At 39.0% G+C, this 288,358-nt stretch overlaps 2 protein-coding genes across 3 annotated transcripts; both read left to right on the plus strand.

Annotated features, from left to right (window-relative positions):
* The first annotated feature begins 22,405 nt into the window (after positions 1-22,405).
* Positions 22,406-72,771, plus strand: RAB3IP (RAB3A interacting protein). Of its 2 annotated transcripts, none has more exons than XM_069489469.1 (11): positions 22,406-22,601; positions 35,942-36,217; positions 36,958-37,216; positions 53,429-53,524; positions 62,598-62,675; positions 63,272-63,475; positions 66,577-66,705; positions 68,043-68,155; positions 69,784-69,883; positions 69,973-70,042; positions 72,275-72,771. In XM_069489469.1, the coding sequence occupies exons 2-11, from the start codon at positions 35,967-35,969 to the stop codon at positions 72,355-72,357; spliced, it is 1,383 nt and encodes a 460-aa protein (XP_069345570.1). In that variant the 5' UTR covers positions 22,406-22,601; positions 35,942-35,966; the 3' UTR covers positions 72,358-72,771. The 2 variants fall into 2 exon arrangements, with proteins under 2 accessions (XP_069345570.1, XP_069345569.1); XM_069489468.1 differs by lacking the exon at positions 22,406-22,601 and adding an exon at positions 22,852-23,445.
* Positions 72,772-84,301: 11,530 nt separating this feature from the next.
* On the plus strand, positions 84,302-190,344 carry MYRFL (myelin regulatory factor like). The gene is made up of 25 exons (XM_069489467.1): positions 84,302-84,637; positions 107,930-108,020; positions 119,667-119,734; positions 119,833-120,091; positions 120,846-120,937; positions 126,886-127,036; positions 131,848-132,043; positions 133,999-134,075; positions 135,413-135,523; positions 137,405-137,495; positions 144,140-144,340; positions 150,471-150,579; positions 151,342-151,451; positions 167,251-167,414; positions 168,011-168,074; positions 172,301-172,386; positions 175,154-175,228; positions 175,307-175,359; positions 175,482-175,658; positions 183,609-183,671; positions 184,305-184,392; positions 186,545-186,619; positions 189,190-189,310; positions 189,624-189,698; positions 189,817-190,344. The coding sequence occupies exons 1-25, from the start codon at positions 84,562-84,564 to the stop codon at positions 189,901-189,903; spliced, it is 2,760 nt and encodes a 919-aa protein (XP_069345568.1). The 5' UTR covers positions 84,302-84,561; the 3' UTR covers positions 189,904-190,344.
* The last annotated feature ends 98,014 nt before the right edge of the window (positions 190,345-288,358 follow it).

Raw genomic sequence — 288,358 nt, forward strand, 5'->3', positions numbered from 1 at the left:
CTTAAAAGAATCAGGCTGTGGGAGGCCGAGGTGGGCAGATCATTTGAGCTGAGGAGTTCGAGACCAGCCTGAGCAAGAGCGAGACCCCATCATCTCTACTAAAAAAACAGAAAGAAATTATCTGGACAACTAAACATATATATAGAAAAATTAGCCGGGCATGGTGGTGGATACCTGTAATCCTGGCTACTCAGGAGGCTGAGGCAGTAGGATTGCTTGAGCCCAGGAGTTTGAGGTTGCTGTGAGCTAGGCTGATGCCACGGCACTCTAGCCCTGTCAACAGAGGGAGACTCTGTCTCAGAAAAAAAAAAAAAAAAAAAAAAAAAAAAAAAAAAAAAAAAAAAAAAAAATCAGGCTGTGGATAAGTAGGAATTCTTATAAAAATTGAAAAGTAAAATCTAGAGCATATGAAATCAATGCTTTTATGTTACTGGGCGCTCAGTGCAGTCTGGCTAAGGTATCTCTAATACTTAATGGTTAAGTATTTTAATAAAATTTTTAGGTCCCTTCCTTCTTCCTTTTCTTAAATGCCTTTACACATCTGACTTCAGGTAAGGGCATGTTCATGGAATGGACATGAGTGTTTTGAATCAGAAAGAGTTTGACTCCTTATAAGCTATGTGACTTGGAGCAAGTCATGCGTCTCTCTGAACCCCTGTTTTCTTATATGTAAAGACAGTAATAATATCTATTTCAGCTTCTACATCAGGAGGTATGAAATGACTAAACATTAAAACACAGAGGAAGGTAATCAGGAAACTTAGACTATGAATGTAGAATATAATACACGCTGACCAGGACTGAGAACATTGCCTGAGCTGCCTTCAAGGCTCAAGGTTTTGCCAATTTTTGATAAGGATGGAAATTAATATCAAGATCCCACTAAATATCATTATTTTGTTGCTTATACACTTATGTTTTAAGTTCTCTCTATAAAAATTACATATTGTTCTCATAGTTTATGTAATAATTCTTAATGGATCTTTTAATTTTAATCAAATCTGAACATAAATAACTCTTTAAGGTATGTTATAGATATTTATAATATGTACTGTTGGTAACAATTCTGGTATACAAATGATAAGAATAAACAATTCGTGCAATAGAAAATACAATCAGTTAGCTAATATACAGAAAACTGCTAAGCCTCTCTAGAAATAAAAGAAATGCAAAACAAAAAACAAACATTATGTTTAACATATGAAAATATTCAGTGCTGATAAGGGTTATATTCATTGTTGATGAGTATGTAAACTGGATAAAAATCTGTTGGAAGGAAATTTTTAATATGCAACAAGAACCTTAAATATGTTCATATATTTTTAAATAATTTCAGTTTCTGGAAACTAGCTTTGAGAAACAATGTGAACTACAGAAAAAGCTTTTAGTATAAAGTGTTCACTGTGGCATTATTTATAAGAAGAAGAAGAAGTTGGAAACAACCTAAGTGCCCTACAAACTGAGAATAGTTAAGTAAATAAGATTCCACATAATAGATTACTGTGCAGTTATTGTAAATTGTGCTTAAAAATAATTTATAATGGCATGGCAAGATATGTGTAATATAATTTAAGTGAAAAGTAGAATGCATTTTATATATAGTGTGATCACAATTATGTAAAGAATAGTTGTATACATACAAATACTTGAAAAAAGATGTCAGAATGGTAATAATAGTTATTGGTGAGGTGAGGATTATGGGTGATTTTTTTTCCTGCTTTCTACTTTTCTATTACTTTTCAATATTCTTTTCACAATGAGCATATGTTATTTTACAATATTAAGAAACAAAGCAAACTGTATGAATAAAGATTTTGTTGGTAGGGTGGGCAGTGATATCTGTTCAGGTCTGATGCCTTGATTCCCATGTGCATATTCCCATATGGTTGTGTTCCATATTATACTGTTCCACGGGCTTTCTGTGGAAATTATATACCCCATTATTCATACATATTTCTAAGAGACTGTTATAGAAAATTAAATTTACAGCCTTACATGAGAGATAGGAAGGTATTTTGTGAAAAGATTTTTTTTTTTTTTTACATTTCCAAGGAATTCACAAATTTTCTTAACTAGCTACCTTTCCCATATATTTGAAATTTCATTAATGTAACGTGCAACTTTTCAGGACTTCTTTTGTGTGAAGTAAGATACATTTGTACATGTTGACACCTTTATCAAGAGCACACCAAGAAGGAAAAACAAACTATAATTCTATCAAGTCTTTTGTTAACAAAGTTTTCACCCCTTATTTGGTGGAGGTAAGTAGGATCCTGGTTCACTCATGACTGTCCTGGTTTACACTATTGTCCTGGTATTAATAGCACCTCCTTTTTCTCTCAACATCGCTTTGGTTCAGACAACAAGTCACGTGGTCACTTTAATGGGGAGAAAGGGAGGAACAAGTGGGGTGATCTGGAGGCTGACTCCTGAGTGGAGGCACGTCTGTGGGGGGCAGGGTGGGGGCAGCTGGCTCCAGTCAGTCCACATGCAGAGAGCAGGAGCCGCAGCTTCACTGGAAGGGACAGAAAGCACCCCAGTTGTCAATCAACACTGGCCCACAGGCTGTGTTACTTGGTCTAGTCAGTAATATATCTATGACTTGATGGTGATTCTGACCACACTGGCTCTACCTGAAGGGGGAAAAGAAAATCTGTCTGGTTGGTTTAAGATACCAAAGACACACCTGCCCCAGGAGTTCTTTTCCACCAGCCCACTCCGGAGCTTGGCATTTCCACCACTAAAGTTATTATAATTCAATTCTATCATGATAATTAAAATTCTAACGCAAGAGAACGGCATAAGAGTACAGGGGAAATGACACCATTAAGGAGTTAGGAGGATGCTCCTGCTGACTCTGCTCTTCCTCAGCTGGACGAGCCTGGGCAAAGGACTTTACTTCTCACAGGTCAGTCTATTCAGTAGTAAAAAGAGGAAAATAAAACCTGTCCTGCCTATCTCAGGGGGTCGTAGTGTGAGTAAGACGGTTAGTATATGTGCAATGTCTCAGTAAATACAAAAGCACTCTGCAACTATCAGAGACCGGTAGTATTATGAAGTTATTAAAATAAAACACCACATCAGCTTGAACTAATAGTACTGCCTTGGAATGTAGTGAACAAGGCCTGGGGAAAAAGACATGAACTGGGTAAATTCTGATGGGTGGTTACAAGGAGGAGAAGGATGACTGAAGCAGGCTGGCTGATCCTCTGAACCATCTGGACAGTGTTTTAGGAAAATAAAACAAAACAAAACAAAACAGATTAGCAGACCCTGTCCCAAGAGCTTGAGATCCAGTTGACCAGACACAGACCAGAGTTAGTTGTTTGGGGAGGGGTGGGAGCAAGGAGGCTGCTAAATATGACACAAAAGGAACCAGAGAAGATTAGAAAGAGAGAGCGATGGGGTGACAGAGCTTCATTGCTTTCACAAGTTTTTTTTCCCACAGCTGGCCTTGCTAGGAAGCTAAGAGCTAAAATGAATGTTTGGTTGCTGTTCCTCCCAACCCACTTCCCGCCAATCCTAGAAAATAAACTCCACGTGGGTGAGGATTTTTGTCCCTTTTCTTCACTGTTGAATTCCAGCATTTAGAACATCTTCTGGCACATAGACCCGGGATAATAAATATTGCATAAATGAATATCATTTGCCTGTGTCAACTCCTATCTCCATTCATGTCTGTAATTCAAAGTTGGCCAAGTTTTGTTACTGCAGTTCTGGAGCTACTTAAGGGGAGACTTAGACCAAGTTTAGGACACTGGCCTTGATCTAGGTCACAGAATGGTAGCTCTCACTTGTAACTGCTACTCCCACCACCAACCTTAATTCTTTTTTGGCAACTTGTCAAATTCTGTTGATAAGTCTTGATATCTTACTGATATTCTTCAAGCCCTAGGATTACCTGATCAAGAACAGAATTCTTTTTAAGTTGTGTTTAATTGGTTATATCTAGAAATAATATGGTAACTGGAATCTGAGCTTTCATTCTCACTGCAATTTGTTGCTATCCTTTGGGCACTGCAATATGATAACGATTTAAAGAATGCAGTTTGGTGACAAATTTTGTTTGTTGACTTTACTGATAGCCTTAAGCTTTTTGAATGAGAGGTGATTCAGATTTCATGTTGTGTATGTTCCCTTCCCTGTTATTACTTAACCTCCCACCAGATGTGCAATATGTAAATTGCAGATTGAGATAAACAAACCTAATTGTTTCAATTCAAGAAATGCTTGTTGAGCTCCCACTGTGCGCAGGTGCCAGGTTAGGAGTTGAGAATATGATAAGTAAGACAAATATCACTGCTTAGTCCCTGGTGAGATATATGACACCAGAATGTATGTATGTTTGCATGTTTGTATAAATATTATACATTGTTATATGTATAAAGTATGTGTGTGTGTATATATATGCACACACAGGATGCTTTTAAAGGCAATTAATATCCAATTTAAAGTGTGAGTACATTAATTATCTCACAAATCAAGAATTTTGGGGTAGGAGTCCTCGTGGTTACTTAATACACTGACTTGTTCTGTTTCTCTGTACTTCATTTTGACTTGTCCCTCACGATTCTGAGAAAGCAAGGGGAAGAATTGAAAGGGTGATTACAAACAAAGCTGGGGTCTGCCAGCAAGGAAGAAGTGTGCGTGGGGGTGGCTGTGTGTGAGTGTGGTGAATGATCAACTGTCATACCCAGATAAAAAAATGTGGAAATAGTATACACTGATTTTGCCTGAGAAATGTAATTATTTAATGATATACCAAGTGTGTAAAAGAGAAAAGTAGGGAAACATACTAGTCTTACTACTATGGCAGGATTTATCATATTAAGTTATTGTTTAGTTAAATATACAAAAGTGAAGCACATTGAATAAAAGAATGTAAGCAGCAAAGGCAGACCACTGTTAAGGTCTGATGTATATCCTTCTCACGTTTCTATGCATTTACGAAGGCTTAGGTGTATGCATGTGTATATACATTCACCAACATTTTATATATAGCCTTAATATCTAGTTTGCTTATGATATTAGTCTGGGTCCCCCAGACAGGAGAACCAGAGTCAAAGATTAATTTGTTTCCACTTTGTTTGGGAAATGCAAATGAGGATGATGAGGGTGACAAAAATATGGAAGTGAGGCCAGAAATATGCAAAGCAATGTGATGTGCCGTGTAACTGCACTGGCCGCCATGTCATCATGGGTCTGGCAAAGTCACAGCAGATGCTTGGCAGGTGTGTTCACTCGGCATGCAGGACTTCTCTGGAAAAGCAAGAAGAAACCACGCTTCAGAGTAGTCCACTGCAGGGAGAAAGGGGAGGGAATTTTTCTCCTTGGATCCCTCTTGCCTCTCATTTCCCATTGGCCAATTTCACCCCCCGGGGGGGGGTAACTCCCCATATTTCCAGCCCTTAGCAGCCATACAGGAAGCCAATTCCTGCTCCATAGTGTGGCATTGCATCCAAATCTAGAAATGGAGTGACAACTCGATGCTGCCAGGGTTCAGCACATTGGGAGAGAGGGCCGTACAGGCTCAGGGATCCAACTCGAACTCCAGCCAGCTCAGGCAGCTCAGCAAAGGCAGTTGTTGTGGTAGGTGTGCAATAGGGGTGTGGGGGTAACTTTCAGAAAAAAGAGGGGGTAGAGGAAATCTGAGAAAGTGCACAAAGATTGCATCCAATACACTTTTACAAAATGGAAATTTTGCAAAAATGGAATATTATACACATTGTTCTATTTGCTTTTTTTTGTTTTAAAAAGATAGCCATTTTCCCATGTCAGTATTTTGAGATCAAACTCATTCTTTTGAACAAATGCCCAAGATAAGATTCAAGAAAATGCATGTGCTCTAATTTATTTTGCCATTTCCTTTACTGATGGACATTCAGGTTGTTCCCCCAATTTCTCATTATAGCACAATTGGGGGCACAAAAAGTGCTAACAATAATTTGAAAAGAAAGGTCTTATTTAAAATCAGTCACCACATCGGCCTAGAGCTCTACTGGTCTAACCCTTGTGACTGCATTAATTGTGCCCTACTGCATTTTGCCCTGAGTCTGGCAGTTCTGAGTTTATGCTCCTGACTGGGACCTGGCTTTTCAAATGTCTGTCTGTGACACTGAGAAGACATAATACTCTCCCAGGAGGCTCCCATCCCTGAGAGGAGATTATTTTTCATTTTTGCATATGCCCAAAGCCTTTGCATTTGAGTTATTTTGTCATTGAATAATTGTCTTGAATAAATAAAAAAATGGAATTCTGTGAATTCTGACTTTGCCCAGCCAGGATTTTGTGAGCTCTGTCATCTAGACAGGTGAAATTAGTCAGGCAATGGCTAAGGGGTGGGACCTTGGGGAGACAGGTGACACTGCATTCCCTGACAAGGGGTTTGGAGTGTTCATTGATAAGAAAACACCACCACATGGGAGATTTTACATGTCCTCTACATCAAAAAACACCTCAGTTTTCAGGCTTGTTTTGGAGGAAAACACTTTTATCTTATGTTTTTGTCTTGTTAATGCTTTGACACCTTGACAGTTTTGAACTCCCCTTATGTGGAGCAACAGGAACTGCATTTGCTTTTTCTATTTTCTAGGCAGCTCTTCCTCCTCTGTCTGCAACACATTGCTAAGCCTTTGAAGATTATGCTCCTGTCCTTCCCCTATTACCCTAAAATGGCTAACTATGACATTTCTGGAATATGCAAATTTTCCTGACTTTAGTAAACCCCTTCACTTTATTTGAAAAGGTAACTAACTGCTAGAGACAGTACTTGTATTATAGAACACAAAAATATTCTTCATTATAGTGCCTTTGATTTTGTTCTCAGAGAAGCTTAACAACACAGTTAGATTTGTTGTAAAAGAAAAAGCAAGTTCTGCATGAAACTATTTAAAAAATTGATCAGACTAAAGAGAAAAGACAAAATTATTAATGTAACCTAGCCCTTAAAGGTGCTTGACTAGTAATGTTGAGTGAACCAAAGAATGCTTCTAGAATCTTAAAAAAAACTAATCTGACCACTAAATTCAGAACCAGAACAATATTTCTATTTTGCATGATATTATTTAATATTCTTAAGGCAAACATGTTATACTACTTTATTGATTATTTAACACATTAAACCTGGAGAATTAGACAATAATTACAGGTGAACAAATTGCAACATGTATCTTTTAGTTTATGATATCCTAATGATGGAATATATTTTGTGGTTTTTAGTGATAAAAAATTTTTATAAAATTATAAATGGTACTGCCTAGATTCAATGACTCTTTAAAATTGAGAAAGGCCTGGAACTTCTCTATTCTTGGAACCTGCCCTTGGGGCCATTTTTCTTTAAAATGCTGCTCCTTTATTAATCAAAGTTGTATAAAACCACCTATCACACTTCTGATCAGCATGAGTTTATACTGCATCAACTTAAACCTAGAAAACGTGACATTTTAGTTTGCTGTGCAGTCTTGTCAAGGATAGATGTACAATTTCTATGTGATATATTTTGATATGTTGAAAATAGTTCAATGAGCTCCATAATCACATCTGAGAACCCTCAAGGATCCAGAGACCCCCTGGTTGTGAGCTACTTCCTTAGCCAGGGGTTGACATGGATTCTCAGAGGGTACTTGCATTGTGATACTTGTAGGCTGCCTAATAGTAGTAGCTGTTTGATACCTACATCGTCTCAAAGTGGCCTAAAAGAAGCAATCTAATAATTACTATTCAATTTCTGGCAGAAAACAGGAGAGAGTGGTAAGAGAGAGGTTGCGTATTTATTTGCATAGTTCCTCCCTTGCTAAGTCACCAGAGGCTGGTTGCATCCCCTGTCTGAAGGTGACAGCTCCTGTCAGGCAGCCCTCTCCATATACTTCTCTGTTTCTTGGTTCAAGTAACTTTTCTCTTCCTTAAGTCAATTTTTAACCAGGCCTTTAAGGATGTATGTTTGGTATTTTACAATATTCTTTTATCAAGAATACTGCTGTAATAAATAACTTTGTATATATGTCATTTTCTCCTTGATTTGGCTCAAAGGATTGCTGGGGGTACTAAATAGAATAAATTACAAACAAAGGAAGTGAGATGTCAGCAAATAGAATGATGAAACTAAGATTATGAAGTTATCTATAATGAACCAAACTAGAGCATGAACACAAAGGTGAGTGACTGAGGTATGGTGGAGAACAAGGTCATTTGAGCAGAGAAGTTCAAAAAACTGAGACTATGTGGTAGAATGATCACCTACAATAGTTATTAAAATCACCAGGAATTAGGACTAAAGTGAGAGATTATCAGACTGGAGTTAATATCATTGAGAAATGAGTGAGACCAACCCAGGTATAGTTTGGATGACAGTAAAAATGAACATCTTTGGATGAATTAATCAGATAACATGAGATTTAACACTAGAGAATTTTAGGAAACGGAGTGAGAAAAGTCTGAAAGTAGCAATGGGGAGCAAAGAGGTGTCCTTCCCCAAACGCAGGCCCAGATATATGAGGACTACAGGGAACGAAAACAACTGCTACATAAGATGGCTGCAGGGGAAGTGCTGTCTTCAGGGGAGAGCTAGTTTTCTACAGCAATGAGGGGTGAATGAAATGTTCAGAGAAGAGGTTGAGGGGACAGAAGATTTGGCTGATGATGGATGAATTCCAGAGGGCACAAAAGAAGGATTTCATTAGTTAATGAGAATAATCACAAGTAGTCTTTTTGCTATAGTTTCACCAATTGTCTTTTGTTGCCTAAATTCATCTTTTAGAAGTTTTCTTAAGAAGGACTAATAGGAGGAAGGCTACCTGAGCTTTTATATATTTTTATCTCTTTGTTTGTAGTAGTTGTAGTTTATCTCTTTTTTTATACTTGAAAGACAATTTGGTCAGACTTTGTGTCTACTTTCTCTACTTGAGCATCTTGTATATGTTGCTCCAAAGTGTTTTTGGAATGAACATTGCTATGCAGAAATCTAAGGTCAGATTGACATTTCCCTTTTAAAAGTAACTTGATTATTTGCAACCTCTCCAAAAGATTATTTCTTTTTCTTTGTAATCAGTAAGTATACCACATAAAATGTCCTTGGCATGTAAAATATCCTTTCAATAAAAAGATGTACTATTTTTTTTTAAACCAAGAAAAGTTTTCTTCAATTATATCATTAAGTATTTGCTTATTCCATTACTTTGAATCTTTTCCTAGTGGGCACCAATTACAAGTTTACAAAAAACTTTCTTTGCCTGTTTTCTGTATATATTATTTTGTTTCTAATACCATTCAACTCTAATTTTTGTTTCATTTTACTTGTTTTTCTCATTTTTTCCTTTATATTTCTTAAGTTTCTTTTCTTTCTTACTTCCCTTCTTATTTTGTCTTTATTTCTGTGATTTTTATTTTTTTTTATTTTTTTACTACTTCTTTTCTGAATTCTTCCATCTTGCATTTCATCACCTCCTGTTATTTCACCACCTCCTGTTATTTCACTATATCTTCCTTGAATTCCTGCATTTCTGCTGTATGGCTTTCTTTTTATGGGGGTGATTATCTCATTTTTCTTTCTAATCCTAGAAAAGATATTTTCAAAAAATGTAGCTGGCATAGCTTCATTTTACTTGTAAAGTGTTCTTCATCTACTAGGTTTTGCTCCTTTTGCTAAAATTTTGTTATAGTTTCTTTATTTTGGTGGAATACTACTTCCTTTCTTATTTCTCATCCTTTAGTCAAGTGGATTTTCCTAGACTAGCTATTTGCAAGAGTTTCTTGTATAGGTGGGTGTAAGAGTAAGAAGGAAATGTTTTTCACTAAGTATAGACTCACTTCTCTGCTGCCACACGAACAGACTGCTTCCTGAGAATATGGCTTACCTGTGTGACTGTTTGTGCAACCTCACTTGCACTGTCTTTTTGAATCAAACTGGGTGCGGGGGGCTTTTGTTGCCAGCATGGCTTGCCCCAGTTCCCACACCTCCTTTGGCAAAGAAAGGATAATGTTTCTGTGACTCAGGGTGTATTTCTTACCTTCAGGAGTTAAACTTTTGCTACTATTGTCTAGCTGAAACTTCTTGCTGCTGAGATTGGTCTCTGTTTTTTTTCTCTCTACTTTCTCCCACACAATTTCTGTTCAACCTCAGATGTTTTTGTCAATTCTTATACATGTTTTGGAATCTGGATGGTATATTTATATTCTAATCTGCAAAAGAAAAAAAAGGTTTGTGAATTTTGGGGGTGGGGTGGGGTTTTGTTTTTATCCTTTTAGCTCTTCAGTTGTTTCCAAAGGTAGAAAAAGAAAATACTAATGTACTCAGTCATGTTCACACCAGAAGTCCTCTCTAATTCTTTAGAATAGTAATGTCCATATTTTAGGGATAATCAGAAATCTATATGCATGTGGCGTGAATTCTCTCCTAATGATGTTCAAAATTACAGATTTTTAGAATAATATAAAAAGAGTCCTTCAAAACTTAGTCATCTGTTAATAAAAATGCACATGACAGCCTACCAAAACTAGAGATGACTCATATCTCTTGGCAAGGTTTTACTTGAAGCCTTGTAATTATGATATGCTGGAAATTTCAGGATCCCTAGGGACAGACCAATTAAGAGTTTCTATTCTTCATTTACTCCTTATAAAAAAACAGGCTAAGCAATATTCAGATATTTCTAACGCTGTTTCCAGATCTTTGCCTCAAGGTCAGATTCTACAATTTGAATCATCTGGGCCCTGAGTTGGCATTGCTAGCATTGAACTGGGGACAGTCGCCCATTCCTTGCAGCCAAAAATGTCTGCTTACCTGGCAAGAATTATTTCACACAAGGATGATGTCAGAGTATTTTTGGTCCTGAAAGATATTTACCTAAAACAGAAACTTGTTGATTAATTTTGATTATGTCAACAACAATATAGTTATCTACGTGACTAAATAATTCTTGAGATGTCTGGTCTGTATTTAAGCAATGTATAGCTGAATTTCTACTCCAGATTTTTGTTACTGATGATATGGTTGCTATAAGCCTGGATTTCAGCAGTTTCATGAAGGAGAGCCAAGCAGACTGAAATTTAGGATAATTTTGTGATTCATATGCCACTTCTAAATTCTAATTAAATTTTGTCTTTTTTGATAGCACAGTTCCCTTAGTCTGTGAAATTAAATCCCTCTTGCAACCAAGCTGCACAGATAGAAGAGATACTTGGTAATTCAAACACATCTTAAGGTTTGCACACCAAAAGCAGCTGCAGAAACTTAAAGCATGGTTCATGTTCATCAAAATATGTCTTCTGAAATTTGGACTTTATTTCTACCAAAATAGTATAGCAACTCTTCAAAATCTTTAATTCCATTAAGTTCAGGGCAACTGCCTGGTTTCAGGCTGAGATTTTTACCTCTTGAAACAAGAGCTCTTGCTTTCCCCTGTGGTTTCAAGTTCAGTATATTCAGATGTTTCATCAGAACAGCAAGAAAGCACAATCTCTTGGGCCCCTGCATGTTGAATAAGTTGGGCCTCTGAGAGCTCCTTAATTCTCCAAAGTTCTTGACCTCAAAACATCTCTTTAACAAGTTCCCATAACCTAGCCTTCTGGCTGCACTAAAATAAACCAAAACTGCATACACTGCTTTGTCTTTGTCCAAACTGGTGATGGTTAAGAGCACAGGCATGAAGAATGTTGACAACCATGATAACTTCTATTCTTACATCAGGAAAATAACGTTTCTTACAAAGCTCAAATCACAAACACACCCGATGAATGATGTAAGGAGCAGCAGATCAATTTGTATTGAAGCATTTCTCCCCTCTTTCATTGCAGGTACCCCACCTAGAGTAAACATCCATGTTTATACCAAACTTCTCAAATTCCTTACTGGCAGAGATAGCCCCTGCAATGTTTCTGTGTTCTAGCTAATTAAGATCATTTAGATCAGCTACTGGATACTGCTGCTTTATAGCATTCCATTCCATATATTTGGCACATGTGATGTACATCTTAAATTAAAAATAAAATAAATATTTTTACATCCTTGGGTGTCTATATGTGTCATAATGGTTTTCAGACTTTTTTTTTCAAAGCTAGAAGTTCAATATGGAAAGAAAACAGAAGAGAAGCCAGCTGTAGTTAAAGGAGGCAGAGAATAAAGGAGCATTCCCCTTGCCCCTCTGTAGGCAAAATCTGTAGGCCCGTCCGAAGTACCTTTTGATGCCTAGTCAATTTTGTGAATAGTCTATGGGTATATTTATTAAACTGTATTCTTATTCTTGCTCATATATTTATTTACATTTATAAATATATAAATGCATGTATACAGTGTAATTGTTACAAGGTAACAATTAACCTTGTTAATTGTGTTATTTAGGCCTTCTCTATTCTTATTTTATTTTTGACCACTTGATCTGTTCTAGGAGAGAAATTAACTAGTCATGTCTTCTGTTGATTTCTCTTGGAATTTGCTGTAGTTTTACTTTATAAATCTAATGCTATGCTGTTTGGTACATTAATATTCATAAGATGAAACATTAATTTTGTATCTCTTGATTTATTGTTACAAAGTGCCCATCTTTGTCTCATTTAATGCTTTTTCCTTGAATTTAGAGATAAAATCTTGATCTTGGCTTTCATTTGCTTGGTATGCCTTCACTTATCCTTTTATTTCCCACCTTTCTAAATCATTTTGTTTTTACTGTCTCTTAGGTAGATAGCATATGGTTGGGATTTGCTTTGATATCCCAGCTGAGAAAATTAGTCAAAAAATTTCAATTAAATAGTAAGTTTAATCTTTTATGTGTATTGAAAAGAAAGTTATATTTTAGTCTACCTATCTTTTTTTTTTTTGGTTAGGCTTTCATTTTGTATTGCTCATTTAATTTTTTTTCACTTTATGGCCTACATATTTTTTGTGTATGCATGTTTTTTGAACTTGGAAGGTTTGCATTTTTGTTCCAATGCTCATCTTAATAACTTTGAAACTATACTTTAAGATATTACTCAAAGCAATTAGCAGTTTCTTTCCTGTTCCTCATCTCTTCATCCCCTAATCATATATTTCTTTAGTGTTACCTTATTTCCTTTCTGTTTCAACTTTTGTTGGTTACTTCATTGCTATAGTGTCAGGATTTATAACTCTCTGTTCTATGAGCATACTTCTCACATTTGTTTTAGATTAGTTCTACAGATAAATGGATTTAATGGTCACTGCCTGTTTCCCCTCCCTCCTTCATATTTCTAAATTCATCTCTTTGGTTGCTGAAATTCACTCCCTAGTGATAAAAGGGACAATATGGAAACCATATGCTTGCATATTCAAAAATGTTTGCCCCTTATGTTTTTATTTAAACAAGTTTCTCTGGTATAAAATTCTTGGGTATAAAATCTTTTGAGTCACATTTTGAATTTTCCCTCTTCTACCTGTCTTGATCATTTTACTCTAAATACCCAAGAGATTCTTTCATTAGCTTGGAATCCAGTAGCTATACTAGACTAGGTCTTGGTTTGACTATTCTGTTCCACTTTTTCCTTTGGGATACGGTATGTTCTTTCAATCTATAGCTATAGATATTTTATTTCTGGAAAGTATCTCAAACTATTTATCTACTTTTTTCCCCCTGTTCTAATTTCTAGATTCTTTTGCTAGATTCTAGATTCTTTTGCTAGATTATGCATATATTAGATTTCTTTTGTCTCTCTTCCATTTGCATTCTCTCTAATGCTTTTAAAACACTTTTTTCACTTCCATTTCATTTAACTTGCTTTTTTCAATCTAATATTGTGTGATCCTTTAAAATTATTTTTTCTTAATAAGTGTTTATTGCAAGTTTGTGTTATTCTAAGTTTGTCTTCATTTTTGAGATAGTTTAATTTTTTTTCCTTTCCCTTCTTTCAATTCATGTTTAAGTTCCTTTTGGTTTTGCTGCTTTTTTTGGGTTTGCTTTCCTTTTTTTTTTTTTTTTTTTACAAACTCTTGTGTTCATGGCTGACTTTCAATAAACTACATCAAGGGAGCCGCTCTGCTACATAGGAAACTCTGGACCATTCCTTTTTTTTAAATTGCAAATGAAGAAACTTAAGAAAGTTTAGTTAATACTTATCAGTTGATGCCAGATTATCATAATTGATTCATGCAAGGCCAGTTTTATTTATTTTCCTCTTTATTCCTATCCCTATCTTCTCCTGGATAAACAAACATGCAAATGTGTTAAATATGTATATTTTTATTTGCATGTATTTTTATTTTTGTAAAATGTGTATTGTTTTTATGTATGCACTATTTAAAATTTAAAACAGAATTTTCTTTAGAGATGTTGGGGGGAGGGTTTTTCTATGTTGCCCAGGCTGGCCTCAAACTCCTGGGCTTAAATGATCCTCCTATCTCAGCCTCCTGAGTAGCTGGGACTATAGGCCTGGGACTACACTGTGCCTGTCTTTTATGCATTTTTAAATGTACATGTATTGTCTTGATCATATATCCACATTTTTTTTTAACTTAGAACTATATTTTTAAGATCCATCCATGTTACACTGTGGTCCTCTCATTAGTTGTTTCTAATTGCAGCATAATATTTGTGATGGTTAATTTTATGTGTCAACTTGATTAGGCCATGGGTTGCCCAGAAGTTTCAGCAAACATCATTCTGGGTATCTCTGTGAGGGTGTTTCTGGATGACATTAACATTCGAATCAGTAGACTGAGTAAAGCAGGCAGGTTGCCCTCTTGAATGTGGGTAGGCTTCATCCAATCGACTAAAGACCTGAACAGAGCAAAAAGGCTGAGTAGGAGGCAATTCTTCCTGCCTGACTACATGAAATTTTCCCACCTTTGGACTCGTACTGTAATATTGGCTCTTCTTGGGTAACAAGCCTGCCAGCTTCAGACTGGAACTTGCACCATCAGCAATCCTGGTTCTCAGCCCTTCAGACTCTATGACTACACCGTTGGTTCTCCTGAGTCTCCAGCTTGCCATCTGCAGATCTTGGGACTTCTCAGGCTCCAAAATCATGTGAGCCAATTCCTTAAAATAAATCTCTCTCTTTTTCTCTCCTGTATCTGTCTATATATCCGTCTCCTAGTGGTTCTGTTTCTCAGGAGGACACTGACTAACACAATACTCTGTGGTGTGCATCTACCACTTTTTTTTTTTTTTTACCTATTTGCTCTCCTGCTGATAGACCCCCAGAGTGCTTCCAACTCCCCCCTCCACCACAAATATGACCCTTTATGAAAATTTCTTTGAGATATATTAAATACACCCAGGAGTAGACTTGCTGGGTCATAGGATGTACAGCAACTTAATTTACAAAGTTTGTGTTCCTCCTGGAAGTTCATGAGGGGTCCTGTAGTCCTACAGCCTCACTAACACTTGACATTATCCAGCTTAATAAGGAGCTTGAACATTTCTTCATATGCTTGTTAACATTCTGGATTTTCTCTTCCATCAATTATCTGTTCCTTTGCCAATTTTTCTGTTGGGGTCTTTTCTTTTTCTTGTTGATTTGAAAAGTTATTTTTAATGCTAAAAATGAATCTCTCAGTTTTTGACCCTGTAATTATTTTTCCAAATGTGCCATATATTCCATGAGCTTTAGTATCTACTTTGTGCTCCTGTTTTAAAGCAACAATTGTACACTTTTTTTTTTTTTTTTGAGACAGAGTCTCACTCTGTTGCCCAGGCTAGAGTGAGTGCCGTGGCGTCAGCCTAGCTCACAGCAACCTCAAACTCCTGGGCTCAAGCAATCCTCCTGCCTCAGCCTCCCGAGTAGCTGGGACTACAGGCATGCGCCACCATGCCCGGCTAATTTTTTCTACATATATATATTTAGCTGTCTATATAATTTCTTTCTATTTTTAGTAGAGGTGGGGTCTCGCTCTTGCTCAGGCTGGTCTCGAACTCCTGAGCTCAAACGATCCGCCCACCTCGGCCTCCCAGAGTGCTAGGATTACAGGCATGAGCCACCGCGCCCGGCCAATTGTACACTTTTAAAATTTATAGTCATAAATTATGTTTGTCAAAATTTCCTTTGCTTAATGGCAACTTTTTTTTTTTTGGATGAAAATTTTAACTTGCCATTTTCTCCTATTCTCCACTTTCTTTTTTCATATGGTATCTTTGTATGCTGGTTTTTGATTGATTATTTTTTGTTTGTTTTTTGAGATGGGAGTTTCACTATGTTGTCTGGGCTGGCCTCGAATTCCTGGGTTCAAAAGATCTTCTCGCCTCAGCCTCCCAAGTAGCTGTGACTATAGGCACATGCCACTGTACCCAGATGATTGATTACTTTTTGACCGATTACTCACCTTCAAAGGAGATATTTTCCAAGATGTGCTAATTGCAGAAGGTTTCTGCTGAGAGGCCTGGGCCATGATTCAGCCTAACAGGGCTCCTCTTCACCACTCAAAGATTGTGTAGATGAGTTCCTTTATCTTCTACTTCTAACTCAGAGAAATTGGCCGCTGCAGGACTGCTCACATTGCAGTCTGTTTTTTTCATTTTGCCTCACCAACACAATGCTTCCTGCGTATGTGGCAGGTCTGAATGATTCCCCTTTCAACTGTGCCTTACCTCCTTCTCTTTTATAATTAACCAGGTTGCAGGAAGCCACTGCTGCTAATCCACACACTTGATTCCTTTGTTTGAAACGAAAGATTGTTGGTTTTGTCTCTAAGGTAAGTCATTCACTTTTGTGAAGTGTGCTTTGTTGATGTTTTCTGTGGTCTGTAGCCATTTATATCTTTTACCAAAATATGCCTGCCTTTCACTGTATTTCACAAATATTGTAGTGAAGGGTTTCAGGTGTCTCCTGTTTTCAGTGAAAATGGATTTTGCATTAGTGTCATTATCCTTGCTACTGGGTAATTTCTGGGAGGAGGAGGAATAGAGGATGCTATGTTTACTCTTTGGAGGACATATAAAAAAATCACTGTTTTATGGATACATTATGTTATCCCAACTATATTGTAGTTTGGGGATTTTCTGCTTTACTTTCCTGAATTCCTTACTGTTGATTCTTAAAGATTAGTGTCATAAGAATTGCTTCCATTGTTTCTTAAAAAATTCCAGGTGAGCCCAATCCTCAAAGGTTCTGATTCATAAGACCTGGGTTAAATAAGCTTTTCAGGTGATTCTGATGCTACTGGTTTACCAATTGAATCTTGTACGTAGCCATTCAAAAATATTAATTGACTGATATACAAGGGCACGAGTATTCATGTGAGAACTCTTAGTATATATAACAGAATAGATATTGTTTTTATAAGTTAGACTGCCTGATGTTAAACAGTAAATAAATACAATTTTATCTGCCAATTAAAAAATGACTGGCTGAGATAAAATATACAGCAACGAAGGAGGTACTGAGGTGGGACTATTTTCCTTGGAGGATGCAGAAACATTTTTTTCTAATCTCAGAAATATCCCATGATCTGTTCAATTGAGTATTATTCAGCACACTAATGATACACAATAAATATTGATGAATGCCAACATCAAAATAGGCTGAATTCTGAAAGACAAAAAGTCTCAGACTCCCCCAAAGTAACCCAAGAAATGCAAGTTATCTATATGTTTATGTGACTAACCAGGCAAATATTCCCTTCAGAACAATTTAACCAAAAGTTGGATTGTTTGTTAATCTGTGAATGTGTTAGATATATTAAAATGTATCTTCTTTCCTGTTTCTACGTGCAGCATTTTTTTGTGGCAGACTTTTAGTTTTCCCTTCTTGCTGGGCAGATGACTGTTGATCTAGACTCAGAGACTACATTTTTCAACCTACCTTATAGCCACATTTAGCTATGTAACAAAGTTCTCATGAAGTAATGAGTTCTGCTCTATTTTTCTTCATAGCACATATCATTACTAAACATTATATTATATATTTACTCTTCTATTGACTGTCTCCTCCATTAGACTGTAAGAGCCCAAAAGAGAGAAACATTGTCTTATTCTGTCATATTCCCAGCATCTGAAAAGTATCTGGCATATAAAGGAACCCAATAAATAAAAGAATTAATGCATAAAGGAATTATTGTAAAGATATAGAGATAGATGTTATACAATATGTGGGTCCCAGTTTTTCTATAATAAAGATGAATAGTAGGTCTCATGAAGTATAGTTTATCTTTATTTGGGTTACCAGCTGAACTTGAATGACCACCATCTCTGTGCACACTTAGCATTCATATTTTCAAAGAGGGGGAACCAACTGGGTTGCTTTCATTTGACAGAATGAAGGATCTCTATTGTGGAGAGCTTCATGCCATTTCAGAAAGTTGACCTTTCTCATACTCAGTCTAACCACACAGGGTTGCTTTGGGCTCAGGTATCTATCCAGATCCAGTCATTAGTGGTTAACACAGCACGGTTGGTTTCACTTAATATACAATAACATGCGCCACACCTACACTGTGCAGAAAGACCATCTATCCTCACAAGAATGTGATGAGTGTTGCTGGCACTCCCAGGCTTTCAAAATGAATATAGTCCCTTTAGAATAGTTGCTTCATGGGAAGTTGTCTGTATTTGTATTATATGTATTTCAAACATATTTGAGAACTTTTTTAGGTGTCCTGTTTTCATGTGTCAGGATAATACAATGGAAATATACAGACTAGTAATCCAAAGACCTGGGTTCAAGACCCAGCTTTGGCACATATTAGCTCTGTTACTTTGGATAAATCTTCCTGGGTCTCAGTTTTCTCATTTGTGAAAATAGGTGGTGAGGTGAGATGACTTTAAGGTCTCTGCCAGCTCCAGTAATTTATGACTCTGCATTTTCAGAGCTTTCATGATATTATTGTGAATACTCCCAATCATATCAAATATCTTCAGTTTGAATGTAGATTTGATTTTTTTGAACAGATAAAATTTATCAGAGTCAAGTCAGGTTTGTGTATGCACTATGTATGGCAAGGTAGATGATACTGTCTTTAAAACTTGGAATTATCACTGACTCCTTTCTCATCTTTATTTCTGTATATTCAGTTGCAAGTAACAGAAAACCCAACATAAATGGGCTTCAGCAAAGAGAAAATTACTCGTTCATATAACCAAAAGGTCTGGGTATCTGGCTTCAGCTTGCTTGAGGAAGTCAAATGATGTCATCAGGACCCACACTTGGTTTTCTTGTCTCTCAGATCTGCCTTCTCCATGTTAGTTCCATTCTCAGGCACATTCTCCATTGTGGGGCAAGGTTGTTGCCATTGTGTTTCATTTCTCCTTCTCTTCCTTCTTACTGAAGACTATTTTTTTATGTACCTGGCATAGAGAAGCAATAAAGACATATTTTGTTTAATTGATTGCAATTTGCATGTATGTATGATAAACTGGATCTAAAATTAATTCCCAAAACATTTTCTTATATATATGTAGCTTGTTAAAATGATTTGCTTGAAGGGAATCATACTTTTTAGAGTCTAAGTTCTCTGTTAACCCTTTCTATCAGCCATCCAATTTCTCCCAGTTGATTATTCCAACATCAGAAAAGGGGCTTGAAAAGTAGAGCTTTCCATAATTGATCTAATGAAAGACTTTAGAGATAGCTCTGCTTTTGTACAGGAGATGCAAAAGCAAAATTTTATAGGAATGCAAGCACTGGCCCACAAATCACTATTTTGCTAGACAAGAAAATGATAGGCTATTTTTGGTACATTTTCCCTGGTAACTAGAACTAAAAAGTTCTCTTGTAACTTTATTTATTCTCTTTCAATTTTGGATTGTTATTATTTACTGTCTGGGTTCCCACTTTTACCCAGTTTTTGCCCCTGATGGTTTTTATGTTCTTGCCAACTCATTGATATATGTTTGATAAATGTTTCATATATTTTATCCAGCACTTTGAATTGCTTTTGATGGGAGAATTAGCCAGAGTCTCTTGTCTGACACAGTCCTGGACATGAAAGTCCAATATGCCTTTTAAAGAGTTTGGAATTCATTTGCTTGTAAGATATTAATCTTCATTCTAAAGATCAGGGCCCTAACTTTGGTGGTCTAAGCTTTCTATCTATAAAGATGAAGAATAAACACCTTTTCACCCGTGTCAAATTGTTTTTTGTAAAGGACTCATGACATAATTAATGTGAAGTCAGTTTGAAACTGGAAAGTACCAGGCAAATATGCATTTCCTTTGAAAACAAAATGGGCAAACAGGCAATAAAAGTTATAACGAAGGGTAACAACCTTAGAATGATTTGTTCAACTTAAAATTTCTGTATCTTTCTTTGCACTCATTTCCTTTGTTTTCTGGCCCCAAGTATAAATGGAAAAGACAAGATTTTTTTTTTTAAATCAATCTTATTTTATGTGTAATATTTGATATAATTGTATAATTTATTTTTTAACAAAGGGGAAAAAAGGGCAAACTTGACACTATAAATTTTATCATAACTTTGAAGTTTTGAAGTATCTGTCCCTTTGATATATGGGTAAGCAATCTAACTTAGGATGCTCACAGTACTTTGTATATTTGTAGGCTGGGATTCTGAGTGCCTAACATTCTGTAATCTATGCAAGGATACTCAAGTGTTGTTATATATAACTACCTATCATTCTCAAACTGTGCGAGCAGGTTAAGTACTCAAGAGAAAACACCTCTAAGTATGTTCCAAAGAGCCTTGTAGATGGCAGGTGATTTGTAAATGGACCAACGCAGGATTCAGGCATATGGCTTATTGCTTACTATTTCCTGTAGATGTATGAAGTCTTAGGTCTTATGTAGAATGTATCATAGGACGTGTCCTCTAAACATTCGTATACCAAGACAGTGCACTCTGCAAGTCTGTCATCCACTCATTCTGCATTTATTGAGCCAGTCCTACTTCATGTCAGGCCTTGTGCCTGTTCTCAGGAAGCTCTAATTAGGAAAATGGAGAAATAAAACTACAATTATAATTCTTTGTGATAAGTTTTAGAAAGAAATAAAGTGCTGTGGGAGCAAAGGTAGGGGCACCTATCCCATACTGGGGTGAGTGGCTTAGGGCTAGGTGGTAAACAACAGGGAAGGGTTTACAATAGAATTGACACCTGGAATGAATAATGAAGGATAATAAAAAATTAGCTAGGTAAGGAAAAGGTAAGGGATCATGACATAACAAGAAAAAGGAATAGCATATGGAAAGACAGGGATGTATGAGAGTATGGCAAGACTGGGGAAACCAAGTGGTTTGCTGTGTGTTGAATTTATTCATCCACTTAGTTATTATTGACATACTTGTCTCCCTATGTTTGAATCCTTGGATGGCGAGGACGTTGTAATGGTTTTACTGTCCCCATGTCTAGCAGTAGGCATAGACATTTAGTGCAGTAAATGTTTTATGAATCAATGACCAACTACATGGTGTTAGGGAGAATAGTTAGGAGTCCATAATGAGAAAGGTCATATCTAGTGGCAATGAATATGAGATGAGATAGATTTAAGAATGATTTGGGAATAGGAATGGGTAGGACTTGGTGACATATTGGAGATGCGGCATAAATGAATAAAAAACGACTTCCTAGGTTTCTGGTGAGATTATAGGCAGATGATAATAGTGATGTTATTCATAATAGCTAATATTCATTAGGCACACTCTGTCATGCAGTGCACTGTTTACAAATATTAAGCCATTTAAATTCTCAACTACTCAGAGCTCAGTGAACAAATCTTATACCCATTTATTGATGAGAAATTGGGTCTATTAGAGATTAACTTGACCAAGGTCACACAGCTAATAGGTGGCAGATTCAAACCCAAGATTTTTGATTCCAATAGCATACTTTATTGCCTCTAATAGATGTGATCAATACACAGAATGATGGTCCTATTCAACACGTGTATCACATAAATTGAATGTCCCTTTTACTAAACCCAGGGACACATATAGTGACTGCCTCTTTTTTTTGTCAGAATTTTAGGAGCTTGGTTCTTTCTGTATTTTCACTTTTCCTACCTGGGGGACCTAAAGTGGGATGGAAGTTTGATAAAACAGTTGACACAAAAGATGAGAGATGGTAGATACAGAAACAACATTCTCGAATGCTCTGGTAGCTGCTGGGATCTAAGTTCGATGAGACTTCCCCTTCCCATCCCCCGCCACACACACACACACGTTTGTAAGGTATAGAAGGACGCTGAGTCTCAGGTCGGTTCCAGCAGTCCTCAACTCACGGAAAACGTGCCTCTGCCCACTCGTAGCGAGCCCAACGTACTCAAAGTTAACCCCAGGCCGCCTCTCCAGCCAGCGAAACATCTCTCAGCGCCGGCTCGCGCTTGTTCCCAGGGGAACCGCCCGCGTAGGAACCTGGAGCCCGCGCCACCGCACCTGCGACGAGCCCAGTCTGGCGCCAGGGGGCGCGGAAGCGCATCGGCCCCTCCGACCCCACGCCGGCCCCGCCCTGCCCTTGCCCGGCCCCGCCCCCAGCCCCGCCTTCCCTCCGCGGGGACCGGCCGCTCCCGGCTCCCGGCCCCCGGCCCCGCTCCCAGCGCAGGCGCAGTCCCGCGTTCCCGTGGCGGCTCCCAGCGTAGTGCGCCCGCCGCGGCGGAGTGTAGTGGCCTCGGCCCGCGGTTGTCCTCTACCTCTCACTGCTTCGGGGCGCGCTCTGTGCGGCTCTGCGAGCGCCTCCGAGAGTGGGCAGCGGCCACGGTGGGTTCGTCAGGTGAGTGCGGCGGCGGGAGGGAGAGGCCCGGGGCGTGGAGCACCGCCCCCCTCAGCGCCCGCGCGCCCGCCTCCCGCGAGCCTGCCGGGAGGGGCGGCCGCGGCAGGTGCAGGTACCGGGGCGACTGAGGGTGCGGCGCGCGGGGACCCGGCGGGGGCTGCCTTGGCCCGGCTAGCGCGCTCCCAGGCTGGGCGCGAGGGGTCCGAGACCCCCGGCGGTGGGATGTGGACGGCTCGACACCGCGGCTCAGTCGGGCTCCCCCCGGGCCGCTGGTGGGCGTCGGGCGGCGGCTCCTCCCCGGTCCCCCTTCCCGGGAACGGGCGCGTTACTCATTAACTGCGCGGCCCCGAGCACCCGACGGGGTGAGCCGGAGCCCGGTTACCTGGCGGCGGGCGAGCGCAGCCCGGAGCTGGGGCCCAGGATTACGGCAGGGGTGAAAAGAGAGTTCCCGAACAAGTCGGAAGCCAGTCGCAGCACGGGACGCCCCGAGGCAGTGGTGTGGAATGGAGCTGTAGCTGCGGGCCACGGGTTCTTTCGCTTCCCAGGCTTAGTAAGCGACATGCGAGGCCCCGTGCCCAGGCGTAGAGGTCACCCTCGGGAGATTTCGGCGAAACCTGGTGGGAAAGAGCGAGCGCCCAGAGTCGCGCTTTAGGAGACAGCGCAGTTCAGCCGGACTTTTGTTTGGGGGAGTTGAGACGAGCCGCACAGACGTAATTGTAATGACACTGCCCGCCCAGCGAGCTTAATGGCTCAAGAAGTGATGATGCTAGGTGGAATCCGCAGCACGTGAAGAGTTGCCAGTTGTTATGGGATTGAAAAACCATTTATCTGTAATGGCTAAAGGGTAGGGTCTTGAAAAATAAGAGCGCTGAATTAATACCGATTCCCGAGACAGTTTAGTTTCCTGGAAATGTTGCCAATTCGGAGGCTACCTGTTATACACTCTTCTGTTTTCCTCCAACTCCTTTCTTTCAGCGTTGGGGATGGGGGTGGCGAGGGCGGGGAAAGCGTTATAATCTCTTGCTGTGGGATCATTGCATGATTGGAGCAGACGCCAATAAGAGGATTAAAACAAAACTGTTCCATTGTAAATCTGTTCAAAGAGCAGGTTTCTATTTATTATCCTCATTTTGTTGCTCACACAGTTTTTCTAAAAAAATGGTGAATGACAAATCAAGGAGAAAAGAAGCAGAATAGGACTGTAGACCAATCATAGTAAATATTTGATACTGTTAAATATTTCACCAGTTTTATGAGGCCTTGTTCTGTTACCATGTGTTATTTATTTACTAGTACTGTGAATTTTGATAGGACTTTTCATGTTTGGACAGACATTGTATTCCAAATATGTTTTATGTGATCTAATCCTAAAGCCCTTGTGGAATTTATAGCAATAAATTTAGCAGTTATACAATTTTACTAAAGTAGTCTCTTACTACTAGAAGAAAAGCCCTTAATTTTTTTTTGTTACAGTAATGTATATTAATGCATATCTTTGTGTACCAATGTTTAATATAACTGTTCGTTGAGTGTTTGGCAAACAAGTTATCTGTGTTGTTGAATACCTCAAACCTTTTACCAGCATGAATATTTGATGTTTAGCTGCCTTGTGGAGTTTCTAATTAGTGGAATTTCTAATTAGATCCAATTTTGCTTTTTGAATTAGTATAGTTATGCTTCCTTTAATATTCTTTACCTCTGATTTCCCCTAATCCTCCCCCAACACACACATAGATGCTCTACAAATAACTTTTAAAATCAAAAGGGTCTTAGAAATCTGGCTCCCCCCCTCATTTTTAAAAATAGCAAAACAAAAACTTGTAGGTTACAGTAGTTTTGCATGTTTTATAGTGATTAGTATACGTTTTTTTCCCCTCCTGAGCAGGACTCACTGAACAAATTAGTGAGCTGGCTGAATGAAAAATTATTGAACTTTCAACTCCATCGTTTACTATGCATATAGCCTTGAATAAATCATTTAATCTCTGAGCTATTTTCTCCATTTGTAAATGGAAATAGTTTTAGATTGAAACATAAGAAATTGCCAGTATTCTGCTGTTTTTTGTATATTTCAACCTAATATGAACTTCATAGTGGTGGGATGAGGATTTAATGAGATACTCCATGTGAGATGTAGGGGCGGGGAGAAGGAACAAATTATAACTTGACAGTGTGCTTGTTGGTTTAGATACCTTGACTCTTCAGTCCTCAGGACATTCCTGTAATGTAGGTGGTTTATCAAATTTTACAAATCAGGAAATTAAGGCTCATAAAATTGAAAGTTGAAATAATTTGTCTGTAGTTACTTAGTTGTCAGTGGTCATATAGCTGGCTAATGGCAGAGCCAGGATTAAAAACTGTGTGTGACTGCCCAAAGTGGAACTTGTAATGCTCTTGTTCTTTATGTTCCTGGTCTACATCTTCTGTAAAAGAGCTTTGTAACTATAAGGAGGCACACGGATGAAAGGTGTTGTCATTTGTATTTCTGGTTAAAAAATTTCCAACTTTTCTGATGATGGTGACACTAGCACTGCTACTACTGCTGTTGAGTCCAGTGCTTATCATGTGCAAGGCCTGGTCTAAGCACTATTCTAACTCATTTACTCTCACAGTGAGATAGGAGATAGATGATATTTTATCCCTATTTTATTGTTGAGAAAATCGAGGCCCTGAGAGGTTATGTAGTTTGTCCAGGGTCACATAGTTGATTAAGTGGCAGGTCTAGATTAGAAGTCAGGCAGTGTGTCTTCCATGTTTGTGCTCTTAACCACTGCTCTATCCCTTCTTCGCAAACAAGTGTAATGCTGAGAAATTGTTTGCTCTTAGTCACTATCCTCCACTTTTTCATGTGTAGGTTGTAATGCTGAAGAATTGTTTTTAATTTAGCTTTTATTAGATGCTTAATATTAGTGTAATATGTAATTCTCATTGTGTTGCCAGAGATTTTTAAAAGTATTCATTGAGCATCTACTGTGTAAGTCACAGTGGGAGTTAAAGGAAAGTACTCATAAGGAGTCTGGAAGGTAGGACCATATAATCATTCCCATATCTTTTATAAGTTCTCCAAAAGGCACTTTATATATATATATATATATATATATATAAATATGTATATATGTGTGTGTGTATATATATATGTATATGTATTTTTTCGATACAAGGTCTCACTCTCTTGCCCAGACTGGAGTGCCTTGGTCAAAGCTCATTGCATCCTCAAACTCCGGGGCTCAAGTGACCCTCCTGCCTCAGCCTCCCAAGTAACTAGGACTACAGGTGCACACCATCATACCTGGATAATTAAAAAATTTTTTTTGTAGAGATGGGGTCTCACCACTTTGCCCAGGCTGGTCTTGAACTGCTGGTCTCAAATAATCCTCCTAACTTGGCCTCCCAAAGTGCTAGGATTATAGGCATGAGCCTATGTATATATTTTAATGAGTGCTAAATAAGACAAATTCTTAGAATTGTTGAGTAGTGGGAAGGAAGGATGAGTAGTGGGTAGAAATATTTGTGCATTGAAGTAATGAGGGAAAGCTTTAAGGATATTCTGAGGTAGTACACTTTTTCGAACTAAAATTTTGTGCAATATAATTCTGGTTAACATGTATTTCAACAAAAGGTAGTAAAGGGTGGTAAATTGGTTACTATACACTTGATATCCTAAAAATAAAATATCTGAGCTTTTGGAAAAACTCCTTTCTAGTTAGTTTCTCCTTTTCTTTACTATCCTTAGTTGTACCAGGTAGTACTTTTTTTTTTTCCTTTTATGCTTCTGTAGCATCAAGTATATGCCTCTATTTTGGTACTTCATTTTGATATTTGCATTGTATTGTAACTGTTTCTAGGGCACTAGAAATATATTTATTGACAAGGTGATGTCTTCCTCTAGTCCACAAGTGCTTTGAGGGCAGGGTTTACCCCATTATATAGCTCTAGCATTGGGCCTGGGAGATACCATGCTGGGTTTGGTGATGGCTAGTCAGTTGAAAAATGTTAGAATGTATGAAATTGATCTAGCAGTAGAACTTGAAATGAGTGTTCTGAGTAAGAATTGAGGGGACTAAGGAAGGAAGAGGGGGATACTTAAAACAGGTAGCATTAACTTACTATCTCTGTTTTCCCTTCTTTCTTTTTCAACTTAGCACTAAATAAGGTATTTTATAAGCTTAAATTGTATATAGTCATGATTAGACAAAGGTAGCAAAAGTAATCTTGATTTATCTTAGAATGTAGGCAACACAAAATTAAATAGCTATAAGCTAAGATTATGTAGAGGAAAAAGAATGAAAATTACTGAAATAGTTCAAGTTCATGAGAGATTTGCTGCTTTAGTTTGACAACAGGATTGTAAATAAGCATAGTGGAAGTTCATGAAATTCCGCTGGTGGGTGTGACTACATACACAGTTAAGTATATGAATTGACAATTTAGTATAAAGAAACTCTGTTCAAGAATGTGAGAGTGCCCTAGAATCGTAAAGGAGCATATGAATGATAGCTTGGAACCAATTAAGTAAGTGAATTCCAGATAAAAGTAATAGTGTTGAATATTTATTTTGGGACTCTGGTTGACAGATCAGAATAAAGTATAAAAGAACAAACAAAATAGGTTTGAAAAACAATTAGTAAATGTGCATTAATTAATTCCCTGTTGGGAAGAGAATCATATTTGAACTATATACCTCAGAAATACTTGTTTTCCTCTTTCTTCCCCTTTTATCTTAGATAAATAAGAATCCCTTCTGATTTATAGGACAAATCCCTCAGTATGCTCTTGCTATTTTCTCCCATTACTTATTCTTTCTTTCTTTCTTTCTTTTTCTTTCTTAGATTTTTATAAAATCATACATTTGTATTGTGCTTTACAGTCTGTAAAACATTTTTATATTGATAAGCCATTTGATTTTCTTAAATGTAGGCAGGGAAGATAATATCACTATCATTATAGATGTGGAAACCGAGGCTCAGAGAGATTGTGACTTGCACAAGTTTACACGGTTAGTCAGTGACAGAGTCTGAACTGGAAGGAAGTTTGTCCGAAACTAGTCTGATAAAATGCTCAGGTTTCCTCAGATTTAAAAAATGTAATTTCTCCAGTTTTGATACTCTCTCAAGGTACTTACTGTTTTATTTCTGTATTTTCCAACAAAAGTAACCTGAAATAACTGTCTCCACTCTTTACTGCTTTGCTTTTCATTCCTTTTCTAAAGACTCTTGTTGTTTATCCAGTCAATGCATACTTCAGTGCCTGTTGAATGTTTAGTTGACATATATTCTTAAGAGTGTATACAAGATAAGGCGGCTTCCACTATTAAGAAAAAGAAATTTGGAAAACTATTTTTTTATATTTCTGTTCCAAGAATTTGTAATTAAATACAGTGTAATACTGGTAACCCACAAGTTCAGAGAATTTTCTGAATACTCTCAATGTAAGAATCTGCAATAACTAACATCTCTAAATATGTCAGGTTGTATATTCAAGTACTGTATAGTTAGTGGACATTCATCTGTGGTCTGTTGTAATAAAAGTGGGGAGATTGTGTTGCTTGATTGACCATTTGGTTAATTTTTTCCCTTGGGTTATTAATTACATTCCCACTTATAAACATAGAATGCTTCTTAAAATGTAAATGTGATGTTTTTGGTTATGATCAAAATGTTAGTTTGGAAAGCCAACCTTAAAATTAGAATGAAAGTTAATGAAAAACTGGTGTATATATAGACTTTTTTGTTTTGTTTTTTCCTCCTTATATAGCATTAGAATAAATCTTGGAACTTTTTTTGAGAACATTCTAATTATGGAGAATTTCAAATAAGTAGACACAATAGTATAATGAAAGTGAAAGTTTCCATCACCTAGCCCAATAACGATAAACAATGATCAGTCCTGACCCCTCCACTGTGTTACCTTTCAAAGCAAATTGCAGGCATTTTATAATTTCATCTATAAGTATTTAAGTATGTATTTATAAAAAAATAAGGGCAGCTGGCTGCATTACTATTATAAATTTTAAAAAATTTTATAATTTCATCTGTAAATATTTATGTATTTCTAAAAAAATAAGGACAGTTAACTACATTACTGTTACAAATTTTAAAAAACTAAGTCCTTGGTATCAAATATTTACATTTTTTTAATACATGGGAATAGGGCTTTTATAGTAAAATCAAGCTTCTGTTTATTTTGATTTATATGCTTTTCCCCCCTCAAGTCCTCTAAGGAGCTGAATAAGTATTTTACACTTGATCTCAGCCAAAAGGTTGAGAAGCAATTGAATAAGTATTTTAAATCACAGCATAGCAGCAAAATAAGGGAGGAAATGATGATAGCAAAAATAATGTAGGGAAAAAGAATAGAAAGGACACAAAGCAACAGCAAATGCTCATTTCAATAGTGGTGCTTTAGAGAAACTTCAGTTTTCTCTTTCTGAAAGTAAGACAAGGATTCAGAGATTAAAGAGTATTCTTCTGTTTGGATTGTTCACTTCTTAGAGATCTTTTGTCTTGATCTAACCTTTATTCCCACCTTCTCCCCAATCAGTTTTACCTTCTAAGCATGTCTCGGGGTAGTGGAGTTAGGTATTGGAGTCAGACACACCAGGGTTTGATTCCTAGGTCTGTTATTTATTGGCCTTTGATCTTGACTGTATTATTTAATCTCTCCGAACCTCAATTTCTGTATCTGTAAAATAGGGATAAGAATCATTTCAGGGTGGGTATGGTGGCTTGCACCTGTAATCCTGGCACTCTGGGAGGCCAAGGTGGGAGGATTGCTTGAGTTCAGGAGTTCAAGACCCGCCTGAACAAGAGCGAGACCCCCATCTCTGCTAAAAATAGAAAAATTAGCTGGGTGTTGGGTGTCAGGTGTGTGCCTGTAGTCCTAGCTACTTGGAAGGTTGAAGCAGGAGGATCGCATGAGCCCAGGAGTTTGAGGTTGCAGTGAGCTATGATGACGCCTCTGCACTCTACCCAGGGTGACAGAGTGAGACATTGTCTCAAAAAAAAAAAAAAAAAAATGATTTCAAAGGAATACTGTGAGGATTAACTAGAATAATTGTGTGTGTATGTATAAATATAAATGAAGCTATTGTTCTGAGTGTTTTCTATATATATGGAAACGCTATATATATGCCTCCATCCCCTCCATTCCCAGTGCATGACCTTGGCATTAGATCAGACCTTCACAATCTCTTTTGTAGCCTGAGGCAGTAATCCTTTAACCAATTGCTTGTAGTAAAGTTCTTGTATTTCTAATGACTACAGTACCTTTCCTCAATATTTGAATGTACAACCTGGCATATTTAGAGATGTTATTGCAAATTCTTTAATGACTACATTAAAATACGCTTTCTAAAATGTAGACCTCAACATCTCTTCAGGATAAAATCCAAGCAACATTTTCCATGTTAAAGGAGGTTTGGAAAAAAAAGGAACTGGGCATGGTGGCTCATGCCTGTAATTCCAACACTTTGGGAGGCTGAGAGGGGAGGATCGCTTGAGGCCAGGAGTTCAAGACCAGCCTGGGCAATATAGTAAGACCTGTCTCTTAAAAAAAAGAAAAAAAAAAGAGAGAGAGAGAGATAGGGTCTTACACTGTGGTCCAAGCTGGGTGCAGTGGCATGATCACAGCTCACTGCAGCCTTGAACTTCTGGACTCAAGTGAACCTTCCACCACAGCCTCCTGGGACTACAAGTGCATGCCACCACACCTGGCTCCCCCTACTTTTTAATTTATTTTTAATTTTTATTTTATGTGATTTTTTTTTTTTTTTTTTTTTTTGAGAGATAGGGTCTTGTTTTGTCACCTGGGCTGGAGTGCAGTGGTGCAATCATAGCTCAGTGCAGCGTGGAACTCCTGGGCTGGAATGATCCTACTGCTTCAGCCTCCCGAGTAGCTGGGACTACAGGCACATGCCATAAAGGAGTCTTTTAATGGTCTGTCACGTGTCTGCCTAGCCAGTCAGATTTTCTGTCACTTTATTTTGTTTCCTTAGTGCCAGACTCTTGTTCTCTGTCCTGTCACCTTGTCCACCTTATTGGAATTGTATTCAGCATTTCAAATCTGACTGACTTCTCCTTAAAACATTCTCTGCTTCCTCCTTCCTTCCCTACAGGCCTTAGGGTAGTCATGTACTGGCTTATAATAGGCTGTGTGCCATCCCTACTCCATTTGTACCTGTATTCTTAGAACTTAGCACCAGGATTTTGCCCTGAGGAGTAGAAGCCAGCAATCATTCTTCCATTCCAAGAGGAATAAATGTAATTTATCATATATATGTATAAATAAATGTATTTAATAAATATATGTAGTAATGTTGATGAAGGTTTTTAAAGAAGTGAACTAATTGATGGAATTTATAACACTTCAGTTCATTATCTGTTATTGAAGTAGCAATCAAATTTTTAATGTCAGGAACAGTTTCTTCCATAATGCATGCTAAATTAAGAAGTCATTTGGGAATTACAAAAGCATCTGGACCTCCCTCCCTGCCCCCCATCTCCCAGCAGTCTCTGAATAAATTGAAGGAGGAAAATAATGCTTACATAATCCTTAAACCTTTTCTTTTGACCTGCCTTGGAATATTCAATTTTTATTATTGTGATAATAAGAGTAAAAAAAATTATAGTATAGTATATAGATGTCTGCTTTGTTGAGGAAAAACATTCAGAATAAAAAGCTTTTAATTTTTAATACATATTTAAACCAAACAAAACAACCATTGTTTTTTGTTCTTATTGATGGTGTTTGTGCTGATACAGTATGATAATATTTAGTGAATATTAGTCAGAAAATGCCGTAGAGATCATTATAATAACTAATTTTCATTGCTAAGTGCCAGATATGGTGCTAAGCCCTTTTTGTATATTTCTGACTTAATTTCCATGACAACCTTATGTGATAGGTATGGTAATTATCTACATTTTTCAGAGAAATTGAGAATTAAATCTCCAGGATCACATTATTAGTAACTGGTCGAGCTAAGATTTGAGCCTGATTCCAGACTACAAGCTTTTTGTTGAGGTAGCAAATACTTACTGGTTGAGTCATCCCATTGCCCTTGCTTCTAGTAGACAGGTGCACTCGCTATTTTATCATCCAGAATTATTGGAAACAATTCCAACATGAAACAGATGAAGATACTTGGTCTCAGAGAAGTTAAATGACCTGCTCATGTTGTTCATAGGTGTAACTTAAGAGTGTGGTCAAAATTAGAACCTTAGCTTTCTTCTTCAGCTACTGCTGTTTCTGCTCTATTGTGATGCCATACTACCTGCTGTGTTGGAAATGATTTACTTTCCAAAGTGTAGGGCTTTGAGGAATTTTAGTAAATACAGAATTCAAACTATTTAATTTTCACATATATTCAGTTCATACGGAAAAAGATAAAAATCACATCTTTAACTTTTTTTTCTAGAAGTAAATCCTGTTTCCCATTTGTCAAGGTAAGTCAAATAAGGGGAATGTACTTTTTGTGGGAAAATGGATTTTATTTGTTCTTTTGGACTACCAAATTAAATTGAGTTCCTAGCTTTCATTTAAATTATGTATTTCCATTTTATTCATGTCCTTCATATGTTTCATTGAAAATATTTCAACAGTAATTTGTCCTACTTTCTTGAGTTGTTCTGGGGATGCATTTTGTTTTCAATAAGAATATTTATTTTAATTAGAAAAAATAATTTTTGTAAGAAGTTATTAGGATTTTTCTAGGCATTCATCAAATAAGTTAATATATATGAAATTCTTAGCACCACTGTCTGACATATAGTTAACTTTCAATAAAGATTGGCTGTTGTTTTAACTGTGATGATAGTGATGTCCAGAAAGAAAAAAAATAACATGAAATGCATATGCGGGATCAGAAGCAAATTGTTTTGATCAACTTTTTCTTATGATTGGAAATCAGCTTTATTACTTGGAGCTCACTAATAAGGCCAGCCAAGTTGTATTGGTAATACACCCATAAGAATTTAATGTGGTCATCTTTTTCGCATACTGGTAGTGATCCTTGACAAGTTTAGTTTATGAGTTGGAATAATCTCCAATTGAAATTAGTTCTTTTTCAGTCACTCATTGCTTAATGCAAAGAGTATGACTGCTTAAAAATAGCAGTTTATTTTACTCATATAAAGACCTTAGAGATGAAATAAATCTTTAAGCTTCCATGTATTTTAAAAAGCAAAAGATTTTTCAGACCACTGAGATTGGCAGCTCATTACCAGCTAAATTACATTTTATGGAAATTTTACATGCTTGAAAAAGGGACTAAATTTAATCTCAAAATAATCTCCTTTTCAGAAGTGACTTAAGACAATATTTAATTGTTTCTTTCAGAATGGAAACATTATAGGTTAGAGGCACTGCTCAGAGGTGCTGAGTTATAAGTGTTATAAAGCTGTGGTCCCCAAACCCGACATCCCGAAAATATTTATATTTCCATAAATGCTTTGTTTTATCACCTTAGACATGCCTGGAAGGCCCTTCCAAGGGCTTTGTCTTTCTCATTATTTTCTGTTCATTGTTTGGGTCTGTTCTTTGACTCTTATTCTGAGAGTCCTTTGCCTCTGCTTTACTTGTCCTTCCTATGTGGTCTCTGAGTACCCTTTGTATCTTCTGTGGCATTTATCACAGTGTATCATTGTCTCTAGTTGTCTTTCTCTCCTACTGTCTTGAGCCTATTTGAGGGCAGAATGGATTTTTCATCTACTTTCACCAGCTTTCAGTGCGTAGTAGGTCCTCGGTAAATACTTGCTGAAAGAATGTCCAAAATGTTGTGGTTATATATGGGAAAAATAGGGTCGTTGTTGCAGGGATGATGGATTTTAATCAAAACTAACATTTTTAGTAGAATGGTCTAACACTGGAATGGCAAAGCAATTATAGTGGCAGTTGTATGTCCTGGTGGTTAAGAGCTTGGACTCTGGAGTTGGACAGGCATAGGTTTTAATTCTGGCTGCTCTAAGCTGCAGTTTTCTCAACCATAAATGTACGGAAAAGTACCTAATATTTAGTAAATGTTCAATAAATATTAGCTGTTGTCATTATGGGAGAAGCTACCTTATCTTCCTGTGTGATTGGGGTTTGGTATATGGTTGGCTCAGCTTCCCAGTCCCTCCCCTGAATTATTTTGAAGCAAATCTAAATAATCTTCTTATTTCATCCATAAATACTTCAGTGTGTATCTTTAAAAGATATGGATTTTTTTAATGTAACTGTATTGCCCCTAAAATTAAATGTAATTCCTGATAACATCATTTGTTTTTACAGTTGTTTTATTCAAATAAGAATTCAAACAAGGCCCACACACTGTGTTCAGTTTTGTCTGTTTAAATCTATAAATTACCTCTACTTCTTTTTTTTTTTTTTCAGTTTACTTATTGAAAAAGCAAGTAGATTTACTTGCTACAGTTTTGTTTGTATATGTTCTGGAAGGTCTTTGACATGGTCTATAATTTTGAAAGAATATGTAGATATGGAGTTACCCAACTTTACTGCAACCTTTTTGTTCTCTACTTTTCTTATTTTTAACACTTTTTATTAGGGATATGAGAGGGTTAAATTTTTCAGTTAGTTTAACAAGTGAATGAATATGTCTGCATTTTATGGAAGAAATTATATGCTATATTGGTGCTCATGTTTGGCAATTTGGAAGTTCTGGAAAGGTAATCACTCACAATTATCAAAGTACTATCGTAGATAGGAAAAAATTAGGAAGAGAGATTGAGTTCAGATCATAGAAGTCCTTATTTTTTAGTCTAGTAAGTTTGAATTTCATTCTGTAGACAGTGAGAAATCAGTAAAGGATTTATAAGATTTCTTTTAGCTTTAGATTCTTCAAGTGGAAAACTTAAGTGGTATACTTCTTAGTTTTTAGTATTTGTGATGTAATTGAGTAGTTATATGAAATATCTTTTGCTTATGGAGAAATGGAAGCATACATGTTATTGTTAATGGATGACAATGATAATGTTTATTGAGGCCATACTCTGTGCCGGGTGCATAGTACTCTACAAAGTACTTGACGTGGATTGTCTCCTTTAATCTTCACAGCAACAAGGACAAGGGAGGGAATACTGTTATCCCCATTTTCATCCTATCACAGGAGAAATTTAAGGCTTACAGAAAGGAAAGACATTATCCAGGATTGGTCCTAGACCTCTAAAGGACATTATTGGGATAATCAGATCTGAATGGGGCCTGTTAATTAGATGGTAATTTTGATCAGTGTTAACTTCCAGATTTTGAGATTAAATGGTTTTGTGGTTAGATAGGAGAATGTTCTTGTACTTAGGGGATAGATAGTATCTAGCCATATACTATGAAAAATGTATTAACAATGGCTGGATACTTTCTGGATAGCCCTAGTACATGTATACACTGAGAAATTAAGGGATAATGGATATAATGTCTGAAACTTATTTTCAAGGTGCTCAAAAATGTTAACAATTTCATAATCTGGGTGAAAGGTATACAGGAGCTCTGCAATTCTAATGTAAATTTAAAATGACTTCAAAATAAACAAGAAGATTAAAAACACTGACTCATCCAAAGTCAGATAGCTAGTATGAGGCAGAACAGAACAGGTAGTTGAACCAAGGTCTATTTCATTCTGAGTGTGTGTGTGTATATGTTTTTACTGTGTTTTTTCCTTATTCTAACCAAGGTCTCATATGATAGCAAAGTTAAATATAAATTCAAGAGATTTATTGTATAGCAGGGCGACTATAGTTAATGTTGATATGTTCTTAAAAAAAACACAGGGTGGACAAAAAAAACTGTGAGATAATGCATTTGTTAATTAGCTAGAGTTAACCATTTTACAATGTGTATGTACCTTGAGACATGTTGTACATTATAAATATATGCAATGTTATCTGTCAAATTAAAAAAATTGTTTTAAGAGTTTCATAGTGTAACGATTGTTATTGAGTCTAAGATTATCCTTTTAGGTTATATTTGTAACATGTTATTTTCATATTTAAATAGTATACTCAATGAGAGAAATGAGTTTAATATGAACTTTTAAATAATTTTAAAATAAAAAATATTAAACATATTTTTATTCATTCCTCATACTTATTAAATTATACTCACTTTAAGAGCGTTAGCTGTCACTTTCAAGTCTCTTCCAAATCAGATTGTTTGCCTTTTGTAGTAGTTATACCCTGAGGTCACTTAATAAATGTTAAATGATTATGGGATTTTTTTTCCTTTTTTTACTGTCTCTTTTATTGTAAGCTTATATTTTATAATGGACTTAAACACATTATTTATACATCTTAATTTAGTTTTAAATATCACCATCTAAAAATAATTATCTACCTTTTGTTTTAATATAGGTTATCTTATGATGAGGCTTTTGCTATGGCTAATGACCCCTTGGAAGGCTTCCATGAAGTAAACCTTGCTTCACCTACTTCTCCGGACCTTCTTGGTGTGTATGAATCTGGGACTCAGGAGCAGACTACCTCACCAAGTGTAATCTACCGGCCACATCCTTCAGCTCTATGCTCTACCCCTGTCCAGGCTAATGCGTTAGATGTTTCTGAACTTCCTACACAACCTGTGTATTCATCCCCCAGACATTTAAATTGTACGGATATATCTGGTATCAGGTAAGGGATCATCAAAACATTTATTTTGGATTATTGTTTCTAAACAATGGACAGTTTGTTTGCTTGTTTACCTTATTTTAAGTTTTACTGTTTCAGAAAATTTGAATAACATATACTTGCCGATGTAGAGAAATACATGTTAATGTTCTAGAACAGGGGTTGGCAAACTTTTTATGTGAAGGACCAGATAGTAAATATTTTAGGCTTTGCAGGCCATGGAGTCTCTATTGCAATTTTTCAACTCAGCCTTTAGAGTATGAAAGCAGCCATAAGCAGTATGTAAATGAATGAGTGTGGCTGTGTTCCAATAAACTTTATATATGAACACAGAATTTTGAAAATCATATAATTTCCATATGCCAAAAAATATTATTTCATCTCTTTTCAACCATTTGAAAATGCAAACACCATTCTTGTCTCATGGGCCTTATAAAAACAGGTGGCAGGCTTGGTTTAGCCTGCAGACTGCAATTTGTCAACCCCTATTCTTGAATAGCATTATACAGTAGAACTTTCTGTGATGAAAATGTTCTGTTTCTGTGCTATCTAAGGTGAAGGATAGTCATTAGCCACATGTGGCTATTGAGCACTTGAAATGTGGCTGATATGACTGAGGACATACTGTTAATTAAATACAGAGGCTACCAAATTGGATGTTGCAGTCCCAGGGCTGTGTGTTTATGCCAGTTCTATTTGAGCATATGATGATGTTTTCTGAAAAATGTTTCTCTCCTTTGCAGCATTCATGTTACAGACCCAGCAACTTGTTCTACCTCTGGAGTCACAGCTGGGTTAACTAAATTGACTACAAGAAACGACAACTGTAATGCAGAGAGGGAGTTTTTACAGGGTGCTACTGTAACAGAGGCTTGTGTTGGCAGTGATGATATTTTTGGGTTGAGTACCGATAGTCTGTCCCGTTTACGAAGCCCATCTGTTTTGGAAGTTAGAGAAAAGGGATATGAACGATTAAAAGAAGAACTCGCAAAAGCTCAGAGGGTAAGAAAAAGATATTTTATTCTTCCATATATTATTTTAGAAATTAATATTTCTCCATGGGGTCTGGCAACTCATAAATTAAGTTGTTACAACTCTACACTTATCCTTCACATAGGCCCAGCCTCAGTTCCTGTTGGGAAGCATTTAGCAATCTGTGAAATTGGCTGGGTAGTTAGGAAGTTCATTTAAGAGTACTAACTGGAAAATTGAGATTCTGAAACTCTTCTATAACTCTTCTGTGTCCCCTACATTGCCTGCTTGCATTATCTGTAATGCACATTTAGCAAGTTGTATTTCTCATGTGGGTTTCCCCTCCTTATATGTAGTTGACTTTGATGGTCATTGATTTGAAGTCATTCAGTCCGAGTCCTTTTGAGGAATTGTTTTAGTAACATCACCTTTGTTATTCAGCTGAGTTTGAGTATTTTCTGTATCTTGCCTCAGAGAATTTTCTTGGTAAATTGTTTCCCATTTGGTCTTTAAAATTTCTGCTATTTATTTCCAAATTTGTGGCTGTATCTTATTCTTTTTTTGAGACTATAATTACATTTCGGAGGTAAATTTATAGGACAACATGCGTACATTAGAAAACAGGAGCGCCCCTTTCGATAGCTCATCTGGTAGAGCAGAGGACTGTAGACTGGACAGAAAACAGGAAAAGTCTCAAGTGAACAATCTAAGCTCCTATTTTAAGAACCTAAAAAGAAAAGCAAAATAAAACCAGAACAAGTAGAAGGAAGGAAATAATATAGGTAAGAGAAGCAGTCAATGAAATTGATAAAAAAGAGAAAATGAATGAAACAAAATGCTGGCTATTTAAAAAGAGTAATAAAATTGACAAACTTCTGTCAAGACAGACAAAGAAAAAAAACCACAGAAGAAAATTATCAATAGCAGAAGGGAAATGGGATAGCACTACAGACAATCTAGGTGAAATACCAATTCATATTTAGAAAATTGAGAAGATAGGGCAAACATTCTGTGGGTGTAATTTCTAGCATACTGTGACATTTCACAAATGTATATTCCCACTCTCTCCCTATCATACTTGTGTCTCAGGAGCATAGTATATTCATTTTTTAAATCCCTGCTGCCTAGCATAATATAGTACAATGCCTGCTATATATCTCTTTATAAATGCTTCAATGAATGGCTAATGGTTAAACAGCCATGCACGTATATTAACATTTTTTGTTAAAACACATTTTATCAGGAAGAAAAATCCATAGTCTTTTTAATCTTTTCCCAAAGGGAAGGGATGTGGTGAGATGTGATTGCATTTTGATTCTGCCATTTGGCTCAGACTCTGTTGCCTTAGCGCACAGTATTTTAGTGAAATCACATTATATTGAGGTAAACTATTAAGTATATTCATCTTTGAAAACACATGAGGTTATTTATTGATTAGAACAGATTGCTTATCTCCTAGTTCAGTTGGGAATTTCTCTTGAAATCTTTAATTTGCTCTATTTAGGGGGACTGTTGAGATAATTGAAATAAAAATGATGTGTGAACACATACATATGGTGAATTTATTATGGAGAATGTAAGATAGTGTTAATATTTACTTAAATCTTAAGGCTTGAAAAGGACTTTTGCATATGAAAATGTTTCCTGAATTATGACAACTTGTGAATCAAAACTAAGTCAACAGCCTTTCTCTTTAGTTTGCTTATTCTTTTAAGAGAGGACAGATAGGTGGCATATTCCATTCTTTTACTTTTAACCTATTTGTGTCTTCCTATTTAAAGTGAAATTCTTGTAGGCAGTGTATAATTTGATCTTGGTTTTTAATCTTTTCTAATAATCTCTGCTTTTTAATGGATATGTTTAGACCATTTACATTTAAAGTGATATTAATGTGGTTTGGTTTAAATCTCCCATCTTACTATTTGTTTTCAATTTGTCCCATCTGTTTCTTTCCTTCCTTTTATGCTTTCTTTTGGATTAATTCAATTTTTTAATGATTTCATCTGATTTCCTTTGGCTTATTAGCTATATATCTTTGTTGTGTTATATAATTTAGTGATTGCTTTAGGGTTTATACTATACATCTTTAACTTCTCATTGTCTGCCTTCCAGTGATATTATACTATTAATACTTTGCGTACACTGCAAGAACCTTGCAAGACTGTACTTCTGTTTTTCCCTGCCATTGTGTAATGGTTGTAATGTATTTTACTTTTCATACGTTTTAAACTCCATAAGACATTATTTTTGCATTAAACAGTTGACCAGCTTTTAAAGGGATTTAGAAAGAATCTTTATATTTATTTTTCTTAAAATTTTTAATTTCTTTTAGAGACAGGGTCTCGCCGTGTCACCCAGGCTGGAGCCCAGTGGTGTGATCACAGCTCACTGGACTCTTGAACTCCTGGGCTTAAGTGATCTTCCTCCTTCAGCCTCCCGAGTAGCTGGCACTACAGGCATGTGCCATCATGCTCAGCTAATCTTTTTATTTTTACTTTTTGTAGAGACAGTATCTGACTATGTTGTCCAGGCTCATCTTGAACTCTTGGTCGCAAGCTATCCTCTCACTTTGGGCTCCCAAAGTGCTGGAATTATAGGCATGATCCACCGCTCCTGGACTATATTTGTTCACATAGATATCCACGTAGCTAACATTTCTGGTGCTATTCATTCCTTTATGTGGATCCAGATTTCCAACTGGTATTAATTTCCTCCTTCTTGGAGGATATCCTTTAACATTTTTATCGTGTGTGTGCGCTGGTTAAAAATTCTTTTCCCTTTTGTATATCTAAAAAGGTTTATTTTCACTTTTGTTTTTTGGAAGATATTTTCACTAGGTAAAGAATTTTATGTTGATAGTTTTTTCTCTTAATAATGTAAAGATGTTTCTTCAGTGTCTTCCAGCATGCATTGTTTCTCTCAAGAAGTCTCCTGTCATCCTTACCTTTGTATGTGGAACTTTTCTCCCCAGCTGCTTATGAAAGTCTTTTGTCATTGGTTTTATAAGCAGTTTGATTATGGTTGGCTTGGCGTAGTTTTCTTCAGGTTTCTTGTGCTTGCGATTTGTTGAGCTGCTTGAATCTGTAAGTTGTTAGTTGTCATAAAATTTGGGAAATTTTGCCATTATTTCTTCAAAAAGTTTTACATTCCTTGTCTATATCTCCTCTCCTGGGCTCCTATGACATGTACATTAGACTGCTTTAAGTTGTCCCACAGCTCATAAGTGTTATATTATTTATTTTTTAATATTTTTTCCTCTCTGTTTCATTGTGGATAGTTTCTACTGTGTCTTCAATGTCACCATTATTTTCTTCTGCAATATCTGATTTGTTAATATCATACAGTGTATTTTTTAATCTAGGTATTACAGTTTTTGTCTCTGAAAGTTTGATTTGGATCTTTTTTGTATTGTGCTTGCTCTGCTTAACATACTTAGTCTTATCTCTAGCTTCTTTAACATATGGAAAACAGTTTAATAACTTACATCTCATAAATCTTTCATTTAATCAGGTAATAAGATGGGACAAATCTAGGCTCACCTTATTTGTTTTCTATTTCTGGAGGCTCACTCTTTTGTTGCCTATTGTCTGTGTCTTTAAATTGTTGTTTCATATATTTTTTTTCAGGTTTTTAGTTGTGTCAAATGGGTGGTAAATCTGATTCTTGTTACTCTATCTTGATTGGAAGTGAAAATTCTGTTTTTTTATTCGTATTATTTGATTGTCTACCCTACCCCATTCAAATAACCTGCACAAACCTACACTTACACACACGCTTCAATAATTTTGAGCTTCATGAGGATAACAATTGCACATGTTTTTGCTCATGATTATATCTTGAGCATATAATGGATTCCAAATACATTTTGTTGATTAAATGAATATATACAGGTGTATGAAGTTATACTGGTATATGAATGTGCATTCATATACATTAGTTAGGTTGAGGCTAGCAGCTTACAAGCAACCCCAAAATTTTAGTGACTTAATCTAATAGAAGATCATTTTTATTCAGTTACATTCTAAAGCAGATGTTCACAGTTGATAGGCAGTTCTCTGTGAGATAATTCATGGATCTGTGTTTCTTCTGTTTTGGGCTCTTGTAATCTCTTAGGGTTTTATTATCTGTATCTAACCAATCAGACAAAAGAAAAGAAAACTTAGAAAAAGCACAGCTGCTTCTGAAAATTCTTGGCTTAGAATTGATATGCAACACTTTTGCTCACATTCTATTGGTGTGAACCTGTTTTATGCTGATACCTGGATGTGTGGTGGGCTAGAAACTGTAGTCCCTGACTGAACAAGCACCCACCAGCAACAAATCCATATTGTGTGTGTGTTTGTGGGGGGGGGGGGGCATGTGGTCACTGATTTTCAGGTGAAGGGATGCCAGAGATTATAATGTAGTGCTTTAGCTTTTTGGCCTTCCACAAGTTGTTGCTGAAGAATAGCTTTTGGTGGAATTCTCAGGTGGAAGGTGAGTTTTAGTACATTCTTATTAAGATGTATTAATAGATCCTTGTACTCTACCTTAGATCTACTGAAACAAAATTACTGTGTTGAGGTTTGGGGATATGCATTTTCACGAAACTGCCCTTTTGATTCTCACATTCCCTAAAGGGTGAAATCTGCTGGTGTAATATTTTCAACTTTTATTTTTCCTTAAAAGAGAATGAAATAACTTAGAAAATAAAACCCAGTAGGATAGCTTGCAGCCAGAGAAAGTCACTGAGAAATATCTGTACCAAATCCATGTTCAGCATTGGCTCTAACTATAGCCGACAATGTTTACAAACATTTATTATGTTCTTATATTAACAAATATTTATTGAATAACAAAAGCACTCACAGCATTGTACTAGGCTGTGAAGGGGGCAAAAATAAATTAGGTACAACCCCGCCCTTATGGAGTTTACTAGTTGGGGAGAAAAGACATGTATACGTGGTAATGTTTCATTGATTCTGAGTTGTACATTTTTTCCATGAATATCTCTGAAATCATGAGTTTTAAATTTGCAGTCAGCTAGGCAATAATCGTGACAGTTGTCATTGCCTGCTTGGATGTGAACCTGTTAATAGCTGTCCATGTTATTAATTTAATTGAATAATGTCAGTTGGGTGTGCTATATTTGATCTTAATGACTGGGTTAAGTATCTTCAAAAGGATCTCAATAAGATATGACATTAAAACAAAAAGAAAGGAACAAAAAAAAAAAAGCACTGTAACAAATGATAAAAATCTATGTCTCCATCAGTTTAAAAGAGTTCTCCCTGAGGATTTAAAATGAAAATTCTAAGTGAAAAAAAAAGCATCATATCATAGTTTCATTAACAGAATTTTTTCTTTCTTGATGTGTAAGATGTTCATCTTACAACGATGGTGAAGTCTCCTATAGAGAGTGGAATCATAGACATTGGGGAAGTGGGAGGGTGGGAGGGGAGTGTGGGATGAGAAATTACCTTGTGAGTACTCCATACACTATTCGGATGATGGTTACACAAAAAGCCCAGCCTTCACTGCTACACAGTATATCCATGTAACAAAATTGCACTTGTACCCCCTATATCTATAAAAATAATAAAAAAAGATGAAGTCTTAAATTTGATGAAATACGCTTGATCATAGAGTCCTGATATTCTGTGTTTTAAGTACAGTTGTCCCTCAGTATCTGCAGGGGATTGGTTTCAGGTCCTCCCTGCCCTCCAGCCCCTCTTCCTGCCCGCCTTGCCCCATGGATACTAAATAATAAAATCCACAGATGCTCAAGTCGCTTATATAATATGGTGTAGTTATTTGCATATATGCTATGTACATCCTCCTATATATTTCAAATCATCTCTAGATTATAGTACCCAATATAATGTAAATGCTATGTAAGTAGTTGTTATACTGCTTTTTAAAATTCATATTCCTTTTTATTGTTTTTTCCCAAATTTACAGTCTCTGGTTGGTTGAATCTGTAGACATGGAACCCACAGATGCAGAACTTGCAACTATGAAAGCTGACTTTATCTCTCAAATGTCTTTTCTCCAATACTACCGCTCTGAATCCATATCTCTTGCCTAAAAAATGGCAGCGATTACTGTTTTCTCTCTCTTTAGTTTTTTTGTTAAAAACGTAGTCATGCTGTTCAAGTTATCATTTTTTAAAAAGTTTCATTTTATTTTTTAGAGACAGGTTCTCACTCTGCTGCTCAGGCTGGAATACAGTGGCTCTGTCATAGTTCATGGTAGCCTCAAATTTCTGGACTCAAGCAGTCCTCCTGCCTCAGCCTCTTAAGTAGCTGGGTCTACAGGTATGCGCCACCATGCCCAGCTAGTTTTTTTATTATTTGTAGAGATCAGGCCTCACTACATTGCCCAGGCTGGTCTTGAACTCCTGAGCCCAAGTTATCCTCCTGCCTTGGCCTCCCAAAGTGCTGGGATTATGGGTGTGATCCACTGTGTCTGGCTCCATAAAGTTTTATTTTATTTTTAATTGAGACATAATAATTGTACATATTTATGGGGTATGATGTGGTGTTTTGATATATGTATACATTGTATAATGGTCAAATCAGGGTAATTAGCATGTCCATCATCTCAAATATTTACCACTTCTTTGTGGTGAGGAGATTTAAAATTTTTCTTCTAGCTATTTTGCAATGTATAATACATTATTATTAACTATTTACCTCATTGTACAATAGAACACCTTAATTCTCTTATCTAACTGTAACTTTGTACTTATTGACCAACCTCTCCCCATCCCTTCCTCCTCCTTCTCCTCCCCTTACCTTCCTTCCTACCGTTGCCAGCCTGTGATAACTGCTATTCTACTGTCTACTTTTATGTGATCAACTTTTTTAGATTCCATGTATGAGTGAGATTCTGTGGTATTTCTCCTATACTTGGGTTATTTCACTGAACATAATGTCCTCTAGGCTTATCTGTGCTGCTGCAAATGACAGGATTTCATTCTTGCTTATGGCTGAATAGTATTCTATTGTGTATATATACACCACACTTTGAAAAATCCATTCATTACTTGATGGACACTTAGGTGTGTTCCTTATCTTGGCTATTGTGAATGGTGCTATAGTAAACTTGGGATTGCAGATATCTCTTTGATGTACTGATTTTATTTCCTTTGGATATATACCCAGTAGTGGGGTTATTGAAGTATCATTTTATTTTTAATTTTTTGAGGAACCTCCATACTATTGTCTGTAATGGCTGTACTAATTTACATTCCATCAGCAGTATATAAGAGTTTCCTTTTCTCCATATCCTCACCAGCATTTGTTGTTGTTGTTTTTTGTCATTTTGATTACAGCCATTTTAACTGGGTTGATTAGATATCTCATCGTGGTTTTGATTTGTGTTTCCCCTGATGATTGGGGATACTGAGCATTTTTTCATATACCTGTTGGCCATTTTATGCCTTCTTTTAAGAAATGTTTATTCAGGTCTTTTGCCCATTTTAAAAATCAGTTTATTTTATTTTATTTATTTTTTTGCTATTGAGTTGTTAATTTTCTTAAATATTCTGATTACTAATCCTTTGTCAGATGCATAGTTTGCAAATATTTTCTCCCATTCTGTAGATCATTTCTTTGCTCTGTTGATTGTTTCATTTGCTGTGTAGAAGCTTTTTAGTTTGATGTAATCCCATTTGTCTATTTTTGCTTTTGTTGCCTGTGCTTTTGAGTTCTTATCTCTAAAATCCTTCCCCAGACCAATGTCATGAAGCATTTCCTGTGTTTTCTTCTAGTAGTTTCATAGTTTTGGGTATTACATTTAAGTCTTTAATCCATTTTGAGTTGATTTTTGTATATGGTGAGAGATAGAGGAGTCTAATTTCATTCTGCAGGTAGCTATTCAGTTATTTCAGCACCATTTATTAAAGAGACTATCCTTTCCCCAGTTTGTGTTCTTGGCACCTTTGTTGACAGTCATTTGGCTGTAAATGCATGGGTTTATTTCTGGGTCCTCTATTCTCTTCCATTGGTCTGCATGTCTGTTTTTATGCCAGTATCATGATGTTTTGGTTATTACAGCTTTGCACTGTATTTTAAAGTCAGGTAGTGTGATGTCTCCAGTTTTGTTCTTTTTGCTCAAGATTGCTTTGGCTATTTGGGGTCTTTTGTGCTTCCATACAAATTTTAGGATTGTTTTTTCTATTACTCTGAAGAATATCATTGGTATTTTGATAGGCATTGCACTGTATCTGTATATTGTTTTTGGCTGTATAGAAATTTCAACAACATTAATTCTTCCAATCCATGAACACAGGATATTTTCTCATGTATTTTTGTCCTTTTAAGTTACTTTCATTAATGTTTTATAGTTTTCATTGTAAAGATTTTTCACCTCTTTGGTTAAATTTGTTCCTACATTTTTAGTTTTTTTGAAGCTATAGTAAATGGGATTGTTTTCTTGATTTTTTTTTTCCCCAGATAGTTACCTGTTAGTGTATAGAAGCACTAATTTTTGTATGTTGATTTTGTTATTCTGCAACTTTACTGAATTTGTTTATTCTAGTAGTTTTCGGTGGAATCTTTAGGGTTTTCCATATATAAGAACATGTCATCTGCAATCAAGGACAACTATGTTGAATAGAAGTGGCGAAAGTGGCATCCTTGTCTCTTTCCAGATCTTAGAGGAAAAATATTCAACTTTCCTTGTTCAGTATTATCAGTATTATGTTAGCTGTGGGTTTGTCCTATATGGCCTTTATTGTGTTGAGGTATGTTCCTTTTATACTTAATTGGTTAAGAGTTTTTGTCATGAAGGGGTGTTGAGTTTTATCAAATGCTTTTTCCTGCATCTATTGAAATGATCATATGGTTTTTGTCTTTGATTCTGTTAATGTGATGTAAGACATATATTGAACCATCCTTGCATCCCTGTGATGAATTCCACTTGATTGCAATGAATGATCTTTTCAATATGCTAAGTTTAGTTTGCTTGTATTTTTGTTGAGGATTTTTGCATCTATGGTCACCGGGGATATTGGCCTATAGTTTTGTTTTTGTTGTGTCCTCATCTGGTTTTGGTATTAGGATAATAAGGCTGGCCTCAAAGAATGAGTCCAGAAGAATTCTGTTCCCTTCAATTTTTGGAATAGAGAAAAAGTGGTATTAGTTTTTCTGTCAATATTTGGTTTAATACAGCAGTGAAGTCATCAGGTCCTGAATTTTTCTTTGATGGAAGACTTTTTATTACTAATTCAATGTTGTTACTCATTATCGGTCTATTCATATTTTCTGTTTCTTCTTGATTTGTTTTTGTCAGGTTATACATGTCCAGGAAGATACAAATTTTAGGTTTTCCAATTGGTTGGCATATAGTTGTTCATAATAGTCTCTTATGATCTTTTGTATTTTTGTGGTATTAGTTGTAGTGTCTCCTTTTTCATCTCTGATTTTATTTATTTTAGTCATGTCTTTTTTTCTTAGTCTAGCTAAAGGTTTGTTGATTTCATTTATCCTTTCAAAGAACCAGCTTTTCATTTTGTCTGTCTTTGGTATTGTTTTTTTAGTCTCTATTTCATTTATTTCTCCTCTATTATTTTTTTTCTTTTACTAATTTTGAGTTTAGGTTGTTCTTATTTTTCCACTTATTTGAGTTGGAATGTTTTTTTTTTTATTTTGGATCTTTCTACTTTTTTGATGTAGATGTTTATTGCTATAAACTTTCCTCTTAGAATTGCTTTTGCTATATCCTATGGGTTTTGGTATGTTGTGTTTCCATTTTCATTTGTCTCAAGAAATTTTTAAATTTCCTTTTTAATTTCTTCATTGACACATTGGTTGTTCAGGAGCATGTTGTATAATTTGCATGTATTTGTATAGTTTCCAAAGTTTTTCCTGTTACTGATTTCTTGTTTTATTCCATTGTGGTTAGAAAAGATATTTGATGTGATTTCACTTTTAAAAAATTTGTTGAGACTTGTTTTGTGGCTTAACATATGGTTTAGCCTGGAGAATGTTTCATGTACTATTGAAAAGAATGTGTATTTTGCAACTGTTGGATGGAACAGTCTGTAAATATCTGTTAGGTACATTTGGTCCACAGTGCAGTGAAACTCTGATATTTCTTGTTGATTTTCTTCCTGGATGTATCTGTTGCTGAAAGTGAGGTGTTGAAGTCCTTTACTATCATTGTGTTGCAATCTCTCTCTGCCTTTAGGTTCATTAATATTTGCTTTATATAGTTTAGGTGTTCCAGTGTTGGGTGCATATGTATTTACAATTGTTATATTCTCTTGCTGTATTGACCCCTTTATCATTATATAATGGCCTTGTGTCTTTTTACAGTTTTTGGCTTTAAATCTGTTTTATCTGACACAAGTATAGCTACTCGTGCTTTTTTTTTTTTTTTTTGGCTTATATTTGCATGGAATCTCTTTTTCCATCCGTTTACTTTCAGTCTATGCCTGTCCTTACAGGGAAGTGAGTTTCTTGCAGGCAGCATATTGTTGGGTCTTGTTTTTTCATTTAGTCACCCTGTGTCTTTTAATTGAAGATTTTAATCCATTTACATTCCAGACAATTGTTAACAGGTAAGAACTTACTATTGCCATTTTGTTACTTTTCTAGTTGTTTTGTAGATCCTTTCTTCCTTTCTTATTGTCTTCTTTGTAGTTAAGTGATTTTCTGTAATAGTATGTTTTGACACCTTGCTTTTTATCTTTGGTGTATCTACTTTTGGTTTTTGCTTTATGGTTATCACAAGGCTTACAAAAGACATCTTATAGTTAAACAACTTATTTTAAACTGGTAACTTAACTTTGATCACAAAGAAAAGAAATGAAACAAAAAAAATGTATACACTTTAACTCACAAAGAAAAGAAATGAAACAAAAAAAATGTATACACTTTAACTTCATTCTCTTTCCACATTTTGAATTTTTGACGTCACAGTTTACATCTTTTTATATTGCTTATCTCTTAAAAATTTATTATAGTTATTATTTTTAATGGTTTTGTCTCTTTTAGTCTTCATACTAAAGATAGAAGTGGTTCATACACCATGATTACCATATTAGAGTATTCTGAGTTTGTGTACTTTCTTTTGCCAGTGAGTTTTGTACTTCAGATGTTTTCTTGTTACATATTGGTGTCCTTTTCTTTCATATTGAAGAACTCCCTTTCACATTTCTTGTAAGATCTGATGGTGATGAATCCCTCAGCTTTGTTTGGGAAAATCTTTATCTTTCCTTCATTTCTGAAGGATGGCTTTGATAGATGTGCAGTATTTTTGGCTACAGTTGTTTTCCTTTAGCACTCCAAATATATCCATTCACTTTTTCCTGGCCTGCAAGGTTTGTGCTGCAAGTCTGCTGCCAGTCATATTAGAATTACCTTATATGTTATTTGTTTCTTTTCTCTTTCGGCATCCTCTCTTTGACCCTTGAAAGTTTGACTATATTATGATATGTCTTATGGTAGTCTTAGTTGAAGCTGATCAGTGGCCTTTGACTTTTGTCTGCCTGGATATTTATATCTCCAGGTTTAGAAACTTTTCTGTTATTTCTTTGGATAAGCCTTCTACTCCTTTGACTTTTTCTTATTCCCTCTTGAATTCCAATAACCCAAATATTTGCTCTTTTCATAATATTCCATAGATCTTGTAAGCTTTCATTTCTCAATCTGTATTCTTCTTTGTGTATTTTCAGATAGTCTGTCTTTAAGCTCACTGATTCATTCTTCTGCTTGATCAGTTCTATTGATGCTTTCTGTTGTGTTTTTTCACTTCATTCTTTATATTTTTCAACTCCAGAGTTTAAAAAAAATTATTTGAATGTCTCTGTTAAATTTCCCTGATAAATTTTTGAATTGTTTGTGTTTTTGTGAAGTTCACTGAGCTTCCTTAACAAAGCTAGTTTGAATTCCTTGTCTGATAGTTCACACATCTCCATCTCTTTAGAGTCCATCACTGGCACCTTATTTTGTCTGTTTGGTAAGGTCATAATTCCCTGATTGTTCTTGATGCTTGTGGACCTACAATGATATCTGTGTGTTAAAGAATTAAGTATTTTTTCTAGTCTTTGCAGTCTTGCTTTTTTTGTGCCCATCCTTATTCAGTGGACCTGTCCAGAAATCTAAGTAGACTGACTGTTGTCAGATCCTTAGTGCAGCCATTACACCACTAGAGGGCACCTTAAGACCAGCTTTGCCGTGAATCTCATGAGCACTTCAAAGTTGGCATGGCACCTCAGCCATGGTATACCTGAGAAAGACCGAAGAAGGGGTTACTCTGGCTGTGTGGGAAAGCAGGCCAAGGACCTGAGTTTGGATCCTATTCCATTGACCTGGACAGGTATGTTTTCCAGCAGTTTCCTGCACAGATCATACAGTTCTCCAACTGCAGCAAGAGGGACTGGAGACAAGACTGCGCCCCCTCAGAATCTGCTGTGGAGCGGAGGTTGGTGATCCCACCCTGGTGGCCCAGATGTGTGCACTTCTCAATTTCTTGCACAGTCAGGACAGTTCCCTAATTGCAAGAAGCTGAGCCTGGCCCCCTCAGGATCTGCTTTGGGGTGGATGCTGGTAGGCCCATCATGGAGCTCAGATGGATGGATCACTCCTGGGTTGTGAGATATGAGTGAGTCTCCCTCTGGGTCCTTGTGTAAGCAGTAATAAGCTTAGACCATGGCTGAAGGGGGCTGGAGCTGACTTACGGGACAACTTTGAGGTGTGCTGTGGAGACCAATGTTGTTGAACAGAAGAGCCTTCCTGCTGAGGCACTAGCCTGTGTAATTCCTCCTGGATGTTTTTTTTTTACTTTTGTTGTTATGGAAGGTTTGAATTTTATTTCACTTGGTACTTTTAATCAAAGATATTTATATATCTTATCTCTTCTTTAGATACTGCCTTTGTTCCCTACCATAAACAATACTAAAATTATTAGTAACTCTTTCCTTTTTCTGTATCATTTAATTTTAGTTATGCGTTATCTTAATCCTAATCTTTATGGTCTTAAATGTGTTTAGGTTTATACTAATTTATTTGAGAGCCTCAAATTGTAACCCTTTCCCCCTGCTAATACTTAAGAAATTAGTGAACTTAGTTTCATCTTTCTCTTAATTTCTTTGTTTTTATTTTCATGTGTTATTTTTATATTCCTTGAGATATGTCACTTATATACTGTTTGTCAGTTTTGTCTCCATTTATTAAAAGACAGACACTATTTTTTAGAGCAGTTTTGGGTTCACAGCAAAATTAAGAGAAAGTACAGAGTTCCCATGTATCTCCTGTCTCCACACAGGTGCAGCCTCCCCCACTATCCATCTCTGCCACCAGAGTGGTACATTTCTTACATTGATAAATCTCCCAAAGTCCATAGTTTGCATTAGGGTTCACTCTTGGTATTGGACATTCTATGGGTTTTGACAACTGTGTAATGACATGAAGCTACCATTATAGCATCATACAGGATAGTTTGCCCTAAAAATCCTCTGTTCTCTGCCTGTTTGTCCCTTTCTCTCCACAAACCCTGGCAACCACAATCTTATCATCTCCATAATCTTGCCTTTTCCACAATGTCATGCAATTGGAATCATACAATACGTAGACTTTCAGATTGGCTTCTTTCACTAGTAATATGCATTTAAGGTTTCTCTGTATTTCTTCCTGGCTTGATAGCTCATTTTGTTTTAGTACTGAATGATATTCCATTGCCTGGATGTACCACAGTTTACCCATTCACCTACTGAAGGACATCTTAATTGCTTCTAAATTTTGGAAATTATGAGTAAAACTGCTATAAATTTCTGTGTGCAGGCTTTTGTGTGGACCTGAGCTTTCAGCTCATTTAGGTAAATTCCAGGGAATATGATTGCTGGATTGTGTGGTAAGAGTATGTTTAGTTTTGTAAGAAACCACCAAACTGTCTTCCAAAGTGACTGCACCATTGTACATTCCACCAGCAATGAATGAGAGTTCCTGTTGCTCTACATCCTCGCTACGATTTGGTGTTACCAATGTTACGGATCTTGGCCATTTTAATAGGCATGTAGTGGTATCTCACTGGTGTTTTAATTTGTAGTTCCCTAATGAGATATGATGTTGAACATCTTTTCACATGCTTGTCATATGTGTATCTTCTCTGGTGAAGTGTCTGTTTTGGTCATTTGCCCATTTTTTAATCAGGTTATTCTTACTGTTGAGTTTTAAGAGTTCTTTATATATTTTATATAAGTCATTTATCAGATATGTCATTTGCAAATATTTGCTCCAAGTCTGTGGCTTGTCTTCTTACTCTCTTGATATCCCCATCTTTTAGTTGTAGTTCTACTACCGTTAGATTTATTTTCTTCTCACCTCAGTTCTTAACTTTAAAGCTTCTTTAGTTTTTCTTAGTTGTCTGAAACTTATTCTCTACTACATCACGTAGGCAGGCTCATGGAAGAGATATTTCCTAAGCTCTTACAGATTTATAACTTTCTGTGGCCACACACTTGATGGACACTTTGGCTGGGTATAAAATACTCAGCTCACATTTTTTTCTCCTTGAATGCCTTAAAAATGTTACTTCATTGTTTCTAGCATAAAATGTTGCTGTTGAATTTTAATACCAATATGATTTTCTTTACCTTGTAGGTGACTTGACTTTGTGTTTAACTTTTTTATTGTGGTAACTTTATATATTTGTTTTGTTGCCTATGCTTAAATGAGTTGGATTTTCCTGGGCTATTAGGATAAATTCTTGTGAAGGAGTAGGATAAGCCAGGATGGATAGCTTTCTCAGTTTATTTTTGAAGGGGTTTCTTCTGTGGTGTTATTGGTGTATCTGTGTAGCCACTTTTGTCTCTTAGAGGTAAGCTTTGTTCCAGAAGGTTTTTTTCTTCTAGTGCAGTGTTTCTTAGAGCTTTACAGCCTTAATATTCCATCATAAGATATGTATTTTCTCTTTATAGTACTTTCTGTGATCTGTTTCTTTTGGAACCTTGCCACTCTCTTCCTCCTTTTATATATAATTTTCTCTCTCCCTACTTCATTGTTTCTGTCTTGCAGTTTGGCTTCATGCTCTAAGAGTTTTTCCCTTAGGGTGAGACCTAGTGCTTCTGAAGAGGATTGTTTGCTAAATACTTCCGACATGCTTGAGAGTTTAGAACCTCATAGCACTGTTTTCTGCCCACAAGGCTGGCTATACAGATTTTTGCACTCATCTGCAAATGGGAGCCTGTGAAAACCTTTTTCTGCATTTATTCTCAGATTTGTTTTCCAGTTTTATTCAAGGATAGCATCCTGTGCTTGTGGAGTATTTGTTAGTGACTTGGGGGTTTTGATGCATTCTAGGGTACCTCTGTAGTCCCCTTTCACTTCCTGCTGCTCCCTTTTGCACAGCTACTGATCATACATTATGGGCAGTTTAGCCACATTCTCTTATATTCTGAGATTTGTAGGGATTCTCTTTTTCCTAGTTTTGTTGAAGATATGGTCATTGGGGTCTTCAAATACCCTAGTTGGTATATTTAAGTTTTCAGGAATTGTCTTTGGGGAAATTAAATAGTTACAACACAACTAACTCATTATTTTATTTATGTAATTGTGACTAATATATAGGAAGCTTGTTTTTTTTTATCTCTATGTTTGAAAGATTAATTTAAGGCTACTTTAACATATAAAGTTGCATATTTTGACATATTAATGAAGGAATATTTAAATATCTGTTTGTGACCTGTAGAGGACTCATGTATAAATGTAGGATGTGATTCTTGTCACTAGCATGGTTCTTGATTTTAGATAAAAATATGCATCATTTACCTCTGGTTGTAGTGTTAAATGGGCATAGGCTAATGGAAATTTTTGATTTATTGCAGTATGGTACCTGAAGTTATCTATAAGTAATAGCTTTTAAAGTAAACATGAAAAAAAACCACTGAACTTTTTTTTTGAAATTAAAAAGCACAATTGAAGAAATTCCTTGCTTGATGGAAATAAGTAGGTTCAGAGAAAATTTAAAGGCAAAAAGAATGAAGTCATTTTATTGTCCATTTTCATATGTAATATATATTCATATTTAATCTTTAGATATTTTATGAAAGAAATATAAAAATTTAATGTTATTGGGTTTATTTGTAGTTTTAGACTTGTCTTCCACATAGCAAATGCTAGATATGTATTTTCAGTGTGAACATTATAAGAAGACATGGTATTAATATTTTGTGATTTTATTAGTAAAGATGATATGGTTTGCTGTTTTTGACTTCAAACAATGGAAATCCAAAATAAAATTATCAATTTCTCATAGGAACTGAAGTTAAAAGATGAAGAATGTGAGAGGCTTTCAAAAGTGCGAGATCAACTTGGACAGGAATTGGAAGAACTCACAGCTAGTCTATTTGAGGTTGGTCTGTTTACATCTTGGCCAACAGCAACATCTTGATTTTTATATATTGAAACAATTGTTTTTTGAGGGAATCTTGAAGAAGATATGCTTAGCTTCATGCATATTTTTAAGTCCTCTAAACAAAAGATAAAACCAAATCTTTAAGCAATGTAGTCTACAACTTAAAATGATGTGAAAAGAAAAAAAAAAAAAAACCACTGTGGGCTACCAGTATCAGATTATTTAAAAATATGTGTGTGGAAAGAAAGGAGGTAAATTTTACTTTTGATTTTAATTTTATCAGATATTTACCTGCTGCTTTAGAGTAACTGTATATGACTCTATAACTGGGAGGGCAAACCCTTGAGGTAGTCATCTGATATGGGGTGATTTGCAAAATGTTAGAAGGTACACCTGCTTGTTGGAAGGTGTACCTCTTTATTTCCAGCCTGCCACCAGGACCAAAATTTCTACCCAACTGGAGCACTGTTTCTCAATAGGGAGGGATGCCATTGACATTGTAGGACATTTAGTATCCTTGGTGTAATTAGGGTTCTCCAAAGAAACAGAACCAATAGGGTATGTATGTGCACATATACATACATATATAGAGAGTGAGCGGGGTGGGGGACACTCATTACTGTAGGGAATTGGCTCACGTCACTATGTAGGCTGGCAACTCCTGGGAGCTACAGGGTGAGTCAACAACCTGGAGAACTGATCGTGTAGTTCCAGTCCGACTTGGAAGGCCTGGGAACCAGGCCTTCAGTTTGAGTCTAAGACAAAAAGAACTCTGTTACTCAGAGGAGGGTCAGCCTTTTTGTTCTATTCAGGCCTTCAACTAATTGGATGAGGCCCACCCATATTATAGAGGACAGTCTGCTTTACTCAGTCTACTGATTTAAATGTTAATCTCATCCAGAAACAACCCAATATAATGTTTGGCCAGATATTTGGGCACCCTGTGATTCAGTCACATTGACACATAAAATTAACCGACATGTGAGGCTTTGCCCAGAAAGTACTAGTAATACTCTGTAATCATTTTCACAACTTAAAAATATTTCTGAAGAGTGGGGAGAGGATAGTACTTCCATCATTAAGAACCATTGCCTTAAAGTATCTTCTTTGGATTAAGATCTTGAGTCTTTAGAACGTCTTTAACAAAAATATTGATATATTACTGGAATGGCTAATGCCACTATCACTTAGCAATGTATTCTTTTTTCCCCAAAGATTTGTTCTTAAAACTCTTGTAATAATAAAAAATTTTTAGGGGAAAATTTCATCATTTTTTGTAATTTTTATCTATGCAACATCTATTCCAATTTTAGAGGTATGCATATTTTCTCACATAATTGTAATTCTAACAATTTTGTATTTTTTTTTCAAATAACACTTCAGGTTACTACAAAGTCACTAATGATAATCATAATTTATCAGATGCACGTTCCACTATTTTTATCATTACAAGTAACATTGCAATAAGTATCTTTACACATATGGGGGCTTCCCTGTGTCCTCTCTGCTCCATAGTCTTTGCCTTCTTTTCTGGATCATTTTCGTTCATGAACATTTTAAAACTTTATTTCTTTAGTTAGCTAGCCATCAGAGATGAGAGGAAAATAAATTTAAGGATGGGAAGAATGGAAAGTTAAAGATCTAGAATAGGGAGCTGTGTGACTTGTTACATTTTTATATGTAAAAGAATATACAGCTACATGAGATATTTTTTCCAGTATTGTCTGGCTAGAAGAAAATTTTGTAATGATTTATGGATATTAGATAAGAAAAAAATACATTAAGCTACTTATGTTAATTTTGATTTCCTGCCTGCTTACATTTAATTTTAGCCCTACTTAGTTTCAGCCATCTGCACATGTATGTATGTTCTGTTAGCTGAAGTAGAACAAACAGAAAGAAACTTTTCCCTCTTTGTAGCAGGATGTGAAGGGCCAGAAATGTAGTTTGTGCAATTAGTGGAAAAACATATCTAAAAAAATATAGTTTTTTGATCTCTAACCTATCCCGAACCCAACAATGGCTAATAGCCCTGACACTGAATGCTTTTTGGGAAAGAAAGTACATTGATTCATAAAGATGATTCCAGTAATGAAGAAATTTGTATTCAAACCAATTATTTATGAATTGTGGAAAAAGTGCTAAAAGTTTTTCGGGGTCTTAATTGTGCTTTCATGATCTGTTTACCACTGTTGTATGGAAAGATTTTTTTTCTTACATTTTGTGTTTATATAATGCATAATTTTTTGAGAATTTAAAATAGTTCTGAATAAACTCCATCTGCACACTTTCGGTAAACTTAATGTGTAAATTCAAATTAGGAGTTTAGTTTATTATTATATATGATCAATAATCTTGAATGTAGTTACACTTTGTATATAACAAAGTTGAGTTTCAAAAGTATCAAATACAAAGATCTCTAAAGTTATATATTTTTATCCTAATACTTCAATTTTGAGATAATGTAAAATTAAGTAAGTTGAAAGACTGCTTTACAAAGTAGTCTACATGTAACATGGAGAAAAAACGTCCTAAGATGATTTTTAAGTTTTAGCAGCCAGTTTTAGTAAATGTCTATGATGTGCCTAGTTTTCTGTCAACAATATGCTGAGCATTGAGGGCAGATAATTATTTTGTCTGACATGAAAAATGAGGCATAATAAAGCTAATGAATAATGCTGGTACTCAAGTTCATGATCCTAAGTCTTACATCTGTTTGTAACAAGCCGCAGAAAAGGAGTCAGCGTGGAGGCATCTCATTTCTTCATCCCATACTCAAATTATCAGTAAGATCTATGATGTTACCTCTAGAACATAAAGCAAATCATCGTCCAAGCCACCATCATTTCTTACTTTAATCAATAGATGCCAAACTTTTAGGTTCTGTACCTGTCCAGTAGAAGAAAAACCTCCATTATAATGATGATACCTAATATTTATTGAGAGTTCCCTATGTGCTAGGCACTGTTCTATGTGCATATACATAATTATAAATTATATGCATTTTCTAACGTATGTACTAATGTCGTATGTACATTATGAAACCCAAAAGTTTTAAAAGGTGAGATAATAAAAATGCTGAAAAATTTTTATAATACAAAAATATTTTATTCTCCTTAAAATATCACTTGAACACACTTGTATATACTTAGCGAGAGGAGTGTGATTGAATGTTACTTTGCTTTGAAAATCTTGTTTTAACAATTTATGATCCAGATGAAGGTCTGGTCTAAGTTCCATTTTTAAAATTAGTTACAATGCTGCTGCTAACTCACAGATATATTAATCTATATGTAAGAAGTATATCTATCCTTGTATTAAATCATTATACTCAATTTCTGGTTCCATTGCCAGTTATGTGAAGGTTTTTCCAGAAAACTGTCTAGCAAATTTCCATCTTCCCTAATAGTAACACATTGTTTTTGGCAAATTAATCTGAAGATGTTGCCCTGAAACATTATTTTTGAAAAAAGGGAGGAAAAAAAAAAACAACTTCTTCGTTTGAATCATTACTAACCAGGTAGGAAAAAATTCTGTTTTCCAAGTTTGTAAGTGTATACACATAAATGTATAGGTCAGAGGTCTGCAAACTACATACTGTAGGGTGAAACCAGCTTATGTTTACCTTTGTGCAGCCTGTAAGCTAATAATGGTTTTTACATTTTTAAATGGTTGGAGAAAATATCAAAAGAAGGATGTTTTGCGATGTGAAAATTGTATGAAATTTTTGGTATTACTATATAAATTATAAGACAAATATAGTTCAGAATAACTATAACCACAGAAATTTGTTAATGAAAACACAACATAGAACTATAGAAGTAAAATCTGATATTACATAAAATGTGTGTGGGGGGGAAGCAAAGTTTAGAGTATTTGCATGTGATTGAAGTTATCATCAGTTTAAAACAGACTGCTCTAACTGTAAAATGTTCAATGTGAACTCCATGGTCACTACAAAAGAACAGGTACAGTAGATAACACAGATAACACAAAAGACAAAGGAATTAAAGTTACATAACCACAAAAAATCATCACACCACAATGAAAGACAAGAGAAGAGAAGAATAAGAAACCTGTAAAACAGAAAATTAACAAAATGGTGAGCTTAAGTTCTTACCTTTCAGTAATTACTTTAGATGTAAATGAACGAAACTCCTCTGTCAAAAGATATAGCATGGCTGAATGGATTGAAAAAAAAAAACATATGCTATCTATAAGAGAATCACTTTAGATAAGTTTTACATATAGGCTGAAAATGAAGGGGTGGAGACATATTTCCATGAAATTGGTAACCAAAAGGGGCGGGGGCGGCGGCTATACTTAGACAAGATAGACCTTAGGTCAAAACTTTCACAACAGACAAAGAGTATCATTATATAATGACAAAGGGGTCGCTTCAACAGGAAGACAAAACAATCATAAATAAATACAGTCTTGCATTAATGACAGGGATATGTTCTCAGTAATACGTTGTTAGGTAATTTTGTTCTGTGATTTTGCCCTCATGTGAACATCATAGAGTGTACTAACACAAACGTAGAGGGTATGGTCTATTATACATCAGGCTATGTGGTATTGCCTATTGCCACTAAGCTACACACCTGTACATCATGTTAGTGTACTGAATGCTCTAGGCAATTGTAACACAGTAGTAAATATTTGTGTATCTAAACATAGAAAAGGTACAGTAAAAATATTGTCTAATAATTTCATGGGATTAGCATTGTATATTCAGTCCGTTGTTGACTGAAATACTCTATGGTGCATGACTGTATATATGCACCCAGCATCAGAGCACCTGAATGTATAAAGAAAACATTGACAGATCTGAAAGGAGAATTAGCAATACAATAATAGTAGGGGACTTTAATACCCCACTCTCTCTCAACACAGTACTTGAAGTCCTAGCCAGAGAAATTAGACAAGAAAAAGAAAAGGCAACCAAATCGGAAAGGTAAAAGTAAAATGATCTCTGTTTGCAGGTGATGTGATAGCAAATGTAGAAAATCCTAAAGATTCAACAACCGCAGCCAAAGTTAGAACTAATAAATAAATTTAGTAAAGTTGCAGGATACAGAAATCAGTGATGTTTCTATACACAAACAATGAGCTATCTGAAAAGGAAATTAAGACAACAATCCCATTTGCAAAAACATCAAAAAGAATAAAATACTTAGAATAAACTTAACCAAAGAGGTGAAAGACTTGTACACTGAAAATTATAATACATTGAAGAAGGGAATTAAAGAGACACAGATGAAAAGACATTTGTGTTCATTGACCAAAAGAGTATTGTTAAATGTCTAAACTACCCAAAGGGATCTACAAATACAGTGCAATGTCTATCAAAATTCCAATGGCATTCTTTACAGATACAGAAAAAACAATCCTAAAATTCATCAATCTTGAGCAGAAGAATAAAGCTGGATGCATCACACTTTGTGATTTCAAAGTATATTACAAAGCTACAATAATTAAAACAGTGTGGCATTGGGCACATTTACAGCTCTGGCTTAGGTGACACAAAGGCAACATATGTAACCAAAATGTTTGTACCACCATAATATTCTGAAATTTAAAAAAAGACAAAAGTTAAAAAAGAAAAAGACATATAGACCAATAGAACAGAATAGAGAGCCCAGAAATAAGTCCACGCCTTTACAGTCAATTGATCTCTGATAAGGGTATCAAGAGCACTCAATGAGGATAGAATAGTCTCCTTAATAAATGTGCCAGGAAAATAGTATATCCACATGCAGGTGAATGAAATTGGACCTTATCTCACACCATAAACAAAAATCAACTCAAATTGGATTAAAGACTGTAAGATCTGAAACTATAAAACTCCTAGAAAGAAACAAGGAGAAAGCTTCTTGATATCAGTCTGAGCATTGATTTTTTTTAGATATGGTACCAAAAGCACAGGCAACAAAAGCAAAAATAGACAAGTGGGATTACATCAAACTAAAAAGCTTCTGCACAGCAAGCAATCAACAAAATGAAAAGACAGCCTACTAAATGGGAGAAAATATTTGCAAGCCACATATCTGATAAAGGGTTAATATCCAAAATATGTAAGGAACTCAATAGCAAAATTTCACATCCATTCATGATAAAAACTCTCAACAAAGGTAAAGAGGGCATAGGTATAGAAGGAACCTAATAAAAAGGCAGACCTGAATAGACATTTCTCATAAGAAGACATAGAAATGGCTAGCAGGTATATGAAAAGGTGCTGAGCATCACTGATCATCAGGTCAATGCAAATCACAACACCAATGAAATATCACCTCACACCTGTTAGAATGGCTATTTTCAAACTACAAAAGATAACAAGTGTTGGCAAGGATGTGGAGAAAAGGAACCCTTGTACCCTGTTAGTGGGAATGTAAATTGGTACAACTATTATGGAAAATAGTATGGAGGTGGTTCTTCAAAAAGTTAAAAATAGAACTACCACATGATCCAGCAGTCGTACTTGTGGGTATGCATCCAAAGGAAATAACATCAGTATCTTGATGAGATAGCTGTACTTCCATGTTCATTTCAGCATTACTCACAATAGCCAAAATATGGAAACAACTTAAGTGTCCATAGATGGATGAATGGATAAAGAGTGTGTGTGTGTGTGTGTGTGTGTGTGTGTGTGTATGGATATTTTTCAGCCTTAAGGAAATCCTGCCATTTGTGACAACATGAATGAACCCATTATGTTAAGTGAAATAAGCCAGATATGGAAAGACAAATGCTGCATGATCTTGTTTACATATGGAATCTAAAAGAGTTGAATTCATAGAAGCACAGAGTAGATTGGTGGTTTCTAGGGGTTCGGAGGTGGGAGAAATGGGAGATGTTGGTCAATGGTACGAAGTTTCAGTTATGCAAGATGAATAAATTCTGAAGATCTAATGTATAGCACATTGACCATATTGTATACTTGAAATTTGCTGAGGAAATAGATCTTAAGTGTTCTTACCACTACCATCACCACCACCACCACAAAAAAAGTAACTATGAGGTGATGGATATGTTAAAAGAACATAAAGAAAATTATATGAAATGCATATTTCAGTGTTTATAAATTTTTATAGAAACAGCCACATTCATTTGTTTATGTGTATTGTTTATAGCTGCTTTCACACTGCAACAGCAGAGTTGAGTAGTTGCAACAGAGACTATATATGGCCCTCAAATCCAAAAATACATACTATTTGGCTCTTTACAGAAAAAGTTTGCTGACTCCTGGTATAGAAGACACTTGTATCATTTTCAGCTTCAGAAGAACAGAGTGATGGAAACATTTTCAAACTTTTTTTGAATCTGCCTTTTGATGTCTTCTATCAGTTTGTCAAAATCCTATGCGTTATCTTCTTAGATATTGCTTCTGCCCCAGTCTAGCTCTCTTCTTTCTCTTTGGGACTCCAATTATAGTATGTGCATGCTAAACCTTTTCACTGTATCTCTTATATCTCTAGTGGAAGAGTCACCTAAAACCCCACCTCACTTTTCTGGATTTATTTCTCCTGGATCTTGGCCCTTAATTCTTCACTATTTTGGTAGCTCTCATTCCTTTAAGCACGTTAAAAAAAATACTAGTCCAGCTTTTCTAATGGTTCTCCATTGGAAGTTTGGTCCAATTGCATAGTCCACTATTAATGAAAGCAGAACTCATTTCCAAATGGTTAAACAAGCATCCTTTCTATAGTATGAGTTACTTTTGCATTTATAGTTAAAATGTTAGTTACCTTGAAAGATTAGATTAGATATGTTTATTATTTAAAAAATATCTGCCAAGTAGTCTTTTGTTGACCGTCACTTATCCCGGAAAAATTCAGCAAATATTTGTTATTTTTAAAAGGACTCATTATTAGATATTATTAGTTTAACTCATTATTAGATTTGACAGCTCTTAAGGACTTTGCCAAGATAACCAGCATAATGGCATATGGAATATTTTAATGGTTAATTTTAACTGCAATTCATTAGAATACTATAAGAGCAAATGAACAAATGGGAAACAAACTGTCAAATTCTGATCTAGTGAACTTCCACTCTTTCACTCTACCACTAGTTGACAGACTTAGTGAGGGTGCCATTGTCAAATTATTTGTTAAACATTTTTGAAGCTCATTTCCTTCCTTTCTTCCCTCCAATAAAGTGTAAATTAAAGTTCTAATGTCTTGGGATTATCTCAAGAATCCTCTAGTCCATTCTTAATCTTTTATAGGGATTAAGATTATACAGCAGCATCATTTTTTAAAAATACAAGATCATGTCACTTTCTTCCTTAAAATATAAGGTAAGGTTTCATATTGTACTTAGAATGAAATCCACAATTCTTACCCTAATAACTTTATTTGATTATTGGAATGTACTCAGAATGTAAGCTCCTTACGAGCCATAGACCTTATCTTTTTCTCACTGTATAATCAGCACCAAGTACAGTACCTCACAAAGAGATGTCATGAATAAATGTTTGGTGAGTAGAAGGGAATTAAATACCTAGAATCTCACGTTTGTGTTAGTAAAAAATTGAGACCCTATTAAAGGTAAATTGGTTTCTTTTTAAGATTGCTCTGTACAAAATTGTCACTTAATGCTTTGTGAATGTTTTTATTATATGCCTGTCATTCCTGTAAACTGCAACGTTATTGACATGTTAATATTTTTACTTGTCCCTCTGTGCCTTCGCTATGTCTAATAATATGAATACATAGTGACCAAATTACAAAAACCTAATTGCAGAGGAAGTTGGCTTTGACATGTGGGTCATTGTCTATTTTCCTTCATCACAATTACAATCCTTACACAAGCATTGATCAGAATGAACGAACTCAATTTGGCTGCCTCACTGATAATAGGTACTAAAAGAAGGTACCTATTCCTAATTTCTAATAGTTTGTCTATCTGTTGTCAACTGCTATTTCTGTAGTTGACATCAAATACTTATTTTCAGTCTAACTTTTGGTAGTATAGCTTTGATTTAATCATTGATACTTGGTGAAAGATTTTTGAAAATAAATGCTAAATATTTTGTTTCCATAATTTGAGTTGTTCACTTTTTCAGGAAGCTCATAAAATGGTGAGAGAAGCAAATGTCAAGCAAGCAACAGCAGAAAAACAGCTAAAAGAAGCACAAGGAAAAGTAAGTTTTTGCTGCTTTTACTAGTATAAAATTTAAAGAAATTAGTGGTTACTGTTTTAAAAACACCTTCACATCTGTTGGATTTTGTTCTGATGTAACCGTACTATTTATTTTAGATTTGGAAACTACAGAAAAATATAAAGAAAATAATTGTTTTATATTAGAACCAATTATTTTAAAGCCTGTAAATCATGTGTTATCAAAAGGATTATATAATCACATTTTAAAGTTAATATTTATTTTATTAATTCACTGAGAGAAGCCACCTAAATGTGACTAGATTTTACTATTTAAGAGTGAGCTATTGTAACTAATCATAAACTTATATTTTGAAGATTTAAAAAATTCACATAAATCTTAGATATTTTAATAATTTTAAGAATTTCATTTGACATTGTGAATAGTAGCAGAATCTAAATTCTATGGAAACATCAAAAAACTTGATTTTCACTTTCTCTTTATTACTCAACAGGAAATACAAGTTAAAATTTTTCCCCATCTTTGAAAGTGTTTTGAAAAAATTGCTAACATTTAGCTATTTCTGTCATGTCTGTAATAAAATATAGTATATATGACTATGTTGATTTATTTTCTAGATTGATGTACTTCAAGCTGAAGTAGCTGCATTGAAGACACTTGTATTATCCAGTTCTCCAACATCACCTATGCAAGAGCCTCTGCCAGGTGGAAAGACACCTTTTAAAAAGGGGCACACGAGAAATAAAAGCACAAGCAGTGCTATGAGTGGCAGTCATCAGGACCTCAGTGTGATACAGCCAATTGTAAAAGACAGCAAAGAGGTAACTCGTCAAGGACTGTCCCCTCTGACTCTGTTGATACTTGTTAATTCTCATCACTGAGGTGTCAGTTATCATTTTTACCAGCAAAATTTTTAGTACAAAATATGTGATGTTAAGATGGGGGAGGCTTTGTCTAGAGCTGGCTACTTTCAGGGATTCTTCAGTTCCATTCTCTACCTGGCTGACCTTGGAGTACCTGCTGGAAACTTGGTAAGTTTGTTAATCTCGGTATTTCATTAAGGGAGCAAACTGTCAGTAGTTGTATAAAGGAGAGTGAGTGGCTTTAATGACCTGCATAATCAAAATTTATTGCTAGAGTGTTCTTACAAAATATGAATATAAGAAATGAGCGAAGATAAGGTGATTTTCTTGAAGATTGGTGCATTGCTTTTATTTAAATTCTGGCAGAAGCAGAATTTTATATCAGTAAAGGAGTCCTAGAGTTAATTCTGATAATTAAGCAACAAAACATAGAAATAATAGTAGGTTTATCATTTTAAAAGATGACTGAGACAATGTATAAATATTTTGAGCTCTTTAGAATAAAAATTGTATAATTATAAAATGTTTTTTTTATTGTTTGGTTTAATCATTTAATTCATTTCCAAGGGGATTGATTAATAATTCATGGAGCACTAATCTCCTGTTTTTTTCTTTTTTCTTTTTCCTTTTTTTTTGGAGACAGAGTCTCACTCTGTCACCCTGGCTAGAGTGCAGTGGCATCATCATAGCTTGTTGCAACCTCAAACTCCTGGGTTCAAACGATCATCCTGTCTCAGCCTCCTGAGTAGCTGAGACTACAGGCATGCATCACCACGCATGGCTAATTTTTCTTATTTTTTGTAGAGATGGGGGGTCTTACTCTTGCTCAGGCTGGTCTCAAACTCCTGACCTCAAGCAATCCTCCCACCTTGGCCTCCCAGAGTGCGATGTTTACAGGTGTGAGCCACTGCGCTGGGCCTCCTGTTTTTTCTTAAAAGCTATATTTTACATTGTTGAATTCAAGTTTATCGTTAATCTTGAAGAAGCTGTGTGAACTTGTTAAATTTTGCGTGGAAGGCAGGAGTTTATTAAATTGAATAATCAGTGTTACCTATTTTAATTGAATTGCATTTTGATTAGTTATTAATAAAAAAGATGCTAGTGAGAGAGAAGTTTCAGTACTTGGTCAAATCTGAACGTAACAAAATCTAAAATTCATACTGGTTTCTGTTAACTATTTAGGAAACTTTTAGTCATAACTTTAATTCTAATTTCTTTGAATTTAAATAGCATTTTAAATTGCTTGTAGAACTTGTATTTTTGCTATTGTTTCTCACTCATTATATATAAATATGTATTTTTTTCCTGTTGCTTACACTAAAAAAGTTTTAATGTTTTTCTCATGGAACATTTTAAAGGTTCATTTTTAGTTTTTGAAATCCCTTAAAGTATGAATAGGGAGCTTATTAACTTTAAAATAATAACCTTTTGCTTTCCAGGTATATCTTATAGTCTGATGTTTCATGAGAAACTTGTCAAAAAGTCTTATTAGACAAAGGAAACACACAAATTTGACCTGTGTTAGTCTTACAAAAGGATATAACAATCTGAAAGAAAGTGAAGCATGTTCATGTTTTTGTAGAAAATGTGATGGGGCACTCAGTCATGACATTAGCAACATTATATTTTCTGTACATTTTTAAAACATTACATGCTTGCATACAGACACACATGTGCAATCAAGGCTTTGAGATCAAGCCACTTAGATTTAAATTTACTTGCTTTATAAACTTGAGCAAGTTACAGAAGGGAATCATAATATCTATCTTACACAGTTGTGAAGATTAAATGTTTATAAAATGCTTACCATATATAGTTCCTGGCAGAGTCAGCTCTTAATAAACGGCTTAAATTACTGCCTTTAAACTGAATCTTTCCTTACAATACCGCTTACCTACTTTGGGGTTTATGTCCATTTTCTCAGTAAACTTTACCAAGAAAATGAATTTGAAAATTTAAGTATTGCTTATCTACTAATATTATTTATCCTTTTGGCTTTAGCTTTGATTCAAGGAATTTATGAATTGGGAAGGGAAAAAAAAACCTCACACTGAGATTGCCATTATACACTTTAAAAGAAAGTATATAGGGAAGCTTGGATACACTCAGCCTTTTGTTACTTTCACGTAGACTACCTGCACATCTGATTAAGCTATCCCAGGGGCAGGCCGTAGCTGTGGTCAGTGCGTCATTCAGTGGACAAGAGTAGCTTGGAGCTGTAGGAGGACAAGGGAGACTGCTCTGTGTTTGGGTGGCTGATGGAGGTTCATCTTTGTATTCCAGCAGATGGCATTGAGCTAGGCTGAGGGAATCTAAGGATCCGTAGGGAGGAATACTTAGGGAAACTTTATCAGGGCAGAGGGAATGGGAGGGACAATTGGAGGAGTGAATGAGAAGGTGGGTGCCAGTGGTAAATTATTTTTGATACCTCATATGGTAGTTACTTGATGCCCAAAATATGCCAAAATATCTAAATAAATGTTATATTTTATAATAGTTGATGTAGGACGCTGTATGTATGCTTCTTTTAATCTTGTTGCTTATACAATAGACATTTTTTTGTCAGTTCTTTTGGGACTGCCTTCAGGTAATAGCAGAACAACTCCTGTCATTTTTTTTTTAATCCCAAATTAGGTTTTACAATTTAGTCTCAGTTTATTCAAACACTTTATTTAATTAACTTGGCTCCAGATTACTTTCTGATTATTTTCAGAAAAGACTTGTCATTTTTTTATATCCAGAACAGTTTGCACCTGTGTCTTAAGAGGAGCTCCAACATTTTGAGGGGGCCAGGGGTTGCAGGTGAGGATAATGGGTAGCAACATTAGACAAGATAGTAGATACATTGAAAAGGTCCAGTTAGCCATTTGGGAGTCATTTCTTTTAAAAGAAAAATTGCTACTATGTATTATAACTAACGAAGAACAGTTCAATTTATTGTTTTTAAATGAACATTTTTTTTCAGTAATATTTCAATTAGGTTTTGGTTTTATAAAGTGGTTTTATGTTTGTACTTTTAAACAAGTTTTTTTTGTGTTTTCTTTTGGTTTGTTTGCTAGGCTGATTTATCTCTGTATAATGAATTCAGATCTTGGAAGGATGAGCCCACAATGGACAGAACATGTCCTTTCTTAGACAAAATCTATCAGGAAGATATCTTTCCATGTTTAACATTCTCAAAAAGTGAGGTAATTTTTTTTTCATTTTAATAGGAATGCATTATAGTTGTTTATGTGCTTTTTACTAAATCATTACATATTTTTCAGTATGTCTTGCCTAAATAAGTTATTATAAAATGTCATATTTTACCATTTCTCCATTCCATATTAGGATCATATTAATTTCTTGGTATTCAGTTACTGAACATCTTTCCTTATTTGAGCAGAGAGTCATTTGCACAAAAATGTGTATTGCATTGGAGTGAAGTATTAAACATGTACAGGGGATAGGGTTTATTTCTTGATTCCTAGTCCAAGGTTCAGTGTAAGGGAAGTTCTGTATTCTGTTAAAGACGTTTGTTGGGTTTATCTATACATGATAAAAAATTATATTTAGTTTCTTTATCTTTAAAAGAGGAAAAATAATTCTTTCTTGTCTATGCCACAGGGTTGTTAAGAGTATAAAATGAAGTGGATTAGTAGACAGAAAAACTTAGAACAATTTTAGGGCACTATATAAAGTCATTGCAACACTGCACTCCAGCCTGGGTGACAGAGGGAGACCCTGTGTCTAAAAAAAAAAAAAAAAAATTTAAAGTCACAATTTAAATTTGTTCTTACATGTGAAAGGTTTGTCTACAAATGTTCTGTTAATTAATGCTTAAGAAATTTTACTATTAAGAATCTTATGTTAAGTCTTTCAAGTATTTAATTATACCATTGCTTATAAGGAGAAGTTAAGATGAACATTATAATGCTTTTGATATGAATATGTGTTGTGCATTGTGGCTTTGTACCTGGTTTCAGGTAGGCCATTCAGTAATAGTAATCTTGCCAGACTGCAGAAGTTTGCCTGTTTTCATCTGTTATCAGTTGCTGCATTCCCCTTCTGGGCATATAATATTTGATAATTCCGTTAATTCTTTTGTAGACTCACTTTTGTGCACCTAAATAAAAGTTTAGAAAATATATAGTTATAATTAGTATATATTGCTGTTATAAATGACCAATATTAAAAAATATTGCATAAATTTGGTAGAATAAAGCATTAGGATATTCATTTTGAAGTGCCATTATCAATAGATGTTAATTGTGGGTAAGGAGTGAACAGACATCGGAATTAATGCCTTTAATCCTCTTCCAGATAATGAGAAAAGTTATTTCACTCTAACTGAATTGCCTTTCATAACAGTGTTTGAATTATAAAAGAAATCAAACCAAGATTACATGATTTCTTCCTTTTTCATTGGACACGGCCATGCTAATGGAACTTGGGGGAAGAATAATTTATAAATTAGTTTACAGTAGAATATAATTTTGATGTTTTTCTGCTAGCATGGCATCTAATACTTTTTATTCTTTTAAAGTTGGCTTCAGCTGTTCTGGAGGCCGTGGAAAACAATACTCTAAGCATTGAACCAGTGGGATTACAACCTATTCGATTTGTGAAAGCTTCTGCAGTTGAATGTGGAGGACCAAAGTAGGTTTCCACATCCGTGACTTATGGAAGATTCTGAGTTTTTGAAATTTTATATGTTGCAGTTACTTAGTTTTTCTAGTTTAAAATCTCTTCATATTGCTATTTAGAGTGTGTGCAGCCCAAAGACAAATCCTCAGTGTTGGATATAGCATTCCAAATTTAGCATCAAAGGAGAACCCTTTTAATTACAAAAAGTGTGCATACATGATAGGAATCCAAGTAGACAAGAGATTCAGAACATGTTTTTTTTAGCTCCATATGATGACCCATTAGTGGATCATGAAATCAGTTTAGTGGTCATAAGCTGAATTTTTGTTTATTATCCATATATGTATAGCCATGTAAACTGAATTTCTGTGTAAGATATTTCTTTCTGAGGGTTGTCATCAAAAATAGTTTGAGGAGATGCTGAGTTAGACCAAGTCTTATGAAGCATGAGAACAGGGTACCCAGAAGACCTGGCTGGTCTTCTCCTTTCATATTATTATTATAAAGGAGTCTCACTTTGATAAGTAATCAGTTCTGCCTTTCATATGTGAGAGGTATTTGGGAATTTGGGAATAAATCTTCAGAGGTAAGACTCCCACATTTCATAGGAGGGCAGGCCTTTTTCCATCCAGTCAGTCCTATGAGGAGAAAAGACTGAACTCAACAGTACCTAAAACCTCTGGCAAAGGTGAAGGTTTTGCCTAAAACCGTGCCTTGGCTTCTGTTTAAAAAGTGACTTGGGGCCTGGGTGCAGTGGCTCATGCCTGTAATCCCAGCACTTTGGGAGGCTGAGGTGGGAGGATCACATGAGGCCAGGAGTTTGAGACCAGCCTGGGCAACATAGTGAGACTCTCTGTCTCTACAAAAAATTTAAACATTAGCTAGGCATGGTGGTGTGCACCTATAATCCCGGAGGCAGAAGGATTGCTTGACCCCAGGAGTTTGAGGTTGCAGTGAGCTAGGAACATACCAGCCTGGGTGACAGAGTGAGACTTATCTCAAAAAAAAAAAAAAAAAAAGACTTGGAAAGCTTATGAAGAAGCTACTTATTAAGTGGTTAACAGCCAGATCAATATGGGGACTGGAAAGCCAGAGAGAGAGATCATAGAAAGCAATAATTGACTCCTGTTAGGGTTATTTAGAAGCCAGAACAGGAAAAGGCTGGTTGAGATTAACTAAATAAATAGGTGTGTATAAAAGCCTCTTGTGGGAGTTGTGTGGTTCTTCCTGCTTCCTGTTATGCATAGTACATTCCCAGCAAAATTATAGAATATTGGTATTTCAGTGACTGTAGGTGACTGTTTGTGGAGGTTACCTAGTCATATATTTGCTTTATGAGCCACGCATGCACCTCACTCTTCTGTGTGACACCTGTAGGACAGTGGCCTCAGAATTTTAGGGAAAGGATTTCCAATTTTAAATTCTACAAACACCCAAGTGGTTTTATCCTGATCCTTCAACCCTAAAAATGGAGAATTAAATCAATGATAGCAGTTTTCATACCTTTTAGGTCTATGTAAAGCGAACCCAAGTGGGTTCTGCAATATTTTATCTTAATTGAATTAATAGACAACTTGTATAGAAGGTAGGGGCAAATGCTTTTAATTTAAAAAAAACTAAAATTTATCATTATTTCACAGAAAATGTGCTCTCACTGGCCAGAGTAAATCCTGTAAACACAGAATTAAATTAGGGGACTCAAGCAACTATTATTATATTTCTCCTTTTTGCAGATACAGGGTAAGTGACTTAATCATGAGTTTTAATAAAGCTTGCATTGATTTGAGACATTTAACTATTCATGACTTTTGTTTTTCCTTTTGGTCTAGATCACTTCTGTATGTAACTTTTTTACATACATTCGATATATTCAGCAGGGACTCGTGAAACAACAGGATGGTGAGTGTTCTTAATTTATTGTAAATATTTACATAAAAGTTCAGCAAAAAGTATAGGACATGTAGTAATGGTCCAATAAACATTGATACATTTGTATAGACTTCCTTTTGTAATTCTAATAAAATGTGTAGAGAATTTGAGGACAAATGTTTCTTTTAAAAAATGTTGTATTTAACCCTTTTATTTGCCTCATTTTACCCTTAATTTTGAATTTTAAGCAGGACCAATTTTAACTCGTATGGGGCATATGATAAACCAGACAGTAAATGTGAGGAGAGTACAAAGCTCATTGAATTTACTCCTTAAGAGATGAAAATGAGCAAACTCTAGAAGTGGTCAGATTTATTTTAATTGATGGAAACCATGAAGGAGCTAACAATAAGTTTTTGGTGTATTTTCTACTTTCACATGTGAATTAATAAAACAGTCATGAGGATAATTTGGAATGGAATAAATATCACTGTATTCTAAATCACCAGGAATGTGCAGATGACATGTCCTGGAGAGCCAACCTCATGCAAGTGTGTTAATATTTTTAATACAGTTTTGTGTGGTTTTACAGTTGAATGTCTTAAATATCAGGCATAAAACCTAATATGGCCTGACAGCTCCAAAGCAGCATTTCTTGAGTACACGTGATTGTTTTAAAACAGAAATAGCAGGTGCTGGGCTAGGGACAAGTCTGTGCCAGTTTCGTATTTGAAGCTGTGCGAAATTTTCCTGGTTATATTTTTTTACTCACCGAAAATATTCTTTGTGCTTAAAATCTATTAGAAGCCTACCATCTTTCAGTCAGTAAACCAGTGAATCTTAATTCTATCGGAAAAGTAGTCATACTGATAAAAACTTAGTTTAGCCTTTCTCAAGCTCTGGTATGTTACAAACAGTCATATTTATTTAGAATCCTATATAATTGGATTTTAATGCCTAAAAGAATAGGGATGAAACCTGTCTCTAATTTATGTTGAGTTTTAAAAGACTGGATCACATAAAAGTAGTCTTTAAACTGTGTAATACTTTTTGTGACTTTAATAAAATTGAAATCTTTTTGAACACCTGTTAGTGGTTAATATGGTTTAAACTGAAGAACTGATGATTTATGTTAAGTTAAATTGTCAAGCATGTTTTTCTCCTTGTTAAAAAGTTTGTAGGGAAGCCTGAAAAATAACTTACTTTATGGAACTAGGAAGAAAGTGTCGTGAAGCGGTGGTGAGGGTGATGGTAATAGAAGTGGTATCTTCTCTGGTTTCTATCACTCTTCCACTTCACAGTATTGAGTATACATTATATACTGTGTAGGTTTGTAGTAAAAAAGCATTATTAATTTTAAAATCTGTTTATTGTATATGCCTTGTGCCAAAAAGGATTTAGGACAGCTAAATCTAAAGCAGGATTTTTAACCTTGAAACTATTGATATTTTGAGCTGGATGCTTTCTTTGTGGTAGGGGCTGTCTTACGCACTGTGGGATGTTTAACAGCATCCTGGCCGTTACCCATTAGATGTCAGTAGCAACCCCCAGATGTGACAGTGAAAATGTTTCCAGACATTGCCAAATTCCTGGGGGGCAAATATCTCCTGGTTGAGAACTGATCTAAATGAATCTAATCTGATCATAAATTAAATGAAGACCTTTTATTATCTGAAGTATAGAGCTAGCTTTTTTCACTTAGAGTGGGAGCTTACAAAAGTATAGATAATTGTAATTTATAGATCCACTACATTTATTTTTATTGAGCCATACATAAAAACCTTTCCATGTTATTACAAAGAATATTGAGTTTTCTGGATTGTCTCTTGGTTTCTTGTTCTCGCTCTGCTAGTGTTAGTGAAGAGTAAAATGGCCAAGTATAAAGCAAACTAGAGCAAGAAGCTTCGTAAGTTAGGTGATAACTCTTGAATACTGAGCATTGAGTATACTCGCTTCTAAAAGCAACAACATTGCCATTTACTCAGGACACTGAAATGTCTACCTTTTTTGGGCTAAAATGATATTTTTTGATATATCTAACAAATAATTTTGACAAAACTGGTAAACTTGCTTATTCATTGATAAAACTGGGATCCTCACAAGTACATGGAAGAGTGTATATGAAATATCAAAAGAATGGGCATTAGGTACATCATTAGGAAATGCCTAACTGGAATCAGTTAATCTTAAAATTTTAGCAAAATATTAAAAGTAAGATGGTATTTTATGATATGAATGTCTTTCTCTTTTCTGTTTGTATAGTTGATCAGATGTTTTGGGAAGTTATGCAGTTGAGGAAAGAGATGTCATTGGCAAAGCTGGGCTATTTCAAAGAGGAACTCTGATGCTCTGCGTGGGACCATGCATGAACCTCCCTGAATAACTGAAACATAGCTGAATATTTTTATGGTTACTGGATATTTATTTCCAAGGAGTGGGCCCAAGACTTTACCCCTTTTGGAAATTACTCTAAGAAGTACTATGATTTCTTTTAAACTGACTTAACACTGTGTTTGCTTATTCTTTAGTTGAACACACTATTGAGAATTACAGGTGTACTAGTGATTGTAATTTATAGTTGCAAAAAGAAAACAAAATAAATAAATGTTAGATTGAATGTGTGTGTGTGTTTTCTAGCTCTGAGGTGGCATTTAGGGGCAGCAGAATGTATTAAATAGTAATTTTCAAACTGCACAGCAACTTCCTTGTAAGAGGCAGGGAAGAAGGGCTGGGTGGACAGGACTCAACTTCCGTGCTCTCCACCACTAGAATTGTTCCATTTTGTCTGTTTTATATATTGGGCTTCAAAAAAGATTTTATTTGAAGAAAGAGTGCTGCTAAAAAGTTTGAAAGTTAATGGTTTAATCATTGTGTTACTTGTAATTTAAAGAATCCCTTCATTATGGTGATTTGTTAAGTATAACAGAGAGAAGACAGTCACAGTTTATCCCAGGGATGTATTCTTGAATATCGTGATGCAACGTATTGAGCACTACAATGGCACTGGAGGGATATAAAGATAAGTGAGTTTGATATGTGTCAAGGAGATTCGAAAGGATGTGGATTGAAAGAATGGTGTACACTGATAATAGAACCACTTGATCTGTAAGTTCCAAATTGTAAAACTGACTCATGGGGAGAAACTGTTTTTTTTTTTTGTTTTTTTTTTTTTTTTTGAGACAGAGTCTCACTCTGTTGCCCAGGCTAGAGTGAGTGCCGTGGCGTCAGCCTAGCTCACAGCAACCTCAAACTCCTGAGCTTAAGCGATCCTCCTGTCTCAGCCTCCCGAGTAGCTGGGACTACAGGCATGCACCACCATGCCCGGCTAATTTTTTCTATATATATTTTTAGCTGTCCATATAATTTCTTTCTATTCTTAGTAGAGATGGGGTCTCGCTCTTGCTCAGGCTGGTCTCGAACTCCTGAGCTCAAACGATCCACCCACCTCGGCCTCCCAGAGTGCTAGGATTACAGGCGTGAGCCACCGCACCCGGCCGGAGAAACTGTTTTTAAATTTTAAATTTCAAAGTATTACGAGGGTACAGATGTTTTTGGTTAATGTGGATCGCTTTTGTAATGCTTGAGTCAGGGTTGTAAGTATGCTTGTCACCCAGATGGTGTTCACTGTACCCATTAGGTAGGTTTTTGCCCAGCCCCTCCTCCCCCCTTCCCCCTGTTTGATATCCATTGTGTTATACTGGGGAGAAACTATTTATTAAAATGATTTGTAAAAGCAAAGAGGTTCATGGTAGAAATGTGTATAGAAAAACAAAAAGAGGAAATGAGAAACCATTTCAATATCTTCATCTAGAGAAAGCTACTATTAATATTTTTGGAGAATAGCCTTTCAGCTTTAAGATATTTTCTACCTATATATGCATATTTCTGAAACAAAAAGACTTTCTTGCTTTTTTTGAAAATAGTTTTTCCCTTGCTGATAAACCCACACATCCTTACCACTGTATGTTGATTATGGAATTTTAACATAATTTAACTAATTGTGTTTGGAGATTGGGTTATTTTCAATATTTTTTCATACTGTAATGCTGTGATGAGTATCCTTATGTGTACTTCTTTGAACATTGTTGGGTTATTTCTTAGAAGTAAAATTGTTGAGCCATGTACATGTATTTTGCAATGTTTGATCTGCATTGCTAGGTTGACCTCTAGAAAAGTTGAATCAATTATATTGACAGCAGCACTATATGAGAGAGCTGGTTTTCTGAGGATGACTTTTTCATTCCTGTTCAGAGGTTTGGTCAACCTTACCTGTAGAATTCTCATCCCTGAAGCTGGATGGGAGCCCACAGACAAAAGGACATTTGAATATGGTATGGTAAAAACCGTCAGTACTATGCCCAGCTCAAGAATCTGAAATTGAACATGAAAAAAAGTTTGAATCTGGAATTTAATGTCCTGGTAAAGTTATCCTAATGTGAGGGCATGATAAAAATATTCTCAAGACTTTAGAAGATTTTCCACACAAAGAAACAAATTAAAAATACTTTTAGAGGCCGGGCGCGGTGGCTCACGCCTGTAATCCTAGCACTCTGGGAGGCCGAGGCGGGTGGATCGCTCGAGGTCAGGAGTTCGAGACCAGCCTGAGCAAGAGTGAGACCCCGTCTCTACTAAAAATAGAAAGAAATTATATGGACAACTAAAATATATATATACAAAAAATTAGCCGGGCATGGTGGTGCATGCCTGTAGTCCCAGCTACTCGGGAGGCTGAGGCAGGAGGATCGCTTGAGCCCAGGAGTTTGAGGTTGCTGTGAGCTAGGCTGAAGCCACGGCACTCACTCTAGCCTGGGCAACAGAGTGAGACTCTGTCTCAAAAAAAAAAAAAAAAAAAAAAAAAAAAAAATACTTTTAGAGAAAGTATTAAAAAAGGGAAACAAATCCAGGAGATAACTGAGATTTGAAAGAAAGATGGCCATAGACTTAGGGAAAGTTTGTTGATGACCTAAAGTTAAAATTAGGACTAAAGACAATCAAGAACAGAGTGTACATCCATAATAATCCAGAACTAAAATTCTTTACAGTGCCAACACAATGGCAGTGGGCAGAGACCAGAGAGCATGAGGATATGTTAGAGTTCGTATTGTTAGAGGGAAAATAGAGATATTTATTAAAAGTGAGACATACAAAAAGAATGACCAAATAGAACAATAGTGTGACTCGGAAATAAAAAAGGTGAAATGGTGTAAGATGACAAGATAGACTCATCAGTTTATTTTGTGAAAATATAGTCAAATTGGATTAAAAATGTATTTATACGTAAAGCATAAAGTCATGGAAAGTTTGAAAATGAAAGAAAGAAAAAAGATATCAGGAAAATATCAGAAGGAAACTAGTGCGGATTAAGACAAAAAGCATTAGCGATTATTGATAAAGGGCTGATAACAAAAATCTATATAGAACTTAAGAAAATCAACAAGAAGAAAATTAAACAACCCTATCAATAAATGGGCAAAGGACATGAACAGAAACTTTTCAAAGGAAGACAGACTAATGGCCAGCAAACATAAAAAAGTGCTCAACATCTCTAATCATAAGGGAAATGCAAATCAAAACTACAATGAGGTATTGCCTAACTCCAGTGAGAATGGCCCTTATCAAAAAGTCCCAAAATAATAAATGCTGGTGTGGATGTGGAGAGATTGGAACACTCTTACACTGCTGGTGGGACTGCAAATTAGTACAAACACTGTGGAAAGTAATTTGGAGATAACCTCCAAGAGCTAAAAATAGAAATACCATTTGATCCAGCAATCCCAGTACTAGCCATCTATCCAAAGGAAAAAAAGACATTCTATAATAAAGACATCTGCACTTGAATGTTTATAGCAGCACAATTCACAATTGCAAAGATGTGGAAACAACCCAAGTGCTTATCAATACATGAGTGGATTAATAAAATGTGATATATGTATACCATGGAATGCTACTCAACTACAAAAAACAGCGCTGATCTAGAACCTCTTAGATTATCCTGGATAGAGATTGAGCCCATCCTTCGAAGTGAGGTATCGCAGGATGGAAAAACATGCACCACATGTACTCCCCATCAAATTGGCACTAACTGACCAACACTGAGGGGTTCACATGGTAGTAATACTCATTTGGTGCCAGTCAGGGTGCGGGGTGGGGGGTAAACCCACAACTAATGGAAGCAGAACGCACTGTATGGGGGAGGGACACACTTGTAGCCCTGGCTCGGGTGGGGCAAACGCATTTCATGTAACCAAAATGTTTGTACCCCCGTAATACCCTGAATAAATGAAAAAAAAATCCCAAATGTGCTATAAAATAAATGCTGAGTAAATAAAAACAAAACAAAAAATTAGGGATTGAGATGGGCACTACATAATGCTAAAAATTGGATTCACTAAGAAGACAGTAAAAAAAATTGAAAATAGAAATAAATTTAAAAATTCTAAAGGCTGAATAATGAATATTAAAACTTACAGGATGCAAAGAAAGTTATGCTTCAAGGTAAATTTTATAACTTTTAAGTCCTTATATTTTTAAAATGAGCTCAGTGTCCAAATAAGGTACATAAGAATAAAATGCAATAAAGATAAAATTGAAGGAGATAAGAGCAGGAATAAATAGAAAACAAGAATCTAACAGACTACAAAGCTATTAGTTGACTCTTTGAAAAGATTAGCAAAATAGACAAAAATTTCTGGCAAGTTTATCATGGAGGAAAAAATAGATAACCAATATTGGGAATGAAAATGAGTATGTCACCACAGATGCTGCAGATATTAAACAGATAAAAATATTATAAACAACATGCCAATAAACTTGAAAATTTAGTCAAAATGGAAAAAATCCTAGAAAAAGTTTTGATTAAGAAGAAACCAGGGCTGGGCGTGATGGCTCACGCCTGTAATCCTAGCACTCTGGGAGGCCGAGGCGGGAGGATCGCTTGAGGTCAGGAGTTTGAGACCAGCCTGAGCAAGAGTAAGACCCCGTCTCTACTAAAAAATAGAAAGAAATTAACTGGACCTAAAAATATATAGAGAAAAAATTAGCCAGGCACGGTGGTGCATGCCTGTAGTCCCAGCTACTCGGGAGGCTGAGGCAGGAGGATTGCTTGAGCCCAGGAGTTTGAGGTTGCTGTGAGGTAGGCTGATGCCACTGCACTCTAGCCCGGGCAACAGAGTGAGACTCTGTCTCAAAAAAAAAAAAAAAAAAAAAAAAAACCAGAAGCCTGAGCAGTACTATTTTTTACTATTAAAAGAAGTTAAAAAGTTTTTCCACAAAGAAAAAGCTAGGCTGTAGTGCACTATGATTGCACCCATGAATAGCCATTACAGTCTAGCCTGGACAATGTAGTGAGACCCTGTCTCTAAATTTTTTTTAAAAAGTAAATACACTAATGAAGAAAAAAATCACGCCTGGAACATTAGTGGTGTATTCTAGAGCAGGCAATATGATTAGCTCAATTATATGCACCTGCATTGCAAAACAAAACAAAGATGGCAAGACTATTGGTGAATTGCATTTGAGAGAGGAAAGGAAAGAAATTAGGTCTGAATCCTAGGCTTTTGGCTTGAGCTATTGTTGCAATTTATTAAGATGAGGAAATTTATGGTGGGGACTAATTTGGATATGTGTGCTACGGAGACAAACATTCACTGTTTGGCACATAAGTGTGAGATGCCCATTAAGCATCAAAGTGGTGGTGTTAAGTAGGTACTAGATATACGAGTCTAAATTCAGTAAGGTCAGGCCAGGAGATAAATTTGGAAGCAGTTAGCCATGGGATCAGATGAGAGCTTTAGGGATACTTTGGAGACAGAAGTACAGTGCTGAGCCCCGAGTTACTGTGACAGAGAAGAAAAAGCCTAAGGAGAAGAAAAGGACTAAGAAGAAAAAGACAGAGAAGAAAAAGACTAAGGAAGAACTCTAGGAATAGCAAGGCAACAGAGAAGGAAGAAATAGTGTGCTGATTATTTTCAGGAGAGGCTGATTAATGGGTACAGGTACACACTTAGCAAAAATAAGACCTGGTGTTCCATAGATCAGCAGGGTGACTACTTAACATTAATCAATCGTACATTTCAAAATAGCTAGAAGAGAATAATTTGAATGTTCCTAGTGTAAAGAAAAGATAAATATTTAAGGTGATGAATATCCCAATTACTCTGATTTGAGCACATGAATATATCAAATTATCACATGTACCCGGAAAATATGTACATGTAATATATATCAATGAAAAATAAAAAAAACTTATGTTCAGGACAGTATTTCTAGACAGAATTTAATTGCCAAGATTACTAATTCTAAAAATGAGGAAGAGTTTAGGACAAGTTTTTTATAAATAGGTTCAGAGCTGGGACGAGAGCCTGGCCTGATGGAGAGACATCTGGATTGGGAGTCGCTCAGGAGACCTGTGTTCTGGTCCTGGCTTGGCTCCCAAAAAACTGGGGGGTCAGGCAGGTCACCACTCCTCTTCCGCCTTCCCAGTGAAGGCTGAATCAAGTGTGTGCCTCATGGTCTCTCCCAGCTCTAAGGCAGGCAGTTCACAGCCTCTGACTAAGCATCTACACTGGAAGAAAGAGATTTGGTTTCTGAACATAGTCTTAGTCCTTGGTCTTAGTCCTCAAAAGAACTTGCGACCACCTGCCTACCTACACTTACCACCAGCACCACCAAATGCATCGTGTGTTTTTGTTCTGTGCATCCAGCCTACAACAGATCTGCTTTTATTCAGAGGCTTTTGTTTTCAAAGGTTTTCTTTGTTGCATTTTTCCCTAGACAAAAATGTTTTTTTCTATAAGACACAATGTTTAAAACAAAAAGAAACGTCCAAAGCAGTATGAATTTGTATTTGTGTTTAATTTTTGTGCTAGGAAATATGTCTTCATTTTGTTCATAGAAAGCAGTACAATTATCATCTCAATAGATAACTAAGTTTCTTGTCTTTGATATGTAGACAGATAAAGACCCAGTAGTGTCTGTAATTTTTGTGTAGAACTAGGAACAGGGAGCTCCCTCCCACTAAATTCATTTGTTCTTTCATTCATTCACATATATTTGAATGTGTGCCAGGTGCTACTTTAGGTGCAGATACAGCATTGAGCGAGACAGGTAGGGTCCCAGTGCTCAGGAAGCTCTCAGTCTAGTGAGAAATGGGCGACCAAGACGAATTCTTTTTTTTTTTTTTTTCATTTGCTATTATCTGTATTTTTGTCCCTGCCACCACCTTCCTCCAAGGGGATGAAGGGCAGAGCCACTACCTGCTTGCACATGGAGGGAGGAAAACATGGAAGGGAGGGGAAAACCCTCCTAATACTGTCTAGCCAGCGTGGGCCTGGCGGTCCTGAGCAGGCAGCGCAGGGTAGGTGTGGACAGCAAGAGAGGCCACATTTCCCCGGACAGGAGCAGTTGGGGAGAGCTTCCTGGAGGAGGCAGAGCCCAGGCTGGATGTGGGGAGAGCTGCAGGGGTTTCCCGGAAGGACAGGGAGGCCATTATCCAAGGTGGCGGAGGGTGGGAATCTGCTGGAGGTTCCCAGGGAAAGCTGCCGACAAGGACAAATTCTAAAGCTCAGGCTAAGGGTTCTACTATAGGTACTTAAAATGGGGAAATGGGCTAGAGAGAGCATGGATGACTACTTCAGATTGGGTGGTCAGAAAGGCTGCATTTTAGGAGGTGATATTTCATGCTGGGCTCCGAAACGGCCCAGTCTTGTGAAGAGGAGAGAGCAGGGAGAGCATTCTACAGCTAGCACAGAGCCCCCAAGGAAGAAACGGACTCGGCATATTTAAAAAATAGACAGGAGTGTAGTTGGTGGTAGGAAGAATGGTAAGAAAAGACTGGAGAGGTAGGCAGGAGGCAGACCAAAGAGATCTTTGTAAGCCATGGTTGGAGATTTAGTTTGCCATGACAGCTCTGGTCACAACTTTGCAGTGTCCTTTGCCAGCTCATTCTCAGCTCTGACTTTAAATACTGGAATCCCCACAGCTTTGCCCAGGCCCCCTTCTCTTTATTTAGATATTCTTTAGACCATTCCATGTACGCCCTTGGTTTTAAAAACTAAATAACAATTGCCTATAACCTACATCCCCAACCCTGGCATATCCCTTACTTGGCTTCAGACTCTTATACCTGTCTGTCTACTTAGTCCCCCACTTGGATTTCGAATGGGCATCACAAACCTAACACAGCCAAACTCTTATCCAGTTGCTCAAGCAAAATTCTAGGGGTCATTCTTGGTTCCTTTCTTTCCATCACCATCACCCCAATCCAATCCATCAGCAAATTCCATCAACTTTCCAAAACATATCTTAAATCCGTCTACTTCCCTCCATGGCCACTGTTACTGTTCCATCCAAGCCATTATCCTTTTTCACCTGGACTCCTGCAATAACCTCTTATCTGGTGTCCTTGCTCCCACTCCTGCCCTCCTACAGTCGCTGACACGGCAGCCAAAGTGATCTTTTTAAAATAAAAATCAGGTAATGTCACTTCCCTGCTTAAAGCCCTGTAGTGGCTTCCCATTGCACTTAGGAAAAACATCCAAACTCAACAGAAAATCTTCATCAAGTTTTCACAGTGGTAGTTGTTAACAGAGAAATAACAATAAAATCAGCTTTAAGAAAATTCATGAAAATTGAAAAAGAGAGAGCGAGACTATACCACAGAAGAGGCACAAACCTTCCAAACTATGGAGAAGAACAGGAACCCTTCCTAAAGGCAGCCTGGCAAGGATGTGCAACTTCAGAAGTAAAGTGGGTGTGAGCGCTAGACCCTGGAGCTGTAGGTCTCAGGGACAGTTTCAAGAGGCAGACAAGGTTCCTGTCACCACATCCCCAACTGTAACCACACCCCACAGCAACTCAGCTTTTATCTATGAGAGTTCTCTAGGAAATGCCAATACCAAAACAAACCCAAACTACAACTCAATTAGATTACTCTTCAGGAGAACGAATCTCCACTGCATCTGTGCAAAATGGGGACATCAAGAGAGCTAGCAAGTGTAAGGAGATGTATAGACCATAATCAAGGAAATATGGGTAATATTTGTTATTCACTGATAGGAAGAAATTTCCACCTATTAATAAATTCCATTTGCCACCGGCTGGATTGTACTCTCAGCTGAGTGCTCCGGACTCGAATTAATACAGATATATTTTCCAGTCCCCCTAACAACTTCCTTTTCAATTCACTGGACTTTCCTCAGACCCTGCTGGTGGTGATACTCTGGCCTCTGACGCGGAAGTTGCAGCCTGAGGTTGGCAGGCTCGGGTGTGCTTTCACGCGTGTGCTACTTTCCTTGACAGCTTTTTTGTTTATTTTCCTGCTTGCTTGCTTTGTTTTTAAACGAATTAGTTGCCGACATTTAAAAATGAAGAGATTTAAAATTAAAAATCTGCATTTCAAGCTTCTGTTTTAAAATTGGCCACCGTGACAACACTGTGCTGGAGTTCTTGAATGAGAACGCTTGGGTGAAGCTGAGCGTCTCCGCCTCCTGGGTGGCTGCAGCCTTTGGCAAAGCACGTGCTCCCTGGCTTGCTCTCTGCCCCCCGACCCCCGCTTGTCTCCTTGACACCACTGCTGAGGGGCACTTACCGGTTCTCAATATGCCTGCGTGGTTGGCTTTTGCTTATTGTGACCCATTTTACTCACCTACATGCTGACCTTGAAGTGTTTGAGCTTGGGACCCTAATTCTAACCTTAGCGCCTCAGGCCATTAAATGAAATCCCATTTCTTTCTCTGTGATGTTTCCTGTCACTCATTCTGCTGCTGAGAACATGAAGCCTCTGGGTGAACTGGTGGGTAGGATCCAGAGTCATCATTTGGCCGTGGTTTATAGGATGATGATTTACAAGGGCCTCCAGAAAACTTGGCTGGGAGCTGCCCTTGGAGTCTAGGCTTAGCCAGAGGCTACATGCTTTAGGCATACAAGTCCCTCAAAAGATCACCTTGGCTTCGTCCTTGTTCCCATATCCAGTCAGTAGCCAGTTGTTGGTTCTGCGTTGTCTTACTTCAGGCTTTATTACTGCCTCCCTGGATTCTTGCAGTGGCTTCTTAATTCTTCTATTGATTCTTCTGTTAATATCTTTGGTTGACGCCCTAGACAACACATTTGAACACAGCTATCTTTCTGAGTTTTAGATGTAATCATATCATGCCCCATGCCCACCCAAATAGAAACCATCAATACATACACTTAAAATAAATACACACGGAATCAAATGACATTCAAAATCTACCACCATTAGGTAGTTAGTAGAATGGTCCTTAACAGAGGCTGGGAAGGGTAGTGGGAGAGGGGATAAAGAGGAGCTGGTTAATGGCACAAAAACACAGTTACAGAGAAGGAATGAGCCTGTGCTCAGTAGCACAATAAGACAACTATAGTTAATAATAATTTATTGTATATTTCAAAATAACTAAAGGAGTAGATTTGGAATGTTCCCAATACAAAGAAATGATTAATGTTTGAGGGAAGGGATATCCCAATTACCCAGATTTGATCAGTACACATTGTATGCTTGTATCAAAATGTGATGTGTACCCCATACCTATGCACAACTATTATGCATCCATAAAAATTAAGATTAAAATCTCTACCACCATCTTTCTTCAGTCTATTTTCCAATGTCCTCCCTCGCTGTACCAGGCACAGTCTCTCTAGCTGTGCTCTCTCGCCTCTCGCCGCCAAGCCAGTGCTCATGTTTAGAAAGACATACCCATTGTTTGTCTCTTGAAACTCCCGTTCTTTGTGGCACCTTTCCAGATCCTCACAGGTTAAATTACTCTTTCCTTTCTTTGTTCTCTCTAGACATTTTCCCCAGCTCTTATCAGTCTGCCTTGAGTTACAGTTGCTTGTGTTTTTCTCATGCCCTAGATTTGAGCTTATGGAGAGCAGGAACTATTATTCACTCAGATTTTTATTTCCTGCACCCAGCAGTTGGCTTCACACAGTTGATTTGAAACCAATTGAAAATTCATTTGTTTAAGCAACTTGATGACTTGTCCTTATGGATCTGGGGGGGGGGGGGCTCAATGTGACCTTCAAAAGAGGCTCCTAAACCTCCTTTTATTTATCTAAGCTAACATTAGTTTGTTCATTTTCAAGGGACACTATATATGTGTGAAATTTTGAACATACTTGCTTGGAAGTATACCACATCACCTGTATTAATTCTAATAATGAAACAATAGACAAATTCAGAAAGTTAGACATCCTACAAGACAATGGGCCTAGACTGTACAAAAAAAAAGGTCAAAATCATGAAAAACAAACAAACCAACCAAAATGACGAGGAACTGTTTTATATTTTAAAAAGACATAACCAAAGGCAGTGCACGAACATTCATTGGATCCTTAATTAGAAAAAAAAAGTCATAAAAGATATTTTTGGGAATGGTAGAAATTATCTATGAGATGATAGTATGAAATTAATATTACATGTCTTTGGTGTAATCGTGATACTGTGTGGGAGAATGGCCTTATTGTTAGGAGACAAACATGTCAAGATGTCAGCAACTTATTTTCAAATGGCTCAACCAAAGAAATGATGTGTTTATATTCAGAGAGGAAAAGAAACAATGTCAAGATAATAATAATTGGTAAGTCTAGATGGAGAGTATATGAGTATTTCATGGTACAATTCTTTCAATTTTTCTGTAGCTTCGTAACTTTTTTCAAAACAAAAAGTTCGGAAAAAGAGAAAAGGAAGAGGCTGAAAGGATAGTTTAATTTCTTAATTGTATTTTTCTTATGCTGTTAGTAAATAAACTATAGCTAAGCAGTGAAAACAAAACATTTATTTGGATATGGCTTTATATTTAGGAGTGAGACCATCTAGTAGTGAAACGTATACTCAGTTGTAAGGATTATTAAATTGTTAATGCAGTTTGTTGCTTGTCAGAGGGATTTCTCATACTTTATGGTTTATACTTTGAAATAAAATAAGCTTTGGAAGAAGTAGACTAGGTATGTGTTGAGGAATGCAAGTTTTTGCTGTAAGTTTGGAAATATTTAATAAATCCTGATTTTTCATTATCACAAGCCTTTTTAAATTACTTGCTCTTCTAGGTATCAATAAAAGTGATTATATTGATTTGCCCCCTTTTTCTAGGTTAAAAAAAAATAACTGTAGCTTTGCTTGGTGATGGCTAAATGGATCTGGTTCACAAAGGTGGAGATATAAATATATTGGTGTAAAAGGCCAAGTAAGAGATAAGACTATGTATTTATTGCCCATTTATGTAATTACATGTGTCACTGAGGACAAAGGTCCTTAAAACAAAGACTAAAGGCAGAGTAGAAACAATTCCCTACGTGAAGACAGATGGATTTGCTACCACTTCCCCCTTCGTGATTTTTTTCCCCTGCACAGTTGCATATCCTTCTGGTGTTATAATCACATTTGAGAACTTAACCATCCTTGTGGGCACCATTTGATGGTGGAAGATATGCTTTGCTCCAATAAAAAGAAAATGAAGATTTTTCAAGAACATTCATAGGCTTTGAGTCGAGAGGACAGCACTTACTTCCTGAGGTCCGATAACCCTTGTGTTATGAGGAAACAGTACCAGGACCACAGCACCATGGATGTGGTAGGCGAAAACGAGGCTCTGCAGCAGTTCTTTGAAGGTAAGAGGCCAGTTTCCAACACACGTTTGCTGCTTTGGAGAAAGGCTCATTGTCATTGTTTCGCCTTTTCTGAATTCACTTAAACTTGGTCTTGAAAGGAATGCTATCATACTTAGATAACTCTCCTGAAATTGGAAGTGGAGGTTTATTTGCTACATTGGTAGCAAAAATCAATAGTATGGATAGTGATTTAACAAAATACAGGATTTCCTTACAGCTTGGTTGTTAAAAGAATCAAAGTGTCAGCATATTTATGTTACTATTTCTTGTCCCTGTCCTGTGCTAGATTTTATTCCTTCTAATTCTCTACATTTTAAAAAATTACGGATGTGTCTTATCTCTAAAATTATGGAATACAGCACAAGAAAAATGTGAGATTTTACTTAAAACATTTTGTTTTCTTAATATAATTAAAAACGAAACAGCCTAAAACGGCAAAGAACACCACCCCATGCTCATATTTTTGTTTTCACAATGCTCTAAAAATGTGTAACTGAACTATGATTGTTTTTGAACTTGAATGTCTTTTTCCCAGCGGAGAGGTATGCTACAGGCCATGGTTACACAGGTTTTCTTCCTTCTAAAAGCCTAAAATGGCAGTACAGCTCCGGACTCATACGAAGTATGAGTTGATTTAACTGAATTGGCTTGATAGTCTCATGGTGGGTTTGTTGAAAATGTTGGTAAGGACTTGTCTGTCCTCTTGTGGTGGCTTTCAGGTGTATCACTGGGGACTCCATGTCAGTGTGGCTTCAGTTCCTTGTCAGTCAGCCGTGCCCAGATTCCATGTCAGGGGAAACGTGGCCATGGCTTTCATGCATTTCAAGGCATTTCCCAGGAGAAAGTACGAGAAGAACTGAGGGCAGACCTGCTTATTTGCAGAGTCCAGAGGGCAGTCAGCAGCCTGTTGAGAAAGTGCTTTTGGTGTTTCTTGTGCTTTATTAAGTTCCTGACAAATAATAGATGTGTAAAGGTTGAGTGGAATGAATTGAATACTAAACAGTGCCGAACACCAAAGAGTGACAGGTCAGACCAAAGAAATAGTGAGATTCTAGGTCACTATCGGGAAGAACCAACACAATGGGGTGGTTTCTGTGGCTTGGATTTTGCCAGCAGTGGTGAGGAGGAACCCAAGATGGAGAGAATGATCACGTTATCTCAGGCCTCTGATCTATCCCATTAAGTGTGTCTCTGGCAGTGGCCAAGTTGGTGTTGTCTACCTGGGTCATGCTTGGCACATAATAGACACACCAACACTGCTTGGTTGTTACTGTCTGATTTTACACCATGTGTAATTTTCATTTGAGCAGTAGGTAGCAAGCTGCAAGCTACAGTTGCGTCTGTTTTAGAGAAAACACCACTTTATTTTACACATGCAAAAAGTTCACTTCATTTCTTTTCAGTGCTAGAGAAGACCTGAAAATCTAATCTGGTCTACCTTCTGTATTTTGGAAAGAGCTACAATATTATACCTATGGGATCCCTATTCTCTTCTTTTTTGTATGATTTTTCAGAGGTCTCTATGGATATAGTTTCCACAAGTCCCCTCTGTAGCTTGTTGCAATATCTGATTATTATTATTATTATATTTTCTTAATCCAAACCGAACTGTATGGTTCCATTTGAAGCCTTTTTGATGGAGGAGAAGTCTGTTCTCCATGAAAAGGGAATAAAATACTTAATGTTTTTCTTACATTATCTTTGAATAAATAGCTGGAAAAGGTGGTAGACTTTACAAATAACAAATGAAGCCATGAGCTCAAGTGATTTCCCTCCCCATGAAAATCACACATCTGGTTGTCAATTTTTCATTCCCTCTAGTATTCAGCAAATATTTGGCACCTACTCTGTGCCAAGTCCAGCAACCACCTCCTTTAAATGGTAGCTTGTAGGGCTTTGAAGCCTTTCCTTTAGATGTTAATGATTTCCTTTCTCTGGACCTTTGCAAACTTTCCTAGGATTGAGGACAGCAAAACCAAATATGACATTCTAATGAGGAAGGCCAGTGGTGCATGTCATGCTCCTGTTAATATGTCACTGTTTCTAATCAAAAACAATCTGCTAGAAAACAATCAAGGTCTGAAAATCAAAAACAATTTTGGCAAATTTTAAATCACTCCAAAGCTATTTTTCTCCATTTCCTCACACTCTTTATGCTAAGATACTAAGCCCTAAATAATGTATTTTTCCTTACAAACATTTTTGTATTAAAAAGTATCGGGATTGACAATATCATCTTGAATTAAATGGCATTGACTGTCAAAGCTCCTGATGGTCTTAGTTTTTATTTTAAATTTTCAAATATGGCTAAATCTTTATGGTGCGTCTCAGGAAAATAAGGGTAGCTGGTAATTCCTATTCTGTTTCAAATCCCCTGTCTGCCACCGATGCAGAAGGTAGGTCTGTTAGCTAACGCAGAAGAGGCGGTTCAGGCACTCTAGGGATCTCAACATCCTCTGGAAACTCAGATACCATGTGAAATGTTTGGCTTTTTCCCTGAAACTGGTATGACTGCAAGAGAAAAGTTGTCAGAAGAGAGGCACATTATTTTATTTACAATAACTAAAAATTGGTTGCAACCTAAATTTCTAATAGTGATGGATTAGTTAATTATGGTTCTTGTATATAACAGAATATTTTGTAGCTATTAAAAATGATGATGACAAGGAAAAATGTTGATAATATTAAGGAGAAAAGTGGATTACAACTTGGAGTTTATAACATAGTTGTATATATATTGATAACTTTCTAGAATATTTATTATTAATAGAACTGATTTGAAAACAGTTAATAGATTTACATACATGCACACACAAATACATAGAGAAAAACTGAATGAATATACATTATTAATAGTAGCTACCTGTGAGTGGTAGGATTATGAGGATTTTTTATACTTTATTATCTAAGTGCTTCATAATTGGAATGTATAATGTTATAATCAGGAAGAAGTTTATCTTAAGTAAAGGAGAATGAGTTTAATTCAGCAAAATGCTTCTGCTTAAGATCCAGGTGTCAAGAAAAATTGTAAAAGACTTTGATGTAGATTAAAAGCATAACTGGATGTCTTCCACAGAAAACTATACCCAGATGACACCATGCTGGACTATTGGATTCTGCAGGGTTTGCACCTTTCATTGTGTTAGAGCTATTTTAAAATTCTATAAATTATAGATAACTGATATCAATGCAAATAATTTTATCTATAGATATTCAAATGAATTACATCTTAGGGGATCAATAGTTTCAGTAAAAGCCAGTTTTGCATTTCTATCTGTCTATCTATCTATATCTGCTGTTTGAATTCTCCTTTGAAATAGTAACATCTTCCTGCTCCCTTCATTAAGTAGTTAAATAAAATTTTTGACATGCATTCATATTGTTTTTGTATGAGAGTTGTGATTTTATCTTTAAAAATCTATAACCTTTAACATTTCCAAAGTTTTAAGTTAGTTAACTTGGAAACATTGTCAATTTCACCTTGTTTGAACCAGATTAATAACAACACTTACTGATGAACACAGCATTCACAGATGAACAAGCAGAGGCCTTGCCCTATAGCAGCTCCTTTCCTAGCTGAAGGCAGAAAACAATAAGGAGGTAGATAAAAAAGATGATTTCAAAAAGTTATTAATTATGAAGAAAATAAAACCAGATGATGGTGCAGAGACAGTCTGATGAAGGGAGGGAGAGTGAGTTACTTGAGCTAAGGCAATCAGGAAGGGTTTCTGAGAAGGTGACATTCAAGCTGAGACCCGAAGAATGACCAGGAGCAGGTCATGTGTCGGTCTGGAAGGAGAACATTCCAGGCAAAGAGAGCACCAGTGCAAAGTCACTGCGCTTGGAGTGGTTGTGGGGTGGGCAAGGAACAGTGAGGTTAAGGTGGCTGGAGTGTAGTGAGTTACGATGGGGAGAGTGGTAGGAGATGACATTAGAGTCTGGAGTTTTATTCTCAGCATGATGGGAAACCAGTGGTGGGTTTTAAGCCAGAAGACAAGAGGACTTGCCGACCGATGGGACATGTGGATGAGGAATAAACAGGAATCAGTTAAGGACAATGCCTAGGTGTTGGTGTCAACAATTCATGGATGGGGGTATCATGCATTCAGATGTGGAAGACGGCAAGGAAGTGTGTGTGTGTGTGTGTGTGTGTGTGTGTGTAATTATGAGTTCACTGGGGACATTTTACATTTGCGATATCTTTTAGACAACCAAACTGAAATGATAAGGAGGCAGTTGGTTATCGAATCTGAAACCAAGGAAGGAGTTGGGACTGCTTATGTCAATTTAAGAGTCACCAGCATATAAATGGTGTTTGAAGTCCCTGACACTAGATGAGACTACCCAAAGGTAGTACAGAGAGAGGAAAGGACCCCAATAACATTTAGGGATCCAAGTGAGAACAACTAGCAAAGGAATATTAAGTGAGGCAGGAGGAAAACTAGGAGAGTGTGGTGTTACACTAGGAAAGAAAAGTGTTTCAAGAAGACATATGGGCAAATTTTCCAAATGTGTCTGAAATACCAGCTAATTGACCATAGAATTTGGGGAAAAGAAGGTTGTGTGTGACCTTGACAAGTGGTTTCCCTGCAGTGAAGGACAAAGCCTGGTTGATGGGGTTGAAGAGAGAATGGAAGGTGAGGAACTAGAATTGATGATGCTTTTGAGAAGCTTTGCTGTTCCAGGAACAGAGAAATGGCTGGAGGGGTGCAGAGGTGAGAGAGTTTTTATTCTATAATTTGTTTGGTTTTGAATTTAGCACGGGAGATGCAAGAGCATGATTTGCTGATGAAAATGATTCAGTATAGAGGAATAAACGCATGATGCAGAAGAGACAGGGGGATAATTGTGGGAGGGGAACCTCGAGAAGGTGGGCAAGGATGGGACCCAGGCCACCCAGAGAGGGCGTGTCCTTAAGTAGCAGGAACACACATGTACTCTGTCATAATAAGAAAAAAGGTGGAGTATCTGGAACAGATGGAGGTGGTTTGGTAAACGTGTCAGGGTGGGAACCTGAGATAGATTACTTCTGCTTTACCTTTGAAGTTTGAGGTGCCCTAAGAGGTAGCTGGCAGTGGGAGTGTGGTAGGGGATTGTTTGAGGACTGGAAGAGGGAAAATAAATTATGAAAATGATTTTAGCAAGTATATTAGCTTCCTAGGGCTGCCATAACAACTTACCACAAACTTGGTGACTTAAGACAACAGAAATTTATTCTCTCATAGGTCTGGAGGCCAGAAGTCTGAAATCAAGATGCTGGTAGGGCTGTGCTAACACTGAAGGCTCTAGGGGTGAATCTGTTCCCTGCCTCTCTCCTGGCTTCTGCAGGTGGCTGGCAGTCCTTTGTGTGCCTCGACTTGTGGATGTGTCGCTCTGATCTCTGCCTCATCTTCACATCACCTTGTTCTCTGTGGGGCTCTTCTGCCCTTCTCTTCTCTTCTAAAGACACTTGTCATTGGATCGAGGGCCCATCCTAATCCTGGATAATCTCACTGTAAGGTCTTTAACTTTATTACTTTTTTTCCAAATAAGGCCACATTTACGAGTTCTGGATGGACATACATTTTGGGGACCACTTTTCATCTCGCTACAGAGAGTGAAAAAGAAAATCTTTTAGGGAGATTTTAGAGGGTGTTGCTGTTACTGGTGACGCTGATGTCTAGGAAAGGGTCTTGACAGAAGGTGGCCTAGGTGAGATGGAGAAAATATAGTCCGAGCTGAGGAGTTTAAGACCCTGAGAGGCTGGAGTGTTATGTGGATGTTGAGACAACCAGCAGCGATGGTACGAGTGTTGGTGAGAGGAACAGGGAAACCAGATGCTGAGGTGTTCAAGGAAAACGGGATAGTGAAGTGACTACAAGGTTCGCAAATGCCACTACCCGGAGGTGGCTGGTCATTTGGCATATGCTTCAAATGAACCGACGCTTACGAAGAAGAGAGGAAGAAAATCAGTTTTAAAACAGTGATGATGAGGAAGGAGGACACTACTCCCATTTTCAGGCCCCAGGAACACGTGAGAGAGAAAAACCACCTCTATTTGAGATGCCCCATAATTTAACCATTTCTTATTGTTGGACAATCACATCGGTTCTGGATTTTTACCTGTTATGCGTGTATTGTGATGGAATTTTCCTCCCAAATTCTTGTTTATTTGGGATGAATCTCCCTAAAATTGAAGTATTGGCAGATAGGAATTTTTAAAAATTTTAGGTCTTTGGTAAGGATTGCCAAATTACCTGATAGGAAGTTTATATACTAAAAAAAAATCAATCTGTAGGCTTTCACCGTCACCTCTCCCTAATATTAATTTGTATTTATTTATTTATTTTTACTTAGAAAAAGTTACTCTTTGCCCAGAGTCCTTAACCTGAGATAAGATTCAGGGGACACTTTAACCCTCTGAGTTGGGTGGAAATATGTTTCGGTATGCTCAGACTTATAGGGAAAGGCTGCACAGTTTTCTGTGAGGTCCGTGACCCAGGAGAGGTGAGGACTCACTGCTGTGGTCCCGGGCATTGGCTGCTTCTCTCAGCTGCCCCCTCCTGGAGCAGCCAGAGCCTAGAACAGTTCGTGATAGAAGGTCGAGCTCTCAGTCAGGTAGGAGACTCTGGACTGGGGCACGTTTCAATTAAAGAGTCTAGAGTGTAAACTTATATACTCTACTCAAAATGTTGTTAAAGGATGGGAAAGGGTGATTTAACAGTACGATTAAAAGCAGTGATGAAAAAATTATTGTCTGAGCTGGAAAAATATTGGTAAACATGTATTCCAAAACAACATTATAACAAAAAAGGGAGAGAATTCTTGAAAGTCTGTTCCCAATTTTGCTGGTGGGGATAGAAAACCTGGTGACTTCTCCTTGAGAAGTTCACCTGACCAGGACAGGTGATTATTTCCTTGGCACTGGCCTTCCTTCTATCCCCAGGGGCTCTTGCTGAAAATCCCCCACCAGAGGCACTTGAAGAGATGTTTCTAGGGTTTGAGCTGTTGCCCAATTTGATGGGAGGAAGCACCCAGCAATGGATCAACATCTATTGGTTATTTTTGTCTAGGCTGCATCTAAAAATATTCTGGGAATAGTTTACATTAAAGGATACTTTGGGGATTGATTTAAAGTCAATACAAGGGAAAGGAGAGGGTAATAGAATTATTTAGGGAATAATAGAGAAGTCAAGGTGATAGTGGGTCAGCAAGGGAGTTAATAGCTCTTCCCCTGACTCGAGCACTACCTGCAAACACTCACTGTTCTTTCCCTCTCCTCACCAAACTCTGAAAAATACCAACTGCCTTCATTCCTCAATTCCCATTCTCTCTTCAACCCACTTTAATTTGGTATCTGCCCCCATTTACTCCTGTGGAGTTTCTTCTAATTGTGAGGCATGTTAAAAATCTGCAGCCTTCATCCTCCTGGAGTCGTCTCTGGGCTCTGTCACTGTCACCCACTGTTTACTCATGGAGACGCTCTCCTATTCGCTTCCCTGGTATCTTCACATCTGGTCTCATCCAGCCTCTCTGTTTCCTCTCAGGCTCTCTCGGTCATTCACCCTCCTCCTGCTCTGCCTCAGAGACCTGTTTCTGAAACTCTTTCCAGTTCAGTGCCAGAAGCTGACCCCTGGATTCCCCTGCATTAGCATATCCCAAACCCTATCACCAAGTTCCAGACCTCCGCATACATTTACAGCTGCTTAATGTCCATGCCTAGGTGCCTGGGTGTCCCTCAGCTTCCCCAGATCGGTACGTTCAAACTGGAACTCATTATCCTTCCCCTTCCTGATTCTCCCACATTAGAAACCGGCATGTCACCCTTGATGACTCCTCCTATACTCTATAGCTAATCATTTACCAAACTCTGTTGCTTCAACCTCAGAAACGTCTTTCAGCTGCAACCTCTCCTTTGTTTGGACGTTCATCTCTTGCGAGAGCCTTCTACCTTCTCTCCCTGGGCTGACCACCTTCCCCATTGCTAGTGGCTCACATCAATGCCACTGCTTACACATCTCTGTTGTATCTCCATTGCCTGAGCTTGGAATAAGGGTCCTGCTGTAGCATTCCAGGGAGCTTTGTCTCCAGGGACTCCCCCATATTCACATGTGTGAGAGGCAGCTGGTATATAAGAGCACCCTGCAGGCAGAATTCTAATCTCCACGCTGCCCCTTGCTAGCTGTGTGATCTTGGGTGAGCTATTTAATCTCTTTATAGCTATAGCCGCAGTTCTGTATCTAGAAAATTGGGATAATGCTAGTACCAATACAGTTATTGTGCAAGTTAAATGATTCAATATACGTGAGGCTCAAAAGTAGTACCTGGATTACCATGTGTTTGTTGTCATCATTAACAATATTGTTATCATTATTATCTATACACCAGCTACACTGAGCTTTTCATGGTTTCTTGAATGCACTCTGCCTTTTCAGAGCAGAGGTCTGTGACTGTGCCTTCTGCCTCTCATGCTACTTTTCATCTAGCAAACTTCTCTGGGCAAAGTTAGGAGCAAAATTCCCCACGCTTCTCCAGCACTTTGTCTACACCTTCGGATTAGCACCTTTCACGGTACAGTTTAATTTATGTGTTTACATGTCTGTCTGCCCAGAAGACAGTGAGTACTTCCAGGTAAGGACTTGACTTTGTCTCACTCATCTTTTGACGGCTTAGAGTCTTATGTGTGTAGTTGTTACTCAAAAAATGTTCGTTAAGTATGTATCAAATAAATGAAATTCTTCGCCAACACTTCTTGTGGAAAGCAAGAAGTATTCTTTATTGTATTATACATAGTAGCTCTGTTTATGCTCCTTTTCCCTGCAGATATTTTAATATCAGAATCAACTTTGGGGAGGAAGTCGCAGCTCCCCATCAATGTGTTCTATGTAGATTTCTCTTGGATCTGGTACTCACAGTAGTGATTTTTCTCTGTTATAGTAACTCTATTTCTCCTTAAAAGGAAGTCTTCACTGGCAGGGAGGTAATGGACATGGTGTGGTGTTCAGTGAAAACACAACAGCGATACTAATTGGGGATAGAGAAAATTGGAAACCAAAGTCTACAGAGGAGAGGTTCAGGCTGTAACTCTAACTGGGTCACGAGCTGAGCTGAGAGTCAGGGTCAATACTTGGAAATGTCGGGAGTCAAGTCGAGGAGTGGAAGCTGTTGTCTTTAGTAGGAGTAGAGGGGTCAAGCACTAGGAGACACAGTCAAGGTCATGGACCTTGGAGTTGTGGAAATGGTATTGGGGATTGTCTGGCTACAGCATCTTTCCCATCTGAGGTTGCATTTAGCAGGCCATTCAAATCAGCTTTGGAAATTGGACACCATTGTAAATCGTGCACATTAACCGTGAGCTCCAATTTCTGTCTGCATATGTGGTGATGAGTGACATAGTAGGTAAAGTGTAGAATTGTACCCAAATTTCTCTGGGTTCAAATCCCGTTTCTATCACACACTTAAAATGTTGCCTTAGCAAATGACTAGACCTTTCTGTCAAATGAGGGTAATGCCTACCTCATAGGAGAGGAGTGAGAATTAAGTATGATGAAGTAGTAATTTGCATAGTGCCTGAAATATAGCCATTGCCCAGTGAAATAGTATTAGTATTCTATAATTAAGAAAAATATTTATTCTTATTAAGGGGCTCCCTAAAGTAGTCTGTGATTACTAAGAAAACCACTACCATTTAATAAATGGTAGACATTGTACTTAGACATTGTACTAAGACCTTTTGCTGTATTGATTCTTAATTTGCACAACACAATGAACAGGTAGATAATGTTGTCACCATTTTACAGGTGAGAAAACAGAGATTCAGAGAAGTTGTGTACCTTGCCCAGGGGAACACAGCTATTATGCATCAGAGCTTAGATTTGGACAGAATGACTGTGAAGTTCTGTGTTCCTACCCACTGTACACACTGTCTTTTAGATAGGTTACAAGGGAACATCTGTGGAGATGGCTGTAGAACTTATGGCTTTTGTTAAGACAACAGGGGCTTTTTTTTTTTTTTTGACAATGTGCATGTAAAATTACTCTGGACTGCAAGCATTTGGTACTTTACTGCCATCTGGCACTTTTTGGCAAAGCCCAACTCCAGCAACAATAAGGTGAGGTGTTAGTGGTAAAGGTAATGGTTCTGTTCATGGAGCAGAGAGCTACAGAAATATAAAAGATAAAGCCACTAATATTTTAGAAGACGAAGATATAAGAACACCAATGCTAGTCTGTAGTACTGCTCTGTGCATAACAAAAATCTACAGAGAGAATTTAGGCAGCTAGGTTTGCTTAGAAGTGTAGTAGAAAATATTAGCTCTTTAAAAAAATTTTTTTTAATTAAAAAGAATTTTTTTCTGCCCAATATGATCTGCAGGAAAAAAAATATTAACTCTTAATCTTGTCATTTTGGGTAACCAGACTCAGGACAAAAGTCCAGCAAGATGGCACACCAATGTTGATACCCTGGTATTAGCGGTGTAAGAAACAAGTGTCAGGGATAACAATAGGAAGTAATGTGTTCTAAGGAGAACACCATATGACTTGATAGTTGGAATTAGTGTCACTCTTCTAGGGTTAAAGCTGTCAATAGCCTCAAATATTGAGAGCTGAGAAATATGCTTTCTAGGACTCTCTCAGGGTGCTGGCTAATAGCACAAGCCTTGATTCAGGCAGACCTGACTTTGAGTCCTGGTTTCTTTGCTTCTTAGTTGTGTGACCTTGTGTTAATTACTTAACCTTTTAAAATTTCAGTTTTCTCCATCTGTCAAATGGGGAAAATAATACCTACTTCTTAAGGTTGTGAATACTGATGATAAAATGCTGAAATGATGAAGTAAATAGTAGCGATTTTTATTATAATATTTGCAAGTGTGAAAGAACCAAATTGCTTGCTTTATTTATTTTGAAACAAAAACAAGTACAAGCTACATACATATATCTATACATTTCTTTTTCAAAGAGATAGTCCTGTCTCCAGGGAGTTATTACAACTTTTACATGTTCACATTAATTCCAGAGCCTTTATAATCATAAAATCCATTTATAGCCCTTAGTTGCCAAGCAACAAAGGACAAAGTACCGAGTATTTCCTTTTATTGCAGAAGATTCAGCTTTTCCATGCTGGTTTTGAAATCAACATTTTTCAGCAAACACAGAACTGTGAAACTTAATACCATATTTTCACAGTTTAGTTGGCATTCCTTGTTGGGGGGAGAATCAAAGCTGAAAGGAATACATTGTTATTATTGTCCTGTTCTTAGATAGTCTAAAGCATTTGGTGCTAATTTTACAGTAAATCTATAAGAAGATCTGAAGTTGAGAGACTGAAAATTCATGTTAAGGAGCGAACTTTTTTTTTTTTTTTTTGGTTTCACCTATGCTCTGTAACGCTCACTGTAAAAGAATCAGTTCTTTAATCTGTCAATTGTCTTGAAGGAAAGGCTCAGGTGATGTAAAATTCATACAGAAAAATGTTATCTGTTGACCTTGTTAGCCACTGACCTCAAATAGGTCATTTGACCATGCATTGGCACAGTTTGGGGAAGCTGGCTTTTAGGCTTATAACGAAACCAAATTCTCTACCTCCTTAAAAGGGATCAATTCCTTTAATTAATTCATTAATTAATTTGTTTTTGTTCATGGATAATTAGTAAGTAAAGATTTGTAAATCCAAAAAGAATCAAAAGAATATATTACTATTTAACATCCTACACAGTACAACCCATATTTTTCAAAGCTCATAAAAGCATGTATGGGAAGCAGTTTTATAATTTTGACAGCTATTTCTGTATTCATCTGTATTAAAAGAGTACAAAATCAGATTAGAGTACCTTGTTTGGAATTTTACTGTCCTTGTTCCCATGTGCATTCTCTGTATGTGGTAGATTCTCTACATGCAAAGAGTGGAGATAATGACCCTCTTTTGTCTTCCCTTGTGTTAAGGATGCTTGTTGCTTCGAAACAAATCTATTGATAAATAACACAAAATGTTCTACATTCAGGAAGAGACAAAAAGGACTAGAAAATATTATAATTCCAGGAGGTAACAACTAGTCAAGGCTCCTCTGCAGAGTAAATGTCCTTCGGAATGATTTTTTTTTTTCTCTGTGAATATAAAAGAGTAAGATCTAACTGTTAATATGAGTAGGCTAATTCTAGTCGGTCAGAAGAGGGACACTTTAAAATCTATTATTTGTGCATCTCAAGTGTTGTCCCTCAAAAAGCATTTGAAGAGCTACCATTAGCTCTTTTTGTCTGCGAAGGCATAAGACAAAGGCAAAAGTCTGCTGCCCTCCCCTGGGAGAGATGTTTCTGTGTGAGAATCTGGAATAACCTTCCCTGGTGGTGGGGAGGTCAGGTCTGTGAAACAATGCTCAGGATTTGTCTCCCCCTTTGCTGGAGTTTTATGAAAATGTTGGAAAAGACAAAAATCCATAAAGAGCCACCAATTTTTACATGTATTTATTTTTCCAGTTCATTTCTATTAATTACCCAATTTGAAAGTTTCCTTCTCACTCTTCCATTGGTATTGTGCCTGTTTATAGAGTTTGACATTTTACAAACTTGTGTATTTCCATCAACTCGTTGGTCATTCACACATAAAAAAATGGAGCCTTAAAAAGTTGACAGATGTGTCTAAAATCACAGTGATAATTATCAGAGATGGTGGCAAGACCTTTGTCTTCCCATTCCAAGTCCAGTGCTCTTTCCATCTGTGCACCACTCTGCCTCTCCACAGGAAAAAGCAGGTAAAGACATGTATTGGTTTATTAGCTTCCATATTCCAGGGCTGGATGTCAGTAAAACAAGTAAACATGGTCAGTCTTTGGGGAAATCTCGTCCCTCCTATCTTCCCCCTCACTTCCCCCTAGCCACCATGTGGTGGTCTCTCACAAGCTGGCCACTGGCTACCCAACCCCACCTCCTCTCCAGGACAGAGCCAGCAAGTTTCCATCTTTTTGGCCTTTTCCTAAACCTTCTGTTTTGGTGGAATTGATCTGCCCTGAGTCCTATCTTATGGGGAGTAGGGGCCAGGGGCAGGAAGGAATGAGAAAGGGATGCACATTTATCGTGTGCCAAGCACCAGTAGTGGAATTGTACATGTTATCTATCATGTTTAGTCTGCAAGCAACCCTCTAAGGTGGTAAAACCCAACTCCTTTTTCCTGATGAGGAAATAGACCCAGAAAAGGTAAGTAAAACTGGAATTTAACCCAGGTCTGCTTGATCTGTGGTTTCCCAAATTTCATGCTCTTCTTTCTTATCTCCAGGTCACACAGGGCTCCCTCCTTCTGGAACACCCTTCCTGCCCTTGTTTACTGGGTTAACTGCTATTCACTCAAGGTCCTGGCTTTGGTATCATTCCCTCAGGGGTTCCCCGTACATTTCCATAGTACTCTGAACTTCACCTTTCAAAGCATGTGATCCATGCTTTTTCTGTCTCCAATGGACTACTGGAAGGAAGGAATGATGTCGCATTCATTCCTGTAGCCTCAGTGTCTAGGGACTGGCACATAGCATACACTATGTTTTAATAGCAGAAAACCCCTCAGCCCCTGAAATAACAACTGTGTTATTGCAACTTGGGCAATACTGAATCTAAGATTCTTTGCTTCTCTGAAAAGTGGGGATAATGATAGTACCTATCTGATAGAATAAAATTGTTGTAAGGATTAAATGAGAACATCAATGAAAAATTCTTAGTACAGTATCGGTACTTAATAAGTGTTCACTAAACTTACCAAGTCTTCTTGTTCTTCTCCATTGGCTGTCTCTCAGATGGCTTGACTTATGATCCTTTCACTCCCTGTTGGATCTCCTCTGGATACCCTACCCTTCTTTTTAGGCCTGGCTCCCACATCATCAAGATATGACCTGTGCATGGAGGAACTAGGACCTCGCCATCCTAGTTCTGTACTCAGTAATTTTATTATTATAACCCTACCTTACTTTCTTTGTCTTTACAATACTTCCTCATGATAACACAACAAAAAGACCTATTTCGTTATCATCTACTCATTCATGGACCAAGTTTCCTTATGTTATATTTGCATAATTAGAATAGTTAATGCAAAGCCATATGCTTAACCTACTGAATTTATTTTGTCGGTGTCAGCCGTCAGTCCAGTCAGTCAAGATTAGATTCTGACTTCCATACCATACTGTGCCTTGCCCACCTCTTTCAGGCTGTCTGCACACTTGGCCAGTTTGCCTTTTCTATATTTCTCCAAATTACAAATAATGTTATTGAAAAGGATGAAAGCAGAGTCATTTTATACCAAATTTTAGGATTTTCTCCAGGTTAGCATTCTGGGGACAGTAAATGTACACATTCACCTAATTCTAATATAATTCCCTCTACCTTCCTCCATCTTAGCTACAAATATGGCCACCTTTGACCTCTCTCCCCCACTCGCTACTTGGGTTAGGAGCCCCTCCTGAATGTCTCCTGGGGTCTGACTTAGCACGCACCGTGTTGTTGCTGCTTGGTTACCTGTCTGTGCTCACCTGCCCTGCCTTGGAGGCGAGCCTGAGTGCTGCTCCCTGTTGTCTCCCCAGGGCCTGGCACACAGCGCTTCATCACATATTTATTGAATGTTAAATGAATGAGCAATTTCGTTTAGTGCCTCACTGAAATCAAGATACCCATTTCCATTGAGAGTCTTCTAATCTGCCAATCGGCCAGTTGAACAGCAAAAGAAATGAAGTCCATCTGCACAGCCAGTTCTTGGTAGGCACTTGTAGGCTCCTTGATGTCTTCTGCTGTTCTCAGAGTCCAGCAGCCATGCTTTTCACAATCTTTTCTAGAAGTTTGCATTTGTGACCCTTATAGAAAATCAATGTGGGAGTTGCCATCCGGTTACACAATGTGCTTGAACTATTTACTTACTCAAGTTGAATAAAGGTTAATTTTTATTTTATCTGTCAATTATCAGGCACATAAATTCCAGGTGATTCATATCATGTTAAAGTCCAGAGACAGTCTTCTAATTCTTCCACTGTTTCCAACAATGGGTCATGTTACCTCTGCTTGAAAGAACTGATTAGATTCTTCCTGGGTCAATGTAAGGCTACCTGTACAAGGGGACTGGGAGATTCCCAGGATTCCATTAGGTGGAGATTTTACTGGGAGCAGTGCCCTGCTGCTCACTTCTATTTCCAAGAATATGAAAGAGTTCATGGCCCCAAGCAGATAAACTCCTCATGCTCCTTCCCTCCTCACTCAACTCTCTCATATTTCCTACCTCAAGGCACCAGCACGACCAATCAAGACAGGGACAGGGAATCACCCAGGTTCCTTCTAGTCTGTCACAAAATCTAATGGTTTATCCTCCCAAATACTAATCACATACAATGATGTGCTGGTAAATGTTTAATAACCAACTCTCTGAGGGAAAAACACAGCAGCGTTGATTGGTAGTGCTTGCCAATTTCCATGGTGTAAATCTCCCAACTGCAGGCTGAATGACCTTTCGAAATTATAAACCTGACCATGTCACTCCTCTGGTTAAAATTTTTCAATGACTTCATAATTTTCAAGATAAATTTCTTACCATGATACACTTTCCACCACTCATAATTACATTTATTCATTCAAAGCTATATTTACTTATCCAACAAATTCAATAATTAGTGAATAATTATCATGTTCTAGGTCCTGTTCTAGATGCTTAGGATCTGTGTGATAAAAGACAATTTCTGCCCTAGAAGGGCTTAGAGTTGAGCAAAGAGAGACAGACACACAGGGGCTGAAATAAAAGCACATTCAGTGGGGTCCCTGAAGGGTGTTGCTCTCAGTCTCTGCCAAGTTCTTCCCCTGCCTCCTGCATGGCCAGGCTATCGGCACATATCCACAGGAGTCCTGCTGCTGCTCATTTGCACATGTCTTTTTCTATTTCCAGAATGTTTGTCATCTTCTTTCATCTAGTGAACCTAAAAAGCCCTCTCAAGTGTCACTTATAGAAATCCTGGGCTTGCCCCCGGCTCACACAGTATCCAAGCATAGTTCATCATCACTTATCACCTCACCCTGCTATAGCCGATTTTCTTATCCCTCTCACTGGACTGTGAGCTTGTCCCTGATTTTATTCCTAGACACAGAGTGGACACCAAGTAAATGTACAAGAACAAGTGAATAATAATTAGTGGATTAATGATTGGTAATGTCTCTGGGAAAATGTCATCCTTACTCCTCTAACTCCAAACTGGGTTGTGGCTCAAAACACCAATATTAGATTTTAGATCTATCTGGTTCTACTTTCAATGGCTCTTCAAGACAAAAGTATTCTTAGAAAATGAGAGAAATAGAATGTTTTATTTCTCTTCCTTTCTTCCTTTTTCTTCTTTGAAATATCTATTAACATTTCTGCTCCAATTTCTCATGAAGAGTGGTATATCAGAGGGAACCTATCTTTACGTTTAAATTCAAAGGGTAACCATTTGGGATATCCTCACCATTACTTTTTTTTTTTTTTTTTTTTGAGACAGAGTGTCGCTTTGTTGCCCTGGCTAGAGTGAGTGCCGTGGCGTCAGTCAGTCTAGTTCACAGCAACCCTCCTGGGCTTAAGCGATCCTACTGCCTCAGCCTCCCAAGTAGCTGGAACTACAGTTATGCGCCACCATGCCCGGCTAATTTTTTCTATATATCTTTTAGTTGGCCAGATAATTTCTTTCTATTTTTAGTAGAGACGGCATCTCGCTCTTGCTCAGGCTGGTCTCAAACTCCTGCCCTCGAGCGATCCACCCGCCTCGGCCTCCCAGAGTGCTAGGATTACAGGCGTGAGCCACCGCGCCCGGCCCACCATTACTTTTTAGAATCCTTTAAACAACCAGAGTTGTTATAACAAACAAATTTTGTCATCTTGCCTATTGTCTCTGGGCGTTCTTCGGTGGCACAAAGGATTAAAGAGAGGATAAAAAGAGGAGCAGGGGCACCAGCGCTGAGGAACGTGCTGCAGGAAGGAGAGCTTATCGGATGGAAACAAGAAGAGGTCTTCATGTAGGACTGGTGGGTGGTGGATGGGTGGGTGGGTGGTGAGGGCAGAAAGTTATGACAGGAAAGTCTTTGCTGTGCCCGCCCTGCTCACACCCTTGGAGAAGCCCCAAAGCCATATGTATGTTTTTTATCAGGTCCTATGGATGCAACTGGGATTTGTCTGTGGTACCTCCTGATGGATGGAACGTCATAACCAAGTGCTTTCTTTCTTGTCTGCCTAAGGCCACGGACAGCAGGACAGGTTACCCCCATCCTGTAGTGTTGCTGTGCCAGGAAGGGGAAGCAGAGAACTAGGGTAAGGAACGGTCTTGCTTTACAAGAGCAATAAAGGGGAAGCTTCTCTGACACTCCCAAGAGGCCTGAGCAGTGTCTTCTTTTGTGAGCAGGACTGTAACAGCCCTTCCCAGCCACAACAGAAAAGAGTGGAATCAAGGTTTGAAACTGAGCCTTCCCGACACGGGATGGGATGGCCAAGGATGCGCTCTTTGCAGGCTTGGGTGTTATAAACAAGTGTTTAAGACATTTATAGCAAAGTGATTATTTTTAAAAGCATGAGATTTATTTTAAGAGCCATTTGAGAGTTTGCTCTGTGTGTAAAACCTCCTGAAAACAATTTCATCTGACACCATGGATTTATCTTGTTGAGTAATTTCCTTTGGGTTTGGAAAACACAGATGTGATTCTGGAGTCCTAGAGAAAGCCAGCTACTACAAGGATCATCTTTCCTTATTCATTAAGGTGTTGGGACAAGCCAAGTCAGGCAGGTCCTGGGAGCTGTGGCCCACCTCCTGTTTCTCCCTGGGAACTCGAGAGTGTGTGTGTGTGTGTGTGTGTGTGTGCGCGCGCGCAGGGTTCTGTATAAAGCAGATGGGACACCAGCAGGGGCTTCACTGGGAAACTAAACAGATTCCTCCCTCCATCTGCTTCCCTTAGCAATCGGCTTGCCCAAAACCCAGTGAAGCAGCAGCAGTAAGTCAGTCCTCTGTGCAGTTGGCTGGCATTTGGGGCTGGGGTGTGTGTGTGTGTGTGTGCATGGGGCAGGCGGTGGAGTGATGTGGGGTGGTGAGAGCATCATGTTCAGGATCAGGACAGGCCCAGGCTGGCTTCCCTGTGTGTCACTTCCAAGCTGTGTGACTCTGGGCGAGCTAGTTAACCTGCATAATCTCTTGGCCTTACCTCTAAACTGGAAGTAACATTGATGTCCACCTCCTGGGGCTGTTACGAAGATGGAACAAAATCATGCAGGTAAACTGCTTATTCTTTTGCTTGTCCCGGAGGAAGAAATCCAGACTCTGAGTGTCCCTGGACAACTGCAGGAGTGTTCAAATTAATCTCCCTTCTTTTGTTCTTGTCCCCTCATAATCCTTTCCTACAAAGCAACCAGAATGACCTTTAAAAACGTAAAGCATATCATGTCACTTTCCAAGGGCTTCCCCTGGCTCTGCCCTCGTGTCCTACTCTCGTGCTCCTGCGCGCTAGCCTCACTGGATGATCCATTTCGCAAACGCTCCGAGGTCCGTTCAGTCCCGAATCCAGGCCTGGCCTGCACCGCCCTTGAGCTCCACAAAGCCGGCTCGTTCCTGAGAGGCCTCCGCATCGAAAGGAGCTCCCTCCACCATAGTCTCTCATACCTGTTTTATTTTCATCACTCTCTGAAAATATCCTGTTGATTTATTGTTTCTCCTATATCGTGTGTGTGTGCTACCCTAGCGCGCGGGCGCCCCTTTTCCCTCCCTGAGAATACAAGCCCCTAAGGGCTTCTTGTGTCCCCAGGACCTTGTGCAGCGCTTGGCACATGGTAGGTACTTAGCAAACAGTGCTTGAAGCAATGAAAGAATGAATGTGTCTTGTCCCACCTTTCTTCAAAGACTAGCTCAAGACTAAACTCCAGCAGGAGGTCATTTCTGACCATCTCAATTTCTAGGAATCTCTTTCACCTATGACAGAGGCACCTGGGATACATTCCACCCATTTCTCTCTTAGCTCATGTCACCAGAGTTGATGATGTGTCTCCTGCACTGTTTTCATAAATCTAGAACATAGAGAAGAAAAGCCTCCAAATTCCTTTTATGATGCCGGCATAAAACACAAGGGATATTGGTATGCAGAACAGAGAGTTGAAGTATTGCATATTTAAGTTGTCCCTGGAAAACTGCACAAAATTTATGACCTCATTAAATTATCTATCATCTATTTCAGATTTTAACAAGATAAAAGAAAAACATTTTGGCTTTTCACTGTTGGAAACCCCCCCACAAAACACCAGTTGTTTCAGATTCTGTAGATGGTGAATATTATAATCCTACACCACAAAGTGTGCCATACCAAATGGAGCTTGGAAGTTGCCAAAAATAGTACCCCCACCATGCAGTGTCCTTGACACCCGTCTAAATGATGGGTTTGAGTGTATTTGTTTATCCAAGGCAGCTTGGAGAGCAGTTGACTTCAGCAGAACTGGCTCCCCTCTGGATTTAGCACAAATAAACTGCTTGCCTTGGTTTAACCGTTGGATGTTGGCTTCCAGATACTGGCTATTGACTACCAGCTAGTGGTATTCAGGAGCCACAGTGGGATAACTGTATGAGAGATTGTCCATACAATTTGGTAATTGTATGTTGGGTGGGAGGTTTTCGTTCCGCTCAAACTGCTGTGGTAAGACAAGCACTTAGAGGGCTCCGAAGGAAACTCAGATTTCAGGCCCCTTTGTTGTTGGGTGCTAATGTGTCCTCACTCAGGAGTGGCAGAAAGGATGGGTAGCGGAGGCTATACAGAATAGAGAGCATATGCCCATTCACGTTGCCTCTTTACTCAGTGATCATCAGCTCAGTCCTTGCTAGTGAAGATATTCATTCATTCATTCAACAAATATTTTTTGACTGTCAACTATGAGGTTACAGTAATGAATACGACAACTATGATATATGTTCTCATGAATCTTTTCTAGTGAGCAGGATATAGGCAATGATTAAGAGGTTTTGAAACCTTAGGGGTGGCATTTGCTCTCAACCTTGCTTTTTATGTGGTCTGAAAAAAATTCAATTTTTATGTAGTCAAATTTATATATTTTTTTATGTTCCCATCATGGTTTGACAGCCCTCTTATCCTTTCAAAATATACAGACATATGTCCCTGTTTTCTTCTAGTAATATTATGGCTTATCTAAATCTTCCATATAAACCCAGAAAGATTATTTTATTTATACATAGTGCATAAGAGGGTCCTCTTATTTCCATCATCATTAACAGTGGATTTTATTAATTCTTTGAATGTGTACCTGTTTGATAGGCAAAAATTTTTTTTTGCTCTTTAAATTCCATTTGTTAGTAAAGTTTAAGACTTCTCATTTCATTAACTGCCATTTAATGTCTTTTATAATTTTTCTATTATGGTGTTGCTGGTACTTATTGATTTTAAAGAGCATTTTGTATATTAAGGATCTTGACTCTTTTTAATATATATTGAAAATAGTTCACAGTTTGTTTTTCACTTTTTTAAAAAAAATTTAAAAATTTCTTTTAGATGCTCTGTCACTTAGGCTGGAGTGCAATAGTACCACCATAGCTCACTGCAGCCTTGAACTCCTGGGCTCAAGCGATCCTCTTTCTTCAGCTTCCTGGTTAGGTAGGACTACAGGTGCTCACCCAATTCCAGGCTATTTTTTTTTTTTTTTGTAATTTTCATTTTTTAGAGATGGAGTGTCACTATGATGCCCAGGCTGGCCACGTCTCAGCCTCCTGAGTAGCTGGGAATATAGGCATGAGCCACTACTTTGGGCTCTCACTTTTTTCTTATATTAAAATACTTATGATCATCAAAGGATGTTAAAACTATTGAGTAAAAATTTGAGGAGAAACAGAATATTTGTACAATCTCAAAGTATCTCCTCACAAATTATAAAAGGAAAAGTAGTAACTTTACAGTGGGGAAAGCTGGCTGACAGTACCTTAACCAGGGGATCAACATTAACATCAATCTTAACAGGACATATTTATCCTCCTGATTTAAGGCACTGAGAAGGACACAATGTTACTTACGTAATAGTCTTGCCAAATGTACATAACTTGAATTTAACCGTGAGAAAATACGAGGCAAACCAAAATTAAGGGACATCTATAAAACAACTGGTCTGTGCTCTTCGAAAAATCTAAAAAGACATGACAACTCCATGCATTATGTTATCCTGGATTAGATTCTGAACCAGAAAAAAGATTGAGATAAAAGACATTATTGGAACAATTGGCAAAATTTGAATATGGAATGTAAGCTATATAATAAAACTCTATCAATATTAGTTTTCCTTATTTTTATAAATTGAATTGTGGTTGTGAAGGTAATGCTTCTGTACTTAGCAATACACACTGAAGTATTCAGGGGTCAAGGCAACTTATTCCCAAGTGGTTCAGAAAGATATGATAGGAGATTGTGTCTATATATGTGTTTTTATATATATGTGTGGATGTGCATGCATGTGTGCATGTGTGTATGACAGAGAATGTATATGCGTGTTTTAGATATGTATGTGTGTGTGTTTGTGTATGAGAGGGAGGGTGAGAGAGAGAATGCTAATGCAAATGTAGTACAGTGTTAATTATTGGTACATCTGGGTGAAAGGCATATGTGAGTTTTCATTGTTTTCTTGGAGCTTCTCTGTAGGTTTGAAATTATTTCAAAATGAAATGTTAAAAATTCTTTCCCCCTCAAGAATATATAAAGTAAAATTTATGTTCATTTTCTTTATGGTTTCTGGTTCTCATGCCCTGCTTAGAAAAACCTTGTTTATCTCAAGATCATAAGAATATTCATTCATGTTTTCTTTCTATGGTTTCATGTTTTACATTGAAACCTTTGATCTAGCCAGAATTTTGATGTTGATGCAGGAAAATGATCTAGATGTTTTCCCCCCCTAAATGCTTAGCCAATTTTCTGATCTTTCCTCACCGGTGTCCAAATATATATTTATCATATACTAAAATTCCATACGTATGTATGTATATACATATGTATACTATTTCTGTAGATATCCTGGACTTGTTTGTGTTCCTTTGATGTGCCCATTCATGTGTCTCTCTGTACTTATTTACTCCTCCCCATAATTTTCCTGGCCATTCTTGTGTTTTTCTTCTTCCAGAAGAATTTCAAAACACTGTAGCTTGAAGATTATTTGATTTTAGGTAGCACACAAACCAATTCAAAAGGGTTTTTTGGGTGTATACGCAGTTTGTCATGTAATTGGAGTAAAAGTGGCACAACCAGGCCTCAGTAAGGGTAAAAAAATCAATCAGGATCTGGGTAAACGTGGCAGAAATATTTACACTATTATTCCAGTCCTCTGCCTTGCCTATTGTATGACTTAATTTCAACCATCAGCTTTAAAGTCTATTAGTTCAAATTCTTGGGAGAAATAACTGAGTTGGTCACTGGCCAACCCATGGATTGGTTCTCCCTGAGTCAGGTGACTGTCAAGGTTATGTGTTACAAATACGGCTGCTGGAGACTATCTCCTGTTTGGGGAAATTTTAGAAAATGAATGCGTGGGTTTGGCAAACATCCTAAATAATGTCTAATAAGATTTTTGCAATATTGAGTCTTGCAGCCTAAGAACAATGTAGATCTCTCCATTTTTTTTTAAATCTCTTCTTAAGGTCCTTCATAGAGGTTTTTTGTTAAAAAAATTGTCCCTAAATACATAGATATTTTATGCTTTATGTTATTTTGAATGGAATCTTTTTCCCCCATTATATTTGTCTGAATGATTGAATGGTTATTATTATAAACAGCAAGTAGTTTTCATATCTAATTTTAACCAACTACATTATTTAATTTTCTGATTATTTCTAATTGTCGGTTGTTTCTCTTGAGTTTGCTAGTTATAGAGTCAAGTTATCTGGAAATAAAGATATTTTTGTCTTCTTTATACATATATGTCCCTATATTTTATACTATAAAAATTCTAACATATTTATGATAATCAGAAAGAAACCGATGAATTTATTTTCATTTTGTAAACCAAGAAAAAGGACAGAACTATTGTGCTACATTTTGGGAAGTCTAACAAAAATGCAAAACAAGGTATTAAACTTCGTGTTGAACTTAACTGGAAATAATTTGTCTGACCAACAAATCAACTATATATACATCCATCCATCCATCCATCCATCTGTGGAATAAATTTTTACCTTTTGCTTCTTTCATGCCGTAGATCCTTGTGGATACAATAAGAAAGACACAGTCCTTGCCCTTAAAGACTTGTCAGTGTTATTTGCCATTGGCTGTTCTGAAATCTTCATGGTTCTCAAGATTTTCATTTTGCCTTTGCAGCTCAGGGGGCCAACGGCACTCTGGAGAACCCGGCCCTGGATACAACCCTGTTGGAGGAGTTCTTGGGCAATGACTTTGATTTGGGGGCCTTGTAAGTAATGAGAGCGCTGCTCTCCATTTGATGTTTTAAAAATTATGAAATAATTAAATGACCTAGGAAGTGTTCCCTCCTCTTTAGTTTTCCAAAAGAACTTGGGTAGAATTGGTATTATTTCTTCTATGAATTTTTGATAAATTTCAGAGGTGAAGCCACCTGGTCCTGGAGTTTTCTTTGTGGGAAGTTCCACCTGCTCCTCACCTTCATCCCCAAATTTAGTTTCTTTAATAAATATGGAGCTACTCAGGTTATCTATTGCTAGTTACTGGCTTAGGTAGTTTGTGACTTTCAGTGAATTTGTCCAGTTCATCTCAGTTGTCAAATTCACTGGCATAAAGTTCTTCATATTTGCTTATCACACTTTTCATGTCTGTAGGATTTATAGTGATGATTCTTTTGTTGTTCTTGATATTAGTAATTTGTGTCTTTTTTTCTTGATCAATCTGGCAAGAGTTTTATCTGTTTCCTTAATCTTTAAAAGAATCAGCTTTTGGTTAAATTTGTATATTTTTTGTTTGTTTTCTATCTCATTGATTTCTGCTCTTATTTTCTGATTTATTATAGCCACTCCAGTTTTCTTTTTCTATTTTTAATTTACATATAGTAAAGTTCAATGTTTTTGTTTAAAGTCCGGTGGGTTTTGACAAATTCATACAACCATATAAGCACTACTATAATTGTGATACACAGCACTTTCCTCACCTGAAAAATTTCCCTTATGCTGCCCATTTGTGGTCAAACCCACCACCCACTCCTAACCCGTGGTAACCACTGATCTGTTCTTTGTCCTTATAGTTTTGCTTTTTCCAGAATGTCACATAAATTAAACCATACAGCATATAACCTTTTGAGTCTGCCTTCTTTCATTTAGCATAATGTCTTTGATTAATAGTTCATTCCATCTTATTTCTGAGAAAGATGCTTCTGAATGGTTATAACATAGTTTGCTTATCCATTCACCCATTCAAGGACATTTGAATTATTTCCACTTTTTTGGAAATTATGAATAATGCTCCTATAAATATTCATGTACACGTTTTTGTGTGATCCAAAGTTTTACTTTTTCTATCGTAAACACTTAGGATAAAGACTGCTGGGTCATGTTGTAAGTGTAAGCTTAGCTGTAAAAATCAATTTTCTGGAGTGTCTGTACCATTTTATATTACCACTAGCAATGTATGAGATATCCAGTTGCTTCTCTTCATCATCAGTTCTTGATATTGTGAGTTTTTAAATAATTTTATTATAGTGGTGTCTCATGTTTTAATGTGCATTTTTCTAATGACTAATGATGTTGAACATCATTTCATGTGCTTGTTTGCCATTCATACATTTTCTTTGGTGGAACAACTGTGCAAATCTTTTACCTATTTCAATAAATTGAGGTCATTTTCTTATTTTTGAGTTTAGGAAAAATTTTTAATATACTGAATATAAGAACTTTGTTAGATATGTGATTTGTGAACATTTTCTCCCAGTTTGTAACTTATGTTTTTATTCTTCTAACACTATCTTTCTTAGAACCAAAGTTTTAATTTTGGTGATGTCCAACTTATTAAATTTTTCTTACATGGCTTGTGCTTATAGCTAAGAAATACAGGTTTTGTCTAGCCCATATTTGATGTTACACATTCATTCTCATAACAACTCTGTAGGTTAAGTAGCTCTCTGTAGGTCAGTAAGTGGCAAAGCTGAGATTAAAGTTGGCCTGGCTCTGGAACCCATGCCCTTTCTTCTAGATGAAACTTTTAGATTAATTGATATTTTAGGGGATGTTCTGGAGTAATGTGAAGCTCAGGGAAATATATTAAATGCATCTAAAATTCTATACCAAAAGGTGTGACTCAGAATAGATCTGAGCCATAGTTTGCAAAGATTATCAGAGTTCATGTTCATTAAAGAAAAGTCCTGTGATCAGACAATCTGTCATTATTTGATAAAAAAAATGCTCAGCTGAGTGCAATTAAGTGGAGCTGCCATAAAAATCTGAGCAAGAACAAGCAGAAACAGGTCTAGTCCATGACCGCAGGGACGTTGGGCTGGTTCAATGATCATTACATCGGTTCAACCTGTTCAAAGACTCCAAGTTTTGAGTATTTCTAAATACCAGGCTCTTTGTGCAGGTTAGAAGCATTTCTCACAACAGCCCTAGGACGCAGGTTTTCTTGCCTGGAGTAGTAGAGCTGGGATTCAGACCTGAGTTTGCTATGAACCATGAGTTACTTCCCCTCTACTATGTTGCCCACCAACTGTGCTTTTAAAAATGTCAGTGACAACTCTTTATCTAAATGACCTAAGAGACCACCAGGCTACGATATTGCTGAGAGCTAGTTTGAATCTCATAGGCAGATTTTCAGATCTCAAATACATTAAAAGAGGAAATTTTTTGCCTTGTAAAAAAAGATTTCTTTAAATGCTTTGTGGGAAACTTGTCCATGAGATGCTGTGGGAAAAAAAAAAAAAAAATAAAAGTTCCACAATCAATAAATAAACTTGTGACTCACTGGCTTAAATAACCTTAAATGAGCGTCTTTTCGGCAAGACTTCTCAGAGCCTTTGATGCACTAAGGTACAACTGGGGAAGAGAAATGGTACGCAGTGTTCCTCAAACTTATCTGGCCACGGGCCCTTCAGGGAGGCACGCACTCATGTATGAGTGTTGGGATACCCTGCTCAGGACTTTCTCATCTCTTTGTGTGAATGTAACTGGTGTGCAGAACTGGGGACAGTCCTGTCAGCATTTCCGAAGGTTTCTGAAAATTGCCCTTTCCCCTTTATTTCCTTGTGTGGTACAGTCTAGGACGGCTGTCACCTAGGAGGAGCAGGCTGAGGTCCTCTCTGTTTTCCTAGGTTAGCCAGTCAGTTACCTATTAGGTACACAGGTGAGCTGTGGTGTGGGACATACTGGGAAATGTCCAGGTATGGAATGCTGCTTGGAGAGAGGGAGTGAGAGATTTAGGGAACAGCGTAAAACCTTGGAGGCTACACTGGAAAAGGATAAGAAGTGTGTGTGTGTGTGTGTGTGTGTGTGTGTGTAGAGGAGGGAAGGCTCTGGAAAAGAGACTAGTGAATCTTCAAGGCAGGCTTTGTTTCCTTGAGAAACGCCCAGAGGTTCACCTTCTTCCTTCCTTTATTCAAGATGTGGGCCAGGGAGCCGCAGTGTTGGAATCACCTGGGAGCTAGACACGTTAGCATCTCAGGCCCTGCTCCAAAAGGCTGAATCAGAGTGTCCATTTTTAACAGGATTCTGTGGGGCTCATGTGCACATGACAGTCTAGAAGCCCTGTTTTAGGTCACATAAGCAGGCCTCCTTCCTCACTACCCCCCAAGTCCCAAACCACATAATTAATAGAGTTTGGTTTGAGGAAGCATGCCCAGTGGGGGTAGATATTACAGCGAGCTGTAGGCTGGCCTCGAGGTCCCACATGTGGGGTAAGAGGGAAGCTGCTGGAGGCACTGGTGTTTGAGTAGGCGACTTTACAGGAGGGGGCCTTAGGGACACGTTAGATCTGTGAAAGAATCTACAGGTTTCATTTCATTTCATTCCGATGGTTGAGCTCAAGCATCTAATATTCTGGGTTTTACTTGGGACCTGGCTTATTGGGGTTGGATGGCAAGATGAGTTAGGAGTCAATTACCAGCTGCATGTCTTGGTTCTGCCATCTGCAGAGTGGGACTGATAAGCTCCTTACTGTGATGTTGTGGAAGGGAGTGAGGTAGCACATGTCGTTCTGTGATAAGAGCTTGTTAACTGTGGTTTCTGTTCATTGACTGGTTTGACTTCTGAGTTCAAACTGATGTAGTCAGAGAAAGACGGGGCTAGAGCATTACCCGATACTCCTTGATTCTAAGGATATTTGTGCAAAATGAAATAACCTCTGATAATTAATGTGATTAGGGTGGTCTGTATTTAAAACACCCTGTTCTTTAAAGGATAAACTCTGGTGGTGGACCACCTGGCTCTAGCTTGACTAATCACCAGATGAATAATGACAAGTAAATTGTTTCACCTCATCAAGCGCTGGTTTCATTGTCTGTGGTTTAGGGTCAATAACTACCTTTTCGCAGGAGAGTTGTAGAGATTAGATGGGACGACCCATGCAAAGGGTTAGCCTGGCACCCGGCCCAGAGCAGTTTCTCGGAGAAGCTTCTCTACGTGTAAAGCAGCAGGGGAGGGGTGTGAGAGGGTCAGGGCCCTTGCCGTTTGCCGGCACGGGGCTGGAGGGGAGGCGTGGCATCTTCCTTGCCTTGTTTCTTGCTGTCCTATCATGAAAAGGATTTTTAGGGCTACTTTATCCACTGACAACATTTCTGCCAGGGCCCTTTCCCTTCCCACCTTCCAGGCGGTGGGTACAAACCCTAGCCAAGCTCGAGCAAGTATTTATTGAGCACCTACTACACTCTCACCACTGGGGCACTGCATACGTAGCACGTGTGTGCACGCACAGAGTATTAAGACGTGTTCTTAAGAACATGTGAGTGGATAGGGCCATGTGAGTGGATAAACCATACACATGAAAAAATTAGAGGAAGTACCTTCAATAACAACCATGTTTATAGTGGGGGGATGGGGTGCAACAGTGAACAAAACAGACGAAATCCCTGCGAATAGCTTACCGAGGGCAGTGTGGTAGGAGCAGTCTGCCCTGGCAAAGCACCCAGGCATTTTTCTCGGAATTGGTGATGCAGAGTGACGATAAAAAGGAGACTGACTCTACATAGGCTTAAGCATTGTTTTTAAATTCTCTACAGACAATGCATTTCCTTATTGCCTGCTCCTGGGGTGGGCCATTCCCATCCCCTCCCGTCCACTGCCCTCGTGCCACTCCAGTGGGGAGAGCGAGACTAGGGCAGGCAGTCTAAGGCCACTGAGTAAGACGAAGACAAGTAAGAGTGAGGTAAGGAGCGAGAAGGTGAGGGTGGGAGAAGCTACCGTTTTAGACTGGGCGGTCAGGAGTGTCCTCTCTTGATATATGAATTTATACACGTAGCATATTCATGGCCACATGTATTAAATAGTCTAAAACAGTCTTTCATACCTGTTAAGCACCAGCTCTGTACCAGGCACTATGCCGAGCGGAGCTCACCGCGAGGTGCAGCAAAGCTCTGGAGAAGGGGTGGCTGGCGTGTGAAGGCACCAGGGGAGTCAGTGGAGAAAGCTGGGGATTGGACTGTTGAATTGTGAGTATCCTGCCTGGATATTCACATGAAGGCCACATCTTCACACCGAGCATGAGTCCTGCACAGTGCCTAGTAGAGTCATGAGCATAGTAGGTACTCAATGTATACTTGATTGTATCACCTGGTTGTGATGTGAAAGAAATACAGGCTGCTCTGGGGACAGCGTGTAGATGTCATGGATGTATATGAAACCTCACCCAGCTGGAGGGTAGAGTCTATTTTGTAGACCTCCTCTTTTGGTTTGGGTAGCATCCAACTCCTAGGGGACTGTGTTTCTCTATCATCCTCCAAAAAACAAGCTGTATGTCTGAGAGGAAGGGGCTAAGAAAGCAAATTATTCTATTTTTTACCTGCTGCTAAGAATCTCTTGATTTTCACAACTATCTGCTACTGTAGCTAGAGACAGAGTTGGCCACTCAGGGTGTGACCCATGGTGTCTGTTGCACTCTGGTGTCTGTCTACTTTATGGAAATCCCTTTGACACATAGACAAGTTCCGAGCACAAGGCCCAAAACGGTTAAATGTGCATTGCTGGGATTCCTGACATGGTGATTGTGAGTAGGGAGGAGTTTAGAAGTGCAGAAACAATCCCAAACAGTGTTTTCCTTGAAGTTAATCATTGCTCTTATTTTAACAATTTGCTTGGTTTTGAGGGTGGCTATCATTAATTCTTTCCTAAAATTCTCTGAACTGCAAAATTCCTCTAAATATATGTAAATGCATTGAGCATGGAAGGGTATATAATACAATGAAATAAAGGAGTAGCTGTGGTGAATTTTGGAAGGGGGAGTAAATTGTAGGGAAAGCATTTAAAATTTTAAAAGCTACATTTTAAAACCACCAACACATATTGCTGTCACTCCACACAGGGACTCTGGGTTCTCCATAAGAGGACTGCTGGATGGAGCATGCATTCCTGCTTACGATATGCCATGCCATATTTCTCCAGTAAATCGATGATTTGTTTGTGATTGTCATTTTTTATTAACATTATTTAATTCAGCGGCACCTCTATTGTAAGGGTAACAAATAACTGCCTAAAGCCTTGAATGTGCAATTGTGAGATCTCAGAGTCAATTACACAATTTAATTTGTAACTAAAAATTTGTAGATGATACATGCGCAGAATATATGAAGTTGAATGATACTGTATATATGGCATATAGCAGAGCATTACTAGCAGTCCCCTGCCCTGCTTCTTCCCTTGCCCTTGACTTTGGCTTTCCCAGAGGCACTTTCCAACTCCTGTTATAGATAAATATACTCCTGGTAGATATTTCTACCATCCCATATCTCGATGATGTTTTTATATTGCTTTCTTGCTTTATATATGTGAAGAACTTAATATCATCTGAGAGGATTCAATTTTCTTATACCACATCCTGCAGTCACTTCTACCCCCAGCCTCTCAATATCATAAAATTATATAAAAGTTTTTAGTTAGGTCAATATCCAGGGCTTACATTAGTATCACTATGTGTTTGTATATAATTTACTATGATGATGTTTTCTTTCTTTTTCTTTTTCTTGAATCACCGCCTTGTTTTCACATTTTGCTTGGCTTTGATGCAGCTATCATTAATTGCTTCCTCAAATTCTCTGAACAGAACTGAAAATTTTCTCTCAATATGAAAACACATCAGTTTCTTTTCCTCTTAAAGACTTTTCTCAGATCTCTGTCTTTACTGACTTTATGGTTCTTCAATTTGTTCTATCAATTGACGAAAGATTGTTAAAATCTTTAACTGTGTGATTGTCCAATTGTGTATATCTTCTTTCAGTTCTACCAATTTTTGCTTTACCTATTTTGAAGCTCTGTTGTTAGGTATATAAACAATCCTGATTGCTATGCCTTCATAATAAAAATGACTCTTTTATTATTATGAAATGAGCCTCTTTACCACCAAGTACTCACCACTTCTCCCTTCTTATACACATTTTTTCTCTCCATTAACTTTCAGCTTATCTGAGTCTTCATATTTGAAGTGTTTCTTTTTGCAGGCAACATACAGCTGGGTCTTGCTTTTAAAAAATCTGTTCTTATAATCTCTGCCTTTTAATTGGAGTGTTTAATCTTTTAACATTTAATGTAACTATTGATATTATTGTACAGTGGGGGATATGTTACAAGACCCCCAGTGGATGCCTGAAATTGTGGATAGTACTGATATGTACTATGCACAAATTTCTTTTTCCTTCGTCACAATTTCTTGGATAGATTAGTTCTTATAGTAGATCTTAGCAACTTCAGCCTATGATGTTTTTTCCTTTATAGCTTCTCTTCGGCGTGTCCAAATTGCCAGCATCACTACTCCTGAGTTTGGGGGCCACTATTAAGTGAAATAAGGGTTATGTGAACACAAGTACTGTGATAAGGTGACAGGTGTCTGTCTGTCTTGGGTAGGCTACTAAATGACCAACGGGTGGGTAGTGTATACAGTGTGGATGTGATGGAAAAGGGGATGATTCACAGTGTGAGATTTCATCATCAGAATGGTGTGCAACTTAAAACTTATGAACTCTTTATTTCTGGAATTGTCCATTTATTATTTTTGGACTGAAGTTGATTGTGAGTAACTGAAACCTCAGAAGGAGGGACTACTGCATTTAGGTCTGCTGTTTTATTATTTGTCCTTTTTGGTCCCTTCTGTTTTTTATTCCCCTATAACTCTTTTCCTGGCTTATTTTTATTATTTGAATAATTTTTAGAATTCCATTTTATCTATTGACTTTAGCTACACTTTTTTGCATTATTTAACTTTTTTACAGTTTACTTAGAGTTAATGAGTTAATATTGCACCATTTTATGTAAAATGTAGAAACCTTCAACTATGTATTTGATAGTTCCATTTATCTCCCATGCCCATCCTCTATAGTTGTCATAAGTGTTACACCTATGTGCATTACAAACTCCATATAATGTATAATTTTTGCTTTAAATAGTCATACATTTTAAAGAAATTAAGAGAAAAAATAATTTGCATTCAAATATATACCATTTTTGATTCTCTTCATTCCATCCTACAGTTTCAAGTTTCTATCTGGTATTATTGCCCTTTAGCTTGAGCAACTGTCTTTAACATTTCTTATTGTGTATGTTTATTGATAAATTCACTTAGTTTTCTTTTATCTCAAAATGTGTTTATGTTGTTTTCATTCTTGAAGAATCTTTTCATTGGATATCAAATTTTGGCTTGCCAGTTCTGTTTCTCTCTAGCGCTTTAAGGATGCTTTTACACTGTCTTCTGGCCTCTGGGGCTTTTGATGAGAATTCACTGATTATTTGACTATGACCCTATAATAATGTGCTGTTTTTCTTCAGCTACTTTCGAGAGTTTCTCTTTATTTTTGGTTTACAGCGATTTGACCCTGATGAACTAGGTCTGTTTTTCTTTGTATTTGTCTTGCTGGGGATTTGCTGAGCTTCTTGAACCTATGCATTTATATTTTTTTTTACCAAATTTGTGAAATTTTTGACTGTTATGTATGTATTTTTTTTATGTCATCCTCTCCACGGGTTCACAAATCTCTTTTTCTCTCTGTTTTGAAAAGTTGGGTTTTTTCCCTCTCCATTCTTTAGATTTGGATGATGTCTCTTGATCTGCTTTCAAGTTCTGCTGTTAAGCCCACCCAGTGAATTTTTATTTTTATTTTTAGAATTTTTCCAATTCTAAAATTTCTATTTTCTTTTTTTATAGTTTCTATTTCTTTGCTGAAAGTTTGTATTTTAAAATTGTTTTTGCAAGCACATGTTCTACTACATTTAGCTTAGTTATAGTGGCTGCTTTAAGATCCTTGTCTGCTATCTGGATGCCTTCTGGGTTGGTGTTCATTGATTGTTCTTTCCCTCCAGGCCAGGCCACCTTTTCCTGGTTCTTTGTTGAGTACCTGGACATTGTGCATATCTAGATTCTTTCATATTCCTCCTAAGATTCAATATACTTTTCTTTAGCAGGCGATGACGTTGCTTAGACTCAAGCTGCAAACTCTGTGTCCTGGGACGTAGCCCATTCCTCCGTTCAGCGCTTGTTTCTCTGGCTGTGTGCAGTTAGCCCCATACGTCGACTGCTCAGGAGTCAGCAAGAGACTTGGGCAGAGTTACACACAGAATCTGGGGTTCCCCCTCTCTGATTCTTTCTCTTCCAAGACCCCCCTTGTACTTTTCAGCAGCTATGCTTGCCCTCAACTCTATTTTCCTGTTATTCGGGCCAGAAAGACTGTGGGTTTCCATTGGAGTTTTAGCTGCTCTGTGGTTTTGACGTCAACCAGCCTTCAGGCTAAATGCTGTAAACAAGTAACTCACTATATGAGTGGGTTCCAAGTTTTAGTACCGCTTCAGAATCTTCTTGCTTTTATCAACTTTCCAGTGTCCTCTTTGATTAATTTTTTGTTTGTTTGTATTTTTCTTGAGTTTAGAGTGCTCGTCTGTGGAAGGGTCAGGTGTAGTAGGAGTTTACCAGTCATAGCAGAAGTAAAAGCTCTTTGTGATTCTTTTGCATTCCTTATTTATCTGGTTGTTGGTTCTCTGTCTTTAACATTAAAGGCTTGCTGAAAATGTCTGATCCTGCATTGTTTGCTGCTGTTTAAGAAGTTTTGTGTGCAAATCATTATTCTTTTTTTTTTTTTTCTTTCTTTCTTTCTTTTTTTTTTTTTTTTTATTTCATCTTGTTATGGGAGATACAGAATTTCAGGTTAATCTTAAAGGATGAATTTCTTAGTAGAGTGATGGGGCAGAGACAGGCTATTTTCCTGGCAACTTCAAATTATCATTTTCTCCCCTGAGTACATTCAGTTTTTCCTGGGAACAATATTCCCATTCTTACTTGTGGGAAATCTGCAAAGCAGAGTTGAGGAAGAGTTGCACAGTTCAGTGTTTAGATTTTTAATTAATTCTTCTATTTTCTGCCCAGGAGCTGACTCAAGGCCTTAACTGTGCCTATTTAACTGTATCGCAGTTTCTCTGGGTCTGTTTCTCCAGAGAGTGAACCTTTCCAACTGTGTTGGGTGATGGAGGTAGCCTTACAGGGTGGGGAAGCCGATCTAGGGGTCCAATTTTTCTTACCCAAACCTTCAACCGAGCCTTTTGTTTTCAGCTTTACCCTTATTCCTGAATTCAGAACATCATGGTGACTCCAACTTCCTGGGCTTTTATGGAGTTTTGTTTGATTGGAAAACTTCTTGTTGGCTAGCTATGTCCCCTTCACCATCTCCAGGCAGTTTTGTTTTTCCTTTTTCTATTCTACTAGTTCAGCTACCATCCATTCTATTCTGTCTGCTGCCATGTTATTGCAATATAGTCTGCTGTGATCAGCTTACGTACTCGGTATCCTTTTGCATTTATGCCTCCATATTCCTTTACATTCCTTTGGGTGGTGTTTCTGGAGGAAGGTAAATATGTGTGCTCGCTTCCCTTATTAATAGGAAGTGAATAAATTATAAAGAACCAATTTGAGGAGAAAATATGACTTTTCCAGTAAATGATAAAAGCAAGCTTTTCTCTTCATTGTATTATGTTGGAATTTTAAACAACCAAGAAAACAAGATAGCATACTCTCCAAGAAAGAGATTCAAGTAGAGGGTGGTGGTGCTTATGTATGGATGTAGAATCAGAGATTCTGAGCTATAAGGAACTTGTAGATCTTTTGGGACAGAAGTTGTCACACTTTTTTAGTGGTAGTATACATTTTTTCAAAAATGAAATTTTACTTGCACTTCAATATATAAAACAGAAAAAAGTTATTTTCTCCCCAGCCATTTAAGTGTTCTTTCGTAAAAATCCTGATCTCCTTTCAAGAACTTTGGGATCCCCTGGAACACAGATGGAAAATCATTGCTTTAGCAATATCAATTTACATTGCCTTAGCCCAAAGAATGTATACAACCATCTTTCTGGTATAAGTGCATTGAGAATATTAAGCAATAATAATTTAAAAAATATCTTTTATTGATACACAATAGATGTACATATTTTCAGGGTACATTGATAATTGAATACATTCATATAATTTGGTAAAGATCAAATCAGTGTAATTGGGATATCCACCACATTAAATATTTCTCTTTTTTTGGAAGCAGTAGTATTAATTAAACTTTATTGAGCACTCATTGTGTTTGGGGTATTATGTTATGGGCTTTGTGTACATTATTTCATTTAGTTCTCACAACAACGCTGTGAGACAGATATAGTAATTATCCCCATTTTGCAGATGAGGAAATGGAGGCCTCGAGAGGTTAAGTACTTGTCTATGGATCATAGCTAGGAAGTGGAAGAGCTGGAACTCAAAGCCCACTCTCTTGACCATGACATGACACTGGGCATGGTCTGATGGGCTTTGCCCCCATGTCCCCAGCACCTGGAGCCATCACTGGGTGCTGTACACTGAGGGCTGCCTCCTGCTGTGACAAAAATCTAATGGAATAGAGTGAAACAAAAGAGCAATGCATGTCTCTAATCCTCAGGCAACGCCAGCTCCCAGATACCCTACCCTATTCTGCATCAGACTCATACTGTCCTCCTCAGGTCAAAGGTGAGTGTCACCCACCTTCTGCACCTCTTGCACTGTTACTCCTCTTCCTGGACTCTGGGTGGTGAGAAAGAGAGGCACGTGTCGCTGTCTTCCCCCAGGTGCGTGCTACCGGACCCTGAGGCCTGGCGCTGGGAAGACGCCAGCTACTTTTCTGCACGCCGCAGCCGCCCCTAGGATGCCGCCCGCGCGCCCCCCGCAGAGCACCTCTGGATTGGGCGACCCTGGCCAAGCCCACGGCGGCTTGCACAACTGCTACCCAAACAGCAGTCATCCTGCCACCCCTCTGGACCAATGCGTGTCCTGCCAGCCGGGGATCAGTGGTTCTTACCATCAGCAGCCTCTGTGCCACAGCCCCGGGTAAAGGGAAAGATAATGAGTCGCCAAAGACGCCGGCAGAGAGCCTCAGCGCAGCCTCTGGCAGTGACCACGCTGTCCAGGAGATGGCAGTGTTGAGACGTGCATGGGACGTGGCGCGGTCCCGGTGTTCTTGGCTCAGATAATCTTTTAATTAAAAATTCACTAAACCCAACGTCCTCATTCAAGGAAAAGCTAAAGTGTCAGAAATATTAACATATAAGAAGCTTCTGGGTGACGGAGGAAGCACTGTTGGCATATGTAGCCTCAGCAAGACTATTCAAGGGAATTGTGAGTTCTCAGAAAAATATGTCAATGAAGCAGTAACTTATATTCTTTTCTTCTCTCTTCCCTCCTCTCCTTCTTTTCTCCCTTTTATTCACTTTTCTGGATATTTAGGGTGGTAAAAGAGTAAAGGCCATCAAAAATTGTGGTAAAACTCCAAGTGAAAAAAATTTTCAGGTGTAAAATGTATACCTATATTTTATGTCTGGATCTTCTTCTCAATGAGCCTTCTGCCTTTCTACCTTTGAAATGTCAGTTTATTTTTCAGGTAGGTGAATCTCAGATCCCTTGGGATAAAAAAAAAAAAACCCCAAAACCTTAAGTTTCAGACAAGTAGAGCTCAGGGAACCTTAACTAATTGGAATGAGATTCAGGAAAGCAGAGAAGAGAGTCCTGGGAAATTAAATTTGATTTAATGTAACATGGACAGCAAAGAATTATTCTAACATTCACTTTGGTTTCTTGATTTTAGAGCCTCATTGCCTCCAACCAAGAAGAGGAAGTATTCACAGGCGCTGGAGGACTCTGAGGACTGCCGAGTGTGGGGCCACCACCCCAGACCAAGTGAGCAGACGGGGCTGGTGACAAGGTCGATGCCATCCACGCCTTTCAAGGCTTCTTACCAGCCTTTGAGCAGCCCTAGAAAATTTTCCCTCTCGTGGATGGGCAATGATAGGATCTGAGAGTTTGTTTCTTCCCTCTTGACATATCTTTCCTGCAGGTGAGGTCACACGGGTGCCTCCAGGAATAGATGCTGTTCTTGCTCTCTGGTGCAGGTGAAACGCCAGTCTTTTAATTTCAGGCACCATGTGTCTCAGAGGACCCAGGCTCCAGGCCTGTGGCAGCTGTGTGGTGTGGCAGTGACCTCAAGACCTGCCGTCGTGTCCCGTGCATTGTTCATGCAATCCTTCTCCCTTGAGTGTGCACAGAGCTATGCGAGGACCATCCTGGTAAATGCAGATTCCCACGCAATCTCTGGGGCCTGAGATCTGCCTTTCTAACCAGTTCCCAGTGCTGCTGGTTCACGGCAGGCACTCTGAGAAGCAAGACCCTGGAGGATTCTCCAGTACAGCAGGAAGGTGGAAAGTTGAGGGTTCCTCATACTCACTTCAGATTGGCGAGTGCCCAGTAGGTCTCTGAAGTTTTGTATGGTCATTTTAGAAGTCCTTCGTCAGAATCACCCGATGCCCAGGTGATCAGCCTACCTAGTTTTTTGCCTTATGTAACATCCGATGTGACCTGATGAAGTTGCAAACTCATTGGTCTTTTGGAGCCTGAAGCCTTAAACTTCAGAATTTTCAGAGTAAATACTATGGCACTTAGTAGGAAAACGGGTAATACTCCAAGCCAACTCTATTAGCTACTGTACATACTGAAATGTGGGCAGTGTGAACAGTGCCCCATCTCTTCTATCCTGATATGTCAGCTTGGCAAGAAGTCCAAGATTTCCCTCTCAGGAAACCCCCTCCCACTAGTGTCCCCAAACTCTAGAGGTTTACACCACCCTGAAAGGAGACATGTGGTGTGTCCTTACTGAAGTGGAGGAAAACGCAACCTCACCAGCTGGGGTTGCTCCCCTGCCTTTAGCAGTCTCACAATTAGAGCTGATGCTCCGAGGGACATCTGGTGTCAGCTCCGGCATGGGCTGTGGATGACGACAAGTCCCACCCATCAGCATCTCCTGGCAGTGCTGTGTCCGAATCGCACTGGGCATCCAGCCCTCGTATAAATGAAACCTTTAACTGCTTCCTTTCTCCTTTTGCATGGATCCACTGTGGCTGGCAGTTGCTCGACTTTTCTTTTCCCAACCCCAGCAACACGATGCTAATGAAAGCCCCCTTTTTGGATAACGCAAAGCTCTCTACATACCTTCCTATGCAAGGTTATCCTTTCAGGGATCCCTGCAGCTAGCCTGAAGCTAGCTGCTTCATGATTCTCCAACATAAAAGGCTGAGTAAATTCCTAGCCAGACGAGGGAACCATCTGTTCATTCTCCTACAGACTCACCAGCTCACTAAGGGATACAGGGCGAGTCACTCAACCCTTCCAAGAGTTTCCTCACCACATTAGATTGTTGCTCAAATCGTCCTGGCCATTCCAGAGTGAAGCGCCATCCTGTGATGGTTCTCTGCTGCCTGGCCCAGAGACGGCATGGAGTTTTCACCATCTTCAGAGAACAGCCGTGGGAGAGTAGCTGAAACGTCTCAACACATAGGAAATCCTGTGGCCTTTGCTTAAGTCCCATTTGCAGGTCACTGAAAAGCTGACTAAAGATAATTGGTTCCAGACAACAGTTCCACAGTGAAAATGAGCAGGTTCCCAGGGCCAAACACAAACGAACAAACAAAACAAAGCAAAGACTTAGTTAACCCAAATGCCACGTTTTCATTGCAGTTTATATTTTTAGCAAAAGCTTTCCGAAGGATAACTCCTATTTGATGTTGCAGAAGCCAGGGGTTTTTACAGAGGTCCTGGGGAAACAGCATATTGGTAGATGAAGGAGGAACTTATGCCAGTCTTACAGGCAGGAGTAGGATTGATTGGAAATGTTCTAACCTAAATCAGTGGACAAGTCTTTTCTGGTGAACTTCTCCCAAGTAGTACACTTTGGCCAAGGGTTCCAAGAGCCTCGTTTATAGGGCTGAATACGTAGATTACTGGGTTGGTGTGAGCATATGGAAAATCGTGCTTAGCAAGGAAGCTGCTGGTGGAGGGGCTCCTGCTAGCTGGGTCCTGGCCCCACCTGGTTTGAACCTCAAATATAACAGGGCTCATTGTCTTCCTGGGAGGCTTCAACCCTCTTAAATTTTAAACCTCACATATGAAAGCATTTTCCGGCCCCAGAGTCATGGCTTTGGCCCACAATGAGAGGTACACGGGCTGAATTCACACTGTGGAGTCGGAAAAGTCACCTGTCTCTTCTCTCCAGGAATTGGGGACTCTCAGAACCCAACTTTTTTTGATTATCAAATGAAAATCATCATTTTTACTTTACCCATCTCCAGGATTTTTTTAAAGTAAGGTGTACAAAAATAGTTTGACAGGCGTTCAAATTCCAGCTGTCAGTTTTCTCCAAAGGGCTGGGACCTGGGCCTTTTGCTGCCCTTCTTCACATTTCTCTCCACTGTTACATTTTCTCAAGAGATCTGCAGTCTAGCAGGAAGGGAAGAGGAAGGTTTGAATCCCCTGTCTTCCCGTATCTGTGATGCTGGGAGAGTTATTTCAGATCTCTGAACCTCAGTTTCCACGTTTGCTAAGTGAGATCAAGAATCCTCACCTCATCACCACTTTAGAAATATGTTTGGCAGTATCCACTACAGCATGTCCTAAAATACAACCAGTGATTCCACCCAGGAACATACCTGGCAGAAACGTGTACCCATGCCCACCAAAAGACATGCTTAAGAATACCCATAGCAGCATTATTTGTAATAACCACAAAATGAAAATAGCCCCAATGGCCATCAACAGCATGACAAATTGTGGTATATTTATAAAATAAAGTGCAATAAGGCAATGAAAATGAACAGAGGATTGCCATTTGCAACAGTAATGGTTGAATCTCATAAACATAATGTTGGGCAAAAGAAGCCAGCACATAAGTGTACACAGTGTACCGTAGTATTATTCCACTTTTGTAAACTCCTCTATAGTGCTAGATGTCAGGATAGTGGTCAGTCTTGGGCAGAAGAGAGTAATTATTAGAAGGGGACGTGGGGGTGTGCCCTGGAGAGTTAGAAGCATCCTATTTCTTGATCTAGTCATAGTTACACAGAATTCATTTTATACAGAAGTATGTAGTTGTGTACTCATGATCTATGTACTCTTCTTTGTGTATCTTATACTTCAGTAAAGACAGTTTATTGAACTAAAGGATCCTTACCTTGGAGATGATTTAAGGAATTGACGAAATACCCCGTGAAGTGTCTGGGACAGTCCCTGTGGTGCAGACAGCACCCAGAGTAGCAGATATTATTAGTAGTATGAATAAGAATAAGTCCCAGCATTAGGCTCAGGCTCGCGCCTGGAATTTCAGTGTGGGCCTGGGATCTCAGTTACCGGTCCCTGGGGTTTTACCAGCTGATAACCATCTCCCAGGGAAGCCACAACCATGTCACCCCTGTTGGAATGGCTGCTCTGATATCCTTGCTGCTGTGACAGGAAAGAGCAGGTGATGCTGTTATCCTTGAGGACAATGCCCCCTGCCTGCCATCCGCCCTCCCCATCAGTGTCTGGAGGAGCAGAGCTGGCTTTTGGTTGCTTACCTGGCGGCCTTGACCTTGCTGTCACGCTTGAGTAACAAGGGCCGGAGTTAGCTGGTATTTAGTCAGGTGCGTGAGTTAGTTATTTCACATCAGATAGAGTACCATGGAGGCCTAGAACAGAAGTATTTCCCAAGGCTTCTTAGGGATAAGCGAGTCACCTGAGCTGAAACAAGCACAGGTGATAATGATAGTGCCAGTAATAGTACCCAAAGGCACCATTGTTTAAACTCTTACCGGTGGCCGACCGTGTGCTGTACACTTTACAGACATCGAACCCCTTCAGCAACCCTAACGAGTGTCACAGGATTACTCCCATTTTGCAGATGAGGAAACTGAAGCTCAGAGAGCTTAAATCATTTTCCTAAGATCGTTCAGTCATGCAGTGTAGAGTTGTGGTTCAAACCTAGGTCTATCTTCACCTGAACTCTAAGCTCTTAACCCCTCCTCGACCCTCTCTCTATTGTAGGAGAGAGGAAGGAAAGAAGGAAGAATTAGTTCCTCCCTTTCTCTGAATTTGGTGTAAGCAGGATAACCATAAAAGGGTTTCTTTTTTGGAAAAGATTTTAGACCAGGTAACTTTTGGAGGAGCAAGGGCATGAGGAGCGCCTTGCATTGCTCACCTCCAGGGTTCTTAGTGGGAAAAAAGCTTTTCTGGATTTTGAGAAATCTTTTCAAAATGGATGTTTTATAAAAACCAAAAAGAATGCATGTTTTGTTTAGGTGACATTTAATAGTGATACCCCAGGAAAAATAGATATTTTTGTGACATTCGGGATCAAAAGCAACTTGAAGCAGCTCTATCTATTTATTTTAGGAAGTCTTCAGTGGAAGTATAAAGAAAGGAAAAGTTAGATGAGAAAAAACAATCCATCCCCTTTCTCCTGCATTTTCCAAACCGCAGGCTAAGTGGACACATTCAACAGGAGCCGATGTCCTATTTCTATGTTATTGCTGACAGCCCGCCCCTGGGCTTTTGAATGCCCACTATTTCCCTTTCCCTCCTGATGCCAGGCATGAGTGATGGTAGGGGAGTTAGGAGAAGAGGGAAAAGGCAAACATACCAATAGCACTTTACATAAAAATTATCCGAGGTTGGATTGTATGGTTAGGGAAGCATACTCAAATTAAGACATACAACTTGCAAAGATTATGCAAAAATAGTAGGTTGCAGATGCAAAATTGCTCTTATTTGGCCATTTTTGGCATACAAAAGTGGTAATTTCATATAGTTGATATTGTACACTAACAGGGTCTTCTCTCTTACTTTATCTTGGTTTTAGCTTCTGAAAGTGCTTTCACTTCTATTATCTCATTCTCTCTGCTTGTATAATGTTGCATGATAGCAGCACATATGTTTTTAATTTCTACTTTGCAGTTGAGGGAAGTAATACTCAAAGTGAATAAATAACTCCTCTAAGTTCAAAAAGCTAGTTGGACCACAAAATCTTGGTACCATGGAAGACCTGTAAAAATTAGAATATATTGGTTGCAATTAACAAAAACAAACAAAAACCCAAAAACCTCAAACTGCCTTGAGAAAACAAGCAAAGTAAAACAAACAAACAAAAAACAAAACCAAGGGATCTATCATTGGCTCTTGTAACCCAAGAGTTTAGGATTGGATCCCAGAACTCAGATCACATCATCAGGACTGGGTGCCCTGCACTCTTAGCTCTGCCTTCTGCTTGCTGTGCGGGCTTCATTCCCAGATGGGCTTTTCCCTCGCGTCCCAAAATGGTGCCAGCAGCTCTTGGGGATGTATGTCACAGGTTCAGACTTCATGGGAAAAGTGAGCATCTTTGAACCTACATTTCCTGAAGTGAGGAGATCCACTCTGCTTGGATTGGATTGAGCCGCACGTTCCCATCTGATGCAAGTACTGATGCAGGTACTGAATGACGTGCTTTGATCAGCCGAGTCCCTGCCCTCCTGGCACTGGGACTGGACTTCACTGGAACCACACAGACTGGACACGAGGAAACGCTATGCAGGAAGTAGGGTAGACTGATATTGGGGATGAAGTTTCCAACAAGTGTCTACCACCTCCTCTTTGAGATCACGGACCCCAAGCTCCTTCTTTTCCAGATGAGGAACTGAGGCCAGCAGCACACTTCCTCTCCCTAGCACTTGGCACTTCCCACGTGGTCACTCTGCCCCACGTATGGCCCACTCAGCTGCATGCTGCTGTACGTGAGTCTAGGAAGAACAGTCTGGTGGGAAGTCTCTAATCCACCTATTTCTTTGCAGTGACAAGTAGGAGCCACAGCAGTGAAGTACAGAACCATGAGAGTGAGGGACAGAACGGGATGCCCGTGGACCAGTGCTCTCCCGTTCTGAAGTGGCAGCCATACCAGAGTGATCCTTGGCATAGCTTGTTAAACAGTCATTACGAAAAACTGTAAGTGGCCGTAGCAAGGCCTTAGGGTGGGCTGGAGGGTGAGGGGAGAAAGGTGATACTAAACCAAGTGCTGGGGCTTTGATGTCACCCCTGGCCAAAGAGACAGGTGAATGAGAAAGTGTCTGTGTTACTGCTCGTGTTTTGCATCCTAACAAATGAAGAGCTGAGACATGAGTTTCTGCCCTTCAGGAACCCAGATTTGTGATTCTATCTCATTATAATTTGCCCACTCAATGATGAACGAAGAGGAAGTCTTTCCGGGATCACATGCCCAGTTTAAACTAAAAGCTGGAACATGGAGATTCCCCAAATCACTAACATTTAATCTTGCAGTTAATTTACAATATCATAGAATACTTTTCTTGGGACCACATTAAATGGTTAGCCCATGACCACCCTCGACAACATGCTGCAAATCAGCATTGCCAAATTCTTTGACAAAATATCCTGCAGCTATTGTGGTAGGTGGTTTCTTTGTATTAAGACACCAAAATCAAATCATATGATATATCCTAAAACTGGAAAAGTTTCACCCTATTTTTATGACATTATAGTTTCACAAAAGAAATGTAGACTCATGCATTATTATCCTTAAACATCCTTTAAACCATCTCTTTATTCTTTGGGCTATAATTTACCTACCTAAATCTTCTAGAATTTTCATTAGTTATAAATCTTTCTTGAAACACTAAAAAATGTTAATGATTAAAGAATAGGATTTTCAAGTTATAACTATAATATGAAATGAGAAATGTTGGGCTATAAACTTGAAGGCCTTCTTGGTATTTTCCAAATTCAAATATAGTAAAACTTATCACTAGGAATTTTATGTTGGATGAACTAGAAGGAAGAAATAGTTTCCTTACAAATCTATGGAGTTAATCAGACTTTGGGAGTTGGTATATTTAATAGGAGGCAAAAGGAAGATAATTGCTAATTGTATCACTGAAATGTCATGAATTTATGTCTTTTACACTGTATGCAATTAGAAAAAGAAATGAATGCTCTGTAGGTCTTGGCTTTGAGTCTTAGCCTTCATTTGATTTTCTTTTGAGGAGCGTTCCATGTTCTATCTTAAATATGAGCACCGAGGTATGAAACAGTCACACACAGGCACAATGTTTTAATTAAAACCTTTAATGCCTCCCGGCCTCTATGCACCAAGTTCTTCAAGTATTCATGGTAACTGTCATCTCTCTTCTTATTTAAAGAGATATCTGCGTTTATTTGAACAGCCTATCTCTGCTCCAAAGGTAGATCTAGGTCTAGAAAAAAAGAACACAGAAGGTATCAACTCAAAAGTATAGAAGCAGATTTATTTTGGATGTTTAGCCATAATTCATTTTTCCTAAGCAAAAAAGAAGGCAATATTGATCGAGATGAAAATTTGGCCCCTCCTGATTTTATTACTTATATCACTGAGACAGAAATATCACTGTTCTTTTCTTCAATAGTTACGTCTAATTTGTTACAAAAATATTATTCCCCTAAATTACCTAAGGACAATAAAGTTAGGACATTAAAAATTTATCAAATATTTTTTTGAATGATATTTTAAACCTGTATTATCAAAGAGCTTTTAAAAAGTTAAGTATAGTTGACTTTACACTTAACTTTTGATATCAAAAGCAGAATTGCCATTCTTAGGTAAATAGATTTCTATAATCAGAGATTGGTGTTTAAGGTTCAGAATAATCTTCCACAGTATAATTCTTGTTAGTTGATTAAGCTTCTGCTCCCATCCTTAGATTTCAGGCTAATGCTCATATCTGGGCTGTAATCCTAACCTTCTTCCTTCAGAGTTTTTGAGAGTTTAGCACAGAATATCATTTAAAAAATTTTCTTCTTTCAACCAAGACAGTTCTTATTACCCTTGTGGTAAAATCTATATAATTCTATCCATCTAATCTTTAGATGAGCAAGTAAGCTGGTTAATTCTAGAAATCTGGGTCAATATAAAGTTCCCAGATGGCGTAAGACATGTGATCTTTATCAAATTCTTCATTCAGTGGATTTTCTTTTTGCCGCCGGCAGGCACTGTGATTGTGGAGCCTTTGACCGATTGGCTACTTGAGGGTAATCAATGACCCAGTAACTTGATCTATCGGAGAGGTGCTCAACTTGCAAAAAACATGAATGCTCTTTTCCCAAGAGACCCATTAATATTTTCTGTTTCTGGAATTAGAAAAGTATGGAAACTCTATGTTGTTCATTATAACGGCAGCCATCCGAGCTGAGATCCCAGGTTGCAAAGATCTGTACAGTAGTAGAGTAGTGAGTACTGCCCCCCTTGGCTTGTAGTCCTGGGAAAGAACTTCTTTCTTGGAAAAAACCCCACATTTAGGAACCTCGATGAATTAAAAACCATGCTTCATATCTTCAGTATATAAGGGGAAAATTCACCAAAGAGGTTTTCAACTTTTATATTCTCTATTTGATAACATTATGGATTTAATATGTTTTATTTGGATTAACATATTATTTTTATTTATTTATTTTTTATTTCAGCATATTATGGTATGGGGGTACAAATGTTTAAGTTACATATATTGCCCTTGCCCCACCCAAGTCAGAGCTTCAAGCGTGTCCATCCCCCAGACGGTGCGCACCACACCCATTAGGTGTGAATATATTCATCCCCTCATTCCCCCTCCCACCTGCCCAAAACTTGACAAATGTTATTACTATATGTGCACATATGTGTCGATCAGTTAATACCACTTTGATGGTGAGTACATGTGGTGCTTGTTTTTCCATTATTGTGATACTTCACTTAGAATAGGTTCTAGCTCTATCCAGGATAATACAAGAGGTGCTAGATCACCCTTGTTTTTTGTGGCTGAGTAGAACTCGGTGGTATACATATACCACATTTTATTAATCCACTCATGTAATGATGGGCACTTGGGTTGTTTCCACATCTTTGCAATTGTGAATTGTGCTGCTATAAACATTTGAGTGCAGATGTCTTTTTTATAGAATGTCTTTTTTTCTTTTGGGTAGATGCCCAGTAATGGGATTGCTGGATCAAATGGTAGTTCTACTTGTAGCTCTTTGAGGTATCTCCATATTACTTTCCACAGAGGTTGCAGTCCCACCAGCAGTGTATGAGTGTTCCTATCTCTCCTCATCCACGCCAACATTTATTGTTTTGGGACTTTTTGATAAAGGCCATTGTCACTGGAGTTAAGTGATATCTCATTGTGGTTTTGATTTGCATTTCCCTGATGATTAGAGATGTTGAGCATTTTTTCCATATGTTTTTTGGCCATTAGTCTGTCTTCTTTTGAAAAGTTTCTGTTCATGTCATTTGCCCACTTTTTAATGGGGTTGGGAAGGGAAAGGGGAGAACGAAGCAATATGGTGCCTGCCAATTGGCTTGGGTCTGAGGGGTGGGAGGTGCCCCGAGGGAGCTGGGAGCCTGGTGCCCTGTCCACAAGAGGCTCACAGTTCAGCTGTGGCAGCCGTCTCTGGGCTGGTGTCTGCAGGTCTTTCCAGCAGCTTAGGAGCCCACCAAAAGTGTGAGATGCAAGGGAGGGGAAATTTAACCGCTCCACCTACCCTTGTTGCTGGTCTCCAAACCTCTTAGGGTTTAGACATTGTTGATACCTTTTTCCTTCCAGTTCTGCTCCACAACCTCTTCCTGGGGAGTCTCCTGTAGGTTCAGGCACCCTTCCTTCAGACTCTCATCCGGTCTATGTTTGTCTGCCTGTTTGTGTCTCTCACTTTCATCTAAAATTTTTCCTTCTTGCAAAGACACTCTGGCTGGAGGTGTTTCTCATCTGTCATCTTGCCTCCAATTGTATTAACATTTTAAAAGTATTTTATTAAACAGATTACAGGTTGAATTTTGCAATGCTTGGGACGAGAAGTGTTTCTGATTTCAGATTTTTTCAGATTTTGGAAATATTTACATTATACTTACCAGTTAAGCATCTTTAATCCAACAATCCAAAATCTGAAATGGTCCAATAAGCATTTCCTTTGAGCATCATGTTGGCACTCAAAAAGGTGTTGGAGCATTTGGAGCATTTCAGATTTCAGATTATTACATTAGGGATGTTTAACCTTTATACACAAAGCATTACTACTGAAAATAGCAATGATAAAACAAATAAAGCAAAAAGTCTGATTAGCCACCCCACAACTATCCCATTCTTTTCTGCAGAAGTAACCATTATAGTAGGTTTTCAGTTCTATTACCTAATTGGCAGAATAAAAAGTAAACTACCATACTCTAGTGAAAACTGGTTTCCAATTGGTAGTATGACTGGCTCTGGCTAAGTGGGTGTAAAAGCTGTTCCTAGTCATTCTGACCACTCTGCTTTTTCACGTGACCACCAATAGGGTGAATATTCAGTCATCTGAATGATTATTTGAGTATGGTGTTGCTGATGAAATTTAGAGACTTTTTTTCAAGAAGAAAAGAGATTAATTCTATCCCAGATATTTCACAAGTCTGTGTAATGTGACTTTTCAACTGTTATCCTACATCTTTCTATTGTACTGTGGAGGCAAATTAAAAGTCTAGAAAGCACCAGGGGAAAGGCAGTTTGTGGAAACAATGCTTCCATTTGGCAAGAATTGTCCTCTTCCTCGTGAGAAGAGAAAAAGCTGGGAGACAGCCAGCTGTGCTTTGCAATATTATTTTCATTACCTTATTAAAAATTGAAGAAATCAACTGATTAAATATAGAACAAGCACTTTTCACAATACATTTTCTTGAAATGTTTACACAATTAATATTGTTAATGAAAGGAAATGTGTAGAAAATATTTGTAAAACTGGTTTCTTGGTTTCTCTTTTCACAGACCTGATGTGGGCTACAGAGTTGTAACAGACAAAGGATTTAACTTTTCACTAGCAGATGATGCTTTTGTTTGTCAAAAGAAGAACCATTTTCAGATAACCATCCACATCCAAGTTTGGGGAAGTCCAAAATTTGTTAAAACCCAAATGGGCATAAAGCCAATAGAAATGTTTTACTTGAAAGCTTTTGGAATTAAGGTATGTCTTTTATTTAGTTCAGTCAACATTATTAAGTGTTCTAGTTGTCTATTGCTTCATAACAAACCATACCAAAACTTAGTGACTTAAAGTAATGACAGTCCTTTATTTGGATCACAAATCTGCAACATGGTCAGGGCTCGGTGACGAAAATCCATCTCTGTTCAGAAGTCAACAGCTGGGGCAGCTCAACTGGACCATTTCCAAGATGGCTCACTCACATGCCTGTGAAGTTTGGGCTGGCCGTCAGCTGGAGCTTAAATGTGGCACTAGCTGGGAGGTCTTAGCTTTCTTCCATGTGGACTTCTCTATGGGATAGCTTGTGCTTCCTCAGACTATGGTGGATGGGCTCAAAGAGTGAGCATTCCAAGACACAGGAAGTGGAAGACGCCAATTTCTTATGCCTGGGCTAAGAAAAATGGCACAACATGACTTCACACTATGGTTTTGTAGTCTTCAGTGTACACATCTTGCACTTCTTTTACAAAACTTATTCTTAATTATTTTATTTTTATTGATACTGGTGTATTTTCACATGGAATAGATAGATAGTTTTTATCAGGTTCTCAAAAAAGTCTCTGACTTAAAAAAAAGCCAAGGAACCACTAATTTAGTTTAACAGACTGAGGCCCAGTAACGTTACACAATTCATCCAAGATAGTAAATGATGGACCTGGATTTAGAATGCAGCTTGTATGACTCCTGAGCGGTCGGAAAGTATTTATTAAAGTGTTACCTCATCTCCAGTTCCCTAGGGGAGGGGCATTCGTTATCTGCATATTTTATTCTGGTGCCTAACCTGGGGTTAGGCACTGAGTCTCTTAGAATATGGCTTGGCTGCTGCACACATCAGTTGCTCTTGCTCCAAACTGAGCTCTTAAACCAAACCAAAACAAAACAAAAATAAATACAAACAACAAACAATTATTTTTTTGATTATGGAAGTAATATGAGTGCATTGTGAAAATTTTGGAACATAATAGAAATGTATGAAGAAGAGATAAAATTCATTCATCTTTGGGATTCACCATGTGATAGCCTAATTTTTCTGTTATTAAAATTAATCTCATATTGCTAATATTATATTGTGAAAATAACATTACATATTATTAAGAACTCCATAAAATATTTACGAAGATGATATAGTTTTCCATTGTAGGAATGTATCATATTAATTACTTTATTATTAGAAGTTTTGTTTATTTCTAACTTTTTATTGTTAATAAAACTACAGTGAACACTCATCTTTGCATGAGGATAAATTCCCAAAAGGGAATTTACACATTAAAGAGGTGAACATTATTAAATTCTTGATATGGGCTGCCCAGTTACTTTCCAGAAAGATGGTTACACTGTGAACACCCACAAGCTGTCTATTGTAGGGCTGGTCTCACAGGACCTTGCCACTATTCACAGAACAAGAAGAAGAGTATGTAGCAGGTGCTGAATAAATGCAACTTTATATATTCTATTTATTTGTATTGTATATCATATGAATTTCTTCATATTAGAATGTAAGCTCCTCACAGGCAGAGAGTTTTGTTAATTTTGTTCGCTTCTTATCTCTAATGCCTAGAGCAGTGCCTGATACATAGTAGGTGCTCAATAAATGAATGCCTCCATGCACGTGTCCTTTGAACTGCTTTGCTCCTGATGCTTTAATCATCTATTAGCCCACTCTGTATTCACCGCTTACTCAAAATATTCTGTTGTCTTGTGTTTTCATCATTTAATTTCACATGTATTTATTCATTTTCTCACCAACAGTACACTGCTTTAAGGTAGGGACCATTGTCTTACGTATCTTTTCAGTAACTTGCCCCTCCTGCTCAGTGCCTAGAGTGGAAAACTAGCCTTAGAAAACTGTTTAAGTATTTGAACATTCTTTACTAATTAAGATTTTTATGAATAATTAATTTATTAAGTAATTAATTTACTTTTGTTGTTCCATACAGGTAGAAGCCACCAATCAAATAATTGCTATTGAACAGTCCCAAGCAGATAGGAGCAAAAGAATTTTCAATCCTGTTAAGTAAGAATTTCTTTTCTGAATTCCTTTGCAAATGTTTTGGGAAGAAGGCCTATCACCTGATTTATTTTGCCTATTTAAAATGAAATACACAGTAGAATCTATTATAAATTAGTGGGCTGGGTGTGGTGGCTCATGCCTGTAGTCCCATCACTTTGAGAGGCTGAGGTGGGAGGATTGCTTAAGGCCAGGAGTTTGAGACCAGCTTGGACAACACAGTGAGACCTCATCTCTACAAAAAATTATAAAAAAGATTAGTAATAATATGTTAATATTATGAACATATGTTCAACAAAAATAAAGTTGGTCAAATGCATTGAAGTCATTGCAAAAAATTATTTGTAAAAAGATCCATTTTAAAAATCATCATTATTTTTATAATCATTTATTCCTAACAATTTTGCTAACAACCTTAATAACAACTTTTGTGCCTTGAGATAGATTATGGCTAGATCTTCCTTTTAATTTTTCATTTAAATCAGCATGATGCCAATTGAATTAATTTCAAGGTCCTAGATCCATGCTGTGCTTACAATTCATTTTTTTCCCTTATTTTTTAAGCTACATTGATAGATGGCTGGGTGGGTTCCAAGACAGAGAGCACATACAACTGGTAGTATCCAAAGCAATATGGCAGTCCACAGCCAGAGTCCTCTCTGTAGAATGACTCCAAGTGAAATTTCCTTTTTGACTGATTTGGCTGGGATGCAGGAGAGACATCTCAGAATTCTGACCCTGAGTCAACCCCATGTGGGCTGAGAAGAAGGTGGGCCCACAGCCTGGACAGAGCAGAATCCCCTTGTACAAAGACAGCACTAACTTTGCCTGGTGCATCCGGTTCTCCCTTGCCCGGGTAGGCTGTGTGTGGCCCTCCTTTGGGGGAAGCTGTCTCTCACTGCTAGGCTAGAAGGCAAATATGTGACGGAGATGCAAAGTTCACAAGGAACCGAGAGGAATGCTTCGGTCAGGAGGTGAGTGCAGTCACAACAGCAGCGGCACGGCATGCATGGAATATCTTTTCTCCCGGTGGTGGAGGACAAAGAACCCACGTGCTGTGTAAGGAGCACGGGGCCCTTGTGAGTCAGAAACCCCAGGCTCACGCCTCTGTTAACAGAGCGTTTCTTATTCGTACCATTTGCGTTGTTCCATGGCCTTGCCTGGCACCTATTCCTAACCATGCTGTGGATAGTGATTAATAATCTGTGTCTAGAATAAACTGTCTTCCGCACTGTGATGCAAACTGGGGCCCAAACATACCTGAGAGGCTGAGATTGGATTAGATGTGACCAGAGACTCCGTGTTCTCTTATAGTCTCTTGGTGTTTCTGCTGTTTGTTTTAGAATCGACCTATTGGCCGACCAGGTCACCAAAGTAACACTGGGACGATTACACTTCAGCGAAACCACAGCAAATAATATGAGAAAGAAGGGAAAACCAAATCCTGACCAGAGGTACTGGTTTTCCTGTGTACATGTAGCGTGGCCGGGGACCTTATCTGACCAGGATGTGCCCTCCTGGGGCCTCTCTGATCCTCCTGGCCCTACCAGCTGGCACACTGGACCTCCCTAAGCCACTTTCCTCTCTTCTCCACTCTCCCAGTTCATGAACATATCTCCTTTACCTCCTTTCTTCGCCCATCTTCACGCTCTGCGATGCCCACTCCCCTGGCCAGCCCTAACTCTGCCTGCCTTGATACCCTCCATTATTCTCCCAGTGGTCTCCAATATGTTTGGCACCAGGGACCAGTTTTATAGAAGACAATTTTTTTATGGACTGGCATGGGATGGGGTGTCATGGGTGTCGGGGCAGGGATAGTGGTGCAGAGTTCAGAGTTCAGGTGGTGATGTAAGGCCTGTTTTTTAACAGGCCATGGATTGGTACTGGGCCGTGGCCCAGGGGTTGGGGACTGTAGCTCTAAAGTGACCACCTGTTTATGTCTCATTGCCATCCGAGAATTGAGGCTTGACTGCATTTCTGAAAACTGTGTGGTGTGCTGGTCGCTCGTATAATGTTTTGAGTCCTGAAGCTCTGCTACAACCTTTTTGATTAAAAAAACAAACAAACAAAAACCCCCAAAAACCTTGCCTTTCTGATTTAGACCTCTGGTTCTCAAAGTGTGGTCCCCGGACTAGCAGAGATAGCAACATGTGGATGCTTGTTAGAAATGCAAGTTCTCGGGCCTCATCAAAGACCTACTGGATCAAAAACCCTGGAGATGGGGCTCAGCAATTTGTATTTTAACAAGCCTTCCAGGTGATTCTGATGTGTGCTCGAGTTTGAGAACCACTGGTTTTAGAACATAGGTTTTGGAGTTAGACAAAATTGAGTTTGAGTATTTGATAATGGCATTTACTAGCTGGGTGACCTTAGGCACGTAACTTAACCTCTCTGAGATGCATTTTCCTATCCTGTGAAATAGAAACAATAACATGGCCTACTCTAATAGGGTTGTTTTGGGGATCTAAATAAAATAATGTAGGTACACTGCTTAGTCCAGTACATGACACATTTTGAGCTCTCAATGGTAGCTAATATTAATAATGATAATTATTACTGATTTCCTTTAGATACAGAGGAGAACTCTTATTCTCTAGGAGTTGGACAATCTACAGTGTTACAGAGGAAAGTTGGTGAAGTTTTTTCATGTAGTTCTTAGGGCAGAAGCTTCTCTGATAGGAACAGTTTTTATTTTGACTTTCAAGCAATGGTCCCATCTTAAAATTATCTGACCAGTGGCACATATGAGGAAGCAATTGAAATAATAGTGATGAAAATTGGCTTGGGAGTAATTGGAGGGGAGGTTCACGCTAGAGTCAAGACCTGAGGATTTTGAAGGCTCAGAATACATGGCAGAGAGCAGGCTGGGGTGGGAAGGATGGGGGGGGGGGCGGCGCAAACCCTGCTGGGTCAGCCTCCATTAAGGCCTAGGTCATGTAGCTTGGGTGGCTCTGAACAAAGAGACCTCTAAGGCAGCTTCCTGTTGTTTGTGAGGGCCCTCCACAGCGTAGCGTGCGGTCTGTGCTGGGCCCAGGCCTCCACTGCGCTGTCTCCCCAGGGAGGGGGGCTGCTTTCCTGTTGCTCTGGGGCCTGCAAAACAGCTCACAGATACCTCCAACTGTGCAAAGGGCCAACACAGGACAATAGCAAGTGACTCAACTGCTCTCTTGTTTCACTAGGGGGTCAACTTAGAGCAGAAGGGAAAAGATGATCTTTAAATAAGCAAACTCATCTGGCTAAATTCACTATTGATTTACTGTCGGGTGGTATTTGATTGCTCAAATGATTTCTCCATTCCCTGATGTGTTGGCATTGGTCTGCTATCTCTGAATTAGATACTTCATGTTGGTGGTTGGACTGTATGCTGCTAACCAAGACCAGTTCTATCTGTTGTCTGCCCACATCTCTGAAAGGATCATTGTAAGGGTAAGCCCAGTTCTCTGACTTTTCTGGATCCCACATGCTTTTCTCCCTCATAGGTAGAATTTGAATTTTCAATGGCATGCTTAAAGTATGCTATTTCGATGATGATGATGATGATCATGATAGCAATAGCAGAGACTATTATTTTAGTTTTTACGCAATGGTTCTCAAACAGTGGCAATTTTGTCTCCCAGGAGTCATCAGGCAATGTCTGGAAACATTTTTGGTTGTCACAACTGACATCTAGTGGCTAGAGATCAGGATGCTGCTCAACACCTTATAACGTGCAGGACACCCCCATGACAAAGAATTACACCTCCCCAAATGTAGTGGTGTGAGGTTGAGAAATACTCTGTGTTCTAGGCACTGAGCTAAATAATTTATATATGACATCATTTTACATTGTAGTATGTTTACATTATATTCTTTACACCCAGAGGAACCGAAGCTTCAGAGGCTAAGTAATTCATCTGTGATCACAAGGTTTGTAAATGATAGAGCCTGGAAAATAACCCGGTTCTCTCTGACCCCAGAGCCCACAGGGTGGGAAAGTGGTAGGAAGGCATTCCGTGCCCCGGAGTGATGGGTGAGACCCGAGTTTCTGGGCCACTGCCTCCCACATAGCAATGGCTCAGCGCGTTTTGCTGAATGAATGATGGCTCACAGCTGTGGAGGGAAGTCTTGGCAGCCACAGAAACATAAAGCTGTTGGCAGCTGCAGCCGCAGCTGTGTGAGGTCAGGCTGGCCGCCGCTGAGAATGCCAGGGGCGTGAGGTAACAGGTAACCACAGGCCTGGCAGCCCTGGGAAGGGCTGTTTGTCATGGTCTTTGAAGCGATACAGGGAGGACATGCAGACTCCAGCAGGGACCATCGCTCACTGCGGGCGTGCCCACGTATGTGGCGCTACCCTTAGGCTCTGGGGAGAAGATCTGCCCATTTGGGGAAGTGGAGTCTCTCCTTGTCAGCCTTGAGCTGTTCTGAAACAAAGGGCCCTCTGTAAATTCTTGTAGTCAATTAAAATAATAAGCCACCTATTAGTGGAAATCCTGTGACTATGTCTCAAAGTTTTAATGGGGTGAAATCATGATAGCAATGAGGTAAAACGCTTACGTGTTCAGCAATCCCAGGGTGAAGGCCGGGCATGCGTGTCCCAGGCTGCATTTTTGCAGGGCCTGGCATAACCTATGGCCAATGAAGTGCCCCTGGGGCAGAGGCAGGCGGGGCCCTCTCTTTTGGTCATATGCCAGTCACAGAGGTGCCCGTCCATCCCTCAGCAGGGGTCAGGGTCATCTTTGACATCTCACCTGATGTAATCTTAGCTGCATAACGAATCTGATTTAAAGTCAAGTCTGGAAACCTAGGTTGCTTGTTGTTTTTGATTTTTCTTAGGAAGGAATAAAGACATCTAATGCCTTCTTTTCAGAGTTAGCATAGACTAGATATCATGACGATACTATCCTGAGCTGTGTAACTTATGCTTGAGTCAGACAGTCTGCTAGTCACCTGCAGACTTTGAATAATTTACCTAGTGACAAGGTTTCTCCATTTGCTGCTGGCAGCTCCTGCAAAGCCAAACAGGGCTGCTGTGCAGGTCCACACAATAGCAGTACAAGAGGGAGGGAGCGCCACTCCCTAGCTTTCTGTTAACTCTCTGTTAATCGGCACCTCCCCAAATCCAGAGCACAGTGATAATTAGCTCATAATGATGACTCTGGGAAGCTGAAAGTTTCTGCAATTTATATTCAGTATGAATACCAAAAAGATTGAATTTTACTCAGCATAGTTTGGGTGTCATGTTGTTCACTACATTTTTATTTAAAAAAATGATTGTATTCCAGATTCGATAGCTTTCTCCTAGCCGTAAGAATGTTTATTCTACAAGTGTGCTGGGTAACACAAAGGTTACTCTAACAGCAATGAGAAGAAGAGTAAGGATACTAACACAAACCCTTCATCCCCCCGAACTGCAAATGTCTTACTGGTATTATTTTATTCTAACCCCAAACACAGAAGTTAAAATGAATGCAGAATTTTCAGTCTATTTAATTGTTTAATGTTTAAATCAGCCAAGAGAAAAATTGAATTTAAGAAATAATGTTATTGTTTGAATCAGTGAGTTTTTGAAATGTCCACAGAATACATTTCCTGCCACCAAGGTTCTGGAGAAGCCTATATAGGTACATACATATGGGCTGCGCAGAGGGCAGACCAGCCTACGTGCTACAAAAAGAGCCAGATATGGCCTCTTAGGCCATAGTCTGGTTCTTAGTTAGCTTCAGAATGAAGACTGGGGGAAAAATTTGACAATAGGACATTATGAGTCCTGACCACATTAAATGGAGAATTGCAAACTGCATTTAAGCAAATCCAGAGTCATTTTGTGGTCTAAGAACCATTCCTCCAAATGTCAGAAATTAACATTTTACTATTTGATAAGGGTGATTGTACAAGGGTTAGACCTAGATGAGTTTCAGGCCTCCAGGAGGGGCCCAGGACACCAAGCTTGTCAGAATTCTCCTTGGGGAGAGAATGGTGGGCAGGGCCCAGTATTTGTTCATCTGGGTTGTCAATCAAAACAGTTTTAGAAGTTTATTATGATCCTGTAGTATAAATTGACCGGTTTAAAGGAAATTAAGGTTTACTCCAAAGAACAGATTTATTTCCCAGGTCTTTGTTTCTGGGAGCATTCCCCAGTGGAGTTCCTTCAGATTCCCCTTGTTAATGACTGGGCTTTACTTTAGCTCCACTTTCCTCCTAAAACATTTAATTAAACCTGGCTTGCAGTGCTATGTTGAAAGCAGGAGGGATGATTACTTTTGTTTGCCTTTCAAAGACACTCTAGGGTGTCCTCATTTTGAAAACTAGTAAATTATTCCAGTTTCTTTTCCAGAAGAATAGAAATGGCATGTCCCCAAGAAATGCTCCTTTACTGCTCTGCAAATCGCACTGCCATGAGGTGGGAAACCAGCACCTGGGGCGGGGAAGACTACGTAATGGTGCAGTTGCAAGGATGGCAAGGGATGCGGGGAGAGCAGAGCCAGCCCAGGCACCATCTCCGTTTTCACCGGCTCTTGCCCACTTCTTGCCACAAACCTACCTACCTTCTCCCTCAGCATGCATGTGCACACACACACACACACACCCACCCATGCACACACACGCGCACACACACACACACACCCATGCACACACACACGCACACACATACCTTTCTTCTGGAGATCAGATGAATTTTTATTTACCCAAAGGAATCAGTTTGTGGAGTAATGTTTATTTCACTCTGTAGCTGGGACTCATCAGAGCTTTCTGTCAACGATGGAAGGGGTAACTCATGACCAGGAGTACATGGCATCAAAAGTAGTCCTCAAACTATTATGAACAAGAATTTCCTGGAGAGCTTATAAAAACACAAACACCTGGGTCCCATCCTGGAGCTTTTGATTCAGCAGGTCAGGGATGCCTGAGACTCTACATTTCTAGCAAGCTTCTGGGAGATACTGGTGCCACTGGCCTGCAGACCACGCTTGGAGTTGCACCAAGGAGAGAGCATTTCTACTCCCATTTTCTGTAGCCCTTTAAAAGGTGCAAAAATTCATTTCTAAAGAGTTGTCTCTTAAGAGCTTGATTTCTTAAGAGCTTTCTCAGGTCAAGCTCCCCTATTAGCTCTTTGACGGCTGCTTTTGAATCCCAAACAATAGCAAAACAAAGAAATTCCAACTTTGCATTCCAAACTTAAACAAAGTAGGTCTCAAATTGCTAGTGATGTTGTTTCCTATTCCAAATGCCTGCAGGGGGCGCCATTTACATTGTATTTTTTGCCTGGAAACTGCAACTGTTGCAGGTGTGTTGCTGAAGAGAGCAGATTAAGCATAAATTAAACAGTGGCTGCTGGGGCCCGGCAGAGTGTGTTGAGAATGAATTTGAGACTATACATCCTCATTTTTGCAAACTGTTCACACACTCATGATTTTAATTAATCCCACAGTAACCGTGTGAGATGAGTAACGAAGACGTGATTATCTTTATTCTTCAGAGGAGGACAGAAAGATTAAGTGACTGCCCCAAGGTCACACAGCCAGTTTGTGTTACAACATAGACTGGAAGTCTTGGGTCTTCCCTATATATATGAGGCTATGAGACAAATAATACAATTATTTTAGAAATGTTAATTAATTTTGGTGTTGGATATCTATCAACCATTATTGGGCCACATGTGAATACAAACTCATGATTCCAGAAAGAGGTAGTATATTCTAGTCTGCTTTGACATATGATGATTTTGGTTTCCAGAGAAGGGGAAATGAGTTCACAGATCTTACAACATTTCCTGTTACTGATGAGGACCTCTCCCTAGGGCTATATATTGAGAACGTTGTAGGTCTGTGGCCCTTTCCAAAATGATTGGAACATCTTTTAGGGATTTGAGTTTTCATCTGATGAAACCAATTGAGAATGCTACAATTGTTCCAAAAAATTAAATCTACTTACATCTGCTTTTCCAGTATCAAGTTACCACCATGATAATAATTATCCCAAAGCTCATTAAGAACAAAATCCATCATTGTCTTATTTTTATTTTCTTGAAGTGGCTCATTATGTTCAGAACAGAGCAAAATACATTGCCATTTTATATGGCATACCTTTGGATTTAGTTGATTGCTTGCTATAAAAGTATTCGAGTCAAAGCCAATTTGCCATTCACAACCAAGGGGGCTCTCGGGACCTTGCCGGAAAGCTCTTTGTTCAAATGAATTCACACAAAATAATGTTCGAAGTTGTTACTTTATATTCTTTTCCCCTCCACCCTCCCACCCTGGTACTATTCTTTCACTCTTTTGTCAGTCAAATGTCAATGGTTGAATCTTCCAAGCAGCTCAGGGTTCAGACAAGTGGGAGTGAAACTGGAAGTTGAAGATACCTAAAAGTTCCTTAACTGAACCCAAACTAAGAACTAAACTTCGTGGGTTTTTTTTTTAATTATTTTTATTTATTTATTTTTTTGAGACAGAGTCTCACTCTGTTGCCCAGGCTAGAGTGAGTGCCGTGGCGTCAGCCTAGCTCACAGCAACCTCAAACTCCTGAGCTCAAGCGATCCTCCTGTCTCAGCCTCCCGAGTAGCTGGGACTACAGGCATGCGCCACCATGCCCGGCTAATTTTTTCTATATATATTTTTAGCTGTCCATATAATTTCTTTCTATTTTTAGTAGAGGTGGGGTCTCGCTCTTGCTCAGGCTGGTCTCGAACTCCTGAGCTCAAACGATCCGCCCACCTCGGCCTCCCAGAGTGCTAGGATTACAGGCGTGAGCCACCGCGCCCGGCCTTAATTGTTTTTTTTAATTGGTAACAAGTGCATATGGCAAAGCACTCAATACCAAGAAGTATATAGTGGAAAGTGAATTTTCCTCCCATCCAGTTCCTACATCTCCAATCTCCATCCTTGAGGAAACTCTTGTTACTGTTTCCTGAGGAGTCTTCGGAGATAATCTGTGTGTATTCTGGTTGCTGTGCGTGCATTGGCTCATTTACCACCAGAAAGGCAAAAAGTCAAGTTGTTATGTCAGTCTTGACTATTTAGATGGTCAGGGTCCCAACTGCTTATCTAAAGTTGTGACAACCTGCGTTAAACACACAAAAATCATATTTAGAAAAATGTCATAATTTTAAAAACAAATTAATTTTGTTGTGAGGATTTTGAGAGATTTAGAGATCTCTACTTAAAGATATTTGAAAATATATTCAGTGGCTACAAGGAAGCAAGTAGGAGAGAAGGTGATACAGTGGAAAATTCTTTGGCAAAGGATTTTATTTAAGAATAAAATCTCCAGAACTTTGTCTAGTCCAATAGTTTCAGTTGGATTTTTTTTTTTTCAAAGACTGCCAGGTCTACTTCTAAGGGAACACTATGAAATAGGCAAAGTTAGAATTATTATTTAATAATCAGAGGAAGTATAATTCTAGCTCCAGAACTTACTAGCTTTTTGGCCCTTGGTAATTTGTTTATCCTTTGGGAGTGTCAGTATCAATAAAATGAGGACAATAGTACATATCTCATAGAATTGCTGGATGAATTAGCACACAACAAATGCAGCTGTTATTGCTCTTCCTTCAGTACCATCTGCAGTTAGGGAATAGTCGAGGTGTGTTAAATATATTTATATTACTACTTGCTTGTCAATTATGTATGAAATAAATATAAAAGTGTTTTGAAACTATAAATGAGCTAGCTAAATGCAAGGTATGTTTATTGATCTGAGCTTTAATAAACTTGTAATATTTTCTGATGTAAATTCTGATTTTAAATCATTTTTGTTATTATCCATGAAAATCATTTTTAGTTTTTTTTGTCTTCATCATCCACCTAGTATAATTGATCATAGTTTCAATTCCAGATAGATGCAATAGAGATTGGGTGTTTCAAATCACGGCATACAGAGTTCCGGCCAGTGGGGGCTGAGTGGCTGGGGGAGCCTTCCTGGCTCTCCTGACCTCCAGAGTTATTTGGCTGTGTCAGAATGTCCCACCCAATGTAGGATTCTCACGTGAAAGACTTAGATAACATTCTGTTTTCCTTTGCTCCGAAGACTAATGTGATCATCTCTTCCTGAAACTGTAACTTTAATTGTTATATATTTCTGTGTTTTTCCAGGCCTCTAACCCTGGGCAATTTGAAAATGACAGTGATGCATTATGGCAGCGAGGACAAGTTCCAGAATCTGTTGTCTGTCATGGTCGAGTAGGAATAAACACAGATGCACCGGACGAAGCCCTGGTTGTCTGTGGCAACATGAAAGTGATGGGGACAGTCATGCATCCCTCTGACAGCCGGGCAAAGCACAACATCCAGGAGGTGAGCCCGGGGCCAGGCCTGGGCCCCTCCTCTGACACCTCAGTCAGGTGTGCTGGGCGCTCTTGGCCTCTGACACACCTTGCACCAGACATCTTTACCTGTCACCCACTGGTGCGAGACGAATACACTGCTTCAAAATGATGACTGAGCCGTTGGGCATCTCTGCTGAAGTTGTAAAGCAGTTCCTGCCCGAGGGAGTGGGTTTACCTGAGAGGAGCAGTGTGCAGTGACAGCGTGTCATTGGCTTCCCAAGCAGCAAGCCTCGGAGTTATTTTCCACAGGCCATTGCCCTTCCCTCCATGCTTTGTCAACTGCCAGAGCTCGCCTTTTTCTTTCCACCTCCCTGCTCATCTTCTGAGCACTGTCTCGGTTCAGTTCCTGATCGTATTTCTCCTGGACGTCTCCAGCCTCTTCCTCCCAGAGTCCCTGGCACCAGCCCTGCCAGCCCCTGTCTTCCTCTGCTTCCTCTCTCTCTGAGGAGCAGTTCAGAATCTCCTCCTCCTCGGCCCGTATTTGGTCAGTTTCATCGCCCCCAGGTCCCAGGGGAAGACCATGTCCCTCTGTGGAAAGACAGTCAGCTGGTGGGAATCAGAAATCAGGCCTAGATATCAGGAGACTGACTGCTCCTCTGCTCTGGGCTCTCCCCAACAATCTCGCCAAACTGAGGGTCTTCCTCTATAAGATGGAAGTGATGCTTGTCTGCCTGACACCCTTAAGTCTTTTTTATTTTTTAACCAGTTCAGATAGTAAGTACTGAATCATCTTGGAAAGTTACAACTGCTGTGTAGACCAAAGGGATTAGGATTAAAATTCGCATTCTTTACCCAGGCCACTCTTGGTTCCAAGGCTTCCACCATTTAATTCTGTTTCCCCTTTATTGCTGCTGCCGCTTCCTCCCCATCTCACTCATACTACTTCTAAGCATTGTTTGAGGCTGTGGCAGAATTGTGTTTTTAAACCTCCTTTCCTTATTCCTTTTTAGCTAATAAGAAATCTCATCTGTTAATCATTGGCTCTTCTTCCAGACTACATTCCTTTCCCAGTGCAAATCTGCACTGGTTTTTCTAAACCAGCCAAGGAATGTCCTCCTTTGCCGAGAGGATTCCAAAGGATGGTTGTAATTGTAGGCTTTTATGCTGATTGCGAAGCTGCGGTTCCTGTTAGAAGTGCTGTGACCTCCTAGCCAAATGGGAACTCAGAGCTAGAGTGTTCTCACACACATTTCCAGATATTGGTCCTAGATATCAAGCCTTTGAACTTCAGAGAGAGAGAAACAGTCTGCATTTCAGATCACAACTCAAATTTATCCTTGCCATTGGCTATACAGTTCCCTACCACGTCTTATTAAAAAGTAAATGAAATAGAACAGGAGGGGAAAACCCTCTACAATCCCTCCTGCTACCAACACGCTTAACACAGAACTTCATTTACCAAAAGTCTTCAGATATTGCTCTTTGGTTTGAAGAAAATATATTGCATTAAAATAACAAGCTTCTTTAGAACTTCTCAGATCTTTTCTAGGAAGCCTTCTCCATATAAATGAAATGTCACCCCAATCTAAGCCCTAAATGTGAAATTTCTGTATCTTGTTGCTCACAGCAGCATGATGGAATAAAGAGAATCCCAGCCTATGGGTAGAAGGCTAGAAGTTTAGTCCTGACTCTGGCAACTACCAGCTGAAGAAGTGTGGCCCAGAGACGTTGTATGCCTCTGTTTTGTTGTGTGAGAACAGGGGATGCTTATATTCATTTTACCTATGTTAAGGGATTTTTCAAAGCTTATATATGTGAAGCATCTTTTATCTGTAGAAGGCTCAGCAAATATTCTTTTTTACTTGTACATAATGAAAACTGTATGTAATTAATTTATTAAATTATTTCATATTAATATATTTGTTCTTAATAGGTCTATTCACATTTTATTTTTGAGACAGGGTCTTTCTCTGTTACCTGGGCTGGAGTGCAGTGGCACGATCATATCTCACTGCAGCCTCGAACACCTGGGCTCAGGTGATCCTCTTGTCTCAGTCTCCTGAGTAGCTGGGACTACAGGCATGAACCACTGCACCCAGCTGATTTTTAATTTTTTTTTTTTTTTTTTGTGGTATTGGGATCTCACGATGTTGCCCAAGCTGGTCTTAAGTGACCCTCCCACTTTGCCCTCCCAGAGTACTGGGGTCACAGACATGAGCCCAGCCTAGTCTATCTATATTTATGAAATATATATTCCTAGAAATCTTGTCTGTCCCACCCGCCATTTATTACAGAGATGACAGAGATGATGGTGATGTTGATGATGGTGCTGACGGATGTGTGAACTTCATCTTCACCCGACCTAACTCAGTTTTTCCAACTTTTAAAAAGAGAGGCAGTCTTCCAAATACTCTGGGCATCTGACCTTTGGTTGATTTGATTGCATGCATAGAACTGGAGGCAATTTCTCATTCTTTAAGGATGCATGCTACCCAAAGCTGGCTTCTGGATGAGCTGTTGCAAAATGTAGTGGCCAAGTATGTTGCCTACTTCTGTAATCAAGGAAAGTGAATGTAGGTTGCTGCCTTGTCCTGACTATGTGTCTCCTCGCTTAAGGCAACACAGGTTGCTTTGTGGCTATTAAGCACATGAGTGTCTGTTGAGTCCTGATGGAGGAGATCTTTGGTGCTCACAGGGACACAGATCCAAGACATAGAGAAGATGATGCAGATACGATTGAAACCTGTGTGACCGAGGGACTTCGCAGATGAGGTTGGCCCAAGTGAGGAGCAGCTCGACTTGCCCAGACAGCAGCATTGCATCTACTGATGCAACCATAAACTGGAGAAGGAAGTGCAGCTCTGATAGTGGACACTGAGCAAAATTAGGGTGGAGAGGGCATGCTGAAAACAAACCCAAGGCACATGAAGAATGTCAATGTCAATGCAAAGAAAATCAAGAGGAAGTTGAGAGTTGAATGCATTAGTCAAATTCTGTGAAGGCTGAAAAAGGCAGCAAGAGTCTTAAAAATAAAAGCCAGAAAAGGAAATCAGTTAAGATGAAATGCTCAAAGGTGGTTTTGTTTTTCTCTTAACTGCACCAGCCGTGTGCTAGTTGAAGACAAAAGTGGACATGTGACGAGCTTGAGAAAGTCACACATGCAAAGTCTCCCTCAGGGCTGTGAACCAAATGCAGAAGTTCCTCAGCTCAGGGTGAGCAGCTGTCACTGGCGCCGCTCCTGACGCCTGACTGAGGCGGGGCTGTGGGCCACAACCAGGTGACGGAGGGATAGCGAGATTGCTTTCTCTGAACCAGCTGAGTCCCACGGACCGGAAGGTGTTCTCTGTGGTGCAATTCTTGAGTTAATGATATAGAAACCTTGGGCGTGACGCAGCGTGTAGGTGATGGCCGTTTGCATTCACGGTCAAAACTTTCCAAAACTGCCAGCGGGCAAGGTCAAGTCAGACACTCACATTCAGTTTCTAGCTTCTTACTCAACAGATGTTGGTTGGGGGAGGGTGGTGGTAGTTAAGTGCTGGCCTGTGCAGGGTTGCTGAGGAGCATTGAAAGAAGACACAGCCCTTGGCTCAAGGGTCTTCCCTAGGCCACGTGTACACAAGGGAACATGCAAACAGACTGTTGACATTTAGCTTTGGGAAGTCTCAGGGCCAACATTAGAATTAAGAAGGGGATTTTCTTTGAGGAACATTGTTATATAAAGTGTTTAGGTCTCCAAGTTAACCCTCAAAACCTTCTTTGGCCAAAAGTCCATCTAAAGGACAATGGTAATAGTACTAGAGAAACTAATTGCTATGCTTAGCGATATGTCTTTGGGAAAATGTACTTAAGGATCCAACTTAGAAACCAGGGTCTGTTTTCCCTCTTTGTAGCCCGGACAGCCAGGGCGAGGGCGCGTCCTCCTCTGCTTTCTATCTGCAACACAGGAAGCGATGCTCCTCTACTGTGTTCTCCAGTGGGAGCCCACGCAGGCTGGGCAGGAACTAAGGGGACAATGGGAAGTGGGTGCGGGACTGCCAGGGGCCTGGGGGTGAGGAACTGCCCGTGCAAGGCCAGCCCAGGCTGGCTCCTGATGAACCCCCTTCTTCCATTCTCTTAGTGTCAGCATTGTCCTGGCCTGTCACTACCTTCATTCTTCCTTTTTTATTTTTCTGTTGAAGATTTTAGTTGCCTTTGATATGTCAGACACTTTGCTAGGCACTGTGCAGGTCCTGAGAGGAGGATGACACAAACCTTAACCTCAGGAATGGAAGTTTTACGAAAATTTAAGTTCCAAATAAGAAATACTCATTGCATCTCCAGTGCCTAGGAGAGAGCATCTGGCATATAGTAGCTACCCAACAAATATGTGTTGAATGAGTGAAGGAGCTCACTGCGATGCATGTATGCACAGGGCACTAAGAGATTGTAACTGTTCCTTTCTAGCATGGCCTGCAAGGTCCTCTCGGCTCTGGCTTTGACCTTTACAGTCTAGCGACCCCAAACTCTGCCTTGGTGGTGCAGATGTTGTCAGAGGATCTGCTGTCTCAGGGCCTGGTTCCTGGTGGTCTCTCTGCCTAGCATTCCTGTCTTAGTCTCATCCTTTCCACCTCCCTCTCTACCCTACATCTCTCCCTAATGCCTATCTTAAAGTTATCAATGTATTTAATGACCATTAGTTGAATACCCATCACACGCAAGGAATTGCACTAGAAACCGGTGATATGGTGATGAACAGACAATTGTAGCCTCAAATATGTCCTCGCCTTCATGGAGTGTCTATCCTCTAGGCGAAGACAGAGAATGAAACTGACACTGTTAGTTGTCTGATAAGTGTGGTGAACAGGTGCTATGAGCACATAAAGCAGAGGGCCCCTTCGTAGTCTTGGTGGTCAAGAAATGCTTCTGTGGGGAAGGGATGTTTAAATTAGCGGAGGCAAAGGTAGGGGAGTGGGAAGGAAGAGTTTCTGAGTCAGGGAAAACAGCGTGTGCAAAAGCCCCAAAGTGACAGGAGCAGAGCATGTTTGAGGAAGTGGAACCAGCCCAGGTCTCAGTTGGGCTTCCCCGTCTCTGGGACATCTTCCTTTGTGCTCTGCTGAGAATATTTTATGTGTGTCCTCGGAGCTGCCATGGTTCTTTGTTCATAATTCCGTCATTGCCCTGCGTTTCTTACGTTGTAATATAATCATTTGTATTGTGTTTGTCTTCCTGTCTAGACCACAGTCTTTTAAAAGGCAATCATTTTTTAAGTCCCACCACTTAGTAGTGCATGATATGTTGAAGGTGATTGGTAAATGTTAGTCAAATAAAAAAAAAATGAATGAATTGAACTAACCTTTTGTTAATAGTAAGCTCAAAGTTATGCTCTCGAATTAGTACCTGAAGGAGAGATAGTCCACCCAGCCAATTAAGCACCAAGCCACCTTCTTCACAGCCAGTCAAACTAGTGAAGGACGGAGAGCTATAAATGCTGGTGGGGGGCTCTCCCGCCCCTCCTGGAGTGGGTCAGGGAGGAGTTGAGTGCCATGACAGTGGTTTTCTTAAAACAACAACAAGCATTTTTGGTTCCTCTAACACAGGATGAATGCCCAGGCAGTATATTTTTAATTGCCAAGCCCCCACTGGTTTCATAATCCAATTACATTCTAAAAGAAAATTAGGGAGACCCACAAAGGGCTGCCAACTTTTTGCTTGTCAGATAAAATTAAAAGGAATTAATTCTGTTATTACCATCAATTTATTTAAAAAAAAAACCCTCACATTAAAGGGAACTCCTTTAATCCTCTTATGTGGATCAAACACATTTAGCTTTAGGGAAAATTCACTTTATTGTCTTATTATCATTTTGCCAGGACCCAGTGAAATTTGTCTGAAAACTTCAGTGACAGTTGGGAAGGCCTTTAACCACCTGAGGGCAGTGGTCTCAGGGGAGGATGCCTTGCTGACCAGGGTGGGCTGGGGGAGGGAGCTTCATAGAGAAGGGAGAGTGTGGGTCCTGAAGGACCAGCAGTTGGGTAACCCTGGTTTGGGATCCACTTGAAGAAATTATCCCCAGCAAAATGTCCAGAAGCAATTCAATGACGTCTCTGGGTCGCTCTGAGCACTGATTTGAATAGCAAATATCTAAGCGGGTGAAATCTGCTCTTCTTTAATTAAATTAGGTTGACACAAATGAACAGCTGAGAAGAATAGCCCAAATGAGAATTGTTGAATATGACTACAAACCTGAATTTGCATCTGCCATGGGAATAAACACTGCCCATCAAACAGGTACAGACGCACGTTCCTTTTTTAATTTTGTATTGTCAACTATTAAAATTTTAATTCCCCCTTTATTTGGAGGTAGTGTGCTGTGGCATTTGACAACACCGTGTTGGTCTAACTGGTTCTCTTTGAAACTCGTAGCCACTAGAACAGAAAAAGTTAAAGAATTTCTGTATCATCTTTACTCAACACCCTCACTCCTGCACCCCAAGCTGCAGGTGGAGGATTTTGGATAGTTTCTTTTCACTGGAGTCCTTTTGCTCATGGGATAGGTGTTCAGGGGCAGATGACAGCTCAATCTATATGAGGAGCAGTATTGGGCATCCTGTGATGGAGAGAGAAGGTAGCAAGGTAGGCAGGTCTAGTAAGAGGAGAAGGAAGCAAGATGATGCTTATACCACAATCCAGGAATCCCAAAGAAGGAATATTTAAGAGCAAAGGACTCTTATAGGAAAAGAAAGGAAATCAAGCTAATGCCCCACCCTTACTTCTGTGTACAGGGATTTTGAGATACTTACTCACCCATTCCAACATTTGGCCCGGAATCTCAGAAAACCAGAGAAAATGATACTCCGCACTTTTAATCCTATAGTTGTTTTTGGCTCAAAATTCCTTCCTTGCGAATGCATTGTAGATCAAAGCAAAAGCTTAAAAGGGATGAGTATCTATTTTCAAATGTGGCTGTCAGTGATCCATTCTGATGTGTGCCTATGAGGATTTTCTCCTGGAAGGTCTTAGATTAAACCTGTTGGAGTGTTTTTTACACAGGAATGATTGCCCAGGAGGTGCAAGAGATCCTGCCCAGAGCCGTAAGAGAGGTTGGTGATGTCACCTGTGAAAACGGAGAGAAGTTGGAGAACTTCCTCATGGTTGATAAGGTAATCATTGAGGAGATGTCTGGTGCTATACCTATCACCCCACGGATAGACCCCTTCTGTGCGAGCACAATGGGCTGAAACCTCAAACCCCTGAGCCATGAAGTGAGTTGGTATCAATTATCTCTCACTGGTCATAGGCACCAAAAAGAAGTCCTGCAAGTAAAAAGGAAAAAGGAATATGCACTAGAAAGAATTCAGTTCAGCAGGTCTTGTTGGAGGAAAACTGGCATTGACTGGGAAAGTCCACTTAGCAGGAATGCACTTAAACAAGGGCCAAACATCAGGACAAATACTGACAAGAAGTTTTGATTAGACTTCATCTTTAAAAATGAAACTAAAACCTATGAAAATGTATCTTATTTTGTGTAATACAACTTAAATTATAATCAGACAATGTGCTGCTTCCTAGAATGATCAAAGATTGAAGTGCTGAATTTTTTTGAGAATAGTTTTTTGATAAAACCTTATGTTTGACTTTTACAGTATAATCATAAAGTGGGTCATTTCTTGCAAAGATATTCATGGGCCTCATAATTTTTTCCCAAGGGCCTGTCTTAATTCTTTGATATTCAAATCATTCTCTTTTGAAGGAGTGTCATCATGCCTGTAGATTAGCTTCTCTTCACTTGGTAACGGGTCTAAATCTGCCAGTTTCTCGCTTGTCAATGCTGTGTGTGTGATGTGAATGGTTCCCTGCTACCAGGTACATCGATTCTGTGAAATCCTGCATCTTTTGCAAGGTTTGCAAAACCACTCTGCTGCTGATTTACTTTACATTGCATTATTATATTTGATGCTAGGAGGAAAGACCAGTTGACATAGGGCTTTTGTAGGCACGGGGAGAGATGTTTGAGTGGAGACTACTTTATAATTTGTCTTCCCAAACTTCGAAGCACACACATATCACTGGGGATCTTATTAAAATGCAGATTCTGATTTGGCAAGAATGAGGTGAGACCAGAGATTCTGCAATTCTAACCCGCCTCCAGGTGATGCCAATCTTGCCAACTCCGCTGGTCACAAGCCACACTTGGAGTAGCAAAGTAGAGTGTGCCTTTTCATGTTAGGCCCCTCCACCATCTTCTACCTACAAGCTCTTGTTCCACAGCACTTAGATAACGGGGTCTGGGAGGCTTGCTCAGCCCTGGGTTGCAGAGCCAAGTGGAAAAGTGTGATTTATTATACCCTGCTTCCCAGGAACACATCTTCAACAGAAGAAATTCTTCAGTCATTCTTCCCAACCTAGGCTAGCACTTCACTTGAGAGGTATATCATGAGAAGTTTATTTATATATTTATTCCTCAATTTTTTTATTGTAGTAAAATATACAAAACATAAAATTTACAACCTTAACCATTTTTAAGTGTGCAGCTCAATGGTGTTGGATCCATTCACAATGTTGTACAGCCACTACCACCACCCATCTCCAGACTCTTTTCCTCTTGTAAAACTGAAACTCTGTACCCATTAAACAGTAACTTCCCATTACCCACCTTTCCCCTGCCTCTGGCAGCCACCCTTCTACTCTCTCTGTCTACGATTTTGACTACTCTAAATACCTCATATAAGTGAAATCATATAACTATTTGTCTTTGGCTTATTTCACGTTGCATAGTGTCCTCAAGGTTCGTCCATGTTGCAGCAGGTGTCGAAGTTTCCTTCCTTTTTAAGACTGAATAATGTTCCATTGTATGTATAGTCCACATTTTGCTTATCCGTTCATCTTGTGATGGACACTTGGGCTGCTCCCATGATTTAGCTATTGTGAATAATGTTGCTATGTCATAAGTGTACAAATATCTCTTTGAGGCCTTGTTTTCAATTTTTTGAGGTATGTACCCAGAAGTGGAATTGCTGGACCATATATGGTAATTCTATTTTTAATTTTGTGAGGAACCACTATACTGTTTTCTACTGTGACTCTTATCATTTTATGTTCCATCAACAGTGCCCAAGGCTTCCAATTTCTCCACATCTTCACTAGCAGTTGTTATTTTCTCTTTTATTTTTTCCTATAGTAGCCATCCTAATGGGTGTGAGGTAGTATTTAATTAATTATTAATTAATAATTTTGATTTACATTTCCCTAATGATTAGTGATATTGACCATCTCTTTGTGTGCTTTATGTCCTAAATTTAGTTTTTCGATCCATTTTAAATTAACTTTTGAATATGGTGTTAGGTAAGAGCCAGCTTCATCTTTTTGCATGTGGATATCCAGTTTTCCCAGCACCATTTATTGAAAAAGACTGTTCTTTCCCCATTGAATGATCTTGGCACTCTTGTCAAAAATCATTTGATCATATATGTGAGAGTTTATTTCTGGGCTCTTCATTCTATTCCATTGGTCTATTTTTCTGTCTTTTATTTGCTTGTTTGTTGTTGTTGTTGTTGTTTGGGAAGGGGAAGCTGAAGTGGAGACTAGACATATGTCTGTCTTTATGCCAGCACCACACTGTTTTCATTACTGTATCTTTGTGGTAAGTTTTGAAACCAGGAAGTGTGAGTCCTTGAGCTTTGTTCCTTTTTTTTCTTTTTTTAAGATTTCTTAACTATTCAGGGGCCCTTGATATTCTACATGAATTTTAGGATGGGTTTTCCTATTTCTGCAAAAACCAACATTGGGATTTTGATAGGGATTACCTTGAATCTGTAGATCAGCTTGAATAGTATTAACATAGTAACAATATTAAGTCTTCCAATCCATGAACTTGGTATGTGTTTCCATTTATTTATGCCTTCTTTACTTTCTTTCAGCAATATTTTGTAGTTTTCATGGTAAAAATCTTTCATCACTGTGGTTAATTCATAAGTAGTTTATTCTTTTTAATGCTATTACAAATGGAATTGTTTTCATAATTCCTTTTTCAGATTGTTCATTGTTAGTGTATAGAAATGCAACTGATTTTTATGTGTTGACTTTGTATCTTGCTACTGTTCTGAGAAATTTAGTTTTAATAATAAAGTATTGAACATTTTTAATAATTTACTTAAAAAATAAAATAGGGACTATTGGGAGGTATTTGTATAATAAAGTCACCCTCACTGTCTTGCATTTTCATGAGCCTTCTGTAGTAAGAAGAAAGGAGTGTGGCATAGCTGTCAGTCTCAGAGTGCAGCCTTTGAAGTGTATCACCAGGCTTCCAAGGTGGGGGTCTTAGGGTTACCCATCTGGTAGCAGCTATATCACTTCTTGATGAGGCCCTCCCCTGAAACACTCAGGCAAGAAGTGTTCCTGAGTGGTAAAGTGTAGGTAATGTCTTCCTAGGGCCTTATGACTGTCATTATTCAGCCAAATAATTAGTTCTCCCTGTTTTCCCCAGTTTCTTCCCATTTCTAGTTGAGTTGCACGGGGACAGTTGGCACTTTTAGCAACAGGAGTTCCAAGGGTCACCCTCCTTCTAGGAGAGGCTGCAACTCAAGCTCATTCCCAGGAAGGCAAAGTCAGAGCTCTGGGAAAGTAGGAGGTGGCATTTCTAATCCAGGCAGCCAGGTTCATGTGTCACCTGAGGAGAAAACTATGCCAAGGCAGCATTCAGTTTATAAATAAATAAAACTGTCAGGAGTCCAGAATGGAAAGTAACAGGACCTCGTAGTGATACAATCTATGGAGATGTCGCTAAGGCCACACTCACTTCCAGAATGTGTTAACACCAAAAGCAGGTGAACATCTCCCAACTCTGATGATGCAGGAGAAGCCTGGCCGTATTCCTGGGCTCACTTCCGAGATGGACTTGATTCGCTATTAGGTCATTAAGTATGAAATGTCTGATTTCCTTAATTACTAATTTTGACAGTTGATATCTCTGACATTTCACTTTGACACTTCTTGTTTTATTTTTATTGTGAAGGTACATCCTCAGTCTTTCAGATGTGTGGTTTGGATCGTGATTATCTTTCAAAGTTTGTTTTAGAGTAATTTTTGTGAAATAATGGATAAGACAAAAATTGGCATTATTTTGGAATATGAGTTCCATTGTGGAACCAATGCAGTGCAGACAGCTCAAAATATCAACGAAGTGTTTGGGAAGGATGTGGCTAATGATCACACTGTATGTCAATGGTTTGAGAAGTTCCGTTCTGGTGATTTTAATCTTGAAAATGAGCCACATGGGTGACCTGAGACCAAGGTGGATAATAATGAGCAGAAAGCTATAGTGGAAGTGAATCGATTTCTACCTACGTGTGAATTAGCAGCAAGTTTTGACGTTACTATTCCAACAATATTGGACCATTTGAAACAAATGGGCAAGGTAAAGAAGCCAGATAGATGGGTTCTGCATGAATTAAACAAGTGTCCCAAGAGACATTGTCTTGAAGCTTGCCTTTCTTTGCTGTCACGACATAAAGGCGAATCCATTTCTATACCGTATTGTTACATGTGATGAAAAATGGATTCTTTTTGACAACCAGAAGTGTTTGGCACAATGATTGGATAAAGATGAAGTGCAGAAACACAGTCTAAATCTGAATATTCATTAAAAAAAGCTAATGGTGTCTGTTTGGTGGCCAGCACTGGTATTATCCACTGCAGCTTCATGAAACCAGGTCAATCGATTACAGCGCATATCTACTGCAACAACTGGACGAAATGATGAGGATGCTTGCAATTAAACAGCCAAGATTGGTTAATAGAGACAGGCCAGTCCTCTTGCAAGACAGTGCTTGACCACATGTCATACAAACAACACTGCTCAAACTACAGAGGCTGGACTTGGAAGCTCTCTGTCATTCACCGTATTCACCAGACCTTGCACCAACTGACTACCACTTCTTCCAGGCCTTGGACCACTTCTTGCGAGGAAAAATATTCAATTCACAACAAGCTGTGGAAAATGCCTTTTGTGATTTCATGGCTACTCACTCTCCAGGCTTCTTCGCTGCTGGCACAAACAAGCTACTGTTAAGATGACAAAACTGTGTCGATAGTTTAGGCAGATAATTTGATTAATTGTACTGCTTCTTGTTTGAGATATAGTAAACTAAACTTTGATTTGAAATCAGACCTTTCATATTTAATGACCTAATAGTTTAACCCTGAACACTGTGAGATATCCCTCCTTTACATCATAAGAGCTTCTCAGAGCATCTCCTTTATTCTTTCTCGTTAAGAATGCAGGGGCTGTGGCTGCTGTTGTCCCACGCTCATTGTTAATATTAAAACAAGCAAAATGTCCAGACAGCCTCTTGCTTTCCTGGCCTCCTGACCATTCATGTGGGCAGTGTGGTGGCTTTGATTGCTACCTCCAGGGTTCCTTGTTTTAAGGAACTTTGCCAGGACTTTCTACACTTTCTGTGCTGTAGTAGCTGGATGCAATTGGATTAAGGTACAGTCTCTCCATTCCTCACTCCGTTTTGCTCCCATCTCCTAATCCTTTTCAAAAATAAATTTTCCTTGAACCTAAAATGCAAACTAGAAATGCTCATGAAAATGTCAAAATGCTGCTGTCCACGATTGCTATATCATCATTTCCACATGTGTGTTGTAACTTGATGCCAAAATAGGAAAAAATGGCTGGATCTTTACACATGGTCCATGTAGCCAAAGTTGGAGATCAGTTATCTTTGTCAAAGTTGGTATAACCAGTTTTTTTTTTCTCTCCTTATCAGGAGAGATGACTTTGCAAGATAAATTTCTCTGATCTGAGGTAATTTGCCTCTTATAAATTCTTCATGGTTTCCGTGTCCCCCATTGAAGGCCCAGTGACGGGGAAGTGGGGCGAGGGGCTCAGGAGTGACGCTGAGAGCAAGGGGCCTGTATGCTGTGGGCATCATGGTCTAACCCTGCGTTCGACCAGGGGGGGCTTGGCCCCTTTGCTTTGTTCATCCGTCGTTTTACTTGGCAACTTTTTGTTTCTGTGATTATTTGGGAGCAGGTGGTTACACATTTCTTGAGCATTGTTATTAGGTGTGCCTGGTATAAGAAAATCATACCCAATAAAATATAAGAACTGCCTTACAGCAATTCACAACTGAGCCTATGTAAAGATGAGGTGTGTCTTGTGAATAATCATTTCTTAGACAGTTCCTGCTTTTTTCTTTTCAAGATTGCATACTGTAAGCCACCTTACTAAAGCTTAGTATGTAGCTACTTTTGACTGATTGATTCTACTTTTTTCAATCATCATGTGCCAGGAAATGTCTGTTTGAATCATACAATGGTAAGTAACCCTTCGTTCCTGTCTTCAAGTAGCCCATAGTCTAAGAGGGGGATGATAAGACAGTTGCACAAGTAATAAAGCCTCAAGTTACACTGCGAGAAGCTGTGGCTCCCACCAGGCCAGAGGGGGGAGCGAGGCAGGGCCCCCCAGGGGAAAGGAAGGGGAGGACTTGAGAGACAAGCGAAGGAGGACAGTGGGGACTGAAGGTGTGGCCAAGGGAGGACAGACGGCCTCTCACACCTTCCTTTTTCTCATCCACAACATCTAATTTGACACCAGTCCTCTTTTTCTTCCCTTGGCAATATCTCTTATGTATCAGTTCCCTTCCTTCTTCTCTTTATTCGTTCCATTTTTCTCCCTATTACAATGACCTCCTAACCGACCCGCTAGGCACCAATAGAATTATCTTTCTTAAAAACCAAAACAAAACAAATCTCTGGTCATAGGATCTCCCTTTCCCACTTTGGCTCTTTACTGGCTACGAACTGTTATAACGCCCCACAGTCTGGATCAAATCTTCTCTTTTCGACTCCCTACCACTCGCACCAACCCCTCAGCCTCATGGCACCTTCAGTGCAGCCTGACTGAACAACGACCTTCCCACCCTTTCTCAAGTTAGCTGGGCTCTTCCTGAGCACAATGTGTTCGTGTCCTCAGCTTGAAAGCCTTTGCCCCTGTCATGGCTCCACACTGAAAACTCCTGCCTGTCCTCTCAAAGCCCCGTGTTTCCCTGGACACCTACCCTCCCTCCCTCTCCAGGGGCTCCCATCGCTCCCCCTACCCAGACTCACAGGCACCACTTGTTTGCGAGCCTCTCCCATGTCAGCCCTTTTCTCTGTTCCTCAAACACCTGCGAAGCGTGTTTCTCCCTCGGGCTGTTCCGTGGAGTGTTCCCTGCCCTAAAGACTCTCTCTTTAGATGATCTCATCCTTTGCATCTCTATGCTGAGGCCTTCCCTGACCAGCCCATTTAAAGTAGTCTCTGCATCACTTGGTTTCATTTTGTCTGTAAGATTCAGGGCCATTGCGAGGGTGTACAGTGTCTTTGCACTAATTAGAAAAAGGTGCCCCTCTGGCCGATGCAGACCCATCTGCCCCTCAGTGGGGCGGGCCTCAGTGCTGTGAACAACCTGCAGGCTTGTTCCTAGCAGTCTGGAGAATGTTTGTCCCTAACTGAAATTATCTTGTTTATTTGCCTACTTCTTTGCCAATCTCTCCAATTAGTTGTGTGAGCACAGAAATCTGTATTTGTCAAAACTATTTCTCCAACACTTTATTGTGGGCTTTTACCCCAGGGCCTAGAGTACTGTAGGAATTCAACAAATATTGGTAGAATAAGTTAATGAATTCCAGGATGCCTTGGTTGATCCGGTTTCTATACTGCCTTAGGCTTCTGAATGTACAGTACATCTTCTAGAGGATTTAACACATTGTGTTCTCTTTGCATTATCTGTCTTCTTCGCTGGACTGTGAGGTTCTACAATCTGACTGTGAGGTTGGAGACTACAGTATCTGGTACATTGTGGACGCCGCTGATAAGAACTTGTTTATGTTAATGCCTGAGTTGTAGACTCTCAAAGACAGGAAGAGAAGTGGTTTTATTGTCATAAGAAAGTCTGAAGGAGAAGTGATTTTCTGGGGAAAAGATAAGTTCAATTTTGACTGGATGTCAACTGAACATTCAGATGAAAATGTCTGGAAGGTGACTTGGGAGTGTGGAACTTGAGAGAGCAGTGGGGATAGAGAGGAAGCTGCCACCATGGATGAAGATATTAATCAAGGGAAAGATTGTGGATGTAGGTCACGGATTGGAAGCCTGTGGTCTAGCCTGGCCTGCAGACATTTTTTTTCCCCTCATGGTATTTTAAAAACTTTCAAATTTGTGCGTATGTTTAAAAATTAAGAGATCTTCCTACAGATATCAGATTTCTGGCTCCCCTGAAATATCAGAAAGTCGGGGTATAGGGTGCTGGGGGGTAGCTCCCCCAGCTGGGGCTTCATGGGCCCTCCCATCACTGCTTCCTGTCACCTGCCTGGCACTATGGGCTTTTGAGTTCATATAGAATGAGAAGGAAAAAGGACCAAAGCAACACCTTGAGGCACACGCCCATTTCGGACCTGCAGAGGAAGAAGAGGAGTCTGAGTGCTGAGAGGATTGGGTGGAAGTAGGAGGAGACCATGGCGCAAGCACAGTGTCAACAAGTGAGCAAAAAAGACCAGTGGGGAAATGGGAGGAAACGGGTGAGACAGGAGGTTCTTCTCTGGATGCACAGCAGGAGTGGGGTGTAGGATGCACACAGACTTAATTTTACAAAATACTGCCTAACTGTTGGTCAGTTCTAATTCAGAACAGCGGCTCATGAGACTTGCTGTTTCTCTGTATCCTCATCAACACCTGACATTATCAGACTTTCTAAATTTGGCAATTCTGATTGAATAAAGTGGCATCATATTGTTTCAATTTGCCTTTCTCTGATTAGCAGTAAAATTGCGCATCTCTTTCTCATGTTAGCTTTAGGTTTCTCCTTCTGTGAATTGTTTTGGGTCTTTTTCAGGATGAGAATATAACTTTTCACTTGACTCTCTTGTTTTATTCGTTCTCAATACTCTCAAAAATAAAACTAATATACCAACTCTATGGCAATGGCTTAAGATAGTGACAATTATTTTCCATTTCAATACCTTGTTGGCTTTCTTTCTACTGCTAATTACAGCTTAAAACTGTATTATTTACTTGTGGTTTACCTGTTGGTGGCCAATCTCCCCCACTAGAAAATACGCTCTGTGAGGGCAGGGAGCCTGTTTGCTTTATATAATTGTTTTATCCCTGCACTTAGGAGAGTGTCTAGCATAGCACAGGTGCTTAATAAAGAATTATTGATTCTTTTCATTAACTGAATATTGAGCTATGTGTGTTGCGTACTGAGTAGGTTCTGGGGAGTCGCAGGACAAAGTTGCTGCCTTCAAAAGGAGCTCCCTGGTCACTTGAGAAGACAAGAAATTAAATAATTACAACTGTGACATGGGCTAGTTCAACTGAAAACTTGTCTCAGAGGATTCAAGCCCTCTCCACAGAAGATTGCACTTAAACAAAAATAACAAAAATTAAACGAGAATTCTAAGGCAAACAAACAAGGGCAACAATAGTACACACAATTTTAAGCACTTTTATGAATTTTATGCCCTTCCCATGGAAGGCAGAACATCAAAACGTGCCACCCAGGGAAATGAGCCCAACAGTTATTCTCCCTGCAAGAGAAATATGCATGCAAGGGAAGCCTCTCCTCCAGGGACCCGTGGAAAATCCAGCTGGAAGCCTGAGCTTCCACGCCATCTCAGCAGCCTGCTTTTCTGGTTTTGGGATTCTATTCTTTTAAACCCATCTCGGGGCCTGGTGAGCTCTCCACAAAATAAACTCTTGGACAAAGATCTAAAGCTGAGTTTATTCAAAGCCCAAACAATTGCCAGGCACACCCATTGGCCGAAAACAGTTTTTCTCCCTTTGGCAATGAGTTTTACAATGCTTCATTACAGGCTGTTTTATTCCCATGATTTTATTATAAAACATCAGTCCATGCAACATCAGATGCATCATTTACCACAAGGAGAGATTTTCAAGTCTGTGATGCTCTCTTACTGGGAAAGAAATAAGGGCCTATTTCATCTTCTCAAAGCGTTCTTTGCCATTGGGCTTAGTTACTGACATTCAGTGTTGTTGAAAAGAAGACAAGTTGTCATTCCCAAAGAGAGGAGAAATCAACCCCTCTGCCCGGCAGCGCCTCCATGTTGCAGACTCATTATCTTCAGGCCTGAGAGGGACCAAGGAGCTTCCAAGCTGTGTTCCCTACGCAGAGTCCACGGGCTTCTTTGGGTGGGGGTGCGGGTGCAGGGGGATCTTAAGGGCTTTCATCTGTTTCCTGAGCCAATCCTCTCCCAAAAAGGAAAGGACCTAACCCGGGTGGAAGCCAGTTTGTTGGGTATAATCAAACCACTAGTCCGTGGCACCGAAGGTGATAAACACTAATGTTTGTTTAATTCACCCACATGTCTATGGGCATTTTCTAACATGGAAAAGGAATTTGGACCTTAGTTTTTTTACTTTTCTGAGAGAAGTCTCGGATAAAAGAATAAACTGGCAGTTGGCCCCTCTCTTCATTTCATTAGAGAGCAGCACTACAACCTCTCAATGCCTCATGGCATGAGCCAACACTGTAAGAATATTCATTCATTTAATCATCAGATATGTACTGAGTTACTACTCTACGGGAGAACCACGTGTGGATGAGATGTGAGCCTACTCTCCAGGAGTTTATAATATAGGTAAATCTGACACCAGGTGTAAGGAAGGTGGGACAGGTGATGCAGGTAGAAGCAGCTGCACCTGCTAAGTGCAGAGACTAGAGGAAGTGTGCTAGGTTAAGCGAATGGCTAGAGATGGTGAGAGCACACAGCGTGAGGGGGACTGTGGTGAGAGATGAGTTTTAGATGAGGGGCCCACTCTAAGCTAGATAATAGCTGTGATTTCACAAATGCCTCCCTGTTGTTTTCATGTGCACATAAACTTGCCAAACTGCCCCAAGCATCCATTTAGAAAATACGCTCATTCTGTCCATGTGTACCCTGGCCCCAAAGCAACTCTTTCAAACAGTGGGTGAAAGATCCTTGGGTGATTTGAAGCAGTTGCCACTTTTTCCTCCACGGTCTCATTAGCAATTTTTGGTGGCGAGCTGGTTTAATCGTTTTTACATTGTGTTTCAGCTGAGGTAGTGGGCCCCATTTAAACTGTTAATAGCTGACAGAGTTGAGTAATTAACTAGGTTCAATTACAAAATTGTCCTTAACCAAAGTGGGTATCAAATGGGGACACTTTTCAAAATGCCCTGGCCTATACCCGTCTCAGCCCTAATGAACCCAAACCTTACATGGGGTCTGGATTCCTCGTTAAAAACTGCTCATACAGACCTTATCACTTGCATAGAAAAGGACATTTTCAGAAAACGCTAGACTGTATTTTTGAACGTATCTATACTGGCTTCAATGTGATGATGGAAGATAGAAGTCACAACTCGTAAGTATCTTAGTTAAGAGTCATCCCCTAAAAGATGTCCTGGAAATTTACTTTTTGGTCATTTTCCATTGGATCTATAAAGTCAGGGCCAGCCATAATTATAATCAGGAAGGTAGCAGTAAATTTCCTCTCCACCTTTATTTCCTCTTGAATAAGAAAACATATGAATTATCTCCTTGCCTGTTGGACCTGGAAGATATATGGTGCTAGCAAATTTGAGTTGGGGACGTTAGAGCTGGCTTTTTATCGTTATTGACAAGTAACCAGATGATTGCAGCCATTGCTCGTGCGGCATGAGGCAGTACTGAAAGTCCTGTCGGGGACGACATTGCAGAAAGAACTTACTGGGATTTAGCGGGGACTTAATCATCATTCTCCATGGTCTGCTTTGGTTTGGGCTAAATCATAAATTAATGTATCAATTGAACATTTTTACAAAAGAAAAAGCAGCCAGTTGCCAAGGGGAAAAAAAAAAAAAAAAAGAGTATAAGTAGTGCCAGTGAGGATGGAGAGCAATGAGTAGATTTGGGAGACTCAGGATGTGGAGCTGACAGTATTGCATGTTAGACCGCCTCCCTGGGGCAGGATGTGGGAAGGGGTCAGAGAGGACCGCTGGGAATCTGTTTTGGACGCCCGGTGGAGATCGGCTGGCCATGTACTCTGCTGTAAACAACACAGCTATAATCATAGTATAAGGCTCTCTCCAGAGCAAACGTAGTAAATAATCGGGTAACATTTATTATGATTTAGAATCACAGAAGGCTATTTTTGTCTTCATGATTTCTGTTTATTTTTATTAAAACAAATTTAGTAGTAAAGGAAAACCTGTACTGGGATTAGAAAATTTAGAAGGACTTTTGTCAGGAATTTTTGTTTTTGTTTTGTGATTTTTTTAAAACCATTTTTAATGAAAAATTTAAACATACACAAAATGAGAGAGAAGAGTAACGAAGTTCCATGTGTGTCTCAATCAGATTTCACGTTATCAATTCTTGTCCAGTCTTATTGTATATGAACCCCTCACCAACTGCCCTCCCCAACCAACTGGATTATTTAAAGCAACCTCCAATATCATACCATTTCATTGTAGGTACTTCAGTACTTTTTTATTTTTTTTTAAAGAGAAGGACTGCCACTTAAAAACTGAACTATTGTACTATTATCACACCTAAAAACTTACAGTAATTCTTTAATATCATCAAATGCAGTTGGTGTTGAAATTCCCCGATTGTTTTCATGTGTGTATATAACAAAGAAACAGATATATGCATATGGTTTTAGCAGTCATTGAGGATTATTGCCTAGATCGTGTTTCCTTAGGGGTTAGAAAATAGTGACACTCTGTCATTTCTTCTTTGTTGATTCTCTAGAATTCTTCTAAAATGAAGAACTTTCCCTTATCACATATGTAAATGATATATAGGGCAGGCAAGATAAAACTTGATTTTTTTTCTTTATTTACAAGTTTTCAGAAAAATGAGTTGAACACCTAATATCCTCTAAAGGTAGCCAATAAAATATTTTTAAAAATTGAATAGAATTTTGGATGCTTTTAAAACACATTTGCTTCTTTGATCTATTATGGTAATTAGTCCTTTGATGTCCTATCTTTGGCCAATGCGTATTTCTGCAGTGAGCTCCTGGAGTCATTTTGACAAAACCACAGTACACTGTGATAGCTTCCTTGTTTTCTCATTATAAAATACGCCAGTTTCATTTCATACATTTCCTACTCCAAACCTGGAAGGGTCCTGGTTCCTTTCAGTGGGAACGGTATCAATAGAGACAGCAACAAGGGTTGCTCATCATTTGTAGTCCCTTTTAGTGGACATAGCTAGAAAATGTTTTTGTTTTTGTTTTTTTTTTTAAATAGAATATATCAGGATTTTATAACAGTATTTCTAATCTAAATTTAGCTTTGCTAGGCTTTTACTTACTGTTTTCATTTTATATTTCTTTTCTTAAATGCTAAAAATCTTGGTTTAAAACACTATTAACTTAATTTTGTATTTGCTTTATCCAACTGTGTATGTGTGTGTGTTATGTGTGCGTGTGTAATCCATCACTATTATTACTAACAATATGATCATTGAAAAGTTTAGGATTTCTTTGCTGGTTTTTGTTTCTTTGTTTTTGTCTTTAGGATATATTCCTTTAGGAGTGGACAGTCAAATTACTGTTCTTTGAAGTCCTTTAAGATAAATCTTCTCTGCAAGGTTAAACCAGAAACTCCATCCCCAGTTAGGTTCATTTGTTTTATGTTGCTTTTCATTTTTAGGGAATACTTTTCAAATTCTGGTTTATATCTTATAATTATTTAAAATACTCACATTATTCTAAAGGCAAATTTATAAAACAAGGTACATTCAGAGGGCCTGGCTTCTACTCGTTTTGTCCACCTTGTTTTTTTTCTTCCCATATGTGTAAAAATTTTAAATTAGTTTTGGTTTATCCTTCATTTTTTTTAGTGTAAGAAAATATGAAAATATTTTTGTATTCTCCCTTTTTCTTAGACAAAAGGTAGCATACTATACATACTCTTCTGTACCTGCTCTTGTCTGCTTATATTATATCCTAGACTTTGTTCCATAATGGTATATAGAGATATTCTTCATTTCTTTTTACAGTTGTGTAGTATGCTGCTATGTGAATGTACCATCGTTTATTATCAGTTCCCCTATCGATGGACATTTGGGTTGATGTCAGTGTTTTTATTTCTTACCTTTTACCAGGAGATCTATGGACTAGATTTCTAGAAGTGGAATTACTGGCTCAAAAATAAAAACATATATAATTTTGCTAGATATTGCTAAATTCCACTCCAAGTGACTTTATCAATTTGTGTTCTTTGGATAGATTTTGAAAGATATCTGGTAAGACTTCAGGAAAAATATAGGGTTTTCTGATGACGTTTGAGAAGCCAGTAGGATGTCTTTTTTTTTTTTTTTTCCGTAAGTTTTCTTAAAGCAAGCATAGGTCTCTAAGATCAGGCTTTTAGTCATTTTGCTTCCCAAAGAGGAAGGCTTTCTGTTTTCCTAAGCTGCTAACTCACTGCACCTTTCAATTCACTTTTGTCCCTTCTTCCTGAGCATTTCTTATGGGCAAAAGCATGTGCTAAATGCTGGTGAGATACACAAATGAATCAACATAATTGCTGCCCTCCACAAACTCACGATCCGGGTTGGGAGACACATAACACCTGATACAAGACAAATGGCCAAGTTATCAAATTGAACGTGCTTTGAGGACATTGTAGAAGAGAGGGGTGCCCTCCGACCAGTGGTCTCTTTGGAGATCCTGGGTACAACGGGGTTTGGACTGGCTTGAGGAAAGCCATTTTTATCAGAGCTATTAGAATAAAGTCTCAGACATGGGAGAGTGCAGGGTGTCAGGGGACTTCATTAGATCTATTTGAGAGAGTCCGCCACTGTTTCATGAGACACACCTCTCTTTAAACTACATAAACTAAGCCTTAAATCTATACCGTGCTAAGTGATTGCTTTACAGTGTTTGAAACATTCAGAGCTTTGGCTTGGGTGATGAGACTCTCAAAGGCACACAGCCCTGAGTTTGACCCTTAACCACAAAACAGTCTCTATTGACCTCGAACTCATCACTTTACATTCATGGACCCACCTCTGTGAGATTCTGAAAGTCCTGTGGGATTTTTGAACTTGTAAACAGAGAGAGGGAAAGGAGGGGATAAGTCTTGGGGTTGGGGTATGAGTTGGCCAGAGCTTTCCAGGGTTTTTGTTATGGCTGAGAGGTAACTGCACGTGTTCCTATGACGACTGACATGTGTGGGTGGGGAAGCGGATGGCCTGGACTCCTAGCTTTGGTTGGTCTCCCCTTTCTTTCTCTTTCTGAGGTGTCAGTGACTTTCTCTGAACAGGAAGAATTAAGTACTTTTTGGTTTTTGTTTTTTAATTTTGCTTGGAAGTTAGGCTGAAATATAAACTGTATAGGACAGCTCATGGAATGTTTGAGCAGAAATTGACATCTCAAGAATTATCCTTTCATTTATAGATGAAGAAACTGAAGCCCAGAGAAGTTATTATGTTTTGCCTGAGATCTCACATTTATTAATAGTATGGAGCAGGATTCAGAGAAAAACCCAGGTTTTCCTTCCTCCTTCACCTGAGCAATTTGATGCACCTTTTGCCAGGGAAAGCTGGAGTCATTTCTTACGGAGATCTGGTGATGAACGCACAAATCAACGTTCAGAAGCCTATTCTTTCTTTTTATGAGTTTTAACTATAGCATAATGGCAATTGAAAATAAATCTTTGGGTTCCAAACTCAACAGTGTCCTTCAGCTCCATTTTTGAGTTACAAGGACATATTTCCATTTTATTGAAATTGAACAGAAGCAGTTTTACTGTACAGCCAGCAGTTTAGCAAGACCTCTTTAAGTTTCAAACCTCTGCAGATTTATCTTGAATGAACTTGAGGATGTGCGTGTATATAACCGTTTGCAATGGTGTATTCCAGCTGTCTTTGAATGGGCTATGGACAGCTCTCTGGTGGTCTCAAACTGTAAATTTATGCAATCCATATGATTTTCCTTTTTAGGACCAGATCTTTATGGAAAATGTAGGTGCAGTGAAGCAGCTCTGCAAACTAACTAACAACCTTGAAGAAAGAATAGAAGAGTTAGAAATATGGAACAGAAATCTGGCCAGGCTAAAACGGCTAAGTAGCTGGAAGTCTTCAGCCAGTGAAGCAAGCTCAATCAGGTACATCTAAGATCTCCATAGAAATTTCTGAAATGAGATTGATCTAAATGGTCTTTTTGATGAAACAGTGACCATTATTACTTCCTGATAATGAAGTCCCTATTTTTCTTTTAGGATATTTTGGAACATGATTGCCTTAGGGGATAACTTTCTTATTTTTTCTGTTACTGCTTTAAAAATAAAACAAAACTTGAGGCATCTGTTTAATAGCAGTTGTTATAGCAAGTGCTAAACTTTAGCAAAAGGGTAGCTTCTCCTTTAATGAGGAGAGGTGGCCATTTCTAAATTTAGAAAACCATGTTTGGGCTTCAGGGAAAAAAACTTCATTATTTTTTTATTGCTTAAGGAGGTAAATGCTCATTTCCTGGGGTCTAGTTTTGAGAAAAAGAGAAATGTAATGTTTAGTGCATTCATTTATGCTTACGAAAATTCTTTTCCACAAAAGGAATTCTCAATTGCTTTGGCTTTTCCTTTTTCAAATTATCACTGTATTACAAAAGAAAGTCATGATGCTGTGTTAGTGACAGCCTGGGCTTTTGTCATGTCACTCCTGGAGAGGTATTTGAGTAGTAACCAATTTTCTCTCTCTTTTAAAGCAAATTTAGCAGAGCTGTTGGTGCATCTTCTCCAAGAAGAGCCATTCACAAAAAACCCAACAAGGTAAATAGATAAACTTATGATGAAAAGATATGATATTTTCTTTTTTCTTTTTTTTTTTTTGAGACAGAGTCTCACTCTGTTGCCCGGGCTAGAGTGAGTGCCGTGGCTTCAGCCTAGCTCACAGCAACCTCAAACTCCTGGGCTCAAGCGATCCTCCTGCCTCAGCCTCCCGAGTAGCTGGGACTACAGGCATGCGCCACCATGCCCGGCTAATTTTTTGTATATATATATTTTAGTTGTCCATATAATTTCTTTCTATTTTTAGTAGAGACGGGGTCTCGCTCTTGCTCAGGCTGGTCTCGAACTCCTGACCTCGAGCGATCCACCCGCCTCGGCCTCCCAGAGTGCTAGGATTACAGGCGTGAGCCACCGCGCCCGGCCATGATATTTTCTATTAAAAAAGTCTTTAGAGAAATTGAACAAGAATTTTTTTCTCATTTATTTGTTGAAAGATTCCTGAGTTTGCATCCTTATGCACTGCAGGTATTTAGATATTTACCTTTTGATAGATGTTAAGTGGCTTTCTAAAGAGTGAAAGTTTAGGAAAATGAGTACAGAACATGTCCATTTCATAATTATCTGCCAGTGTTGTTTATATTGTCCTCATCAGATCAAATTCGTTGGCCTCCACATACACATGGCCCTGGGCTGCAAGATCTGTGTGTATGCCTTGACCCCACGTAGGTCCTAATCTTTGGCTTCAGAAAATCCCAAAGGACTTCAGTTAATCCTCAAATCCCTTGTTTGCCTTTGATATTGAGTACTAAATATGCAAATGGAATAATAGGTATTCACTTACTCGCAAAGGTTATAGTATGATGGTTTTATTGATGAATAAAGAGAGCTTTTATTAAGTAGGATAACATTTACAGTAAAAAGTGAAGGTTAATCATTTATGAACTTGAAGGACAGCTTCTTCATCACAGAGAAGTGTCACTAAGGGAGAATTATCTCAGAATATTAACTGTTAATAGAATGTACAGTCTATGAGACCGGGCCCTGTGTCTGCCTTCTTTAGTCTTGTGTTGCTGGGTACTAGCACATAGTAGGCACTCAAGAAATATTTGTCAAATGAATGCATGAGTGGAGAACCCAGTCTGCAAATATTCCCTGAAGCCTCACAATTTAAATTAAAAACATTAAGTGGTTCAGTGTGTTGGGCATGTGGACACAGGGACTTACACCGGACTTAAAGAGCATCCATTGAACTCAGAGACCTCCTGCCATCACTGTAGAAGGCCTGTGGGAGGCAGACAAAGATGAGTCAGATGTGATCTCTTCTCCTAGGGAATTACAACACAGCCAGGGAAGATGAGAAGAAAATACAAAGAACAGTTGTACCTGGATGTGATAAATGCTGCAGAGGCTCAGAGCACGCAGGAGTTTTATGAGAGCTGAAACTTAAAGGAGGAGTAGGCTTTGGCCAGACAGCAAAGGAACTGCAGGAGAGGTTCAGATGGAATGGCATAAACAAAGCTCTGGGAGCTGGAACTGGCTTCCTTGAAGGATTAGGTGGGAGTTGGTTAGGGAAGATAGTGGAAGATAAGGCTGGAAATACAGATTAGGCTCTGATTTCCTGGACTATCAGACCGTGGAGTTCATTTGATAAGCTATGACCTTTTGAATCATAACAATAATCTCTAAGTTGTTTCGTTTCATTTCGTTTCTTTTCTTTTCTTTTCTTTTTTTTTATCTTTATAGACAGAGAAAAGGAGGCAGCATAGCATTGTGGTTAACAGCCTAGATTCTGGAGCCAAATTTTTTGTTGTTGTTCAAATCTTTACTTTGTAATTTATTAGCTGTGTGATCTTGGGTGAGGAACTCAGCCTTCTTGTACCTCCTTTTTCCCATCTCTAAAATGGGGATGAGAAAAGCACTTGCCTCATAGGGCAGTTGAGGATTATTGCGAGGATTAAAGAAATTAGTATATGTAAAGCCCTCAGAAAGGTGCATGGCACATAAGAAGTCCTGGTAAGTGTTCACTGTTATTAATGTTTTCAAACTCCCTATGTCAGTGATTGTCATACTTTGCCATATGTCAGACTTGTCCAGGGAGATTGATAGAGTACAAATAATGGAAATGTTTGCTCCCTCTGTGCTGTCTTGGTGGGAGAGCTCAGCTCTTTCTGTGAGGTTGATTTTCCTTTCCATGCCCCCACCAGCCTGTTAGGTATCCTCTGTTCCTTGGGGCCTTCATGGGTCCCTGGGTCACTGCAGTGCTTGTGTGTGGGTGGTATGGGTGTGGGTGGGGAGTGGTACTCTGGGCTTGGGTGGGAGTGTTCATGAGCAGAGTGCTTGCTGTGGGCAGTTGATGGGCATTGCCAGGTGGTAAGCCTGGCTGGGCCCTGCCTCGACTTCCACACAGCTCCCACTGCTGGCCAAGACGGTGCTCTTTCTGGAGGAAGGCTGAGATCTCCTGCTCTAGCTCTCATCCAATACCTAGGGTTTCTCTTCCTTCCTCTCCTTCTCCAAGAGGCAGGTGGGTGATTCCTCCTATATGTAGGGATCAGAGTGAGGTGGGAAGCTCCTCAGGATTCAAGTGAGAATTCACTGAGTATTTGGAGGAGGAGGAGAAGGAGAGGGAAGGAACAAACATAGGTAAATACTTTTCACTATCTTACCTCTTACAGATTCCCAGCCCCTACCCTGCCTCAAATAAAACCTATCGAATCAGAATTTTCCAGGATGTTAGGCTTTTAACAAGCTCCATAGTAATTCTACGCACACCTGAATTTGAGAACCATTACCCTGTTGAATGGCTCTACCCAATAATTCTGAAAAATAAGCAGTCATTATTTAATATTCCTATTTTATTGATATGGAAAATGAGGATCAATGACATTTAGATAACTTAGGACTCAACTTCAAGTCTGACTCCAGGTCTTAGGCCATTTCCCTGTATTAGGTCAAAGAATTAGGAGCAAAAGCATGGAGATTTAAAATAATCCAACAGCTGTGAGAGTAGGTTGAAGGGGGAAGTGCTTATCCTGAGACTAATACTATTTAATTCCAGTTGATTCAATAAATTTCAGTGAGTTCATTCTCTGTGCAGCACAGTATTAGGACATCCCCAGAACAGTTCTAGTGAGACACAGGAACAGCATAAACCATTGACTTCTTGGTAATCAGAGTGGATTCCAGCTGTACTTATGGATGACTCAGCTACAATAGCCCTAAGGGTTTGCATGCTTGTCAGGAAAGGTATATTTAATCCTAGCTCCCCCCCCCCCCCCATACTACATTGTCGAGCATTTCCTCTAGTCAGATAATCAGCCCAAGAAATTAAATCAAAGACCAGTTTAAAGCTATTTCTTAATTACCACCAAACTCTAATACCTTTCCGACCAAAAGCACGATTCTACCTTGTATCCCCAGAAGGAAGCAAACAGAATACTCCCTGTTGCATTGGTAGGAAGTTCACATTTAAGGAGCACCTTATTTAAGTGGGCAGAAAACCTCTCTTCTTTGTTCAGCCAGATGCCCCACCAGTTCCACAGCTGTCTGTCCTGGAGCTCATGGCCCATTCCCCACAAGCAAGTTTTTACACCAATATGTATCAGTCCTTAAAGTTTGTCTCATTCACAACCTAGAGAATGTAATTTACTCATTTTCATATCTTTTATAGTGTTGTACATAATAGTGCTTAATAAATATTCACTAAATGAATATAAGAATAAATGAGACACAGGCCCAGAGCTGTCCTTATTAATAGGTGGAAGAATTGGATACCAATGTTATAGTTTAAGGAGTGCTTAGTGGAGTTTCATGGCATAAAAATCTTTTCCATGGTTTGTCGTGATCCCTGAAATTCTTCCATGAGAATTTATTTCTTCATGTCTTGAAGACCTTTTGATTTTCAAAAGTATCCTGTTAAAAGAGATGGACATCTGGGTTCTGACAGCATCTTGTCTTATAGGTTTTTTTCTCTCTCATAAAACTATAGGAATAAGTGCCAAATGAATGGCACAGCCCATTGCCTTGCAGAATGGCGGGGAAAAGAGAGAGTCTGTAGCCCAGAGTAGCAGGGAAGGGGAGGGATGTGAGTTAAGCTTAGGAAGAATATTGTTTCCAGAAAGAGGAGGAGGGAGATGTAAATTGAAGCAAGCTCTGGAACCGTCCATCCCAAGGGAGCAGCAAAGATTCCTGCTGGGAGCAATTCTTCAGGCTTTCTTCTCACAGTTAAAAATCACTAATTTATCATTTCTCATTACTGAACCTTTTTATAGGTTTATTTTTCAGGAAAAAGACAGTCGTGTCCTAACTGGGTTTTCCAGACCTTGGTTATAACTCTAATTGCTGTGATGGCATTTTGGTAAGAAAAACTTTAACGTTGTGTTATGTCAAGCTCTTTTTTTTCCTTTCTATCTTTCTTTCCTTACATATGAACTGTGGACTGACCTTCTATTTACTTTGAAGACAAGATCAGGCACTGACCTTTGATAGCTTAGAGGTGAGGGAACCCTTTTTAAACTTACATTTTGAAGAAAAGAGCACAGTCTTTCTGCACTTAAATGTGAGATGAAGGATGATTTTTTTCCCCAATCCACCACTGTGCTTTAGCAGCAAACTGTGCCTTACATGTGTGTGTGCACACACGCACACATCTTTCTTAGCTTTGCAAATAACGTTCTCAAATTCCTTGTTTTCCTTTCTGTCTACTTGGGGGAAAGAAGTGAGTAGGAAATCAGGGACAGTCCACTCTCCCTTGGCAGCTCATATTTATTAGGATTCTTCTGGGTTCTTCAGTGAAGACTTTATACCAAAGGACACCAAGAAGTATAATATGATGAAATTGTAGCCAAATAAAGCAGTTAAACCAAACAAATAAAGTAAGGATGACAGTATTTGCTGTGCAATTGGGTAACTTTTGGTACCATCCTTCCTCTGTGCAGAGGTGGGAGTCATCCCTCCCCAGAACGCAGGGCCCTTCCTCAGGCCTCTGGCCTTCAGGCTCTCGCTCCTGCTGGAATGCCCCTAGCCCTTGGGCTCTGCTCATCCCGCCTGCGTTCTCTTACCTGTCTTCTCTAGACCTTTGCACACACCTTTCTTGTCTAACTGTCCACATCATGAGAGCAATGTTTATCTATCCCTCAAAAAAATGCTTTGTTAGATTGGCTTCTGGGCCTTGTCTTAGGGGAGACAGTCATTCTCAGAGGGAAAGCAAGCGATGGTCCCAAGGCGCTGCTTGTCCCTTGCTCTAAGCAGCTTCCTAGCTACAGAAGACAGTGGAGTCTCTCTGTGCCCTTGTCTCCCCTTAGTGTTTTCACTTTTGACTTGCCATTGACCACTGTAGGGAGATGCCCAGGTATTTGACACCACTACGCAGAATTCCCATGAGAAGCCTTTGCACTTTTCTCACTCTCCTAAATGTGCTTATCTTCTTCTGCTGGGATTTGAACTCAGGACTGTCTGAACCTCTACCTTCAGCAGACACACTTACCATTCTCTAGAGCTGTGGTCCCCAACCCCCAGGCTATGGCCTGGTACCAGTCCATGGCCTGTTAGGAAACGGGCCACGCATCACCACCTAAGCTCCGCACCACGCCCTACCCACCTCCCATCCCTGGTCCATGGAAAAACTGTCTTCCATGAAACTGGTCCCTGGTGCCAAAAAAGTTGAGGACCACTGCTCTAGAACTTTCTCTAGAGACATAGATTCCCAGCACAGCAGAAAGGTTATGGGACGTCTAATTGCAAGGCAAAGAGACTGCTTTTTAAACATGCTTATCAGATCTTATAATTTTCAAAATTGTTGACCACTAAGAACATAAATGAGAGGTGTTAGGCTTATCATCTTGTTTTGGCTTATGGTATACCTGAGAAGAGTCAAAACCAGAGTTTGCTCCCAAAGAAGGGAGCAGATACCCATTTCATCCTATGGTTCTGCAAGTCTCTGGGCTACGCATTGTGGCAGATGCCAGAGACAAATCAGAAAGAGTATTTAAGGGTTAGTAATGAGGAGATGGAGAGTGGGAGATGTGCAAGAACAAAGAAGGGGAGACTGGACCACAGCAAACAGTCACCAAGGCGACACTGTAAATTCCATCTGACGGCATCTTGGGGGCTTAGCATCACTTCTCCCAGGCTGGGCTGTGCCTGCTGGGCAGTAACCAGCTGCTGCTGGGAACGCTTTGGGAGCTCACTCTTTATGAGTGGAATTCCAACATGTGGCGCATTTCCTTGTGTATACTTAATGATGCTAAAGCCACCACCTTGGATGGGGAACAGTATAACGAGGAGTGGAGTCTGGAGAACCAGGGGTGAAGTCACGCTGTCAGGAAGTGAAGTCAGGCAACCGTGTGTCAAGCCAGCACAAAATGGAACTGTGAAGTTCTCAGCGGACTTTTCTGTGTGGCTCATGAGAGAGTTCCAAAGACATCCCCGAAAGAGGAGAGGGCTGAGTATTTGGAGGCATGAGCATTGATGGGAATAGCTTCCCAAAGCTCAGAACCTTTAAGGAAAGCTTCCATTTGGGTAATCGTGGGGAAAGACATCCTCATTGTTTTGAAGTCACACAGTGTGGAAATGAATGCTTTATTGCATTTCTTTTCCTTCCTCTGCCCAATTTGGCATATTGTGCTCTGAAAAGACAGGCGGCCGGAAGGAAGATGTCAGAGAAGCAGCCCAAGGGTTTGGCATCCACAGCTGACTGAACCTGCGCGGCTGCGACCGTGCAGACGACCTCCGCCAGCGGATGTGAGCCTTGCTCCGACTCTTTCCTGTGAGGCGCAGAGGGCTGCCTCCAGCCATCGACACGCTTCCTCCTGTAATCTTCCACTAGTGACAGACGCTGGAGACAGCTTGCCAGGGCCAGGGGGCTGCTCGGTGGAAAAATCCATCAGCGAGGAGTACCCCAGGAGCCTCTGAGCTCCAGGAAGCCCGGGGCTTTTTCTCACCAGGGCAGAAAGCATACTGTGCTGGTTTCCATGGTGTTTCTGTCAGCTCTGGCCGTCCCCTCCCCCTCTGCTCCCATCTGTGTGGCCCGTTGAGAGTACATCTTCGGCCAGCTGGATGTGTGAGATATATCTGGAAACAAATCTGCCACATAATGTGTGGTTTTTTGGTTTTTTTTTTGACAGTGCCTTGACGATAGTCTCCCTTTACATACTTAGCTTAAAAGATCAAGACCGACATGCCTCCAGTCTCCCTCCAAGGTGAGAGTTCAGATGTCACATTCCTTTGGGGAGAAGGATTCTTGCAGGCCCCTCATTAATCATTTCGTTCTCCTCCAGCAATCCCACAGGCTCTCAGGAGCCAGCTCTGCCACCCACAGCCTCCTCCTCAGGTAAGGTCTTTGCGTTCCTCACCGGTGCTGAAACCCAGGCTGCGTTTCACGTGAACTGTCAGCGGAACAAGCCTTTCGGGTTCACCTCGTTGCTTCCTTCCTCTCTGCTCCGTGCCTCGCAGCATCTAATACATCCCTGGCAACCACACAGACCTCCTCACAAGTACCTGAAGTTACTTTCTGTGAGATCCTGCCATGTGAGGAAACTTACTGCTGCCCCATCTGGGGAATGAAAAGAGTCTTTTCGAGTCCTGTGCAAAGACAGTTGGAGGAGGAGTTCCATCAGAGGCGATGGGCAGGTAAATGGTCTTCAAAGAGAAGCAACTACACTGTTGAACCTGAGGGTTTTTTTATTTGCCAACGTTTGCTTGGATCACTGGTTAATGGTTCCACTCTTCTATTTGGGGTGGCAAACTCGTTTAAAACACAGATACGCAAAATGGCAAGCATCTATAATACTGGTTCTGTGCTCAGGGATGGAAATTTGGTTGATTCAACTACTTAAAATTTTCACCAAGTGGAAGGGCCTCATTTGTCCATTGCTAACAAAGGTAGTAATAGTAGCACAAGTGAAGTAATTACATGCACGTGGATTGATTTTTTTGGCTCATTTAGTACTTAAAAAATGATGTGGTATCTGGGCTCTCTGCCCAAACCAACTAGGGCAAAACGTAAGAGTCTTGGAAACTCTGATTTAGAGTTCAGGGTAAACTTTATGTCAGTGAAAAAACACAAAAGTTGGCATTTCACTTTCAGAATACCTTCCTCTTACTCCTAGAGACAGACAGACAGACAGACACACACACACACACACACACACACACACACACAGAGCTGTTTTTCAGGTAACAGAATTTTCATGTTAAAAAATTATAGAAACTTGGTCAAGGGCTACAAGTGTAATTATCTCTGTAAGATTATATATGATTCTTTCAAATGTATACCAATTTATTGTTGTTTTAGACTTGTCCTTGTATACATGCATATTAACGAAGGTCTAAACTAATACTAATGATGATGTTAATAAGAATACATATTGGTATGGCTTATTGATTAGGATGCTGTCCTAACAACTCCCAAGTAATAGTGGCTTCATGGGGCAAAAATTTATTTTTGATTCACTCTATATATTAAATGTGGATCAAAACAGAGCTCTTGGTCATCATGTCATTTAGGACTCAGCTGATGGAGACTCCATCTCATTATATATTTCCACAATCTCTGTAGCAGTAGTAAGAAAACAAGGCAAATTGTGTACTGGCACTTAATGCTTCTGCCTAGGTATAACACATGTCACCTCTGCTTATATTTTATTGGCCAAAACAGGTCAGTCACATTACTCATGTCTAACTTAAAAATGGATGGAGAAATGCAGACCTAACATGTCCTGGAGAAGATGAACCAGAGTATTTGTAAGCAAACCTAATGACTGACACAAAACATAGGCAGTTATTATCCCCGTCTTTTTCCAATGAGGAAGCTGAGACACAGAGAGTTCCTTCCCCACACCTGTAGGAGGCAGTGCTTGTACTATTTTTCTCATGAAAATTTTTTGTTGAACTTGGGAACAGATGTATCACTATAAAGTGAGGATAAAGGTTCATTTTGGAGAAAGGAATTAGTTTCAGTCATCATATTCTCAATATTTTTAAATATGGAAAAATCCAGGACTATCACAAAAATCCCCAAAGCCTCATCCCTTATGAAAGCACATGCAATCTCGTGGCCAGTAAACCCTTTTCTTACCTTGGGAGTCTACACTGGGGACACATGACATCCTCTTATCAGAGCGGTCCTCAGAAGGAAGCATCTCACCTACGAGAGATGTACTGATAACAAAAGATCCAGAACAGGAAGAGGCTGTGGCCTGGTCCACTCTTCATTTTCAAGGGTTTCTTGAGCCTTCAGCAAATTCACTCCTGTAGCAATCAGCTCTTCAAATCAAGGGAATAGTCATGTGTCACACAACATTTCAGTCAATAATGGACCACACATATGATGGTGGTCTCATAAGATTATAATCAAGCTGAAAAATTTGTATCACCTAGCGACGTCTTGATGATCCTGATCTCGTGTAGGCTTAAGCTAATACATGTGTTTGTGTCTTAGTTTTTACAAAAAAAAAAATTTAAAAATAAAAAATTTTAAAAATAGAAAAAAGCTAACAGAATAAATATAGAAAGGAAGAAAATATTTCTGTACAGCTATACAGTGTGTTTTAAGCTGAGTGTTATTACAAGAGTCAAAAAGGTTTTAAAAATTTCCAAATGTATAAAGTAAAAAAGTTACAGTAAGCTAAGGCTAACTCGTTATTGAAGAAAAAATATTCTATAAATTTAGGGTAGCCTAAGTGAACAGTGTTTATAAAGTATACAGCAGTGCACAGTAGTGTTCAAGGTTTTCACAAGGACTTACCATTCACTTGCCAACTCACCCAGAGCAACTTTCAGGCCTACAAGCTCTATTCATGGTAAGTGTTCTCTATAGGTATACCATTTTTTATTTTTTATACTATATTTTTACTGTACCTTTTCTATGTTTAAACATGTTTAGATGCGTAAATACTTACCATTATGTTACAATTGCTTACACTGTTCGGTACAGTGACATGCTGTACAGGTGTGTGGCCTGCAGCAATAGGCCATGCCACATAGCCTAGGTGTGTAGTGGGCTCTACCCTCTCCAGGTTTGTGTCAGTGCCCTCTACGGTGTTCGCACAATGATGAAATCGCCCAGTGACACATTTCTCAGAACTTATCCCCTCGTTAAGTGACTGTGTTGGGAAGAACAGCCCTTGTCAAACCAGATGAAGGTTTGTTGCCCTATTCTCTGTGACAGCGAGTGTCTGCTCATCTCATGTTTCTATATCTACGGAAACTCCTAAAGAAAGAAAGAAGATCTGGCCAGGCTGCATCCACCTAAACAGAGCTAGCAGCTTTTCTGTCTAAAAATGAAATTTGAGTTCTGCCTTCCCAGGCTCCCGGATACACTGGGAAACTTGTTTCCTCTTCCTTCTTTTAACTGAAGAAAAATGGAAAGAATTTAAGTGCTTGATTCACTTTTACCTTTAGAAAACCTGAAAACTTTGGGGGATTTAGAGCTATAGAATCTCAGAGAGCAGCTACACCAGGGCACCCTGACTGAGAATCCATTATTAACATACTTTTACCATGATTTGATTGAGCAAATACATAAAGCGAGAAAAGGAGAATGTAAATATAAATTCAGTTAAGCTTTTAATTGAATTGTTTTTATTACTGCAACAGCAATATTTGAAAAACAGCATAAATCTATGGGAGAAATGTTACTTTTCAAGTCTGCAGACAACACCAGAGACTCCTCTATGCAATCACCTGGGGTTCCAAAGGCCCTAGGTCAGGAGAACCTCTGAGTTATACCAAATTATCCATTTTACAGCTGATGAAATACAGGCACAGGGTCTTGCTTAAGATTCCCCAGTTGAGTTACTAGCAAAGTTGGAGTTGAAATCTGGGTCCCCTGCCCTGGGTTCCTTCCCACCACCATCCCGTCTCCATTTATTTGGACACAGATGTACATGTGCCTGACATCAAATCTAGAAGATGCAGAAAATACCCACTCTATGGTTCTAGAAAGCCCCTTCTGGCTTCCCCTCATGAGTCTGCCTACAGCCACTGAGATGTTCCCGAGGTGGGATATTTCTGGGGGGCTGAGGAAGGGCTCTTCTCTCTGCTGCAGGTCTGTGCCTCCCCTCTGTTCAGGGCACTGTGTAACACCGGGGCTCCTACATACAAAAGAGGAGAAAGCCAGGCAGCCAGTCTTTTCAACCAGATGTTTCTGAGGCATTAAAGACCAATTAAAAATTAAGAAGTAAAAATAAATAAGAAATTCAATGGTTAAAAAAGAAACTTAGAAAAACTCTCAGTGGGATGCAGAGTAATATCTAGCAGTTTACTAAGCCCAAAAACACATTTATGAGCCTGCTCCCTGAGGAGTAAGACTACAATAAAATAAGTGAAGGGAAATCAGCATTTTTATGACATGCTGAGCTCAAGTCATTATTCTTCTTTTGGGACTATGTAGATTGTGTCTGTGTGAAATGTCTTTCAGAAAGGTTATCTCCCCTCTTCTTCCACTTAATAAAATGTTTGAGTAAGTCTAATCAGAAGTGGAAAATGAGCATTTTGGAAAATTGAGCTTCCACTCTGAGGAACCAACTGAACGTGATGGATGGGCTTTTAATCCATGGATCTTGTAGAGATTTAAGTAGACATAAGAGTTAGACATTAAAAAGTAAAGAGCCTGTGGGGGAAAAACAATCTATGGAAGTCTACAGATTATGAGAGAGTTGGCGAGGATTTTTAAAATGTCACAAAGCAAAAAGGCATCTGAAATGCATGCTCGTTTTGTTTTGGAGACCAGAACTCTGAGAAGAGAAAACTGCCAAAAGAAAATGTTCCCCTGTGTTAAAGGACTCAGCCATTGAGTGGTGGAGCTTGTTAGCTTTTTCATGGATGAGTCTGGTTTAATCAGGGCAAGAGAAAGATATCTAAGATGCTGTATTGGACTCATCCATCAACATAGTTTTATAAGTACTGCAATATACACCTTCTACTATGATGGGACTATGCTTTGGTTGGACAGCGTCTTAAATATCTACTCTCCAGAAGTTTCTAATTTGGTTTATTGGGAGGTCTCATCCACCAGTTGTGGATGAGAGACTTTCAACTTTACATGAAAACCACTGGAAATGTACTATGCTAAGCTTCTAGTGAATATTATTGGAAGGCATTTGTAAAATGAGAGCTACCCCTGCGTGACAGTGGAGCATTTATGGCTTTCCAATAACCAGCCTTTCAGAGTCAAATAGTCCTGCTTCAGAGAAGTGACAAATTGGAGATGTTTTGTAGGAGATTTAAAATGTATTTCCTGCTTTTGAAAAATCACTTTTATATTCGTGCTCTGCAATATTATCTCTTCTCAACCTCACTTTTTTATTCTTCTAAAAAAATACCTTATCTCATCAGATACTCAATCCTATTCCTAGGGTTCTGTGTCTGCAGAACCTGAAAACATAGTTCTGTGGAAGTGGGACAAGTCTGTAGCTCTGTTGCCAGGATTTATAATGAGCTCTTTTCCTGAAAATTCAGCAGGCAAGTAGAACAAAAGGTGGAAGAAAACAGACAGGATAGAGAAGTCCTGGTTTCTACTTCTCTTTATGCCTCATTTGCCTTGTAAATTTACAGCCTTCTGTGGAAGCAATCTTAAGCAAAACTAATAGTAGGAGACATGTGTTTGAAAATTATTATTGGAATAGCTAGAATCCAAGAAATCTGGAGGCCTTTCGGCAGCATATATATTTATATGTAAAGGGAAATAAATATTCGATTTTCTAGAAAGTCCTCATATATCAAGATCTATTTCTCCTTAATGGAAAGCATCGTGTTGGGCAGTACGCTCAGGATACCTGCCTTCAGGTTCTGCCTCACTCACCTGCTACCAGGGTGCAGGAGCCCAGCGTCCCATGTTCATTCTCAGCAGCCCTCTGCATCCACCCCCTGGGCATTTCCCTTTGGGTATGTAAGAGAAAACATTTTTCTAGAGGTTAAACAATTGGCCTTACCTCTTCTTTTCCTTCCTCTTTCCTTGTGGCTCTCTTCCTTCCATTCTTCCACAAATGTTTATAAGCATCCCCAGTAAGCCCAGCATTGCCCTATCTGGGGACACAACAGTGAACAGGACACAGTCTTCAAGGAGCTGGCAGTCAGGTGAGTGGACAAGTGACCAAGTCCTTTCCCCTCTGGCTAGGAGTACTGACTAGGACAGAGATGCTTAGGACTGATTGTCCCCACATACCGTGCTCTGTTGCTTTTGCTTTCTATCCTGAAATTTGATACAGAAATTTGAACATAGATCTAAATCTGCAAATTTAAAAAAACGTGACTGCCAAAAGTTCACACAATTCTTTTGTTAGGTTTGTTTAGCAACCCACTAAATGATTGCTTTCACTATTCGCTTTTAAAATATACATACGTTTTTTTCCATAGCCTTAACAGCAATCACCTGAATGGTTACTTTTTCCAAATTGCTTTTAAAATGCCTTTTCAGCTATGAGGGGGCCTTGCCACTCCTCTGGCTCCCTTCCCCCAGGCCTGCTCTGGCCCCGCACCCGTGACCCGATTCCTCTCTTCCATGGGCTGCAGCTCAGTCCTTACCTTAGGCTTTAAGCTTTTTTCCTGCACGATATCAGTTCACAAATTTCCAGGTTAGGAAAATTGTGGACTCTGGAATGAGATGGTTTAAATTGGAATCCCTTCTCTATTCCTTTCACACAGGGTGACCCTTAGCACCTCAGTTAGCTTATCTGCCAAGTGGGAATAGCCTCCCCTTTGCACTATTGTAAGACACTCAGAACAATGTTCAATAAATAGTAGGTGTCAATGGATAGTAGGTGGAACTATCGTTATTGTCCTTCAGTGCAAAAATATGTAAGTCCTATAGAATTTCCTCTAACGCTTCATATTCAAGTTATTAAGCTGTCAAGAAGACATGCTCAATTTGATAAGTTTTGCTTATCTTCAGAGCCCCCAAACTCCATTTGCATGAAGAAGGTTAATATTTCATTATTTAACTGTAGAGAAAGTCTTGCTCTTATTTTTCTTCATTTCTACCTACTCTGTCCACTGCCCTTGAACCTATTCTCTATTTTAACAGGGTCTACTAAGCAGCAGAGAGGCCATGGAAGTAGGCAGGGTTGAAAAACCAGTGGGGACCAATATACACTTGACGCCAGGCCCTCGTGGTACCTGGACTCAACTCTAACGGGATGATTTAACTAAACTGTTGTGTCTCCTTGCTTTCCCCTGGGATCTCTAGGAATAGTTCACAAATCAGATTCCAGACATCCATATTATTGTTTCTTTCTCCTTCCTATTTTCCAAATGTTATATTTTTAATGACCTTTGTTTTCACTCAGAAAAAGAAATGTGACTCTTGAGTGCATCCCTGCTGCCCAGCAACTGCGTATGAGCCAGCTGTGGGTCGGGCAGAGCAGTTGCCTTTAGGGCCTGTTATATTCACTCAAGAGGTAATATCAGGATCAAAAGGAGATCGACAGGAAGGCAGATGCTGGCTCAGTAAAAGGGAAAACTAGTGTTCAGCACTGCCCAGCAGAGGAATGGGCTGCCCCAGAAGTTGGTGAGTCCTCTGTCTCTGGAGGTATTCAAACAGAGATTCCCTGATGATTTTTTTCCATTTTTTCTACATTAGCAGGTATAATCCTGAGATAGCGGCATTTAAGTGCATAGAAAAGAACCCAGATAATCCAAACCTAATGATTTCAATTAACAATATTACTAATTCACAAGCTAGGTAAGAAATAAAACTGCCATTAGCTTGTCCTTAATCCAAGAAAAATGATTTCCATAGTATGCGCAAGACATTATGCCAGGAGTTACAGGAGGATTCAAAGAATGTTAACTGAGGTTCCCTATTCGGGAGTTGTCAAGAAAGAGCAAAAATACATGAAAAGTTAAGTAATAATACAGCGATAATATGCCTTTCAGTATAGTGACAGATACGTTGCTGGTTGGTGACCTCACAGATGGCTCAGTATTAAACGCTATGGCGTTGGAGAGGAGGGAGCTGTGAGCTGCAGGTCATCATTGCAGATGGTACCTCAGTCTGCTTGGGCTGCCATAACAGAACACCACTGACTGGTGGCTCAAACAATGGACATTTTTCTCACAGTTCTGGAGGCTGGAAGTCCAAGATCAGGTGTCACCTGGTCTGGTTTCTTCTGAGGCCTCTCTCCTTGGTCTGCAGGTGGTTGCCTTCTTCCTGTGCCCTTGCATAGTCTGTCCTCTGTGCACCTGTCCCCCTGGTGTCTCCCCTGTGTCCTCATCTCCTGCTCTTAAAGGACACCAGTCAGATTGGATTAGGGCCCACCCAACGGCCTCATTGTAACTTAATCACCTCCTGAGAGACCCTGTCTCCAAACACAGCCACACTCTGAGGTGCTGGGGGTTAGGATTTTAACATAGGAATTTGCTGGTGGAGAGAGGACTCAATTCAGCCTATAGCAGGTGGCATTTTGGAGAAGGTGAGAATAAACTAGATCTCTAAGAAATGAGATAGGGGCTGGATGGGTGAAGGTGGGAGAGGGAAGTGGGGGGAAACATTCAACTCACAGAGACAAGCTAGGACACACACAGGGTTTCTTCTTATCCTGAACAAGCCTTCAAGACTAACAGACTATTTTTCCTTTTCAGAAGACAAACGCAAATCATTCCTGGCAAGAGATGCTCTCACCAGCCCTGATTGGCGGAGTGACTGTAAGTTGACATTTAAGTGACACTATTCTTTGGCTTTGTGGGGCCAGGCAGAGTAACAAGTTGTAAAAGCATTACTGAAGTGAGGAACAGGGACGAAGGCTGTGCCCACCACCACGTATGTCCATGGGTTTACATTTCGTGATCCATGCCAGCCTAACCATTGATGAAGCATTACAAACAGCCACTCACTACTGGACAAGTGTGGTTGATCTCCATAGATCTTAATATTTGTTTAAACTTCCTGCCCTCCTCTTCTATTCTGACTATATTTTTAGTTTGTTTTCTGTTTTCTGAAACAGATTGCATTTCATGTTGCACACTCCATTTTCAATAAATTTCGATTTAGTAAGACTTCCATGGTCCAGAAATTCTTTTGGATGTTATGGGGGCTATTTATTGGAGCCTGGATTTTTATTAGTTTTCTTAAAATGTGCTATAACCAGGAAAAAAAAAAAAGCCCAAACCTGCTCCCCTTCCTTCTCCTCCTCCTTTTTTCATTTGAATGCAAATGAAATCTATTTATCCAGGAAACTCTTACTTCACATTCCATAATTTGGGGACTGTACTAGAATACAATACTATGTTTCCCCTTCAGAAGATTTACTTTCTTTTCTCTATTTCTTCTAAATTCAGGGATTGATACAACCATCAGTTCTATTCAGATTATGGAAATCCAGCAAATAATAGATCATCGGTATTGCAGCAGAAGCCTCCGGTGCGGGTGGGTAAGCCTCCCCATTGTGCCCTGGTTGTTTCTGCAATTTACCCAGGTGCTGGGTTTTTGAGCCTGCAATGAAACCTAAAGCTGCGTGGCAAAATCAATGTGTGCTTACATTGCTCCTTAAGTGAAAACACGTTTGTTACACGGTAGATGAGGGAATCATAAAACGGTTGGTATTAGCAAATGTCAATAAACCCTGGCCCCAATGATTCCAGTCTCCTGATTTAATGGATAAGTCCAAAACAAAAAGCCTGAGAGCAGCTCTGGGCTGACTCTCTGAGGGCACATACCAGAGGCACAGAGCTGCTAGTTAATTTCATAGACAAGAAAGACATTGTTACTGATGGCTCTAAGTTATAAATGAGCTGACGTTTGTATATTTTAATAACAAGGGGATATCATTATTTTAATTGGTGAAAAAAATATAGCTTATCTTAGCTTTTTCAGTTAGGAGGAAAAAATCAGGTATTGCAAAAGTTATCAGCAACATCCATCTCTAGTGTATTCCCTACCTCCTGTATCAAGGTAGTGATACATCTAGAAGCAGAGTGCAAGTTGCTTCAGCAAGCACAATATGCAAGTTGTAGGCATTAAGGATGGGAGTTATTGTTCTTAATTTGATAAGTATTTATTGAGTGCCTGCTAGGTGAAAGGCAAGGTCTGTATTTTGAACCGGTGTCACAAATCCTATGGCCTTTGAGCCTTATTCCTTTTTTAACCTTGTATAACTTAGGCTTTAAGTTGATGGTCCTGAGTTATAAAAGTCACCTGTATGGTGCTTTATGATTTGTTTATGACCTCTATATTTATTATCTCTTTGAATTCGCACAACATCCCTATGAGGTTGGTATTATTCATCCCCATTTTCTAGTTAAGTTTCAGTGAGCTTGAAAAAGTTTGCTTAAAATCACCCATCTAATAAGTGAGTGACAGAGACAGACAATTAATATGGTAGGGAGATATAATGAAGAAGAGCAGGATAATTCAGGTTCAAATCCTAGAACTTTGACAAGATGTTTATTCTCCCTGCATATCCACTTCTCATCTATAAGACGGGGATACTGTCAGCCCAGCTGGGTTGTTGAGAAGCATGCAGATATTGGGAGGAAATGAATTCCACTTATCTATGCTTCCCCCGTCTGACAAAGTGCTCCTGATCCCAACACAGATTTTTCTATTTTTTTGATACATCCATTCCCTGAAAGAACACTGTTCTCAAGTTGATATGCACATAGCCCGCATATTTTTTTCAGTTTTATGGAGATATAATTGACAAGTGAAAATCGTATATATTCAAGGTGTACAATGTGATGTTTTGTTTTGCTATACCTATATGCTGCAAAATGCTGGACGTTTTGATTTCTTTTACTTTTGCTTTCACATTTTTAACAACTGAGTTTAGCATTGTATAAAGAAAATCTAAAATGACCAGCTCCCATTTTTCTGATTTATCTGATTTTAAGTTGTTTTTCCATATAATTCAAGGGATGGTGAGGTCATAAAGAGAACTTTTGTTAGATACAACACGCCTTGTTGCTGGAATTTTTTCATTACAATATGAATCAAAGAAACTTCCCTCTTATCCAAGTATCTCTTAGAGGGTGGGGGTGGGGGGGATCCATGTATAAGCACTTCTGTCTTTCAATGTTCTCCATTACTAAGTGGTAATTAGAACTATGCAAATTTTAGCAGATTCAGATTTTAAAAGTACATATTTCCTGCTCATGTTGCTTAAAAAGGAGTGATTTATGGTAGAAAAACTGGTATTATTTCCAATCCTCCTTTCCAGGGAGGTTATTAGTTTGTGGCCTTTGCCTCTTTGGCTTCTGAAATCTGTATCTCCTTAAAGGAAACTGAAGTCATTTCCTATGTACATTTGGGATTTGACTTTCCATTATTTTTTTTCTGTGTGTTCTAAAAAACTATAAATCTTTGTGATATATTTTATATTAGGACCTGAAAGAGATCGCTCTGAAAGTTGACAGGTATCTCTCAAAAACCATAAAATTATATATACCAGGTTAAACTCGGGTTTCTGTATTTATTATTTTTTATACCATATTTCACAGTTTACATAGTATATGATGAATGGCAAAAAGCTTTTTGAAGCCTTTCCTGCATTTTTGATTTATGGTTTTTTTTCCATAATTAGGTCTGGAAATTACAATTATAATATTCCTGTTAATAAGCACACACCTACCAATGTCAAATTCTCTCTGGAAATAAAGTAAGTTCATGGCTATAAAAAATTTTCATTTTTATCATAATTAAGGAGCAAGTCTGAATTGACTTCACTACTTGACCAGTAAGTTAGGAGGTAGAAAGCTATCAGTTCATGATAACTAATGACAGATTGAGAGGTGGGCCAGTTGAGGGAGGGGTTCTGAAACTGAGGGCTGGGCTTACTCCAGGGAATGGAAAGGCCCTAAACTGTACACTCAAGCCTGCCAAGTGGGAGTGACTTTGGTCTGATGCTCACAAGCTGCAGCCTTCCCCTGGCTGTCTCCCTTTGCGCTGGGGTGGGAACAAGAGTAATAACATGGCCCCCAGATGGGGGGGCTGCACATTTTGGCGAGTCCTGATAGCAATGCTAATGCTGACACCACGCCGCTTACTCAAGACAGAGAAAGTGAAAGGAGCCAGATTTGCATTGGGCAGACCGGTGTTCAAATGTTCTGTCACATACTCATGCTGTGATGTCGGAGAAGCCATTTATTTTCTCTGAGTTACCATTTCTTCATTTGTAAAATGAGTATTACATTATACCATAGCATGTAGAGCTACTCTGGGGATTATTGTTCATAATGGTGAAATTAATGACAACCATTTGCTGAGCACAGACTTTAATACTGGGTCACATAATCCTCACCATAACCACAACAACCCTCTCAGGTGGGTATTTTTTTTGCTAGTTTATATGCTTCAGACAGGAACACTTGGATTTAGAGTTTTAGTACATGTCAAAAAATGCATCGTGAAATTCACAGCTTATAGGTGGTGGAGCTGGGCTTCAAATCCAGCCCATGCTTTGAACCATCACTGTCTAGTCTCCCCAGTGAGGTGAGATATACAAGGACATTCCCTTTCCTAACACATGGTGGGCACTCAATAAATGGTAGCTTTTATGATGACCACCTTTCCTCCAAAATCACAAAACTCTAACTTAACATAGTCTTATCAGACATTTTAAATGATTATGGTACTTTAAGACTTTCCACTCACTTCATGCAAAAATCATACAGCGAGCTACTCACCATAAAGATAGATGGCTTTATTTTGTGTCTCCTGATTTTAGTCTCTTCTTCTCTCCCCTCTCCACTTTCCTCTATTCTCTGCTTCCTTTTCTTCCTCTCTTTCCTTTCTTTTCTGTCCGCTGCTCTCTCCCCCTGCTTGTCCAGCTCTGTCCTTCCTCCTGCCACTCACCACACTGCCCGGTCTCTTCCACCATTGCTCTCAGGCTTCCTACTCCTTTTCCCATCAACTTCGTGTCTACGAGGAGCTAAAAACACTCAACCCAACTGTTTGCCTTGGAAAGGTTTGTTTCAAGCAGCTAACTTTTTATGACTCAGAACTTAACCATATTTCAAGGCAGAGCAAAAGCTAAATGTTCTTTTCTTTTCTTTTCTTTTCTTTTCTTTTCTTTTCTTTTCTTTTCTTTTCTTTTTTCCTGTCTTTTCTTTTTGACAGAGTCTCGCCCTGTTGCCCTAGCACCATCATAGCTCATTGCAACCTCAAATTCCTGGGCTCAAGAGATCCTCCTGCCTCAGCCTCCCGAGTAGCTGGGACTACAGCCATGTGCCACCATGCCCGGCTAATTTTTCTATTTTTCATAGAGACATGTCTCACTCTTGCTCAGGCTGGTCTCGAACTCCTGAGCTCAAGCAAACCTCCTGCCTCAGCTTCCCAGAGTGCTGGGATTATAGGCATGAGTCACCGCTCTGGCCTCTAAATGCACTATTCTTACGAGCTAAACGTACTATTCTCTAGCACTCCATGAGTAACCTGGAAAAACATTTTCTTATTCATTCCTAGCTTTCAATGGAAGGAAATAAGATTATATGCTACATCCCCTGTAGTGACAAAAGTGGCTCATCCCCACCTTCAGGGGGATGAGCCACTAAATCAGACCTTTTAGTTTACAATTCATTTTTCTCATATGGGTGATTTAAAAATAACACATACACTCAACTGAGATTGTAGGTTGTCCCCAATTGTGCAAAAGGATTGTTTCCAAAGGGAGATGGATCTCATCCTCTTGATAATAATTATTGAGGCAACCTCCAGAGAAGCAGGAGCATCCTTTCTTGCAGGCCTTCTACTCTGATAGCTGGTGATATCTACTGGAACTCACTCCTAAACTCCTACCTGTATTTATTTGCTTTGTTCTTTCAAACCATATCTATTCAGACCAAGAGTTTGCATAATCTAAAATCCTGGAAGCTTCAGATAAATGAAAATTCAGCTGCCAGTCAAAAGAGAAGGTATATATCCAAAAATTATTTAAAATCTATGGAGATAAGAAGTTCTAATGAGAGATGATTTAAGTCATGAGATTGGGTTTTAGAAACCATCATATGCTATTTCATTAGTCATCTGAGATTGGGTTTCTTTTTGTAATAATGAGATGTGAGCTAGCCTATTGGTGTCAGTGAGCTTTATGTAATAAAATGCCTATTGTGAACTTGGAATGGATTTTCAAGTTCCATTCCCATCAGTTCCTCTTCTTGCCAAGGTGTGGCCTAGCAGAAGTGGCTAACTGCTTTTCCACTTGCCTTTTCTTTCCTTTGTCTCTTCAAGCACAACAGAGCCATTAATAGTCTTCCAGTGCAAATTCATCCTTGGAAATATATGTTTCTATCATAAAGGGCAAGCCAAAGGGATCCAGAGCCACAAAGAAGTCTCCCAGGAGATGACACAGGTAATGTTTTCTGGCTCCTCTGTTCCAGCAGAATTGTGTTTGGAACTGTGGCTTCTGTTCCCTACCCAGAGAGGGATGCATGAGCTAAATGCCCACATTTCCCCTTGCTCACTGGCCCTGGTCACAGCGCTGGCCTCAGCATCTTCCTTGTGTCCCTAAGAAGCTGCAGACTATTCTAGTGACACCTTTTAAAAGCTGTTATCCCAGATACCTCTCCTGCAGTCATTGAGGAAATGCTTTCTCAGCCTGTACTCTTTCCAACTGAGTGTAAAATGTGGTTATGAAATGGATCTCTCTTTCATTCATTATTTAGGGATTTCAGCACGTTTGGAGCCTCCCTGTAGCCCGGTTCTCTGACAGCGCATACCATTTCCGTGTAGCTGCACCGGTAAGCTTGCTTTTTTCTTTTTCTTTTCAGCAAGAAAGAAATGGACCAATCAATGAATCACTTTAACTGCAGTTAATTTTTATGTTAATCTTTCTCTTTTTTTCTCTTGTTCTGACAGGGTGTAGCTGACTGTTCAATGGATCCTTATTTTGCTGGGATATTCTTCACAGATTACTTCTTTTACTTCTATCGACATTGTGCCTAATTTATTCAAGTTTGGGGACTTTACCACAGAAAAATACTCAAAAATACAGTTAATGGAAAGTGCTATCCTCTTGCAACTACTTCTTCATAAAATATTCACATTTATTGCTGAAGGACTTTTTCAGGCTTTGGCTTTCAACAGTTTTGAGACATTAATGAGGAGAATAAAGTGTTTCTTGAAACCTGAAATAATGTGGTATTTGATTTTGCCATGACTATGAAGAAAACATTTCCTAGAGTAAACAGCACTGTTGGATTTGAAGATACTGCTTCTGGTACTAGGAAGCTATGAGGTCAAAACAAGCAAGTCTAGCTCTATTTTGTATTAATGTGTTTAAAAGCTTTTGAGAAAAAACAAAAAGGTCATATCAACTTGAACCTATTAAACATAGGCTGTCAAGAATGTGTGATGTGGTGTGTAGGGGAGTTGTGTGTGTATGTGTGTGTGTGTGTGCGCGCTTGTCTGTTATATACACAGTACACTAGAGTATAGAATGTATCTTGCCAATGAAATGGACTAAAAAAAAAAAAAAGAAAGAAATAGTTTCAATTCTGCTTTGCAATGCTTGATGGACACTAAACTCTCTGTGGATAGGATATGCCCGCTTGTGAAGATGGAAACTCCTATGACTCAGGGCCCACTGAAATGATTCAAACTAGCCAAGCCCAGGGCTGCTCACACTGCCTTGCCGGTTCCTTCCCTCTGACACCATAATAAAGGCTCTCGTCCACAGTTCTTTCTCTCCTGCCTTCTGATTGACCCTTGCGCTGTTCCATGTGGTCCCCTGGGGTGTGTCATGCCTCTTTGTTTGGGAACCATGAGTAGCAAACTATCTCTTTGATACCAATCATCTCCTGATTTGTTGGTCTGGCTATACCTCAAATTTTCTATTGATACACTACATTTTAGAATATGGAGAGCCAAGCCACTCTCACTCTAGTCCCATGTAACAGGGCTGATGAATGGCTGGCCTTCCCTTATCTTACTGTTGTTCCCTGGGTCAATTAGGATGAGACTATTTGATTTTTTGCCTTCATAGTGGTAATCAGCAGTAATATCATATCTTCCTCTTCCTTATTTTCAGATATTGCTAAATATGTGCATGAAAATTAATTGTGAGACTCCAACAATTAAGAAAAGAAAAAATATTGCCCCTTGCTCTTACAGAAGGCATCTTAAAATAAACATATTAACATGAAGGGAGTTTCACCCAGTAATTAGGAGCTGAGACTCAGACAGTGCTAGACCCAGACAGTGCTGAGTTCAAATCCTGACTTTATCTGTGTATCCTCAGGCAAGTTCTTTAACTTCCCTAAGCCTCAATTTATATAATAGGACAGTGAGTATCTATAACAGACAGGATTAAATGAGATAAACTATGTAAAGCACAGATAGATAGGTTCTAAATAAATATGAGTCACTATTGTTATATTTGCATAGAACAGAATCATTATAAAGATTGCAGTAGGATTATAAAGGGATTGAGTAACTAAATACATTTACATCGAGGCATTTTCATCAACTATAAAAACCAAACTGCAGATAGAGCATATGCATGTGTATCACGTATGGTTTATATTTTTTCTATATTTGAAAATCGTTTTCCCTTTTACTAATGGCATAATCTTTTTAGAAAATGGAATAAAGTAGTTAATTCATAGGAGGAGTATTTCAGGATTCCTCCAGTTTCTTAGATTCAAATTCAAATTTGCTTTTCTGAGTTGTCGGATTAGCCTGTCCCAGCATGATTTAGGTCTAGATACCGTAGTTTCACCCCATTTTCAAAAAGGATCACAGGTGGTTGGTGTGGAAGAGAGTCTGCTGATTTGACTTTTCTTCAAATAAAGAAATATTTGTCAGCAACAGAGATACAAGACTTCTTTTCAGCACATACATCCCACGTTCTTTTTTTTATGCACTTATATTCATGGTAATATGGTAGTTTCAGATATCTAATCTATTAATAATTCAGTAATATTGCCTATGAGGAGATTTCTATAAAATGAGTACTATTTTTCCATTAAAAAACTGGAAGTATTTTTCCCAGCGAAAAACCCACAGGAGATGGTGTTGAGAGCCTTCAGAAAGAAAAGAGTTAAGATAGTGAACAGACCTATGGCATCTGTGGCATGCTGGGATTAGTTAAGCCTATTGGGAAAAGAGACTTTGCTGGAAGACTCTCTCTGTATTTGCAGCACTTTCCCAGTTGTGAGATGTCAACTGTTGACCATGCTGCTTCAGGCCAAAAGTCTTCTCCTTATGCCAAAGAATTTTCTGACTTTCCAATGGAATATCCCCAAACTCAAGTAAATTTAAATGTCTGTAAGTATCTCCTCCCAAAACTCGTAACCCCAGTCTAATCATGAGAGAAACATCAGACAAATCCCCTCTGAGAGACATGCTACAAATAGCTGACCAGTACTCCTCTCAACTATCAAAGTCATCAAAACCAAAGTCTCAGAAACTGTCACGACCAAGAGGAGCTTAAAGAGACATGATGACTAAATGTAATGTGGTATCCTGGATGGGACCCTGGAACCTAAAAGGACGTTTAGGTAAAAACTAAGGAAATCTGAATAAAGTATTAACTAAAGTATGGAGTATCAACTTTAGTTAATAATTATGTATCAGTATTAGTTCATTAATTGTGATAAATATACCATACTAATATAAGATGTTACTAACGGGAAACTGAGTATGAGGTTTATGGAAACTCTGTGTACTACTGTCTTTGCAATTTTTCTATAAATCTAAAACTGCTCTACAATAAAAACCTTATTTTTTTAAAAGTCATAAAAAATGTCCACAGGAGCTGGGCTGAAACATTACATGCTCCCGCCAGATGCCATCTGTGATTACATAAGTTCAAGCTCATCCATGTATCATTTTTTAACTTCAGGTCATTTGAAGTATCTTAGTTCCCTACTTCGCCAATTATTTAAGGTCAGATTCTCTACACCAACTTAATTATCCCCCAAATATTGTAGAGTATTATAAAATCATCATACAACATACACAAATAGAATTACAATAATTTTTTTCATGAGTTTTTTGTTTCATCTGAAAAGCTACTAGGTTTGACATAGTTCTAATAAAGTTATTCAAACAAGATTTCGAGAGCCGGGCACAGTAGCTCACACCTGTAATCCCAGCACTTTGGGAGGCTGAGGCAGGAGGATGGCTTGAGTCCAGAAGTTTGAGATTACAGTGAACTATGATCAAGTCACTGCACTCCAGCCTGGGTGACACAGTGTGACCCTGTTTTGTAAAAAAAAAAAAAAAGATTTTTTTTTTTTAAAACAATTGAACTGTAAAAATTCACTTACAGCAAACAATTGGCATGTGTTCAACCTTTCAGCATTTTTTAAACAAAAGCACGCTATCGTGCTCATAACCTACTTCTTTTTCTGTTTGTATTTTAGTTTATTTTTCCTATACAATTTTTGGATTTCAACTTTAGTGACAGATTCCTAACAATACATTGTGAGTCATGAAACTGAAGACTTTCAAAAGAAAAGCAAAAAAAGAATTCTGTTGGCAGTTTAAGCACTTTCACAGACCTCTCATTTGATTCTCACAGTAACCCTGTGATGTTCGGAGTGAGGGAAATTATTCATATTTCCCCATTACGCAGATAAGGAAAACGAGGCACGGAAAGTTAAGCAAGGACAAGAGGTGAGCCGGGTTTTCTGGTGCTAAATTTCATCCCTTTCTGCTGCACTGCTTCCCTTACCCTTTGAGAACCGTTTCCATTCTTCTTGACTCTCTGGAGTTTGTGAGAGACGACTCTGCTATGGACCCACGGAGAAGGCACTAACACACTAATGGCTCTGATAGTGATATTTCTTCAGGCTTCTTAAGCTGATAGGATTTATTAGGGGCCATTTAGTCATAACACAAAATAAGGGGAGGGCAGAGGGACACAGATGAGTGGAATCTCCTGTCACCAGCCACTAAGTTACATCTCCTTATATCGTGCCGGAGCTTAACAGCTCACTCAAGAATGCCGAATAGCAACCTCACGCTGAGAAACACTCGGTGAAATCTTTACTTGGCAAAGCTAAAGGTGTTTTGGCTTTCGTTTTTTCAAGGGCATGTGTCATTGATTTTTGTGTGTGATTCTAAAGAGCCAGTTGAGCTCTGAAGAAGCATCTAAGGATTTAGAATCATTTTTGATCAGCGATTGTTTAAAGCTCACAGAAGCGCAGCTTCAGAGACTTCCAATTTACCCACAGTGTTAAGCATGCAACTCCATCCCTTTTTGGTTGGATTCTGTGAATGGGAAAGTAGTTGTCAGTTCTTAAGACACATAATTGGAGAAGGGATGGATGCCAAAGATCACAGTCTCAATCCTTCAATTTCTTTATGGCTCCACAGAAATATAAAATGAGATCATATTTTAAAAACATTCTGATCATACGTCTTCGCCAGAGCTGAGTTCTCAAGCCTTTTTTTAGCTGCACCAGTCTGACCTACTGTTTAAATGCAAAAATAACTGGGAAGAGAACTAAACTCAGGGCCAGGAGACCTACGTCTAGTCGTGGCTCAATAACTTGTCGTTGTGGTGGTCTCGAATAATTGACTTAACACCTATGGGTTTCATTTTCCCAATAGAAAAATTGGATTCATAATAGTCCTGACCATCACCAAGGGTTTTTGTGAACACTAAACGAGATATTTATGTGAAACCTCTTTGTAAAGTGGAAGATGCTGTATGAATACAGGAATCATTAAGAATGGTCTCTGGGAAGACATTATTTTGAATGAGTAATTGGAAATTCTCTTCATTTAATGAGTGTCAGTCCATTATGCCTAGGGTAAGTTAATTACATTTCTATCTACCATCTTCTTTACCTGGAAAACATGTTGCCTGGCATATAATAGATGATCAATTAACATTTATTTATTTATTTGTTTTTGCCAAGTGCAGAATAATGCTTTATTGACGCATTTAAATTTAGTTTGATTTTATTAATTTAGGTTCCATTAACATTTATTAAGTGAAAAGTGGGTAAATAGAAACATTTTCCTTGTAAAATTGTAACATGGAAAGCACCATGCAATATGGAGTGTGGCAAGATGGCACACTGAGACAGACTTGAATTCCTCTCTCACTGTGGTTTTTTTTTATGGCTACTATTTGGAATAATAGGATAATTATTGTATTATTATTATTTGGAATAATAGGTTATTATCCTCTTTCCCAAGCACATTTAAAGCACCTCTAAATGACTTCCCATAGAAACTAGAAAATCAAATGGCCTATTGTCTTTCTGTTAGAGGATTCTAGAATGCTGATAGCTACAGCTTATTATTCATTATTTATATTTATACTGCTGCATTTAATTCTGTTCAGCACAACTGCATAAGTATTTAAATTAATTGCAGATTAGTTGTAAGGCATGTAATGAATGTTTCATATTATCTCCAAACATTGAATGCATTATGTCAGTAATTAGGCTGCTGCAGTATTTCCCCTGATGTGAGTTTTAAGCTCTCAGGCCAGACATCCTATTCCATTACTAAAAAAACCTTTCCTTTTAAGTGTGGACATTCTTTCCAGGATGGAGAAGCTGCGGCCTTGGGGCCACATGTGGCCTTCTAGATCCTTGACTGTAGCCTTTTGACTGAATCCAAATTTTACAGAACAAATCCCTGGATTTGTTCTATGAAGTTTGGATTGGGTTGAGGGGACACACTCGGGAATCTGGAGGGCCCTATGTGGCCTTGAGCCCTCTAGAATTATCTGGAATTACCTACAGAGAAGCTACTCAAGATTATGTTAAAAAGAAAAAAGCTCTTAGTCACTTTCTGGAGGTATTTAAAAAAACCCAACCAACCAACCAACCAAACAAAAAAACCTCCCACACTCCAATGTAAATGGTCCTTCACATATTCAGCCCCTGAGCTCTGTAACAGTTTGTTCATTTTTACTCACTTAACAAACATTTGTGGGCCAGGCGCGGTGGCTCACGCCTGTAATCCTAGCACTCTGGGAGGCCGAGGCGGGTGGATCGCTCGAGGTCAGGAGTTCGAGACCAGCCTGAGCAAGAGTGAGACTCCGTCTCTACTAAAAATAGAAAGAAATTATATGGACAACTAAAATATATATATACAAAAAAAATTAGCCGGGCATGGTGGCACATGCCTGTAGTCCCAGCTACTCGGGAGGCTGAGGCAGTAGGATCGCTTAAGCCCAGGAGTTTGAGGTTGCTGTGAGCTAGACTGACGCCACGGCACTCACTCTAGCCCAGGCAACAGAGTGAGACTCTGTCTCAAAAAAAAAAAAAAAGAAAAAAAAACAAACAAACATTTGTGGAGTACTTTCTGTGAGCCAGACTCTGTATGTGGTGCTGGGTACAAAAGCGTGGCGTCCTTCCTGAGACATGGTGGACTAGCCAGACCGCCACACCGTCAGCCATCACACAACAGCCTGTAACCGAGGCAATGACTCTGTGCTGTGAGAGTACAGGGAAGAGGTGACAAATGCTGCCTCTCAGGTAAGTGAGAAGAGGATGGAAGGCAGGAAAGGGGGGGCTTTAAGCAGAAAGAGACATCTGAGCTATCTAGGTCTAAAAGGATGATGAGGGTTTGGGGTTTTTGTTAAACAGAGAAAAGGATAAAGGTATAAGTTACATAGGAATCACTTTTTTTGTGAGAAAGAATTTGATTTTAAGTTCACCAGGAATTGCAAAGTGAGTAATTCCCACCCCCGCCCACCTTAGCCAGCTCCTCTTCGAGCTGAGCTGATCTTCTTGCAGGAGAAGTATTCTTGTTTCTGAAAGACACCAGTTCCTTTCCTCAGCTCCAAGAGCCAGCAGCCATCTGTCCCAGGAGAGTCAAGGAAACTGTGGGAAAAGCAAAACCGTTGGGTGGGGGCCCGGGATGACTCAATGAGCTGGCCGGGAGCCCGTGGGTGGGGAGGCTGAGCCTCGGGACAGTGACTGATTCATCAACAGGTACTGTTCCCTCTTTGTGCTGCCGTAGAGAAAACATTTGTGTATTGAGCAAGGGCCACAAGTCTTTTGGTCGCTCTGCCCATTTTCAAATATAAAACGTTTTTCTTTCAAAAGAAAGTTTACTTTTCATTTTTAAGTCTCAGGTGCTCATGGTGGGAAGGGCTGGGGGAAAAGTCCTCTCACCATTCCTTCCCCCCGTCTCTTGGTAGCGGCATCCTGATTTTTCCTTCAGTGAACTATGATGCCCTAAGCTCTCAATCTCTATGAATCAAGAGAGGCTGATAGCTTCCCCTCACTCTGCAGGACGCATGACTGAGGCATGCCCTTGGCAACAGTGATTGGTTTAGGGGTAAGCATATGGCCCAAGTTAGGCCAATCACAACCAGCCCTGGGAGTCTGACTGAAACTATAAGCCAAGGGGGGCTTTCTGTGGGAATTATTAAGCTGGTAGGAATAAGCCTGGGGCTTCCGGGGACCCACTTACCACCATGGTGAACTACCTGCCAGAGAATGAAGCCAACATAAAGTAAAGCAGAGCTGAGATGTGAGGAGGACAGGTTTCTAAGCCAGATATGTCCCCGTGGGCAGTTAGGTGGACTAATGCATTTCTATTTTGCTTTAGCTAGATTGAATTTGGATTTTACCACATAGCCAAAATAATTCTGATGACTATTAGCTCTTATCAAGACTCTTTAAACACTTTCCACACAGGATGCCCAACTGAGTGATTTCAGATCCTGATACCTTGTTTATGAGGGTGTTGGTTATTATTCAGGGTTTGGGAGGTGGCCCATGAGCTGCACTTGCCCAGAAGGCCAGGCTGTTTACCTCATCCTCCTTTCCCTAATAGCTTCTAAACCCTAAGTGAAAATCAAAGACAAAACTAATGTCCTATTTGTATGGTGCTTTCCATTTTACAGTTTTACAATTATTTCTCTCTTTTGATTTTTTTTTTTTTGCAAGGAACAAAAACTCAAAGTAATTAATGAACAGTAGCCTTATTATATAAGAATATGGAAGAGTTACACACCAAATGTGGGAGGTATAACCAAGCTTTATGGGAAATAGATAGTCACCATAGCTGAATCCCACCATCTCTTTCTCTTGAAGGCAGTGGTCCCCAACCATTTTGGCACCAGGGACTGGTTTCATGGAAGACAATTTTTCCACGGAACGGGGGTGGGGATGGTTTTGGGATGATACAAGCACATTATATTTATTGTGCATCTGCTAATGATAATCTGTATTTGTGGCCACTCCCCAGGTCTAGCATCACCGCCTCAGCTCCACCTCAGATCATCAGACATTAGATTCTCATAAGAAGCATGCAACCTAGATCCCGAGCATGTGCAGTTTACAGTGGGCTTCGCGCTCCTATGAGAATCTAATGCCGCCCAGATCTGACACTATCTTATGCGGTGATGCGAACAATGGGGAGTGGCCGTAAATATAGATGAAGCTTCACTCACTTGCCTGCCGCTCACCTCCTGCTGTGCAGCCTGGTTCCTACACAGGCCACAGACGGGGACCGGGGACCGGTCCTCAGCCTGGGGGTTGGGGACCACAGCTTTAGGGGACCCCAGGGCATCTTGCCTGCTTCTCCTTGCAAGGCTGCTTCATTCTTTTTTCTTCAGACAAACTTTTCTTGCACACGTTATGGCCACCCCAAAACTCCATCTTGGTTCCAGCTTGGTTCGTCAGGGCTAAATGACTCAGTCTTTCAAATTTTAAATTCACATGAAAGAGAATCTGACTGGTTTAGCCTAGCTCAGCTACCCCCTTGGGGTTTAATCAGCTGTTGCTGGGTGCAAGGGTCATGCGGTCTGTCGGGCCACCCTGTTCAGGCTGTAGTGGTGGATAGATTCTCTAAACAGGGAGTGTGGGAGGGAAGAAAATTATAAGCACCTTCAGTACAGTCTCTTTATCTCATTTGAGCTTCATATGTCTGAGAGGCAGAAATTATTATCATCCACATTTCACAAAGACTTAGGGTAAGTGGCTTGTGTGAGGCTGTGCAGCTAGGAGGTGACAATTGTAAGGTCTTAAACCCAAGACTTTTCACTTCACATCTCAAGTGGTTTCCTCAGCGCTATTCTGTCTGCTGTGAGATGATACAGTCTCACCTTCTTGAGCATCACAAATAGCTCTAGTCTTGGCTTTCAAGGCTTTGTTTTAATAGCACTAACTGATTATTTTAAAGAAAACATTAGTGGTGATCCAGAAAGAGACCGTCGAGGAAGAAAATCTGAACTGCAGATCTTGGATGATGCACTCCTATCCGTTAATGAAGACGTGAGCAAGAGTGAAAATTCTGTGAGGAAAAGTTCAAAGGAAGACGCAGTTGGAGAACAGTAGCTCTGTGCCCGGAGCAGCTGTGTGGCTCCCTGGCCCCTGCAGAGTTTTGGGCAGTAGTTAGGACGGCTGCAACTTCGAGTCCTAATTGAGGTTTCAGTGCTAAATGCTGCCCACGGAATGTTGGTTCCTGTTATAAAGTGTCCTGTCTGGGTCTTCTGTAAGTATGGATAGCCGAATGTCAGATTTATAGCTCATGCTCCCACAAATGTAGGCTTTTCTATTCTATCCTTTATTTCCCACATTACACCAGACTTAGGGTGAGGAGAGGAAAGGAAAAATTCATTAATACAATCACAGAATTGTAAAGTTCAAGTTGCAAAATTTGTCTCTGTTGTGACCTGCTCTGTAGGACTCATCCTCCCCTCTCATCCCACAGTTCTCAAATCCTACCTAAAATAATTCTGAGCGTCCCTGAGAGTCTGTCATTGGTTGTGGTGTGACAGTTGCCTTCGTCTCTTTCTCTCTTTTGTGGCTCCTTAGGAAGTTATCTTTGGTCACTACCACTGCCACACTTGGTGGCTTACTCATTGACACTTACCAAAAATGTCACAAATAGCTGCTCAGGGTCCTCCTGTTACTGGCCATCAGTGTCCATGACTTGGCCGCCTCTGCCAAGCCTGTGTTGAGGGCTCCATCTGCCATCACCAGCATGTGAGGTGTCAGTGCCGCATCCTCCACGGGGCCTGTGATAAGGCAGCTCTTAGTGGGCAGCCTCCTCTTCCTAGGATTCAGCCTTGATTGAATTCATGCTGCTTGGATCAGGGGATGGTCTGAAAGTTGGACTCTACCATATTATAAATATCTCCTTCCCAGAAGCTGTTTTTGTCCTGGAGCCAAGTCATGGACCTTTTTTGCCTCCCCTAGGATGATCCCTTTGATCTTTCATGTAAAAAGACTCTGAAAACTCACCCCACCACCAGATATGCTTGAATCCTAGGTGAATATAGATTTTAGAACAAAATATAAACAAGTACATGTGAATGTATGGGCACCTTCTGATAAATTTTCCGATGTTATCAAATAGTTCTTTGCATAATCATACCTCTGAGGGAGAGTAAAAGCAACTCCTATTAAACCTTTTGGAAAAGCAAATGTATCCCAGGACACGCATAGCTCTACCTTAGCTCCCAGGTTTCTGGGCTTTGGCGGATCTTGGTGATCCAGGCAACTCTATATCTTACCCCCAGACAGCTGGTGCTCAGCAGCTAATTCTCAAAAAGAGAGTGCTATGCCCTTCTAACATGCTTGCTTCTTTTTTCTTTTGTAGCAAGAGCCAAACCAACCAACCAAACAAACAACAAAAACCTTAAAATACCACTACTTCTGAGGAGCACACAAACTCAACTGGAATATTTCCCAGTTGCACCCTTTCCAACTGGAAGATTTTTCTCTCCCCTGACCCAGTTCTTCTCAGTACAGATCTCTGACCTTTGAAATTTCAGAACAATGCACAATTATTTAGGTCTGTGTGCTAATACTTCATTAATAAGTTTTAGTTTTGCACTCAAGTCTTAGTCATAGACTTTCTGGAACAGACTGTTTCTTAAACCAAATTTAGGGCATCTATTTAAGACCCTTTGGAAATGCAAAGAATTTTTTTTTTTTTTGTAAATAGTGATTTACAAATGGAATCATTCCATTTCTCTTATGACACTTTGACAGGTTACAAAAATATATGTGTTCACATGATTAATTTTTGATCAGGGGAATGGGAAGTGGAGAAAATGATAATTATGGTGAAAAAAAGGAACAATGGGGTGTGTGTGTGTGTGTCTATGCACACAAAATGAAGTTAAGCTAGCCAAAAGTGATGGAGTTCTTACATCCTATCTATCCACCTCCCGGTGCCTTAATAGGCTCTTAATTATATTAAAGACCTATTGGTAGTTAGGAAGCTGATGGTGTTCAACTCAGTTTAACAGGTATTTGTGGAGCACCTATTATGTGTCCTTCATACATAATAGGGATTTAATAAAAGACAAATTTATGGTAAGGAACCCTCCCACTCCGAGTTGCCTCCTTTAGCTGTTGTTCCCAGGCTCTCTGAGCAGGAACGATTAAAATTCACTTACTTTCAGTCTCAAATTTAACAACCTCTCCCAGGACTGAAACTTTTGTACATGAAGATTTGCATTTTATTGGTTCTCCTCCCTCAAGAATGACAAGGGATTTTATAAGGCAATGCCTTTCTCAAGCTGTCCTTCCCTGAGCAAAGGGAACTGCTCTCCAGGAATAACTCACTCAGTCACATGGCTGGCATCTGTTCCCCCACACCTGGGGAGCTCATTAGGACCCAGGGAAGGAGGATTATGGAAACCGCTGAGAGGGGCCCAGTTCTTTAAATTTGGCCATGTTATATTTCCTTGGCAGAATATGAAAGGAAACAAGGTCCAAAATTATAACATTTGCTGAGTTTCTTAGACCAGGGCCTCTCACACGTTAATGTGCATACAACTCACCTAGGGATCTTGTTGAAATGCAGACTCTGTCAGTAGATCCGTGCTGGGGCCTGAGAATTTGCCTTTCTGACAAACTCCTGGGTGATGAGGATGCTGGCCCGCGGGCCCACTGTGGAGGAGCAAGGCTTTAGAGTTTGCCAAGCGTTTCCCATGTCATCCCATTCAACCCTCACAAGTCATCTGAATCCAAGTCCTGTGTTTTTTCTCCCACACAATTGTGGCCTCCTCTGCATCCATCTTGGACCATGACGTTTCTCAGGGAAATGCTACATAGCAGGGCTTTTGTTTTCAGAGAGCTTGTTCGTCAGTATACCACTGGATTTATTCCTGTTCCTTGTATCTTGTTACATCTTCTCCTTTCTGTTGCTCGTTAGCATGTTTAGGGTGGTGATTTTTTCAGCCAACATGTTTCCTAACCCTCTCCACTTTATACCATCTGCAAGTAGGTATAAAATTTCTGGTTTCTCTTGTTTGAATTGTAAATACAAGCTTTTCAGTGATGTTTGGAGGCTCAAGTATTGGTGAATACATAGAGGACCAATCTTAGAACAAGTAATACCAGCAATATATGTAGAATTAGAGTAAGAGATTAAGCATCTTCTCATTGATAGCGACAGTTAACAAATCTGAATAATTATTATAGTATAAGCTAGAAGTTGACAAAAACATGGTGAGAAAACACATGGACTTTGGGGTTTTGAACCCTGGTTCTGCCTCTTACCAAATGTGTGACTTTGGGCCAGTTACTTAACCTCTTTGTGCTTTGATTTCCTTATATGTTAAAAAGAGATAATACGGGTTTTGTGAGGGCTGCAAAATACATATATATAATATGGGTTTTGTGACAATTAATAGATTTAATTAATTCACAACAGTGCCCAGCACATATTAAGTGTTCGATAAATATTAGTGACTACCATTATTACGAATCATATATTCCAACCTCCTTATTTAAAAATATGCAGCCACTGAGGCCCAAAAAGCTTAAATGCTTTCAACATTCATTAACAAACAATTACGGAGCTTTCACCACGTAACAGATATTTGCTAGTCTGTGGTTAGACTGATGTTACAGGCTGGGAAATGGTAGAGCTGATAACTGAATGCAGGCCCTCTGATTTCTAGTCCATCATGTGAATATGAGTGTTGTCGTCACACTCACTGCCACTCCAAGTCTGTAATAGTTCTTGGATCTTTCCGACAGTTCCATGGGCAGTGTTTCATTTGACTCTATTGACTCTAGTAGCCACCAAATCTTATCTTCTTCTCCCATTTGTCCCAGGAGAAGCCTGGGAGTGTGGAATGAAAGAGAAGGCACCTAAAGCTGAGCCAGAGGTGCTGCAGGACCAGTTAAAGGGGCGCCTGGGTACGCCATGCAGGGCAGGAGGGCTCCTAAAGCCCCAGTGCTTGGTGTGGCTGGCCCCAGGTTTGAGTTTCCAGCCCCATATAGAGCTTGTTGGTTTAAAAATCAGCATGGTTTACCTGGCTGAAGTTAGTGCTGCCCGCATTTCTGTCCCCAAGGATGGTGAGGAATTTGACTGCCCTGGACCCAGGGGGTGGGGCACGCTCAGCTGCTGGCTCTCCTGCTGTGTTATGCAGTTCTCTATTTCAACTAGATGTAAAAGCCTTTGTCTTCAGAGAAGGCTCTGGCTCTGAGCTTTGGTACTTTAGTTTGGAGCAGCCTCTTCTTGTTCTTCAAGTTTCAGGTAAGGCATCTGCTGTGTAACTAAGGGATAAGCACAGAGAGAAATAAAAATCTTTCATTGCTTATGTGAAGCCAAATATGTGCAAATAAACAATAAAGAAGCACAAATGAATTTGAGAGAGGAATTGTATAAACTCTCAAGGGGCTATTACCTATTTTTAAAAACCAAGAGTTGTTTAACATTTTCACTACTTTGTATTTTCCTCTTCATTTAGAACACAAAGTTATGGTCATTGTTGGTAATTTAAGGAGTATATTCCCTTAAAAACTAAGCTTCTTATTGCAAATGTTTGTCTCTTACTGCAAATTATTTCAATGCTATTACACAAATTCCTCCTTAAACAATACCATCCACAATACCTCCTGTGTGTGAAGCCTGTGTGTGCAGAAAACCCAGAAATGTTGAGAATAAACCTTCATACTCTCCATAGCCCAGGGGAATTCACTGCCCCAGATACAGCGTTTTTGGATTACATGGGATAAAGGGCTCCAAGTTGCAAGGTGTGCAAGGTGGAAGATGCTATGGTTCTTTGCCTTTAGATAGGAAATGAGAAATTAATAATACTTACTGACTTCCCAATGTATTGATTTATGGAGCTGGACAAAGTTCAATTAAAAAATGTTGTTTTACCAGAGCAATACATGCACATGGTTTCCAAAGTTGAATAGGACTAGTAAGCTTATCACTGAAACTGCAGTTCTCTCATGCACACCCTTCCACTCTCCAGAGACAACTATTTTCTATTGTTGCAGCTCTTTATTCTTGTACTGGATCTATTTTTATAAATAATATGCACATGCTGCTATCATTCATCAATTTTAGACATTAAAGTAGAGGAGGACTTTAGCTTTCCTACCTCCCACCCCATTCTCTAATATGTTTACATCAAAATTTTGTAACAATTCGAATTTTGTGTTTTTGTTCTTCTGACTGTATCAGTATCATTCATAGCGGAGCCTAGAATTATGATTATATTTTTTGTAAGTGTTTGTTATTAAAATTGTTGTTTTCTGGGCTCTGTTTCCTGCATCTGTTGGGACTTTTTTCATCAGGCACAATTACTTATTTCATTAGAATTTGTCAGGCACTGGCTTCAATGGCCATCTCCACTACCCGCACCTCCTCTGGAATCATATTCATCTACATTGATTCCCTCTGGCTTCTGCTCAACCTCATTGAGCAGCAAAATGTGAGGGCCTCACCATAGCCCAAGATTCATAAGTAGGATTTAGAGATGGAAAGAAGAGAGAACAACATACATACAGGCAAGAGGCAAGCTTAAGCATGGGATTATCTAGAATTTTCTGAGATCTTTAGATGCTGTGTGCTATTGAATCTTACCATAGTGTGAATGTGGACACCAAGTCAGGTGGTAGCTTTAGCATCATAGTTGGGGTTTTCTGTTTTCTTCATAAATATGTCATACACATTTGTACAAGCTAAAAAATTTATTTCATTCAGAAACATACTATTTGACTCACAAAACTTGGAGCCATTAGGCTGCCTTTGGCTGTGTCCTCCTCCTCCTCATTTTCTTGTCACTATTTGAGTAAAGTCAAGCACCTGCCCGCAGTTGCATTCCAGCCTCTATCACAGATCCTCAGAAGAACTGAGCACAAAGGGAATCAAAGCATATGCAAACACACACGGACACAAAGAAGTACCAAGCACAAAGAGAGTCAAAGTATGTACACACACACACACACAGATACACACACACACATACACACACACATTGGTCTTCTCTGGACTTTTATTTAACCATCTCTGATTCTATCAAGGCCTTAACTATACACATCAGAACACATTTTAAACTTTGAGATGGGGATGTATAAGAAGATATTGCTTGATAAATGTTATTTGCCAAACTCTATTTTTAACTCCTGTGAGGATGAGAACCACTCCAGAATCTATCTTCTGTTTCCTTGTGGCTAGAGAAATAGAAAAGTTAACAAAGGATAGAAGAATTGGCAGGGAAGGGATGAGAAGAAGCTTGAAGAAGTCCACTCCTGTTTCATTTTCACTATCAAACCCTGGATATAAAAAAAACATCATCTATAATAATCAATGTGAGTCACTCCAGATCATAAGTGAAGAAAATTAATAGAAAAATGCTGGTAAGTAATTTTAATAAAAACTGAACATTTCCCTGTTTCAGTTTTCCTGTTTTATGCTCCTACTAAGTATGGGAATAACATGCAAAAGATTTTCAAAGTTGTTAGGCTTCTCATGGCCAATGGAGACTCCTAGGTTTCTTCCCACCTTGTTACTGATATTAATATTAATATTTAGTCCAATATAGCATGAATTAGGATTTTCTTTCTGAAACTTTTCATCTTAAAAGGCATGATTTTCAAGCAGAAAAAAATAAAGCAGAAGTGTATTCAAATCTTATCTAAACAAAAGAAGAAATGTTTGACTCATCATTTAAAGATAGAATTTGTGATCCACAAGCCAAATTGGAATGGTCAACAGGGGATCCAAAGATTAAATAATTGTCAGTGAGTGTTTAGCATTGTTCTTAGGAGAAGATGATAATAAGCTGGCCTTATAAGCATTGGGTCCTCTTGGCAGGGGTACCCATACACCTGGAGATGGCTATCTCCATATACCAACCTGATGCATGGAGCTTGCTCTAACTTCCCTTGCTCTGACTCCGTATTTGCCAAGAAAACTTCTCATTGTAATCTGGCTTTCCATACAGAGTTTCCTATAGGGAGCAAGCATTTGATCAACTGACATGAACATCTGGGTTGGCCTGGCAGCTTTTGTTCCCACTGCAAATGACCTGGCCTTGGTTTGTGCATCATTTACTTGAGAGGTGGGTTTGCATGAGCCTGACCAACAGAGAGATGGCATGTCCTGGTACACTAACAAAATCAAATTAATTAGTCTTGAAATTCGAGATAATTGAACTAACTTATTCCCCTTTCTCCTTGCAGGACTGTTCCTGGCATTTGCAAAGCCCAGGGCAAAAGTACAAATGGACGACTCAGACTTGTGTCTTACCCCTCTTCTCTTCCCATTGATGGCTCTAACCTTCACAACAAGGGCTATGTGGGCATGCACGAAGCACCCCAGCCACCAAGTCCAAGGTCTATCCCAGTCCCTGCCTGCCCAACAGCCACCCCTTGGCCATCTCTCAGCTCTCAGGATGCAGATATGGCAATGGCTGCCCTTGGGAGGACACACCCAAGGAGGACCAAGCGGGACCTGGCACTTGCTACAGGCCATTTGCTGAAGATGGTCTTAGGGTGAGGAGTTGACCTCAGGATAAACAGATCTCCATGGTTTTATGGACTTCTCACCCTGTGGAGAGGGATTTGGCCAGAGCAGAGCCAGAGCGAGGCCCAGAGCAAGGGACTTAGTTGCCCAGCTCTAATAGTGACACTGCCCATGGGATCATCCTTTCCCCACTCCAAGGACATGCAGGAGTGACCACATTGGCTTTTGGGATGGTCTATCTCTGCTATCTAAAACTGCAATAATTTCTAACAAAATTCATTTCACCAAACTCTGGTCTAAGGAGAATCTGACTTAAGCCTGTAGACCATAAGCAAAGTAGCTTCTTGTTTGAAATAACTCTCTAGAGAACTGAAAGTACCTTTGGGGCCTTTTAGTGACATTTATATAGGTTCCTCAGATTGCAGTCCAGGGTCACGGCCTCATTTGCCTTAATTACAGGGTCAAGGACAGAAAAGACTTTACTTAGGTGTTAATGGAAGTCCTTAATCTGAATGAACCTGAACCCTTTGACCCAGGAAAATTAGCATATAGTGTCAGCAAATGACATTCAAATAGTTTTAAAATAATCTAATCTTCCAGAGCTCTGTGCTTGGCGGATGGAGACAAGAATTTGAAAGGAACAAAGTGGAATTTACGTACTTCTGAATGTGCTTTGGGGCAAAATGGTTGCAAGAGCGATCACATTTTGTTCCAAGAGATTTCACTGCGCAAACACTTCATCCGGCCTTGCTTGTAGAACAAAGCCACAGAACTGCATTAACTGTGGAGCAGAAAAAGATTTTAATCTATTCAGCCAGCTGGTCTAGCATTTAGGTTACACAGGGGGAGGAGGAAGAGAAAAACCGTAAAACATAACGCGACACAGAGCAATTTCGTGTGATTCCCTGATTGCAAATGCCTTAAAGTTAAATGGATGGGAAATCAATATTTGCAAAGTTCTGGGTGAGATGAAAGGTTGGCCTTTTCTGATAATATTGAAATGGCTAAAGAGGTGTGGCCAGGGGAAGAACTGGCCTCCTTGGCTGTTCAATTTTATTTTATATCAATCATTCATTTAGCAAATATTTAAATACCTGCTAAATGCAAGATATTGTTCATTAAGAGACTATGTCTATGAATTATTTTCCTTCACCTCCTTTCTTATCTTTTCTTCTACACCCAGTCTTCAACTTCATCACCAAGGAGGTAGTATAACATCATGAGAACAACACAAGCTGTGTAACCTCGGGGAAGTTATTTTACATTTCTGAGTTTTGGTTTCTTCATCTGTAAAACAGGGATTATAATAGTGTCTACCACACACTGGTGGCTTGGCATACACTAATTTCCCAATACATGTTAAGTGTGAATAATATTATGAAAAAGATAGTAATAATTTTCTTCACAGGCAGATGAAGATAATTTAGAGTCCATCTTTAGGAAAAAGTAGCATTAGCCAGAAATGAATGTAGGATAGTTTGTACCTTCCAATATTTTGTATTTCTTGAGCATGAAGAAATCACCAACATTTATTGAACATGTACTATGCAAAGATATACGCAAAACTTTTTGCATATGTGATACTTGTGGGGAGTGGGGTTGGGGAGAAGCTTTTTCCTCTACCATTGGGTTCAGTGGCTGAGGCCCTGCAAAATAAACTGACAAAATACAAATTAGCAGGAGAAAAAGCATTATTTCATATGCATATGGGGGGTCCCCACAGAAATGAGGCGAAAATCCCAAAGAGGCAGTCAGGCTTGGAGGCTTATATATCATTTTAACAAAAAAGAGATAAATTGTGGAGATGTGACAAGGGGGAGGCTAAGGAGTTTGCACTACTATGAGCAGTACATCTGGGGAAGGTAAATGTGTGGGGGAAACTAATGCAAGAGAAGGGTTTTAACAGTAAGGTTTGTTATGCACACTGCTCTGTCTCTGAACTGGCAGGAATCCAGAGTTATCTGGCTATTGAGTCATTCTGCCCCTCCAGGTATGAGAGAGGGGAAGCAGGGCACACCATCATGAAGGGAAATATATTCCCCACTTTTAGACAAATAGGGGGAGTGTAGAGAGCTTTTTTCTTTGTCTACTATTTTTTAATTGCCTTATACTTAAAATAATCTTTACAGCAAAGTGGCAGATTTTGAGGTGACATATCCCGATATCCTCCATATTATTTAATAACCCTCCCAAAATACCCTATAAATTGGATGCTATTTATAGTATCCAAGTATTTCATATTTGGATAAACTGAGGCTCAGAGAGGTAAGTAAGGGCCTTGCTATGTTTATACAACCGTAGTGGAGCTGGGACTCAAATCCAGGCCTCCTGAGTCCAGAGCCAGATTCTCAGCCATCACCCTCTCGGAAACTCTTCATGAACAAAATGGTAGCCGAGATCCTGAAATAGCCAGGATTACAAGTCAATTCCAGTTCTAACTGATACACTGAAGGGAATACCAGTTTGTTCGGGGATGGGTCCTGGATTCTGTTTGGTCACCATTTAAAAAAATTAATCATATAGTGCCAGATGACAGGCTCTTATTATAGTAAGGAGAAAGGCATGCTCTGAAATTCTAACTTAAGCTTCTGAAGTTGTTCTTAACTGTGGTTCCACAGTCACCAGTTAGTCTTTCTTCCTTTGTTTATTCCCACCAGAGGTCAGGGACTGTGTCTTCAGCACTTGGCAGAGTCCTCATGCATTTATGTGACTCCCTATTTGTGGAATAAATACATTTTGGTAGATTGGTTGCTCCTCTCTGTAGATGAAACAAAAGCTACTACACAACTGAAGAAAACAATTAGGGCCATGAAAAACTTTAAGGTTGACTAATTTGGCTTTATTAAGTAAGCAGTGTATAAAACATAAGCAAGTAGAAACTACAGAATCCTACCTTGAATAGGTTTTGTTCTATTTTATTTTTTTGCCTCATCAAATCTAAATTCTCAAGCAGTTGGCTCTATTGTTTCACCTGCAAATTTAGCACAAGTCCAGATTACTTTATTTGCCTTGTTAATAGAGCCGCTCCGGAGTTCACTGGCAGATCCCTGGTTTCCCATTGAATGGCTCTAAATGTGTTTTCTCTTGGCAGAGGGGTTTCTGAAATCATTTGGGGTTGATGTACCATTTGTAGCTTGTTGCCTGGTTAAAAAGTTCAGTTCCCACTAACCCATATACCCATACAGGCCATAATAGTTTGAGATTGGGGCAAGTATGGAGGTAAATTCAGACTACAGAATATAGATATTTTAATATTGAGGTACAGAAACATACATGCAATTGTTTTATGACTTCTACACAAAAACTCCTTCTCTCAAGATTCAGTCTCAGCTCCTTTGCCTAGGAGGAAGTCCGGTGCAATGGCTGAGAATGTCCTGAGGACCCTCTGCCCAGCCCTCCTGCTGCCAGGAGGAAAGGAGCGGCTGGAAGGAGGAGCCAACATGGCCAAAAGCAGGGCTAAGAGAGAATCTGAAACCAGGTCCGGAAGATGCAGTCAGAGAGCCCTGATCAAGGTCACCTCAAGCCAGACCTACTCTCCTAGATTTTTTTAGTCATATAAGACAAAATGTGTCCGTTTTGCCTTAACCATTTTGGATGTGTGTGTTTTTTTTTCTGTCATCCATGTTTTATTCTCCACATATTAAAAATTTACCCAATCTCCAAGCCTAGTTCAAATGTACCTCTTGGTGAAGCCTTACTTATTCCCTAAAGCTTTCCTTATTCTCTCCCAGAAAAATAACGTCTGCCTCTCTCCCTCCCTCCCTCTGGCCCCATGTACCACTCAGTTGGGACCTCACTTAAGGCCCTTACCAACTATGCCTTGGGCTGCTAAGTGTCTGGGGACCCTGGAGCCAGACTGCCTAAGGTGCAGTCCTGGCTACTACACCTGCTAGCCATGTCATATCTTTCCTAATATAATATAAAGAGCTCAAGACAAAGATCTCGGCTTGAGCCATTTTCCTGTTGTGCCACTCATCCTGGTATCCAGTTGTCCCATTCCCTATGAACACAGCCTGTTTTTAGACCTACTTGTAGATTCCTACATTGGCCCCCTGCCCTCTGCTCCTTCAGAGGACTGATAAGTCCTTGGTCTCCCTCCTGTGCTCAGACCAGGTCTTTGCCTGGCCCTGCAGATACGTTGGAATCCTAGACTTCTTGGATCTTCTCCAATCTGTGGATGCCTGATCAGGGTTATGAAATAAATATACAACCTCAGTGGCTGACTCCTTCTCCTTTCTGGATTCTGGAAATGGCTGGTGCTTGAAGACAGATTAAGGTTGTTCCAGTGGTTTATCCTGAATCTTGCAAATGACTCATTTTGTAGAGTGACATAAAATAACTCCTATTCCCTAGCTACTAAAAATGTCTTTTCCAAACCTGTTACTTCCCTGCCTTTTCTTTGCTGAGAGGTGGTCCAAAGGGTTAACTGTTGACAAAAATTTTTCATTTAAATAAACAAATTCTGAGGAGTTTATGGAAAGAATATTGTATCCAGATGTTCATTTAAGATGTTATCCTTGAGCAAGTAGGAAAATAAACCAATGTAATTTAATAGAGTCAAGATGCATAAGCAGAAAATAGAAAGGATTAAAGGTTTTAGACAATGGCCTGGGTTATGATTACATTTTTGCCTCTTCATAAATATGTAGCCATGGGAAAATCACATAATTTCTCAGTGTTCCCTTCTGCAAAATGGGATTAACAATAATCTACCTCTATTATACTGAGCTGTGATGATGACCAACCGGATGATGTATAGTTGCTTTGCTACCTAGATAAGGTATTATTATTGTTATTATTATTATGGAGTGATGGGGTGTGAAATCTTTCTTAGTGAGACTTTTACACAACATATGGTAAAGATTAAAACACAATGTTGTTGAGAAACCCAAGTTTAATTCTTTATGAATTGGCCACATTTATTTTGTGGGTTAAAGTAAGGTCTGAATTTCTGGTCTGTTCATGCTATTTTCATATTTAGAGCTGACAACTATAATTAGATTAGGTAACAATGTAATGTAAATACATAAATATAATAGTTACAGCAGATGAACGAAATAGAGCATAAAAGCAAGTAGAAAAGCAAGTGGGAGTACTGAACTGGAGGAATCCCAGTTTGGGTGTTGGGTTAAAGGTTCTTTAGGCTTGTTGTATAGTGGGCTTGAGCTCACCCCATTCTAATCAGCATTGGGTTTCCCTGCTTTAACATTATATAGCTTTTACTCAGACTCCTTCTCACCATGGTGTGAACTTAGATTCTTAGTTGCTATCGAATTTGTCTTCCTAAAGTATCCCTCAGCAAGATTAATTTAGCTGGGGTTCACCTGTGGATAGTATGTTGACATTCGCACTGACATCGTAAAAGCAATCTGGGTAAAACTGATGGTGTTGGAACATGAACCAAGGCAGTGGCACCAAACTTTACTAGTAGTCATTAATTATATTCTTCACCACCAAATAACTCCCAACCTTAGCTCCCTAAACACCTCCGTGTAAGGCAAGACCTCATATAGGGTGGCCATGTAGTGTCTTTGGTAGGCTGGACCTCTTAAGTACTGAGTGCAGGCAAAGACACCCTACCCACAGGCATGGCAGGAAATCTGAGAGCCACTGGATTTAGGTTGGGATGATATGAAACTCAGGGGGAACTAGGAGAAACCAGAGATTAGAGACCCTTTTCCCGGTTCTGGGTCCCAAGAGTTCTCTTACTTTCTGGTCTTATCCTGGGAGCAGGTGCAGGCATCAGTGAGGACTAAAATGAAAGCTTCCACCAGCCGGGTGGAATGGGAGCTGAAAGAAAACATAAAGTTGATTTAAAGGAAATGAGGAAATGCAAAGGGAATAATTCTGGCACATTGAGGTTTGGGGATGGAGATGAATATCTGCTACTATACTAATGGGTATTGCATTTGTATTTCTCTCTGTTTAGAGGACTGCTTATTTTATGGAAGATGTGTCATTGAAGTGTTTGTCTGTGTGGCATTTGTTTCATCCCAAAGCCAACTGAAGTTAATTATGCTCTGCTAAGCCATAATGACTTTCAGGGTAGACGTGTTTTTAAGGCAATTAATAACACCACCAAAAAAGCAGGATCGGAATTTGGAAAACCTTTAGTACATCCTCTTGAGAACGGTCAAATATAAGCAGAAAGGAATCTAATAGGGAAAGAAGCAATTTACTAAAAGGGGAAAAGTAATTGAGTTAGAGAAGACACATCCACTTAGTCACTGGAAAAAGGACAAATCAACAATTCTAGTCACTCCTTGAGTTCTCATTTTCTTCATTTACACTCCTCTTATTTTAAATCTACCCTGATCAGAACTTTCCTTTTACTACAGGAATACAGCCCATCCTATTTAATTCACCTCATTTATTTTATTCATTTGGCAAATATCTATTGAGTACTTCCTAGGTGACAGTCATCCCATATACAAAGAAAACACCAGATGATCTTTAATGTAACAGACACAATATTAGTGTAGTACCAAACCCTGTTTCCTCTTCTTTTTAGGCACACAGCTAGATGGAAACAGGCTAAGAGAAGGTTAAATAAGTTGCCCAGGGTCACACAGCTAGTAAAGTTGCAGGGCAGGATTCAGCTTATGGCAGAACAAAGTTCAAATGTAGATGGTTAAGCTCAAAAGCAGACCATCAGCTGACATTGCCTATATAAATCCTGTGTCGATCTGTATTGCAGTAAGGACTTCACTAGAAAGTAAAGTTGATGAGGGCTGGTAACCTCCCCTGCACTTATGTTGGGTCCTACGATGGGGTCTGGGCCAGTAGAATGTGGGTAGAGATGGTGTCTGTAATTTCCAGTCCTGACATATAAACACCTCTCTCACCGTCCTGCATGGGCTCTCTTTTTCCTCATCTGCCAGCCAAATGCTGACGAACCAGTGGAGACTCCAAGGCCCTCAGGGATGAGGAATTCTCAGGATAGAAGAGCCTGAATCCCTGAATGATTGTGTGGAATATATCACCCCAGACTGACACTCCCATTGGACTCTGACGTGTGTGCAAAAACCAAACCAAAACCAAACAAAAACAAACAACAGCATAAAAACCCCAACCCTTTATTGGGTTAAGCCATTGGGAGTTGAGACTTGTTTGTTTTAGCAGCTAGACTACCATGACTAATATATGTGTCTTAAAAAAAAAAAGTACACAATCTTTTAGGGGAGAAAGGAATGTAAAAATATCACACCCCATGATAGTTATAATAGTTACTCTTCTCACAGACATCGTGGTATTTGTGACCTCTCTTTATTACCATAGTCATAGAACCATAGCCCTAAAAGGGAGATGACAGATCTAACAGGAGCAGAACACAAATGTTCCAGGCACCAGGCTTCACACTCCCAAGTGGAAGCAACCCGAGAAGCAGCCAAATGGAGACAATTCAGGGTTCTAGGAAGTGGGCCCAATTAGAAAGCAGCACATTTATACCAAAAGCAACCAACTGATTCTTTAAAAAACTTTATTGGCTAAACAATAAATGACTATGGGCCAACTTTGTCCACGCAAGTGGCGGTTCTCCTGTGGGAGATTTGACCGCGGTGTGCTTAGGTGGCCCGTTCCAGTGCTAATGGCAAGAAGTCCTTGAGTATAGAATATTTTCTTATCCATTTTCCCTTAGGAATATCATTTGAAGGCAAACTTCCCAGTCCAAGATTCTACTGTTTCTGCATCTCAATGCCCTGGTCCTTTGAGATCTGAAAGTTTTGATCTCCAAGAATACAAATTATTAATCTAATACATAATTATTGACAGGACCAGCTGCATAATTTGTGGAGCCCTTTGCAAAATGAAAATATGTGGCCCCCATACAAAAAGCAGGGAGGAAAGTGCTATTTGGTTACTAAAATATGAAACTTTTACCATATCTGATGCGTCCAGCCCAGGCCGGGGACCAGTAAATCCTCCAAGGCACCGCAACCTCCGCACCAAGACGAGCCCCACAGCTGGATGGGGCATGGGTGAGAGGCTTGCACCTGCGGAGCTGCCCACCGGAGGCGCTGCGGCGCTGCCGACCCAGGGTTGGACAGTCGCTACCACGACCCTCCCTAAGGTGCCACCCGACTAACACACCCAGCCGCAACCCTTCCCTCTTCCACGCCCAGACTCTGCCCAGAGTCAGTGTCCCGCCCTCTGTCCATGTGACCTGGTTGCCATCCAGGTCACCAGGGGTGGGGAGTGAAGTGGCGGGGGAGGAGGGGAACCCACGTGAGCGGAGGCTCCGAGTGCCAAGCTGTGCTCCACTGCACCATCAGACTTCATCTACAAAACACAAGTTCAAAGGTAGAATTATTAAGAACCTCAAGACAGTGACTGCAGAGCATTAAATCTGAGTGCGTAACCTTTGAGTGGGAGTCCTGTGTGAAGCCGGCCCTGTTTATGGAGCATCTACTACCTTCTAAGCACTGAGATGCAGTTATGAACAAAATAGACCAAGCCCTTACCCTCATGGAATTTGCACGCTAATGAAGTACTTATTGAAATGCAGATAAGCATGAGAGGCTTCATACTACAATAAACTCTTTAATTAGAACGAAGGGTTAGCAAGCAGTCACCTTTGAACCTACCATAAATATTTGAACTTGGGACCCTCCTCTTCCACTTATACCAGCAGTGTTGTGACATTGGGCAATTTACTTAACACACTCTAAGCCCATTTTCTCATCTGTAAAATGAGAATTATAATAATACCCATTACTATAGGCAAAGAGCCTGGATGGCACATGCTCATGTTTACTATTGTTACTTCTTAGCAGTAGTATTGGTATTACTCATATCCATTAACTATAGTTTAAAATGAACAAAAATAAAATGAATGGAATTAAGGAAATGGGGGAGAGTACTCAGGTGAAAAAGTACTTTCCTTCGTGCATTGCAGCTAACTGATCCAAATTTAGCGTATTTTTGCTTATTTAATACCAGCTGAATTAGATTGTCTCTTTTTTCTTCACTGAATTGACTAAATGATTTGGTGCTGTGTGAAAAAAATCTGATAGTACAACATCCTTTTATTATAGTTAAAGAAAACAGCCTTTAAAATTAAGTGAAGCACAGTTTATTTCTGATTTCTAGAGGCAAGAAAATGATCCTGTGTAATGGACTCCTCACTAAACCACGAGTCATGAGATCCAGTATTTATGTTCACTTTCACCACTGATCTATTGAGTGCTTTCTCTTTAACCTCTGGAGAATCATAGTGGTAACACTTGTCACATTTCCTGCTTGAAGTATGTTGAGGATTAGGTCAAATTCTTAAAATACTAGCAATTTAATGAAAGGTACTTACTCAAAGATTAGAAAAAGCAATGCAGAAGCTCCGTTTCCCGATTTAAAAAAAGAATCCAGGAATTGTTTGAAATACAGTTGGATTTCTGCACATCTTGATTGCGACCTTCCAAAGAGGCATTCATAAGTCTGGAATTTCCCAGGATGCTTTGCCAGGAATTAGTGTTGAATTACCAGAAAATCAATATGACATGTAGTACGCATTTATCTAGATAGTAATTCAACACACACACACACACACACACAAACACACATGTACACACACACACACACACACACACGCTCATATACACCCTTCATTGTTTGTGGAGCTCCAATTTAGGAGAAAAGAGAGTGTCTTAATCAGAGATAGAAAGGATTCATTTTATAAATTGTTCTAAATAATTGTCCCCAGCTGAGTTTTTATACCCACACTGAAAAACAAAGTCTGTATTTTCTTTCAGATTTATTTTATTTTAGATTTATTTTCATAACTTGTCATGCAATTCCTTCAAGTCTTGTCTGGTATATATCTCATTAATATGAACTACATCCAATCTCAACCATCTCCGTTTTCCCCGCTCCATTTTCTTTTCTCCTGTTCCCTGTGTGTGTGTGTCCTCAGCAATTTCCCTTTAGCATTAGTCTTTGTTAGAGATTCCAACCCTTTTCTGAGAACATGGGTGAAGTCTCCATAAATCTAGTCAGGAATCACTCCACATTGTGTCTGAAGAGTTCTCTTTCTTGCCTGGGTCTGCATGTTTCCACACTTTCCAGAAGTCTTTTCTGTGCCTGGCTGAAAGCCCAAGATCTTTAAACTATCTTGTAATATAAATCCTTTCCATCTCTGGTTAGTATACTCCCTGAAAATCCATGTGCTAGTGTTAGAAATTTGAAGATCTGGGGGAAGGGAGGAGACAGGGAACGGAGCCTGGGAAAAGTGGATAGAAAACTTTTGGCTCTTCCTCTGGACTGAGTTAATTAATCACTGTACCTTCCACCAGATCCTCAAGAGACCCCAAGAGAATTCCGGGACTCAGGAAACAGATTACTCCATCTGAGTGAAATCTTCCTTGGGAAATAAATTTCACAGAGAGAGAGGAAAAAAAAAATGTTTCAAGCTCCCATATGTCTATTTCAAATGATTTATCCTCTCCCCAGAATACTTACGCTTCTTTATTCCTTGCGTTTATTTTGTTTAAAATAACATTCCAGTGACTACCCATAATTCGGCAACCTAGATTCTGCCCAATTTTGGATTAAATAGGTTGTAATTGTCAGGCACTATAATGGAGTTTTCCCATTACTTCAAAGGAAATTAAGGAAGGGACTCAGTATCTTTTCGTGTAAATTACATCCGTTTTAAGTGAGGCTTCTGAAACCCACTGCTAGTTGTCATAAAGGTTCGGAGTAACCTGGATACATTCTGTTGTGTCGGTTTAGGACCAGTTATGATAATTATGGCTGCCCTCCACATTTGACAGAAATGTCTGTAATATGTGTGTGTGTGTGTATGTGTGTACAGAGGAACACTTAGATGCCTTCTTCTCTCACTAACAGTTCTGTCCACGCTTGAAGGCCTTTATGGAGCTCTTCATTGCTAACTACTCCCAGTGGAGGAAAGTGGAAGAGATGGGGTGTGGGTGGGAGGAGGTATGAGTGTGAGGAGAGCAGAGGCTGTCGTATTTTGAGGGCTGCTGTGTGCCAAGAACTACCCTGGGCATAGAACATGGAGGGTGAAGTTGTGTTTGATGTGTATTTGGGCAAGTTATTTAACCTCTCTAAGCCCCAATTTCCTTATCTGTAAAATAGGGATACTCATATGATAATAGCTAACACTTTGTGAGTACTTTTTGTGCCAGGCACTGCTCTAAGTGCTTATGTGCCCACAACAACCCTATGAAGTAAGTACTGGGGATAAAAGAGAGAATTCAAGTAAAGTGCTTAGCAAATAAGTGTTCAGTAACAGCTATTATCATTGTAAATATATTTTATTATCATATAATATACCTTATTTATAATATATCTTATTTAATTTTCTCAAAACCCCTATAAAATTAGGATCACCATCCCTGTTTTACTCATGAGAAAACTAAAAAGGTTAAGTAACTTGCACGTATTTGCTTAGCTGCTAAGAGAGCAGGAGGATTCAAATTCAGGTCTTTGTAATTCTAAACTTATTCTCTTTTTACTATGTTGCCAGAAAAATGACCAATTCATTACAGAGAAACATTGCCTTTTATCCCGTGGCTGCAGTAATGTCTGCGGCTCTGCTTCACCGATCTGAATTTGGTCCCAACAGCTTCGTTGAGAAGAGGGGTTGGCATTCTGTGGCACATGTCCTTGAGGTAGCATTTGAAAGTATTTCCACAGATGGATTTAACTGTTGTCATTATGTGCCCATCCCCAACTCCTTTACCTCAGAGAGCTTCTGGGACCACCACCACCACCCCCTTGCCCTGACTAATCCTTGCTCATCTTCCAGGGCTTGTTTCAAACACCATGTCTTGTGTAGCTGTTCCCTAAATGCTGATGTTCTATTCTTTTAGTCATTTATTCAGCAAATATTTAAAGAGGGCCTACTATGTGTCAGGTACTATTCTAGAAGCTAGAGTACAGTATTGAACAAAGCAGACAAAACTCCCTGGCCTCATGGTGCTTTCATTCTTGCTTAGGTAAGTTTTGCCATGACCTCCTGAAATTCTTGCTCACAACATTGCATGCTTGTGGTTATTTGTAAGAATTTGAATTAATATCATTCTTCCCCACTAATTTCTAAATGCAAAGAAGGCATAGATTGTGTGAAATTTTCTCCATTAACATGGAGCTTTGCACTTAATAGACACTCAATAAATATGTGTTGAATAACTGACTAGCAGTGGGACACATTCATTCATCTTTCTTCTAGGGAGCCCTAGCAATGAGCATTCTCAATACCAACTCCCAGGACTTCCTCAGGTGCTGTGAACTCAGGCAGCCAGCCTTGCAGCTAGATGCAGAAGGTCCATAGTCTAAAAGGGAAGAGCTCCATATTGTGACCTACCTCTTGTAAACGGTTCCTAACCCAAGGATGTGGAAGCAGGAATCTTTGCATACTGCTAATGGGAGTATAGACTGGTGCAGTGATTCTGGTAAGCAATCTTGCAGAATTTAGTCAAATTAAGTATGCATACATCCACTGCTACAACAATATAGCTCCTGGGTATATATCCCAGGGATATTCTCACACAGGTGCATAAGAGGACCTATACAATGATGTTATCATAATTGCAATATTATTTGTGGGTGTCTTCCACCACTGGGAAAGCAGATGAGTAGAATGTTGTGGGAGCACACGATTGGGTTTTAAGTAGCAATTAGGAAAAATGGATCAGTTATACATACAAGGATATGGAACCTAGCAACATATAGCCACACTAATGCTTCGTGGAATAAGTAGAAAACAGAAGGAGATGTTTAACATAACCATTAGGTAAGTTAAAAATGCACGCACATAAAACATTACATGTTTTGCAAAAACATAGGCAAATAAAAAGATCCACACTAAACACATTAAAATGATTGTCTGTGGTGCAAGGAGAATGAGGGTGGTTATGGGGATAAATGGAAATTAATTTAAATTAATTTATAAGTAAAGTAAGGGAGGGGCCTTGTATGGACCAATGATGTCGCTAAACAGAAGGTTCAAAAGCAAACAAACAAAACATGTTTTCCAGAGCACATTCCCTGTTTGTGACACCTCTTACCAGACTTTTCTGTCTGTTATGTCCACTCCCTGTTGCTACCTTTAGGTTGCATAGCTTGCACAGGTGCTGTGGAGTATCATAAATTTGTTCCTTCTTCTGTAATGGTCACCCTTGTTCTGTTTTTCCTGTGGCAGCTGCTTGAGAACTCTGAGTTCCCAGTGTCTGCTCCTGTCCAGCTTAAAGGGGAATTTGTCAAAACAAGGAGCATCACTGTGGTTGGCACAGCTGGTTCTGCTCCAGGAAATCCCTGTGAATGATCTGTCTCTGCCTTGCTATGGATGCTGAAGCGTAGCCTGCTCAATAATCTAAATGTGGCATCTGGGGCCAGGCCCTGGTCTCCCAGTCACATAGAAATATTGACATGACTTCTGCTTTTAGTCTGGAGCTTGATGCCGCATTAGCACAGCTGTGGCCTTTGTATCTGGAGTTTCCTGAACCCAGACAGGCATCACACTCCTTGGTTCATCCACCCCTAGCACTGTGATCCCCCCTCATTGACACTGTTGTCATTTCATACCTCCCAAGTCACTGCTTCCAGATCTTTGGCTCTCCAGACAACAAGCTGCCACAAAGAAGCAACACAACCATGACGTGGTGTCAGGTGCTTACTGTACTGCAACAGGCAACCATACTTCTCACCTGGGCGTTGATAGACACTGGACTCTCCAGTGTAAAAGTCACTGGGTTACAATAGCCTGGGGAGCATCCAGATATATTTTAGGAGCTGTAAAACACCACAGAGCCAGAGTATAGTCTGGTAAAGGCAGAATGAGGGAAGTGTGGGGGCTGGATGGAACGGAGTGTGCCATTGTACTAAACTATTCCAGCTTGGGACAGAGATTAAGCCTATTACCAAAGTGTCAGGAAGGCCATAGGACTCTAGACACACATTCCCAAAGGGACTCAAATTTTGATTTTTGATATTTTGATTTCCGATGTTATATCTAAAGGAGTATACAGCCAGGCCCAGAGATACTCTGATAGGGTTGCAAGAGGAAGAGCTTTATCATACCACTTTAAATTTGTGGTCCATTATAGGACAACACAGTTTACAGTACACTGCAAATAAAAATTTCCCCATAAATCCTATTCGTTATATAGAATGTTTTTTGATGATAAAAGCATTAATTTGTTAAACATAAACAGTTATAATAGACTACAACCCTGTTTTGTCATTTCTCATCTATATTTATATCCATATCTATCTATCTGCTAAAAGCCTCAAAAAATGGAAATGGTCTGAATATTTCAACCTCTGAGAAGTCTATGGCAAGGGACACACACGTGCACTCCTCCCCCACCCCTACAAGCAGAATCAGAGGACACACAGTTTTTTTTCCCACTTAGCAAAATATAAACATATATCTTTCCATATTTATAAAAATAGATCTATATCATATTAGTTAATGGCCTTATGGTTTTCATTGTGTCGATATGCCAGAATTATTTAACTGAATTCCTATTGCTAAATATTCAAGTCCTTTCAAATTTATCAGTGCTGTAAACCCTACAGTATTTAGTACCCTGTTGGTTCATCTTAGTACATTTATCCAACTATTTGCTTAGGGTAAATTCCTAGGGGTGGGATTTCTAAGTCACAGACTTTTAAAAAAGGCTTTTCTACGTGTTTCCACATTTTCTTCCAGGAAGGTTGTACCAATTTACATTCCCACCCAAAGTGCATGCCTATGCCAGCTTCCCCAAACCCTCATCAGTACTAGATAACGTCACTCTTCTTGATCATTCCCATTCTTAAGAAGAAGAAGCCTAGACTCCATCACCAGTAGCTTTTTTGAGGTTAAGCAGACATGGCACTTTATTATGTAAAGAGCTGGCTTCTCATTTGAAGGGAGCAAATCAGCTTTCTCCATAAGCCAGTGAAGTGTTTTCCTGCTCTTCAAGGTTGAACTAAGCTTTCCTTTAAATATGTGCTTGCATTTCTGAGTTTAACTGGCAAGGATAGATTGAGCTTATTTCAAAGCTCAGTAAAATGAATGGCTAAGTGAAGGATCATTGGTGGTCGGGGCTCACCTGAACTGGAAAATCATTGTCAGGACACCACTGAATTGCACCCAGGTCACCATCCCTCTGACTTATCCTAGAATTCAAGCTAAACAAATTATTCATGCTCTTTTAAAAAATCTATTTTTTTCAATCATACTATGTTTTAGGCATTTAAAAAATTTTGTTACTGATGAATCATCTCACTTATATCTAATAATATTAACATTTTGTATTTGCTTCATCAATTTTTTTTTGCTAAAGTAGTTGTAAAATAGTTACAGAAATTATGGCACTTGACCTCCTAGGAATAATTTAATCATATAATTTATGTTTTTTTCATTTCTGAATATCCTTGATGTTAACTTCTACAAATACAGACACACAAACACACATAAAATTCGAATATTTTTTTTCCTGCCAAGAATCATTTGTCCTCCCAAGGATTAAAATTCTGTCCCTTATTAAAAAAATGTTGAGAAGTAGAGCTCCTAGCTTTGTCCTGCCAGCTGTGGAGACGGAGAAGCAGTTTATTAGCTCAGACTCACCCTTGCGTCAGTCAAGGACACAGTCCAGTCTAGAGACTCGGTACGAATCCTCATGTGATACAGGTGTCTCTTTTTAGCCTGATTTTTGGATATAAATTGCAAATACTGCTCAACCTACTTCCATATTTTATGGAGTTATTTTAAAATGATAAAGTTGCAAAGGTGACTTTGCCCATCTCCTTGTTCTTCTGGGGTAAGTTTGCTGGATGGCTTGTAGGGCCTGTCAATCAGGAGATTGTGACTGCCTCACCCCGCAGAGGAAGTAGGGAAAGAGGGGCTGGCTGCAAGCAATAAACATATAAGTTGATATTAAATGCACAAGATTATTTCCTATAAACAAGATCCAGGATTTCAGAGTAGGGTGGCATAAGGTAAGAGTTCTGACTTTCAAAGTAGACAAAAATGAGTCCAAACCCCAACTAGCTCTGTCATGTTCTGAGTTACCTTGACCACATTATTTTTCTTCTCCTAAGCCTCAATATTAGGGTTTATCTTATGATCATTTTTAAGGATTCAATGAGCTAATGTATATAAAGCTCTTAGTACAGCACTTGTTGGATATACTACTCAATAATGAGAGTTGTTATTACTATTAATTGAAACATGGGAATCACCTTCCCTTCTTTGACATTACTCAATATACTATACTTCAAGGCAGCCATAGGTAAACTGCAGCCTATGGGTCAAATCCAGTCCAATGCCTGATTTTATATAGCCTATGGTTTTTACATTTATAAATGGTCAAAAGAAGATCAAAGAAGAATAATATTTTGTATGCAAGTGACATAAAATTCAAATTTCAGTGTCCATAAATAACATTCTGTTGGAACACAGCCATGCTCATTATTTACGTATTGATGATGGTTGTTTTTGTGCTACAAAGGCAGCATTGAATAGTAGCAACAGTGACCAGATGGCCTGCAAAGCCAAAAATACTAACTATCTGGCCCTTTACAGAAGGTTTGCAGACCCCTGTTTTAGGGAGCTGTTCAGCATGGTGCAAACATGAGGTGCCCTTTCCTTGCTCAGGATCAGAGACAGTGCTGTTCTCTGTCCCCTTCCATATGCTTTGTCTAGTTTTTGCTAAAGGAATAATTTGGTTAAGCTGTTCCCTGCAACACAGAAGGATCATCCTTGACAATGGGGTTCTAGTTAATGCTTAATAACAAGCTTTATGGAAGAAAAAGAAGCTCTGATGTGTAGTGTTGGCTGATTTCTGTGGTTTGAATATTTCTGCCACGATTAATTTCAAGCTTACCAACATGACATCAACTAGCTAGAAAAATTCTTATGACTTTATTGCTACTTGTGACCATGCCAGCCAGCTCCAGCACACCATTGCCCTTGACCTCTGCTGTTAGCCTCACCATTGCTTTGCTTACTAGAGCTTTTGGGGAAATGTCTATACTATCCAGAAGGAGTAATTGGTTACTGAGTCACCAAAGAGTGGGGTACGATTTAAATTTCTGTGAGGTGCTTATCTCAGAATACATTTTTTTCAGAAATATTCATCACATATGAGAGATTTAACTCAGAGGAAAGCTGACACACATGGGAAGGAGCAGTGAGCAAAAAAGTTGGAGCAATATGGTAAAAGATCTGGTATATTTAGTTTTTGAGTGAAGGATGCCACAGAGCCTACAGATTAATCCCCATCTTACCCTTGTCCTCCTAATGCTGGTCCTTTTCTGAGAATGGCTAAGGGAGTGAGCCATAACAATATCTCAAGGCAGAAATTCTAGCCAGGGAGAATAGCAAGTGCAAAGGTCCTGGGGCAGTCACCTCTTTCTTCACTCCTTCCTCTGTGCTTCATATGGGCCCTGACCATTCAACACTGGTTTTATATTTGGGCAGTACTGGGTTGATTGTTTACATGTTGGTTAGACTGGTGAGCTCCTAGCAGCTAGAACTCTCTTATGTGTCTTTGCACCTCTCGTGCCTAGCACAGTGCTAGTCACATAGTAAGTGTACAATAAGCAGGACATACAACATACAACACCTGATTAGTCTAATTCCCTCACCATGCCTCCTCTGTGTGTTCTTTCTAGCAATTTGTTTAGAGATTCTGAGAAAGAATCTTGTCTTCATGAAGCAAGCATTTCCAGTGTCCCACCAAGTCCTTTTGCAGCTGACATCCTTCCTCTCTTCATTTTTACACGTTGGAACTGATTTTTCCTCTTCATATATCCTGGGGGAAAGTTTGAAAGTTAAGACACAGAAGTATAGCTGGGTTTTTAAACAAGTGTTGCCAGCAGAGTGCACAGAGCTTTAGAAGAGGAACAGCTGTGCTTTCCCACATTCAAATCAAGCTAGAGGAGGGAGAGGGGGGAAAAGAAACAGACTGTAGTTCCTCCCATTTGACCAGTGTCTGAAAATTAAAGAAAATTAACCCTGGTCGTTGAAAATCTTCTGAAGAGTGTTCATTTAGTCTTCTTTCCTTTCTTCTCCAAATCAATTGTTAATCAGGCTCAAATTCATTCCTCTCTCTTCCTTCCTCCCTGATTCTCCCTGCCCCTCAATTCACCAATTTTGTGGTCCATGACTTGATACAGAGCCAGGTGGTCTTGCATCTGCATGACGTGGAGTCAATTCTGGGCTGTTTTCCCAAGGTGATCAGGCTATTCAAGACCAGCCATAGTAAGAACCTATTTTGGGCGGGAAACACATTGACTCATAAAGTGTTATTTTTATATTCCTTGTTTTTCTGACTGTAACCATACTCCAGAAACATACTTGGATTGAAGCTTAAACATGGTGCACAAAAGCCCACGGAGTGCTTTGAACACAGTGTAATTTTAGGTCAGACCACCAGTCACTATAACAAGCAAGGAAATTTTCCACTGTGAGTTCCCATTCCTTCTCAGTTTGAGTGGAAAACAAACTTCTGATTTGCCTGCGGTTTGTGTGCTAGGTTATTTCGCTCAGAAAACTGGAAGGCTTTGCTAGGTGAGGGAGGTAAGCACTTGGTTAAAACAGGCAGACTAAATGAAACCAAAGATTTATTTCTTTGGGGCCAATTTCCAATTATTGCTTTCTCAATGACCCTTGAATATGAGTCCACACAGGGCCAGGAAATGCCTTTCTTATTTCCCTTTCCTAACGTGTGTGTGTGTGTGTGTGTACACACACGTGTGCATGCACATGCATCACCAATGCTGATACCATAGAGCAAGGCATAAAGAATGCCTGCAGCCCTACAGATCCATCCAAGGGTTACCTTGCATTCACCATAATTCAGTGTAGATACCTTATTTCATCAACTCTAAGATACATTTTTCCACATTTTAATATCTAATATCAGGATGAGTCTCATAATCTATAACATGCCATAATCTAACTGGTAGTGATTTTTTGTTTTCTTAGAGATACACAAAATTAATGATGTGTGTGTGACAATCAATGGTCTTAGATCCAATGACAGATGATATCTGACTTGGATATTTTATATGTGCTTACAGCTGGAAAGGCAGAGAACACTTGTCAAAGTCTTCAAAGGTCAAAAAGTCAAGGTATTGCTCTATGAAGGCCTGTCTTTGTCACCTCCAGTATTACTGGCTAAATGTTCTTCTGTGCCTCTATGTGTTATATAGCTAACATTTATTATATTCTTACTACAGCCAGACAATATTCTAAGCACTTTACACTTCTAGGTGCTATTACCCTGTTTCAATCAGGGTCCAGTCAGGAGACAGAAACCACACTAGTTATTTAAACTGAGAACATTGAATAGAAAGAATTGGTAACTAGGTAGGGAGTTGATAGCTAGGTCACTAAAAGGGTAAAAAGAGGACCCCCAGGTATCAAAGAGGCAGCAGCTGTAGGAAGCATCTACCACTGCTATGGCTGGGGGAACAAAAGGACGAGGCTGGAGTTATTAAAACTTAGAAATGTGGAGGAAGGGAGCTCCAGTGCCGGACCTCGGACCTCGGCTGGGGCCAGTGTCTCTGAGGGAGGCACGGTGAAGCTGGCTCTGCAGTGTTGGAAAAGCTATAAATCTGGTTCAGTTGCTGCTACAGAAGAGAAATGTTGCTGCTGTGGTGTAGAAGCTTTTTGGAAATGAAGCTTTCAGGAACAGGAAGCAGATAGGGAAAAACAAGTCCCTTCCTTCTTAGCCTTTCCGTGTCCCTCTAGGACCTGTATTGGCAGGGCTGGGTAGCCGCTGGCAAAGCTGAACTATGGTCTGCAGAGTTGCCCAGTTATCACAAGGCAGAGAATAGAAGAAGAGTGGTTTGGAGACAAGAGAAAAATAGCTAAATACCTGGAACATACCCTTATTTTTACATATGAACAAACTGAGATATAAAAATCGTAAAAGTGGTGAGTGCATTACCCAAGATCACATGGATCTGAAGATACAAAGCCAAGATCTCAACCCAGGTCCACCTGATTCCATACTCTATACAATTAATAATACACAGACTTCTTTCCCATCTGTTACCCTTTATGTGATTCTTATCTCTCTATTTCATTGATTCAGCTAATAGCTGTTTCTTCAGTGTCTACTCTGTGTCAGGCACTGTGCCTGATCTGGGGAAAATAACAGCAAAACAGACATTGTGTTTGTCCTCAGAGACTGAAAATCCATCTCTATCTATTTCTCTGGAATAGTATTTTACTTTTCTGTGGGTAGTATTTTGTTTTCCTGTGGCCCACTCCTCCCTCTAACCCCTGCTCTGAATTTCTTTCTCTCTCTCTCTCTTTTTTTAAGAGGCAGAGTCTCACTATGTTGCCCAGACTGGTCTCAAACTCCTGGCCTCAAGTGATCCTCCCACCTCAGCCTCCCAAGTAGCTGGAATTATAGGTGTGAGTCACCATGCCTGGCTTTCTTTTTTTGTCAGTGTGTCTCAACTGCAGTTGTATATTTCTCTCTTTTTAAATTATTTCATGTCTGCCGGTCTCTGCTTGCTATCTCACTCTCTTCATAACTTTTAATCTCCCTTGGTCCTTTTCTCCTCTCATGTTACCTAGTTTTAAGTTCCTCATATTTTTCTCAATTGGCCAAAATGTAGAACTAAGTCTAGGTTCTGTTTATGTTTCCTTTTTTGACAAGTTTCACAAGCTGTGTTCTTAAAATTTTCTGTGTGAATGAATGAAATAGTTCATAGTTCTCTGTCTTAAAATGTAGACAAAATCTAATTCATTAGGATTTTGCTTTTTGGCTTCTTATTTTCCTATGTGGTTAGCTTCTCCAAGGGAATCAGTCATTGAGAGACAAAAGCAATACACTGAAGGAAGCACAGCATTTATAACAGTTCTTCCATGCAAGATTTACAACACACCAGTCATAAATAACAAATTCCTTTCTGTTTAAAGAGTGACCGAATGTGTAGTGGTTAAGGCTGGGGAACGAGCCTACCTTGAGTTTGCACCCCGGGTCTTCCATTTTCTAGCTGGGTAGCATCAGGCAAGTTGCTCCTTCTCTATGCTTTGCTTTTCCTCATCTTCAAAATTGGAACAATAATATTAGAATCGACCTCACTGGCTTTTTGGGAGGATTAAGTGAATTAATACACAAAGGCATTCAGAAAATTTCATTATTATTCATAACAAAAATTATATCATGGAAACAACGGTCTTCACTCCCACAATCTTTTCATTTTGTTTTCCTATATTCTAGATTACTGTTCTCTTTTTTTTTTTTGAGACAGAGTCTCACTTTGTTGCCCAGGCTACAGTGAGTGCGGTGGCATCCGCCTAGCTCACAGCAACCTCAAACTCCTGAGCTCAAGGGATCCTCCTGTCTCAGCCTCCCGAGTAGCTGGGACTACAGGCATGCGCCACCATGCCCGGCTAATTTTTTCTATATATATTTTTAGCTGTCCATATAATTTCTTTCTATTTTTAGTAGAGATGGGGTCTCGCTCTTGCTCAGGCTGGTCTCGAACTCCTGAGCTCAAACGGTCTGCCCACCTCGGCCTCCCAGAGTGCTAGGATTACAGGCGTGAGCCACCGCGCCCGGCCCTAGATTACTGTTCTCTAGACTTGTTATGAGGTCTCCTTTCTGTGGATCTCTGTTCACCTAAGTGTTGAGGAAATACATAATGTCTAAAAAATACCAAGTTTGTCACTTCTTCCTGGTTGTATGTGACAGAAAACCAACTCAGTTCTGCTTAATCAAAAAGGGTTATATAACTTAGAAGTCTGGGAGTAGAACTGGCAGCCATGAGTAGATTCAGGGCCTCCAATAAGGTCACCAGGGGGGTTGCCCCCACGTCAGCCTCTCACCTTGGTTTTTACCCATTGGCTTCATTCTCTCCTACTGCTATCAAGTGTCCTCCAGATGGTGACCATGGTGTCCTCTGGCAACCCATGATTTTCATCTTTACAAGTACCCTGGGGAGTCACACTCAAAAGCACTGCTCTTGAGAGTCTATGAGTGTCTCAAGCCAAGGCCTTGCCTAGGAAAGTCTCTTCTCTTCTGGATAACTCTCTATCCCCAGATATTGGGGCAGCCTTGGTCTCTTTTGTTTATCCGAAATGTTAATTCCAGCATCACCAAAGCCCAGATAGCAAATCCATTGTCTCCTTCACCATTTCTTTCAGGAAACTTAGGGGTACCAGCATACACACAGGACTGCTGGTGGCCAGTCATGGTAATCTAGTAATTTCAAGATTGGCCTGTGTAGTAGGCCTTCACCACAAACCATCCACACAATACTGATACTACACCTGCCTAGTAACTGACTGCATTTTGAAGAAGGTTCTAAGTGGCGGCACTGGACAGGAAAGAAGTGTAGAGAGATAAGAAAATTGCTACACATTGGGGAATTCTTTGTCAATTCAAATTTTAGTATCAGAAACATCATATCCCATTTCTGCCCATTTCTTTTCTCTTCTTATGTCTTATGTCTGCCATTCTGCCTTTTATATGAGCTCTTTTCCAGTTAAACAGATGATGGACCTCTGATGAACATATTTTCCTTGCAACAGCCAAGCTCAAGTAAAAAAAAAAAAAAAAAAGAACATATTTTCCCTTAGTCACTGAGTTAAGTAGTACGAAAAATTAAATGCCCCAGGTTTCTAAAACTCTATAGAGAATTGTGATGTGCCCAAATAGTCTCAATCATTTATTTTAAAAAGCAGTTATTAATGGGCAAGTGTTAGGACCTAAGTGTCTAGTCACACAGTTCTTAGTTCTCAAAAGCATCCAAAATAGTAAATGAACAAGACACAATTATGTTTCTAATCCTAAAGAGCTGCTTGGACTCAGAGGGCATCTCCCTTGGGGGCACATTAGATTTTCCTGTTCTCTGTTCTCATCAGGGCCTTCATTGACACAGTCTGTTCTCAAGCCCTGAGCAATAGTCCGGCAGCTCCCTCAGCTGCCGTGCACAGAGTTCTGGCAAAGGAGAGAGGGTGGATTTGCCGGGAAGGATGAGGTTGAATTCCTCAGAGTGGGGCCAAGAGCTGAGAAACAGGGAGGAGCCCAGGGAGCTTGCTAACACCCCAATTTCTCCGGGGGGCACTCTGAGAGCTGAGGGAAGGACAGTAAAGCCACACAGAGGGGTGGCTGAGCTGGGGGACACCAGAGAGGCTGCAGTGCCTGATCCTTGAAAGGCTGGAGGTCTCAGATGCCAGAGGCAGGGAGTGCTGCATAGGGACTCCAGCCAAAGCAGTTAAGAACTGCGCGGCCGGGACAGCTGTTTCCGAGCTCAGCTAGGAAAAGTTGGGCATCACCAAGGACTTCATGGTGGCTGCCCTGGGAATCCAGTCAGAGGCTCCAACCGAGGGCCTCTGCGAAGCTGTTTTGATGAAGTGCTGCAGGCCATGTGTTAGCCTTCTGTGCCTGTTCCCCCCGTGACTCCCCAGTGCCAATTTCCTGTGACAGTGAAGGCTGGCAGAAGCTGCTTGTGCCCAGAATGTCCCTCCTCAGGAGGTGGGCAGGCTGGGAGCCAGCGGCGTGGGAAGAGGGCCGCGGGCGACACTGTGTCCGCCACGCACCTGCTGCGGCCGTCAGGGCAGGGTAAGGACAGCTCTCTGCACTTCTCAGGGCGACTGAGAAGGTGCCCGAGGAAAGTCGTGTTTTATTTCTGACCGAAACTTGGTGGACGGCCAGGAAAGTAATTTATTTTATTTTATTTTTTTGGTGGGATCTTTTGGGAAGGAAGAAATACACAGTGTTCTAATTCATCTGCTTTAAAATTAAAAGCACGGATTATATGAATGTTGAGCAAAAACAATAATCAGTGAAAAACGCATATAGCAATTCCTCATCTATTAAATTTTAGACAGAGATGAGATGTCCAAAAAACCAAATTTACATGCCCCATAACCTTTTTTTAACTTTAAAAAACATTATATATTTTTCTGCCTTCGTAACCATAGTATATGGAGTACAATCCAATCACCTTTTGATGAGTCAGCACTGTACTTATAAACGTCAATTACAGTAAATATCTCCAGATTCTTATGCTGTTTCTGGTTTTCTTTCCCTTGTCTCTGCTAGGTTTTCATTATTGCTGCTATAAATGGTCTCTTCGAGAAGCAGACTACATTCCCTCCCTTTTTGTTCTTTTTGTTCTTACGGTAGGCAGGAAAACAGGTGAGCTCATTAGAACTCTATCTAAAATAAAGGGTGAGCAGCATGGCTGCTGGAGTCCTCAGACCCTGACTTTCAGATATAGGCACAGAGACTCACATAAGCACACATAAACATATTTTTTAAAAAGGAATTTAGATTAATGCATTAAATATTTATGGACTTCCTTCTATATGCCAGGCTCTAGGCTAGACACTTGAAGTCAAAGAGAAATAAATCCCAGTGTCCCTCCTGGATACATAGACAGACAGTTCATGGGACATGATGGTCCCTAATAATCATGGTCCCTGACAGGGTATTTAAATGTTATAAATGATCTCCAAAGAAGTGCTACTGAACTACCAAAGTGGGGCTCTAGCCAGATCTGAGCAAGAGTTCTCCCTCAGATGGGGTCTCAGAAGGTTATATTTATACTTAAATCTCAGAATAAATAGAGATTTATTAAGCAAATCAATACCATAAGGCAGTTAAAATGTTGACTAAAAAAAAAGGCATTTTGCAAAAACAAAAACATCCACAGCATGAATGCATTCATGTAAATTCTAAAAACACACCACCAATACTATATATATTTAGTGGGGCACATAAACAAAGCAAAAGTATTTAAAATACAAGTGGGAAGGAGACAGAGCAAATTCAGAAGAGGGGTGATCTCTGGGAAAGAGGCAGGGGAATAGAATTAGGGAGAGATTTCAAAGGATCTACTCTATCAATAGTCTCTATTTCCTTGTTAAGAACAGAAATGAAGTAAATATGCAAAAATGTTTAACAATCACTGGATCCAGGTGGTGTAAATAAGGATGTTCGCTTTATTCTTTTCCTTACTGTTCAAAATGTTTCATAATAAAATAGGAAACTAAGAGGAAAAAAAAATCCAAATCCTTTCTATTCAAATATAAGACGGTTCTCCTTCCAATACCAGGGACCTGGAACCTGTCCATATGTTTTACTCAGCTGAGCTATGGCTGTGCTGTGGGAAGCATTGATATTTATATGTGTCTGGCTTTGCAGTGGGTTTATTTATTCCTAGACTGTCTCTTCTATCTCACTGGATGTAAACCCTTCAAAAGCAGGAAGCAGAACAATTTTGCACACAGTGGATGGGCTCTTTCAAAGCAGGATAGTTTAAGGTTCCCTTTGTGTCCCCAGAACTAACAGTGTCTTTATCACAATTGGAGTTCAGTAAAGATTTGTTGGATGAGTGAGTTTAAGCTGACTTCCCTTGAGCTCCACTGCCAGAGGGTCCAGGCTGAGCACTGGAGCTCATACATAGAGGGGAGACAGATACAGATGCCTAACTGGCTGGACAAGAGGATAACCTATGATGGCAAATGTGCAGCCCAGTTGACTAATTCTGACCAGGGTGGCTGTGGGAAGGATAATGTGATTAGATTTTCCACATATTGATGTCCCTGTTTGGGGTAAGAGATTGTTCTCCCTGGAAACTTGGTTAAAATATGAATCTCTTGACATTTTGAATAGATCATCTAAGAAAGAACACTGGAATTCAACAGCAAAGTGACAGAAAGACTTAAGGCAAGGAAGCAAATGAAGTGAGGCAGCCTGCTTGGCCAGGATCAGCTGGGATCCTGGAGAGGTGGGGAAAGGATAAGTGAGTGACCCCTAGAAGTCCATATTCCCACCACAGACTCCTGCAATCTTAGCCACAGGAGAGCCCCTTGACCCTGGCAGGCCCTGAGACTAACATAAGAAACTGCCTGGAGACTGCACAACAGCATATCTCTAAAGAGTCAACTCATGCTGGGTCCCACACACCCCTTGAGCCTAAGCAGCTATAGCACAGCACCATTTTGAGAGCCCAGTCCCCACCAAACCGCTTCCTGTCCTGAGGCACAACAGCCCCTGCACCTCCACATCTCTGGAGTCCTGCTGAAAACTTCTGCATGCAGCCACCACCACTGCTGGCTGCTGCCAGGGCCAATATTTGAGTCGTTGACAATGACCCCACTGTGCCCAGCAGCAAGGCCACCGTGCATTTTCGTGCACCTTAAGGACAGACTCCACCACCCACAACTCTGCCCCTGCTGGCTGCTCGGGCATTAGCAGTGACCCTGCCACCCCCAGCAATGGGGCTGCCACACATTTATAAGCACCCTGACGATAAGCTCCCCCACCTGCAGCCATCACCTGGGGCTAAAGCACACACTCCCTGGCTCTCTGCCTACAGCTGCTGCCACTGGAAACAACCCCAACCTTCCTGCCAGCAGGGCTGCTGGGGATATGGGGATCACACCACCCCTGCCTACCATAGCGAATTCCCCGCTTGCACCACTGGGTTCCTGAAGACAGGCCCACTTGGCCTGGCTCCACTTCTCCCCAGTGCCCGAGCATGCCATCAGTGACCTAGGGATTGCCCTGCCCTATCCACTACTAGCGGCACCTGAGCACTCCTCCCAGGGGCCTGAAGTTGAGCCTACCCAACATGCTGCTACCACCACGGCGCCCACTGGCATGCACCACGTGTAGGCTTGGAGACTGTCCTGCCCAGCCTGTTGCAGCCACTGTTAGCACCAGCACAGACCACCTGGGAGCCTGAAGGTTGTCCTACCACTGCTACTGCCATCTCCCATGCTGTGCTCTTTGCCCAAGGGGCTGAGGACCCACCCACCCACCTGACCCACTGCTGCCACTACTGGCACTTGAGCAAGCCACCTGGAGAGCCAAGAATTGGCCCATCTAAACCCCGCTACCACTAACACCAATTCCAGTGTACTTCATCCTGGGGCTGAAGGACAGGCACATTCAGCCCACTGCTGCCTGCCACTGGGGCCCAAGGACTGGCCCACCTGGTATCCTCATCCCCAGTAAAACTTCACCATAATCTCCACTAACAACTGCACCCTAAGCCACTGAAGAAATCACAGACACCACTGATCCTGTTTACATCTGAAGAAATTATACAGAGACTCCACTGGTGCACGCACCCAGAATCAAAGCCAAAGTGCCATACCCAGCCAACACCATAGATACATCTTCCGGAAAAAGTCCTCCCTTATGGAAGCAAATCTGAAAAGCTGGAAGAAGCCACTGTTACACCCGAAGCACAGATATCAATGTAAAGACATAAGAAAAACAAAAAAGTAACAAAATATGTCTCCTTCAAAGGAACTCAATAATTCTACAGCAATAGAAAAAGAAATTTATAAAATTTCAGAAAGAGAATTCAAAATAATGATATTAAAGAAGCTGAGTAAGATAAAAGAGAACACATATAAACAATAGGAAGAAATCATAAAAATAATTCAGGATATGAATGATAAATTTACCAAAGAGATAGATACCATAAGAAAATAACCAAGCAGAAATCCTGGCTCTGAAGAATTCATTGAATGAAACACAACATATATTTCAAAGCTTCAACAATAGACTAGATCATGCAGAAGAAATAATTTCAGCACTTGAAGACAGGTCTTTTGAAATCACCCAATCCGACAAAAACAAAGAAAAAAGAATGAGCAAAGCCTTTGATGAGGAATATCAAAAAGTGATCAAATATCCTAATTTTCAGTGTCCCAGAAGGTGAATTTTCCAAGGAAGCCTCTTGGTTTCTGCATTGCCCCCAGCGAGGGAGGCCGCTGTCAAGTCGGCTTTGGGACCTGCCTGTGCCTTCCTGTGGCTCAGCTTGAATGTCCTAATGTGCCCCCAGTTTTTCATAGCTCCTTCTGACGTGGCCTGCTTTATGGCTGTCTTGTGCATGCGGTGAGTAATGACAGCTTTGCTGAGGGTGAGCTGGAGAGGAATTACAACGCTGCCCACACTTCATGGGACACCTCCCACACACCCTGAATCCTGCCTTCCCTTCTTTTACCTTATTCTTTAAGACTTGGACTATTGTGTCAGCACCTCAAGGAAGTCTCTGTGGTGCCCCCCGTTCTTCCTGGGGTGCGTTAGGAGGGCCCTTTGTGGGGCTCCTCATAAAACCTCTTTGTGTTGCTATCTTTCCACTTACAACACTACGTGGTATTCATCTGCTTGCGTATCTGCTTGTCCAGCCCACCGAGAGCAGTGGGGCTCTTCTTTGCCTTGCCTAGGTTGTATTCATACACAGGTGGTGCTGATAATGAGCTGGAGACTCCTGTTCTCTGTTCGCTACACCCGAGCTCACTGATTTTCTTTTTTCTGTTTGCTTTGTCATATTGAGTACATAAGCAATACTTGAAGCATCTCCTTGTAAAAACTCAGGCAGAAATATATAGAGTGAAAGACACATGTCCACACGTATTTCCCCCACCCCATCCTCTAATCCCACTCCCCTGCCAGAGGCTGCTGCTGTTATTAAATTTGTCTTCTCTCAGAAGTTCTCTATGCATTTACAAACATATGTACATGAGGAAATAGGCCGTTTTGTTTTGTGATTCTGCATTTTGCTTTTATCACATAACAATGTTTTGGGCATCCCATGTCAGTGCCTATAACATATTACTTTCTTTTTAATTGCTACATAGCAATTTATAGAGACCAAGTAAAGGACTATTATTGGTTTAAACAAAAAAGGAACATATTAAATTATGTTAGCTGGTCCACAGACTTTGTGGGAGGGCAGGAGAACTAGAGCCTGAAGCCACGCAGCCAGGAACAACGGCCAACTGCACGATGTGTGTGTATGTTTGGGGTGGAGGGTGGAGAGGTGGAAGGACTCTCTGTAGTGAAGACCCCCCTGTCACTGCTTCCCACTCCCAGTGGGGCTGAACTCACAGAGTTTCTCCACTGCCACACCGAGGAATGCAGTTGTCTGTGGCCCATACTTGCTAAAAAATTGCTTTTCCCCCCAGCCACCTTCTCCCCTGGCTTTATTGTCACCATCGTGGTCACCTTTCCATCCTCAAGGGGACAAAGCAATAGAGTGATCTTAGAATGAAGATTAAATCTTGGGTTGCCTAAATGAGCCATGGAAATGTAGTGATATATTAGCAATAACCAGTTAACCATTAAATAGAAAAATAGATCTCATACACAATGGCAACAAAAACTGTGAAATAAGTAGGAATAGACCACTTAATTTAATTAGAATGCTGGCTTCTGGTATCCAGGTCCCATACGGAGGCAGAGAGAGGTAGAGTCAGTGACAGCAGTTTGTCGTCCTTTGTTTTTGTGCCAGGGAAGGTGAAATGCAATTCCACTTCAGCATCTCTTACAGGCACTAAAATTCATTGACAGAATCGTAATTAAAATGACAGGTGTGCTCTTGAATTAATGAAGTGCTCTCTTTTATGGAGGATGTACTGTAATATAGGGCTTATTTTACTGTCTAACTACTCATGCTGAACATCCCTCTAACCTCCACCTGACTAAAACACACACACACACACACACACACACACACAGATACAGACATATGGCTCCACCAACATGACAGTATGAACAAAAGCTCAGTTTTAAGAAGCATTTTTGATGACTTCCTATTACATTACATTTACAGTGATCATATTTTCAGAATCCAAACTCAACTCATGATTCAAATAAAAAAATTTGAGGAATTTTCTTTTGGTTTCTTTGGTCTTCCTCTCCTCAAATTATTGAGTTCAGTAATTTGGTGAGGAGGATTTGTTTTGGGTGTATTTTGCTGTGATATACATACATTTGAGTCACATCCACTTTAAAAACAGCTGTTTCGATCTGGATATGGACCTTTGGCAAGTACTTGGACTCTCTTAGTCTCTTAGAGACTAAGAAAATGCTGAAGAGATTGGGAGGGGGGTGGAGAATGAGAGAGTTGAATGATTTAATATACGAGACAACATTTTGTGAGGGAGTGGACTAAGCTATCAAAATACAAGTTATTTCTCTTCAGGCTGAGCTCCTGAAGGTCTGGAAAATTGTTTTATTGTTATTGCATCCAGTGTTCTCCTCACTGCCTTGCCCACCCCCATGGAGAAGCGAAGCTCCATACCAACAGCCACAGCAGCAGCAGATGATATTTATCAAAAACTGTATGTGGCACTGGGCTAGGTATATGCACTATCTCACTTTAAGCCTGAAAATTTTTTTGTGTGTAGGTACTATTATAATCTGTATTTTATAGATTGAGAAAATGATGGTTTATTTATTAAATTAAAATGCCAAACACACAGAGAAACACCCATCTCCTCCAAGGAGGGTCTTTCTACTGATGCCTGAAATTGCACAATTAGAGAGTTTTCATTTGAAGCCTCCTCACTTCTTAAGATGCAAAGGCTTTGGGATGGGAAAGAAGCAGTTGTGCCTCCGCACTGCAAACAGGCTTATCAGGTCTTCTGACAGCAGGTTTGTTAAGACAGAGATGTAAGACGCTAAAGAGGCCCTCACAGTGAAGAAGAGAGATTGCCTCTGAGGAAATTTGGGGGTTGGTAGATAAAGAAATCGATTTTTCTCAGAGCTCCTTGATCACATAACCAAACCCATTAGCAGAAACAAGAGGGGAGAATGGGAAGGGGGCCAGAAAGTGGGCTGGGCTAGGCAGACAGGCCAGCTGTTGTGACATCCTGTGGAACAGAGATAAGAAGCAGAAGGCAAAACAGGGACAGCTGCCATACAAGCCTATAGACACACCACATGCACACAACTGTGTACCCGTCTCTGCGAACAGGCCCAGCCATAGATCAGAGGACTCCTTCCTTCAGCTTGTTAGGTACCTAGGCTCTCATTTCCAGCCCACAGAAAAATATTTTTTTTTCCCCTATTCCAACTACCTTCCCATTATCTGTCACATAACCAGCCTGAAAACAGGTTTGAAGTGGCAGGCAAGTTCAATAGTTTTATTTACTCATATACGAGGCCTCTCACAGGCAGCTGATTTGCCTAAGGAGGGAAGCACAGTTAGAACAAGTTCCTGCAAGAATAACAGTGAGGAGGAGCAGGCTCACCTGTTCAACACGTTACCTGCAAGGCCAAGTGGATGGGAGGAGTTCCTCTCTGGCCCAAGTTTCTCACGAAAAAGTCCTCCATTCCCTATTAAGGTTATATATTTAATCTGAAGGCTATAGTGTCTGCAAGAAGGGACTGCTCATACTTTAAGCTGAGAAAACTACATCACAGATATTAATTTTTTAAAGACAGAAACCAAGAAGTTTCTTGTAAAGAGCACAATTATGTTGTCCCATTTCTGATATTAAAATCATTAATTTGTTAAATATCAACATCAAAATATGCCACACTATTAAAAATCCTGTTTTGGCACTTTTTCATTTTGTATAAAAAGAGCCTCTGAGAAGCCTAGCACATACTTTGGCTGACTTCACTTTCCACTTTAAAATTAAGAAAACAAAGATACTGGCTATTTGCTTGTTTACTGTTCTTATCACTTAATGTTTAATAGCTCTTCTTTCAAGTTCAACAATTATTATTTTTCTTTTCCCACCTACAGCTGTCCCAGGCCATTTTCACAACCCACATAGTCCAGCTGTTCTTACTCATTACCTAGAATGTGTATATTAACTTTGCAATACTCCCCCAAATTTGGGGGGCATAGACTTTCTCAGGGGCCTTTGCCTCTCTCACCCGAGGTTTTCACTCCACAAACAACCGGGGTTCTAGTTTTCTCTTCTTCTGCCTCTTTTCTGGAAGCCACACTAGCCCTCCTCCTCTAGAGGCTAGAGCCCAGGTATAGGTGAGAAAGTTATTTAACTTTTCTTTTACTGCTAGTTTTGCCAGTTGAATAATTCCACAATGCTCCAAAGTAGAAGTTCAGTCCAATATTTAGGAGCCATTATATCATTCTTCCAGGAGGAGCAACCTGAGTAAGTTGATCCGTAGCTGCTGTTACTAAACTGAGTACAGTATACACATCCCCTCTGGAAGGCAGTTCAGGAGCCCTAGAAGAGGAAGCATGGTAGGGCTATGGAAAAGGAGTGACTAAGAGCGGGAGTTGGAACCCCAGGCTGCCCATGGAGTGAGTGCTTAGGGTGAGAGAGCCTCAAGGCTCCTACAAGATTTCACATCTCAGAAATATTTGTGGGAGTATTTAAAAAGCTAAATATCTATATTCTAATTAGTATAAGGGGGTGGAGCAAGATGGCTGAATAGAAACCTGCAGCAATCTTCCCGCTGCAGCTAATTCAACAGCTGCACCTAATTCAACAGCTATCCACTCAAGCAAGCACCTTAAGAAAAACGAAAAACTAGGTGAGCAATCATACTGCCTGGTTTAAACATTATATCAGTATCAAGGAAAGAGGTACTGAAGATGGAGGGTGGAAAAGGCAATCTTACATTGTCTATGCCGTCCCTTCCCCATCCCCTGGCAGTGCCCTACAACAACCTGGAGTGGAGAGAGAATCTGTGTGCCCAGGGTAGGGAGAGTGAAGTGATTGTAGGGATTTGCATTGAAATTCAGGGCTGCCCTGACACAGGAACACAGCACAGGGCAGAATTCTGCCAGTTCCCAAGGAGGGAGCATTTTGATCAGCTTGGCCAGAGGGAAGGAAATCCTCTGCTCCAAAGCCTGAGTTCCCACTAGCCCCAACACTAGCAGAAAAAGAGCAGCCTGGGGCCTGGACTAAATTTGTAAGACAGCTGGGCCACAAGGTCCACAGTACTTGGGCAATTCCTATGGCTGTGCTTTCTCAGACCCAGTAGACTTGGGGTGCACATGACCCAGTGAGACACCAGCAGCTGTGGCCAAGCCAGTGCCTGTGTCACCTCTCCCCCAGCTTCAGGCAGCATGGCTCAGGGAGAGTCTTCTGCCACTTGAAGAAAGGAAAGGGAAGAGCTCAGAGGACTTTGTTTTACAACTTGGGTACCAGCTCAGACATAGTGAAATAAAGTACCAAGCAGACTCCTGAGGACCTGAATCCAGGCCTTAGTTTCTGGACAGCATTTCTGGATCCACCCTGGGCCAGAAGGAAACATGCTGCCTTGAAGGGAAGGGCCAAGTCCTGGCAGGATTCACCACCTGCTGACTAAGGAGCCTTTGGACTTTGAATAAACATCAGAGGTAGCCAGGCAACAGTCCCCTCTGGCTTTGGGTGAGACCAGGATGGCCTTAGGTGTGACCTGGCACTGGGTGCCCTGGGACTTCCCACATCATTCCTCCCTCAACTCCAGCAGCCCAGCACAGAAAGTGAGGGAAGAGAGTGAGAGAATTTACCTGGTAATCCAGGGAATTCACTTATATCTTGCCCAAGCTCACCAAGGCAGTACCACTAAGAGTCTGTAAGAGACACAGCATTAATGGGCTTGGGGCACCCCCAGTGCTGATACAGGTGCAGTGACCAGAGACTTAGACTATAACACTTAATTCCATTTGAGTATCTGGAAAGTCTTCTCAAGAAGGACTGGTTCAAACAAGCCCAGACTGTGAAGATTAAAATAAATACCTAACTCTTCAATGCCCAGACATCTATAAACATCCACAAGCATCAGGGACATCCAGGAAGCCATGACCCCACCAAACAAACTAAATGAGGTACCAGTGACTCATCCTGGAGTGATGGAAATAGGTGAACTTTCAGGCAAAGAATTTAAACTAGCTGTCCTAAAGAAGCTCAGTGAACTTCAAGACAACACAGAGAAGAAATTCAGAAGCTTATCAGAGAAATTTAACAAAGAGATTGAAATAATATAAAAAATCAAGCAGAAATTCTAGAGCTTACGGATTCAATTGACAAAATGAGAAATGCATCAGAGTCTCTCAACAGCAGCACTGGCCAAGTAGAAGAAAGAATTAGTGAAACTTGAAGACAGGCTATTTGAAAATACACAGCCAGGAGAGAAAAAACAAAAAAGAATAAATAAGGATGAAGCATACCTGTAAGATCCAGAAAATAGCCTCAAAAGAGTAAATCTAAGAGTTATTGGCCTTAAAGAGGAGGTAGAGAGAGAGATTGGGGTAGAAAGTTTATTCAAAGAAATAGAGAACTTTCCAAACCTAGGGAAAGATATCAATATTCAGGTATAAGAAGATCATAGAACACCAAGCAGATTTAACACAACCAAATCTACCTCACAGCATTTAACAATCAAGCTGCCAAATGTCACAGATAGAGAAAAGGTTCTAAAGGGAAGCAAGCAAAAAGAAAAAATAACATATAAAGGAACTCCAATATATCTGGCAGTAGACTTCTTAGGGGAAATATTACAGGCCAGGAGAGAGTGGCATGATATATTCAAAGTACTGAAGGAAAAAAAACTCTTAACCCTAGAATATTATATCTTTCAAAAATATCCTTCAAACATGAAGGAAAAACAAAGACTTTCCCAGACAAACAAAAGCTGAGGGATTTCATCAACACCTGACCTGTCCTACAAAAAATGCTAAAAGGAGTGTTCTCACTGTGAAAGAAAAGAATGTTAATGAACAATAAGAAATCATCTGATTGTTACTCACTGGTAACAATAAGGACACAAATACAGAATACTCTGTTGCTGTAATTGTGGTGTATAAACCACTTATATCTTGAGCAGGAAGACTAAAAGACAAACCTATCAAAAATAACAACAACTTTTTGAGAGATAGCATAAAAGATAGGGATGGAAACAACAAAAAGTTAAAAAGTCGTGGGGGGGATGGAGTTAAAGGTTAGAATTTCTGTTAGATTTCTCTTTGCTTGTTTGTTTGTAAGCAGAGTTGTCATATGTTTAAAATAATTGGTTATAAAATGTTTTTTGCAAGCCTCATGGTAACCTGAAATCAAAAAACCTGTAACAGATACACAAAAAACGAAAAACAAGAAATTAAAACACATTAGAAGAGAAAATCACTTTTAACAAAGAAAGACAGGAAGGAAGGAAGAAAGGAAGAGAGGAGCACAAAACAACCAGAAATCAAATAACAACATGGCAGTAGTAAGTCCTTACCTATCAATAATAACATTGAATGTGAATGGACTAAACCCTCCAATCAAAAGACTTAGAGTGGCTGAATGGATAAAAAAACAAGAGTCAACTACATGTTGTCTGCAGGAAATACACTTCACCTATAAAGATACAAATAGACTGAAAATAAAAAGATGGAAAAAGACATTCCATGCAAATGGTAACCAACAGTAGCTATACTTCTATCAGATAAAATAGATTTCAAGACAAAAACTGTAAGAAGAGACAAAGAAGGTCATTATATAATGATAAAGTGGTCAATTTAGCAAGAGGATATAACAATTCTAAATATATATCCACCCAACATTGGAGTACCCAGATATATAAACAAATACTATCAGAGCTAAAGAGAGAGATAGATCCCAATATAATAATCACTGGAGACCTCAACTTTCCACTTTCAGCATTGGACATATCTCCAGACAGAAAACCAACAATTAAACTTTGGTCCATTGTAGACCAAATGGACCTAACAGATATGTACAAAATGTCTTATGCAATAGCTGCAGAATTCACATTCTTCTCCTCAGCTCATGGATTGTTCTCAAGGATAGACCATATGTTAGGCCACAAAACAAGTCTCAAAAAATTCCAAAAAACTGAAATCATACCAAGTATGTTATCTGACCACAATAGAATAAAAGTAGAAATCAATAACAAGAGGAACATTGGAAAATATACAAACACATGGAAATTAAACAATATGCTCCTGAATGATCAGTGAGTCAATGAAGAGATTAAGAAGGAAATTTAAAAAATTTCTTGAAACAAATGAAAATGAAAATGCAACATATAAAAACCTATGGGATACAGCAAAAGCAGTAATAAGAGAAACATTTATAGAAATAAGTGCCTCTACCAAAAGAGTAGAAAAGCTTCAAATAATCGTGCATATCAAAGAACTAGAAAAACAAGACCAAACCAAACCCAAAAGTAGGAAAAGAAAAGAAATAATAAAGATCAGAGCAGAAATAAATAAAATTGAAACAAAAAATACAAAAGATCAACAAAACAAAAAGTTGATTTTTTGAAGAGATAAACAAAATAGACACACCTTTATCCAGACTAAGAAAAAAAGAGAGAAGATCCAAATAAATAAAATCTGAGATGAAAAAGGAGACCTTACAACTGATATTGCAGAAATCCAAAAGATTATTAGGGACTATTAAGAGCAACTGTATTCCAATAAACTGGAAAACCTAGAAAAAAAGGATAAATTTCTAGACACATACAACCTACCAAGATTGAACCACGAAGAAATCCAAAACCTGAGTAAATCAGTAACAAGTACTGAGATACAAGCAGTAATAATAAGTCTCTCATCAAAGAAAAGCCAAGGACTGATAGCTTCACTGCTGAATTCTACCAAGCATTCAAAGAAGAGCTAACACTAATCCTACTTAAGCTATTCCAAAAAATTGAGGTGAAAGGGATACTCCCAAACTCATTCCACAAGGCCTGTATCACCCTGATACCAAAACCAGAAAAAGACACAACAAAAAAGACTATAGGCCAATATCTCTGATCAACATAGATGCCAAAATCCACAACAAAATACTAGCAAACCAAATTCAACATCACATTAAAAAGATTATTCATTATGATCAAGTGGGATTCATCCCAGGGATGCAAGGATGGTTCAACATATGCAAATCAATCAGTGTAATACATCATATCAACAGAACAAAGGACAAAAACCATATGATCATTTCGACTGATGCTCAAAAAGCACTTGATAAAATTCAACCTTCTTTCATGATACAAACTTTCAAAAAACTGGGTATAGAAGGAACTTACTTCAACATGATAAAAGCCATATGTGACAGACCCACAGCTAGTAACATACTGAATGGGGAAAAATTGAAAGCCTTTCTTCTAAGAGTTGGAATAAGACAAGGATGCCCACTTTCACCATTGTTATTCAACATAATACTGGAAGTTCTAGTTACAATAATCAGGCAAAAGAAAAAAAAAGGACATCAAAATTGGAAAGGAAGAAGTCAAATTATCCTTGTTTGCAGAACAAATCCTTTTATTTAAAAGGGTGCAGCAGAGAAATACGAAGCTTTTCTTGCCTGCTTTGGGGCTTAAAAAAGAAGAATCTTGAAATCAGAAGGATGCAGGTTCCCCACCCCTGCAGGTTAGTTCAGAAAAGGAAAGGTAGCTTTAGGAAGCTTTACCGTAATCTCTCTCTGCATCTTCAAAGTCACCCAAAATAAATGCACAACCTCACAAAAGGATTTGGGCTTCCACATTTAGTAGAAATTTGGTCCACATTTCTCCTACATCGCTGCTCTTAAATTCCTCTCATATAGAAATTCTGGTATTACCACTGAGGCCAGTAATTATTCTCTAATCATGTTACTTGGAGCAAGAAAAAGTAGGCTTTATGATGTAAGTTTTTAAAATGTGTGGCAAAGCATTACAGAAAGTGATTGATTAGGAAAAATAATTATAATGTATAAAAGGTTCTATAGATTTCATAAAAGGGTTTGGTGCCGTTTGTGTCACAGTAATTTTTTTATGACACCCCATTTAAAAAACTAACAGTGTCATTGCTTAGTTAAGCCCAAACAATGGTTAGTTCCAAACAACTAGTTAGGTCAAAAGAATCAAGGATGTCATAGAAATAAATGTCATATTACATTCTGCATAACTGAATGTTGAAACTGAGTGCCCTTGAGGTAGTAATTTGGGTCGTACCAAACAGATGTTCCATATTGCTGTGCTACCCTTTCAGTGTTAAAACATCCCATGGCACTCCTGTGAGTTTGCTGCAGCACTCTGGGGACCTCAGAGCATAATTTGGATATTGTGGTCCTAATCTGTTAGTATCTATTAGCCAACGATTGGAAAAGGGAAGCATAGAGAGGGAAGAAGTAAGTGCCTCTCATCCCAGTACACTAAATATATATCCATGATAAAAACTGACAGTGTTATTTATAGAAAATTATATTTTATTGTTTGTATGTACATAATATATATACAAAAATATCACCAAAAGATTAATAGTGATTATATCAGGATGTTGGGATGAATAGCAACTTGACTTGACTTTCTTATTCATTTAGTCTTTTCATTTCGGGGTGTATTTTTCCATATTAATTATAAAATCAGATAAAATTAAGCTATTTTCATTTGAAAAATAAAAAAACTAAAGGAATAAACTACAGGATATCTAGAAAATAGTGATGAGAAAGATACTGTGTATAAAATATTATAATGATGTAGCCAAATTTATGCTAACAAGAACTGATTGACTTAATCATTTACATTAGCAATCAAAAGAGAATAAAAACAAATGAATTAAGCACTCTAGAAATTAGAAAAATGATAAAAATATTATAATTGTTTAATAAATAGAATACATTCTTCACTTTACCATGGGCTTCACCACTCTCCTTTGTATTACAGCCAACCTGATCTATTCATTTATATTATCAGCTTCATCTCTGTAGGAATTTTATTTTTCTACAACTGCATGAATCTAGTACATTCCATCACATGTAGTATATAGTAAGTGTTCAATAAATGTTATGAGAACTAATTAATGAACCACTATTTTCAAACAGAATGACCCACCAACTAATTCTGCTACTAAAATATGTAAATTAGACTTGGAGTCCTAAAAAAAAATTGTTTCCAGACCAGATTTTTTTTTTTTTTTTTTTTTTTTTTTTTTTTTGAGACAGAGTCTCACTCTGTTGCCCAGGCTAGAGTGAGTGCCGTGGCGTCAGCCTAGCTCACAGCAACCTCAAACTCCTGAGCTCAAGCGATCCTCCTGTCTCAGCCTCCCGAGTAGCTGGGACTACAGGCATGCACCACCATGCCCGGCTAATTTTTTCTATATATATTTTTAGCTGTCCATATAATTTCTTTCTATTTTTAGTAGAGATGGGGTCTCGCTCTTGCTCAGGCTGGTCTCGAACTCCTGAGCTCAAACGATCCGCCCACCTCGGCCTCCCAGAGTGCTAGGATTACAGGCGTGAGCCACTGCGCCCGGCCAGATTTTTTTTTTAATTACCAGAAAATAAGTAATTTCCACCTTTCTCTGTGTGCCTTTTCCAAGTCACATTTGTGGGGACCAAACATCATACTAAACAGAACAAAATACGCAGCCTTAGTCCTGTTCCCGTCTGTTTTTTGGTAACTCCTTTTATTTATTACATTTTCCAGGATATTTAATATAAACAATCTTAACACGATCAAAGCCTTATACAAATCAGTAGTGTATCTGTTCATATTGTTGCCCCTTGGTCAAAATCAATTGATATGGAAATTTAATTGTGAGATTGCTAAGCTCAAGAGGATATAGAAATTTGCCTTTTTTGGAAACCTTCCCTGGGTCCTCTGACCAAAGAAAATCACCCCCTCCTCTGAGTTCTCAAAGTAGGCACATATCTTTATCTATAATGTATATTATACTATATTACTACAATTATTTTCTATGTCAACCTTCTCTATAATGACCTTTATTTTTGTTTTCTAGTATATAGCATAATGTTTATAATTGCACATTATAATGACACAAAATAAACCCGCAATATCTGTTGAGTGAATCGATTAATTAATTTATTTATTAAATGAATAATGAAAAGAATTTTTATATATGGGAAAAAATGTGACAGCATTTTTTCTATTTTATGATCTGTTTATGTAGTGTATCTACAAGAGCTGGGACTATTTATTATATTTATTTTAGGGGAAAGGTTGTCAAACTGAAAAGGTAAGGGAGTCATAAACCCTTTTAACAAACATGAGATTTTAAAAGGCTGGTAAACCTGAATCCTGTTTGGATTGGTAGCGGGGACTCAGCTATAATTTTAGAAATATGTGACTGCCACACAAGTGCACTGAGGCGAATGTCTTCATTAAACTGAATCCTGTGGGAATTCATTATAGTGCGAACCTCTTCAGCTGTTCCCTATGTTACTAATGAAAAAGGTCACTTCTACCTTTGACAGGACCCACTCAGCAAGACTGTGAGAACATGCTGGCAAACGTGAGGTTCACTATTCTCAGTTGTTGCTGGAAACAATATGTGGTAGTTTTACAAGTGATGTGGGCACTGGGTTTCAAAGTCAGTAAGAAAGGGAAAACCAAGCAGTATCAAAATTGCTCTTGAACTCCTTAAACCACCTATTGTTTTGTGTAATAATCCACTACCATTACGCACACAAACACACACATGCACATAAATGCATGCTGTGCACAGTAACATACATGCTAGGATTTTAGGGGACAATAACATTTCTTTTCTTTCCTGATTTTAGGGCCAATTGAGAGGTAGACATGAAAGTCACTTAGAAGGAGATCAAATGTTACCTTTATTATTGAACAGATATTAGGAAACACAGTTAGGTTATGCATGTGGTTACAGTGACTTCCTAATACATTCCCCTTAATTAGACAATGTGCACACCTAGTCACAAGCAGGATGGACAACTGTAGGCCTTCCCACAGGGACAAGCTCTTACATACATGGCAGAAAAAAAAAATTGGAATACATTCATCTTGTGGACAGGCTGAGGGCAAAGAAAGAGAGATGCCAGAATGGACAGAGCTGAGCATGCTCAGTTCCTTCTCATAAGATTCACTGATCACATAATCAAATTTCCTCCTAAGAGAAGGGACAAATAAGGAGTGAGAAGAGAGGCCAAGATTATTATTCTAACAGATGTTCTCCACCTGGAAAAACTAGATCAGGAGTGAGTTGGTTAGCCCCTAATAGTGCAGTATATAGTTCCACAGATGGAGTCTTTTAGAAAACATTTGAAGTTTGGACCTCTTCAGGAAATTTATTAATATTTTAGCTTGCTGATCCTACCTATTTATAATCATCATTGTTGTTATCCATAGACAATTTGTCTATGTCCTAAGTCAATGTTCCTCTATGGCATTCAATTGATTCTTTTTTAATCAATTAATTCTTTAAAAAAAAGTCTTACTATAAAAATACAGTATAGACTACAAGAACATTTCCAAGAACTGAAGGAACTCAGGTTTTCAGATCAAAAGGGCCAACTGAATAGCCAGTGCAAGAAATGTAAAAGGACACACAGCAATATTCATCCTTATAAAGAGATAAAGCTAGAAGACAGCAGAAGAATGTCTTAAAATTACTGATTGAAAATTATACTCATGTGCACATATGGTAGTAAAATTCACTGGAAATCAAGCAGGTGGGAGTGGGGAGGAAGGGATGGGTAAATTCACACCTAATGGGTACAATGCACACTATATGGATGAGGGCCACACTTGTAACTTTGACTCAAACTGCACAAAAACAATTCTTGTAACCAAAACATTTGTACCCCCATAATATTCTGAAATAAAAAAAGTAAAACAAAATAAAAAATTATTTCCAAGCTAGAATCCTATATTCAATCTGGTGTGAGGATATAATAGGGCATTTTCAGACAGCAAAGATTCAGTATTTACCTTCCATGCATCATTTTGCAGGCAGCTGATCAGAGCATATGCTCCAGCAAAAAGAGGAAATAAACTAAGAAATAAGGAAACCTGGTATCCAGCAACACAAGAATGCCAAGTGGAAGAGTACAAGGCCATGACATTAGCTATGCAGCAGACCTGAAGAGCAGGTAGTGCAGACAAGCACGAGGAGGAAAAATTTGAATGGAACTGATATTTTCCAATATGTTTGGGCATGTAAAAAATTATATGTTCAAAGATGTAGCAGATGCTTGAATGTGCGGGAAAAAAATCAAGGTACAAAAAAACTAAGCGAATGAATTTATAAGACATTTTTTAACTTTCAGAAAAATTAAAAGTCATACCAAAGTTAATATACTACTTGACTCAGTGTGAACAATATTTATATTCCCAACATAAGAAAAACATTAAATATTGGTTAAATTTAAAAATTTTAACATAATTATACTGTGAAGATAGAAGGAGAGGTGGGGAGAAAAAGGAAAAGAATTTAACTTTCATCTTCTATGGTAGAAAGTTAGTAGAGAACATCTAATACCAACAAATCCAAAATGGCAGTAAGCACATAATATTTAGAAATATGGAGGTAAATATCAAGTTAAGCAGCTTGAAGAGTTAATTGTGATTATTTTGAAAATAAAACTGTTGGGGAAAATATACAGTGAAGGATGACACTGTGCAGGCCAAACGAAATACATTAACAGAATCATTTAACCTGAAGTCTACCATCTGCGACTCTGCTCTCTGGAGACTTTCACACTGGGGCTTCCACTAAGACCCCGCGGTGCTGTCCCAGGTAAAGGAGCAGGGGATGAGGAACACGGAGCAGCCAGGGCTCCAGTCCCCACTCCTGCGTCAACCAGAGCAACAACCTTTCATCTAGTTTACTTTTGGGGCTACCATTTCAGATTATATTTACAGATAGTCTTATACTACCTTAACAAATAAATGTTTGAAAATAACTGGCCAAGATACGTGGCACTAGAGAACACTTACAAAGCAGATATACAAGCCAATAAACCACCCAGCTTTTATCGCTGCTATCTGGAGTGCAGCTTTCGATTAGCTAGAGATACCAGTGAGGAGAAAACACTGTCAGGTTCAGACAGTGCTACCGGCAGAGAGGTAGTAACAGTCACAGGATGTGGGATTCTGGTGAAATAATATACTGGCCTTCAGAGTTTTATCACCTAACAGGTTTGGAACTCTGGCTGTAGCAATATGGGAAATCAATAGCGTTGGGTCCTGGAATGCACATTTAAAGAACCAGGAAGGTATAGGCAATGAGAGATCAACATCCACTGCATCCAGGTGAAAAAACTCATAAATGTAAGAGAAGATATGGGAAAAAAAAATGATCTTTGGAATCCTAAATCAGAGGATACCGAGAAATACTTATATTCATAGCATATAAAAGTTTTTAATGTAGTTGAAAGTATAAAAGGCCAATATATAAATGGAAGTTAAACCAGAAATTAATTCAAAGAGCACATTTCAAACTTAAGTTAGAGGACTGGTCATTTCCCTTGATAGCCCTAATTTCATGTAATTTATTCTTTTTAGAAAAGTAATTTATTAAAAGTCCAACATGATTTGATATTTGTGCTTGTATGAGACTTTTCATATAAATAAATACACAAATTTGGGGGAAAATCTTTTTATTAGACTAAAGATTGAGAGTTAGTGAAAATGTGATTCTTTGAATTGCTTCTTTTAAGGGCCACAGCAGCCAGAACACGAATAAACAAGAAGAAATTTCAATATCCTCTATATACAATAAACATTAATCCCATTAGCATTAATGCTTTCATAAGATGAGTAGGCTGGCACTGGCAGTTTGAGCTGGAAAGTGGACAAAGTGAAACAGCAGGCAAAATTGTCGAGGAAGAAAGGTCTGTACAACAAGAGAAGATTTATGAAACACTTGGAACAAAAAATAAACTCTATAGCCAGTTCTGTGGCTGTCAAAATGCAGAAAGTCCTGCTTCTTAAAATCTCCCCTTTCAGATTAATTTTGTGATAACTTTATATTTTTTTAATTTTTATTTTTAATTATCATGTGTACATAATAGTGTATGTAATTATGGGGTACATGTGATGTTTTGATACAGGTATACACCGCATAATGATCAAATCAGGGTAACTGGGCTATCCATTACCTCAAGCACTTATCATTTCTTCATGTTAGGAACATTCCAATTCCACTTGTTTAGTTATAGTGTATTAAAATATATAACAAATTATTGTTAACTATAGTCACCCTATCGTGCTACGAAAAACTAGATTTTAGTCATTCTATCTAACTGTATTTTTGCATCAATTAACTATCCCGACTTTATCCTCCCTCCCTGCTACCCTTCCCTGCCTCTGATAACTATTAATCTACTGTCTATCTGCATGAGTTCATTTTTTTAAATATTTAATTCCCACATAGGAGTGAGAACATGTTAAATTTGTCCCTCTGTGGCTGGCTTATTTAACTTGACATAATGTCCTCCAGTTCCTTCCATGTTGTTGCAAATGACAGGATTTCATTCTTTTTTATAGCTGAATAATATTCTGTTATGTGTATGTACCACATTTTCTTTATCCATTCATCTGTTGATGGACACTTAGGTTGATTGTATATTTTGGCTATTGTGAATAATGCTTCAGTGAAAATGGGAGTGCAGCTATCCTTCGACACACTGATTTTATATCATTTGGATATATACCCAGAGTGGGATTGCTAGATCATATGGTAGTTCTATCTTTGGTTTTTGGAAAAACCTCTATACTGCTCTCCATAGTGGCTGTACTAATTTACATTCCCACTGATAGTGTACGAAGGTTCCCTTTCTCCACATCCTCACCAGCATTCATAGATAACTATATTTTTCAGGTGGATAAATTGTAAGTAAGCTTCAGAGCTCTGAAATCTCCCAGATACATCACAAATTAGGCCAGTTCAAGGATCATGTGTTTTGAGAGCTTATTATTTTTAAAAGAAAGTGTATGAAAAATGTGTTTTTGAGATAAGCAATTTTTTTTTTTTTTTTTGAGACAGAGTCTCACTCTGTTGCTCTGGCTAGAATGCCGTGGTGTCATCACAGATCACTGCAATCTCAAACCTCAAGCGATCCTCCTGCCTCAGCGTGCCAGGTAGCTAGGACTACAGGTGCGCTCCACTACACTTGGCTAATTTTTTTCTATATTTATGTAGAGATGGGGTCTCATTCTTGCTCAGGCTGGTCTCAAACTCCTGACCTCAAGTGATCCTCCCCCTCAGCCTCCCAGAGTGATAGGATTACAGGTGTGAGCCACTGCGGCCAGCTGAGATAAGTATATTTTTAAAAACCCTAATCCTATTATATTCAGGGGAAGTTTACTATCATTACTATTATTTTGTGTTCTATAACTAAGAACAATTAGACAAGAGAAATAATAGTAAAGGTAAAAATATATCAAAAACTTACTATGTGTCTGGTACTCCATTAAGTTCTATTTATGGATTATTTATCTCATATAGTCTTCACAACTTTATAAGATAGATACCACTATAACACCAATTTACTGATGAAAAAGAAAACTAAAGCTAAGGAAATTAACTCAGAGATATGGTAACACATCCAACAAGTTAGTAGAGCCAGGATTCAAACTCAGGCATTCTGACTCCAGACTTGGGCTCTTAACTATTACACTACATAATTTAATTGACAAATTTGTATTGAATGTCTGTCATATGTCAGGCCTACGAGCACTAGGGATATAGCAGTGTACAAAAGAGACAAAAATCCCAGCCCTCATGGAACTTACAATAGAGAAGTAAAAATTTAAAAGATTGATTTTTGGAAAGAAGGGCAAAATTGTAATTATATGTGGATGATATAACTATATACATAGAAAACCTATAAATTTTGAATACATAATTATAAGAAGCAAGAACTCTCAGCTATTGGTTAATATACACATCAATTTATTTCCTATATTCAAGAAATAATTAACTAGAAAATAATAGAATATTAATGTTTATTTATAATAGCAAAAATGATAAAACATTTTCATTCAAATATTTTAGTCAATGAATTTCATCCAAATTTTAAATTTCATTCATATAATGTTAATATTTGCTAAGGAGATGTGCAGGACATATACAAATGAAACTTTAAATCAATGAGGCTCATAAAAGAAGACAAATAAATAAAAATTTTCTCTAAATTTTCAGTTAATTTTCTTTAAATTTAGATAGAAATATAGTTTAGTCCCAATCAAAATACTAATAGTAAACTTTTTGTCACATGTCAAAATTATATCAAACTTCACCTGAAAATGCACGAATTGGCAGAGCATTATGAAAAATAAGAGAGATGAGGAAGTATTAGTCTTACCAGATAGTAAATATATCATGAAACTATTATAATAAACCACTTCGGAAGTCATTAATACATAATAGAATATTAAGACATAGGCCTACAGAAGAAAATTTAATATTTGATAAAGGTAACAATTTAACCAAGCAGAAAAAAGATGGGCTGTTCAAAAATCATGTTAGGGCAGCTGAAAAACTGTTCCAGGTATCTACTGATACATAACAAACCTTCCCTAAAACTAATGGCTTAAAACAACACCATTTTTCCAATCATCTGAACAGTAAGTTTAAAAAAAAAAAACACCATTTTATTATATCTTGTGATTTTGTGGGTCAGGAATTTGAGTAAGATCTGGCTGGGTGATTATTTTTTTTCCAACATGGCAGTGACTTTGTCATTCAGTGATATTCAGCTGGCAGCTGAGCTAGTCTAGAGTGTCCAAAAGACACTCTCTGCCTGGCACTTTGGCAGACAGAGCTGGAAGACTGGGTTCCGCTTGGTCCCTTTCACTCTCCAGGTAGCCCTGGGCCTTCCCATGCAACCTCTCCAGCAGTGTCATCAGTCCGCCAACATGGTGACCTGGGGCTCTAAGAAACCAAGGTGGAAGTTATCATTGCTATCAAATGCTAAGCCCAGAACTGAAACACCTCACTTCTGCTGTACTCTACTGGCCAAAGCAATTATAATACTAAGCCAGATCTATTTCAAGAAGGAAGGAAATAGAATCTACCTCTCATTGGGTCCACAAATTTGTGGCTTTCTTTAATCTTTCACACTAGTTAGCTGAGAAAAACAAAAACAAAATTATATATTATTTTTTCTCTTTACATCAAAATAAATCCAGAGAAACCAAAGATTTAAGTGTAAAAAGTAAACCAACTACTAAAGTGGATGAATTTTTTATTGTAATTTATTGGGAAAGATCCTTTATAGCATTAAAGGAAATGAAGAAGGTTGCTATATTTCACTTTTATGAAATTCTTAAACTTCTAGATACCAGAGAAAGAAAAACACCATTAGAAAATTCAAAAGACAAAAGATGGACTTCTGCTTCTATCCATGATGGAGTAAATGGTACTGAACTAGCACCCCTAAAATAAACGATTGTCTTTAGACATTGAACAGACAGCCCAGAACTGTGATCCCTAGGAGAAGAACAAATGAGGTGAGCTCTACAATTTGCCTCAGCTTTCTTCCTGGACACCCTACCCTTTCTGGATTGTGGCAAAGGGTTAGGGTGCCCAAATAGAGTACAGTCTTCTTACTGAGTTGGAGAGACAGAGTTTGGAATTTGGGGGGCTAAGGCAGAATGCACAGGACAGTACTGCAGAGTTTGAGAAACTACCTAGAGAAAGAGCTCTATAAATCTGCATAGAGGTCCCTTGAGTTCTTGGCTGAACACTAAGTTATGCATATGTAGGTTCAGATTCCACAAGGATGGGCAAGGAGCAAATACAAGTAGGGTTGCCAGATTTGGCAAATAAAAACATAATATGACATTTAAATTTGAATTGCAGATAAACATGTATTAATATAATTTTTTAGTGTTAGTATGTCTCAACTGTGCTTTATCGGGCAACCCTAAATACTGGAGAATAAACTGAACAATTACCGGTGCTAGTACCGGGCCAGGAAACTCAAGTTCCAATTCACCTGTGTGTAGAGGCAAACTGGGCACCTGGAGAATTCAGTGAAGACTCCAGATTATCCACTCCTTAAGGACTAAATAGCCCTAGAGCGTAGGTCAACCCAGACTCGTCCTAGCAAAGCTTATAGACTAGATGAGACCACCCAGGTAGCGAGTGTAGATAGAAAAAAGCTCCAAAGTTTGACCAGAGCCTCCTATGTTAAGCAGTCTGGCAGAAAAGATGGAGTTAGTAGGAAAATAAGAGGTGACTATTGAGGTATGAAGAAAATCAAGAGTGTGTCATGTCCTAGAAGTTAAATGAAGAAGGTATATCAGAGAGAAGGATGAGAACAACCATGTCAAATGCTTCTGAGAATTGACCACTGAATTGAATGATGTAAAAATTATTGGCAAAGTTGATAACAGCAGTTCCAGCGGAGTCATGGGGGCAACAGCCTGACCGCAGTGCATGATTTAAGAGAGAATGGGAGGAGAGGAATTGGAGAGAGCAAGCATAGCCAACTCTTTTGAGGAATTTTGCTGCTAAAAGTACGAAAGAAATGAGATAGTAGATGTAGGAAGGACTGGGACCAAAGAGTTGTTTGTTTTTAATGGGAGAAATGATATAATATTTAGGGACTTACAGGAATAGTCCAGTAAGGAAAAAAATAATGCTATAAATAATGCTATAGGAGAAAGAAAAGGAATTTACCGGAGTGATCTCTTTGCATATGTGCGAAAGGGATTGGGATCAATACATATGTGGAGGCATCGGCCTTAGGTGCATGGATAGTTCATCTCTAGTAAGAGGAGAAAGGCAGTATGTATGGGGGCAGATGCTGCTATGGGGTGTGTGTGTAGTGGGGCTCTGAAGTGCTCTTCTGAGTGCTTGAATCTTCTTAAGGAAGCAGGAAGGAAGGTCATTGTCTGAAGACAAGGATGGAGAAGACGTTTTCCTGAGGCTTTGAGGAGCGAGAAGGTGGAAAGCAGTTGTTTAGGAAAGTAGAATGGGGAATGGGCCAGGGAAATATGGTGAGATTGCCAGGCAGCATTCAGGCCATTTGATGCTTATGGTCATGAATTTAAAGTGGGACTAATCAGAAGGTGATATGCTTCCCTTCAGCCAGATATGGTGCAGAGTAGGCGGAGAGTTAGATTTAACCACGGTTGTGTTTTGCCAAGTCAATACAAAGTGAGAGAGAGGCAAAGGAATTAAGAGCACATGAACAGAAATGATAGTGGTTGTCACAGATTTTAAGCTGGGAAAGGCAAGAAGTGACGGGATGGGGACAGGAAAAAAAAACACTAGGATCGATGGGCTAGAAGTCCTGATGAGGTCAAAGGACTATTGAAATTGAACATTAGCGGGGAAAGACAAGAGGTAGGGGAATGAAATTAAGATAACGAAGGAGTGGCAACTATTGGTCATAAATACCAAGATTACAAGATGAGCATAGGAGTGAGTGGCTGAGGTAGAGTGGAGGACAAAATCCTTGGAAAAAGGAAATTCAAAGGAACTGAGAGATCAGGTTCTTGGAAGAATCATATTTGCATAGTATAATGAAACTACCAAGAATTAAGACAGGAGAATTATTGGAGAGAATGATTCTGAGCTATGAAATGAAGGGCTTTGGTGGATTTATTTGATCAATAGGCTAACCATGTAAGTACTGTAGGCTAAGATAGTTGTTGTGTTGGCAAAGACCCAGCTAAACACACTTTGACAAGATACTGTCTATTCTAGCTATCCTCAGAGGCCTTCAGGTTTATGCTGCGGTGAGAAGTAAAGGTTAATTTATCTGAGACTAACCCCTGGCAGTCCTCCCAGAGTGAGTTGGCTTCCTGCAGGGCGGTACCATTTGGCAAACATTCTGAGAGAATATTGAGGTGGAGGAACAAGATTGAAGGCCAAAGTTCTACATGCCATGCACCTGAAACTGCAAGACTTGAGCCTGAGTTCCTATTCACAATAGTAAAGATCTCCTGAGTGTGAATACTGAAATGGCAGACCAGCGGACGTCCAACAAGCCTGGGACCCTAGACTGTCACCACACCAGAGGAGATGCTGATGCTTCCCTAAGCATGCAGCTTGTTAGCCCACAGAGTTTGGACTGCAAACTGCTAGATCGCTTTGTATTGTCCCAGAAAGCAACAGGCAAAGGAAGAGCTATACACCTGCTCCTCTTCCTGCCTCTGTAAGATTCTGTCAATAAATACTGTTCCAGATCTAGTGTGTGCGGTGTCAGGCCATACATTCTGTGTGTGGTCCATCAGCAGACATGATCAAAACTCCCCTCTTTTCTTCTTCCCAGCTTATATTTCAAGAACAAAAGAGAGGGGAAAAAAAGAATTTTTTCTCTAACTATACATTCAGGATAATATAGTATAATGACTTATTTTGTGGGGGTTTGAAGAACTGGCCTGGGAAGTCCAGTAAAAGAAGGAAACTCAAAGCATTAAGGCATTTTGCGGTACCAGCAATGGGTTGCTGAGGCAGGGATGGCGAGCCTAACGCTCCTCATGCATCCATCGTACTCCCAATGTCATGGTAGATGCCAAGGCACTCTTTTCTGCTGATTCACCCCAGAAGATTTCCATGTGCAGCACTCCAGAGAACCACTGCAGTTAGTTGGAGTTAGCACCAAATACCCTCACGTGTGCCTTCCATGATAAAGAATGCATTGATGCATTGTTCATGGAACTCAAAGAGGATGGATCATGGGCACCCAGCACGGACTGGAGGTAAGTGCGACACATCTAAAATTATAACTTACAAAACAACAACAATTTAAAAAATTTGAAGATCCATTTTGCTTCCCCAATAAATGCAGAGACCCAAATCTAATGGCCTTCTTGTTCCTACCTCCTTGCTACCAGCCACATATTAGCAGTTTTGGCTCAAATTCTGATGATATTTAGAGCTGAACATGATAGTTTTACAATGCTTAATTCCACTGCAAAACTGAGCTATTATGAGATTACTGACAAAGGGAAGATATTATAGTGCAGTACAGTATTGTGGTTTTTAAATTCAGACAGAAGAAAATTTGTATCAACTTATGATCTCTTTGACTTTAAGTAAGTTTTGTAATATCTCAGACCTCAGTTTCTTTTCTACAGAATGGAGACAATAATATTAACAATTTTGAAGGTAATTTTTACCATGAAAATTTAATATTTAATGTAAAGTATCTAGTACAGAAGCTGGAATAGAATTAGTGCCCAATTAATGTAACTATTACTATAAATGTATCAGTAACAAACACTCAACTGACTCTAGGTCATGTGCAACTTTCCTACATATCAAGTAGACTTCTCCACTCACAACCATTAGCCATCAAAAAAAAAAAAAAAAAAAAAATTCAGCCAGCTGCTTCCATGTGGATTTCTGATCCTGTGAGTCACTGTTAAAAACCTTGGCTGCCCTGACCAAAACTCTGATAGTTTTACAAGCTGTTCCAGAAATGGGTCACAGTATTTAAAAAAAATTTTTTTCCTCCCTTAGTGGGAAAATAGAAGGATGGGGATTTTATGTGTGAGTGCTACAGTTTGTTAGCCTCTCTGTTTCTTATTAATTTATGATCTTCTAGAAGAAAGAGACCACATGACTTGTAACCACGATCACACCCCTGTGATACATGGAGGTGTTATTAAACTGTAAAAAATGTGTTCCCGGTCAATTATCCTAGGCCCAAAATAAAGGAGGGGATTTATCACCATGTGTCCCCCAAAGCCAAAAAACTCTAAAGCCACAACAGAGAGATCATCACTGCTGGAGAGGCTCTTCTAAGCCAGAAAGAAAACTAGGAGAAATATTCTAGCTTCTTCCTTTTGCCCATCTTCCAGTCTCCTCCCAGGACCTTCTTTTGATGGCCTGACTCATCGTGCAAGAGTCAGGCCCCAGTAATACCAACCCCCCGGGGCAGGGGCAGGAATGGATCTGAGGCCCAACAGGAGGACCACTGATAGATAGGCCTTCTTTTCAGTTCTGTCAAAGAGCCCCGTTCTCTGCAATGTCAGGATATTTACATATTCTGTGTCCTCTGCCTATGATTCTTCTCCCACCATTATTCCTTGGCTACTACTTTATCATTCTTCAGATTCCAGTTTAACTATCACTTCCTCAAAGAGGACTTCCCTATGTATGTAAAATAAGTCTTCCCGATTATTTTTTCTTTAAAACCCTGTCTTCTTAAAAAACTTTATAAGTATTAGGTCATTAAATATGAAACATCCAATTTCAAATCAGAAGTGTATTTTATTACATGTCTAACAAGAAGCAGTGCAATTCATCAAAGTATGCGCCTAAACTATCGACACAGTTTTGCCATCTTAATGGTAGCTTGTTTACGCCAGCAGCAAAGAAGCCTGAAGAGTGAGTGGCAATGAAGTCATGAAAGGCGTTTTCCACAGCTTGTTGAGAATTGAATATTTTTCCTTGCAAGAAGTGTTCTAAAGCCTGGAAGAAATGGTGGTCAGTTAGTGCAAGGTCTGGTGGATCAAAGAGAGTTTCTAAGTCCAGCTTCTATGGTTTGAGCAGAGTTGTGTGTTGCAACATGTGGTCTTGCAAGAGGATTGGCTTGTCTCTGATGACAAATCTTGGCTGCTTAATCGCAAGCATCTTCATCATTTCGTCCAATTGGTTGTAGCAGACATCCGCTGTAATCAATTGACCAGGTTTCTTGAAGCTGTAGTGGATAATACCAGTGCTAGATAATACCAGTGAATATTTGATTTGGGACTGTGTTTCAGCACTTCATCTTTGTCCAATCATTGTGCCAAACACTTGTAATTATCAAAAAGAACGCATTTCTCATCACACATTACAATACGGTGTAGAAATCGTTCGACTTTATGTCATGACAGCAAAGAAAGTCGAGCTTCAAGACGATTTCTCTTTTGACACTTGTCTAATTCATGCAATGTCCATCTATCCAGCTTCTTTACCTTGCCTATTTGTTTCAAATGGTCCAATATTGTTGGAATAGTAATGTCAAACCTTGCTGCTCATTCACACGTAGGTTGAGATGGATTCACTTCCACTACAGCTTTTAGCTCATCATTATCCACGTTGGTCTCAGGTCACTCACATGGCTTATTTTCTAGATTAAAATCACCAGAACAGAACTTCTCAAACCAACAACGTACTGTGCGTTCATTAGCCATATCCTTCCCCAGCACTTTGTTAATATTTCGAGTTGTCTGTACTGCATTGGGTCCATGATGGAACTCACATTCGAAAATAACACACTTTTTTGACTTATCCATGGTTTCACAAAAATTACTCTAAAAAATAATTTGAAAGATAATCACAAGCCAAAACATGCATTTGAAAGAATGAGGATGTACCTTCACAATAAAAATAAAACAAGCAGTGTCAAAGTGACATGTCAGAGATATCAACTGTCAAACATAATACTTAAGGAAATTGGACATTTCATACTTAATGACCTTAATAGATACATATCTCCTAACTATCTGTTCAATGTCTGCTTATACAGGAGCAAAGTATATCTGTTTTGCTTTCTACCACATTGTCAGAATCTCGCACAGTGTCTAGCATATAGTGAGTGCCTAACACCCAGTAAATAGTAACTATAATTACTACCTATTATTTTTAATAGTACTGTAATCAGATAATCAGATAGAGATGTTAGCCCTTTCTGAAGTGTATATATTAATTTCTTTCTGATGTTGTTTTCTATTTTTTTCTTCCTAATATTTAGTAAACCCAAGCTGTATGATCTAGTTCCATAAACACTTTTTAAACATTGTCTAGAATACCAAATGTCTACATCTTGAGGATTCAAAGGCCATTAGGTGAAAGTTGATATATTCCTTGAACTGTCAAAACAAAAACTATGTTGATAAACTTGGAATAAACAAATTTGTTTCATCAAATGATCTGTAACCAAAAAGAGAAAATGTGTATGGTAGAGCAATTTATCATCTGCAAAATCTGTTTATGTTTCACACATTCTGGTTTGGATCTTTTGATTTTTGTTATTTTAAACTATTGAATGATACATTTTCCTTGACATTTCCTAGGAGATCTTCACTATTTTTATCCTACAATCAATCTATTTTTTTCTCAATACAATTCAGCTCCCTATTCTTTCTTAGCATTTTATTCTATCTGCCTCCTGTGGAGTAGAGGAATGCCCCATCTTTCACAGATAAAAAAGTCTCCACATAAAGAAGGACTGTTTTTGTATTTACAGATTTTGTCCCTTGAAATTTCCAGACTCTTGTAAAGTCAGATTTCCTGACCTCATCTACCACAATCTCCCCATGTTATCATGCAGAGAAAAATTCCTGCCACCTCAGAAAGTGCAGAGTTAGGAGGACAACAGGTTGACAATGGGGTGACTAAGGTGACTCTCTTGAACAATCACCATGTGTGGAGATAAAGAGTCCACTTCCAGGTTCATTTTTGCCATTAATCCAAGATTTATTCATTCATCAAATATTTATCAAATGCCTACTGTGCATTACACACTATGGTAGGGCTAGAGATGCGATTATGAATAAGCTGTGGTCCCTATTCTCAAGGAGCTCACTGTGTAGTACAGGGAAACAGGCAAGTAACAAATATTTATAATTCGCTATGTCTAGTGCTTTAGGAAAAGTAAACACAAAGCACTATAGGAAAACACAGGTGATCCCTGACCCAATCTGGGGCAGGTGTAAGTGTGGAGATGGTACAGGAAAGGCTTCCTGGAGGAAATGATGCTTGAGCTAAAAGATGAGTAGGAAGTGCCCAGAAAAAGAACAGAAGAATGTTCTGGAAAAAGGAAACAGCATGTGCAAAAGCTCATACCAACATGTTACTGGGGAATTATAACTAATTTAGGGCCAGGTTCCGGGCAAGGAAGGGAGTAGGAGATGAACTGGAAAACTGAGCAGGAGCCTGGGTGTTGACAGGTTTTATATCCGTGAGAATCTATTCTTTATTGTCAGGTCCTCTGAACTAACTCAGGTTAAAATTAATTAATGATAGATAGTGAAAAGAAGACAGACTTTAGAGTCAGAAAACTCAGGTTTGAAACTTGGTGATGTCACTAGTTTGTGACCTGCGGCAAAATCACTTAGCCTCTCTAAACCTCAGTTGCTTTAGGAAAAAAAAAATATATTAGTATCTGCTCTAAAGGATTATCATTCAGGTTAAATAATATAATATGGGTAACATGAGCATATTGCTTGGTATCATGTTAAACCTCAATAACTGTTATAGAATAAGTTGCTATAATCAATCTAATTTTTAATTAATTTTTAAATCAATTTATTGATTAAATCAATCAAGAATATCCACACAAAGCCTTGAGTCACATATGTAAGTGAACACAAACTAGAGTCTGGTTTGTCTGTAGATGCCAGAGAGACATTTAGCCTGCCTGGACCTGTTTGGATCCTTTTGTTTGGTTTCTTTAGTACTGTGTTTTTAATGGTAGTGTACATATTTCACAATTTGGTGCTATTTCACTGCCTAATAAATGAGTTGTTTGGAGTGAATTATTATTTCTTCAGACTTATATCTACTTCATTTCCTTCATGCCATAAAATTTTTGAGCTAAAATAAGTTATAGAACTCATCTATGGAATCTAGGAAAAGAGTGAAATGTTGGAGTAGAAACATACACTAATAGCAAACAAACTGAATATCCATCAGTAGGGGAATGTCTAAATAAACTTACATCTCTATGCTGTGAAATACTATGCAGCAACTAAAAGGAATGGAGATCACTCTCTATGTACTAACATAGCTAGATCTTCAAGGCCTGTTGTTGAATGAAAAAACAGGTTGTGTAGAGATATTTTGAGAATGATAGTATCATTCTTGGTAAAAAAAAATATACACACACATTTATAAACAATATTATATGCTTTCTATGCTTACATGTGTGGGGTATAGATATGTAGAAAAACTCTGGAAGGATATACACTAAAATGGTAATTGGTTATTTATTGTCACACAAGGTTGGTCAGGGCAGAGGGAGGCAGTATTCCAAAGGAAACATTAGCCTTCTCAGAAACATTTTAATTTTTTACAAGCAATATTCTTACTGTTTGTGTAATTCCAAATTTGTTTTCTAAAAAGAAACAAAGAGTAAGGGATTTTGAGGTTGGATAAAACTGGCCCAAATCCTGACCTCAGCAACTTGTGAACACTGTGACTTTTGGGAAGACATGACCCTCTGTCTCCATTTCTTCATTAACAGAAAGAGGATGCTGTCTTAGAGGTTTGCTGCAAAGACTGAAAGTAAAACTCCTTGCACATTATCAGTACTCCAAATGTTCGTTGTTTTTTTTCCCCTACATTGAGTCCAATGGCTTTTTCTTTTGTTTTTTTAAATTTTACTTTTTTACAAATTAGGAAACCAAATACAAAGTGGTTAAGTCACTTCCATAAGGCCACACATCTGGTTAATGTGAGAGCAAGGACTATAACCCATGTGTCCCATATTACAATAAATTCAGCATTACACTCTACTGATGAGTTGAATTATGATGTGAAATGTGGCTGTTTCTAGTAATGGCTTCAATGTTCATATTCCATGTGGCAGGTTTGTTTGCAGATTTGTCATGCAGAGAATCATATTTTGGGCTTCGGCAACGATTGGACAAAGAAAACCAAGGAAGGCCAGGCAGGGTGTGTTACATAGACTTGCCAGGTTATATCTGGCACGACTGTTCTTTTGACCTTGCTGACTATCTGGGAAGTCTAGCAGTAGATATCAGGAGCCTAACTACAGGAATAATATTGATACTAGGCAAGAAATCAGTTAACACAAAGGGATGTGGGGGCAAAAATGGACATCTGACATTCTTTTTGGCCACCTAGAATTTGAATTCTCTTCCTATGTTTGGGTAATTTTTCTATGTTATGAGGCAGAGATTGCCACTCACTATATTGGTTGAAAATGACGGATACTTTTCCAGCTGCCCTTGCAGCTAACCTAACAATCAGAAGTGCCTTCCTTATCAGGGTCCACTTTCGGTAGAACTATAGAGATTATTTCCAGGTCTACGAAGAGTTACCATCAAGGGCTTTTAACACTAATTTTAACTGAAGCCCTGAATTTTAATTTTAACTGAAACTAATTTTGACTGCCAAAAACTCCAGGTGGGCTTGTGGCTGATACTATCTTGTTGAGTCCAAAACAAAGGGGGTTTTGTTTTCTGAAGCCATTGTATAGAAGCAAGACATTTTATCAGGGAGCTAGGCAATGGCATTTTATGTCATTCTATGCAGTTCAGTGGACTTAATCCAGATGAAATCACACCACAGCTGATTACACCTCCTGCTCTAGGAAAGAAGGTATACTTCCCGGGAACCTTTAGGAACAGACCAAAACTTCTGGTTATCTTTCTTGAAAGAATTAATGACTAAGTGAACATTTTCCTATTCATCACCTGTATTTTGTGCTTTACAACTGCTGTTTGTCCAAGATGCCTGGAGACTCTGCTTTCTGGACTGGGACATGAGAATTAACTTCAGTGCCTATGTAGGATTACAAGCTAGGTTTCTTTAATGTAGTCTTTAATAGGCATGCCAACCACTTGTAACATTCTAAAACTTTGAGTTGCTTCTTTCTATCGTGCAGGAAAAGACACATATGTCTCAGACCCTTCTGAGGCAACACTCCAGGCCTTCTCAGCCTAACCTATCTCTTGTTTCCATATCGCTCAAGCCAACAGGTCTGCGATGGCTCCTGCTGACTTCATGTAGGGGTGTCCTGACAGTGCCTTCCCTCAAGCTGCACCATGTGCCTCCCACTCCCGGGAGGTGTTAATACTAAGAAACACAATGCCACAAGATGCTGCCTGTGACCCACACACGCGAAACTCTGAAGTGCAGGCAGTTAATGCTCCATGAGGCAAACTTTTGATAAAAGACAGCCACTACATATGTTCTTCCCGTTTTCTCCCTCTAGATGGACTTTTTAAAGATGCAGTTTATGTGACTTCTTGGCGGATGATACTGTGGATTTGAGCAGTGGGTCTCAGTTAGCAGTTGCAAACGTGGCAAAGTGGTCGCATATTGGCCCCTGTTTTCTGTTTCTCGTCCCTTGTCTCGCACACCTGGAATTGCATTCCCTAATAAAACAGCAGTACCAGAAGCGTATTGCCTCAGGCTCTGCTTTCTGGGTAACCCAGGCTAAGACAATGCCACAGAATTTTCCATAGTAAATTTATACCAATTTCACCATCTTTGGTAGTTTTTCCTCACTTGGGAATCCTTTCTGAGTTCTCAGTTATATCCTAAATGCGTGACTTTGGAAAAGTTACTTAATGTCTCTGAGCCTCGTATTCTTCAAGATAATATAATAATGATATCTATTTCGTGAAGTGTTGGAGGGATTAAAAGAACAAAATGACTGTAAATCACTTAGTACAGTGTCTGGCATGTAATGAATGCTCAATAACTGTTAGCAATAGTATCATTATTATTACTATCAAAACCAATCTCATCTGCAATATGATGGAGCTCTAGGGGAGATAGAAAAAGGAAAGGGGGCTGACTTACAGATAATTTAAGGAGGTTGGAAAGATGTTTGCATAACTATGAGCACATACAATAATATTACACAATAAATCCTTGAAGTTCCATTCCATTGTTCACAGAAAAATTATTTCAGAAATGCAGCTACAACTTCTGCCAGAGTTAAACATTTGTAGCGTGGTAAACATGATCCTTCTTCACACAGAGAAGGGCCTCGGTAAGTTTAACTGAATTAGCACCGCGGTGCTTCCAGGCTTTGACCTTGCCGTCTGTCACTTCCCTCCCAAAGAACTGGCACAGCCCCGATGATCCAGGACTCTCTCATCTGAAGGTCTGTCCTTGGATTCTGAGCTGAGCCTGGGGCTTCCGACAGTAGATGGCCTGCCTCTCACATCTCGCCATCTTTTGATCCCAGAGTTTCAATTGTGTTGGTTTTGGCTTTTACTTGATGATGAAGAGATTTATGTGGATTTAATTTTCTTCTGTCTCTAGCTGCCAGATTTTAGTGTTTGTTATATTTGTAGGAAACTAGATCAATTCTAACCATTTTTTTGCTGGATGTAGGTTTTCACAGTAGCAGGAAGTCGGAGTGATTTGTAGGTTACTAAATCTTGGGCTTTGTTTAACATGTAATTTTTATGGCCAGTGAGAGTGAGTAAGGTCCTAATATTTCAGAATTTCACATAAGAAGTAAGCCAGAATGAAAACTCACACTGTCCACCAACTAAACCTAGCAATTGCATAATGTATCTTCTCGGAAAACATAATCCTGACCCTTCCTCCAATCTCATTTTTGTCCTCGGAATCTGGTATTCTTTTTTAAATTAACTTTCAGTGCTTGTGTTTTTTGGTAATGTAGCAAGTGCAAAATGTCCCTTACACTCCACACAAATGTGCAAAGCAGATGTGGTTTCCTTGAATACCTCTTAACTGATGTTTTCTCCCTGATAATCCCTTAGCCTGCTAGATAACAGGAAATTAAAAACCAAGTTTTAGGCTGAGTATTGACCCTTACTTAGTCTGGTCCAATCATTTAAAATCTCTTTAGGCAATTCAATCTCTGATCAGTTAACTCAGGTAAATGCTAAATGCTTCAGTGCTTTTTTTGCTCCTCTCCAAGATAGTGTGTGGGTATGGGAAGTAGTATAGGTATGGTTTACATGGCAAGATGGGGTTCCTCAAATCTATGCAGGACTCTGAATCCTCACGGCCTCAGATCTACAGTGACTGGAACAGCGGCAGGGAAATCCTCCTCTGGTGACTGAGTGGGGTGGGGGTATAAAGGCCTGACCAGTTCAGCAGATTTCAAAACAACACTGATGGGCCAGTCTCACTCCAGGGTTCTCCTTCAGGTTAGGTGAGGCTTTGTTGGATTGTATCACAGTTCAACTTCTTCCTCCACCCAATGCTGCTTCTTCCTTCCTTTTTTCACAGGTATTGGTCCCTAATATATATCTTGCACCCCAAACTCCTGTCTCAGTATCTACTTCCAGAGACGCCAACTCACAACACTCATCTATTTACCTGCCTTCTGTTGCTGCCTCATGCCCTCCCTGCACATCGTGGAGAACTAACTTTGCAGGCTCTTCCTAAAGGCTCTCAGTCTTCCTGTGTACAAAGGATGCATGGCACTAGCCCCAGTGCTCTTGGTCTTTCATTCCTGTCTGGATACTTCTAAAGACAGCCCCTAACCTCTACTCAAAGCCTCTGCTGAAGGAGGACAGGACGAGGACTGGCCTCTCATCTTCTTGGTTTCTACCTCTCTCTCTTATTATTCACAAAATCCCTCAAATCAGAAGGAGTAGGCTTTTTGGCTTTTCTTTATCTCCTTCTCTTGTCCATCCTAGACACAGAGTAAAACTCTATGATCTGATTCACCAAGTCTCTCTCTTGATAAGATAAAGTTAGGTGTTAAATCTTGGAAATCTTTTTCTTTCTCAAAAAAGTCTGACTTTCAAATCTATTATCTTTTTACCTATTCAAAAAGCCAATTTTCACATTTTATGCCCATATCAAAACATCACATGTACCCTATAAATATAGATGACTATAATGTACTCATAATAATTAAAAATAAAAATTAAAAAAATCACCATGAATGTTAACCCAATGCTGATGCGAATGTTGTGAAATATTTTCTTATACGTGACTATCAACAGAGCTCATTTTTAGTCTTTTGTAGGGTAATTTGACAATACATTTAAAAATAATTGTCGAAATGTTCAAAAACTTAATGATTTATCATAAGGAAATAAGAAACATTTTTGTTCAATAAAATTAGAAAAATACTCAGGCATGACAACATCCATGGTGGTGTTATTTATAATAATAAGCATTGAAATGAACATAAATGTCCAACAATAGGAGAATGACCAAGAAAATTACAGTAACATGAAATTGATGCAATTTTGTATAACTAATAAGAATTAAAATTATGAAGGCTATATAGGAACATAGAACATTCCTATAATAAAATCTTGTGTTATCTATGTTATCTTTAAAAAGCCTATTTTGAATGACAGAAGCCATATACTGTTTCTTTCTTTCTGCATTTCTTTTTTTTTTTTCTGAGACAGAGTCTCACTTTGTTGCCCAGCCTAGAGTGAGTGCCGTGGCGTCAGCTTAGCTCACAGCAACCTCAGACTCCTTGGCTTAAGCGATCCTACTGCCTCAGCCTCCCGAGTAGCTGAGACTACAGGCATGTGCCACTATGACCGGCTAATTTTTTCTATATAGATTTTTAGTTGTCCATATAATGTCTTTCTATTTTTAGTAGAGACGGGGTCTCGCTCTTGCTCAGGCTGGTCTCGAACTCCTGACCTCGAGCGATCCACCCGCCTCGGCCTCCCAGAGTGCTAGGATTACAGGCGTGAGCCACCGCTCCCGGCCTCTTTCTGCATTTCTGTATGACAGTCTTAACTCCCCTCTCTTTTTTTTTTCTCATAGTCTCATGGTTCTGCCCTCAAGACAACTTTGTATTCTGGTTTTAGTCAGAGTTGTAACCAGCTTTTGGTGTAAATACTTGCTATACACTGATTTCTAATTATCCCACACAGGCCCTTATATGTATCTGTTCTACCCCAGGAAACCCAACCCATCAGGTAGCAGAAAATATACTACACTATATTTTGGTACAGCCCAATAATGCCAGCCTGATCTATGGTTTCATCTCTGCAATTTCTGCCTAGACGCCTCAGGTAAATTTTGTTTTTCAGAGTTCTGCTCTCTTTCCCTGCTCCTAAAGGAAAGCAAAGGGCCAGGCATGGTGGCTCATGCACCTGTAATCCTAGCACTTTGGGAGACTGAGGTGGGAAGGTCACTTGAGTTTGGGAGTTTGAGGCCAGCCTGGGCAGTATAGCAAGATCTCGTCTCTACAAAAAAAAAAAAAAATATTGGCTGGGCATGGTAGCCCACGCCTTAGTCCCAGCTACTTGGGATGCTGAAGTGGGAGGATCACTTGCACTCAGGAGTTTGAGGTTGCAGTGAACTATGATGAGGCCACTGTACTCCTGGGTGACACAGCAAGACCCTATGTCAGTAAAAGTTTTAAAAGATTTTTTAAAATTAGCTGGGCATGGTGGCGTGTACCTGTTGTCCCAGCTACTTGGGAGGCTGAGGCAGGAGGATCACCTGAACCCAGGAGTTCAAGGCTGCAATGAGCTATGATCATGCCATTACACAGTAGCCTGGGAAGCAAACAAAACTCTGTCTCTAAAAAAAAAATAATAATAATAATGAAGAAAGAAAGAAAGGAAGGAAAGGTCTACAGGCTTACCTTTAAACTATGAGAAAAAACAGAGAACAGTTGTCAGATCCTTGCTAATCTCTGCTTTGCAGTTGCTGATTTGGATTGCTCAGTGGCCTAGTGGGCACGAGGTGTGGCTGAAACTGTTACTGATTGGAAGGAGACATACCAACACCCATTACTGGAGTCTGTGTTTTCTACTACTGGTTTCTCGAGTGGGAGTCACTGTTCTTTGCTCTAACCCTGGGCTTCAGCTGATCTCTGGCCTCTTCAGTGTCTCTGCTTACTTTTCTGAGCTCCAGGAAACCAGGATCACTGCTAAGGCTCATTGGCTTAGCCTTCTGCAACCACCACCCTCATGCTCTTGCTCCCATGCTGTATGGATGTAGCAATTAGCCCAAAACTAGGCTTCTCCCAGAGGCCTGCAGCCTCCCCATATTATGCCCAGGCCAGGGAAGCTGATCATTAGCTTTGATGTTTTTGAATGTTTTCTATCTCTCTGGGTGTTTCTGAAAGTGCTTCCTTCTACCTGCTTTTTTGAGGTTCTTTCTGGTGCTCCCAATCCAGAGGAGAAAGGGCTGGTACAGGGACTCTGTTATCTGACTTCTCTAATCTCCTCTGGCTTTGCTTCTTCCCCTAGTGCCTACTTCCTCAATGTTATGTCCTCATTACAACCTAGACAGAAAACCAGCCAAGAGAGATAGAGGAGTGTCTTCCCTACTCAAGGGAAGAAATTTACATTTTAAACATTCAGGCCTAATTCTTTGTATGCTATTAGAAGTTAAAGGAAATTTTAAAAATAATTTCTTTCTTAGAGAAGCTTGACTTTTGAGCTTATTGTCTTACTTCAATCTCAAACAAAAAGACAAGCAGCAATCTTCTTGTTCTAACAAGTATCTATCCTTCTCCTGAAGCACTTGAACCATCTTTTTTATAGAGTGAGAAGTTGCCAGGTAACAAGATTTATAATGTATCTGAATATAATTCAAAAGAATGTTATATCTGTTGTATAATAATAATGAATTTAATAGCTATTTTCTATGCTCTAGTGATTGTGCTTTGCTTTTTAATTTTCATAAAAACCCTGTGGGAAAGAAAGTATTATTACCCCAATTTTGAAAGTGATAAATGAGGCCCAAGATGACTAAATAACTTGCCTAAGGTGATGGAGTTAATAAGGGGTAGATCCAGGATTCAAATTCAGGTCTGTCTGATTCCAACCCCCTTGCTCTAGTCACTATAATTTCTTCATTTGAAAAGAATTAGCTACAAAACATGATTTTGATCACACAGAACTCTCCTCTGGTGATTTACCTTTTCTATTCAGTGAGAAACAGCTGGGCATAGTGTTTGAGAGCCAGGTTTTGAAGCTGGACTGTGTTTCTCTGTTTCATCATCTGTAAAATGGAGCTAATTCTACCGTTAACCCACAGGATTGTTGTGAAGTTTGAATGAGTTTTTAACAATACAGGACAAGCATCTGGCACAGTTCTTGGCACACAGGAGGTTTCAATAACTGTTAGCTACTGCTATTATGAAAGTCTCAGGACAATATTGTCTAGATCATCAGGCTTAAGATTTCAAATCAAATATAAAAAAAAGGGTTTTTAATTTTTGACATCGATAAACATATAAATTGTGTCCTTTTGTTTCTTTTTTGGCCTTCATCTCTTAGAAATTAGTTTCTGTTCAACCGTAGGAAGGAAAATCCTACTGTGAATATTTCAGCAGAACTGAAGCTTTGAGTGTATCACCCTGTCAGAAATACCACTGATTGTTTTAATCTGTTTGCTGTTTTTTGCTTTATGCTAGAAGAAGCAATTGTTTCAATGAAATATTTCTATGCATTGTTGTTATTATTGTCAACATCATTATCATTATTAATATTTTGCCTATGCAGAAAGGCAAGGAAAGTCCCTGGGCTTTGCAGTCAGGCTTAATCCACATCTGAAATCAGTTCCTAATTGATCCTTGGAAAGTAACGTAATCACTATGCACCTCAGTTTTCATTGTTTTTGTCTACCTCTGTGATACAATCGATATCAGATTAAATTATATAGTATGCTTCAAATGCCTAAATAGCAACTGACAAATGACAAGAGTTCAGTGAAAGTTCTTTTTCTTACCTCTGCCTCCTATTTGTCCTTTCCAATTCCTGTCACGTTAGAAAGGTGGCCATAAGGTGGGTGTATGTGATGTGTGTGGAGGTGTGGGTATTTTTATTCTTGAGATCTACCTACTACATAGTAAATGTTATGGGTTAAATTTATGTGTTGAAGTCCTAACACTCAGTACCTCAGAATGTGACCTTATTTGGAAAAAAGTTTGCTGCAAATGTAATTAGTTAAGATGAGTTCATACTGGAGGAGTTTGGACCAATAATCCAATATGTTTAGTATCCTTATAAAAAGGGGAAATCTGGACACAAACATGCACACAGGGAGAACGCAATGTGAAGATAAATGCTGAGATTAGGATGATGCTTCTACAACCCAAGGAATTGCCAGGAGTGAGGTTAAGAAGCATGGAACAGATTCTCTCTTACAGCCTCAGAAAGAATCAACCTTGCTGACAGCTGGATTTCGTACTTCCAGCCTCCAGAACTGTGAGACAATAAATTTCTGTTGGCTGAGCCATCCAGTTTGTGGTACTTTGTTATGGCAGCCCTAGAAAACTAACACAGTAAATGAAGAGAACTAGGCCTGCTCTGAAATGTTTAGCTTGGAGATTCTTATTTTTATACTTATTAATTTTCAGTCATTTAGAAAATTATATTCTGCAATCAAAATCAAAGGAGGTAAACAGTTTATCCAGAGGAGAAGTTACTAAAAATGAAGAATGTAAATGATATTCAAATCCCTCATGAGATTTTATAGAACACTGCAATAAAAAATATGATAAAATATTCAAGTGGCTTCTGATGCAATTTTTACCAATTCTCCATTAAAATAATTAGAAACAATTCAAAGGAAGGTGAAAATCACAATAATACTAACATGCAAGGTTGACGATCGAACTGTTTTCAAAATCTAGTATACATATAAACCACAGACAGATGGAACTAGGTTGAGAAACCATTTTCAATGGTCTATAAATGCGTTCCTTTCTGAAATAGAGGAAATTATTGGCCTGAATGAAGGTGAGAAGACACTTCTCTCCCTCATTGCCTGTCTCCATAACAAAAGTACGCAGCCATAGGTGCTGCTTTTTGAAGCGTCCAGATTACAATTCACCATTCTCTCATCCCTATTAGTGTATAACTTGCCATACCTACTCAGAAATTGAATTTCTTGAATGTAACAGGCAGAAATAAGGTGCAAAGAACCAGATATCGTGTTTTGCATATTTGGAGGTGGGTTTTTCATAAATAGTTTGTGGAGGTTATAGGGCTGTTGACGACTATTCTGGTTCTTTCCTACTTCTAGGCACATGATAGTACTGCATTTTCCCGCCTTCTTTGGAGGGAAGCTTTCTGGGTGAATGAGATGCAAGCAGAGGTGATGTGTGTCACTTCCGGGTGGAAGTTATAAAAGCCAGTGAACAATTCACCATGATCTTTTTTCTCTCTGTCATGGTGCATTTTCTGCCCCATATGCCAGGGGCTGCTGCCACTGCCTGTGGCCACAGAATTAATTAGGCCTGTGAACTATACCTCCTAAGGAAGTTTTCCCCTAATCCTCATGTTAGTTTACATGTTCCCTTTTTCCTATAATCTAACCCTTCACTCAGTTGGCCCTGCTTGCTATGACTGCTGCAGCCCACCAGCCTCTTCTCTGCTCAGCCTGAGCTTGCATGTTAGGGCCGGTGCTGTGTAGTTAAAAGCCAAACAGCTGAGCTACTCATCCTCTTTTGCAATAAATGCAGCAAAGTATTAATATATTCTCTATATAAATTAATACTTATCAATAAAAAAATTTATGACATGCCTAAAACTGGGCAGAAAATATAGGTAGAAAATTCCTAGAACAAAGACAAATGGCTAGTAAGCATATAAAAATGTCCAATCTTAATATAATGTATAACAAAAATGTAATAAGATTGCCTATGTATTTAGAATATATTAAGAAAAGTTATTTTCAGTATTGGGGAGGGAGATGAGCATGTAAGACACTATAAATTGCCATGAATAAATGAATAACTGAATGAATGTATATAAGATTCCCAAAACTTTTTGACAATATGAAGCCTTTTGACTTTAAAAAGTTTTAACCTAGCCAGGTGTGGTGGCTCACACTTGTAATCCCAGCACTTTGGGAGGTCAAGGCAAGAGGATTGCTTGAGCTCAGAAATTCAGGACCAGCTTGGGCCACATAACATGACCTCATCTTTACAAAAACATTTTTAAAAATTAGCTGGGCATGGTGGTATGCACCTGTAGTCCCTGCTACTAGGGGAGCTGAAGCAGGGGGATTGCTCGAGCCCAGGAGTTCAGGATTACAGTGAGCTATGATTGCCTGGGTGACAGCAAGAGTCTGTCTCTAAAAAATAAAAATTTTTAAAAAAGTTTTTAACTCTTTGTTCCAGTAATTCAGTTTCTAGGAATGTATAACATAATCAGAGATACAAAGACTCATGAACAAGATATTCATCACAGTATTATTTATAATGGTTAAAAATTAAAAATAAGCTAGAAATCACAAAATAAAGAGTTACTAAATTATATTACATCTATAAAGTGGAATATTCTGCAACCAATATAAATGGCATATGAAAAGAATTTTTAGTTTGAAAACTCTTATTTTATGTTTTATTTTGAGATAATTTTTAATTTTTAGAAAAGTAACAATAGTACCAGAACACTCATAAACTTTTTACCCAGATTTAAAAATTTTAACATTTTGTCTTTATTATTCTGTATGTGTGTGTGTAAAATATATCTTTTTCCCACCAGAAAAATTTGAGAGTAGGTTGCACTCATCATACCTCTTTACCCCTTAATACTTCAGTGTGTCTTTCCTAAGACCAAGGACATTCTCCTACATAACCACAGTACACTTACGAAATTCAGGAAATTTAACATTGGTACATTACTTTTATCTAATCTACAGTAGTTATTGTAATGCTCTAAGTTGTCTCAAAAAAGTCCTTTATATCAATTTTTCCTCCTAGTTTAGGATTCAGTCTAGAATCAAATAATATATTTAGCTGTCATGTCTCTTTAGACTTTTTTAATCTGGAAGAGTTCTTTAGCTTTTCCTTGTATTTTATGACATTGATATTTCTGAGGAATACAGGACATTATTTTATTGAATGACTCTCAATTTGTGTTTATCCAATGCTTCCTCCTTATTAGATTCAGATTGTGCCCTTTTGGCTGAATTATCACATTAGTGTTGCTGTATTCTTCTCAGGAAATTGTTCATTATTGCTGACGTTAATTTTGATTACTTAGTTAAAGTTACCCAGGTTCTCTACCATTTTTACTTTTTTCCCTATAGAATTAATAAGTAATTTGTAAGGAGATACTTTGAGATGTTGTACACTTCCTGTTTATCATCAAAACTTTTCCCCTTGAATTTGGGATCTGTTAATGATGCTTGCCTGAATCACTTTTTATTATTATAGTTGTAAATCGTGATTTTCTAACTCTACCACGCCTTCATTCTTTCTATACTTACTAGTCTGCCTTCTCCTGTAAGAGATCTTTCCCTTTTCCCTTATACATTTTTTCTCTTCTCTCCCTCCCCTCCCCTTTCTCTCTCTGTCTTCCTCATCAGTTTAAACTCATGGATTCTTATTTTCTGAATAGGTTATGATCTATTAGTATCTTTATTTATTTTAATGCTTAAGATGACTTCTGAGTCTTTTTGACATTCCCCTATCAATTGTTTTTAGTATTTCCTTAATTTATAGCACAAGATGTTCCAGGTTCATCTTATACCTTCTCTGTTCCAATTCCCAGAATCAACCATTTCTCCATGGACCCCTGGCTTCTTTTGGAAGGTAAGGCTATTTAGAAATCAAGATCTGGGTGCTAAATACTAACATGTTGATTGCCATTGGGATAGCATTGTTTCTAGGCCCTTTAAGCAAGCAGAATTATATTAGATGTTTTATACTTTGTATATGTCAGAAATCCTAGCTCTGATGTACGTATTTTAGAAACCACAAGTTTATAAAATATAAACTATTCCAGTTTAATCCCAACCACAAGTTTATAGTAAAATCTCCTATTCCAGTTTAATCCCACAGTGTTGTTCTTTGCCTTCCACCCGTCCATTCTTGTATCTCCCTTCTTCCACAGCTAAAGCTTTGGCTTCCAACATCAATCCTTTACTCATTTGGTCAAACCTACAATACATATAAAAGTTTAAGATTTGCTATACCTGTATGATGATGAAAAATAAACCTACTAATAAGAATTTAATATTAGCAGTGTTTTCTTCTTCATACTGAGGGTATTTGTACTAGTTTTCTAATGCTGCATAACAAATTATTTTACAGTTAGTAGTTTAAAACATCCATTTACTATTTCACAGATCTTTAGGTTAGAAATCTGAGCACAGAGCATCTGGGTTCTCTGCTCATGGTCTCACAAGGTTTAAATCAAGATGTCCTCCATGCTGTGGTTCTCATCTGGAGCTTGGGGTCCTCTTCCTAGCACATTTAGGTTTTTGGCTGCATTCAGTTCCATGTTGTAGGCACGACAAAGACCTACTTTCTGACTGGTTGTCGGGGGGTGGGGGGTGTGTTTTTAGTTTACCCAGAAGCCACATGCTATTCCCAGCCAAATGGCCCTCTCCACAACATGGCAGTTTGCTCCTTCAAGACCAGCAGGAGAATCCTCCTAGTTTGCTCTGATGAGGTCTTATGCAACGTCATATAATGATGGGAACAAGTATCCTATCACCTTGCTCGTATAACATAACCTCACAAGGAAGAAAATATCCCATCATATTTATGGGTTCCTACAATTCTCAAGGGGAGGGGATTTTACAGGGTTTATACACCAGGGGGCAAGAATCTTGGGATCTTCTATGGTTTGAATGTCCCCTCCAAAACTCACGTTGAAATTTAATCCCCAGTGCAACAGTGTTAGGAGGTGGGGCTGAATGAGAGGTGTTTAGATCATAAGGGCTCCACCCACATGAATGGATTAATGTCAGTATTATGGCAGTGGGTTAGTTACCTTGGGAGTGGGCTGTTATAAAGTGAGCCCAGCTCCTTGTACTTTTCTCTTTTGCACATGCTTGCTTGCCCTTTCACCCTCCCACTCTTCCTCCATGGGATGACATCGCCTGAAGGCTCTCATCATATGTCAGGCCCTTGATATTGAGCTTCCCAGCCTCCAGAACCATGAGCTAAATAAATATCTGTTCATCATAAATTACCCAGTCAGTGGTATTCTATCACAGCAAAAAACAAAAACAAACAAATCAAAAAAAAAAAAAAAAAACCAGACGAGGACAGAAAATTGATACTAAGAAGTGGGGTTGTTGCTATAACAGGTACTTAAAAATGTGGAAACAGCTTTGGAACTGGGTGATAATAGAGACTGGAAGAGTTTGAAGGAACAAGGTAGAAGAAACCTATATTGCCATAAATGGAGCACTAAGGATGATTCTGATGAGGGCTAAGAAGAGAAGACCAGGGAAAGTCTGGAATTTCTTAGAATTTACTTAAGTGGTCATGACTAAATGTTGATAGAAATATAGACAGTAAAGGCCATTCTGACAAGGTCTCAGATGGAAATGAGGAGCAAGGTATTGAAAATTGGAGTAAAAGCTGGTTATAAAGTAGCAAAGAATTTGGCTGAATTGTGTCCATGTGAGGACTTTATGGAAGGTGGAATTTAACATGCACTGGGGAAAGGATACCCCATTCGATAAATAGTGCTGGGAAACATTGGATGGCCACATGCAGAAGAAGGAAACTGGATCCCTATCTTTCCCCATATACAAAAATTAACTCAATATGGATTAAAGACTTAAATGTAAGACCTGATACCATAAAAATTCTAGAAGAAAATGTTAAAAAAAAGACTCTTGTGGACATTGGCCTAGGCAAAGAATTTATAACTAAGACCCCGCAAACAAATACAACAACAGTAAAAATAAATAAATGGGACTTAAAGTAAAAACGTTCTACACAGCAAAGGAAATAATCAACAGAGTAAATAAACAACCTATAGACTGGGAGAAAGTATTTGCAAACTATACATCTGACAAAGGACTAGCATTTAGAATTGATGAAGAACTCAGACAAAATCAGCAAGAAAAAAACAAATAACCCAATTAAAAGGTGAGCAAAAAACATGAACAGATTTTTTTTTCAAAAGAAGACATACAAATGACCAAAAAGCATATGAAAAAATTCTCAACATCACAAATCATCAGGGAAATGCAAATTAAAGTCACAGTGAGACACCACTGTACCCCTGTCATAAAGGCCACTATTAAAAAGTCAAACAACAATAGATACCAGAGCAGATGTGGTGAAAAAGGAATGCTTACACACCATTACTTTTAGCCAATCTAATATATTAGATATAATATCTTGGTTTTCTTTCACTTAGTATTTCTCTTATTATAAATAAACTCACATCTCTTTATGTTTAGGATATATATGAGGTCTGTCCAAAAAGTATTCAGCCATCGTTAACATAATGAGAACAGTTTGTGCGACATTGATGTAACCTGGCAGCCAAGGAGAGTGGGCTGTAATGCACATGTGTGAGCAATGACGCCTTCACTGTACTAGTCAGTGGGGCGCTAGACACCCTTGAGTGTGCATGTGTACCGCGTGCCCATCGCATTCAAAATGACTGAGCAAGCAGAGCACCATATGTACATCAAATTTTGCGTCAAGTTTGAACATTGTTCCGTGGAAACTATTTGGATGATTCAGAAGGCTTTCGGTGATGAGGTAATGCATGCAGCACAAGTAAAAGTGTGGCACCAAACACTTCAAAGATGGTTGAGAAGCTGTTGAAAGTGTTCCAAGTTCTGGAAGGCCTGCAACAAGCAGAACACCTGAGAATATAGAACGTGTACGTTGCTTGTATCTTTGTCAGTAAATGTCTCTATTTTTCGTATTACATGGCTGGATGCTTTCTGGACAGACATCATATATAATCTGCTCGTATCTTATATTCACTTTTTTCTATAGGATTTTTGGTCTTTTTTCTTGAACCTTTAAAGTTCTTTATATACTAGAGAAATTGGTACTTTATGATATATGTTGCAAATATTTATTCTCAATTTGTTGTTTGTCCTTGACTTTGCTTGTGGTTTTTTTTTTTTTCTGGCCATGCAAAAGGTCTTGATTTTTATGTAGCAAAATATATCAACTTTTTTATTGCATCTGAATTCTAAGTCATATTTAGATAGCATTCCCTCCATCTAGGCTATAGAGAAAATCATTTGTGTTTTCCACTAGTATTATATCGGTCAATTTTTAATATTCAGATTTGTGATTCATTTGGAGTATATTCTTCTGAAGTATGATGAATTATTCAAATTTTATCTTTAAAAGAATTTTCAATTATGTGGAGAAATGTACTTAGTAATGATAATTCAAAAAAATTATATGTTCAATATAATCTCCAAATGTATACATTGAAAACATATTATAATAGAAGGAAATGTACCAAAATATTATGAATATTTATATCTGGTTAATAGTGTTATAGGGAATTTAAAATGTTTTCTTCAATATACTTTTCATATTTTCTATAATGAAGATATATTACTTTATAATCAGAAGAAAACAGTACATGTTCTTTAATTTAAAATAAAACATTAAGACTTGGCCCTACTTTTAATTTTTTTTGCAATCTGAAAAAGAAAATACATATTTAGTTGAAGTAAAAAAGAATAGGATCAGCACATACTTCTCTCTCTTCTCTTTGCACATCTTCTCTCTGCCTCTCCTCTCTCCCATCTTCTTACTCCCCGTGTCTTACATAGCAATAAAATACATGTAGAAAATGAGCAAGCCTTCCACGGCATATTATTTTATTACTGCAAAAGCTCCTTGGGGTTAATTCTTTCATAAAATACCACCACGCGTTATGACAAGAACTCAAAGAGACCACAATGCTAATGGATAATGCAAAACCCTCTGGCATACCAAATACTCCTTCCCCCTTAGCTAACAGTCTTGAAACAAGCAACAGGTACCCTATTACAAGGCTTTCTCTGTGTTATCCTAGAGGGTGTAAAATTCCAGGTCCCTTTATTTTAGCAGTTGAGTGGTCAGAGGAGAATTATTACTTCCTCTATTTTATGGCCCTAGTGAGTCCCCAGGATATGTAGCTGAAAAATCAATACCAGATGGCTCAATAGGAGAAAGGTCTAATGGTTCTGTGTTGTTCTCAATTTCCACAAGAGGAAAGCTGTGGAGTGGGTACTCAAAATTGTCATATCTAGTGGTTAATAATATTTGTTCAGAGTTCACAGTGTGCTGAGGTTTGTTTTGCATGCATTATCTCACAAAATCGTCACCACGACCCTGCAAGGTAGGCACAATTATTATGTCATTTATATTATACATGTCACAGGTGGAGGATAAGTAACTTTCCCTACATCAGGCAGCGTGGAGGTGGCAGAACCAGAATTTGAACGTGTACCTTTTAGGCTTCAATGTCAGTGCCTTAAAGTCTATTTTGATGCCATTGGGTAAAGTGTCAGTATCAAGAAACAATAGCTTAACACATCCCAATATATCAGTAAAATCTAGGACACATCCAGATGAGATAAGGTCTGCTTTGAAGATTTTCCTAGTAGCCTTTCTCAGCAGGGGTTCCATAAAAAAATGAAACTCTACCAAAAAATGATTTGAGTATTATCTTCTCATTTCTTCCAAGGGGGATGGCACATGAGTAAACCATTCTAGATGCAATGGAGAGAAATTAATTCATTATATGCAATAGATGCCTTAGGGCATTAAAGCTTATTTCTTCTCTTTCTCTCTCTCATTCTCTCTCTCTCTCTCTCTCTCTCTGTCTGTCTTTTGTTTGCAAGGGTAACAAGCATACACTGCAATTATCAACTGAATTCCCCCAGTTCCATTAACTATACCTGAAGGAGGTCTTTCACTCAGGACTTTATACTGATAATAAAAAGAAGATAAATGCTATATTGCATATTGTTACTCCACTTTCAATCCGAGCAACCACTCATAACATGACAGACTACAACTAATAATGAAATGCTTCTAGTGTTCACTCTAATCCTTCATTGTTAAGGGATAGGTAAACCTTGAGCTAGGAGGACCAAAAGGGAAGTCCCTGCCCTTGCCCTATTTAGATCCTCTTGTTTATGTGCCTCATTCGTCTTTGCCTGGTGATCCTTTTGGAGCTCCCCTCTCCCTACTGGAGTGGGGTTTACACATTGCTACTTATATTAATACAATTGCTCAGAGTTCAAACTTTAGTTATAAAATTGCTCTCAAATCAATCAATTTATAGTTCTAACCTGTGTTGCTTCCAATTTACTAGTCATGAAATGATAGCCCTTGGTGTAGTCTGTTTGGACAGTAGTCCATGTTCTGTAAATACCAAATAACCAGAACTTCCTTTACACCTCCTCTCTCTTTCTTCCTTACTGTTCCCACTCTCTCTCAATCTAGCCTTTTAAAAAAAAGAGAAATTAATGTTCAGGTTAAGTGCTTGCTGAAAAAGTCTTTCCCTTTGATACTGATGTTCCCACAACTTAATGAGTGTCATTGTTCTTGGCTAGGTGTGACAATTTGGTTGCTTCACGCTGGCTGTCACTTAAGCAAAACCAGCATAGTTAGCTATCAATGATTGTTTAATGTTCCATAAAATACCCTCATGCTAGAGAGTTCAATGCCAAAGAATGTCTTTATCAGGAAATATGAAATGTTTCAATAATATCTGTTTTTTTGTGGAAAATTTAAAAAAGCATGAATTTCATGAAGGTTTTTTTCAGGGAAATTTGTGGCATGTCTTAGACTGCAACTTGGATGGAGGGTTCTAAACACCAGCAACATCAGTGACAACATAAACAATGTCATAGGGCATGCTAAGTTCTCTTGTTTTCCATTCTTTCATACCTGGTATGGTAGAATGATGCCAGAATTCCTGAGCTATATTTTTGATGCAGCCTCTATTAAACTTCCAGTCACAGGGGGACGGTGATTAGGAGCATAGGCTCAAGCACAACACCACCATTCCTATGTGATAATACTATCACCCAGGGGGCTGGGAGAGTAGAGGAAACACGGGATCACTTAGCACAGTACACGGCACAAACACATGCTAATAATCATTCTAATTATTATCATGATTGACATTTATTGAGCATTCAACAAGTACCAGACAGTATGCTAATAACTTCTATGGATTATCTGAACTATTCCTCACAACCATCTTAGGAAGTAGTTGCCATTATTATTTTCATTTTATAGATGAAGAAAATAGGATAAAGAAAGGTTAAGTAATTTGTCCAAAGTCACACAGCTTATGTGACAGAGCCTAGATTCAAACTCAGGCAGTCTCCCTATACTGCCCTATACTCTTCTGCTAAATAGATGATAAATATTAGCAAAATATGATGCTACCCCTCTGATCTTTGCAAGCAGCTTAAAGCACTGACATTTAAGCAGAAATTCCAAACTCAAAGAACTAAATTCAGAAGCCATTCAATGGTGCTAAATGTCAGGGCTAAGCAGCTAGAGGAATATCATCCATAATCAGTTGCCACTGTCTTTGGGAAGGTAAAGCTTGACCAAAAATATTTTTCCACCAAGAACAGCAATGAATTCATTATCTTTGAGACTAGGATGTGTAAACTGCTTAAATCTCCATTCAAGGACTCTAATCCCTCTCCCCACTTTCTCCCTTCTTTGGATGGTATCTGGTTGCAAGGGAATTTTACAAATTCTAACGGCATTGAACACACAGGTCTATATTCTGTATGTGATTTTTTTGTGTTTTAAAATGTTCCTGGGATCTGTTTTAATCAGGTATGGCAAGACATCCAGATATGGAAATGGCTGTTGTGAAGGAAAAAGTTTATACTCATAGATCCCTAGAAACAGGAGGCAAGGTGCACCATGCAAGGCCACATGCGGAAGCACAGGGGTCAGTTAGGAGGCAGAGGGAGTGATAGGAATGTATGGGCAAGAGCCTTTATGGTGGTTTGCATGAGAAGGACAGGATGAGGCTGAGTAAGCAGGGTAGACAGGTTCAAGAATGGCTACTTTGAATAATTTTTGGGACATTGGGACTGCCCCTAGTTGTCTGATACCTGGCCCTGGGATGGCTACAGAAACGGTACAGTGGCTTGGCCCAACAGAGGAGGTGGTTGAGGGTATAGGCTCTGGATTGGTTCATTTGCATTTGAAGAGTACACTCTTAGGCAAGTGTTTGCTATCTTTAAGAATCAGCTAACCTTGGGAGGGACAGGCTCTTTCCAGTGAATAAGGCCCCAAGCTGTCAAAACATCATAACACATAGGAAGTAAAAAACATGATCAATGCACTGTAGTTGAAGTGTTTCATCCCATTTGTCTCTGACATTGTCCTCGGTCCTTACTATTTCTACTGCTGAAGTGTCTGGAACTCACGGTCCCTTAGATTGACACAAACAATCTAAGGGACAAGCAAGCTTCAGGAGAGCTCAGCCTTTTCCCTGGCTGTCTAGGCTCCAATCACTGTTCTCCTTTGTACTGATGATTCTTAAAGTTTTATTTACAACTCCTGTACAATCCCAAGCTTGTACAGATGGTTAGCAAAGGGGTTGAGAGTAAAGGCAGTGAGAGGATAGCTCATGCCCTTTTCAAATCACTGAGAGGGTTACCTTGCAGAATGTCTTCATACCAACAGCACTCAGCTGCAGTAGAGTCAAAATGGCAGCATGGTGTGTTAGGTAGAGAGAGTGTCTCAGCTAACATCCCAAATTCTCATCAGCTCCTGTTTGACATGGAAGAGATCCAGAGGTTTATTAGCATCCTCTGTGAGGGTGAGGGGAAGGATGTCACCTGGGGTAGAAAAGAAATATCAAGTGACTTTTTTTGAGTATCTAAGAAGCAGTGTGTAAATTGTCAACTCCAATCTACAGAGGATATTTGGTAATAATAATATTAAGAATAATAACAAAATAGACGAACTTCTAGGTAGACTGACCAAAACAAAAAGTGGCAAAACAGCAATATTAGGGATTGTAAATACAATAAATTTTTAAATAAATAAGGATTATAGGTAATTTTATGCCAATAAATTTGAAAATTTTCAATGAACTGGGAAATTTTCTATAAAGAAATTATCAAATTACTCTTCAAACATGTCAGAAATATTCCAACCTCAGGGTTGGTTAACTTCTATTTCCTCTGCCCAGAATATTCTTTACCTAGATAGCTGAATAGCTAACTCCCTCACTTCCTACAGGCCTTTCTTCAAATTTGTATTTTTGTGAGGACTTCCCTGGCCACTCAATTTAAGTTTGAACCATTGGCCAGGTGCAGTGGCTCACACCTGTAATCCCAGCACTTTGAGAGGCCAAGGCAGACCAGGAGTTTGAGACAAGCCTGAGCAATGTAGCAAGACCCGATATCTACAAAAAATAAGAAAAATTAGCCAAGTATGGTAGCATGTTCCTGTAGTCCAGCTACTGGGAAGGCTGAGACAAGGGGATCACTTGAGCACAGAAGCTTGAGGCTACAGTGAGCTGATTGTGCCACTGCACTCCAGCCAGGGTGACAGGGAGAGACCCTATCTCAAAAAAAACTTGAACCATTCTCATAGATTTTCTATCCTTCTTCTTTTGTTGTTCTTTTCTTTAACAGTGATCACTAACATACTATATATTTTACTTATCAATCATGCTTTTTGAATGCTTCCTTCAATATAATCTATGAAGACAAAGTTTTTTCAAAAATTTGTTTTGTTCACTATGGTATTTCTATTGCCTAAATGCCTGGAACACAGGAATTAGTCATTGAGTACTTGTTAAATGAATGAATGAAATAGTCCCAAAATTGTCATATTGAATTAAATTTATGTGTGTGTGTGTGTGTGTGTGTGTGAGTCATGACCAAATGGCTTAATACTAGGAAGGCTAGGATGATTTAACATCAGAAAAATCTATAAAATTAAATAATCTTACTATATTAGGAGGTTGACACAGAAATGCCATATGCTGTTCTCAAAAAAGCAGAAAAAAAATCACTCAAAAAAAGTGTATAGAAGCCAACTTCTCCTACCTAATTAAGTGAATGTACTAAAATCTGACAGCGAATATTAATTTAAATGGTGAAACTTTAGAAGCATTTCCATTAAAGTAAGAAATAGAGAAAGACTCCTGCAATCATTTTACTATTCAACATTGTACTAAAGTTCCTAACCAAAGGAATAATACAAGAAAAATAGATGTATAAGGATTGGAAAAGAAGAAACAAAATTTTCATTTGTAGACTGTAATAGACTATATAATTAGCTCCCTAGAAAAATCTAAAGAACCTTTAGATAACTTGTAAAATTAAGAGAATTCAGAAGATTACCCAATCTAAGATCGATAGACAAAAAACACCACTATACTTAAATGATAGCAATAATAATTAGAATATATAATATAATTTTTAAAAAATTTGGTCAAGACACTTATGGAGAATATCACAAAACTCTGTTAAAGTGCATAAAATAAATAAAATATAAGTACAAAAATATAATTGGGATACATATACCAGATGATGTTGATCTTTGGGGAAAGGGAAAAGAAAGGGCCTGGTTAAGAAAACATACAAATTTTTAAAAAGAAAAAACATCTGAAAGAATAAATGTTAACATTTGTTCATATTTGTGATGAGTATTTATCATAGATATTTCATTACATTTTCTATATTTTGGGACCTCCCTCCTCAAATATAAATTCAGGTAAGTTCATTAATCTGAAAAAAAGGATCTTATGAAAAATATTAATATTAATATCGTCACTGATTACTGAAACAATTATCATCTAATGCTCATGACCATTTATAAATACTTTTAGAAATACTACATTATCCTTAAATACTCTATCCTGAGACTTTTAGGCATGATTCACTTCCTGGGTTTCAGAAGCATTTGAGACTAGATGACATAAAGTACTACAATGATTCCTGAGTTTTATTCTAGTGGATTGAATACTATATTCACAAGTGGCTTTTTTTTCAGAATCCACACCCTGGTCTTTGAAGCTCCAAATGGAACATGGATATTAAGCAACTGAACAGACTTCTCATGCCCAGACCTGTAGGCAGATCACCCAAAGCTTGCAATTTCTGTCATCTGCTGACCTGTTTGGCAAGGGATCTTTGCCCAAACATTAAAGAAAGGCTTTTATTGGAAATGACTCAAAATTCTATGGCACAGTGAGGCAGTCTTGCATATTTTCAGAATGTTGAATTCTTTCTCCTTTTGTCTTACAGGAAAGCCTAATGTGTGGAGAAAGACTTTATGAGACTAGTTTTATTTTATCTAATTGTTCCAGAGTTTATGCACTGTTTAGAATATATGTCATAAGTTAATTTATATGTTAATAACCACCACACAAAGGGCAAAGCAATATACAAATTATTAAATCCGTTTGTCTGCATGTTCTCTTTTTTCGGATAATTATTTTTTCCAAATAATACCAGCCAATCAGACAACTATGATGACTTTGTGTCCTACTAATAGAGGTCTAGTAGAGAGCTAGCAGTCAGAGAAATCCTTATCCATACTATAAGGAAGACTGTTTCTTGGAATGTCCTATAGGCGTAGGTTTCATTTAAATAATGAGAAAATTACTAGGTTTCTTCATTAGAACAATATAAATGTTTTGACCTAAAGTGTGAACATTTTGGATTACTTTTTATTCACTGATCTACTTCATAATAACTCTTCGCATAAATCTGCTTCTGTACATATAGAAGTTGGACAAACTCAGATGTGAACACAAGGAAAGAATTTTCAAAACAGATATCATAAACATCACCTAAATACACATCAAGGAACGACACCAATCGGATATCAGACTGAGGTGGGGGGTGGGGGAGGGGTTGGGGGTATGCCTACACAATGAGTGCATTGCACACCGTTTGGGGAATGGAAACACTTGAAGGTGCTGACTCGGAAGGGGGGGTGGGGAAGGGAGGGATATATACCTACATGATGGGTGCAACGCGCACTACCTGGGGAACAGACACACCTGGAGCTCTGATTTGGGGGGAAAGGCGGTACATGGGCAACGTATGTAACCTGCAATTCTGTATCCCCCATAACAATAAGATGAAATAAAAAAAAAAAACAGATATCAAAGTGGGGAGGGAAAGAAACTCAAGAATATTTTTCTCTAATCCTTTTCTGAAGGATTTAGCTCTGAAACAGAGCCACGGTTCAGCAAAACGATGAGAAAAGTAAACCGATATGAATTCAATGTCCTTCTACCTTTTTGTGCCCCTCTCCTCTCTCCTCTTCCTTTGCAATCCATATTCCCAATGGTGGGCAGCACTGCCTTCGTAGTGTTCCACATAGACTCGGGCAGTGCCCAGGGCATCAGAATGATACTTCCTACCTCCTCCACATCAAAATCCTATTGCTCACCTCTGAGGTGTTAATCTGGAATAAAGCAATTCCTTGCTAACTTGCTAATGATTAGTGATGACTCTCGATGGGCCTGCCTTCAGAGGGCAACTCTCTAAGAGCTGTTTAGAGTTCTTCTCACCGCTCCATGGGCCTCTTCACACATCCCACCTTCCCTGGTAATGCCAGACCAGAGAGGCTGCAGGGTCCTAGAGTGAATCCAGGGCCAGACTCAGAGCTAAGAGCCAGCTGTACCAAACCTAGTGTGATGGCTTCCCTGACTCATGCACTCAGGTATGGGAGCTCCAAATATTGGGAAATGGGTAAATGTTGCTGTGAGAGTGACAAAGGACCAACTAAACTACGTATGTCTAAAGCCACAAATCTTTTTGTGTCTCTCATTGTAAATGATACAGAGTGGAAACTGTGAACGCAGCATTATCCACCTCTCAAGTTGCCAGAACAAAACAAAAAGTACCTAAGAACAGGCCATGGTAACTTTGTCTTCCTGAGTATTTCAGAGGATAGAGCAGTAAAAACATCACAAGTAAATTATAATATTGGAAAAATACTTTCTGTGGTCAAGGCCCTAAGAGCACTCTGAATGTTATAATAATTCTATAAATCTAGTACCAGGTCTTCAGAGGGGATTATCCTGGGATTTGGGGGAGGGAGACAGCATATTTACTGACAGCCCCAGGAAGTCACTCCTTTGCAAATAACATTACACGTTTTGCAAGCAGATAACAGTCAGAAAGAGTATGGAAAATAGCTTTTAAAATGGATATTGGAAGATTAAATAGCTCTTGTTAAAATTTTAAAAAACATAGTCAGGAGGCATCTCCCTAGAATTCAGAATAAAGGGCTGGATACCTAAAGTCTATTTGTTTTTTAAGCTTCAGTTAAAGACTTAGAGCCTACCTTTGAGAAATAAATCCAAGTAAATCCAGCAGGAGGATTATATGGTAAATATACAAATGTTTCTAACGAGAGTTTGGCTTTTTTTTTTTTTTTTTGTCCTTAGAAGTAATTATGTACATGAAAGAGGATTGACTAGTAAATGGACTTGGATTTGATCATACTATTAAAACTATCTGTGGAATATTTTAATTTTCTTCTTTAATGTGTGTATATGTTTTGTGTGTGTTTAATAAAAACTAATGTACTATGAAGTGAATTGGAATTTTGAAGAGTCTAGATGACTTTATTTTTCTCTGTTAAAAAGTCATAGTCACCCAATTTCCACTGCAGTCTTTCATTCTGTGATGTGAGTAAATAAACATCTAAAAGAAACTAGCATTAGGGAGCAATATTGTATGTTTTCTACTGCTCCTTTTGCGAAAAGAGGAGACAATCTGTGAGGGGGACCAGAACATGCCACCCCCAAAACTGCCACTTTGGCATATTGATTATTTTGAGCTTAAGGCCACTAAGAAACAGCATATACAGGAAAGTCTGTCTGTCCTCCTCCTTTCTGCTTTAAAGCAGGGCATCAATTTCCCATGAGAAAGGTGACCTCCCTGTACCAGAAAGAGAACGTTCTTATCACCAAAGGCAGGAGTTTACACCAAGATAAGTCTGTACAAATAAACCTTACTAAAATAACCCTTATCTTCCATTAGTTTCTCCATATATTTCCTGATAACTTTCCTACAATTTAATATCCCTAGCTCAAATCCCTTTTTCCTTTGTCTTTTCGTGTCTCCATAATTTGTCGCTCTTTCTTAGAATGATATTTAGACCTTGGGTCTAACCACCTCCTTGCAATTTTCTCTTTTTTCTATGAAGTCCCCTGTGCCACATAAAAAATATTAATATCAAATAAAATCTGTATACTTTTTCTCCTGTTCATTTCTCTTTTGTCAGTCCAATTCACAAGCTTCAGGAATAGAACCTAGGAGAGTAGAGGAAAAGTCCTTCCTTCCCTACAATTACAAAGACAAGAGATTTAGATGTGAGCTTCAAGTTATCTCAGGAAAATTTTCAAATTCTTACCTTACTACGTATTCCTAGCTTGTGAAGAAAACTAAGACCAATTAGCTTAAGAAAAAAAAAAGGAATTTATTATCTCACATAATTGAAAAGTAAAGTGGGCTTTAGCCATAACTAGATCAAGAAGCTTAACAATTGTCATTGTGTCATTAGAACTTAATCTCTCCATCTTTCCAACTGATGGCTCTGTTTTTTTCTTGTTGATTTTGGTCTCAGGCAGACTCTCCACTTATGATACCAAGATGGCCACCAGCAGCTCCAAAGTGACGTCTCTGCCAGCATGACAACCATAGAGGACAAAGCAATTTTATTTTTAAATTGGTCCTATAAAAACTTCAGGATTGAATCTTGTTAAATCAACATGGAACCATTAAATTCTTTGCTATACCCATCATGGAGTTAGCATGGCGACCAAGAGTATGGTGTACACTGAGTGGCTAAATCTAGTCATTTGCCATTCCCTAGAGCTGAGGGAGGGTCACCTTCATACAAACCACATAAACTGAGGATATGAGAAAAGAGGTTCCTCAAGGGAAAATAAAAACGCTACTATCAAAAGAAGATCAAATAAATGCTGAAGAGATAAAAATAAAAGATGCCCCCCACTGTCCCACACACAATCTAATCCCACCCACATTTTAAGATCCA

This window comes from Eulemur rufifrons, chromosome 16 (genome assembly GCF_041146395.1).
Source record: "Eulemur rufifrons isolate Redbay chromosome 16, OSU_ERuf_1, whole genome shotgun sequence".
NCBI lineage: Eukaryota > Metazoa > Chordata > Mammalia > Primates > Lemuridae > Eulemur > Eulemur rufifrons.

Coding starts and splice junctions, on each gene's coding strand:
- RAB3IP (XM_069489468.1), top strand. CDS start 23,408: ATGGGATTGAAAAACCATTTATCTGTAATGGCTAAAGG. Junction 36,218..36,957: donor ACGGATATATCTGGTATCAG/GTAAGGGATCAT, acceptor TCTCCTTTGCAG/CATTCATGTTACAGACCCAG. Junction 68,156..69,783: donor GTTGAATGTGGAGGACCAAA/GTAGGTTTCCAC, acceptor ATTATTTCACAG/AAAATGTGCTCTCACTGGCC.
- MYRFL (XM_069489467.1), top strand. CDS start 84,562: ATGAGGAAACAGTACCAGGACCACAGCACCATGGATGTGGTAGGCGAA. Junction 120,092..120,845: donor CCTCTGTGCCACAGCCCCGG/GTAAAGGGAAAG, acceptor TCTTGATTTTAG/AGCCTCATTGCCTCCAACCA. Junction 134,076..135,412: donor AGAATTTTCAATCCTGTTAA/GTAAGAATTTCT, acceptor TGTTTGTTTTAG/AATCGACCTATTGGCCGACC.